This window comes from Helicoverpa zea, chromosome 28, assembly GCF_022581195.2.
Source record: "Helicoverpa zea isolate HzStark_Cry1AcR chromosome 28, ilHelZeax1.1, whole genome shotgun sequence".
NCBI classification, from domain to species: Eukaryota; Metazoa; Arthropoda; class Insecta; order Lepidoptera; family Noctuidae; genus Helicoverpa; species Helicoverpa zea.
Window position 1 is genome coordinate 4,965,533 of NC_061479.1, and position 214,112 is coordinate 5,179,644.

Here is a 214,112-nt window from a genome sequence, read left to right on the forward strand (position 1 = left end):
TTTTTGGTATTGCAAAAAATGATCGGGTCGAAAAAAGGCGTATTTAAAGGGCGAAGACAGTAACGTTCCTCGTCCCGCGAACAACCACAGTTTGGCGCGCTACCTACTTCCTTAGGAGATTTTCCGTTATGGCACCTCCGCTAGTCATTTATTTTCCATGATCAATAATAATATAGCTTAGTAACAGATAAGTAAATGTTGTTTTCCTCAAGTTTGGAGAAGATATAAATAGAAAATGATGGCGTGATATAAATATCACGATATAGAGTGATGAGGAGGAATGAAAGTCGTGTGAATCACCTATGACCCATCTTGTCTATTTCTATTCTATAAATCATTTGATCAGATCATCAGGAATCAGGTCAGGTAAGTGCCAATGCAACTTTTCTAAGTTTGTATGCACTTTCTAAGTATATCTTGGACACCAATGGCTGATAAAATGGTGAAGGAAAACATCTTGAGGAAACCTGGACTATACCTATAGTCTGAAATCACCAACCCGCATTGAGCAAGCGTGGTGATTATAATGCTCAATCCTTCTCCGTGTGAGAGGAGGCCTGAGCCCAGCAGTAGGACGATAAAAAGGCTGTAACATCAAAATCATTTGAAAACTTCTAAATGACAATTTTTTTTATATGGGCCAATACAAAAGTTACCCTTCTTTGCCTTATGCAGGCCGGCAAAAAAGAGGCACTTCAAAGGTTTTGAAGATAGCCATTTGATTGCCATTTCAAAGAGTTTTTCCGCTGGGCTATCATCATCTCACGAGTCTTTTCCCAACTATGTCGGGGTTGGCTTTCAGTTTAAACGGATGCAGCTGAGTACCTACCACTATTTATAAGAAGCGATCCCTCCAACCCTGGGCAAACCTGGGTAACCCAATACCCTTTGGTAAGGCTGGTTGTTAGACTTTCTGGCTTTTGACTACTTACCCGTAACGACTGCCAAAGATGTTCAAATATTTGTCAGCTGGGCTATGTTGTCTAGATTACCTAGTATTTGATAATTCTTATATGATAACTATTATCTAATATTTACCACACACCCTTACTAATCTCCTTATCCGCTTATCGTGAAGTTTGTAATTTAAATTGTGTAGGTACTTAAAAAAGTACAATTCATTGTGACTCTTAATTTTGAGAAGGTAAATAAACAGTGAGATAAGTTCAATACCTAATGATCTTATGATCTTATCAACTTTTTCCAGTTTTGGTTCATCTAGTTTTAAACAAACACAAATGTTATTAATTAATTCAGAAACCAAAATAATATTTCTAGGTACTGCCATCTAGTGTCGAAACTAAAAAAGGAAGGCAAAATTTAGTTTTCTGACATCTACCGGTGAATAGAAACACTAATCAGCACTGTTTTATCGACAGCGAAGGTGTGGCATTGCATGTAACCATTCATTCATTTTATGAATGAGAGTCGTGAATTGAATGGTGTAAAAATGAATGAGTGTGGCCAGTTTATGAATGAATAAAAAACTAAAAAGTATCTATCAAGGAAAATACACATAAAAATAAGCGAAAAATATTAAGAATTAAATTGATATCAGACTATTTTTATGTAACAATGAATAGAAGTGGCGTTCTGTTGCTTTAAAAGAAAAATATATCACTGTTACTTAAACCATACTTATCATTCACTCTCATTCAAAAGAATCATTCAAACGGAATAAAAAAATCAAAGTTTTCTGTTGTGGCTGGAACTTAGAAGTGATTATTGATGCGTGTTACAAAAATGGAGTTCAAAAATTACGTTTATTTAACGTTATTACTGTGCTTTTCATCAATCGGTGAGTAAACAAAGTTAATTAGGTGTTAAAGTCGTGGTGTTATGTGACTAAAATGGCGTAGATCGCCGTATTTTCTGTGATACACGGCATTTTATTTTATGCTTTTGTAAATTTGTATGTTGACAATCGACACGCCCAAGTTGTTGTTTTTCGTTATTTCGATACAACTTTACTAAATAACATTTTGATGCTCAGTTAATTCGTCTGGAGACGCATCTTCATGTTAATAACTTGAGATTTAGGAAACGTGTATTCTAAATCATCTCAAGTTAACAGTATTAAAAAAAACAAAAGACCAGAGGTACTCGAAATTCAAATATCGGCATTTTCTGCGGGATATGTAATCATTTAAATCTTTACAATCAAACGAGCTATTTTTGATTCAAAATAAATAGTACTTAAGTACATAGTAGAACAATACAATATATTAGTCACCGACAGCCGGTACCCACAAATATTTACCTACCGTGCCTTCTGAAGCACGGAAGAACTCGTTATCCATTACACTTATAGTTTACAAATTTTTATTTTTTTTATATACCCCTCACAAAATCTATACCAGTACTCTCCGCCACCTTTGTACATTCTAAAAGTAACAACATAAACATTCTATCACGTAACATTTTTTTTCTACCCCGAAGTATTTGTTTTTAGGAATCATTCTTAACTCTTGATCTTTGGTTTTGCATTACTTGTTTAGTTTAAGAGATATTTTTTGTTTAATTAAAAAAAATGTCGCGTAGACAGTGTAAACAAAGTTGTGATCGCTTTTGTTATGTTTGTGGACAATTTATATTTCTAAAGAAGAAAAGACATATGACAGAATCGTTGAAAATTGCATATCTTCATTATTTCGGATTTTCTGTGGCCAATCAAGAAAAAAACTGGGCTCACAATGTGTTTTGTGAGAGCTGTAGAATCACTTTACTGTGATGGTCATCCGGCGAAAACGTACACCTGTCATTTGGTACACCAATGTTGTGCAGGGAACCAACTAATCACGAAAATGACTGTTACTTTTGTTTTTCTAAGACTTCGGGTTTTAATAGGAAGACTAAGTGGGGTATTGTATATGTCACTTAAAGAGGGGGTGTTTGGCGTCCCACAAGTACGCAAAATCATAAGTAATTTTAAATTTGATACTCTTTTATCTACGACTGAAAGAGTTGCTTGGAATTCATTCAAAACTGTTGTTAGAGACTTTTTAAATAGGTAATAATAAAAGTGAAAACAATAAAGAGATAGTTAGTGATTCATTACAAAATTATCATAAGATGGGTGTTAACATGTCAAAAGATTCATTTTCTACATTCCCACTTGGATTTTTTTCCGGAAAACTTAGGAAGCATGAGCGACGAACAAGGAGAGCACTTTCACCAGGATTTAAAGGCTTTTGAAGATCGTCATCAAGGCTATTGGGACGAAAATATGTTGGGAGACTACTCCTGGTCTATATTAAAAGAAACCGATTCCGAAACCTACAAAAAGAAGTCCAAAATTAATAATTTTTAGTTGTTTATGGTCCGTTTTCTAGTGTTTTTAAAATTAAGTATAATTCCAAATGTGGACGTGATAGATTTTTTTAAATATTTTTCCTAGAGTACCTATAGATAGATAGATAAAATTCAACAACTTTCATCTGGGGTATAAAAACCGTGTAAACTATTATAGTGTTATCCATTGGGTTAGCTAAGAATTGCTAAATTTTTGATTAATCACCTGTATCAGTATTCTATGTAGAACAACTGCCTATCTGATCTATTCAACCAGTTACCTGGTGAAACTAACATCTACAAATATAATAAAACTGAGACTCTTAGGAAGTCACATTGCTAGTCAACCATCCAAGAAGTGACCTCCACCAATCAACTGTCTGATGACTTTGGCCAACTTATGTACAAGCTGTCTATATTTTATGGGAAATCATCAAATGATCCCTCCCGCTGTGCTGTGGGTGCATGCATTGAGGGATTGTCAAACTCCATCTATCCATTCAGAGACTGAATTTTAACATGAGCTTCACATAAATTACAAATGTCAGATAATCCCTAATAACAAAAAAATTTATAGATGATGCTTATTAAAATCTGAAGGTTATTGTGTTAGATTGAAGGTCAAGAAGAATACTTTTATAAAGATAAAAGTCATTTTTTAAAGTAGGCTGAAAATCAGCACTTTTTGATGGTCAAATTTACAAAAGACATGTTAGGAATTTATAGTCTATGACATTTAAAAAATGTAGGGTTGTTAGTCTATGAAAAAGAATGACTGTGGTGTGAATTGTCATGATGTAAAAACTAGTGAGAACAATGTTATAATTCCTAACAAAATGTGATTGTATTTCTTTAACTATTAATAAAGGCTTTCAAGAATACCAGAAGTTTGAATACCTACAATAGGTTATGGGCCCAGAACGCCCGAGAAGAAAAAATTAAAAACCGGGATTGGGTAATGAAAAACCCAACATAAAAAACAAGTGAAAAAAAAAAACTAAAAAACAGTAATAACAAGGAAGAAAATAAAAAACGGTGAAAAACTAAAAAATGGAAAAACCTGAGATAATACAGATAGAAAAATTAAAAGATGCGGAAACATTTTTATTGTGGAAATTTGAATTCAATATACACTTAAAAGCGGCAAATCTTGCAAAAACAATTGCACAAACAAAAGAAGATGACAAGAAAAGTGACTTCAGTATCAAAGATGCTCAGGTGCAAAGAATTATCATAAGCAGTATTGATAAGAAACTAAAAGGTCACATAATTAATTGTAACAGTGCACGTGAAATGTACGTAAAATTATGTGAAATATTCGAAGGTTCTGAGCAAAGAAACAAAGATGCATTATTACAAGAGTTTTTCACATATAAGAAACAAGAGAGTCAATCGCTTTCCCAATTAATAAGTGAAATAGAAAATTTACAATTTCGTATAAGTCAGCTAGGAACAAAAATAGATGATGAAATGGTCATATCCAAAATACTAAGCTGTTTACCAAATAATTTAAACTATTTTATAACTTCTTGGGAATGCATGGCAGACGATAAGAAAACCCTTCAAAATTTAACAAACAGACTTCTGGCTGAAGAAAATCGAATGTTGAAAGCAAAAGAAAGTGACAAGCAGCTAGCATTTCAAGCTACATCTTCATCTACATCAAAGAAAAAGTTTAATGCAATAAAATGTTTCAAATGTAACAAAACAGGGCACATGAAGAAAGACTGTAGAGCCTGTAGTATCTGCAAAAGGGACAACCATGAAGATAAAGACTGTAAGTTTAAAAATAAACAGTGCTCAATCTGTAAAAAAATTAATCACAGAGAAGAAAATTGTTTTTTCAAAAATAAGAATAAGAATGAGAATGAAGAAAAAAGTAACAAAAGAATAGAAAAGGCATTTTTTACAAACGGTGAAATTCAAGAACCAAAACTGAAAGAATTTGTTGTAGACTCTGGGTGTACTGCACACATGACCAAAAATGTAGACATACTAAAATTTTTTGAATGCAAACCATCATCTGTTTTGACTGCAAATGAAGAAACAATAGAGGTGAAAGGGACTGGTAAAGTCATTGGAAAAAAATGTACTCTTAATAATACCCTGCTTGTTCCTGACTTATCACAAAATTTATTATCGGTTAATGCAGTTACAAACAATCAAGGAGTGGTTATATTTACCAAAGATAATGTAAAAATATATAAGGAGTCAGAATTAATATTAACAGGAAAAAAAGAAAACGGTTTATATAAAATTAATTTGGATGATAATAATATGCAAGAAAAAACACTGTTAATGAAAGAAAATGGCACTGCCTTAGAATGGCATCAAAGACTTGGACATCCAGGAAAGAAAATACTAGATATATTACCAGATGTGGCAGATGGAATAAAAATAAATGGATTAAGGCAAATAGACGAATGTGAAATCTGTACACAAGCTAAACAAACAAGACTTCCATTTAACACAGTAAGAAACAGAGCCAGTAGACCACTTCAATTATTACATACTGATGTATGTGGACCGTTCGAAAACAAAACGTATGATGGCTATAGTTATGTTTTAACCGTCATGGATGATTATACTCATTTTACAAAAATATACTTGCTTAAATATAAAAATGAAGTTAAAGAAAATTTAAAACATTATAGAAGAAACAGAAAGAGAGAGAACAGAAAAGGTATCTACCATAAGATGCGATAATGGAGGTGAATACACAAGCAATGATTTTAAAAAATGGTGTACTGAAAAGGGAATAAAACTAGATTATACAGTACCATACTCACCACAACTAAATGGTAAAGCAGAAAGACTAAATCGAACATTATTAGATAAAACCAGAGCATTACTATTTGATTCAGGGTTAGATAAAGAAATGTGGGGTGAAGCTGTATACTGTTCTACTTATATTATAAATAGATTACCAAGTGAATCTTTGAAGAATAAGACACCTTATGAGATGTGGCATGGTAAAAGGCCTAATATATCTAATATATGCAAGTTTGGTTCAATAGTATATGCTAAACAATTACATTCAAATATTAAGAAACTAGATCCAAGAAGCAAAAAGTTAATCATGATTGGATATACTAATAATGGATATAGATTGTGGAATAAAGAAGAAAGAAGAATTGAAATAGCAAGGGATATTGTTATAATTAATAATAATAAGAAAATTGGAGAAAAATATGAAGAAACAGGAAGTTCGGTGATAACAGAAATAATACCAGGTAATAATGAAGAAGAAATAAATCAAGAAGAAGAAAGTGATGACAGTTATTATGAAATAGAAGAGTTAGAACAACAAAGTAATGTAATAGAAGATAACATCCCAGATATTATTGATGAAGTAGAAAATGATGAAAATAAAGAAAGTAATACTGCAGAGATAGAAACTATAGAAACTATAAATACAAAACGACAACGGAAAAAACCAGCTTACCTGCAAGATTATGTATTACTTACGTATGATGAAGTCATGAAGTCTGCTGAAAAGAATAATTGGGAGAAGGCCATAAATTCGGAGAAGGAATCATTGGAAAGTAACAATACATGGGAAATAGTTGATGTAGGAAGAGCAAAAGGACACAAGATATTGTCAAGTAAATGGGTATTTTGTATAAAAGAAAATGGTACTTACAAAGCAAGACTTGTAGCAAGAGGCTTCGAACAGCAAAGCATTGACTATCAAGAAATATATAGTCCAGTAGTAAGTCAATCAGCAATAAAATCATTAATAGCAATTGCTGCTTCAAAGGAATATGAAATGATAACTTTTGATGTGAAAACAGCATTTTTGTATGGCGAGTTAAAGGAAGACATATTTATGTATATTCCTGAAGGATATGAAAGACAGCCTAATAAAATTTGTCATTTAAAGAAAGGACTATATGGGCTAAAACAGGCACCAATGACATGGAATAAAAGATTTACAGAAACTTTAAGGAAACTTGGACTGAGAGCTTCAAAGTCGGATCAGTGTGTGTTTTTTAATGAAGACAAAACTATAATATTGGCTATATATGTTGATGACGGTTTGGCCATATCAAAAGACAAGGAAAAGTTATTACAGATCTTGCATCAATTGGAAAAAGAATTTATCTTAAAAACATATGAACAACCTCAAAACTATATAGGTTTTGAAATAAAAAGATCAGAACAAGGCATTTTGTTGCATCAGCAGAATTATACAGAAAAATTACTTAGAAAATATAATATGTATGATTCCAAAGCTGCAGATACTCCATGCATTGTGGGAAAGGAAAATGAATCTAAGGTGGCTACGTCAAATTTCCCATACAGAGAACTAGTTGGTGGATTATTGTATTTGTCAACCAGGTCAAGACCAGATATCAGTCAAGCTGTGAATGAAGCAAGTAAAAAGGTAGAAAATCCATCAAGGCAAGACATATTAGCAGTAAAGAAGGTGTTGAAGTACTTGAATGGAACGAGAGATAAAGGGATTTTGTATAATGCTGGGAAAGATATTACAAGATTGCATGCATATTGTGACTCAGATTATGCAGGTTGTACAGAGACCAGACGAAGTACAACAGGGTTCATAATAATGTTGGCAGGTGGACCTATAGCTTGGTGCTCCAAAAGACAGCCGATAGTAAGTCTATCGTCAACTGAAGCGGAATATATAGCAGCAGCAGATTGCGTTAAAGAGTGTTTATACTTAAAGACTTTTATAAGTGAATTAATTGGTAGCAGTATTAAGATTAGTTTGAATATTGATAACCAGAGTGCTATCCAATTGATTAAAACAGGTTCATTCAGCAAGAGATCTAAACATATAGATGTGAGATTTTATTTTATACACGAAAATTATAAGAAAGGATATTTAGATGTTATATATTGTCCTACAAATTATCAGATAGCGGATATGTTGACGAAACCACTATATAAAGAAAAATTTAAATTTCATTGCGATAAAGTTGTTGTGTAAATTGAGAGTTATAATTAGAAGTGTTTAAGTTAATGTTTTGAAAACTTGTTTAAGTTAATGTTTTGAAAACTGATGTGTTTCTGAAGTAATTATAAGGTATTTTTAATTTATGTTCATATATTAAAAATAGGAGAAGGTGTTAGGAATTTATAGTCTATGACATTTAAAAAATGTAGGGTTGTTAGTCTATGAAAAAGAATGACTGTGGTGTGAATTGTCATGATGTAAAAACTAGTGAGAACAATGTTATAATTCCTAACAAAATGTGATTGTATTTCTTTAACTATTAATAAAGGCTTTCAAGAATACCAGAAGTTTGAATACCTACAATAAGACAGCCCCCAAAATGGCCATCCTTCACCACTTCCTGTGTTTTTGCTGGGGAGAAGAAGTGGTGAAACAAACTCCTGAACAAGACCTACTGGGAATTACAAGATGTCTTCATTTAACTCAATGTATTGTTCACAGCGACAGCACAAAGGACTCCGACAATATCGCATATTACTCAAGAACAGATCAGGGATATCGGCAGTCAGGTGGACTTGGACTGCTCCGTGCATTATGCCCAGGACTTCCCTGTTATTTGGGTAAGTTGCTAAATATGTCAAAGTCAAGTCATTTTTTATTTAAGCCTTTAGAAGCACTTATGAACGTCAAAAATTATAAATAGGTTTGATTCTAGTTGCCAATTCCAAAAGTAGCTTCCTATGGAGAAGAACGGGCAAGAATGGTAACTCATTTTAAAACAAAATAGGTGTGAGCGCTTGTAGACGTCCGTTTTTTTCACCGGATAACGGACCGTGTTTTTTGCCGGATTCGCGGTGGTGTATGAATTATAATGAATGTGTGTACATGCACCGGACATCGGTCCGGCGAACAATTTACGCCGGATGCACCACCCCTTCCCCTCGGCGCGACGGACACCGGTCCGGTGTAAAAAATGGCGGTCATCCACGCCAGTGTATTGGTGCGTGTTGACGCTGCCGGACGTATTGCCTGTTTTCTGTTAATTGAGTGCCGTCTACCTGCGTTCTAACGCATATAGACGGCAGTCCATCCATCCGGTAAAAAACTTATGTATACAAGGATAGCCGTTTATTCACGGTCCGTTATCCGGTGAAAAAAACGGACGTCTACAAGCGCTCTAGTTTGTATGTGTTGATACATACAATAATGACATGCAAAGATCATGTAGAATCAGAAATAAAAAAATATGAGAATGAAATGACAAAATTAAAATGCTACATGGTGCTCACGCTCCTTGTAAAGCGCTGGTACTCAGCTACATCCGGTTAGACTGGAAGCCGACCCCAACATAGTTGGGAAAAGGCTTGGAGGATGATAATTGGAGTAGGCACTTCTTATTGAGTGAGCCGCAGGTTTAATCATCTAGCAAGCCTTGGTATTTAGAGTTTTTTCTAATCTGCCTATATAATGACCTCTGACATGGAATTGTAATAACTACTACTACTGGCACTTAACTAAAGATAAAGAATTTTGATAAGACCTTTTACACAAATATGTATTACGAATAAACTACTGCTTAAAATAGCAAATAAATTATGTAGTTGTAACTATTGTATTTACATAGATTTTTTGCCACATTGTTTTTTCAAACTGACTTTTTAAAAAGTTCTAAATAATTCTTGCATTAAAATGCAGAGAAATAAAAGAAATAATAAAGCTTAAGCCCTAATATTACATTAGCATATTCATGTATATACTTTATTACTTCTAATCTAAACTAATACTATACAGGGTGGCCCATCCATAGGCGTCCAAAAGAAAAATTTAGAACCTCTATGCTATGGGGTATCCGAATCACCCCCATGTATGTTCAGCGATTTTATGTAGTTTAGGAGCTAGAATTGTTTTTAATTTTTTTCCGTAATTTTCATTTCAACATTGTTTTTTCTATTTTACCTTTTTTTCCTAACGTTTACAGATGTTTTTTTTTTTGCAATTAAGACGCCACCGTGATTTTGATAGCCGTTTGCCATGCCAAATTATAGGACTACCCGCTTACCAATGGATCTGAAATTTTGATATAGGTAAATTGATATCTTTATCTAGATTCTGCCAGAACGAAAACACGATACTGATAATTTTACTCGATCATAATTAATTCCGAAAACACGTCTAAAAAGTACTATTTTTGAAATTACAAGGAAGTTACAGTATCTTTATGTTTCAAAATTACTCTAATATATTCTTAACATCAATATTAACGTTCTGTCAAAGTCATTTTTCCATAACTATTACCAAACATTTTTAATTAAAGTTTTAAGATATTGGATTTTTTGAGCGGCAGCGATCATGATAGACGCTACGCAATTCTGAACCTTATGTCCGTGCTCTAGCGATTGATACACAATGTGTACGGAGACGAGCCAGTCCGGCGATAGCCCTCGTCGAGGTCGGACCTGCGCATGTTGTCGCTCCGGCCGTAGGTATAATAATTTGTGACGATAACTCAGATTTGCGCGCGGCCCTATGTGTGCGTCGGCTTGTAAATATACAACTTTCGCTCGTGTGACAGTGACGTCGTCCGAGCATATGAACGTGTTCTTATCGCTTTTTGTTATGGGTACAGTCGTTTACAAAAATGTCTAGTTGTTCACGAAGAAAATGTTTAAGGAGTCAGGTAGCGATTCAAAAAATGAAACAACATCCAAAGCTTTTTATTATTACATCTTACAGTTTTTCATTATTTTCTCATAAGTTTTTTCAAATTGACATTGACAGTATCTAAGAAATAAATGAGGTGAAATATCTAAGATGAATTAAATACTCCTTACATATTTTCTAGCTCGGGGTACGAGGACAATAAATAAAAGTGTGGACTTGATTTTTCAAGTAGCGATTCAGAATCATTATAAATAAATAAATATTTTTATTGGGTATTAAACAAATCAAAAACTAACTTAATAATTTCAATAGATATTTACACAGATAAATAAACATTAAATTACGTAATAACTGTTTTTCCTTAAACAGCCGTAACCCCTAAATAACTGTATTTGTACCCGACTGTACCTCTTGTCACGCACACAAAGTCACTGTATACAGCCTTGGCCAAAAGTATTGAGCACCCATGACATCTTTCAGTTTTATGCGGAGTATCAAATAGAAATAAAACAAAACTTTTTTTTTATTTGTAATTTACTATTTACAATTGAAAATTAATATTTTGTGGGTCCACCCTTTGCCTTAATTACAGCAGAAATTCTTTTTGGTAAACAGCTAACAAGATTTTTACAGTCTTCAGCAGTAATCGCGTTCGATTCTAGGCGCAGGTAGCGTTTCAATTCTTCTCTGTTGTTAATTGTGTGGCGCCTAACTCGACGCTTTAATAAACCCCATAAATGTTCTATGGGGTTCAGATCTGGCGACTGGGCAGGCCAGTCAAGAAGCTCTATGCTATTTTCCCGAAACCAAGTCATAGTGCGGGCAGACTTGTGGCAAGGCGCGTTATCCTGCTGGCATTTATCACTATCCATGTTCGTGTCACCGAAAAGTTTCGTGAATGAAGGCAGCATCGCAGTTTCTAGCACATTTATGTACTTAGAAGAGTCCATGCGGCCCTCACACACGAACAATTCGCCAACTCCAGAATCGGTCATGCAACCCCAGGCCATTATACTGCCGCCGCCGTGTTTTACGGTTAGGACCACACACTCTGGCTTACATTCTTCGTCCACCCGGCGACGCACAAAGGTCACACCAGGTGTACCAAAAATCTGCAATAAAGAGAAAAATATTGAGTTCCGGAAATAAAAAGAACTTCCTCTATGCGTTTAGAATTTAAAACATTTTATATTATTTTGTGAGGGCATTATATTGACTTACTCACCTCAAAGTTTCATTCGTCTGACCACACAACATTTGACCAATCTTCAGCGGTGAAAGTTCGGTGTTGTAAGGCCCATTTGTACCGAGCATTTTTGTTGCTCTCGGAGAGCCATGGCTTCTTCTTAGCTTTACAGCCTTTCAGACCAGCTTCCTGAAGCCTTCTACGAGTAGTTCGAGCAGAAATTGTTTTCTTCAATTGTTCTGAAAACTCAGCAGCGAGCTCTGAAGATGTTTTCTTGCTATTTCTTAAAGACTCTCTCAGTAACTGACGATCCTGACGGCCTATGGTGATGCGTTTGCGCCCGGTTCTCGGTCTATTTTGATGTGATCCGGTATCAGAGAATCGCTGAATAGCATAATGCACGGATCGGCGCGAACATTTCACAGTTTTGGAAATCTCTACTTGTGATTTCCCTTGCTTGTGCAGAAGCTGTATCTGCACTCGTTATTCTAAAGAAAGTTCGTTTCATTTTGGCATATCGCAACTATAACACTTAAAACTTTGAAATAAAATACCAAAGGCGCACTAGATCACTGGATGTTGTCACAACGAGCGATGGTACCGAACTAGAAAATAAATTCAAAAATTGTAAAAGACACATTTTTTTGCACCCAGGTGTTTTACTGTCAGCTGCGGCATAAGTCATTGTTTTAAAATCTTTGTAGATAACCGATAAAAGAATACTTCAACGATAGATTCGGGTTTCTCCCATAATTACCGTGATCTAGCGAAATTTGTAAGGTGCTCAATACTTTTGGCCAAGGCTGTATGTACAAGGGTTACCCACACATAACCGCGCGCAAGACTGAGTTGAACTTACTATAAGCACTCTGAGAACAAAAAATCTATGGAGACCGTGTTATACTATAAATTCTTTTTTTTACATTATATTATTATTTATATTTCAGTTTTAATAAATATGTTTAAAAATGAATTACTTAGCTTCATTACTTCTTTGATACCTTACAGCTTCACTACATACATTTATAGCATACATAACACACAAGATCTGCGACGCTTTTATTCCTTAACCACTTAATTTTTACTAGCTGTTTAACGCGATTTTAGCCGCATTCCCGGGGAACTTCTTCCTGTGCCCGGATAAAATATGGCCTACATTCACTGGGGATAGTGTAAATCTCTAATTGTGAAAGCAAATCAAATCAGTTAAGCAGTTTCAGAGCTTATACAATCCACAGAAACAAACAATCAAATCTTCCCTCTTTATAACATTAGTATAAATTATGTAACACTGGTCAAACGCTTTCATTTGATACCCATATTGAGAGAGCTATAAAAAAACAATGCAATTCAGCATTTTCTGGCGGTGGCTATCTTGGACTTTAAATAATATTATACATGATTCTACATACTAATCAAGCCCTTTCATTTGATATCCATACTGAAGGAATTGTAAAAAAAATATGTTATTAGCCATTTTGTGGCGGCGGCCATCTTGGGCCGATATTCACCAAATAAAGCTAGGAACACTCCCGATTAATTTCATTTCAAACAAAAAAAACTAAATACATATCGATTCATCCGTTCTGGATATACAAACACACATACACGACACACCACACATACATACACACAACCATACGTGTCCAAATTATCATATTACTCTTCATAAAAAGTTTTCATTACAAATAATTTTTGTAAGTACAACAAAAAAAAAAATCCGATCAAAAAATAAAAAACTTAGGTAAGTTGCGGCTCCCTATCTTCCCTGTTCGGTTCTCCTGACCCCGCGCTGACCTCGGCGTGTGCGATTGGCGCGAAGTTCAAATTTTACACATTGAGTGAAGAGTATAGCTTGCGCGACGCGATAGACGCGGAAGTGTAGTGGGCGGAGCTATCTAAAATCAAAAAATCCGCGGTGCGGTCTTAATCATCGTGATAATAGCTAACACCTGAAAAAAGCAGTTTGGCTAAACATTCTAGAACTTAAATAAAATTTTATCTGGAGTTCAAAATTAGAAACCTGCTTAGAAACCCCTTATTAATTTTTTTAAGCCCTTAACATTTTTGGCTACTGAACTCCAACAGTAATTTTGAACTTCAAAATTACGGAAAAAAATTAAAAACAATTCTAGCTCCTAAACTACAAAAAATCGCTGAACATACATGGGGGTGGTTCGGATACCCCACAGCATAGAGCTTCTAAATTTTTCTTTTAGACGCCTATGGATGGGCCACCCTGTATAGTGGCCCAGACCGATTCTGTGCAAACATCACATAAACCGTCTACTAAATAGACAGAACAAAGCCTAAACATTTGGTTTGGATAGGCGAGCCCGTTGTTGAGTTATAAATTTACAACGAAAAGTGACATAAATTTTTAGAGTTCCGTACCCAAAGGGTAAAACGGGACCCTATTGTTTTCACTCTTCTGTCCGTCCGTCCGTCCGTCTGTCACCAGGCTGTATCTCCTGAACCGTGATAGTTAGAAAGTTAAAATGTTCACAAGTGATGTCTTTCTGTTGCCGTTATAACAACAAATACTGACAGCTAGAATTAAATAAATATTTTGGGGGGCTCCCATACAACAAACCTGATTTTTTTGTCCGTTTTATAAATAATGGTACGGAACCGGAACCGTGTGCGAGTCCGACTCGCACTTGTCCGGTTTTTATACAGATAATGAACAGGAAACTTTTTTTACCTAAAATGTAAACCCACAGGATGTAGATAATTCTCTGGTTAAACATTTCTAAGTAGTTTTATTTAAATGTCTAATATTCGCGTAAGTGTCAGGATTTAATACTTACATAATATTTTTGCTTTGCAACTCTTCACTTTGAATAACACAATTTTTTACACAATCTTTAAAATGACCACATCTAATGACGTTTCTATTGAGACTAAAAGATTCATATTCACACTGATTTCTAAGACAGTGTTTAATACTTTGTCATACTAGCAATTTAGTACAATTTAGAGATCCTTCAGCATATCTTAGACACCAATGACTGTGTTTCGGATAGCACGTTAAACTGTAGGTCCCGGCTGTCATTGAACATCCTTGGTAGTCGTTACGGACAGTTAGAAGCCAGTAAGTCTGATACCAGTCTAACCAAGGGGTATTGGGTTTATCGGGTAACTGGGTTGAGGAGATCAGATAGGCAGTCGCTTCTTGTAAAGCACTGATACTCAGCTGAATCCGGTTAGACTGGAAGCCGACCCCAACATAGATGGGAAAAGGCTCAGGAGACGATGATACACTTCATTGGTACAGAACCATAACAAGAAATATAAGTCTGAATCTTTAAATAGTGCACTATTAAATAAATTACTTTTGATTGATTCAAGGATCTGTTGTGTTACTTTTGCAATTTGTCATTTAAAAACAATGTACGTCCTTAAGGAGGGTTTAATAATTATTTAAAGACATACAGCCTTACTTATAAACGTGAATTAAATATAAGTAATACTTAAGGGCTGTTTAAGAAAATTCTTACTTATAAACGTTGCTTAAGCATGTCTTAACTAACATTTAATCACTACTTAAGACTTTAAGTAGTGGGGCTGCGGGTTGTTCGAGGGCTGCGGGTTGTTCGAGGGCTGCGGGTTGTTCGAAAGAGATACCGCGGCCCTGGTACATATAAGGCCTAGGACGGAACACGACGGTTTTTAGTCAGTAAGACTCTGACACTCCCTCACCGCTGCTAACCCACAGCGGGAGGGGTCATTTGATGATTTTTGAGGTCGGAAAAAAAAAAAACTTTAAGTAGTGATTAGTTGAAATGTTGCTGAGAAGGTGATTAGAGATTTTATAAGTAAGGGGGTAAGTTCCGGTAGCCGTCTTAACCCGTGGCCCGTAAGAACTACTTCGCGCACCCGGATAAGTTTTTTTGTGAAATCCCTACTAACATAGGGTAGTTTTTATGCCGGACTTTTGAAGAATTCTCTTGGAAACGCGATATAACCGAACTCTTTCGTTGGTACCTGACCTGGAACCGAAATAGTTGCCTGTTGCCTTAACAAGTAGGCTACCAGATCTTCGGTAGGAAGTTGGTTTTAAAATCTAAAAATAATTGTTTCTTTTCTTCCAGGTAAAATACGACTCGTACAAGACAGTAGAATCTATTCCACTATCAACCAATGCTGGGCTTATCATCAAGGATTCGAGGTTTTCGCTACGATTTGACGATGCTACAGCTACATATACGCTTTCGGTAAGTTATTATACCTACTTTACTTTTTAGGGTTCCGTACCCAAAGGGTAAAACGGGACCCTATTGTTTTCGCTCCTCCGTCCGTCACCAGGCTGTATATAGGGCTGCCATCCTTCCGGGTTTCCCCGGATTTGTCCTCGTTTGGAGGCCGTCCGGGGGGCGTCCGGGCGGGGTTTCAAGAAGTGTCCGGGGAAAACCCGGACACTTTTCATGTGAGGAAGCACCTCATTGAATTTAAGTATATGTTAATAGTAAATGGATTACAAATTAGGTATTATTTTGTTTAAAAAAAATCGTACTCGTTCGGGGAAAAAATGCGATTTACGCCAAATGTCCGGGTTTTTTATATGTTTGTCCGGGTTTGGCGAAATTCGAGATGGCAGCCCTAGCTGTATATCATAAACCGTGATAATTAGAGCGCTGAAATTTTCACAGATGATGTATTTTTGTTGCCGCTATAACTACAAATACTGAAAACTAGAATTAAATAAATATTTTGGGGGGCTCCCATACAACAAACGTGATTGTTTGTCCATTATATAAATAATCGTATGGAAACCTTCGTGCGCGAGTCCGACTCGCACTTGGTCGGTTTTTTTTTTATTTTTGTTTCACCTTGTTCAAATACTTCTTTTTCTCATTAGAAACTGATAATAAGTAAATTGATAAACGTCGATGGCGCAGTGGTCACCATGCCGGACTGCTGAACCTGAGCTCCCGGGTACGATTCCCGGTTCGGTCGACATTTGTGTGATGAGCATGCTTGTTGGCCGTGGTCTGGGTGTTACAATATGTAGTTTATCAGTTGTGTTAGCACCCATACCACAAGTTAATTAATAACTTAGCATGGGGCTAGCCGACCGTGTCCGATGTCCCGACATTTACATTTTATTAATACCACATTTTCTACCAACAGATTAAAGACATACAAGAGAATGACGCGGGTTGGTACCAGTGCCAAGTTTTGATGTCAGTCAGTAACAAGATTACAGCTGAAGTGGAACTTCAAGTCCGGAGACCACCCATCATTTCTGATAACTCTACGAGGTCTATTGTTGCCAATGAGGGGGAAAGTGAGTACCAATTTAATAGTTCCTCGTCCTCCGAGCCTTTTCCAACTATGTTGGGGTCGGCTTCCAGTCTATTTTAACCGACTTCCCAAAAAGGAGGAGGTTCTCAATTTGGCCAGTATGTTTCTTTTTTTGCTTCAAAAATTTTTATTTATTGTGAAACTATAATACATGATTTACAATAAAGATTAAAACTATCTAAACTGTATTTACAAACTTAAAATCATTACCTACAACTAAAGATCTAACCAGATGTAGCTGAGTACCAGTACTTTACAAGGAGCGACTGCCCTATCTGACCCCCTCAACCCAGTTACCCAGGCAACCCAATACCCTTTGGTTAGACTGGTTGCCAGACTTACTGACTTCTGACTACCCGTAACCACTGCCAAAGATGTTCAATTGACAGCCGGGACCCACCAATTTAACGAGCCTTCGACAAGATGGTCACCCAAGACCAGGACCGACCCCAACAAGTTTTATTTATTTATTACGTTAATAATATCATCATCCTCCGAGCCTTTTTTCCCAACTATGTTGGGGTCGGCTTCCAGTCTAACCGGATGTAGCTGAGTACCAGTGCTTCACAAGGAGCGACTGCCCTATCTGACCTCCTCAACCCAGTTACCTGGGCAACCCAATAATAGTAGACCCCTTTGGTTAGACTGGTATTACGTTAACAACAATATAGGTTAATTTAATATTGTTAATTTTGTAATTAGGCGTACAAATGGAATGCTACGCCGGAGGTTTCCCCCCACCGAAGATCTCGTGGCGTCGTGAGAACAACGCCATTTTACCTACCGGCGGATCTATCTACAGGTACGTATTTATATAATAATATGCTATTTAATGTGGAGTGATGACTTGCGCAAGACGGCTGGCAGGAGCTGGATGCGAGCAGCCGAAAATCGATCTCAGTGGCGTGCACTTGGAGAGGCCTATGTCCAGCAGTGGACTGCTATAGGCTGATGATGATGATGATGATGCTATTTATATAATTAACTGTGTATGGTGGAACAGTTCTGAAATATCTTGGTCCTATTTTTCTTTCATAACCTTGATTAGAATCTAGCTTTGGTTTCATCCGCGTTACGCGAGTGAAACATGAATAAGGCTAAAGAGTAAAAAGTATATATGGATGTGTGTTTGTTTGTTACTCTTTCATGGAAAAGCTACTGGTGTTGATGAAACTCGGCAGTAATATATTTAATCTGTAGCGTAACGGTATACTGATAAAGTGTCTTTAAAAACCAATATTCTTGGGCAGTTTGTATCTCAGGGACCATGGAGCCGGTTTAAAAAGTTCTTTCATATCAGAGTTTCATAAATACCCCTTGTATCAAGAAAGATTACTTTTAATTCATATGCAGTAATTAGTTCCCTCGGGAGGCCAGTGCTACATTCGTCTATTTTTTTACCATATTTGTCTATTTTAGTGTATATTTGGGTATTTTTTCCTATTTATAAAAACAAACATCCCTTTATATTACAGAGGCAACATCCTAAAAATCGCGACAGTACACAAGGAGGACCGCGGCACGTATTACTGCGTGGCGGAGAACGGCGTCGGCAAGGGAGCTCGTCGCAACATCAACCTGGAAGTCGAGTTCGCGCCCGTCGTCACCGTGCCCAGGCCTAGGCTCGCGCAGGTACCCCCGTCTAACTGTCTTACAGTGTGTTTTAGTAGTGTTTTTTGAGCCAAAATTGGTGCGAAAAGGTGACTGGTGTGTTTTAAGACAAGAAAATATGGTTTTAGACACTTCTGTGTTAAAAGAGGATTGGCGTGGTTTGCCCACAGCTGGGCAAACTGTAGGATTGACAAAAAGTGGTTTTTGATACTTCTGTGTGTTGGAGTGTCTATTAAAAGCGCGCACAGGTGTGAAAACTCTGTGATTGGCTTACAATTACTGTTTCTGCGAGTATAATTTGGTGTGTCTTGTCCACTGCTGAGAAAATTACCGGATTATGGTAGAATTTCGTCTTGTAAGATAGTAGGTTACTAAAATCTACGCACTGTTGTACGTAAAACAGTTAATTGTGCTCCATTTAGCTTTTGTACCTACCTACATTTGCTATTGGTCCACTCACTCTTTAAAATCGCACTACTCGGTATAAATGAAATGAAATCGTTTATTTTGCAAGTTGGACATTACATCACTTTTACACGTCATTTTAAGAACGCTGAGGCCGGCATTTCCTAACTGACTGATCCCTGAGAAGAAACGCCGAAACAAACTCAAGGGTCATAGTCTTTTTTAAAGTCTAAACATGTTATAAATCAAATAATATTATGTGTGAGTGTCACCATGTACGCGGTCTGGAATGGCCTTTTGAGGAAAGAGCCACATCAGGCTGGAGCTGACCAGTCCCAACAGACGGCACGCATGCATCAGTCGTCGTGTAGCTCAACCATATCTTAGGGAGCTCAACGACCTGTCACACAACGATACCAGATCTGCAGAACATTTGCGTAGGCCATTCAAAAATACTCAAACCCGCCAGACAGTATTTATGTTAGAAGAATATATAATGTTGCTCGCATACACGATACTCACATTCACAATAATAAAATAAATTAAAAAAAAATACAATTATAATATATAAATGTCAATAAAAAGAATGTCATTAACAAAATGTTATCTGATGATAATAATATTTTAAATGTCAAAAGTAACAATACACAGGCATTTAAAAAGATATCACTCACTAAGCGAGCAGCTCATTCCCAAGCTTCTTTATCATTTAAATAATCAGATATTTTGTAATATCCTTTTTTCAAAAGTTTGGATTTTATATGATTTTTAAATTTCTTGATAGGTAAATCACGAACCGCTTTGGGTAGTTTATTGTAAAAGCGTATACATTGACCCATGAACGAGTTGCTTACTCTGTGGAGGCGAGTAGCATGTACAGCAAGATTATGTTTATTCCTAGTATTTATGCTATGGACATCAGACATTTGAACAAAGTTAGATATGTTTTTACGAACGTACATTAAATTTTCAAAAATATATTGAGAGGCAACAGTCAGAATATTTATTTCTTTGAATTTCTCTCTGAGAGAAACTTTTGGACCCAGATTATAAATGGCTCGAACAGCTCTTTTCTGTAAAATAAATATAGTTTCAACATCCGCACAGTTTCCCCAAAGGAGGATCCCATACGTCATTGAACTATGAAAGTAACTAAAATAAACTATTCTGGCTGTGTCCATATCGGTGATTAGTCGGATCTTTGTAATAGCATAGGCGGCTGAACTAAGCCTTCCTGACAATTTAACAATATGTGGGGCCCCATTGGAGTTTGGAATCAACGGTCAAACCAAGAAATACCGGTGACTCAACAGGCTTCAACTCTACTCCATTTATTTGTACATTGGTGTGTAACTGCCTTACGTTAGGCGTTGAGAATTTAATTAACTTCGTTTTAGATTCATTTAAAAGAAGATTATTGACATTAAACCAATGAACAACCTTAGAGAGTTCATTGTTAACTTCGTCAAAATTGTCGAGTTGGCGCTTGATTTTAAAAACGAGTGAAGTATCATCGGCAAACAACACAATCTTGTGATTATCCCTTACGTGATAAGGGAGGTCATTAATATAAATAAGGAACAAAAAAGGGCCTAGAATTGAACCCTGTGGAACCCCCATGGTGATCGTAGATCCAGAAGACCTCTTACCGTTGACATCCACCCTCTGAATTCTATTATGCAAATAAGAAGTCAGAAGGTCAAGAGCCTTATTTTTGATACCATAGTGGTGAAGTTTCCTGATGAGTATATCATGGTGCACGCAATCAAAAGCCTTGGACAAGTCGCAGAAAATACCGAGCGCATCCTGCGAATCCTCCCAGGCCTCGAATATATTTTTAAGCAATTCCACGCCTGCATCAGTAGTAGAACGACCCTTGGTAAATCCGAATTGTTTAGTGTGCAACAAGTTGTTTCTATTAAAATGGATCAACAATTGACGTAATATTAACTTCTCAAAAATTTTACTCGAAGTGGGTAAAATTGAAATTGGCCGAAAATTTGATGAATCGGTTGTACTACCAGATTTAAACAATGGAATTACTTTACTAAGTGTCATCAAGTCAGGAAAAACACCAGATGCAACACAAGAGTTGAACACAGTTGCTAAATAAGGTGAAATTATTTCAATTATCGATGAGATTATCTGAACTGACAATCCCCAAAGGTCAGCAGTCTTTTTTACATCGAGATCTTTATACGCTTGAATAATATCCTTAGAGCTGACAACCGTGAATTCAAAACCTTTGTCACATTCCGCAACACAATTTTTTAATATTGTAAGAGCCGAACTGGAAGATGCCATAAAGTGCTAGCTGGCCGTCCTTTTGACGGTTTAGATATATGATTTATCTCTCAACATTATATTCTTATCATAAAATTATATTATTCGTCATCTAAAGCTTGGTAGCAAGAACAACAATAATAATATAGTATTTTTTCTTCCACAGGCTCTGCAATACGACATGGATTTGGAGTGCCACGTCGAAGCGTACCCGCCCCCCGCCATCACTTGGTTGAAGGATGAAATACAGCTGTCTAACAACCAGCATTACAGGTAAATATACTTATTTAATGCCCATCTTATATACCATCGACCATCCATGGCCTTGTTGGGGTCGGCTTCCAGTCCGACAGGGAGCAGCTGTATATCTGACCTCCTCAACCCAGTTACCCGGGCAAACCCAATACCTCTTGATAAGACTGGTTGTCATGCTTTTTAGCTTCTGGCAGTCAGGAACCATACATTTCATCCCTTCAATTAATAAACACGGAGTGAAGTAAATCCAAGCTTAAGCTTGTGAACACATAACCTGTGTCTCAATTTTGGTTACCTATTTAAATTACCAGATATTATTTCAATTTTTATATTTTACTATTTAAACTATACTTATTTTTGAAAATTTAATTTTCATGTTTCTGAAATTCACCAGCTCATATATCAAAGTCACACACAATATTACTTTTTGTAACATTATTGTAATTACTATTTCAGAATTTCCCACTTCGCGACCGCCGACGAATTCACAGACACTACCATCCGAGTGATTACTATAGAGAAGCGTCAATATGGTCTGTTCAAGTGTAAGGCGCAGAATAAGCTGGGTACCGACGAAGGACAAGTAGAGTTAGTCGGTAAGTTAGAGGTTTTTATATATTTATTATTTAGGTCATGTAGTTGAAAGTATAGTACGTTTGATAGCGATTTCACACTAGTGGATTTTCCGCCCGTTTTTTTTGTGCGGCAAAACTCCTCTAGTGTGAAAACGCTGTAAGATAAATGTGTTTTTTTTTTTGCATTTTGCAAGAAATGGGTATTTAAAATCAGATATGAGGTGTGATCTTATCGTTCGCTATAACTATATTCTTCAAAGAAATTTTTTATGCCTTTGTTTAACTCTAAAAACTCTTTCAATTCATTAACTATCGAAATATTGGTTTTATATAAAAAATAAAAATCTAAGATCACATCTCATTTCTTATGTTAATTTTTGTAAAATATCAAAAATACTTTTATATTTGAATTTCCTGCACGTTGTTGTCGCGTTCGCCTTAAATTCAATTTTAAAATGACGATTGTAATCAGGCATTTATTTTGATGTTATGCTTCTTGTATGGTTTATTATTATTTCTACATAGGTATAATCATCGGCACGGATATTGAGCCCTGACCTTCACCTGCGCAGAAGCGATTTATTGGTTTATTGCCTTATGTGTACAGTGCGCAAAGCGATCCCCACTCTTCCGTCGAGAGCTCAATATCCGTGCCGATAACTATATTGATGTTTTTTGCAACCATTATGCGGGGTAAGATAAAATCTATGATTTTGGCCATTTTATAAATGTTAAAATAGTATTCCCAAATATCACTCTTTTATACTCTTATTGCATGCTACGTCGTTGTAATACATATTCTTATATCAGTATTTTCGGCCGTTTGATTATTATCCTCATCATGTAAGACTGTAGATACTATATAAAGGTATATAGTTCTCGCCAAACTCAATGTCGGCTTGCAACTAACTTCTGGACACAGAGACGCGTTGACGCGCGACGTGGTTCGAGCCGCCATTAAGTTTGACGTGAACTATAAAATGATGATCCATTTTTTTTTGTGTATTGAACAATTCTGTTTCTCTATGTTTATGCATATTCCTTGCATGTATATACCGCATGCTACATACATTATCTGGCCTGTAGAGTCGATAATCCCGGTGTGTCCGCCCGCGTGCGGCACGGCGCGGTTCGCGGCGGCGGCCTCGCTCGCGCCGTCTGTCGCCACCATTATGTCCTTGTTCGCTGTTTACATCATTTATGCTGTCAAAAGGTGAGTTTAAGCGTGTATTTTTACTTTGGTGGGTCGATTTTTTTGGTGGATACTGTAAAAAAATTATAAAAGTTTTTTAGATTACACCAAAATAAGACGAAAATAAGAAGAAAGTACTATATACTGTAAGACAAAAGTACAACAGTGTTATTTCTTGCTTAAACAGGATAAAAAAAGTTCCCAATTTCAAGCCTTAAAAGTCGACCCCAAAATGTTTTTATTTTAGTGTATTCGTCGGCTATTTACGATGCGATGGCAAAGAATAATTAGAGAAGCTATGGCTATACGGTTTAAATGAGAATGTTAATGTATTCAATTTTGAATAACTATAACTTTATTATAATGGCATGAAACTATATTTTTAGTCGTTGTCTTAAAATGCCATACCGCATCGTAAATAGGCCGACCCTAATTGATATTTTAGTTTTTAGCATGTTTTTTTTTTTCAATGAGTGTTTCAAAAATGTTATAAATTATATTCATGTCTTTTTCTATTCTGCATGTTTATAGTTTTTGCGATATCGCTTGGCGATGTTGTTTTTTTACTTTTTTTTTGAGAGCCCAGGTGTAGGTGTAGTTTGAATAGAACACTTAATTAAATTACAAACTAAATGATAAAAATATATATTAAATTAGACATATGAATAATCTTCAAAACACAAGTTTTTTTTTCATTTATTTCGTATATGTATATATATTTGTTTTTTTGTTGTGTGGGGTTGTTTAACTGGATCACTGAAAACCAATTTTGTTTCCACAGAAATCTTTAGAGAACAGGTTTTTTTATGCACCGTACTTTTCTTTTTTTTTCAAAAATAATTAAAAGAAATAGTGTGTTTTGCGAAACTAACAGAAAAATATTATAACATGTTTTAATGGACCATAGTAATTCATGTATTTTGTTTTTCAGAGTCGCCAATGCCAGACATTAACTACCCGGGTCTACGGCCAGACCCGCTAGTTTCTGGTTCAGCCATAAACACCAAAACTCTACATATCTTATACGTTTTAGCATATCTGTTCATTGCACTTACTTAATCTATGACCCATAACATGTTACCATGTTTGTACCTATAAGGGCGATTTCAGGCGGGCGTTTTTTGTGCGCGTATACTCGCTTACATGTCGCGCGTCTAAAAACTTATCTTAGGCTTATTTTACACATAACATACAAGTCCGTATTTTCTTAAAACAAATGTTTACTTTGAATTTTAACGTTCAAGTTTCAAATCCGGTAATTGTGAATTATACGATCCTTGATGACAATTCTTGGTCTTACACGAACTTAAAAGCGCGGCAACGCTCGTAAGAATACCACGTTTTGTTAAAAGTACGCCTGGATGCGCGTATAAAACGGCTAATCTGAAACTGCACTTAAAATATGTATTGGTACAAATGGTTGTACCAATAAAGAATGACACGACTCCCAATATGTTGGGTTTAACAGCTTTGATATACAAAAACCCAAGATGCACAGTCTCGAATAAAAGTTACGCTCGAAAGTGTCCTCTTTAAGGTACAAGCATACGTTATTGCAAGTTCAACTTTACGCGAATTGTTTAAAGTTGTTATTACAACGCACTGTAGTTAAGGCAAAAAAAAATTACGACCGAAGTGGTCGGCTAGGACAAAGAACATGAGCGCACAATTCTGAATGTTGCGCTCATTTGGTGAGGACGTTTTTGAGACGTTGAGTATGCATCTTGGGTTTTTTGTATATCAATTTTTAACAGCTTTAAAAACACCAGTTTACCCTGAAAATGTGACAGGCAGCATTATCTTCGCATTTATAACATTATATTATTATCTATGGATGCAGCTATATTCACTACCTCTTACTGCTGAACGACTGAAATTACAAAAAAAAACTTTGACACTTTTTTACAAAAACGGTTTGCACTTTTTATAAGAAATTGGTATATTCGTATTTTTGTTTAATTACCTGTCCAATGTCTGTTTAGCTTGTAAAGACACCAATTATTTAAACAAAAAGAAACTTAGCGCCAAGTACCACTTTGAACCATAGAGAACAAAGTTTTTAGTTAGATATTACTTAACTAACGGCCTACTTTAAAATCTTATGAATTAATTATATACTTACAAGGAATAGGAATACTTAAAATATTTACGCGTTTGAACACTCAAAAAAAAACCTTAATTTTTTCTGTATCAGTCTAATTTTGATTAAAATCTTAAGAATTCAAAAAGTATTAGGAAACGTAATAATATACAGTTTGGTAATAAGATCAACCCAGTGTATCAATATGAAAAATCGATATTATCTAAGTGCCAAAGTATGTATGCCATTTAAATATATATATTGCCTACGACCTACCCTAAAAAATATTAACAAAAATAAAGGGCACAACATAACATCTTAAATAGAAATAAGTTACTAACTTAGAAAAATTACTGTTTTCACCATGATATACCAATATCAAGATATTATTTAATATGACCATTTTCCTTTTTCTAAAACATTTTTTAATATAAGGACAACATAAAAGTTATATGAATCGTATTGAATTTAGACATACAATAAACTATAAAATATCAGAGTTAGTCGACAAGCTAGGATCGCCTTATAAAATAGTTTTGAAGTAATTCTAGTAAAGTAATAGTTTTGCACAAAAAATACTGAAACATATTACAAAAGAAAAACATTACATTTTATAATCACAATGAGAGCTTTTTTTTTTTCAAAATGATTTATTTGTACTTTCTTTTTAACCTGTATTTATTGATAAAAATCTTACAATTCAGTCAGTCAATTCTTGATTAATTTTACTTAAAACATTTTTAATGAAAACTAGGATTGATTTCTATTTGAATCTCAGTTATTGTATACCTAACAGACACAATTTATTTAAAAAACAGACATGATTACAATTAGTTTTCTTAAAAACCATTAATTCTTAGTACTAAGAAAAATCTTGTAATATTATAATAATGATAGTGTAAGTACCTGCAAATGTATCTCGTGTGTGTGTTTTGTAATATTTTTATACTGACTGTAATGTTAGGATTGTGGCAAACCTATGCGATGCTATAGTAAGATATCATTTATAGTTTTGAAAGTATTACTCAATAATTTTGCTCATATCTCATATGTGACATAAAAATACATTTTTTTACTGAAAGTAAATCATTGAAAACTTCAATGTTTTTACCACCTAGCTTTTCTATGTAGTTCAAAAGCATAATATTATAATAAATATCCACGGAGGAAGGAAAGATCAGCGGAGATGAAATAAGGCAGTAGGTCAGGCGCCTTCTTCTAGATCAAATACAAACGATGGGCGTGACTAAAACGCTCAGTTACCAGTGAACTAATGAAGCCTTCCGATTCCTTGAGACATTTTTGGTTTTACAAAAAAAGACCGGATTCCGTAGAAGTCGTATAAGGACGAATACAGTAACGTTCCTCGTCCTCCGAACACCCGCATGTTGTACCCGCTACTTTCTTAGGAGATTTTGCGTTATGACATCTCCGCTAGTCATTTTGTTCTCCATGACCTATACCGCAAATTATAGCTATATCTATAGCATCGCATAGTCTGTGTACTACATACTTAAGAGCCTGCATTTTTCCTGTTTTATAGCTTTTTAGCACTTTGACAGTATTTTATGTATTCAAAAATGGCAGAATTTTAGTGAAGTGTACCTACCATTTTGTAAGCTTTTTAATGCAATATAACTTAAATATAGTAGAAACACAATTTGTGATTTGTGGGCTGGCAACATTTTGACAAATATAGTTTGTAGGAGAATTTATTTTTGTAGTTAATATACGTTTTTTGGGTATAAATTGATGTTTATCATGTATGTATATTTGTTTAAATAAATGAAATTAATTGATGAAATTAACTAGGTAAATTCAAAAATAACAATCTGTATTGTATATTGGTGAAATATTATTTTATAACGAATGTCTTAGAAATTAATTAATAATATTTTTTAACGTAATTATACATTCCGGAAGAATTTTGTACAATTGGAATACTACCTGGGAACTGTCGATTTTGTCCTTAAAATGTATTATCAAAATGATGGAATATCTATCTAAAAGTATCTAGTATCCCAGTTGTAAAGACGGCCGTTCTCAATATTTTATCTATAGTTTCGTTTACAAAAGATAGGAATTTTATATGACTACTAGCTTCTGCCAGCGGTTTCACCCGCATCCCGTGGGAACTACTTCCCGTACCGGGATAAAAAGTAGCCTATAGCCTTCCTCGATAAATGGGCTATCTAATACTGAAAGAAATTTTCAAATCGGACCAGTAGTTCCTGAGCGCGTTCAAACAAACAAACAAACTCTTCAGCTTTATAATATTAGTATAGATGTAGCTGTATGACATCTCAAGGAAACCTAGACTATAAAGTCTGAAAATCACCAACCCGCATTGAGCAAGCGTGGTGATTATAATGCTCAATCCTTCTCCGTGTGAGAGGAGGCCGCAGCCCAGCAGTGGGACGATAAAAAGGCTGTAACAGTATGTAGCAGTATGTGAAAATTCTATCTCTAAGTAAGCAAATTAACAGAAAGTGAAGTTATTGGGAATGGCCATAAATTAAATAGTCTAAATTCTTAATTAATGTTTCGACTGCTTTTACAATGTTCCATCCAAATTGTAAGACTTGATAACTTTAGTACCTAAATGTTTTTACATACTTAACATTTTTTGTAGAACGTTTTTTGTAAAACAATTTTTTTTACTATGAATTTTGGTTTCAAATTCTGGTTGTGGATCAAGTCTCAATTTTAAATAATCTATGGCCTATGGGAATTTATTGTATGCAGATTTTCCTACTGGTTTTTCCTGACATATAGTCAATGACATAATCAAGTTTATGAGCAGAACCTATTATTTGTACCCTATCTAAAACTAATAAGTCTTGTTTATTAATCAGAAAATTTCCGTCAAAATCACTAAAGCCCTTTTGGGGTATATAAAAGAACAAGATTTTTTTTTAAGAATATTCTATTTTACTTGAGTTGTGTAAATAATATTGAAATTTGATTCCGACTAGATTTTTGATATCATAATTACTTAGAAGAAACAGTCGAACTGCAAACTTCCTCCTTTTTGGGAAGTCGATTGAATATTATCTTTTTTTTTTGTATATATTGGTAATAATTACAGCAATTTTGACCATGTAGTTATTTTCACAGCGGCACCTATTTATAATGTACTAATTCACATTTATTTGTGTTTCATAGACTTGTGTAGAATCTCAATTTTAGTTTGTAACTAATGTCAAGTGCAGTTATTTTGTTTGAATAAAGATAATTTTGAAAATATGTATCTTTGTTTTATCATTTACTAAGAAAAACCTTTTTTCGGAGATGGGGAATCATCAAATGACCCCCTCCCGCTGTGGGTGCAGCGTGAGTGAGTGTCAGACTTACTGACTAAAACCCACCATGTTCCTTCTTAACTTTCTTTCTAACCTGCATTTATTGATAAAAATCTTACAATTCAATTAGTCAATTCTTGATTAATTTTACTTAAAACATTTTTAATGAAAACTAGGATTGATTTCTATTTGAATCTCAGATATTGTATACCTAACAGACACAATTTATTTAAAAAACAGGCATGATTACAATTAGTTTTCTTAAAAACCATTAATTCTTAGTACTAAGAAAAATCTTGTAATATTATAATAATGATAGTGTAAGTACCTGCAAATGTATCTCGTGTGTGTGTTTTGTAATATTTTTATACTGACTGTAATATTAGAATTGTGACAAAGCTATGCGATGCTATGGATAGTTAAATATCATGTACAGCTTAAAAATTACATCAAAAAATACTGGAAATGTATTCAAAACTTCTTAAAACGTCAATGTTTTACTACTTAGTTTTTCTATATATAGGAAACGAACAAATTATAATAAATAACAACCACCGAGGAAGGAAAGATGAGCTGAGATGCTATAAGGCAAGTAGGTCAGGCGGCTTCTTCTAGGTCAAATATCAGTCAGGTCAGTGGTCGTGATTAAAACTCAATTACCAGTGACTAACGAAACGATTGAGACATCTTTCGATGATTTTTGGTTTTACAAAAAATGGGCGGATTCCGTAGAAGTCGTATGAGGGCGGAGCTAGTAATGTTTCTCGTCCCCCAAACACCCGCATGTTGTCGCGCTACTTAGGAGATTTTGCGTTATGACATCTCCGAATACTTTTTATATCTTCGTCATATCTATAGCATCGCATAGCTTCTGTACTACATACTTAAGAGCCTGCATTATTTCCTGTTTTATAGCTTTTTTGCACTTTGACAGTTTTTTATAATGTCCGAAATGACAGAATTTTAGTAAAGTGTACCATTTTGTAAGCTTTTTAATGCAATTAAACTTAAATATAGTAGAATCTTTTTGTGGGCTGGCAACATTTTGACAAATATAGTTTGTAGGAGAATTTATTTTTGTAGTTAATATACGTTTTTTGTGTATAATTTGATGTTTATCATATATGTATATTTGTTTAAATAAATGAAATTAATTGATGAAATTAACTAGGTAAATTCAAAAATAACAATCTGTATTGTATATTGGTGAAATATTATTTTATAACGAATGTCTTAGAAATTAATTAATAATATTTTAACGTAATTATACATTCCGGAAGAATTTTGTACAATTGGAATACTACCTGGGAACTGTCGATTTTGTCCTTAAAATGTATTATCAAAATGATGGAATATCTATCTAAAAGTATCTAGTATCCCAGTTGTAAAGACGGCCGTTCTCAATATTTTATCTATAGTTTCGTTTACAAAAGATAGGAATTTTATATGACTACTAGCTTCTGCCAGCGGTTTCACCCGCATCCCGTGGGTACTACTTCCCTTCCTCGATAAATGGGCTATCTGACACTGAAAGAAATGTTAAAATCGGACCAGTAGTTCCTGAGATTAGCGCGATCAAACAAACTCTTCAGCTTTATAATATTAGTATAGATGTAGCTGTATGACATCTCAAGGAAACCTAGACTATACAGTCTGAAAATCACCAACCCGCATTGAGCAAGCGTGGTGATTAATGCTCAATCCTTCTCCGTGTGAGAGGAGGCCGCAGCCCAGCAGTGGGACGATAAAAAGGCTGTAACAGTATGTAGCAGTATGTGAAAATTCTATCTCTAAGTAAGCAAATTAACAGAAAGTGAAGTTATTGGGAATGGCCGTAAATTAAATAGTCTAAATTCTTAATTAATGTTTCGACTGCTTTTACAATGTTCCATCCAAATTGTAAGACTTGATAACTTTAGTACCTAAATGTTTTTACATACTTAAAATTTTTTGTAGAACGTTTTTTGTAAAACAATTTTTTTTACTATGAATTTTGGTTTCAAATTCTAGTTGTGGATCAAGTCTCAATTTTAAATAATCTATGGCCTATGGGAATTTATTGTAAGCAGATTTTCCTACTGGTTTTTCCTGACATATTGTCAATGACATAATCAATTTTATGAGCAAAACCTATTATTTGTACCCTATCTAAAACTAAAGTCTTGTTTATTAATCAGTAAATTCCCGTCAAAATCACTAAAGCCCTTTTGGGGTATATAAAAGAACAAGATTTTTTTTCAAGAATATTCTATTTTACTTGAGTTGTGTAAATAATATTGAAATTTGATTCCGACTAGATTTTTGATATCATAATTACTTAGAAAAAATAGTCGAACTGCAAACTTCCTCCTTTTTGGGAAGTCTATTGAATATTATCTTTTTTTTTGTATATATTGGTAATAATTACAGCAATTTTGACCATGTAGTTATTTTCACAGCGGCACCTATTTATAAATGTACTAATTCACATTTATTTGTGTTTCATAGACTTGTGTAGAATCTCAATTTTAGTTTGTAACTAATGTCAAGTGCAGTTATTTTGTTTGAATAAATATAATTTTGAAAATATGTATTTTTGTTTTATCATTTACTAAGAAAAACCTTTTTTCGGATGGAAAATGGGAAATCATCAAATGACCCCCTCCCGCTGCGGGTGCAGCGTGAGTGAGTGTCAGACTCTTACTGACTAAAACCCACCATGTTCCTTCTTAAGCCCTTTATGTACCAGCGCCGCAGTAACTCGCGCGAGGGATACTTCGCAGCCAAAACTTTTTCAAACAAATTAATGAAACTGCCAGAATTCTTGTACAAAGTATTTATTTTATTTTTGGATATAATATAATAATTACAATATTCACTTACATACTAAAGTATCGATACATTATACAATTACATTTTTTACAAGATTTTCGATCGATCTTTCTAAATCTGCATCCTTGTCAAGTCTGGGTGACAATAAGTTTGTAAGTAGCACCAAATTGAATAAGTATATCTTAAAAATAACTTAGGTATAAACTTATATAAAATCGTAATTTACAACATTTAATCATAATCCTATACTAAAATAATAATAATTAGGTTTTGGTAACATTCGGTTTGTACCTACCGTAATTATTCAAGTTCCTATCAGATTAATTTGTATTTTATTTATTTTTACAATGGTTTTGGTTTTGCAAGTGGGACCTTTTCAAAAAATCTTCGGTGACCACGTTTTGTTATTGCTTTTTAAAGAAAAAAATATGGTGGCAGTCATAGACAGAAAATATATTACAATAAAAACTTCATGCCATATTTAAGTACAAAATTATTTTTCTTTCCCCAATTACCGGAAAATTGATATTAAAAACAGTTCGTGGTCTTTTATTTACAGTGCTCGTGTGTTCGTTAAAAATAATCTTTTTCCTAACTGTACAATTATTATAAAATCACCATATTAAAGATAAAATCCACCATAGACAGTAGACTGCCAGGATGAAGAAAATAAATCTTGCTATCTGATGTAGATAGTATAACCTGAAAAGGGAAAAAAATATTTGATTTAATTGTATAAATAAATATTACAGGTATCTGTGGAGATCTAAGGGGGAGGCCTATGTTCAGCAGTGGACGTCCTATGGCTGAGATGATGATGATGATGATAAAAATACTGTAGCTTATACATAGGCTTATCTCTAAATAAAATATTTAAATAGACTAAGTATAGGCAGAATTTAAGTTTTCATTAAGATCAATCTTTTGAAACTAGCTGTTCCCTACAGTTCCACTCGCGTGCTGTAGAAACCACTTCCCGCAGTTGGATAAGAATAACTCGTAGCCTATTTCGACAAATGGGTTATCTAAGAGAGAAATGGCTAGGTAAGAACAGAAGTAATCCAAGTAGCATTTTTTAAAAGTTGAGATATTCATAGAAATGCGTTTTTATGAATATCATAATTATGTTGAGCACATGATTTAAAATATGTTTGTTATTTGATAGATATAAACATAACTCAAACTTTCATAGCTGTTTTTCTTTAGTAAATGCAATTTTGATAAAAATATTGATTTAATTGTAGAAAATAGCAATATTTGTTGAAATACAGAAACGTAACATAAAAGAGTTTGTTTGAAAAAGTACTGAATAGCACTTGGATTACTTTTGCACAACCTCACTTCATACTCAAAAGTTCCAAAAATCGACTTAGCTCCATTTTGTCAAAAATGTTACTTGGATCACTTCTGTTCTTAACTAGCCAAATATTTTTTCTCTGACCAATAGTTTTGAGATTAGCGCTCTTCATACTTTATAAAATGTATTTATTAAAAAAAAACAATTATCACCAACTGTACCGGTTTAATACTACAAACCAATTAATTAGTGGTGTCTATACTAACAAATATAGATAAAAAAAATACTAGTAGGTACCCTTTCGTAGTAGGTAGACTTTCTTATCCAAAATGAGAAACTTTGCCAATACCTTTCACCAGTTACTGATATTTTCTAAGAACTCATATGACAGGTTACAAGCAGCCTAAATCCGCAGCCTAGGTCTCTAATAGACACACTCAAAGATATATAAGGGTTACTTAAGCCGTTCCTTAGTGCAGAATTTCTATGAGAATCTGTCACTAAGGAGTGACTTAAGTACCTATTCATATGTCTCTGAGTGCGGGGGTAAGACCTTGTTTATTACCTTTTCCACTTAATCCTGGCCTGTGGTAGTGTGTCGTCGCTCTCCTTGAACAGGAACCGTCTGATGCCGCCCAGGTAGTGCTGGAAGTACTCCTCCCAGTTCATCTCGCTCATACTGAACGGGTATATCTGTGAAATGATAGATGTTGGGTTTAATTACATTGAGACGGGATTCCATAGCTTCACAGCAATGTGACACACAAATATTTCGTTTGGTTCTTAATTTTTATAGAATGTTCTAATCTACTAATAATAAAAAATAAATAGGTATAAATAGTGTCTATTCGCTCTAGCAAACCATAGCGAATTTTGTGCGAACTTTTCTTCATCTTCACTATTATCATTCTTGAAAATAAAAGATTTTATCAAAGAATGGGCATGTATCAGAACAGAAATGGCCCGTTTTGAATACATGTCCTAAATAGGTTATTTTTAATTAATGAAGGTCAAGGTCAACTTTACTTCAAATGAATGAAGACCGTCTGCGAACAGATTTGCTGGAGTCTAGATAGACTAGAAAACGAAGTCTACACTTCTTGTCAAATAACTTTGCCCCTCTAAAGTAAATATCAAAAACTTCGCACCTGGCATTGTTATTTCTCCACCACCTAAAGGTAGACTGGAAGAAAATGCCTAAGACGTTAAGTCCGCCATACAAAATGTGCATAGTGTTAATTTAAATAAAGTCACAAGGCGAGACAATACCTGACCTGATGACTAATATGTAACTTTGGTGCAGCAAAATTATTCAAGACAAATTGATTAGTAAAGATGTTAATAGAGATCTTACCTGTTTATCAGCTTCTGAGGTCTTCTCCCAAAGCTCCCGCGTCCGACTGTTGCAGAACTTGATCTCTCTCGTGCAGAAGTATGATAGAACTGACGAGAACTTGTGTATCTTACGGTACACTTTCAACATCCTGGGTAAAGAAGAGTTTTTTTTTATGAATTAGAGACTTTAGGACAAAAAATATGATTTTTATCACAGAGATTGTATAACCAGTCTTCCATATATCCTCCGTGTCACTGTCTGTTACTGTTACAGCCTTTTTATCGTCCCACTGCTGGGCTGCGGCCTCCTCTCACACGGAGAAGGATTGAGCATTAATCACCACGCTTGCTCAATGCGGGTTGGTGATTTCAGACTATATAGTCCAGGTTTCCTTAAGATGTTTTCCTTCACCTTTTTATCAGCCATTGGTGTCCAAGATGTACTTAGAAAGTACCTACATACAAACTTAGAAAAGTTGCATTGGTACTTGCCTGAACTGGAATCGAACCCACACCCTCTTACTCGAGAGGTTGGTTTTTTAACCACTAGGCCCCCACAACTCGTGAAATAAATCCCTTTGGACAATAAGTCATCGATATATAGGACCATTTACCTCAATGCCCATAAATCATTCTTATTTTTCAAACAGGTAAGCTTTAACCTAAATATTTTTTTGCAGAAACTTACTTTGGTTTTCTTCCTAAACAAACAGCTAGTCCGTCGACGAGCGCTGCCGGTATCAAATGCAGAAACAGCACGTAGATTTTGTTCATTAACGCCGATTTCGTCAACCTTAATGATATGAACCTGGAATTAACAAATCAATATTAAATATTATTATTAAAAGGCTGATTATAATGAGTGGTAGTCAAATGGTTTTATTACAAAAAGGGCATTTGCAGGCTCTTATGAAACGTCACACTAGTTCCAAAAAGTTAGTCTCAATCCTGTAAAAACTGCAGGCTAAGAGAATCTGTGTAACTTTCTCTCCATCAAACACTCCATTTTCAACTTTAACTTAATAGTTTAAAGTTTAATGTTGATTGGGAACAGTTAAAAAATTATACCTTAGTTCGGCCATTCAGAGAATGCGTTCCTGACACGTCGCGATTGAACTGACGACGTAACTTTGCAATGGCGTTGCAGTTACGATAAAAATATTTTTGCTGGTTGTTTACCGTTTTAACAATTGAGGAGCATTAAAACAACATTATTATATCAATAATCAATGAATGTTATTACGTCGTCAGTTCAATCGCGACGTGTCAGGAACGCATTCTCTGAATGGCCGAACTTTCTTTGTATCAACACCTATATCTAAAATGTTATAGCAATAATTCTAAAATCTCACTCACCACACAGCTTCAGAGAATGGATAATAATGTATCCAGGCCATGTTCTGCAACATGAACTCGCCCCAAGTGATCCGGTTCTCCACTGAGCTCACGTAGTTGAAGATCGGCGGCTCTAGCGGCGGTGAACTGGAATTACACACAGATTATCCTTATACATATAAATGGAAAGTTTTTTTTGTTTAGGCTCCTACACACAGTGCCGGCGGCAGGGCTGCCGGGTAAGCCGCCGGTCAAGCCGTCGTGCACCCAGCAGCATACAAAGCCGCCGGCTTTGTGCGGCTTGTGCCGTCGGCATAGCCGCTCGGCATGAACCCGGCGGCAATCCCGCTGGCATGTGTGTAGTAGCCTTTTGAGTGTGCGAGCCGCAGGGACGGCTATCCCGATTTGATAAAACCACAGAGGACCGAAAGATGAGCTGAGATGATATGTCAGGTAGGTTAGGCGCCTTCTTGTAGGTCAAATAAGGTACGGTAGTCGGTAGGTGGAACCAAAATGATCAGTTACTGTTAAACCAACGAAGCTTTCGGATTCCTGGACACATCAGCCAAAGATTGAGCTTGATTGTCTGGTTTTAAAAGTATGGGCGGGTTCCAAACAAGGCGTATGAGGGCGGAGCTAGTAACGTTCTTCGTCCCCCGAAGACCTGCATTTTGGTGACGCTACTGAGATTTTGGCCCTTAGTGTTAGATAGCCCATTAAATCGAGGAACCTTTCTATCCATGAAGTAATACTTATTGAACAAACAAACCTTTGTTTATAAGAGTGATGCACATTGCAGGCGGCTACCATGAGGCAGTTGACCACTGAGTCTACCGGCACTATGTCTGCTGACACCATCTCGTCGCATTGCAGCGTTCTCAGTATACCTGTGGCTGTGAACAAAGAGTTTGTTTAGAAAAGTAAATGCATACATAACATACTCCTTCCAATATTATAGGTCTTTCACCAACTTTTCTCCTAATTGACACAAAGAAATACTTATTTATATTCTTTCAAACAAAATTGATGATAAACATGGGCATATATGGGTAAATATGTGGTGTTCATAAGGTAGGTAGATAGTAGTTGGAGTTCATAAGGGGGTATATACAGGGAGGGGGTATATAAGGGGACTACCTTGGGGTAAAATATAAAGGAAGAACCAAGATGTGACGGCCACAAGTTGGCCTTCTAAAATCCGGGACTGAAACGACAACAAATATAAAAATCTTACCACTGCCGACAGCAACTCCGGTGGGTCCATACATGTTATCTAGCCAACCTTTCAAAGGTTCTTTTGCTGTTGATATTACTGAAACATTCAAACGAATTAAAGTAGACGCTATGACTGAAGCTGAAAATCTAGACTAATGGTATAAAGCAGAACAGTTTGTTTGCATTAACGCGCTTCAATCTTAGGAAATACCAGCCCAATTTAATATTGAGAAAGGCAACAATTTCCCGTAAACAGATAAAATATAACATCTCCCTATGTTACTTGAGGAGAGTGTAGCTTCCCAAGAATGAATTCATTTTTCAAATCATGTAATTATTATTAGTAATAAATAAATCCATTTATAAAGTAGGTAAAGATTATATAGTAATTTCCCATATGTGCTTCGTGGAATTAAATACACAAGGATAAATCAGTTTGAATACAGCCTTACCTATAGCCGGCCTAAATATACCTATAGGTATGCCTCCCGCATTCTCCCGCAGTTCCTTCTCAGCTAACGCTTTTGTGAAAGTGTATGTGTTTGGCCACGGTCCTAGTATCCTGAAAAATATTTAAGAATGATAATGAAACAATAAATCTTCACTTTAACTTAACCACGGGGATCGATCAATCATCGTTATGCTTAACATTTTAAGCAACGCTTGGCGCGGTTGGTTCGGGGCAGCCCCGGATCTAGGGGGGGGCCAGCCGGGGCCCATGCCCCGGGCGGCAAATTCAAGGGGCGGCAAAATCAGGCGGCTGCCAAATTCACACTTCACAGACCAATGGACTACTCATCTTTATTTAACTTTGACCACGGAATAAATAATAGCACAAGTAGGTACAGCAATTTCATGGTTATATCAACTTGAACGATACCCTGAACGCAGAGTGAGACATGCTGCTCGACTGCACGAACATTTATTCAAAATCAAAATCAAAATCAAAATCAAAATCAAAAGTCATTTATTCAAACTTGGCTGCAAAACAGCACTTTTCGAACGTCAAAAAAAAAAAATTTACAAAAGACAGCCCCCAAAACGCCCACCCTTCACCACTTCCTATGTGTTTTTGCTGGGAAGAAGAAGTGGCGCAACAAACTCCCCAGCAACACATGTCTGTCTGTTCGGTTAGAAGAACCTTAAACATTGTTTGATATGTACATTTGTATACAATTTAATTTGTATATTACAAAAGAGGACAATACAGTAAAAATAATGTATACACCACATGCTAGCTAGCACTCACCCTACATACCTTAACTAACTCAAGCATTGAATATGTTTGATGAACAGAAAATTATAGCCTCCAAATATTTACACTTAATAGAATATCAGGGAGTGCCCACCTACATGTGCTATTCTTTTGTAAACTAGTAAATTAGACCGCTCAGCCAGAACATATGTAAAATAAAAAGAGTTTACAAATAAAAACAAAAAAACTAATAGATAGTCAGTAAGACGACCTGGCACCACAAGCAGCACCCGTTCACGAGCATAACGCGAGGATCAGCCATCGCCCCCCTCGCACATTTTTGAGGGAGGGAGGCAACCCGACCGCCGACGCTACCGCAAGCAGTGCCGTCTAAGGGAGCATGACGTACTCACTGCTACACAACTCAATATCAACATTAAATTATCAGTTCCCGCTAAGTAGTATTATTTACTAAAATCCAAAACAGAAAATTAATACAAAGAATGTATCTTGTCAATAATGTAAAAACATTAAAAAATAATAATTAAATAATAAATCAAAATAAAATAAATGTCATTGAGTCAAGAGATTGAATGGGAGAAATTTAAATTATCTAAATAATATAGCTAATATAGCTGTCTTGCGTTCATCATGGCGACCAACTATTTTTATCATTCAAATAATCATTGATGGTGTAATATGCCTTTTTTATAAGAACAGCCTTAATTTGTTCTTTGAATTTATTAAACGGCAGTTCTTGTAAGGTCAAAGGAAGCTTATTATAAAAACGAATACCTAAACCCAGAAATGTGTCATGCACTTTATGAAGCCGGTGATAGGGTACACACAGTTTATGCTTATTTCTAGTATTAATGCTATGGACTTCACTTTTTTTGGTATATAAATGTAGGTTCTGTCTAATATACATAATGTTGGCAAAGATGAACTGTGATGCTACAGTGAGAATACCAATTTCTTTAAACAACTCTCTGAGGGAAGTTCTGGTACCTAATTTGTATATAGCACGAATAGCACGTTTTTGTATAATAAATATATTCTCTATATCAGCGGCTTTGCCCCACAACAAAATACCGTAGGACATGACGCAGTGAAAATAGCTGAAATACACTAATCGCGCAGTGTCGACGTCAGTGAACTGTCTAACTTTTCTGACGGCATAGGCAGCAGAACTAAGCCTTCCCGCGAGGCTAGAAATATGCGAACCCCACTGAAGTTTTGTATCAACTGTTATACCCAAAAACACGGTAGATGCAACGGTTTGAAGAACCTCGTTGTTTAGGATAACATTAGGACCTAGGTTTTTTACATTAGGCAAAGTGAACTTAATGCATTTTGTTTTTTTAGCATTTAGTACTAAATTGTTTGTTGTAAACCAGTGCGTAACTGTTGAGAGTGCACTGTTTACGTCGTCAAATTGCTCTCTATTTCTGTCAACTTTGAAGATAAGAGATGTGTCATCTGCAAATAATACAACATCGCAGATATTTTTGAGGTGGTAAGGTAAATCATTAATGTACACTAAGAATAAGAATGGACCTAATATTGAGCCTTGTGGCACACCTAGCTGAACTGGAAGGCCCGATGATTTAGCACCATTTACATCTACACATTGCAATCTATGTTGGAGATAAGATTCTATTACGTTTAGAGCTCCGTTTTGGACTCCGTAACAGCGTAATTTGCGTAAAAGTGTATCGTGATGGACGCAATCAAAAGCTTTGGAAAGGTCACAGAAGACCCCAATAGCATTTTGAGAATTTTCCCATGCATTATAAATGTGTTTTAAAAGGGCAACACCAGCATCTGAGGTTGAACGACCTTTTGTAAAGCCATATTGTTCTGTATGAAGGAGGCTATTTACATTGAAATATCGTAGCAGCTGCTTGAGTATCAACTTTTCAAAAATTTTACTAAACGCAGGTAAGATGGAAATAGGTCTGAAATTAGTAATGTCCGTCTTGTTTCCTGATTTAAATAGAGGTATGACTTTACTGTGTTTCATGAGGTCAGGAAAAACACCAGTGTCAATGCACTTGTTGAATGTAATCGCAAGGTAGGGAGCAATAACGTCAATTATATTACCTAACAGCTTGATCGAAATATCCCAAAAATCACCCGTATTTTTTAATTTAAGAGTTTTAAAAACATTTAGTACATCAATTGGAGTAACGTGTTCAAAACTAAACAAAGAATTACATTGAGGCACACTAGCACGCATAAGCTGTTCAGCGTCTGTCGAGGATGAGTTTAAGGAGCGAGTCGTGGTTACAGGTATATCCGCAAAGAACTCATTAAAAGCTTTAGCTACATCAGCCGCATTACTAACAAGTTTGTCATCTAATTTAATTTCCAACTTATTTCTATTGTTCACTGACTTGCCAGTTTCATTATTTATGATTCTCCAGGTTGTTTTAATTTTATTTGAGGAGTTTTTAATTGATTCACTTAAAAACTTTGATTTTGCAAAGTTACAGACCTTTTTAAATATTTTTGAATATTGTCTAACATAGTCTACAAAATTATCATCAAATTGACAAGTTTTCATACCGTATAACTCATATAGTCTCGCTCTACTTTTATAAATACCTGGAGTGGCCCATTGGTTGAATTTGGCCGAGGTACCTTTAATATTTAAGGTTTTGGTCTTGAACGTAGAATTGAACTCTTTCTGTATAACACCAAATAGAGATCCGTAAATGGCGTTAGGGTCATCGTTATCAAGAACAGAAGGTTCCAGATTTTTTGTTACGTTACTTTTAAATCTAACACAACGACTAGCTGAATAGGGTCTGCATTCTATTTTAAGTGGCTTAGTGTGAACTAACATGGGAAAACTAACTTTTTGTCCACAGTGGTCAGACGAGAGATGGTTGATGACTAAATCATTGGAGGCCTCAGTGTCGCTAAATATGTTATCCAAACATGTAGAAGAAGTTGCGGTAATGCGAGTTGGTTCAAAAAATAAGTTAACCAGGTTAAACGACTTGAATAAGTTTAAAAGTCTTATAGTTAAAGGAGAATCTTCCAAAATGTTAACATTAAAATCTCCACATATAATTTTACCCTTGGTGCTTGATTTTAATTTATTAAGTAAATCATCAAAAACTGATTCGAATTTATTATAGTCACCTAAGGGGGGCCGGTAAACGCAAACAATAATATAGCGCTCAAGTTCCACGCAAGACAGCTCAATAGTGCGCTCGATAGAAAGATTATCTAAATCAGGGCGTTGTTTACATTTTAACAAGTTTGAAACTAAAACTAAAGACCCGCCTCGAATAGCATCCCTTCTTACAAACGCACTTTGCACAGTGCACAGTATTATTCACGGGGGGAAGTTTTAGCAAACTAAAACTGATTAAAATTATTTGCGATCATCTATGAGCCAGAAACGCTTATCGCATATTTATTTTTGTTTTAAATCCTACATCACAGATTACTATAATAGTTATCTACAGGGCTGTCTTAACCTATGGTGCAAGGTGTGCGAATAACCCGGACGCCTCGGTCTCAGGGGCGCCGCGGGACGCCCCACCACCAGGAAATTTCAATGAAATTACACCCTTTTGATAAGGAACTTTCACATTGTATCATGATACTGACAAGCAAAGTTTCTAAAAAGTCGCCTTCGTTTTGTTTGATTATTTTCCACTTTTAACATCCACCAAGTGAAAAAATTCGCGCTCGCTACGCTCGCGGCTAAGTGACAATGTATGTCCATTTTTGTTATTGTTTATTATTTTTATTGACGCACAGAATCAACGAACACAAATGGCACTCGCTCTAATCACAGTTTCTTTTTATTTGTACTTACATAATTCCCAGTTTAATTTGTGAGTCATCAAACAAATAATTTAAAAAAGTTCGCTGCTGCTTTACAATGTACTTAATCATGAGGTACTTTTGCGTCGTGGGCTCAAAAAATTTTGCGCTCGCTTCGCTCGCGCAATAGTAGGATACATAGTTTGCCTTCGTAACTACATAAGTCGAATGTAGCAAAAAATATTTTTACGGAGTCCTAAAAAACAAAAAGTTTGCGCTTCCGACTGCTTGTTACTTTACACCGCTTTTTAAAACTTATTAGCTTTTTGTGTCCCAAAATTGAAAAAATTTGCGCGCTCGCTTCGCTCGCGCTACTTTTTACAGTTGCATGAATCTCTCTCGACTTTCATAACGTAAACCTGGCCAACAGTTTGAGCCTACAATGATTTGGACACCTTTTTTTAGTCCTTTACCTACCAAAAAAGTGGCTTTCGTTCGAACGTTCTTATTTATATTCCTTGTAACTCTAAGTACTTTGATCAATATGTACTACTCAAAATCTTTCAATACATAGGTGGCGCTTTTGTGATGATTGCACCCAAGCGCTACATGAGCTAGAGACGGCCCTGCCTGCCTACATAGTGATAGCTGAAATTAAATGGATGATAAAGGTGAATAAACATAAGTAGGCGGGGCGGCATTTTTCAGTTTTTGCCCCGCCTAAAAAAATTGAAGATCCGGGGCTGGTTCGGGGACATGTGGCCATCTTTTTTGAGGAGTTGAGGAGGTCAGATAGGCAGTCGCTCCATGTGGTATACTGATACTTAGCTGCATCCGAATCGGCTGACCTCAACATACTTATTTGGGAACAAACTAGGGATATGAAAAACATAAATCATCACATAACTTTGCTGCTCTCAAGTTAACAGACAGTGACTGCACAACTGTCAAAAAGGAGATGATCAGCCAGCTGTGCAAAACTTATTATCAGAAGATATGTAATACCAAAATTGACGAACTTTTCTCTAGTTCGAGGAAATATCATAGGAAAAATCATCAAGGGGTAACAACGGTATGCTATTAGCACGCCTTGAGACTTGGTATCTGGGGCGGATAGCCCCCTCCTGAGGCAGATAGCTACTGACTATAGAAGTTTATTTAAATTACATGGTCTTACAAAAAAAGAAAATAAAATAGATTTTTATACTCACTTAGGCAATATCTTATTAATCTCATTATCAGACATTTTATCAATCATCTGATGAAGTTGTTCGCAGTCAGCTTCGCAGGGATAGTACCGCTCCTCAATCTCTGGTAGATGAGAGTTAGAGTATGCCGTCGATATGTGCATTAGTACCTGGGGAATAAGGTTTAATTTTGAATGATTGGAAATGTTACTTATAATTTTTTGGATTGGAAAGTCGGTTAGAATAAATTTGGGAGAATTAATTTCTGTTTGTATAAAATCAGTGAAAGAGTCATTTTTCTATTAAAAAATGATTGAAGGCCTCAAACAAAACTTGGTAAAGACATGCTTATACCATTTACTGTTTCTTCCAAGAATTGAGATGAAAGTTTGCATTCTCTGTGTTTATTAGTTCTTCTCGCAAAAACAGCTGGATGGATTTTGGTGAAACTAGACAATGACATAGCGGAGACATCAAAACCTCCTTTTTTGGGAAGACGTTTAACAATACACGTAAGCTACTATTATCGATTTGTTAATTCCAGATAATGCGGGGAGAAGCCGGTGCTTTAGATCAACAAAAAATTTGATTGGCGCTTGCACCTAATCATAGCACACTATACCTTAAAAATCAAACAAAGATTTCACATTTTTCGTTCAAACTAAACTAGACCTTATGACCTAAAACTTACGTCTAATTTCTTCATGTCCCTTGCCAGCCGGAGTAGATGTAGGGGCGCCTTCACATTCGTCAGTAACGCCGCTCGGAGATGCTCGTCAAACTTCACTGTGGCTGCCGAGTGGAATATTATGTTCACCTGGAAGAGAAAATAGGGAATTACTTTATAACTGCTGAGCGATTCGGTGAGACAGGTCTAAGGATTGTGGCTGGTAAACCAGGTTCGAGATAACGATAAAAAAACGTAACAAATTATAAGGTATCCTTGTTCTGCTATTAATGAGTTACGGTGCTACAATAAGAGAGGTATGTATAACGGTCAAACTTATAGTAGAAACCTCTATTTTTGCGTCGGGGGTTAAAATTTGAAAATGTTAAAGAAAAATCTAGGTTGAAATCATCTGAAACTGAAAAGAGCTTTCGAAAATGGAAAAATAAAATATGTAGGTACCTAAGCAAAAGATTTGCAAGAGATATACTTATATCATTTTGAGCGCATGACTGAGTTGAGGAGGTCAGAAAGACACTCGCTCCATGTAAAACACTGGTACTTACTTAGATGGGACAAGGCGAGGCACTAGGTAGGTGATAATAAAAGTTAAGGAAGATTTGGAACAAACAATATGTGAAGAAAAGTCTATAAAAAAAAGGAAAATCGGCGAGACCAATAAACGCCCCCGCGTTCTTTGTGCTCGAATCAAGTTTTTTTTTTTTTAGAAATTTTTACCCTCAAAAATTTAGATTTAGTCCCCAAACTCTTACCTTCTCAGTAAGCATCTGTCTATCAGTGAGTGTCAGTCCAAGCCCAGCTGCCTCGCAGTCAGCAGGGACCACTACCACCTTGTGACGGAACTTCGGCACCTCATCCTTCAGTCGGCTGAACACCTGGAATTTTAAGAGAGAAGTTAATACTAATGGCGTCCAAAACAGATTACGGCCACGGCGACTGTTCTCATACAAGGAGATCACCGAGCTGCGCAGGACATTTTATAGTGCACAAGCATTTGCGCAGAAATAAGTGCACTCTCTATTCCTTCACTCTCATAGCCCGATGGGACGGCAATCCGACTCCACCGGAGAGAGATCAGGTAGAAGGCCGACATTAACATGCTCTCCGATGCACGGGTGTATCAATAACCAACTTCCAGGCTACGAGCTGCTTTGTGAAAGTTTTTTTATCCACAAAGCTACACGGTCCGAATCGGGAATCGAACCCGAGACCACGTGCACTACACTATGAGACTTCTGGAGCCCGTTAAATGATTTTGCATATTTGCAATAAGATTCTGTGACGTTGGGCAAATATTGTAAGTGCCAATTCCTGCCATATGCCTTGACATACATTGTGTCTTTGTTTGTAACCTGAGCAGTAATTATATATCTACCTACATTACCTACCTCAATGTAATTTTTTATGTCTTTGTTTAACTCCGAAAGTCTTGAATTAAAAAGTTTTTAGTTAAACATTTAATTGACTTTTGAAGTTATTAAAAAGAGGCATTACAATTTATTTGAGGTTATCATCGCGAATGATACATAAGAGCTCGCCTCAATTGATTTGATGTAGAGGTAAAAAAACGACCCTTGTTTCCACCTGTATACCATAGTCAGTGAAGGGTCCAAACTCCACCAAAGCGGAGCGGAGAAGTTTCAAATCAAAAAAATTAATAGAATTTCATTATTCAAACATCTGAAAACTAAGGCCTAAGTTCTTATACCTCAGTCATTCTTAAAACAACAGTAAGTACAGTTTTTTTTAAGAAAACTGAAGATTATCATGTCGGTCAACTTGAGCCTTAGTAGTAGGTATTGACCTTACCGGAGATATTCTATTTTTGGACTAAAAAAATATTTGGTGGAGTCTGAACCTTGAAATTACGCATACCACATAGGTCATCGTGCCATATACAACCATTATAATCTTCCCAAATTAACAACAAGGAAATACCTCGAAAATTAACACAAAAAGTCATAAAGTACTCATCATTTTTCCAAAATGGATATATCATCTTCGAATGAAGGTGAAAAGTGCAATAAATTTTAAAGTCAATTAAGTTAAGTACCTAAAAGGAGTGCATCTTCAATGCCTAGGTCATTTGCATTCAAAGGTCAAAGGTCAAAGTCACTGTACTTTTGGAAATTTGACCTTCGATAGGTAGTTATGTTGTGTTTATAGGGCAATCAATATTATGGGCCAATCTTAAGCTAAGATAATGATTTATTTATTTATTTACAAGGCACACCAACAACTTATTTACAATTATCTTCGCATATATAAGTTTACAATTATGGTTAGTCCAGAAACCTATAGTTTCCGATAAAAAGTATCCTTTATATCAGCACTACCAAGTTTCATCAAAATCTCTTCAGTAGTTTTAGCGTAAAAGCGTAACTATATCTACCTACATCCTTACAAACTTTTGCGTTTATATTCGATATTATATAGTCTGGATATAATATATATTATGCGTTCGAATAAAAACCCCCTTTCTTTTAGGAAGTCGGTTAAAAATGGGAACACAAACTTACGGGATCATCAAAGATTTCTTCCATTCTCGTGTAAATATCCTTTCCTCTCTTCTGTCGCACCAGAAGATACAAATTCTCCACTCCTGGACAGCATCGGAGAAGTTTCTCCACCAGTATCTTGCCAAGGAAGCCTGAGAATAACAATATATTTGGTTTTAAAACAGCGTCATATTTTTCAAAAAAAGTTTAATTAGATTCATTTAAGAGCGTGTTCTTATAGAATTATAAAAACACGCTCTTAAATCAATCTGTTCAAAGTTCATTACAAGACTTTTCTAACAAGTCCAAAAGTAGCTATGATACAATGTTCCATCATGAAGTTCCAGTTCATATCTTCTGGCTCCAACATCAGATCAGTTCGACAGTACCATATTATTGTATTGTCATCAGAACTACATGCTGCTGCCAATTTTCATGAGGCTAAGATCCTTTTTTTTAACCACCTCAAAAATCATCAAATGACCCCTCCCGCTGTGGGTTAGCAGCGGTGAGGGATGTCAGACTCTTACTGACTCAAAACCGTCGTGTTCCGTCGTAGGCCTTTTATGTGCCAGGGCCGCGGTAAGTCTTTCGAACAATCCTGCAGCCCCGGCAGAGCTTGGCCCTGTTGGGGAGGCTAAGATCCTTGGAAAATGTTTAAATACCTTAGATTCTATTACTTCGACTTAATAAAAGCGTGTTAAAATTTGAGAAAAGATCTGTAGCCCCTGTAAGTATGTAGGTATAATCATCGGCAAGGATATTGAGCCCTGACCTTCACCTGCGCAGAAGTGATTTATTGATTTATTGCCTAATGTGTACACTGTACAGTGCGCAAAGCGATCCCCACTCTTCCGCCGAGAGCTCATTATCCGTGCCGATAAATACTTATATTAAATATTTTTTACCTGTGGCACCAGTAATCAAAATATTCTTCCCATTATAAAACTTTTGCACTTCTGTTAAATTCTCATTAGTATTGTTCATATTTTCGTCCACATTGTCTATGCATTTAGAACAATAGTTTATTTCTTTTTCGTTCTTCAAATTATCACTTATGACGTCACTGACAGAAATCAGCTGGGGGGCAGCCATCTTGGATTTTGGTTATTTCGCGGCTTTTTTATTGCATTTTTTCTGTAACAAAAGAGAAAGTTATTAATTAGATTAATTCATAAGAAAAGTAGTAAAGGGTATCTAAATTCTTCCTCCGAGCCTTTTTCCCAAACTATGTCGGGGTCGGCTTCCAGTCTAACCGGACGTAGCTGAGTATCAGTGTTTTACAAGGAGCGACTGCCTATCTGACCCCCTCAACCCAGTTACCCGGGCAACCCAATAAAGTGTAGGATATACCTACCTATATGTGTGATGAAAAATACCGGCCAAGTAATAAGGCCAATAATCTATAAAAATCAGGATTTTAGTATGGGAGGCCCCTAAATTAATATTTATGTTATACTCATAGATCTTTCAATGCATTCATCTGAAAAATATCAAGAACTATTACTGTTCTTGAGATACAGTCTGGTAACAGACGGACAGCGAAGTCTTGGTAATCTCCCATTTTTAATTAAGGTGTTTAATTTAGTTCAAAACAATAATCGACATTATATTTTTTTGGAAAATATATTCCAACATTAATTATTTTAATTCAATCAATTACTATCATAAAAGTAGACTAGGTAATGTTTAAAATACTTTAATAAACCTAATTTACCCACTCCAAATAAAAAAAAACACGCCTAATAATTTCCAATGTCAATCGCTATCACTTGCCATCATAACACATTTGCAATAGCCAAGAATTCCTATCAAGCCACTGGCATTCGGCACACGTAATATAAACTCATCGTAGACCCACTAACCCTCAAAGTTAACTTACATAACACAGTTATATAATCAGTTCAAATATTTAACTGAACTGTCTTGGTCAGGTTGCGTTATCACGGCTGGGTAGTAGAATGTCGTTTGTTTTTCGTGTTTCTACATGCTTTCGGCTAGATTTGAGACTATAATAATATCTAGATTTATTCTAAAAAGCTGGATATTATTTTTATTATTTGAATAAAATAAATCTAGCTATGTTACTCAGAGATAGAGTAGCTTTCTTAGCGATCCTATACATAAACCACTTTACCAGGCTATAGGCTACTTTTTATCCGTGAGACCGAAGTAGCCCCCATAGGACATGGGTGAAACCGCTGGCAGAAGCAAGTGTAACAATATAGAGCTGGCTTTTTAGGTATGGTGGTGTTCCGTCGCTTCCGCGCGCAAGTGCCAAAGGACCGTACAGTGGCATAGTACATAGTGGAGTGTTACTAACATAGATTTAAGGGTTTTTTTTATAGATTTACTAACAATTTTGTAGAATAGAATATGTATGTTAGTCTTTAAGGTATATATGTATCTATGGGCCAATGTAGCCTGAAAATAAAGATACCTAAGTGATTTAGGACCCTTGACGTTTCACTATCAATCATAAACAAAACTGACAATGCACTATGCAGTAATTTCATTTAAATGCTTTCTAAAACGTGACTGATTGAAAAATAACTCTTTACTTAATTACTACATAATACATGCCATATTTTGTTCAAATATTACTTCAGAACTTTTGACAACATATCACAAACAGAGAGATATAGAAGGTTCACTTGGATCTTTTATTTATTTATTTAAGAATTTGTTTGCTAGAACGCGCTACAAGTAAGACAAATTCGTACGGTGTTAGATAGCCCATTCATCAGCGTCACGTGGGAACTTGTACGATTGGCGATAAATGGGCCAATGGGCCTAAAACTGTAAGATTTTTAGATTGGATAGGTATATATTTTTCAAATTGGACCAGTAGTTCCTGAGATTAGCGCGTTCTAGCAAAAAAAATAGCTTTTCAGTTTAAAGTATTAATATAGATAAACCACTTATCGCATTATTTATTTAAAAAAAAACTACTTTTATAAATAAATAAATAAAATAAAATTCATTTATTTCAGGTAAGAAACCCATAATAAACATTTATATACATGTTTGAGTTCAATAACAAACGAACCTTCTAAAACTCACCTACACAATACCACAAAAAAAAAACTGATTTGCCAAACTTATGACTAAAAGGGGTCGTCACACTCTGCCGATCTCAACACACTACAGCTTGATATTCAACCAGTTTTTATGAACTATTGTCAATGAAATAGTATAGTAACAAAACCTGTATTATTCGAAATAGGCATAAATTAATTGGTAAGTGTTATTATCAATGAGTTAAGAGTTTTACTTTGTGAAGTACTAGTAACCTGTCCCTTGGCTTTGCACGCGTTAAAATGTCTCTATCTGTTTTGCGGTTTCACTCGCGTCCCGTGGAAACTACTGCCCGTACCGGGATAAAATATAGCCTATGTTACTCGGGAAAAGTGTAGCTTTCCCATAGTAAAAGAATGTTTGTAATCGGTTCAGTAGTTTTTGGGGTGGTTAGGGTGCTAACATCATGACCTGTCTAGCCTTTGCCGATGGAGAGTCTGTTTATCTGACCTCCACAATCCAGTAACGTTGTCAACCTTATACTACTTGGTAAGACTATATGATATGATTATAGACCTTATGCTCTCTGGTTGTCAGAGATTCTGACTGCTTGTTCCGACTGTCATTTATTTAGGGAAATAATTACCTCAAGATACGGGTGAACCAAACCGCATTGTGATATTAACGCTCAATCCTTCTCTGTGTGAGAAGAGGCCTGTGCACATCAGTGGGACGATAAAAAGGCTGATAACTGATGAGTGAACCGTGGGGACCAAGTAGTCTTAAAGTAAAAGTTGATGAACACAAAATAAACTGACCTTGACCCCACTGTAAAAATGTTATACGTAAGCACAAACTTATGTAGGTAATCACTAAACCATCTTAGGTTTATTTAAGTTGAATACACTTGTACACTTTTCTTAAGTTTTAATTGAAAAACCCAACGTTTTTTTAACAAAAAAACACTTCAGGCAGGTATTTCCTGAGATTAGCACGTTCCAATAAACACTTCCGCTCTATTAGTATTATATTTATTGTATATTTGTATAGATTTTAAAATAAATCACTTATTCTATGCACTTTAAACTTCACATAACGACTGATATTATTTAGTAAATACGTAACACAACAGTGCTTAGTAGACATTTTAGTAAAATTAAGAAAATAACACGTTCAGGTATGAAGTCATTAATATTGCTATCCAAGCAATTTGATCGCGGTATGTAGTCACATAGCTTTGCCTCACAGTTTTACCCGCGTCCGGAGAGAACTGCTTCGTGCATTCGGACAAAAATTTGCTCATAGCCTACCTAAATATGTAAATATGTAGCTATATGTAGTTTATCAGTTGTGTTAGCACCCATAACACAAATTAATAACTTAGCAAGGGGCTAACCGACCGTGTGTGAAAAAGTGTCCCGACATTATTAAAAAAAATGGGCTATTATGTATTAAATAAAAGTAAAAGTGGGTTACTAAATGAAGATAAATGCAATTTTTTATCCGAGAGCGGGAAGTCATTCCTTCAATAGCTTTTTGCGCTTCAGGCCCACGATATCCCAGTAACAGGACCCATTTCCTTTACTGTATCATCCTGTCTTGTATGTTTCAATATAAATATAAAGTGTAATTTCTTTTACTAAGTAAAATAAAATCGTATTTGACCTTGATCAGCTTAACCCAAAACAAAAAAAAAACATTATTCTAAGAAATAAATCATGTAATGGAATAAAAATTATCTTCGGACCAAAATCGATTATTTTGCTCAAAACTTCGCGAAGCGTGACAAACAATCTGACAGGCAGTTGCTTTCGCGTTTATATAGTAACGTAACGGCGAGGTTCCACTAAGGTTGTTCGCGCGAACGTTTGCTCGCGAACAAAAATAGTTTAAAAACTAAAAAACACGCTTTTAGGACGCAAAACATTTTTGGATTACATAATTGGATTTGTAAGAACGTTTCTTAGCTACTCATGTATTGTCATCAGGACTCAGAGCGTGTGCAAAATTTCATCCTAATCAAAGACCGAGAAGTAGGTCAAATTAAGATTCCAAGATTTTCTTACATACATAATTACAATTGAAGCTAATATAAGCGTGTTAAAAATAGTAAGTGTCGGCACAAGTCCACAGCTAGCATAATGTTCGCGCACAAAGGTTGCAGTTTCGCGGACATGTTAGAAATATGTTACAGTTCGCTAGAGAGCGAGTACACCAGAAGATACATTTGTGTGTGTCAGTGTTTCTGGGGAGTTTGTTGCGCCACTGCTTCCCAAAAAAAAAACACATAGAAAGTGGTGAAGCGCTGTCGTTTTTGGGGGCTGTCTCACGTAATTTTGACGTTCGAAAAGTGCTGTTTTCCAGCATACTCTCAGGTTTTATTAACTGTTTCTTGTTTTTTTATTTACAGACATTTTAGAAATGTTAGCATGCAATTTGTTACTGTTAGCGGTGTGCCCACCGGTGGAACCTCGCCTTAAGGTTACAGTTATTTCTCAATAACAGTGAGCGACTTACTTCATATTATTATGTAAGGGAAATCCGTAGTAACATGGGAGCTAAGATTTGCGGAAGTTTTAACATAGAACATCGCGTCTTTAAATATATATCAGCTACCAGTTCGCCGCGGTTTCACTCGCGTCCCGTGGAAACTACTGCCCTTACCTGGATAAAATATAGCCTATGCTACTCAGGAAGAGCGTAGCTTTAAAAGAGTGGAATAATTTTCAATTCAGTGCGGTAGTTTAGAAGCCTTGAGAGTACAAACAAATAAAACTTTTCCCAGCTGGGTAAAAAGTAGATTACGATATATCCTTTTTCAGGTTCTAGACTATCTAAGTAACAATTTTTATTTTTTCACTTTTGTCGTGGAAGACACACAGACAGAGTTATTTTAGCATTTACAATATTAGTACCTTTTTTATGGGATAGGCATCATTAAATGACCCCTCCCGCTTTAGGTGCATTCTTACTGACTAAAACCCACCATAACTCACCAGAGCCACGGTAACCTCAAGTGAAATTTTAACGAAAATTTTACCACACATTCCTTATGAATCTTTTCTGTAAAAATCGTCATGACATCCCGTTAAGTAGTTTTTTAAGTTAATCGCAAAACGACAAACCAACGAGGCAGTGGTAACCATTGCAATATAATTCTCATTACGACCCAACCTCGCATATGATCTACTAATGATGATATGATGATCAGAGCTTGCGACAGCGCAGGTGAAACCGGGTTATATAACTTATATCGTGAACTTGAACCTAATAATGTAATGTGGTGGTATTGTTTTATCTCATGAAAGCGGGTGGGATGTAGTTGTGTGTGTAAATGTATATGTGTATTGTGTTTGTATGTGTAAGGTTGGAAGCGCTCAGTAGTCACCAAGTCATGTTGTCTGTTGGATTGTCACGCCAAAACTACTGAGCCGATGGACACAAAGTTTAGTGAACGGGTAGTCTAGAGCTTGAGAAAGTACATAGACTCCATTCTCCAGTTCCAGAAAGTAGTTCTCCCGGGTTTTAAACCTATCACAAGAAATAATTACAAAATCCAAGGAAACCCCTTTAAAATCGATACTACACGACTTACATAAAAATATCTTTACAAAACTAGCTGTTTTCCTGCGGTTTCACTCACATCCCGTAGGAACTACTTCGCGTACTAAGATATAATATAATACATATAGCCTATGTTACTTAGGAATAGTGTAGTTTCCCAACAGTGAAAGAACTTATAAAATCGCTTCAGTAGTTTAAAAGTCAAATTATGTATTACATGCCTTTACAAGCACTAATATCAAAGTTTAGATGCTTTTAAGCTACAAACAAAAAAATACAAAAAGAATCCTATTTACTCTATTTCAGTAAGGAAATATATTATCTTACGACTATTATATACATATATGTAGGTCTTCCAATGTACAGTAATAACAGCTATGTAGAGGTGTTCCTCACTACTATTGATGAAATTAATATTAATACCTAGCTACAAATTAATTGATCGATAAGACATATTTACAATAAAAATTAAAACTATTACTGTATACCTGTAGGTTTCATATCTATGTATTTAAAGAAAGTCGTGCTAATTACACATTTTATAACTCAAGAATGGATGAACCGTTTACCGTTTAGAGGGGAGATAGCTTAAGAGGAATTTTTGGCGCCAAGGATCTCAATTTTTCTCAGTAAATACAAAACGGATCAAAATAAAACTTGGTCACCTGAAAGTTCATGATATAAACCTTATTTTGTTAGACGTCAAAACATGATTAGGTAACTTTTATAACAGAGAAAAATATATCAAACATACCTCTTTTTAAAAAGAGATTCACATATTATGGGCAAACGGGACCGATTTAAGCCTCTTAACTTTTTTAGTAGTTGAGTATATACATACTCTTTAAAATTGTAGAAGGAATTTTTATCAAATTATCATTTCAAAATAATAAAATTACAAAACCATTTTGTCGCTTACGACTTTTAGTTATAAGCTAGCGCGCGTATTGTTATCCTCGCCCCGCTCAGACGCTCCGACCCCTTTTGGCGCCTTAGATGCGCGTGCCGGTTATGGAATTATTGTTGACCAATTCGTCGCCTTAACTGGGAGAAGCATCCGGATGGTGACAAAAACTATCATAAATCCTTCTCCCGGATCTAAGCTCTGTCCTCTAATTTTCAACTTAAACGTTTTTTTCACCATCCGGTTACGGTAAGCGACAATATTGGGACCCGGGTGAATCCGCGGGTAAAACTTAGCATATAATATCACTTAACACTCCATAGGCTGAGTTTACACAAGCCCACTATAGTTCATTAGTATGCAGGCTCCGTACCATTCATACAAGGTTAGTGAAATGGGTCGGCGTTCGATTCCGAGTCGTTGCATAGTAATACGAATATTTTTGGCCTGTAATGTTGGTAGCCTTGTTTTATTTTATTAATATTTTATGTTATTTTTAATATTCATTCATTGGTAGGCCTTGTCAATTTTGTGTTTAAAATTAGTAACAAAATTGGGTTTGTCTGTTGCTGCTTTAAATATAGCTTGAAATATAAGAAAAGCTATTTCGGTTTCATAAATACATAATGGGATATGGGCAGGAGGATGATGAATATGATGGTGATAAGTCATCCTAGCCTAGCCTAGCCTATTGCCTAACTATATTGGGGTCGGCTTCCAATGTAACCTGATACAACTGAGTACCAATGTTTTGTATAATGCCACTGCCTATCTGACCTCTTCAACCCAATTACCTCGTCAAGCCGATAGCCTAAACCCTGGTTAAGACTGTTAATCAGACCTTTTGTATTTTTCAACCCGTAACGACTGTAATTTTACTCGTAGTGCACTTTCTTTGTCTATATCTTGGACATCAATGACTAAAAGTGAAGGAAAAAATTGTGACGAAACCTGGACTAAGTCTGAAATCGCCTTCGCCTTGACCGCAATCTTTCCTTCTTCGTTTGAGAAGAGACCGCAGCCCCGCAGTGGGACGATAAAAGGCTGATACCCAATTTTTTACAGATCTCAATGCATTATCTACCTCTAATATGTCAATGGGTTTAGCCAGATAGATAGGTAGATAATATAATATGAAGGTAATGAAATAAAATGAAAACTGCAAAACAACCTTGATTTTGAAAAAGTTTCGTATAGGTAATAATAAAAATAATTTTGGAAAAGACTCGTTACAAATAAGCATATATATTAGCCTTCATTTCTGTCTAGTCATCGCGTCATCAATAAGTAAGTGTTGGTTCGAATCCGGATCGGGCCAAAATCTCTTTATCGCGAAGCACTGCTTGAGATTTTGGGTTCGATTCCCGGGCAGAGCCGAAACTTTCACAAAACAGCCCTTAGTCTGGAATGTCTGGATGTTGATGAATGATACACCCGTGCATCGGAGAGCACGTTAATGTCAGTCCTGCGCCTGATCTCTCTCCGGTCGTGTCGGATTACCGTCCCATCGCGCGCAGAGAGTGAAGGGATAGTGAGTGCATTTGTGTCCAAGCAAATGCTATAATGTCCTGCGCAGCTGGCTGATCTACTTAGAAAAAACTGCCGCCGTGGCCAAATTAAGTATAGTATATAATCAAGTCTTAAGTTTTCTGGATATCCTTTCTACCATCCATAAGCTACGAATTGTTTCTTTTTACAGGAATCCGCAGTAATTTTGTTAGATTGAAGGTTAAGGAGACAACCTTGTTCTTGAGTTACCAATACAATTATATAGTTTAAGAATTAAGTAGTAAAAACTATATAAGGATTACACCTACTTAATAAAATTTTGCAAAATGGCGAGTTCATTGTCAAAGCTAAAATGTACCTACTCAGGAAATAATATTGCAAATGGCGTCAGTTTCCAAAAAGTTCGATGTAGGTACTTTTGCCAATTGATTTAGCTTTACTAATTTGAAACTCCACCATTGGACACCAATGACTGTGTTTCGGAGGGCACGATAAACTGTAGGTCGTGGCTGTCATTTGAACATCTCTGGCTGTCGTTACGGGTAGTCAAAAACTAGTCTTTCCAAGGGGTATTGGGTCACCGCACGACGAGGGAGCAGTCCAGCAGTGGACGTTTTATAGTCTGTGATGATACGAAAAAGTCTTACTAGTTTCGATAACTTTTTGCTAAATAAATAATACTGATTTCAAAATTATCACTACATAGTATAAAACAAAGTCGCCCTTATGTCCCTTTGTACGTTTAAATCTTCAAAACTGCGCAACCGATTTTCATGCGGTTTTTTTATCAAATAGAGTGTTTCAAGAGGAAGGTTTATATGTAAAATAACATACATCAAATAGTGGGGAAATACTGTTACGCCGTGCGAAGCCGAAGCGGGTCGCTAGTATTTGTATATAATACTATGCTGAAAGCCGCTTCAGCCAATCGTGAGATAATCGCGCACAAACATACAGGTGAAACAGAAACTGACACTGCTGAAAATTAGCACTTTTTGAAGGTCAAGTTTATATATAAAAGACAGCTCTCAAAATGGTCACATTCTTCACTTGTTTTTGCTGGGGAAAAAAATGGTAGAACAAACTCCCCAGCAAATTCTATTGCATTTTCAACAGTTACAGTAAAGTTCAGAGAAGTCGCAACCTACATTACCACTTACCAGTTAGATCAATTTGAACCTTTCTCGTTAATGTTTACCAACACTTATTGCCTGGGTTTTTACCTGTTAGTCAGACGATATATTTCGACACTAGTCTACCTTGGGAGATTGGTAGAAAGTTCAGTAAGTTGCCCAATGTATATAGTATCTTTAAATTTCAAATATCAAGGTCTAGGCTTCGGGATTGTTCATGAGAGTTACCGCGGCCCTGGTACGTAAAGGGCTTAAGAAGGAACATGATTGATGGGTTTTAGTCAGTAAGAGTCTGACACTCCCTCATGCTGCACCCACAGCGGGTGGAGCGCATTTGATGGTTTCCCACTAAAAAAAATAAAGTTCTAAGGTCGTAGAGACCTGGAGGTTAATGTTCCAAAATTTCATATCATCATGACTGAGTCCCACTGCAGGGCAAGCCTTTTCTCATGCAGAGAAGGAATGAGCGTTAATCACCACATGTGCGAGAGGCGGATTGGTGTTTACAGACTTTTAATGTTCCAAAATGTTTTTCAATGTCATTTACTCAAATGAGAAGAAACAGAACATCTTCATTCAGTTATTGTTACTCAAGATGTTTACTTATAGATAAAGTTTGTTTATTTGTTTGAACCCCTCCTAAAGGCTCCGAAACTGCTTAACAGATTCGAAAAATTCTTTCACTGTTTAAGAGCTGCACTATCCACGGGGTAAACAGTTTCCCCGGGGTAAGTGTACAGGTGTAACATACATAAGGAACATTTTATCCAGCTACGGGAAGTCGTTTTCACGAGACGCGGGTGAAACCACAGGAAAAGCTTAATCACATAGATGTAGGCAGCTTTACCTTCTAAAATAGGTTCAACTATTAAAGAATTAACTTATATAACTCATACGTACCATTGTTACGTATTATATATTTACTCAAAGCAAAACCGTAAAGATTGTAAAAGATAAAAAGCACTCGATTCTAAGATTAAACTTAATTGTGAGTCAATTATTTTAAGGTACTTATTAACCATCTTGATAAATAACGTCTTTAAAAATATAAAAAAGTTTATTTATATAAAATATAAATAAACTTGTTCCACCCGCCTCCTGACAAAACTACTTCCGGCACCCGAAAGCTTTATAAGTCGAATAACAAGTCCCTCTAATCAAAGGGCCGACCTATATATATTATGGATATTTTTATGCTATTTAAATTGTGCCATGCAGCTAGCCTTTCGGGCTAGCATTGAACATCGGCTGTCATTGAACATCCTTGGCAGTCGTTACGTGTAGTCAGAAGCCAGTAAGTCTGACACCAGTCTAACCAAGGGGTATCGGGTTGCCCGGGTAACTGGGTTGAGGAGGTCAGATAGGCAGTCGCTTCTTGTAAAGCACTGGTACTCAGCTGAATCCGGTAAGACTGAAGGCTCGGAGGATAATGATGAGCTTGCCTTTTGGGCACGATACGTGCTAACAACTATGCGGGTGAGTTTTCTTATACTTAATTTGTTTAATACTTGAGTTGTAAGTTTGTATATATTATTTAATTAGAACAAATATGAAAAAGCAGTTACAAATAGCAAAACTATAAAATAAACATTTGTGTTCCGAGATAAAAAGAGTAAGGGGAGATTGCGTCATAGTTTTTGGTGCGTAAAGTAACAAATGCTCCAATTTTTTTTTTCGTTACAATTAATTTAGGCATTGTTATGTTTTTCAACCTCTTTTTGCTTAATCACTACCTATAGTAAAATTATAAGGAAAAAAAATGTTTGTTTTTGTGCTCTAAAGGCTCCAAACCGACTGATTTCAAAAATCATTTTACTATAATGAAACTACACAATTCAAGAATGAAATAGGCTATATTTTATCCGGGTATTGGGAACATTTTCCACGCAACACAGGAGAAACAGCGGGAAATACCTCGCTAATATGTTATAACACCAAGTCCTCCACCGCGTCTCGTCTGTCTCCGATTTTTCATTAAACACTTATCATTTTTGTAGGGTTTTCGGAGTTACAATAAAAAGAGAATATATTTTAGCGCGAACTTTGTGATCGTGTATCGTAAGTAATCGTTTGAACTCATGCTGGCATAGCTTGGTTTAATGGATTTAAAAATAATTCATTTTTGAAATTACGAACGAAGCGTCACATTCTGTTCGTGTGTTGAAATATATAAATTATTTTTTATTCGACTACAAGTTCAAAAAATGATGAGGTAGTCGTGGTGGCCTAGTGGGTAAAGGACCAACCTCTCAAGTATGAGGGCGCGGGTTCGATCCCAGGTCAGGCAAGTACCAATGCAACTTTTCTAAGTTTATATGTACTTTCTATCATTGACTGTGTTTCGGATGGCACGTTAAACTGTAGGTCCCGGCTGTCATTGAACATCCTTGGCAGTCGTTACGGGTAGTCAGAAGCCAGTAAGTCTGACACCAGTCTAACCAAGGGGTATCGGGTTGCCCGGGTCACTGGGTTGAGGAGGTCAGATAGGCAGTCGCTTCTTGTAAAGCACTGGTACTGAGCTGAATCCGGTTAGACTGGAAGCCGACCCCAACATGATTGGGAAAAAGGCTCGGAGGATATATAAGTTCAAAAAATAGAGAAAATCTCGTAAAGTAGAATCGCCTTTAGCTTAACAAACCTGCATCACACGCGATAAAAACTAAATACAAACAACCTAATTGACAACCTCGTCTTAGCAAAGTTGGTTAAAAAGAAGTCTCGATAAAGAACCAGCTTAAAATTGTGTAATTTCCAAGAAACTTACTTACATTCTAAAAAACATGCATACGAGGTTAAGATAAACAATAAAGTTGTGAAATTAACTGATACTTATGTAAATAATGAATAATTAAAATAAACAAGACACTTGCTTCAATGCCAAGAAGTAGGTTTTAATGTATCGATTGAAATTGGGAAATCTTCAATGTCACTTTACATTTTGAAAGCATTCCTAAGTGATTGGAATTTAAACCATGAATTGATAATTTTCCTTTCGTCCATAAAGATATACAGTGATTCTAAGTAGTTGTCTTTGAACATCTTTAGCAGTCGTTACGGGTAGTCAGAAGCCAGTACCTAAGTCTGACACCCAGTCCAACCAAGGGGTATTGGGTTGCCCGAGTAACTGGGTTGAGGAGATCAGATAGGCAGTTGCTCCTTGTAAAGCACTGGTACTCAGCTGCATACGGTTGGACTGAAAGCCGACCCCAACATGTTATACAGTGCATCTGTATTATCTTAGTATTATAAATGCGAAAATAACTCTCATCTGTCGTATTCAAACCAAAACTATTGGTCCCTACACAGATAGTCTTGACTCTTGATCTTAAGAAAGGACATCGGCTTTTACCCGGTTGCGGGAAGTGGTTTCACCGGGACGTGGGTGAAACGGTAGAGACGAAATAGTAAGCTTATTAGTCATCCTCCGAGCCTTTTCCCAACTATGTTGGGGTCGGCTTCCAGTCTAACCGGATTCAGCTGAGTACCAGTGCTTTACAAGGAGCGACTGCCTATCTGACCTCCTCAACCCAGTTACCCGGGCAACCCAATACCCCTTAGTTAGACTGGCGTTAGTATAAGTACACATATTTTCCGCGGTTCTGCTCTAGTCCCGTGGGAACTACTGCCCGTACCCGGATAGAATACAGCCTATGTTACCTACTCAAGGATAATGTAGATTTGTTTTTTTTTTTTTTAATCGGTTTACTAAACCGATCCGAACCGTTTCGAAGCATTCAGCGTACAAAAAACAAAAAAAAAATCATCTTTATTATATTTTAGTAAATTAATGATAGTACAAAAAAGACAATAAACCCAGTTATCAGTAATCTTGATCCCTGAGAGAAGTTGCAAATTATAATGTTCACAGAGTTCAAACCAACAAATTATACCTACCTATCCCAAGCGCTCATTAAATAATTAAATTACCTTAGTTTTGCAATTAATTAGTGGAACTAGTTAACTGAAAAAATTAAAACTTTTTTGCTTTATCATTGTAAAAAAACATTCTCAGAGCTCAGTTAAAAAAATGGTTTTGCTAGTAAATAAAAATATATCATAGTCGTAACAGAATGTAGAATTTAAACTGCGATTTTTGAAGTCGGTTGAAAAATGACATATTTAAAAGCAAATAAATAATAATTCATTTTCGATATCCATTATTTATTTTACAGCCTAAAATATATTTAAATAAGTTAAGCTCTATAGTAATATATACTACTTACTACTATTATATTTAAAATCAATTATAATCGTGAAAAACGTAAGTTCACATGTGACGCTCGACCCCAATGTAAAAGACATCAACGTACAAATACCACTGACTGTAAGTTTCCTAAGAGAATGCTGGCTTTCTGCCAATCCCCTTACTCTTAGACCAACGTTATATATTGCAGATTGTAACCAACAAACCATTTCGTATGTTTGTATACGTTATCTGTGTCAAAAAGCCTCAAGAATGTACGCTGACCTACTTTTTTCAACTGCGAAAATTTCGACGGAACTTATGAAAAGAAATCGGTTAAAAATAGGTTCGGTAACAGAAAAATGTATGCCCTAATTTCTGACCTACCCACTGACCTACTGATTGACTGACATCACACTTTTGAGTAATATCAAATAATCATCTATTCTATAACAGTATAAATTAAACATAAAGAAAGAATTTACATACTAATTAGCATTATTACAAGATACTTCAAACCGCTAAGAACGAAGAATGATATTTAAAAAAAAGTAGGTTAAGCTATCGCAACCGAATTATCTAATACTACGTTAAAATTGGCCAACATTAAACATGGGCCAACACATAAGAAAAATGGATAAAAACCTCTTTACAACAAGACTTTCACAAAGTGAAAAAAAATAGATTAAAAAAAAGAACTCACTTGACAGCTCAATTCCTGACACACTTCACTTTTTGAACACAGAACACAAACTTTTTAAATTTTTAAATTAGGACACAGTTGTCGTTGGAAAGCGGACAGTGTTATCCATGGCAAACCACCGACTATCGCAACAACCAAAATATGAGGCCGAAATGATAGTTATGCAACTGTTACTTGTATTACATAAAAATGGCCGGCGGCACAACTACTTTATTATGCAAAGAGTAAACTTTTTAGGTTATAAGAAGACTCCTTGCCGGGCTTTACGGATACAACACAATTAAAAAATATAATTAAAAAAAAAATAGCTGTCAATTACAATGACAGATGTATAAAAATCTAAATTCGAATTTTAAATTTTTGAAAAGCCCGCGAAGCCCGGCGCGGATTTTTTTTTTTGTTTCTTTTTTTTATTTACTTTTTAATATTCGAGAAGACACTGGTATTGTACTCGAAAGTGCGACAGATTATGAATGGGTGCGCTTGTGATCGAAGGTGTAGTAATTTCGTGATTTCGTCCCCCCTACAACGAAAGTGGGGATGTCTGACTGACCATTGCATCGACGTCAACGCGAAATTACTTGGAGCACTCAACTGATTGACAAGAGCACAATAACCACATAAAAGGGTTACGAACCACATAACCGTTCATTACACCATACAGACAGAATTGTGTTGCTGGGGAGTTCGTTCCACCACTTCTTCTTCCCAGCAAAAACACATAGGAAGTGGTGAAGGGTGGACGTTTTGGGGACTGTCTTTTGTAAATTTTACGTTCAAAAAGTGCAGATTTGCAGCCTACTTTGAATAAATGACTTTTTGAAATCTGATGTTTATGTCATCAGTATAATAGGCATGATGACAGTAATCAAAAATCATTAAAATAATATATTTATTAAATTAAACTTGAAGCTTGGAATATAAAACGCGCATTGTTTTCTTTATTAATAATGTGATTAATATGTATTTTTATAAAATAAAATTACGAAATAAGGCAATCCGCCATGATATCTTGAACACCAATCAGAGCTAGTGACGTCATCTCTCAAAACAACTCGCGCGAAAGCGCGCGAACGTCACATTTCGTTATTGTGAACTTCCACTGCGATCTTTGTTTTTAATTAATTAATTGTTTATAACACGAGTTATGGAGCCCGGATTTATCAAGGCAAACAGCGCTAATTTGCCTAGAATTGATATCATAATGCTGGGAAAGTTTTTGGCATCAAATAAAGATTTTTGTTCAGCTGAATTTAGAAATGTTAAAACTTCCATGTAAGTATACTAGTTTAATTAAAAAACAATGAGAGATGAAACCTAACCTCGAAATAGTTATTTACATTATAAACTATGCTAGAATCTAGAGAACCATGTAATAACTTACATCAAAGTGATCTTCACAAAAATAAAGTTGTACCCTGGGCAATATTGCTTTTGAATCTCGCCTTGCAAGTTTAAGCCACTTGTTTCGTATTTATTGTGAGGAACGTACACAAATAACTTATCAGGAGTTGTTTTGGATGTGTTCTTACACTGGGGGACCCCACAACACCTATGCACTTTCGAATTCATATTTAATAACACAAAAAAACTTAATTATTGCACGAGCGTTGTTTACTTGCGTAATTTCAGTCGTGACGTCACAAGTGACGACATGATACTGACAAGCGTTTTCGCGCCGGATTCAAAGTGGACAGAGAAAAATGCAATTATTTGATTAAAAAAACTTCGCATTTTCTTAAAATTAATAATTTTTCATATAAAATAGACGTATACCTACATCATACAAAGGAATTTAAAAATTTGTCATCATGCCTATTGGGCCAAGTCTGCCAATTAACTGGCAGGCAAACGCCACAAATACTCTATGATAGTTCAATCATGTACTTGCTTATCAAAAAGTTATATCATTTACTATTACTTACACATCAGAATAACACTTATTATATGCTAAGTAGGTACTTTTTATTCCGGGTACGGAAGTTCCCTCAACAAGGGGATCGAAACGCTGGGGGAAGCTAGAAGAGCATAAGCGACACTTTTATACAAAACTAACCGTTTTCCCGCGGTTTCACCAGCGTCCCTTGGGAACTACCAAGGGACGCTGGTGAAACTACTACCTTACCAGGATAAAATATAGCCTATGTTACTCAAGAAACTTTCCAACAGTGAAAGATTTTTTTAATCGGTTTCCTCTTTATTGTTTGAAGTATAGAGTATAGATTTATGCAAAAATGAAAGTAAGTATAGCAATAGCGTATCCAATTAGTTCTATTATCTAAGCGAAAAGAAATAAACGGACAAGTGACGAAGCTCGCGGAAAAAATCGCATGTTACTTACCAAGGTTAAAAATGGGATGGTTTGAGTTTTATACTCAAAGGAGGTCAGATGACTGTTGACTAAATCCTAATGTTATGTCAATCTGACGTGTGTATTGGGAAATAGATCGGTTGTTTATGAAAATTAACATAGGTATAATGTTGTTAATTAATGATATTGCAACATTGGGGTTTTGTGATAAATATGTTTATTTTTAACAAAGGGCCTTAAAGATAGAAGGTCTTATTTAAATATTTGTATGTAAACAAAAACACATTTAACCAGCAGAGCTTCAACCAAAATATACTACTCCGCGCAACAGGATAAAAACATGTAGCCTTCCCAGCCTTCCTTCATAAATGGGCTATCTGGCACTGAAATAGTTTTTCTAATGGTGATTAGCGTGTTCAAGCAAACTAACAGACAACCACTCGTCAGTTTTGTAATATTAGTACTAAGTTAATAGACTACTAGATTAAATAAAAATATTTTTTTAAAATGTAAATTGTGTATTATAAATCTATATAATGATATTTCTCTTGTAATTCAATCATTATCTTCAATTGAACAGTAACATTACTTTCAATTGAAAACAAATCAAAAATCTAATTTACATAAAACTACTTTTTTCTTTGTCTCTTATTATTTAAACATTTAGGTAGAGTTTATTTAATGGCAGCATTTTCAAGTGACGCAAGATTAATATTAAAAAAATAAGTATTTCAATTTCGAAATTACATACCTACTTATTTAACAACCCCGTTAGATTGTAAAATTGAAGCATAATTTTTCCTCTGTGGGTTTCCCACCTAAAAATGACAAAGATATATGCGATACTAGTTTTTTCTCGCGATTTCCCTCCTGTATGAAGTGTTTAATAAGTATCACCGGATAATAACAAGGTATGTCCTTTTAAATTTTAAAAGGTCCCAAACTATCTCCAAATAGATTCAGTTGTTTTAAGTACACGTTTAATTCTCGATTTGATTACAGGTCAGGAAAGTACTCTGCGGGATTGTTCACGCGAGTTACCGCGGCCCTGGTACATGGAGGACTCCAGAAGGAATATGGTGGGTTTTAGTCAGTAAGAGTGTGACACTCCCTCACGCTGCACCCACAGCGGGAAAGGTCATTTGTTGCAAAAAAATGGACAAATCGATTCATTTTTTTAGTATGAAAGGCGTCACAAACAACCTCAATTTCACATGTAAAAGAAAGAAAGACAGAATATTAAGCAAGGATAATATGATTATTTATGATGATAAAAATTCAATCTGCTTCATTACACTTGTAAAATTAAACAACCTTTGTGATGGACCTTTGTCAACACATAACGGGATAAAATGTAGGTAATATAATAACGTAATGCTTATAAAATAAAGAAGAAACATTTTTTCGTTTATTTGTGTGTGATCATACCATAATCATTATACCGTACCGTAATATCTTTAACGTTGTGATTTTATAAGCAATACCTAGGGGTTAAAGATAAAAGGATGAATAATGTTGTACACAAGGTCTCGCGTTCGATCCCCGGGTCAGGCCGAAAAAGCTTTGTTGGTTTTAGAAACTTTAACAAAGCTGCCTGAAACCTGGAAGTCGATGATAGATATACCCGTGCATCGGAGAGCGCGTAAATGTCAGTCCAGCGCCTGGCTCTCTCCGGTCGTGTCGGATTGTCGTCCCATCGGGCTATGAGAGTGACGGAATAGTGAGTGCACCTGTGACTGCGCACATACTTGTACAGATAATAATAGGAATTTATCATAACTAAGTGCTAGAACAAAGTAACCAGAAAATTACTTTACTCAAATATTGAACACTGCAAAACAAATGCACATAGGTATTACATGCAAATGTTATGTTAAAATATTAGTTTAGCTTGTTCCTGTACGTCATTTTCCGAGTAAGTATCTGTTCTGGGGATTTATTTCATCATGAAATGAAACTTCTTTATTTCACACTAGCCGTTTCACCAGCGTCTCGTGGGAACTACAGCCATACCGGGATTAAATATTAACCTATGTTATTCGAGAAGAGTGTAGATTTCTAAAAGTGACAGGAGTTTCAAACTAAGAGTTATTCCTTTTATTTTATTAAGTAGTATAGAATGTATAACTGATATTCTATCCGGGTACGGGAAGATATGAACTGGAACTTCATGATAGAACATCGTATCATAGCTGTGTTTAGACTTGATAAAATAGTCTTGTAACTTTGACCACGATTGCAATTTTGGTTTTTACATTTATTAATAGACTCAGGTAAACCGCAAAAAACACAACTTTGATTATAAGGATAAATCATAATATACGATATGATATTCAATGTCTCAAATGACGCGTGCTTGATATTTACAAAGCAATATACAAAAAAAAACCACAATGTTGACATCAACATATTTTTCTTGCAAATTCATTTGGGTCAAGTTCGAGCATAAAAATAATACGCATTTCCAAGAATCAGGGGCCCGATTCTCCTAATTTTACTTAAGCAACATACAATTCACGTTCGACTACGATCCAATCCCGACTCGATTACGATTGAAACGAAGGTATGTGGCATTCCGCAATTTTTTCTTTGAAATAACCGTTTTATCCTTTTCTGTCATTCAATAATGAATGATTTTGTCTGCAAATGATTAACTATTGCAATATGATTGTATCACCAAAATAGCAGAGCAATCGCAAACCAATCAAATGTCAATCGAATACGATTGGTCTTTTATTAGTAGCAGAATGCCCGATATGGTTAAAACGATTTATTCCATTCTAATACCAAAAACTAATACCACTGGTATTTGATTCAACTCTTATTTTTTTTCTATTCCAACTGCTATTGCGATTCGATTTCTATTCGATTTTGACATTATTAACTTAGCAGAATTGGGCCCCAGTTGATAAAATCTTACTTACGTACTTAGGTACTTTAAAACCTTCGTTTGATGTCAAAACAAATCCTTAAGGAACTGAAAGCATCTTTTTTCGAAGTTGGTAATCATCAAATAAGTCCTCCCGGTGTGGGTGCAGCGTGAGGGAGTGTCAGACTCTTACTGACTAAAACCCACCATATTCCTTCTGGAGCCCATAGTGTAAGAAGGTGGGTTTTGATTGCCAATGTGGACTAGACAAAAACGGATTTGGGAATACCTTGAAGCCTTGTCGCAGTTCTAGCTATGGCTCACTTACCTCACTTACGAGGCTACTACATGGATAACAAGCCATCTTACGCCTGATATATTTAATTTGTTGCAAGAGATCAGACATTATCGGTAGTATTATTGTCGTAGGCGCTTCTAAATTAATGACTTTTTGTAGGATTTTAAATAAGTAGGTATTTATTTTGTATAAGCAGGTATGTACCTAGCTTGTTTCGTAAAATCCATTTCACGAAAGAAGTCCCGCAGACGCAGCGCTAGTGTCTATCTATGCGATAGCTCAGTAAATACGTACAAAAATATATAGGTAGTTCCACAATTTTCCGCGGGACTTCTTTCGTGAAATATACTTTAACACATGAACTTAGGGAACTCTTATTTAATTACGTACTTAACTTATCAATAATAGGTACTACCTACATTTTGTCCAGTTTTAATATAAATCTTACTAACTTTATTTATCCTCCATTTAATATTACCTAAGTAAATAAGCTTAAGTAATTATTTAAAGCAATTACATAGGTATGTGCAATATTTAAATAAATAATATCTTAGCTAAGTCATAAAATTAACACTCAATGAGGAACTCATTGTAATAATTGTGTAATATCACTAGCTTTTTTGAGCGACCCGAGTCCCGAAGTCGAATCCCTTGGGAACTAGGATTAGTTAATAGGTGCACAGATGTGCACCCGGATAAAAGTAGCCTGAAGCCTTTCTTGATAAGTAAATGTACCTAAATTAAATGTTTCCAGATAAGTTAGAATGACCTTTTTATCCTGTGGAAGTACTTTCCACGGGACGCGGGAGAAACCGCTGGCAGAAGCTAGTATTAGTAGGTAATACCTTTAGCTGTGTACCAACTGGAGCCCGATTCTCCTATTATACTTAAGCGACATACGATTCACATTCGACTGCGATCCAATCACAACTCGATTACGATTAAGCGAATGTGGAATTCCGCTATTTTTTCTTTGAAATAATCGTTTTTATCCTTTTCTGTCATTCAATAATGAATCATTTTGTCTACAAATGATTTACGATTGCAATATGATTGTAGAGCAAACTACCGTATAGACCAAAATCACCAAAATAGCAGAGCAATCGCAAACCAATCGAATGTCGTTGGAATACGATTGGTCATATATTAGTAGCAGAATGCCCGATATGGTTAAAACTGCTATTGCAATCATATTGCGATTCAATTTCTATTCGATTTTGACATTATTAACTTAGGAGAATCGGGCCCCTGGAGGTTTTTTTTTACGTAGTTATTGTTTAATGGTACGGAATAATGGACATCCGTCCGTAACACCAGAGGAGTATCAAGTGCGTTGCCAGTTCTGAATCATCTGCGTAGTCTTTTCGCAACTGTGTTGGGATCGGCTTCCAGTCTAACCGAATGCAGCTGAGTACCAATGTGCCACGTGGAGAGACTGCCCATCTGACCTCTAAATAGTGCCCATCCACGTTTTAAACGTGACAGCGCATCTAATTGCTGGTGCATTTTAAACTAAATAACAGTGATTATCAGCTTTGTTATTTCCAAAACAATTTGCTAAGATCACGCGTGGAACCAAGACCTGTAATTTTGAAAATATTTGTCAGAATTATTTAATGGTGGAGTTGAAATTGCATGAGTTGGTAGATTCGTAACAGCAATTTTAGTACCTACCAGTTTACCTGTAGCTGAAATTATATAGTGTAGGTAACTTAAAACTTCTTACGATTATATAGGTACTTGAATAACTTTGTTGAAAGCCATTTCGTATGCGAAAGTTATCATCCAACACGATCAGAGCAATAATACCTCTACAAAAATACAATATACCTAATACAAAAATGCCAACAAAACTGTCGGGCTTTTTAATATTGCAATTTCAAAATTATAATCTTAGCTGACAAGTTTTTGAAAGTAAATGTTAAAACAAAGCTAATTAAAACGTTAAATTAAAACAAAGCGAGTTTCGAGAACAAAACATGAACAAAACGCAGTTTTGACATTTGACAACTTGACATTTACTTTAGAGAAGACTTGTTCTCGCTGTCGATGTACTATACCGCTATTTAGTTTTACGACGAGTGATTGGTTGAAATACGCGCTGCTCGACTTGTAGCCAATAAGAAAATGTGTCTATAACGGTACTTATTGTCAGTCACCTAAAATTTAATTAAACAAAGAAAACATTTCTAATCACATAATGTATTGATTGATCGTACAAAATATTTTGTATTCTGTCTGCTATTTCTTGTAAAAACATTAACGAATTTATTAGGACAGTATTAAAAGTTTCCTATTTCCTTGTTAACGTTATTATTACTCTTTGAAATAAGTATCAGAACGGAAATTCAAGCCAGTTTTTGGTGACACTTCATATAAAATAATTTCACGACAATAAAAAACAAAAAAAATCAACTACTTCCTCATAAAAAGTGTTCCGATTTCAAATTAGAGCGACCAAAGATGCTGCCACGGCAGTACTACGGGGAACAAGAGATGCGAAAACGTCAAATAGATACGCTAAAAATTTTCAACGATCACGTAGTCGAAGTGAAGGATAATGCTGAATATCGCGTCGAATTCATAGCTGACGCTAAAAATATGAGCTTAACAGTGGTACTAGGACCAGAATTTCCTAATGAAAAGCCTTCAATTTTCGTTAACCCGCCGATACCTCATCCGTGGATTGGTGAAAACTCCAATCAAGTTATAGGTGCCCCTGGTCTGTTGAACTATACGTTACATTCAGATTTAGGTCGTGTAGTCCAAGCTATTATAAGGGAGTTTCAGAAATCGATGCCTAAGCTCTCAAATTCTGAAGAAGTGCCAAAAAGTAATGATGTGAGCCCTCAAGCGAACTTTAATGTACAATCAATGATATTTCCTGAGTTAAATGATTGCTGTGTTGAAGAGTTGCAGGAGATATTGCATAATACTGATTTACAGGTATGTTTTTTAACTGTTTAATATGTTAAAACTGACTGTTCCATGGTAACTTTTATTCGTAAGACAAGTCTTGTTTATTTGAACAATTGAAACTAGAGATCAGCTGGACCAATTCTCATGGCTTTTGATTTGTGTTTCTCTTCTTCCTGATTAACAGAATAAACACCAAAAGAGGTGTGTTATTGTATGTATGTACCAATCTGTGTCTTTCTGTATGTTTATGGTTTTATAGCTCATAAACAAATGAACCAAATTGGATGTGCCTTTATATACATTTTATCTATACAAAATCACATGAGTTTCATATAAGATTTAAATAAGTTTTCTACACACATAATTCAAATATCTATCACACTTGATTATTTCATTGAGAAGAACCAACAGAAACACCATGGCCCCAACTTTTATTAAAAAAAAAAGTTTTCTTATCTTACAGTATAAGTTATCCCTGAGGAAAGTCATACAATACAAAAGAAGATAATATCAAAACTTTTTTATTTTCAGGACAAAATAATAGAAGTAAACCCCCAACTCGTAGAAATGGACCTCGAAACGGAAGAACTAATGAACAGTATCGAGAACATAGCCCAAGAAAATATTGCAAAACAGCAACAGTTAGACGATTTAAAGACTGAAGTTATCGACCGCATATCAACCATCGTTCAGATGAAGATGAACTTTGAAGAGTTGAACCGTAAGCATATGAAGTTAGCGGAGATGTATGATCCGCATCGGATTAGAGATTGCTTGAAGGAGGCTGCGTTAAAGGCTGATGAGGAGTCCGAGGTTATTGCGGAGCAGTTCTTGACAGGTATGTGTCTTCTTTATTGCAGACCAAAAACTAAGCTAAGTTAGGCCCGTTGTCAATTTTGACAATGGTCAAATTGACAGTTTTTTTTTTATTTTATTCTGAAATTGTACTGTGCGTTAAACTAACTGGTACTTCAACAACGAATTTTAAACTGATTAATTTTACTTTAACTAGAATTTACCCCTAACCTTGATGTAACCGAGCTTTGAACAACCGGGCCTTAGTTTGGCTTAGCTTGCATAGCTGACACAGTTTTCTACCTCTATGTGTGTGCAGACCTCAAACTATGCAAACTAAGTACAGAAGTATGAAAAGCAGTTAAAGCAAGCTAAGCTGAACAAAGCTAAGCTAAATTAGCTTAGCTCTAGGTCTGAACTGCTAAAGCCAAATATGATAAAAACAGAACTACCCTTTTATGTATAACATTTTCAATTTGTGGAGAAGATTAGTTTTTATCTATTCTCTTTTCTCACACTCTTATTATAAAGGTGAAAGTTTGAGTATGTGTATGTCTGTTACTACTTCATGCGCGTGCGCAAACAGCTGCACGTTTGTTTATGAAACTTGTAATAAAATAGCAATTATTGTTTTACAGGTAACATGCCAGTAGAAACCTTCATAGCGAAGTTTGCCGAAAAAAGAGGTCTCGGTCAAGCTAGACGGGCGAGAGAAGAACGGATTGCACATCAACTGGCACAATTAGACAGAGCCACGACCAAAAGCTAAAAGAAAAAAACATTCCAATTGACAGCTGTCATAGCTGTCAATGTCAAAATTGCCGCCAATTTTTGTAAAGATGGCGCTATTTATTAAGCTTTGTTGTTGATTTTGTGTTGTGATTGAAATGTAGGATAAATATGTAATCTTTGAATGGGATAGTGCAATGTGAAAACTTTGAACTAAATACCTACACTACACAATTGGTTATAGTATCATAACTGATGATTTAATGAGAGCGCGCCCAAGGGCGCGATTCTACTAATTGTACGCGACATACGATTCACATTCGACTGAGATCCAATCACGACTCAATTACGATTGAAGCGTATGTGGCATTCCGCTATTTTTTCTTTAAAATAAACGCTTTTATCCGTTTCTGTGATTCAATAATGAATCATATAAATGAATATAAATGAATCATATAAAATCATAATGTCTGCAAGTTATTTACGATTGCAATAAGATTAGAGCAAATTAACGTATAGACCATTTGGTCATTTGGCAAACCAATCGAATGTCATTGGAAAACGATTGGTAAACAATTTCTATTCAATTTTGATATTATTAACTTAGGAGAATCGGGCCCCAGTTGTGTTTTTGTTTGGATATTTATAAACACTTCTGCAATTAGTATTTATAAGGCTGTTCGCCTATATCAGACTTTTTGTTGCACAGAAAATCTGACCGATATTTGTAGGACGTTCTGACTAAGATTTTCTGACCAACTTTTTGTAGGACGGGTTCGTTGCGGTATTGTTCTATTTTCCTCCTACAAAACATTGGTCACCGATTATTGGACGTGCATGAAATAATGTAGGATATCCATGTGTAAATGTATGGTTACAATATGATGTATAAGAACATGTACCGTGAAACCGGCCAACATTGCCCTTAGCGGATATCTTTGCCCGAACACGAAAAATAACTAAAATCATGAATTTTAAATAAATGTATAAAGCTGACCACATTTTTTAATCTTTAGGGTAAACTTGAACATTTTTCTGGTAACACTAAATATTAGTTTCGTTGTTAACTTCACTCAGTCGTCGGCGAGACATGATAGAAGCAGGACTAGTGTGAGGTGGTGCCAAAATCTTGTTTTACGTTTTTACACATTGTCAGCGTACGACATCACTCAGGTAAGTTATTTCAATATTAGAGTAATAATAAGTATCATGTTTCATTTCTTTGCTATTTTCAGATCATTAGAACATCAAATCTTCAAGATAATGAGGTGGGCAATGATTCCCGAAGTTGCGTGAATATAGGAGTGACAACATTGCCCACTGCGAAAACAGTGTTAGGGTTGGCACCCATTATAGTATTTTTAAATTAAAAATTTATACTCCTACCTAGGTACCTAATTTATTAGAAATTGGTTATCATAATATATGAGCATTTGATACAGAGGACTGAGAAACATGTTACGGCCAAAGTTCTAAGTAGGCATGAGTATAAATGCGGATGGCTATATGAGCAGGTAAGAAAAGATCAAATAACCAATGGAGGGATTGTGCAAATGATTATAATATGTATTTATGACTAAAATAGAAAGGGAGTAAATACTAAGATGATAGTTGATACCGAGTTTTGGAAGAAGACATGCTGCGCTGACCTCATATAAATTGGGATAAGGGCAGAAAAATGATAATATTTCTGAGACTATACTCATAGTCTCATACCTTCAATTATAACTATTGTATTTGATTGATTAGTAATAATAAAAGAATTGACTGATTATTAACAATAAAGGATTATATATGAAGAGATAATTATTTATCACATAAATGTGTATCAACCCTAACCCACCGTTTTAGTTTGTATGAAAAAGTAGCTGGTGTGTATTGTAACATTGCCCACCTCAGAAAAATAAAAAAATAAGCGTGTTTGACATATTGATCAAGAGAGATGGCAACATTGCATAATTCACTAAAACATATCTTATTGCCAAAGCCTTAGAACTGAAAGTTTTAGAGAAAATGAAGGTGAGCAATGTTGGACGGTTGTGCGTATAATTTTGCCCAGCTATTTAAGCGCCTTTTTCTAAGATTCTGTTATAGTTAGAAGCACCAAATTTTGCAATTTAAAGCCTTTAATAGTAATTGCTACTATAGTCGACTTCATACACGTTTCCGGTGTTTTATTTTTGCAAAATCTCAAAAACAAGGAAAAAAGCGGGCAATGATGGCCGGTTTCACGGTACTCAACTATTTATTACTATGAATGAAATGTTTATAACTTTGTGATAAATTATTAAAAATAATTCGCATTTACTCTGATTTTTATTTCATGCCACATTATACCGGCACCGCAACACAACAGCACCGCTCCACACCAGCATTTTACTTGTCATTCAATTTAGAGCATTAAATCGTGTATAGTATAATATATTTCATAATGTCAATATGAAAAATCCAACGGCGGGTAGTCAGCGCGCTTGGCGCTACCACACAACTCGACTCGCGGCCCGCGTGCTGCAAGCGGACCGTATGCGCATCAGTGGCGGCGTAGCATCGGGTGGCGTCCGGGGCGGACTACTTATTGACGACAAAATATAATTACGTAGTAAAAAAAAAAAAATCATTCATAATTAATACGAAAGTACTCAAACAAGTTTTAAAAAAAAACGACCGGAAAGTGAAGCAACTGCGAGCGTAGCGAGCTGGAAATTTGTTGAGATTTGAGACACAAAAGTCCTTCACCTTCGCTTACAAATAGCGCCTAAATAGCTTAGAAGTATCCACTGTAAAGTGATATTTTTATTTTTGAGGATTCTAATTTAACTCAGAATTAAGCACAAATTAAAAAAAACCGTGACTGAAGCGAGTGTCAGTTGTTTTTGCTACTTCGGTGCTTTAACTTTTCCTAAAAAAGGGCAAAAAGCGCAGAACAATTTAGAAATGAAGAGAATCCGCGAGCGAAGCGAGCGGATTTTTTTTTCTAACTTTGAGGAATTAATTTAAGTAATCAGATAAAAGCAACAATAGAAGAGAAGGGTGAAGTCGGACTGAGAGGGATGACCGCCTAGGATGTCTCGCGCATGCACTGTTGTGGTTTTGTTTAAAATTTGAATATCGCGCAGTAAATGGTAGTAAACCTAGGCTTTGCAGATTAGAATGGCACCCTTAGTGACTTGTGCCTTCTGCCCGCGCCATCCTGGTCGTGCAGATATGTGCCGACCAAGATGGCACTCCCCGAGATGTGGCACCCGGGGCGGACTTTACGCCGCTACTGCTCATGCTCATTACGCGCCGACTCCGAGTCGGCAGCGGAGCAAGCCCTAGGTGTGTTCAATCATAACTGTCTTAAAATAATATTGAGTTTGCGGTGACAGCAAGCTTACACCTCGCGGCCGGCGAGCTTGCACCTTGCGGACAACGCGTAGTTAGCGCGCTGGCAGCCAGCCGTAGTCTTAATTCGACCGTGCTGCAGTTGTGCTATTGCGGTGCCGGTATAATGTACCATGACCTTTAGAGGTAATCCCTAAAAACATTATCACATTGATTTTTCCAAGTAAAAATAAAACTAAACACTTTCTTAACAAAATGTTTATTATTTCGAATAAAATACATTGCACCAAAAATACTGGAATGTAAGTACACTCGCTTCATGTTGAAGGATCTCGCAAACATACATGAAATTAGAAAATACAAAACATCCGAATTTAGAACATCCTTTTTAGAAGGTTGGTTAAGAATAATACCTGCTTAAAATAAAACCAACTTATTGTTTCTATATTTATTGCTGACAATACTTATGGTGTTGCCATGCATGTCTTATAACGGCAGAAATAAGTCCTTATTGAATTAAAATAAAAAACTAAGAAATTAATTATTGGACACAGTATTACGTAAAATTAAATTATAACAAGATTGAGCACAAATAAATGCTATTTTGTGTGGATCAACCATAAACAAAGAGTAAAAGGTTGTGGAATGTAAATCTAGTCTTTACTATTTTATATTTTCACATGAAGAAACTTGTCATCATCTGCCTTTTCCCAAATATGTTGAGATCGGCTTCCAGTCCAACCGGGTGCAGCTTTCCAAAAAGCGACTGCCTATCTGGCCTCCTCGACCCAGTTACCTGGGCAACCCAATACCCCTTGGTAAGACTGGGATTGATTTTACATGAAACAGCTTTTAACTTTTATTAGATAGAAGTATAATAATTAAAACTACAAATACAACATTACAATCATTCCCTGGCATTTCGCCCTCTTACATTAAATTTTGGCCCAATTCTATATAACATACTTTTTTTTTCATCCAAAGATTATTATCTAAGTATAGCTTAACTAAAGCCCATAGACACATCAGCATTATATGCATACTTTACTATCAGTTAAACGTTAATAATATAAGTTTTTCTTAGTAAAAAATGGACGAAAATACATAATACAAGAGATTCAATAAAAATACCAAAAATTAAGTAAATATTCAAAAAATCTAAAAGATATAGAAAAATAATTTAAATCAGTTTTTATAGAAATTAGATTTTCGATTTTGAAAAAGCGCTTTCACACTAGCGGATTTTTATCATGATTTAAAAAATATGCCTGGTTTTAAACGTCAACTTTCTCACCAATAGTTTTTAGGCTACCGGCACCCGTCACGTCAGACTTAGGACAGATAATATGGGTCGATTCTTTGTAGGACAAGAATTTTCTAACCTACTTTTTTAGCAGGACATGTGCGTTATCAGTGATTATCCGACGGCTAAGCTTAATTTCTTCTTTCGGAACGACAGTTGTTAATAATGACAGACGTATACGCGCGACATCGCCCGAAACGAGCGGAAAATAAGCTAGTGTGAAAACGCTGTTATGAACTACCAAAAAGTAGACCATAGGTGGTTTCGAAGGAGATTCATATTATTACAAAAATAATGTTCAGTACTTTTATTTTTTCAACAGGTTTTCAAAAACAATTTTGAAGTACTTTTTTCCCCAAACACTGTTAGTCATTGTTTCAAAGGAGATTCATATCAAAAAGCCATTAAATTCAAAAACTTTTACGTACTTTTAAGTAGTTATTTCTATATATTTAAAGTAAATTATAAAGTACATATATAATAGGTGCTATCCAAGCACTGGTGGCGAGGGTTAATCCTGTCTGCCAAGCGAAGATATACCACAGTAGACCCATGATGAAGAGTTGCCATATCACGTGGAATACTAGGAGACTGGAATTGAGAAAATATTATATTAATTAATGTATGTAACTTTATTTATTTTTTAAATATGCACACATTTTTTTTTCAATATTGTTACAAAAACCGGCTATATATGAGTTGGACTTTCACATGAAGGTTTCCATAATATAGAAATATTATAAAAAGGAACCATATTATTATGTTATTGGTTTAAATATTAAAGTTGTATGTGTTGGTTAAATATTGGATAGTATTTAAACAAGTGACTGTGAATTAAAATTTTAAGTGTCAAAATTAATTAATTTGGGTTATATAATTACTAAGTGAGCGACTGACTGCAAGTGACGAAAAATCAACAGAATAGTATCTTACAAACATTAATTTGAGTTACTTAAAATACAAAATGAGTAGCTTCATAATATTTGAGCGACTTAATGTTTGTTTGAGTGTCAACGGTACGTTCTGCATTTTTTTCAATATTTGGCTAATGTATTTTTTATACTGAGCGGCATTTTATCTTAAATGAAGTGTTTCGAATACAAAAGGTGTGAAATTAATTACATTAGACACATTTCCTAGGAAATCTATACATTTCCTAAATAGTAATCGGAAATGTATAATTAAGATATCAAGGGGTAAGCGGGGGATAGCGGAGCGAGGGAATGGGATTGAAGCGAAACATGCAAGCAGGCATGCAGCATGGAAGCACAATGCAACATGCAGCAAGCATGGCTTCTGTCACGGCTCCGGCGCTGCGGGGCTCCGGCGGTCCCATGCGAGCTTATCGTCGCAGATGGTTTCCACGCTCACCACCGCAGCTTCGGCTTACTGCAGCCTCAGCCGCGGCGGCGAGCGCTGGAACTACCTGCGCCTCAGCTCGCAGGCCGCCTCGCCCCTCCGCGCCTACGCGGTTTTGAATTGCACTCTAGGGGTAGGGCAAACAAGACTACGTGGAGTCGGTTTTGCAGTGATTCGTTTTCAAAATTCTTTAAAATAGAATATCAGGAACCAATAATCATTAATAAAGAAGCTTACAAAACTTTGCTCAAAGTGAACTATTTAGTAGTACGTTATGTATAACCTCACTTAGAAAAATCGATTCTATCTTAATATTGAAGTTGCCCTCTCTGTATTTCCATTCGCTCACTTAGTAATGTAGTCGCTCGGATAAAATTTTAATATATGAAATGGATTTATCACAATTCACTTTTTGTAAGCTCGTTCTGGATTTTATTATCCCACCCAAAACAAAAATGTGAAAGACTGCCAAGTTCGATAATATGGGAATGCTTCGCCTATAAAAGAAGTGAGATCTGAATAAGTACCAAGTTCCATACACATACCTCAGTTAAAAATAGTTACTTTTTAATGATGTTACTTGGAAAGTTTTCATACACCTTGTTATAAACCTACTAAACGCAATGAATCAAGTATTTAATTTTCTATTAAAACTTGCCAAGTAACATCATTAAAAAGTAACTATTTTTAACTGAGGTATGTGTATGGAACTTGGTACTTATTCAGATCTCACTTCTTTTATAGGCGAAGCATTCCCATATTATCGAACTTGGCAGTCTTTCACATTTTTGTTTTGGGTGGGATTTCATTTATTTTTGTAAGGTTGTTTATTTTATTATTTTCTTATGATGAAGTTAGTTAAAGGAATGTCTCATTTATACTATCTTTTAGATTATTTAATATGCACTATGTTTCTTACAAAGAAATGAACTAGATTAACTAAATAGACTAGATTTACCAACTGACTGACATGACATGTTATCATATATTATGTTCGTTGATCAAAGTTACACATTCGTTATTTTCGAAAGTGATTCACACTTGGCCGTTTTCAGATTTTTACTTTACTTTGACTAAATACAAACCTTTGTACCATTCGAAGATATATTATATAAATATAGATAAATTTAGTAGTTTTAGTTCCTTAGGGGTATAAATTTACACCGGGTATAAAACACCTTCATTATTTTGAAACCGACTCACACTTGGCCATTTTCAGATTTTTCCCTTTACCTTGACATAAAGACCTACCTCCATGCCAAATTTCAAGTCAATACGACCATTGGAAGTGGTCTAGGTTTTTAATGAGTGAGTCAGTGAATCAGTCAGTCAGTAACCGTCTTACCACAAAAACTTTTAAACGTCAGTTTATGCCTTGTCTAAAAAAATGTCAAATTATGACGTTGACATATGGTTCATTTTGCAGCCAAAATTTTATTAGACAAGTGTAAAACAGGGTTTAAAGTTTTTGTAGTAAGGCCCTGAGTGTTTAGTAAAAATAGCGATTTTCTGACGTCAATATCTCAAGACCTACAATAGGTATATTAATGAAATTTTGTATTTTAGATAAGTGAGGGGGTCTCAATAGATACTAGAAATTTGATATGCGTAAATAAAATAGATTTTGAGTTACAGGGAGGTCGAATTTGGCCCGAAATGGTTCGTGTAATATAACCCACGGCCGGTGTGTCGCTTTTTTTGCTCGAACTTGGCGGACACACTGCCGTGTGTCTAGATTATAGTTCGGCCATTCAGAGAATGCGTTCCTGACACGTCGCGATTGAACTGACGACGTAACTACATTCATTGATTATTGATATAATAATGTTGTTTTAATGCTCCTCAATTGTTAAAACGGTAAACAACCAGCAAAAATATTTTTATCGTAACTGCAACGCCATTGCAAAGTTACGTCGTCAGTTCAATCGCGACGTGTCAGGAACGCATTCTCTGAATGGCCGAACTATAATCAATATTCGTTGTTAGTTTGATTAATTTTTCGCTTACTCAAATTCATACCGCTCAAGTTATTAATACAGTATGTCATCATCAGTCGCAAAGCGTTTTTTTAATCGCTCGTTTTATTATATCCCTTAAATATTTAGGGGAATCTCATACAACAAACAGGCTTTTTAACCGTTTCATAGAGAGTCAGAAGCCAGTAAGTCTGACAACTAGTTTTAGTTAGGGATTGTCCGGGTAACTGGGTTGAGGAGGTCAGATAGGCAGTCGCTCCTTATAAAACACTGGTACTCAACTGCATCCGGTTAGACTGGAAGCCGACCCCAACATAGTTGGGAAAAGACTAGGCAGATGATAATGAACACGGTACGGAACTCTTCATGAACGAATCCGACTAGAACTTAGCTGATTTTTTCCCTTTCACTACAGATTAAAAAAACTTTTTTCGTAATAATTGACTAAGGTAAATAATTTAATACTTACACCATGTCCTTATTGCGAGCGGCGGGCAAACTAGATTCCTTTTCCTTGTTCAAGTAGCGACGGACGCCCAAATGTAATGTGCTGAAGTACTCTACCCACTGGAAATAAATTGTATTTGTATTTTAGTATCTGTATAAACCTAAAATATTAATAAGTTATTGAAAGGACACCAGATGGGTATCCTTATTAACATAACAAATGCGAAAGTGTTCGTTTATTACGCTTCCATGATTAAACTGCCGAATAAAAATATAGCAAATAATACATAATATTTTGGATAAAAATATAACAATCTGTTGAGAAGTTTTTGTTTATTGCAAACAGACCGCCTGAAACCTGTATTGTATGTAAAATGGTGAACACAGTTATAAGAACTTTTTCTTTGCTATTTACTAAACAAATCAACTTTATTTGAAAACCCTTCAAAGTTTTTAACCGACATCCCAAAGCGGAAAAATTGATTTAAAAATTTTTTGAAAAAGAAAACTACTTTTAAATACACTTAAAAGCAAAAAAATATATAGTTCTTAAAGTCGGTGGAGAAATAAATAGCACGATCAATGCACTTAAACTTTACTTTTTTAGCTTTTTAGTGTTTTAGACGTTATTTTTTTTTTGAAAAAAAAATAACGTCTAAAACACTAAAAAGCTAAAAAACTTTATTTGAAAACCCTTCAAAGTTTTTAACCGACATCCCAAAGCGGAAAAATTGATTTAAAAATTTTTTGAAAAAGAAAACTACTTTTAAATACACTTAAAAGCAAAAAAATATATAGTTCTTAAAGTCGGTGGAGAAATAAATAGCACGATCAATGCACTTAAACTATACTTTTTTAGCTTTTTAGTGTTTTAGACGTTATTTTTTTTTGAAAAAAAAAATCATAACTAATATTTTTTTCACATTTTACCTACATACAATATTTTATACTTTATATTATACTCACTTGTAAAGAAGTTACATCAATATAGAACAATTCTTTATCCTTTTTGCTCAACTTCGTAGACAATTCTAATGTGTTTGGATTGTAGAACTTCCACTCGCTAAAGATAAATCTCTCGAGCCGGTTCAGTGAGTTCCATACGTTTTTGTGCAGCCGGATCAGACTGAAATAAGAAAGGAATATTTTTAAAATTTTGCTTAAAGGACAATGCCAGGGACTGGGCTCATAGTTTGCCCAGCAATGGGAGTAGTTCCAGGGGGTTCCTTAGTGCACTCTGAACACGTAATGCAAATATTTTTGAAATCGCTCCCTGGGGTCCCGAGGAAAACCGGTTCAAATATTCTCCATGAAGAGTCACTTTACAAGGCCTGAGCCATTTGCCCAGTGGTAGGAGTGGTTAGAATAGATTTTTTACTTCACTCTTAACAAGAAATTAAAATATTTTTTGAAATCGGTCCCAGGGGTCCCGAGAAAAACCGGTTCAAATGTTCTCCTTAGATAGTCACTTAACAAAGTCTTTGGCATTTGCCCAGTAGTGGGAGTGGTCAAAATAGGTTCTTTACTTAACTCTTAACATGAAATCCAAATATTTTTGAAATCGGTCCCTGGGGTCCGGAGAAAACCCGGTTCTAATATTCCACATGAACAGTCGCTTTACAAAGCTTGTGTCATTTGTCCAGTAGTGGGAGTGATTGAAATAGGTTCCTTACTTCACTTTTAACATGAAATTAAAATATTTTTGAAATCGGTCCCAGGGGTCCCGAGAAAAACCGGTTCAAATGTTCTCCTTAGATAGTCACTTAACAAAGTCTTTGGCATTTGCCCAGTAGTAGGAGTGGTTGGAATAGATTCTTTACTTCACTCTTAACAAGAAATTAAAATATTTTTGAAATCGGTCCCTGGGGTCCGGGTGAAAAACCGGTTCTAATATTCCACATGAACAGTCGCTTTACAAAGCCTGTGCCATTTGCCCAGTAGTGGGAGTGGTTGGAATAGGTTCTTTAATTCACTCTTAACAAGAAATCAAAAAATTTTTGAAATCGGTCCCAGGGGTCCCGAGGAAAACCGGTTTAAATGTTCCACATGAACAGTCTGTTTACAAAGCCTATGCCATTTGCCCAGTAGTGGAAGTGGTTGGAATAGGTTCTTTAATTCACTCTTAACAAGAAATCAAAAAATTTTTGAAATCGGTCCCAGGGGTCCCGAGAAATTAATCTGATAAGACTTTTCTGCCAAATAAGTCTTAATCATAATTATGTATATTGTCAATCTCAATGCTCAGGATCTCGCTGTCAGGATCCAGTACTGGAAAATGTTGGAATGGGTTTTTTTACTGTGATTTTCAAATAAATTCTAAAGCGTTGGATTCTAATAAGAACCGACAATGATTTTCTGAAAAAAAGGTAATTACCGCAATATTTTTGAATTTATGGTTTAAATCTACAAGGCGCCTGCGCTATGAGCTATCTTCTAAAAAAATCTTATCAAGACGAATAAAATAAGCTCGAACATGAGGTAGTTAGTAGATACCGTTGAGGAGTTCCCTCGTCTCTCTGTCGTCTCCATTGTCAGGTCAGATCTTAACCTTTACAGTTTTGTGGTGTCTGAGACATTTACCCGAATGACAAGGTTTTACTCGATATGTGTCTACAATTTTCGAGAGTCGCTCCCGATTTTTTTTAGAGATTCCATCACCAGACCCTGGGCCGGATGACAAAGGAACCATTGAGGAAGTAAGCCCTTTCAAACAATAAAATAATTGTTGAAATCGGTTGGTAAACGACGGAGTTATGCACGTACAAACGTAAAAAGAATACAAATGAATTAAGAACCTCCTCCATTTTTGGAAGTCGGTTAAAAAAAAGTTGTCGTGTACAATACCTCGTATTTGTCAATGAATATAATTCATTTCAATTAAGGTAATAAAAGTGGAACAGTTAAGAGTTCGTAAGCTTATTTTATGTAATATTGAATAATAGTCAAACCATTTTTTCTCAGGACTCCCGGGATAGATTTCGAAATGCTTTGGTCTGGGACCTAATATAAGCCTATGGAACATAATACACTATGCAGTTACTGTGGGCAACACTTGAGCCCAACTTCCATACAAAGAATAGCATTGTCCTTTTCTAGAGTTACTTCAATTTTATTATTCTTTTGCCAGTTATTTGGATAAGCTATTAAGAAAAAAATAACACAATCTATACACTGGAAAACATAGAATATACCAAAAAAATAATAGAAATAGGTAATAAAATGAAAGCTCTAGCTAGAAATACTTTATTTTATTCCATTATAGTGATAAGGCTTCGGATTAGCCTTTTCAGTAAAATAAATTATAATAAAAGTATTATTAGTAGAGTATAAACTGTGTTATGATTGACTTATTGTTTTTTCAATTGGTTTTCAAAAGGGAACTATTGAGAATCTGTTAGAGAATCGTAAATTTTTTTAAAGTACCTACCGATAAGTAGAAGATGAAGCAGTCAGTATGTGATCCTTAGAAAATAAAAATCCTGAAGAAAACTTTAAGTAAAGTAACGCTTACATGGGTCGTCCCCCCGTAACTCTTAGCATCAAGTCCAATAAGAAGGCCGGGAAGAAATGTACGAATATAGCAGATATACGGAACATTAGCAGAGTCGGCACGAATTTCAGATGAGGGTACCTGAAAAATTATAAATTAATTTTAAAAATATTAGAACTGTATTGGCCTTACTACAAAAACTTAAACACGTGTTTTACACTTGTCTAATAAAATTGTGGCTGCAAAATGAACCATATGTCAACGTCATAATTTGTCATTTTTTTAGACAAGTCTTAAACTGACGTTTAAAAGTTTTTGTGGTAAGACGGTATACATATTAATATCATAAAGCTGAAAACAGTTTGTTTAAATATGAGGATTTAATATTTTTTGTAATTTTCCAAGTGGATTAGGTCTCCTGGACCATTAAAAAACGTGCCTAATTTTTCATCTCATTAGGTGGTGTGGAGTAAGATATAATATTTCTGATAATAATGATTTTAATGAAGTATGCATTATTTATATTTAGAGTTGAAAATATCAATTTTTGGAAGGAGAGTCAGACTTCAGTGATAATATAGTTTTTATGATGTATTTTATGATATAAATATCATGTCTTAAGAAAAGTATGAGAATAAGGAATAAATTGTAGAACTCCATATAACAAAAAAATAGCTAATATTGCTAATCAGTAAAAGAATATGCTGGCAATTTTTTTTTCTCAAAAAAAGTACTTCGACTTTGTAGCTTACTTGTTTTTAAGTTTACTACGTAAATAAATCTCTTCTTCTTCCGAGCCGTTTTCCGTTTTTTTCCGGGTCGGCTTCCAGTCTAACTGGATGTAGCTGAGTATCAATGTGCCACAAGGGCTACGTAAATAAATGGTTAAATAAATAAATAACTTACCAAACAGCGCTTTTCAGCGGATATTTATGCAGCATATTGTTAACGGTGTTGTCTAACATCGTCCAGGTGAACGGGTTGCAAGTTGATGACGAACAGTGGTATACTGTCAGACCAGATCTGAAAATAAAATTATTTGTATTAATAATATGAATAAACAGTAATTAAATGGAAATGTGGTATATCCTACGGGTGTTGGTAGAACAAATTCCAGTAATTTCGTAGCTAATAAGTATAATAGTGCACTGTATAAATTACAACACTTAGGAATGACCGAATTAACAAATGATGTCCTCCTAGCTGATTATCGGCTACGGCGGCTGTTCTCATATAAGGAGATTAGCCAACTGCGCAGGACATATTATAGTGCACAAGCATTTGCTTGGACTGCGGTGCACTCACTATTCCTTCACTGTCATAGCGCGATGGGACGACAATCCGACACGACCGGAAAGAGGTCAGGCGCAGGACCGACATTTACGTGCTCTCCCATGCACGGGTGAATCAATCACTAGCTTCCAGGCTGCTTTGTGAAAGTGTTCTAAAACCCACAAAGCGATTTCGGCCCGACTCGGGAATCGAACCCGAGACCTCGTGCTCAGCAGCCGCACTTGCGTCAGCTAGACCAACGAGGCAGTTCACAAATAATGAAATGAACAAATAATGCGAAATGCGCGGTCGAGCGTTTCCGCCCGCGGTCGCCCGCCCATAGATAATACACTATATAGAGATAGATACGCAACTCATCGTTCAAAACAACTTACTAGCGTGAAAGTTAACGGGCCCCCGTCACAAGATGGCGTGGTTACTTCATGTATGGTTAGGGTAGATGGCGCTTTTCAAGAGTTCTCTTAAATATGTTTTTAAATTTGAAAATTGAAATCACTGTTTTAAATTCAATTTACTGTAAATTGAATTTAAAACAGTGATTTCAATTTCCAGTTCCAGTTTCCAGTTTTCAGTTTCCAACTTCTAGTCTAGTCAATAATATTATGGGAGATAATAAAAAAACAAAAGATAAAGAGTACATTTATCGGCTAAGTATATTTTATTTCCTTTTTTTATGTGTATTACAATATTTAAATGCTTGTAACTTAATTTCATCATTTACATCGAAATTTGTTATTTTTCCGTTAATTATTCTATTAACCCCGGTGCACCAACTGTGAATGATTAAATTAATTGACATATTAATTATAAAATCAATTAATTTATTTTTATGAACTATACAAGTAATTATACTAAAATCACAATGGCAATTGATGTAAAATTTCATTTTTTCTTTCAGATATTTTATTTCAGGTGAATCTCGTAAACATGCAACAATCATATAATATATTTCATTTAATAATTTTATAAAATCATCACATGCATTAAATAAGGATTTTTTCGTATAATCTATTTCATAATTAAATGATTCAAAATCAATTTCCTTTCTTAATATATCATTAGTACATGTTCCACATTTTTTGAACACTTTACATTTCGATTTTTTTACAATGTATCCTGCTACATATTTTTTTGATTCGGCATGCAAAATCGAGTCATTCCATTTAATTTGGTTCATTGTATTAATTAAAGAATCAATAGGAAAATCACCACTAACCAATTCAATTTCATTGTTTTGTTTTTCAGCAAGAAGATCTTTGAAAGATTGCAGTGATTTATTTTCATCTTTTTCACAGTTGGCACTTACAGAATGGGGCGAATTTAAATTATTAAGTAACAAAGTTTTGAACGCATTAATAAATTGTAGGCACGAGGGATTAACATTTCGTATCCCATTACTTCTAATGTTACAAAAAAAATTTTCAAGAGGGTCCTGATTGAAATTTCTGGTTAAAAGGCTAGTAACTTTATATTTGATTTTTAAAAACTCCCACATTTCTTTAAACGTTTTAATATTGTGGATCCAATTTTGAAGGGATGGCACTTTTTCATATCTTACTTCTTCTGTACCATCCCGTTTTTTTTTTATAGTTTTAAAAGTCATTGAATCCAATATAGGAACTACCTCTGTCCATAATCTAAAATGAGGAGAATTATTCATTACACACCCCTTGAAAATTTTTGGATCACCTGTATATGAATGTCCATTGAAAGAATCAAATAGTTTGTCCATAATGAGTAGAAAATCAGCAGTTTCTTCGCACTCCGCCGGAAGAAGGTTGTGTTCTGAAACAATATATTAAATAAGTACTAGAATACAGTTCATATCAATCTTTTTTGCTATTGTGGACCGAAATTAAAGAAAAAAGAAAGAAAATACATTTATTCGACCCAGATTAGGGGCACACAATAAAAAAACAAAAATACAAAAATTTAATTAAAAAATTAAACGGTGTGCCTCACGGCTGTGTCGAAAAGGCACAAACTTACAAACTTTAAAGTGGCAGTAACGATTTACTGTGCGTCTTTATCAGTTGGTTCAGTAAATAGTTGTGGGTGTAAATATAATTAGTAAGAAACCAACATTAAACTATATTTTGTAGTTTCATAATGTCTCAAATTTTTATTTCAATATGATAATTTTAATTTATTATTTCATTTCAATTTATAATGTTATTCCAACAATATATCTTATGCATCTTAAATATTGACATAGCCAATTTTAGATAAATTATTAGATATGAATTGTATTTTTATTTTGAATTTTATCGAGAGAAATAGCATCTCAATTGTTTGTTTTTAAATATTTTTGAACTTATAAATGTAGCCAGGACATCTAATATTATTTTAAAGAAAAATAATGAACTTTCTAATTTGTCTGTGGAGAATGAAGATGGTTAAAAACATGTAAATTAAAAATAAAAATCTAATTTAGTAAATTAATAGCAATTTTTTTTAAATATAGAGAAAATAATGAGAACAATAAAAAGCATACTTACTTGCTAAGAATCTCAATGCTGATGATACCCTTTGGCTGAAAACTTGTGCAGCATATTTCACTTTCATTTTTGGAATTTTCTCTTTATTAACATGGTTTTCTGTTAATTTATTAACAAGCCTAATTTCATCATCCCCAACATCTAACTTCAACAGCATCTCCAAATGTTCCCACTTTGCATACTTTGTTTTCCCATCTTGTACAAATTTCAAATGTTTGGCGAGTAAATTATTTCTCATTCCCTTTAAAAGATGTGGAGGATCAAATAATGGGAAGACCTTTTGGTCTTCAAACTCGAAGGCTTGGGTCCTATATTCATTACCCTCTTGTAAATATTTGCGTTTTGTGTCTTCTTGAAGACTTTTTATCACAGAAATATTTGTGGCTGATTGGTCACATATAGTGGCAATAACTATCAATCCAGTATTGGAGATTTCTTTTATTATTGTTTTGATCAGCTTCTTTAAATCGTCCTTTTTCGTGGCACCTTGGCAAAATGAAAAGCATAAAGGTTGTTTCACTTTGCTTTTTATACCCTTGATCATAAAGACCAAGGCATGATCTGCGAGTTTTTTTGTTTGTCTGTGCCCAAAATCTTCAAAACCAGTTATCTGTTTTAGGGCAGGGTTGTAAAAAACACCCGGAGCCAATGATACCTCATCAAACAGTAAATTGACCAACTTTTTTTCTGCCGGCAATTTTGCTACTGTAGCTTTTAAATTTTTAAATATATCAGGATTGAAGCCTGGTTTCAGTTCAAATTTACTCAACATTTTTTGTAGGCTGCGCTTTGATGGCAAGACAAACATTTTTCGCATGAGGTTGTAAGCTTTCTGACTCTGTTTGTAAATGGTCAATGCCATGATTTTTTCGTTAAATGTAAATCGCCTGCCTCGTGGTTTCTTTTTCCATTTCATTTGGAGGGAAGTAAATATTTTTATTGTTGCAGGCATTTTATTTAACTCTTTCAAAAATGATTTTGATGTGGAAATTTTCCTTGCAGAGAGTTTCTTGTTATTTTGTTCCTTATATTTCTTTTTCAGCTTCAATACTTTCTGTTTTAACTTTATTATCTCCTTCTCTTTGGAGGTGACGACTCGTTTTAAATATTGACAAGTCCCTCTTTTCCTAGAACCTGTAATTTAAATTATGTTACACCTCAGATCAAAGAAATAGTGTTACACAAAGTTTTAATAGAATTGTGATAAAAATATGTTACATAATATTGTTCTGTTATTATATTATGACCAGAGATTGGAATAGGTAGGCTTCGAGGAACAGATACAAAAAGTGGAGACTTCCCTACAACAGCAGATACAAGCTTGATAAATATTTTTTATGGGGATTTTATGGGTAAACAAAAATGGATATAAAGAAGATCATTCAGACTCCATACATTTTTGGGCCTTTTCTACCAACGAAAAAAAATGGTATGGATGGTTAGAACTAGCTATTTGGATGAATAATTATTATGACACATAAGTTGTAGGATTATATCAAGTTATTATTATTAATCCATTTAATTCAGGTTTACAAGTTCGGAGATTTGTTATTGTCTTACATTTATTGATTCCTGCAAGTGCGGAAATAATCCTACCTAAAATTATAAACGCGAAAGTTTGTAAGTTTGGATGATGTTTGTTACTCTTTCACGAAAAAACTACTGAACGGCTTTGGATGAAATTTGGTATGTAGATAGCTTATACCCTGGAATTAGACATAGGCTATTTTTTATTCCGGTATACGCGGGTGAAACCGCGGGACGCAGTTAGTATGAAATAATCCTATACTAGTACTAATATTATAAATGTTGTGAGGATGTTTGTTCCTCTTTCCCGCGAAAACTACTAAACGGATTTAGATGAAACTTTACAGTAATATAGCTTATAAAAAATGTAATAACACATAGGCTTCACTACATAGTATAAAACAAAGTCGCTTTCTCTGTCCTTATTTCCCTATGTACGCTTAAATGCCCACTCTCTCTCTCTGCAAGAAGTTTTATGACCCTACAGTGGAAACAAATTGGAATCCTGATGATGGAAAGAAAAACCTAATGTTACAAGTCAAAGGTCAATTGTCAATAAAAATATTTACCTTTAGGGCGTTCAGCTGTCTGTAATGCATTCTGTACATCACTATGATAGTGGGTAGAGCTGGATGGCTCAATGACAGCAAGTTTATCTTGCGAAATGTTTAATAAATTCGACATGTCTGCCTCGACATGTCCCGATGGACCTTCAAGAGTTTGACCAACTGGTAATGTAGATAAATCTGCAAAAGGATGAAATTATTTATAGTTACTGTATAATTATGTAGAATATAGAACAATATTCATTTAATTCTTAGAAGATAGCATGTTGCATCAATTATTTTTGGTATATAATATTCATTTTATTTTCTTCTAATTAGGATTAGATTATTCAGTAGAAAATTTTATTTAATATTTGAGGAACAATTTTGTTATTACAGCGAAGGCAAAGAAATGTGGTTTTGTTTCTATTAAGATTTAAATAACATAAGACATCTAAATAGTAGGTACCTAGAGTTGGTATTGCATTTGGAGTAAGTCGGTGACTGGCTGAACGGTAACACTCTTCAAAATGTCTGTCGCAAAATCGAATTTGGTTATAAATGTAGATGTCGCCTTTCTCTTGTAAAGCTTTATCTAGTACTTTTTTCCACGAGTTAAACTTTTCCAAATGTGGGTATTCAGGTTTAGGAAATCGGTGCAATGGGCCTGAAATCAAGAAGTTTTTATACATGAACAACTCACTCTCATTAAAATACCGTAATAGATATCATCATCATATGTATAAAATTTTAGTAATGTACTGTGATACCATCCTTGAATATTAATCTAACACTAGAAATAATAGCTGAGGTCTAGCAGTACTAGAACAGGAACACCACAGTTGAAGTAAATAAAATCACAGTAGCATAGCATGGGGGTGCCGAGGGGGCCATGGCCCTGGGTGGCGCTACTCTAGGGGCCGGCACCGCCGCCTAGCTGCAGCATCAAGCCAAGTAGAAGCTGATAGCGTTGACAGTAGAGGCAAAGGCATTTTTTGCCGCCTTTACATTGTCAGTTCCTATTTATGCCACCCCATAATACAATTTTCTTGAGAAGAGTCACTATACATTAAAGGTTGTCTGTAAAAGATCGCTTTTAGCGATAAGACCACCCATTGTTACACCCCTTTTAGTTATTAAGTTTTAAATTGTAATTTGTTATGGTGTACATAGTGTGTATAGATACCACCACCACCACCATAACAAATACAACAAGATAGATAGATATCTATCTATACTTCTAGCCTACCTCCCAATAACTTCTTGTCTACTAAAAGAAGATCTAACCTATCAGGCAGGCAGGGTACTAAATTTTTCGACTCGCTCTTGAATTTTTACATCTGCTTGTTTTTCGTTTAATTTGACAATAAATGCTTAGTCCACACAAGGCTTTATGTTTTTTGAGCTTTAAAGGAAAATCTAACATATCCTAGTTTGCAAAAAATATTGTTGCATGCTGTATGAATCGACAAAGTTATACATAGATCATTAGTGTATGAATCAACAAAATCCTAGGTAGGATGCTAAAATTTTCACACTGCTGCACTACATATCAAAGAGAGCCAGTAACAATTTCTGAAAGTATTCCTTCCAGCACCCTAGTGAATCCCAAAATCATGGGCTGAGACCGCACCTGGTCATGAGTCGATATCAATAATAATTCTTTCTTGCCAAAACCATCTTTAGAATTTTATTAAATTGTAGTCATTTGAATTTAAATAAGTACCTAAATAAGGGGGCTCGCCCCTAAGACTACCCACTGACCGGCAGCTAAATATACCTGCGCCCCGGGCGGCGGAATCCCATGCTACGCCACTGTAAAATCATAGTTTTAAAACCTGATGAAGTTATTTGGTCAGAGGGTCGTCTAGAGCGGGCTTTGTCTTATACGTAGATTCCGAGTCTTTTGATTGGATATAAAAGTTAATGTGCAGTTTCAATTGTTTGTGTAGGGTCAGGACAGGAGTGTGTGTGGTAGTGCATCTTAGATTTTTGATGACTCAAGGACTATGATGACCACAGATTGCACGGATGACAATAATGGATATTGTGCAGCCTATCAGCAAAAGATAAATTACGTGCATTATAAAGTTAAAAGTTTTGAACTTACCGTCATTGTCACAATCAAAGTAGCACTTATATCTTGACGTTGATGGCATTCCGCCCCTAAGACGATCCACTGGACGCATTTTCTAGTCCTAAATACGGTGCCGGGTCAATGTAAAAGCAGTCGATCGAGGTTCCAAAATACAAAGCCGGGTCAATGAAAATGCAGTAGATCACAGGTCCAAAATACGAAGCCAGGTCAATCACAGAAGCAGTCAGTATCAGAGTCCAGGAACACGCAACAATCGTAATAAAAAAACCAGAAAATAACACTCAGAATAAACCAACACGTTAGAAAACGGAAAACGGTTTAATTTAAAAGTATGGTCGACTGTCAATGTCAATCGTCAGTGTTTCAAGTGGTTTCAAGTAGTGTGATTATTGTGATTAACTAAGACGTCCTCATAGATAAAAAAGAATTAAAAATAAATCATAAAATTATTTAATTACAATATTTGTTAATATTTCTAATCACAAAACTTTTTTTAGATTTGTTATTAAATCGATGAAATATCGGTCTAAGGTGCAGTGACATCTAGTGACTAAAACGAAGTACAAATACCCAAGTTACGGGGCATCCGTCACTAGATGGCGCATTTCTAAAAAAAAACCTCAGAAAATTATTGTACTTCAGTTGCATCCCCATGCGCCCGCCAACGTGATGTTCTCAACAGTAATCATATTTAAAAAAGGTTTGAGAATATAATGTAACAGCTAAATAGATTTTGACAAAACTGTGCAGTATGTGGCTTATTCATGAAAAGGCTACTTTCTACATTTTTTATCCAGGTACAGAAAATAGAAACTGGTGAACAGGGGTTTTGAGTGATCTCTGTGTACATTTTGAAATGTTCATAGTGCTGATTTTCAGCCTAGTTTGATTTACTAATAATAATAAATATAGACCATTGCGCCATAGAGGTCGTCAGACGTCAATGGTCACCAAGCCGGACTGCCGAATCTGAGGTCCCGGGTTCGATTCCCGGTTCGGTCGACATTTGTGTGATGAGCATGCTTGTTGGCCGTGGTCTGGGTGTTACAATGTGTATTTATAAATATGTATATGTGTAGCTATATGTAGTTTATCAGTTGTGTTAGCACCCATAACACAAGTTAATTAATAACTTACCATGGGGCTAACCAACCGTGTGTGAAAAGGTGTCCCGACATTATTTATTTATTTATTAATAAATCAATTTTTATTCAGAAACAGCTTATAATCTAGTGTTAGTACATACATTTAGGCAACACATTAATTAAACATCCATCCTCTGAGCCTTTTCCCAATCATGTTGGGGTCGGCTTCCAGTCTAACCGGATTCAGCTGAGTACCAGTGCTTTACAAGAAGCGACTGCCTATCTGACCTCTTTAACCCAGTTACCCGGGCAACCCGATACCCCTTGGTTAGACTGGTGTCAGACTTACTGGCTTCTGACATTAATTAAACATTTTTATATAATCATGTCATGACAAATACACAAAATAAAATTATTAATTGTTTTGTTTCTGTTTATTAAGATGCAGGTGAAAAATTGGGAAACACCTCAACTGTACTTGAGTATCTTGATAGAACTTTTTACACAAAATAATTACCATTATTATATTTACATTGTTTTTTTTTTTAAAGGTCTGTCAAAATTGAGTTGCCTTAAACCTTTAGTTAAGCGCTTAAAATGGCGTATAGTTAAATAAATGGAGTAGAGTTAAAATAAAGTATTAAGATAATATAATATAATTGACCATAACAGGTAATTATTGTTATATTAGTTGTAAGATTTTATAATGTAACTGCTGTTCCTTAAAATAATAAATAATAATAATAAGAAAAAAGTCGTGGTGGCCTAGTGGGCAAAGAACCAATCTTTCGAGTATGAGGGCGCGGGTTCGATTCCAGGTCAGGCAAGTACCAATGCAACTTTTCTAAGTTGGTATGTACTTTCTAAGTATATCTTAGACACCAATGACTGTGTTTCGGATGGCACGTTAAACTGTAGGTCCCGGTTGTCATTGAACATCCCTGGCAGTCGTTACGGGTAGTCAGAAGCCAGTAAGTCTGACACCAGTCTAACCAAGGGGTATTGGGTTGCCCGGGTAACTGGGTTGAGGAGGTCAGATAGGCAGTCGCTTCTTGTAAAGCACTGGTACTCAGCTGAATCCGGTCAGACTGGAAGCCGACCCCAACATAGTTTGGGAAAAGGCTCGGAGGATGATGTTCCTTAAAATAATAAAATAATATAAACTCACTTGCTCTTGGCAGCCTCCCAGCCGGCGACTAACAACTGATTGATGACGACATCCACAGGAATATAATCCGCTACCTTCTCTTTAGCCAGGGGCAAGCGACGGACTACACCTGGAAATATAGATAAAAGTAGTATAAATATATTTATTTTTAATGAATATTAATTCATATTTATCTATACTAAACAGGATTTTTTTTGGTAAAGAATCTTAACACCGCGATGTAGAAAAATTACAATTCGGCACAGCGCCATCTGTTATCGAATTGCGGTACTAACGGTAAAACATTGTTGACTTTGTCAATTATGTATGGCAGTTTCACGTAGTCTTATAAATAAACAAATCTCTTGTAAATTCTTAAATTAATTAAAAGTCTTGTAAATTATGTAAACAGAATAGACACTCTGAAAGTACGGAACTGATTCGAACAATTCTTTCACTGTTGGGTATTTAGACTCATCCTCCGAGCCTTTTTCCCAATCATGTTGGGGTTGGCTTCCAGTCTAACCGGATTCAGCTGAGTACCAGTGCTTTACAAGAAGCGAATGCCTATCTGACCTCCTCAACCTAGTTACCCGGGCAACCCGATACCCCTTGGTTAGACTGGTGTCAGACTTACTGGCTTCTGACTACCCGTAACGACTGCCACGAATGTTCAATGACAGCCGGGACCTACAGTTTAACGTGCCATCCGAAACACAGTCAATGGTGTCTAAGATATACTTAGAAAGTACATACAAACTTAGAAAAGTTGGTGCTTGCCTGACCTGGGATCGAACCCGCGCCCTCATACTTGAGAGGTTGGTCCTTTACCCACTAGGCCACCACGACATTGTTGGGTATTTAAACTATTCCCGAGTAACATAGGATATATTTTGTACGGGAAGAAGTTAGCCCGGCACGCGAAAATGTTAAAATAAGAGTGAAAACCAGTGCAAGTGCAAACTACCTAATTTGTAAAAAGCCAATTAAACTTTTGCTGTAAGAATTTTGAAGTTCATAACTTAATAATATTGCCTTTCAAACACTTATAATTAATAAGCCGCGCGCATTAACTAATATGGTGGGCCATAAGGCCATAACTTACCTTTAGCTGCCCCCATCAGGAAGCCTTGAGGACCAACTTTAGAGCAAGTCCAGCCGGGAATTGGCTCCTTCCAAGACGCCACAACTGAAAAATATTAAGAAAAATACATTTCACTTAAGCTAATTGACATAATACAATATTAATAGTATCCAATACGAATCATACTTATTTAGAAATAAGGTAATCCCTTTTTTTTTCCTTTCAATGGACTTCCTTTCTGAAGATTAAGAAAATAATATTTTTGTTAATTAAGTATTAAACTAAGCATAAACAATCTTAAAGCGTCAAAAATCTTAATGACCTTTTATCTAACAACTCAGTTAATTATTTTTTACAGTCCATTCACACTAGCGGATTTTTTTTTATTTTTTCCGCTCGGTCTTTCTGAGCGACTATGCTGCAAAGAACAGTCTCTTAAATTAAGGGTGAAAAATAAAGATATACTTTTTAATATTTTTTTAATACTTACTCATAGTAGGTCTAACAATAGTGCAGGGGAACATATCAATACATTTGATGACCTCATGCTCAGCCAAGTGCTTTGTAAATGTGTATGTGTTGGGATGACTTTTCAGTAATCTGTGAAGAAAATGAAAAAATATATTATTTTACTGGCTGATAGGATTTTTATACATCAGAATAACATAAAGGCTACTTTTTTAGCAAGTCCGGTGCGGGAAGTAGTTCTGTAAGGAAGTGACTGAAGCCACTTATTCTGATTAATTAGGCTACTAGCACAGTTTTCGTGCTCCAACTATGATGAAGTCGGTTAAAAAGCAAACGAAATATGGTCTGCCTCAAAAAAAGTATTAAATATCAAAAATATATATGTTAGAGAATCTTTAACAGGCTTCTTTAAGTAAAGTTTTTGAAAACTGGCCATTTAGTAACGCAAAATACACTTACTTATGCTCAATCTGCAGTAAAGACTCATCATTCAGGGTTTCCACTAGCGAGATAACTTTCTGTGCATCTTCCGGTGCCTCATACACCTTCTCATGAGCTTCAGTTAAGAACGAGTTCACATAAGCTGATGATACGTGGATCATTACCTGGAAATTACATGTAATATGGTTTTATTATTGTCATTGAACATCCTTGGCAGTCGTTACGGGTAGTCAGAAGCTAGTAAGTCTGACACCAGTCTAACCAAGGGATATTGGGTTGCCCGGGTAAATGGGTTGAGGGCTCCAGCACTGGTACTCAGCTACATCTGGATTGACTGGAAGGCGAACTCAACATAGTTGGGAAAATGTCTCGGAGGATGATGGTTTTATTATTGTAGTAGATAATATGTTTAACATAAATAGATATGTATGTTATAACATTTTTATGGATGTAATGTTTTGTGTGTAGGTTTATTATTTGTTTTAAAGTAATTATGACAATACTTGTGACGTTAGATTTCAAATTGAAGTATGTCCAAAATCTTTAATTCATAAAAAGTGATTTTCTTTTCTGTTCGGGTAAGACTTTTTATTATCTGATTTTGAGGGTGGTGTGACTATCAAAAATCGGATTCTCTATCATCCTTTCTATCATTGTTTCTATGATTTTTTTATAGATTACGAGAAAAACGAATTTTTAATTTGGATTTAGGTTTATTTTGTCAAAATGAACCATGTCCTTTGGACTTAGCTTTATTTGATCTAACAGAATACTGGACTTAGTGCAGTTTGAATCAAAATATGATGCCATTTTGAACGATCACATCGCTCTGATTGGCTCAGTGCGACTTGCTGCATTTTGATATAACATGTCAAATGGACTTGGTTCAATTTGAAAAAAAGGGGTGTGTTTTAAACTTATTCTGCTTAAAAACTACAGCAACTTGGTTCAATTCGGTAAAATATTGTAAAAGATACTTCCCCTGCCTTTTAAATAAGAATAAAAGCTAACTTCATTTCAAAAGTGGACTTGATGTGATTTGAAATCTATATCCCACCAAAAACATTAAATGTAAAAAAAAGCCAATCCTCTACGCAATTCCTCCACCGTAAAAAGTTTTGAGATCGCATAGAAGCCAAGTCCTGTTCTACTTTATTTGTAATAATAAATCAATATTTTGTGACTATATCAATAGTTTCGTTCACTTTACAATAATATTGACTTGGCCATGAGCACAATAAACTGCAAATATAATACAGCATATCTTGGAGAGGTGAAAGTCAAACATGAAGTTTAATATCACAGAATTAAATACTTTTAGTTTATTCATTTGTTACTAAATGACCGACAGTCAGTTTCATCCAACATCAATGAACTGCACATGTACTATGGCGCATGTTTAGTCCATGGTGATCTCAAATTCCAATCAGTCCATAATCAGTCCAATCGTAAAATCATGTCCATATAGAATTTATCAACGCACATTATTTCAAGGAGCGACTTTTAACTTGTGCTCATGGCCAAGACAGTATTATTGTAATGTGAACAAAACTATTGATATAGTCACAAAATATTGATTTATTATTACAAATAAAGTAGAACAGGACTTGGCTTCTATGCGATCTCAAAACTTTTTACGGTGGAGGAATTGCGTAGAGGATTGGCTTTTTTTTACATTTAATGTTTTTGGTGGGATCTAATTTATTTTTTGTAGGTCTCTTTCTTCTCTAAGTATATAACAAATTAAATTAACTTACATGCAACTAACTAAATATATAACAAACTAAATATGTACACCTAAAGTAGCACGTAAACAATATTTTTTTTTACCTAAAAAAATTCGAAATTGTCGAATTTTTTAATCGAATAGCTTTTAGAATAAAAGAGATTTATTTCAGAGGTAGATGACGGTATCACATGAAATTATTTGATTTTTTTTTAAGTACTACTTATACTAAGCTATGTAACGAAACCATAGCGCGATTTAGACCAGGACAACGCCATCTATCGAGCGAGCATGCAGTGTTTATCGCACTGCATTAATATGAAAGATTTTATCATTATTCATTTCATTTAAACCTAGCTTTTTTATTCATATGTTGTATATTTAATACATAATAACAATATACCACTACGTAACAATAAAACAAATAGTAACAAAAATCTCTTTTCAAAAAACTACGTGTAATGACTCTAATATCCTTATATATAGCTGAGATAGGTATGTTTGTTAGAAACCATCCTCACCTTTATCCCAAAGTTAGTGATGATTGTAAATTTAGGCAGAGAGATCCTACTAAATTAAGAATGGAAAGATGTAGAAGTACCTTACATAAGAAAAGTAGTCGAATGATGGTAATTAACATATATAATAAAATTCCTAGAGAAATTAGAGAGCTACCTAAAGTAAAATTTAAAAAGAAGTTAAAAGCTTGGCTTATTGAAGGGTGCTTCTACACAATAGAAGAATACATTAATTATAGAAATTAGCTTTTATATATAAGCGTTATAGTTTTAAGCATGATTTATGTTATAATTTTCGCATGCCTACTGAAGGCGAGATATGTTGTGACTTTTTTTGTTTTTACCACCTTTTGTGTAAACCATATCTCGGCGAATAAATATTTTCATTTCATTTCATTTCATTTCAACATTTTGTACATAAATAAATAACAAAGTTATCAATGCAGTCAAAATTCATACACAATGTTCTTGAAAAACCACAAATATAAATTTGTTTCCTATTTTTTTATTAAGTTTTAAGGTTTTTATAATTTTCCCTTTATATGTAGCTAATAACCTACCTTGGTGCCAAATTTGAAGGTTCTAAGTTTCCTAGAAGTACCTTAGACTTTTGATGATCGGTCAGTGAGTCAGTGACAAAATGGTGTAACTTTGATCGCTCATAACTGGTAAACTATTTATTCAAATGTCTTGTAATTTTGAGACTGAGCTTGTTCTAATACTTACTCTAGGTCATCGAAAACCTAAACTCCTAGCTTTGTTCACATGGAAGATACAGGGGACTGAAATAGCCGCGAAACGCTTCGAGAAAAGATGGTACGGCCGTGCCCGCTTTGCTCGAGTCTTGGCTGGGGCACTGCCGTGCCCTCAGATTCACACTTATGGCTGACACTAGGCTGTAAATTATATAATTAATTGTTTTCAACTAATTGTTGTCATTAAAAAAGTACAATATACTTATATGCTGTAAGGTAAAATCTATTACTTTTTATCCCTCTTCAGATAAGCTATATTAAAAACTAGCTTCTGCCCACGACTTTGTACGTGGATTCTGTTCCTTATGCCAGCGATCAAAAAATCAAAGATTACAAATTATTGCCCATAAGCCCATTTACCAAAATAAATTATAGATTTTACATTGCCCAGGCTTAATACAATAAAATATATTAAAAATGTAAAGATTTTGATTGTTTGTTGGATGCATTAATCCTTTCATTATTTGATAGCCCATTTATAAAGGAATGCTATAATATGCTACATTTAATCTAGGTGTGTAGAGTTGTTCCCACGTTATGTAAGCGAAACCGTGGTTCAATAAATTACCTTCAGATCCTTAGCATCTTTACAAAGCTCCATAATCCTCCTGGTACCAAGCAGGTTAATATTAACAGTCGGCCTCAAACTCTCTTGGAAGTCTAGCGTAGCTGCGGAATGGATGACCACGTTGATATTGTCTATCAACATCTGTCTGTCTGCCGGGCTGAGACCGAGGTTAGCTTCACCGACGTCACCAGAAACGGGGATCAGCTTCTTGAAGATATCTGTTGAGTGGCTTTCTAGGAGTTTCTCAAAGACCTGTAAGTTTTAAATTTACATTATATCTGCACTGGCTACATTATATTCACTTTAAACAGCTTTATGTCTGTGGATAGACAATTTTACAGAGTTATACTTTATAATATATCATTGCAGTGATTTATGATTTAATTCTGTATTCTCAAAATTTCCTTTTGAAATTGTAAGGCTTTGACATTGTTAAGACCTGTTGCAAACCTGTGTTCATTATATTTTATTATGTTTGATTATTTTCCTCTGCCTTAGTTTATTTATATACCTAGTGGTACTACACATTGCTGTTCAACTTTTTATTTAACTACTTTTTAACATTAAACTTCCCAACATTACTTATTTTGATAAAATGCAGGCGATTTAACTTACCGGGTTTTTAGGGAATTCTTCCAGTCTCTCAGAGATCTCCTTGCCTTTCTTAGGTCTCATGAGCAGGTAAATCTTTCCAACATCAGGCATACATCGCAAAATCTTTTCAATAAGACACAAACCAACAAATCCAGTGCCACCGGTGATGAAAAAGTTCTTTCCCGCGTAAAAAGCACGAACTTGCGACTCGTCCGCCATTTTCACGAATTTTCTGCAACTTGCTCCGTTATTTCTAGTTTAAGACCTTTAAAAAAAGAAAAATCGATGTTATTAAAAAAGTTTACGACAAAAAAGTTTTGTTTCAGGTTTCTTTTGTCATTTTTGTCAAAATCTGACATTTGACTTTTGCTGTTGATTTTTTTTAAGGGTTTAGGGTTCAAAGCTTGGACTTTTGAGTTATGAAGTGCAAGTACATACAAAGTGCTGCCAAGATATTTGTATTTATTTCCCTTTGTTTTAACCAATGTGTGTTAATAATACTGAATTATTTCATTTACTTTCGGTCACTTTTATCTAGAGAACTTAAAAATTCTGGAAGACAATTTATTGTGTTTCTGTCGACTCTATAAGATACAGAAAATTTAATTCACAATATATTTAATGAGAAACTGATGATGGTCAATGAACAATCGTATGACTTTTTTCATAACAAAAGAATTTACAAGTTATAAATACTTGTTTTGAATTCTCTCTCGTTTTTATAATTCGTTAATTTTCAAAACAGTTTATTTTTCATGAGAAAGATCGCATCTTTTATTCAAGATAAGATGTTATCTTAAATTGAACAATAAACAAAAAGCCGTTTATGTTATTATCAAAATATTAAAATTAAAACATTTATTCATTTTATTTGCGAAGAAAATAATATGGGGGAAAAAACTTTGTAAACGTTATAAAAAACTACTTGTACGAACGAACTACGCACAAAGGAAATACTTAACTATTTCCATTCATTAGGAACTAGAAGGACCGATGTTTTTTCCTTTATTAAGTAGATCTAGGTGAACCGGTATTATTATTATTTATTCGCATTACTGGTTTTAAGGAGCAATTTACTTATAAGACGTGGTTTTTTCCAAAGTAATTTGAGCTTGGCAGGTTTTCAAGGGTTTTTTGCAATTGCTCTTGATTAACTAGTGTTTATTTTTATGGAAATTTTATCAATTTCGGTCGCTAAGAAACCTATTATCTAGCATGATTTCCCATATATAAAAAAAAAACAATAGGTAGGTGCAATTTATATACTGTAGGTAGAGGATTTACACATGTTTAAACATTGATTGTGTTTAAACTAATGCTAACAGAATTTAAGCGATAGGTATTCTTCTTAAAATAAGAGAGTTGCGTTATTACAATGACGTGTAATTTATGCTAACCAGCTAAAAATCCAGCAATTTCAATTTGCAAGAACGGTGATACCAGGGTTTGCTGTTATTAAAAGCTTCTCTATTTGAACATAATCTGCATAATTAATGATAATTATTATCCCTCCTTTAGATTGAGCATAGAGAAAAGAGTTATTTAAAGCCATACCTACAATTAAAGTATTTGTGTGTCCTCAGCTCGCACAGATACTTCTTTTATATTATATTAACAAGAAAATAAACAATTGGAAAAAATACAAAATAAAATGTCCGCCTGCGGGTCACCCTTGAGCAGTTGTAAAGTCAATATCTAATTATAAATTATGTTATCGACTACACAACCTTAGACCAACCTACATTAGTCTAAAAATAGCATTAATTAAGAGGACGAATTGGAATTTTTGGCGCCAAGGATCTCAATTTTTCTCAGTAAATACAAAACGGATCAAAATACAACTTGGTTACCTGAAAGTTCATGATATAAACCTTATTTTGTTAGACGTAGAAACATGATTAGGTAACTTTTATAACAGAGAAAAATATATCAAACATACCTCTTTTTAAAAAGACATTCACATATTATGGGCAAACGGGACCGATTTAAGCCTCTTAACTTTTTTAGTAGTTGAGTATATATATACATACTCTTTAAAATTGTAGAAGGAATTTTTATCAAATTATCATTTCTAAATAATAAAATTACAAAACCATTTTGTCGCTTACGACTTTTAGTTATAAGCTAGCGCGCGTATTGTAATCCTCGCCCCGCTCAGATGCTCCGACCCCTTTTGGCGCCTTAGATGCGCGTGCCGGTTATGGAATTATTGTTGACCAATTCGTCGCCTTAAGTGGCTTTTCCCCGCGGTTTCATCCGCGACCAAAAAAACTACCGCTTAAGAGTAAGAGTGACTAAAAATACACATCAGCTCTTGCTATTGTAAGTGTGGTCTTATCTGTAATCCGATCCAGCCTTTTCTGTAATTAGCCGGAGTACCTAAACAGAGGAGACATTTTGAAAAAAAATATGGACAAACGTACAGCGAATTTTAGTAAAACCACGGAACCCTTGTTTTATTGGGAAACCTAAAAAAGAATTATGTTAATGTGCACCTGCGTCAAACAGGCATTCCAGGTAATTCATTTGAATGGATTTTACCACATATTTTGGAAAACTACCTTGAATATAGCAGCCCTTTGGTTTCAACTTCTCAAGGCAAGCAACACTGTGACGTAAGGACGGACATGACAAGGTCAAAGTCCTAACTTCCGAAGCATATAATATGCAAATATAATACTGTAGGTATGCGTTACGCATATCGTGTATTTGTGAGTACGATACAAAGGTGAATGAATTTATTGATCAATGTAGGTACATGTTTGGGTCCAAAGATTCTTATTCTAGAATATGATTCAGTTACGAATTATTTCATAGAATATATCTTATACTAATATTATAAAGAGGACAAAATATATAAATTTGCTTGTTTGTAAGGACTAACTCAAAAGCTAATAGATCGATTTAAAAAAATATGGCACAGTTAGAAGGCTACGTCATCTGCATGTAACATAGGCTATATTTTATCCAGGTACGTCAGTAGTCCCCACGGGACGCGAGTGAAATAGCGGGAAAATGGCTAGAACCTAACTAAGAAATATTATAGCTTAGGTATTTGTGTATGTTAATAATTATTTTGAAATTGGCTTATTAGCATATAAACTAAAAAATAAACCTTAATCTTGAACGCATCATTTTCTTATTTTGATTTAAAAATATCTGTGGAAAACATTTGCCGCCAAAACAAGAAAAAAAAACAGTAAACCATAGAGGTATCTATGTTATGGTATGTAAATTAAATGAACCAAAACAGTTTTGCCATTATACCTATTAATAGATATTGAGATAAACATTTGGTATGAGAAAACGTTGACCCATTCCAAATGGAAAATCATTCTTGTGGGGCGTGAATGAATTAATCATCAATATATCATTTAAGAGTGCCCGCATACTGCCAACTTTTAGTCGGCCGATAGTTCAGTTGGGCTTATAAATCAGTATAAAGATGAATGGTAGTAGGTACTCACATTACAAAGATCAGGAGCCCGATTCTCCTAAGTTAATAATGTCAATATGATCACAATAGCAATTTTAACCATATCTTGCATTCTGCTACTAATATAAGACCAATCGTATTCCAACGACAATCGATTGGATTGCGATTGGTCTGCTATTTTGGTGATTTTGGTCTGTACGGTAGTTTGCTCTACAATCATATTGCAATCGTAAATCATTTGCAGACAAAATGATTCATTATTGAATGACAGAAAAGGATAAAAACGTTTATTTCGATTTAGATCGCAGTCGAATGTGAATCGTATGTCGCTTAAGTAAAATTAGGAGAATCGGGCCCCTGACCGACTGAAACCTTATATTGTAATCAAGTATCTCTTAAAAAAAAATGTTGGCTTCCATCGGGCCAACTATCGGCCAACTGTTTAGTCGGCAGTATACTCGTAAACACCAGTATAACTGCATGGAATATTTTCAATCGGTTTTTTCCATGTTATGATTGCTTATAGCAGCTGATTATAGTTTGTGTAATTTCGAGAATATGTAGGCCAATTTGCCAATGCAACGCTTCTATGTATATTTGATGGCCTATTCTTATTGTCTCGTAATTCTTGTATGAGTTTTTAAGACGCCACCGTGATTTTGATAGCCGTTTGCCATGCCAAATTATAGGACTACCCGCTTACCAATGGATCTGAAATTTTGATATAGGTAAATTGATATCTTTATCTAGATTCTGCCAGAACGAAAACACGATACTGATAATTTTACTCGATCATAATTAATTCCGAAAACACGTCTAAAAAAGTACTATTTTTGAAATTACAAGGAAGTTACACTATCTTTATGTTTCAAAATTACTCTAATATATTCTTAACATCAATATTAACGTTCTGTCAAAGTCATTTTTCCATAACTATTACCAAACATTTTTAATTAAAGTTTTAAGATATTGGATTTTTTGAGCGGCAGCGATCATGATAGACGCTACGCAATTCTGAACCTTATGTCCGTGCTCTAGCGATTGATACACAATGTGTACGGAGACGAGCCAGTCCGGCGATAGCCCTCGTCGAGGTCGGACCTGCGCATGTTGTCGCTCCGGCCGTAGGTATAATAATTTGTGACGATAACTCAGATTTGCGCGCGGCCCTATGTGTGCGTCGGCTTGTAAATATACAACTTTCGCTCGTGTGACAGTGACGTCGTCCGAGCATGACGTGTTCTTATCGCTTTTTGTTATGGGTACAGTCGTTTACAAAAATGTCTAGTTGTTCACGAAGAAAATGTTTAAGGAGTCAGGTAACGTTTCAAAAAATGAAACAACATCCAAAGCTTTTTATTATTACATCTTACAGTTTTTCATTATTTTCTCATAAGTTTTTTCAAATTGACATTGACAGTATCTAAGAAATAAATGAGGTGAAATATCTAAGATGAATTAAATACTCCTTACATATTTTCTAGCTCGGGGTACGAGGACAATAAATAAAAGTGTGGACTTGATTTTTCAAGTAGCGATTCAGAATCATTATAAATAAATAAATATTTTTATTGGGTATTAAACAAATCTAAAACTAACTTAATAATTTCAATAGATATTTACACAGATAAATAAACATTAAATTACGTAATAACTGTTTTTCCTTAAACAGCCGTAACCCCTAAATAACTGTATTTGTACCCGACTGTACTTCTTGTCACGCACACAAAGTTACTGTATATGTACAAGGGTTACCACATAACCGCGCGCAAGACTGAGTTGAACTTACTATAAGCACTCTGAGAACAAAAAATCTATGGAGACCGTGTTATACTATAAATTCTTTTTTTTACATTATATTATTATTTATATTTCAGTTTTAATAAATATGTTTAAAAATGAATTACTTAGCTTTATTACTTCTTTGATACCTTACAGCTTCACTACACACATTTATAGCATACATAACACACAAGATCTGCGACGCTTTTATTCCTTAACCACTTAATTTTTACTAGCTGTTTAACGCGATTTTAGCCGCATTCCCGGGGAACTTCTTCCTGTGCCCGGATAAAATATGGCCTACATTCACTGGGGATAGTGTAAATCTCTAATTGTGTAAGCAAATCAAATCAGTTAAGCAGTTTCAGAGCTTATACAATCCACAGAAACAAACAATCAAATCTTCCCTCTTTATAACATTAGTATAAATTATTTAACACTGGTCAAACGCTTTCATTTGATACCCATATTGAGAGAGCTATAAAAAAACAATGCAATTCAGCATTTTCTGGCGGTGGCTATCTTGGACTTTAAATAATATTATACATGATTCTACATACTAATCAAGCCCTTTCATTTGATATCCATACTGAAGGAATTGTAAAAAAAATATGTTATTCGCCATTTTGTGGCGGCGGCCATCTTGGGCCGATATTCACCAAATAAAGCTAGGAACACTCCCGATTAATTTCATTTCAAACAAAAAAACCTAAATACATATCGATTCATCCGTTCTGGATATACAAACACACATACACGACACACCACACATACATACACACAACCATACTCGTCCAAATTATCATATTACTCTTCATAAAAAGTTTTCATTACAAATAATTTTTGTAAGTACAACAAAAAAAAATCCGATCAAAAAATAAAAAACTTAGGTAAGTTGCGGCTCCCTATCTTCCCTGTTCGGTTCTCCTGACCCCGCGCTGACCTCGGCGTGTGCGATTGGCGCGAAATTCAAATTTTACACATTGAGTGAAGAGTATAGCTTGCGCGACGCGATAGACGCGGAAGTGTAGTGGGCGGAGCTATCTAAAATCAAAAAATCCGCGGTGCGGTCTCTTCGACCTACTTACTTACTTGTGTTGGTTAATCTATATCTGTGATTCGTTGCATTATGATGCGGTTACTTTCAAATGTAGAGTTAAAGTGTAGAAGAAAGTTTATTATATTAATTTAATTTATGATTTAGTTAAATAATCGTAATCTCACAAAAGTATAAGTTTAAGTAGCAACGTATTAATTTAATATTTCTGTCATTTCAGAAGTTTTCTAACCAAAATGTAGGTATGTCGTGAGAAAATTACTGTCGAATTGAGAACCTGGGGCACGATTCTCCTAATTTTACTTAAGCAACATACGATTCACGTTCGACTGCGATCCAATCCCGACTCGATTACGATTGAAACGTATGTGGCATTCCGCTATTTATTCTTTGAAATAAACGTTTAATCCTTTTCTGTCATTCAATAATGAATCATTTTGTCTGCAAATGATTAACTATTGCAATATGACTGTAGAGCAAACTACCGTATAGACTAAAATCACCAAAATAGCAGACAAATTGCAAACCAATCGAATGTCGTTGGAATACGATTGGTCTTATATTAGTAGCAGAATGCCCGATATGGTTAAAACTGCTATTGCGATCATATTGCAATTCGATTTCTATTCGATTTTGACATTATTAACTTAGGAGAATCGGGCCCCTGCTCCCATTTTGATAAAAGATCATCTATTATTTGTGATACTTAGTAGACTAAACTTGCAGGTACAGTTGTCGCTAATCGCTCCGTAGAAAGAAACCGTTTTTAAGATACGTTTTGAATGCCAGCTGCCGACTGCAACTGCCGACCGCACATGCCGCGACTGCATGAAGTCGGCCGCAGCTGCACTACTGGTTTGTATGTATTTACACATGAAACCGTTTTGGATCGAAGCGGCAGCAGCTAGCTAGCTTTTAAAACGCACCTTTATTAAGTATCACCGTATGAAGGCTATAAAAAATCTTGTAAAAACTACGTAGGTACAGTCAGCACCAAAAGTCGATGAACAGAATCAACATGACAAAACACCTGTTCACAATAAAATGCCATAAGTTATAGTCGCAACTAGGAAACAAAATAGACTGTACACCAGAAACTTACAAAAGTCGTTAAACACGAGTATTTCAAAAGTATCTGTGCACTAGTATTCCTAAAGTCGCTGTACACCATCAATCCAAATGTCGCTGAACATCATTGTATCAAAAGTCACTAAACAGCAGTAAATACAAAATTAGGTTAACAAAGTATATTTTTAATGTTGCCGTGTGTTAATGTACTTTTGACGCTTATGTTGTTCAGCTACTTTTGGGACAGTACTTGCTTGACCTTAATAATGTATGTTAACACGTTAGTATCTATTTCAATACTTATTTACGAAGCAATTATATTTTATTGTCAGTAATCATACTAATCTATACTTACCTAGTCTTGCCATAAATATTGTAATAAAGAAAAAAGAAAATTGTTAACTGCAAATAACATTTATTACTTTTACAGTGTGTCAGTTTAATACATAAATATAAAACAATTAAAAATATAAAAAGCTTATTCGAAGTGGTCTCCATTGGCTGCAATACAGTCCTTTAAACGATGAGGCCAGTTATCAATAGAAGCACGCACTCTTTCCATGGGAAAATTCTTCACTGCCAATCGTATAGATTGTTTTAGGGACTCCAAATTATCATGGCGTTTAGAGCAAGCTGTACTCTCTAAAACTGACCACAAATCATAATCCAGCGGATTAAGATCGGGACTAGACGACGGCCAGTCTTCAGCTCTGATGAAGTCCGAAACGTTCGATTCCAACCAAGACTGCGTGGACCGAGCTTTATGACCCGGCGCCGAGTCTTGCTGGAAGGACCATACTTGGTTATTGAACATGGTGATGTTAAGGGGCTTAACTACCTTCTCAAGAATGGTATCTTGATACACTTGTGCCGATGTTTTGATACCTTTTTCACAAAAATATGGCTCAGTCACTCCTTCATAGCTAACACCCCACCAAACCATCACTGAAGTCGGATAATGTCCACGTTGCACTCTGTCGACTAATTGGGAAGCTTCCTTAGAGCTTTGAGCATAAATACGGTCATTTTGTTTGTTAAAATGTTGCTCAATTGTAAAAATTTTCTCATCCGTAAACAAAATTTTTCTGTGACCTCCCTTTGCGTACCGCTTCAGTAGTTGTTTCGATTTTACCACCCTATTCTTCTTTAAATTATCAGTTAAGAAATGGCCAGTGCGTCTCTTATAGGCTGCAAGTCCTAAGTCATCTTTTAAAATACGCGACATGGTTCTAGGTGCTATCTTCATTTCCCGAGATAAAATCTTTTGCTTTCGGACAGGATTTCTTCGAATTCTTTCCCTTACTGCTTTGACCACCTTTTTCGTACGAACACTACGTGGACGGCCAGATCTTTTTCTGTCACAAACAGAGGAGGTCTCATTGTACCTATTAATAGCCCGGTACACAAACATTTTACTAATACCAAGTGTATGGAGAGTTTTAAAAATTGCATTTGGCTCCATACCTACTTTGTGTAATGCTATCACAGCGATTCGGTTCTCTTTATCACCCCACACCATTTTAATATCGCAAAATATTTTACAATGTATTGGCGCCAAAATGAGAAAACACAATGAACAATCATATAAAAATGACAGATTCGAAATTCAAATGTAATATTTTTTTATAATTAAGTGTAACAGTATTTATGGCCAGACTAAGTATAATAAATCTGTAGAGAGGTCAATTCTGTACATTGAATATAAACTCTTTTGCAAAAAAAGCGGGCACCTATGCGAAATCTTAGTTTTAATGATTGTAGTGTTTCTAGCATCAAAAGGGTTAGCCAAGCATGCGTGAGAGTGTATTCTAAATTTGAATTTTGTACAATTGCTAAGAAATTGGTTAAACCTTGTTTTGGACTAATTGCCGGCAGAAAGTTCGTCGGTGTTTTGAAAAGTTTTTGAAGTGATTTTCAGAAAACTGATAGAGGAACTGCAGCATATTTGGAATACTGCAGGTAACTTGGAATACTTCGATATCTAAATATATATAAACGCCATCTGAGTTTTTATGCCGTAAACATAACGTCAAACGATACAGAAAGCCATACAGCATTAAAAACAGGACGCTATCTTGACATTTCGGCTACCAGCCCCCAGCGAACGAGAAGCCTGATTTGAAAACTTTTTCGGTAAGAATGCAATCAGTGGTAATCATTTGCTGTAATACTCTAAATCTTTATTGTAATTATTTTAATTGCGGAGTGACCTTGTTAGTTTAAGATATTACTATGATTTTGTGAATATTTCTAGAATTAAAAATTTGACATGCAACTTTAAGTTAAGTTGGCGTGTTGTTAATTTGGAATACCGTGTTTTTTTTGCTTTTCAGTTTTTTGGGAGTCGGTTTTATTTTTTTGTAAAAGTTTCTTTTTTTGTAAAGAGCCAATGACTATAAAACATTTAGAATTCTATTAGTTTCTAAGAAAAAGTGTTAGCAATTTTCAAAGAAAAAAAAAATGAATATAATTTGGAATACTATATTCCAAATTATCTGCACCCTAAGTCAAATCACGTTTTTGGAGTATTTTTAGTTTGATAGGCATTTTGATAATATATCTGGTATTTTTTATATTTGATTGTTCTCATTATTAAAGTTTAATATTTTGACAATAATTTAATGTATTTTTTATTGAGCTATCCCGTTTCTCCTTCAATTTATTTTCAAAAAACAAACTGGTATTCCAAATATGCTTCACTTCCTCTAATGCAGTTTTAATTAATGATGAATGTACATTTTTGTTAGATAAAACATTTTTGAAAAACTATGCGTATTTGATAAAATTTTCACCTGCTCTAAATGGGCTATACTGATGATTGATGGCAATGTTAAGAGTTTCGGTATTTTAGTGTAAAGCGTTCTACTGTTTAAATATTGTACCCACGTGTTTTAAAATATCGCTTTTTCATAATTAAACACTATTTATAGGAGTATCAGTACATTGGGCTGCGACAAAACCAATTTAAAGTAAGCAGTGCCGATCGCAACTCGTCTCCTATCGGACTTTGACATTAAAAAATACCAAATTTTGTGATAAATGTTAAAATTAACCACATGAAAAATGATGAGGAGGATTTAAGCTATCTAAAAAGTCTAATTATTGCCGCGTTGAAGCTCTCTATAACTCCATAGGTATCGGGTTACTAAACGATGATTTCGCTGAAAGGGAGTCAAGAATTCAAAAGTATTGACCAAACGTATGTTTCTTAAGAAATGAGCAGATAGCCAATTATTGTTATGATTTAAGCAGGAAAGTGCTGTAGATACTAGGAAATCTCGGTGCAGGCAAGTGTATTTAATAAAATGTCAGTGGGATGAAAACACGCTATTTGATTGAACGCTCAGACTCATAGATCTTCGGAGGTCTACGGAGTTTCCCAAGAGACGAGGTTTTTAAAAATGTTAAAGTCCGAAAGGAGACGAGTTGTGATCGGCACTGCTTACTTTAAATTGGTTTTGTCGCAGCCCAATGTACTGATACTCCTCTAAATAGTGTTTAATTATGAAAAAGCGATATTTTAAAACACGTGGGTATAATATCTAAACAGAAGAACGCTTTACACTAAAATACCGAAACTCTTAACATTGCCATCAATCATCAGTATAACCCATTTAGAGCAGGTGAAAATTTTATCAAATACGCATAGTTTTTCAAAAATATTTTGATCTAACAAAAAGGTACATTAATCATTAATTAAGACTGCATTATCAGTTTTCTGAAAATCACTTCAAAAACTTTTCAAAACACCGACGAACTTTCTGCCAGCAATTAGTCCAAAACAAGGTTTAACCAATTTCTTAGCAATTGTACAAAATTCAAATTTAGAATACACTCTCACGCATGCTTGGCTAAACCCTTTTGATGCTAGAAACATACTACAATCATTAAAACCCTTTGAAATACACGTAAAGTCCTTAAAACTAAGATTTCGCATAGGTGCCCGCTTTTTTTGCAAAACAGTGTATTTCCAAAATAATTATTAAAATTATTGAAATAGATACTAACATGTAACATACATTATTAAGGTCAAGCAAGTACTGTCCCAAAAGTAGCTGAACAACATAAGCGTCAAAAGTACATTAACACACGGCAACATTAAAAATATACTTTGTTAACCTAATTTTGTATTTACTGCTGTTTAGTGACTTTTGATACAATGATGTTCAGCGACATTTGGATTGATGGTGTACAGCGACTTTAGGAATACTAGTGCACAGATACTTTTGAAATACTTGTGTTTAACGACTTTTGTAAGTTTCTGGTGTACAGTCTATTTTGTTTCCTAGTTGCGACTATAACTTATGGCATTTTATTGTGAACAGGTGTTTTGTCATGTTGATTCTGTTCATCGACTTTTGGTGCTGACTGTACCTAACTATGTTATTTATGTATTATTTAATAGTAGGTATTCAAAACCGTAAACACCACTGTATGGACTTTGGAACTATTGCATGACCTCGGATTTTGTGCTAAAGATTTTTAAAAGGCATTGGCCGTTCGTAGCTTTGAAATGAAATGTAGGCGAAACGACCTTTTAGAGAATTACGAGGTAACGCGTTAAATGGCTAAACCACAGATATTAATGTTATTTCATCTTTCGAGCCTTTTCCCAACTATGTCGGGGTCGGCTGAGTCAGGCTGGGGTCAGCTGAGTAGTTACCAGTGTTTTACAAGGAGCGTCTGCCCTATCTGACCTCCTCAACCCAGTTACCCGGGCAACCCAATATCCCTTGGTAAGACTGGTGTCAGACTTACCTACTGCCTTCTGACTAGGTACCCGTAACGACCGCCAAGAATGTTCAATGACAGCCGGGAACTACAGTTTAACGTGCCATCCGAAACACAGTCATTGGTGTCCAAGATGTACTTAGTACAGAGCCAACTTCAGTAAAAGATACGCTAAATAAATTCAAATAAAGCTTTTAAATAATCCTTTTCGAAATTATTGAGTATCGAACGACTAGACAAAGGTCAGTCACCCCAGTCTCGGTTCGTATTATGAATACAAGGAAATCCTGCATTATGTAAGCTATAGGTCAATGTCCGTAAGTATTCTGAAATCGAATGTTTTGAAACTAGACGTTGTCTGAAGTTTCTTATGCAATTTCCAAAAATAATATTCAGTGATTCATTCTACTTTTATTTCCGTAAAGTGGATTTTTGTAACCTATCTATCCTTTGTTTGCAAATAGAGATTGAATATTGAAATCAGCTCCGTTTAACCGTCTAATCGCAAAACCATGGTTAAATCTGTAATTTTAATATAGTAAAGAGGAAACATTTTTTTTGTTTGTACCCTAAAGCCAACGAAAATACCCAACCGATATGAAAAATTCTTTCACTGTTGGAAAGCTACACTGTCCCCGAGCAACATAGGCTATATTTTATCCCGGTGCGGGCAGTAGTTCCCACGGGACGCGGGTGCAACCGCGGGAAAACGGCTAGTTGACTATAATTTTTTTATAGTCAACTATCAGAGAAGGAATATCAGTATAATATTTAAGTATAACAGAGAAGGAATAAGAGTTCATTACTATGCTTGCTCAAGGCGGATTGGGGTTCTATGTTCTATACAAGTTTTAGACATTATTTGGTGACCTCAAAATATTTATAAAAGGCAATCCACCTCGCCCAGGTTTTTGCTAGATTATCCTTTTTACATATCGACTGCAAGCAAGCAATACCTCCTATCTGACATTTTTGTTTCAAAAAACTTGTATCTACCAAAAGGTTTAAGGTAGCTTAAGATTCAAAATAAAAACAAAAAACTTTATTAATCAATACTATGCGTAAATAAAGAAAACTTGGATTTTCAGTATCTCATTATACCTACCTCGGAATAAGGATTTTATTAAGTTTTATTGTTCCCCTTTAAAATCCACCCGGAGTCAGATAGGAGGTATTGCTTGCTTGCAGTCGATATGTTGTAAGGTCATTAACCTTAAGTATTATAGATCTATAAATAAGTATTTACATAAGAATTTTCGAAGTTATATTTTTGGCGGCATTCGTGTTTCGGAATGCACGTTAAATTAGTAGGTCCCTACTCTCATTTGAAATTCTTTGGCAGTCGTTACGCGTACTCAGAAGCCGGTAAGTCTGACATCAGTCTTACCAAGCGGTATTGGGTGCCCAGGTAACTTGGGTCGAGGAGGGCAGATAGGCAGTCGCTCCTTGTAACACACTGGTACTCAGCTGCATCTGGTTAGACTGGAAGCCGACCCCAACATACCTACATACTTAGTTGGAAAATGGGCAATTTATGAATAGTGTCACACACTCATAAATGAATTTTATTTCGTATTTTATAGTAAAGACAGACAGAGGTGACTGCGCATAGGTAATATATTTACTTCAAGTAAACAATAAATCGATGACATACCTACTTTTTATCATTGAACGTAAGCCAAGAAGGTTGGTTAAAGACAGAGAACAAAATGACTAGCGGAGATGTCATAACGGAAAATCTCCTAAGAAAATAGCACGCCAAAATGCGGGTGTTCGGGGGACAAGATATCTTACTGTACAATAAAATTCCAGATGAGGTTAAAATACTACCTCTCCATAAATTTAAGAAGACATTGCAAAAAATTCTAATTGAGAAATGTTTCTACACGGTCGATGAGTTCTTAAATGACTAATTTAGATTTTGATATAATTTAATTCTAGATTTAATTGTAAAAATTTCTTATTTTACGTAGTACGTAGTCCAAACTATATTTGTACCTACGTCTCACCATAGACAGAACATAGCGCACTATTTTATTTAATTTTAAGATCTACATTTTATTTTTACTTATGTTTTACAAATAATAAATACTTTGACTTTGACTTTGATTTTAACGCGCCCATTTTTTGTAAAAAATAAAATTCGTTCATCAGACATCTCAAAGAACCCGAACTCCACGTTAGATCACTCGTAACTGATTGATTTGGTCACGTCCACCGCTTCGCATTTGACCTACAAGAAGGCGCCTGCTCTACTTGTTTTATGGCATCTCCACTCATCATTCCTTACTCCGTGGTAGAGCATAGACAAGACATCTCATAACCTTCAAACTTTGTAAATGCTTTACAAACATTACAACAAAGTAAATAAGTAGAATACATAAAGTCCGTAACTTGTTTGCCTCAAAAGTCAATAATTTGAGTGTTGACTTGTCTTTTTAGGGTTAAATATAGATTTCGACAAAAATCTTTACCTCTAAAGGCAGTTATTCGACGCCTTGCACAAACGAAGTAGTGTTTTGTTGATACTTTTTGACTAGTGTGAAGTCCATATTGATTATATATCGGCCACGGCGGCTGTTCTCATATAAGTAAGGAGTGCATAAGCATTTGCACAGACACAGGTGCTCGCACTATTCCTTCACTCTCTACGTGCGATGGGACGACAATCCGACACCACCGGAGAGAGATCACAAGCATGACCAACATTAACGTGCCCAAAGTCCAGAGTAGCCAAGTTCAGAACGATAAAGTTTGACAATCTCCACCGTATTTAGATGATTCTCAGAGTCAAGAAGTAAAAAAAAGTTTAGCTGATTTAATGGGACTAAGGTTTAACAGTCTATTTAGAACTATAAAATACGTTATATTGTCTCATACAGCCTTCTAGACATAAACCGTAAAGATGAAGGCTATTATTTATGTACCTTACAAAACTATTAAAAAATATAACTAAATAAAAAATGTTAAGTCATCGTGGTATGATAACGTTCATATTCCACTTACACTTGCCAAGATCTGAGTCGCGTAAGAAAGAAGTATTTTTTGGTAACTATCGAAAAAAGGCAATAGTTTTACAATGTCATAGCTCTATACTTAGTAATAAAAGCAAAAGCTATTCTTATTTTAAAAACATCGAATTATTACTCATAAACTCATACTACTCATAAACTTACAGTTAAATTCAAATTATAATTAAGTAGGTACATATTTTAGTAGCTATGACGAATCAAAATTAGAAATATTTTTCCTTAACACTTTCTGAATCCGGGTCGATCAAAAATCAAAGTTAAAGACGAAAGTCCAATTTGACTAAAGTCTAATGGACTAAAAACGCATCAAACTCGTGACCGCTTGCTAAAAATTGTACCTACGGGTCGATCGATGAAAGGTCAAAATATACTTCCCACGGTCAGCCGGTAGATGGGTGATCAATGTAAATTAACTTTTAATTTCGTGCCACACACAGCTTAAGATTCGGCTCTTGCTCTTGAAACTTAACTTCACATTGGCAGAGTAATTCTGCATATACTCTACCTTTCATAAGTTTAGTCAGTAAAGTCAGATCAAATTCGGATAAGCAATAATTGCCAGAATTAGAATGTAATATCACTTCATCACTGGTGCAAGATATAAGAAATTTCGACATTATACTCTAAGCAATAAGGTCGAATATTAGTCAACATGAGACAGTCTAAAGTGCACACGGAAATGACCATTACGTATATTTCATACATAGGAACATCTATCATAATTTTATACTTTCACACTATCCATTATTATTTAAAGTGCCAAAAACCACGCGGAGAAGGATTGAGCATTAATCACCACGCTTGCTCAATGCGGGTTGCTGATTTCAGACTAAATAGTCCAGGTTTCCTCAAGATGTTTTCCTTCACCAAACCCAAAAGAACCCTATGTATACCCTAATTTGTATGCCACATGACATGAATGCTAAGTTTCATCAAAACCAAACCAGAAGTTTTTACATGAAATAAGAACACTTATACATGCTTACAAACTTTCGCATTTATAATATCAGCACGCTTTATTAGCATACAGACAATGTAGGTTAACATTAGACATTTGCATTAAATATCTAGCTAGGTATTTGAATAAATCTTTTTGAATGTTAGGTACCTAATGAAAGAGAAAAGAGTATGAATTTCAATGCATTTTGCATAGCTGTTGGAAAACTAGAAAGCGTGGTTCGTGGTTGCCAGTTTATGTAATAACTGGGTAAGTAATATAATGTCTGGTTTGATGGTTCTTTAATAGTCATGTGTTTGTGCTTTCAAAATTGTAAGCAAGTGCTGGGGTAATGGATTTTCTTTTTTTTGATTGTAAGTTACGCAAATTGTTTTTTGTTTGTTTGTTTCTTTGCTTGAACGAGCTATCTCAGCTCACGCATTCATCTCCCTAATTATTTGATATGAAAAATTCTTTCAATGTTTTTTTTTTTTATGGGAAATCACCAATTGACCCCTCCCGCTTTTGGTAAAAACTAGCATACCTAGTAGGTATTACCTACATATGTTATATACAAAGTCTAAAGTCTATCTCCTGTAAGCAAATTACCAGGGGCCCGATTCTCCTAATTTTACTTAAGCAACATACGATTCACATTCGACTGCGATCCGATCACGACTCGATTACGATTGACGCGTATGTGGCATTCCGCTATTTTTTCTTTGAAATAAACGTTTTTATCCTTTTCTGTCATCCAATAATGAATCATTTTGTCTGCAAATGATTTACGATTGCAAAATGATTGTACAGCAAACTACCGTATAGACCAAAATCACCAACATAGCACACCAATCAAATGTCAATCGAATACGATTGGTCTTTTATTAGTAGCAGAATGCCCGATATGGTTAAAACTGCTATTACGATCATATTACAATTCGATTTCTATTCGATTTTGACATTATTAACTTAGGAGAATCGGGCCCCAGAAGGAATAATGTCAACCATAGTTAGCATGGTAGTGACGTTTCTGCATCAAAGGTAGGCAATTTACTTGATTTTCCTGTTTTACAAATGGCCATGCAATTCTTAAGCAGTGTTGTTTGTTGGAGGTAAACAGAACTTGCGTCAAAGTGACGTATTTCATCATCATCATCATCAGCCTTTTTTAACGTCCCACTGCTGCAGAGCACAGACTTATTCTTATGTAGAGAAGACAGGGCGATCACAAGCAGATAGGCGATTTCAGACTTTAATGTTTAGGTTTCTTTTAGATATTTTTACTCTGATTTTGCTCAGTCATTGGTGTCCTTAGAAAAGTTACTTTAGTACTTGCCCGACCCTAATACTTACTTGAGCGGTTGGTGCCTTAACCACTGGGCCGCTACGACTTTTGAAACATTTTATTTACGCACTATTTTCTGCCAGCGATTCCACTCACTTCCTGAGGGAACTATTTTGCTCACCCGCATAAAAAGTAGCCCAAAGCCTTCCACGATGCTTGGGCTGCGGGATTGTTCGAAAGAGTTACCGCGGCCCTGGTACATAAAAGGCCTACGGCGGATCACGACGGTTTTTAGTCAGTTAGAGTCTGACGGTCCCTCACCACTGCTAACCCACAGCCATTTAAAGGGGGCATTTTTGATGATTTGTAGCGTTCGTTAAAAAAAGGTTTAAGAATCTTTTAGAATCAGTAAAAACTGCTCAAAAATCCGCATCATTAGTTTTTATTACTATCGCGAACGAACAGATAGACATATGCGGAAGACTTTGTTCCTTTAACTTTATGTAGTAATGCAGTTTTTTGTTCACGAATTGCGTCATACATTTCTGTAGGTACTGTGGTCGTAAATGCTTAAAGACGTGAAAATCACTACATTTTTTCCTCTTACAATAGGTACGATGACTTGTACGTGATTCTCATCTTAGATACTGATATTATAACGCTGAAGTTTTTTTCTTTGCTTAGGTACTTCAACCCGCTAATTTCAGACAAAGAGTTAGACGGATATACCTAGGTACTTACGTATAGATTCCATTTATCAAGAAAGGCTTTAGGGCCTATGCACACCACGTTTTTTAGGTAGGGACTTTTATCCAAGCGACGCGGGAAACAGCTAAAAGGAATGGTTTCTATTGCGTGAAAGTTTGTTTGTTTGAACTTCTAAACCGATTTGAAAATTCTTTAAGAGGACGAATTGGAATTTTTGGCGCCAAGGATCTCAATTTTTCTCAGTAAATACAAAACGGATCAAAATACAACTTGGTTACCTGAAAGTTCATGATATAAACCTTATTTTGTTAGACGTGAAAACATGATTAGGTAACTTTTATAACAGAGAAAAATATATCAAACATACCTCTTTTTAAAAAGAGATTCACATATTATGGGCAAACGGGACCGATTTAAGCCTCTTAACTTTTTTAGTAGTTGAGTATATACATACTCTTTAAAATTGTAGAAGGAATTTTTATCAAATTATCATTTCTAAATAATAAAATTACAAAACCATTTTGTCGCTTACGACTTTTAGTTATAAGCTAGCGCGCGTATTGTTATCCTCGCCCCGCTCAGACGCTCCGACCCCTTTTGGCGCCTTAGATGCGCGTGCCGGTTATGGAATTATTGTTGACCAATTCCTCGCCTTAACTAAAGGAAGCTACTCTATCCCCGGAAAACATAGGCTATATTTCGGCCGGTTACGGAAAGTAGTTCCCACGGGACGCGAGTGAAGCCGTGGGCGGAAGCCAGAGTACAGAGAGTTAGATTAGAGTACAGACTATCTATAAACAAGGTTTTTTATTAGAATGTTCATGGAATTTGTTGCCAGTTCTACTTCATAATACCAAGTAACGGCTAGGTAGTCTGTAGTTTTAAAGTGTGGCAAGGTCATGAGGAAAGAACACCATATTTACAAAGTAACTATTTAGTATTCTGTCACCATCTACCATATTATTATTATTAAAATGTATTCCCGCCCATTTTGTTAGCCGGTTTTGCAAATTATGTATCAGTGTCGATGATGGCTTTGTTTTCCTAAAGCTAGAGATTTTTTGATTCTGCATTGTATTTTTGGTATCTGTAGGTACCTATCGTCATCTGAATTGCCTTTTCCCAAGTGTGTTGGGGCCGGCTTCAGGTCTTACCGCATGCACTGAATACCAGTGTTTTACAAGAAGCGACTGCCCTATCTGACCTCCTGAGTAACCCAGACCCAGTAACCCAGGCTCCCGATACCCCTTAGTAAGACTGGCTGTCAAACTTTCTGACTTCACCGCAACAACTGCCAGAGATGTTCAATTTTATTTTTGACATACTTAGCATAAGTTTACTTATTTTTCACGAACCTTCTAACTGATTTTACTTATTTTTTTGAAGGTCAAGTCATTAAAATTTCAAAGCATAAAGTAATAAAACAATCAATGGTTTTTTTCTCACACTCGTCACCATGGCGGTAAGCCCTTATAATTGTCATGTTTACCATAAAACGCCATGGCATTATACGCCATGGTCGTCCCGTTGTGACGTGCCGCCATTTTGAAAATACTTTCACGTAGTTTAACTGTTCATTGAAGCAATTGCTTTTAAGTTTTAACGCTGTTTTGTTCTAACTGGGATTGTTAAGATTTAGTTACTTAGATAAGATTGTAACTATTATAAATATCGCGAAAATATGTTCGGTTGTTACCATTCATCATCACTTGCCTAGCCTTTTCCCAGCTATGTTACGGTCGGCTTCCAGTCTCACCGAATGCGATGCTGAGTAACTACCAGTGTTTTACATAGAGCGACTTCCTATCTGACCTCCTCAACCCAGTTGCCCAGGCAACCCGATACACCCTCGTTGTAAGACTTTCTGACTGCGGACTACCAGTAACGACTTCGAAAGACGTTCAAATGATAGTCAGGTCCTACCATAAAGTGCAAGTCAATGATGGATCATAGACTACTTTATTGGGCTGTGTCAATTTTTTTTTTTATTTACTACGCGAGGGTCAAAACCGCGAGAAATACCGCGTGAAACCAAACCAACTTGTATTTTTCAAAATCTTTTTCCGGTAAAAATAATTATCTATGGCTTGTGTTTAAACACCACCCAAAAAAGTACCTATTTTACTACCAAAAAAATTCCAAACGGTTACCAAAATGGATAAATGGTCACCAAATAACGTTTCCAAAAATATTATTAGGTAAAACCATTTTTTCGTATTATTGACTACTAAAAAAATATATGGACGCCTTTAAAATACACTTTAGACCAAATATTATATATTGTCACTACTTAGATGTTACCAATTATGTAATACCATGACTCCTAATTTGGTCATTTTTGTTAGACTAAAAAAGCTAACGATCGCTAGAATATTTCCCAAATACCAATTAATATACTGGGGTTCCCAAACGTACGTCGCTTATTTATTGTTATATGAATTTGTGTGTAACTCAGTAGTAAAATGTAAGCACGCAACATGCAGCAAGCATGGCTTCTGTCACGGCTCCGGCACTGCGGGGCTCCGGCGGTCCCATGCGAGCTTATCGCACCACCGCAGCTTCGGCTTGCTGGCCGGCGGAGCCGGCCAGCCTCAGCCGCGGCGGCGAGCCTTAAAAACTACCTGCGCCTCAGCTCGCAGGCCGCCTCGCCCCTCTGCGCCTACGTGGATTTGAATTGCACTCTAGGGGTAGGGCAGACAAGACTACGTGGAGTCGGTTTTGCAGCGATTCGTTTTCGTCACTAACTTTGATTTTGGTAATAATATTAATCTTTTAGTTGGATAGAATTTGGTGACCATTAATCCATTTTGGGAACCAAAAATAATATTTGTGCGAGATTTGCGATTTTTCTGATGTTATTTTATTTTTTTTTGGATCATAATATTATATACTTTAGTGCCCTTTTAATAAAGTCAATTTATTTTTTTTGGAGTTGTTTATTTTATTTGGTGCCTCAGCTTAGAGTCTTAAAAATATTTTTGGTGATCGCCTAAATTATACCCATTATCTATGAAGATGATGTAAGCTAATGTTAATTGGTAAGTAGTAAACTTTGTACCCATTCAATTTGAGCATTCGACGATCACGATTGTAAGATTGGAGCTTAATGTTCACCTATACTTATCTATAGTAATATACAGATGCCGGCACGGATATTGGGCTCTCGGCGGAAGAGTGGGGATCGCTTTGCGCACCTGTACGCATAAGGCAATAAGGCAGTAAATCGCTTCTGCGCAGGTGAAGGTCATGGCCCGATATCCGTGCCGATAACTGTAATATAGAGAAAACATTTTTTGTTGTTTTGTAAAATCCTATCACCGTTGGAAAACTGCACTCTTCCCGAGTAACATAGGCTGTATTTTATCCCTGTACGGTTAATATTACAGTTACGGTTAAGGTTACAGTAGTTAATACCTAATAGCAATTAAAGTAACAAAAAATAGAGGGAAAAATATAAGAAAACTTTTAAAATTTTAATTTACAGGGAATTGCAACCACTAAGCAGTCACTAGTGCGTTTAATTTCACACAAAACCTTTGACGTCAGAATCCTTTTTTAATAACTTTGAGAGTATCCGAATAATTGGACGCACCAATCTTAAGTCCGATTTGGGAAAGAAATTCTTATACTGTTAGAAAGCCCGCTTATTCAGGGAGGCTATACGCAGTAGCCTATTTATATTTGTGGATAAAAAGTATTTTATCCGGATGCGTGAATTAGTTCCCACGGGAGGCTTATGCACCCAGCGGGGCCCAGTAGGGCCAAGGCCTGCCGGGGCTGCGGGTTGTCCGCGCGAGTTACCGCGGCGCTGGTAAAGTTATCGGCACGGATATTGAGCTCTCGGCAGAAGAGTGGGGATGGGGATCCCTTTGCGCACTGTAAACATAAGGCAATAAACCAATAAATCGCTTCTGCGCAGGTGAAGGTCAGGGCTCAATATCCGTGCCGATAACTATACATAAAAGGCCTACGACGGAACAAGACGGTTTTTAGGAGTCTGACACTCCCTCACCGCTGCTAACCCACAGCGGGACACATTTGATGATTTTTGACGTCGTTAAAAAAAGGCCTGTGCAAGAGATTGTGTAGGTATGAAAAGAGATGTGACATTTGTTGTAAAATAGTTGTAATTGAAAATACGTTATTATGTAAAGGGAAAAACTTATTGAGAAAAAAATTTACAAGTCAAGTGACATATAAAAATATAATATTTGAAATATAAAAAATAAATACTGTAAAAGCCAGTATGATTAGATATTAGAACTCCTTCAACAACATTTAGTGCTTGGTTTTTTTTAATGCTAGTAACACAATTGAAAAAATCAGTATTTAGGTGCCTACCTAAGTTTGTTATATGTTAATAAGTAACTCACTGCACATACCGATGCAAATACGCATACACTATTGCAGGTGCTTGATTATTTATTTGTTATTTACATATCGGGTGTGTCGTTCATAATCACATTAAATGAAATGCGTTAATATACCTACTGGTTAATATATGTCGATTAACACAAAGATAAAAGAAAAATAGGTATAAATAAAAATTTTTTTTTTTCAAACAAAGTAAATGGAATAAAAATGTGCAAAAATTAGAACACCATATAAAAGTCAGTCATTACAAACAACTGAAATTCTCCCTTGAAAACTGACAGCTGTCAACTGATCAACGATACTCCTAACTTTATCTCTGTTTTACACATGATGTTGTAAATTATAAAAACGAAAAATGACTCCTGTGGTTAAACCACTGAATGGATTAGGTTATTTTTTTTACAATTCGCCATAGAATATCATAAAGTATATGCGATAGGATTTAATGTGATTGTGAACGACACACCCGTTATAAGTAAAGTTATTGTCCAGTGTAATTTACATAAAAATATAATTTCAGTAATAAAAAATACTTGAACAATTAAATGTGCAAGTATCAATTATCATAATTGGAAACAATTGGCGGTTATAATTACATTATTATATGGCAAAAAAAATATATAGGTATTTGTATAATGGTTTCTGTAAAGAGGTTTCTGTCTTTGAAGCCTCAGTAGTTTTGTCGATACCGATCATCATTTGCCTAGTCTTTTCCCGACTATGTAAGGGTCGGCTACCAGTCTAACTGGATGCATATTTATTTGATATATATTTTTAGATACTTAGATATATTTCCTTCTTCATCAATTCATTTTATTCAACAATATTTTTCTAAAAGTTGAAATTAAATAAATAACTGCGTGAACTCAAACCTATGGGAAATCAAACCTAAGACTGCCAGACCTATAAGAGCCAAACGAAGCAATTTTATTTAAATATTATTTGATATTTACATAATTATTATTTGAAAATAATTTAAATAAATGGCAAAAATATTTAAATTTCAGAAACGTCATTTAGGCTTAAACGGCAATTTTTCCAAAAACAACATTAAACATTACAAGCATTATGAAAAAAAAAAACTTTTATATTTTGCCATGCTAGCATAAAAAACGTAGTTAGGTACTAGAGCTAGAATTTTGAAATAAACCTCATACAAGAAATGTGAAATCCTATCTTAGTACTCAAAACCATGGATAGATTGAGACTTTGAGAGCGACCGTAAGTAGCTACAATTTGCTACAGTAAGATAGAATCTTATACATGCACTAATTTACTTTTCACACTTCATAAAACAATCTAATTTTTCCTTACAAAAAATATATTTTTCAAGCAACTATTTAACCAATAAGATCTACTATAAAAATAAGTACTAAAACCATAGACACTTACCGGTGTAAATAGGTTTAAAGTCCAAATAGTTTTCACATAAAACAAATTGTTTATGGTATAACCGTGCGCGCTTGGCCGATGCGCAAGAGTTACTGAGTTAACATCTGTGAGTTTCGCCGCGTTTTGGGGTTCCGTAAGTTTGTGATAAAAACTTTTTTAACATTATTTTATGTTGTGGATTGTACTTTGAGACTATCTAAAATATGCAAAATCATTTTTCTTTTGTTGGTTTTCTTAATGTTTGTTTGTAGTTGGTTCTAGTAAATTCAAGCGGTTTTACCGGATAAACGACATTAGGTAGACTTTATTTAAATAGATCCAGCCATTACTTACCCGTAAAAGTATTCTAACTGCCTTTCTAAGTATATCCTACAATTTATATACAATTTGTAAGAATATAATATGCATGTACCTACGTAGGTTTGTTACTCATTCACGCGAAAACTACTAAATACATTTTGATGAAATTAGACAGTAACATAGTTTATAATCAGAACCTATGCACCAGTCTAACCAATGTGTATTGGGTTGCCCGGGTAACTGGGTTGAGGAGGTCAGATAGGCAGCCGCTCCTTGTAAAGCACTGGTACTCAGCTGCATCCGGTTAGACTGGAAGCCGACCCCAACATAGTCGGAAAAAAGGCTCGGAGAAGGAACCCGTGCTGACTAATTCGTGGGCGATTAATATCATATAACAAACTGTCATTATGTGTATTTATGATATTACTTTTTAGGTATTGTACGTCGTTTAAAAGAATGGCTGTCCCAGTTAACTCGATTCTATTTTAAATCTATAACTATAGAAGAGCAGTTTATATTTTATTGGTTAGGTAGGCTAATAAGATAACTGAGTTATGCAATTAGCATAAACCAACGGTATTTACTGTTTTAGTGTTCAAAATGGGGTAACTATGTGTTTGTCAATATATCACAACTGGTTTTTAGGTCCTATGTTGATTTTCCGTATCAATTCGTAAGATAGAAACCTAAGATTCATATTTTTAATACTTTCAATAAGTATATAAAAAACATTTAAGTGCTTATAGGTTTAAGAAGTAATCAATTCATAGTGTAAAATAAAAACACGCAAAACTAAGTCGTAAGCAAAGTTCAACGAGACCTTTCCAACAAGTCCAAACACTGTTATGATACGATGTTCCATCAGAGTACTTCAACAGTACCTACCATATTTATTATAGGTATTGTCATCAGAACTACGTACATACATACAGTCAATTTTGATGACGCTACGATTCTTGGAAGATGGTTAAATTAATTACCTTAGATGCCACTACATTGAAGAAGCTGCGGGATTGTTCGCGCGAATTACCGTTGCTTTTTTACATAAAGGGACATGATGGGTTTTAGTCAGTAAGAGTCTGACACTCCCTCACGCTGCACCCACAGCGGGAGAGGTCATTTAACGACCTCCCATAAAAAAGAAAGGTTCCTTTATTTATTTACACACAGTTCGATCTAATACATGAAAAAGTCTAGAAATTAAAATAAATTAAACCGACGGAACTCACAAACGCAAATTGATATATCCGTGTAACTAATTAGCAATTACGAAGCATGATAAGCAGTAAGTATATACCTACATGATGATGAAATTACAACGACAAGGCTTGTGCAATTTCGATAATCATCAATTTTGATCCGATTGTCTCAGGGTGCGTCCACATCTGGCGAATGCGCCGCGAATGCGCAGCACGCGAGCCGATCGCGAGCTGTCCGCGAGCTGCGCGCGTGCATTTTTGTTCGTGCGCCGCTTCTGCGCCGCCCGCGCGCAGCTCGCGCGCGACCTAAGCGCCGCACGCGAGCGGCGCGCAGGCGGCGCGCGACGTCTGCCATCTTCGATAGTACTGAGCCAATATACGGAACTGTAAGGGTGCGTCCACATCTGGCGAATGCGCCGCGAATGCGCAGCACGCGAGCCGATCGCGAGCTGTCCGCGAGCTGCGCGCGTGCAGTCACTGCAATAGTTCGGTGCGCCTCTTTAGCGCAACTCACGCAACGCTCGTATAGAGCGCGCGAGCGGCGCGCGATCTGCGCGCAATCAGTTCTCGCCCTTACAGTTCCGTATATTGGCTCAGTACTATCGAAGATGGCAGACGTCGCGCGCCGCCTGCGCGCCGCTCGCGTGCGGCGCTTAGGTCGCGCGCGAGCTGCGCGCGGGCCAAGCAGAAGCGGCGCACGAACAAAAATGCACGCGCGCAGCTCGCGGACAGCTCGCGATCGGCTCGCGTGCTGCGCATTCGCGGCGCATTCGCCAGATGTGGACGCACCCTAAGGGCGAGAACTGATTGCGCGCAGATCGCGCGCCGCTCGCGCGCTCTATACGAGCCTTGCGTGAGTTGCGCTAAAGAGGCGCACCGAACTATTGCAGTGACTGCACGCGCGCAGCTCGCGGACAGCTCGCGATCGGCTCGCGTGCTGCGCATTCGCGGCGCATTCGCCAGATGTGGACGCACCCTTAGATGATGGTTATTATTTAAAACTAGCTTCTGCCCGCGACTTCGTACGCGGATCCTGTCCCTTATGCCAGCAACTGCGGGGTCAGCAAAATCAAAGATCTGAATCGTCGGATATTGAATTTTCAGGGCCCGTTGACTTCAAAACAACGGAATACGCATAACCATTAGAAACGTTCCGTATATTTAATTTTTGTACTTTAACGGCAAAAGCACAGCAGACTAAACAAAACGCTGAGAACTGAACCGCAATAGACGTGACCATAGGGATAAAAGTAGTGATTCTAATTAGTCCGCATTTAAGTTGTGTGTGGCAAAAATATTACACGTATTATTACGTAAAAAAACATTAAATAGATGACAAAGTCGTGGTGACTTAGTAGAAGTCGTGGTGGTTTAGTGGGTAGAGAACCAATCTCTCAAGTATGAGCGTGCGTCTTTGATTCCAGGTCTGGCAAGTGCCTGCCAATGCAACTTTTCTAAGTTCGCATGTACTTTCTACGTATATTTTGGATACCAATGACCGTTATTTGGAGGGGATGTTAAGCTGTAGGTTCCGGCTGTCATTGAACATTCTTGGCAGTCGTTATGGTTAGTCAGAAGCCAGTAAGTCTTACCAAGGGGTGTTGGGTTGAGCGGGTAACCGGGTTGTGAGGGTCAGATAGGCAGTCTCTCCTTGTAAAACACTGGTTCTCAGTTGCATCGTGACTGAAAGTCGACCCTAACATAATTGGGACAAAGGCTCTTAAGATAATAACGACAATAATAATGAGATATAGGCACCGCAGGACATCTGAGGCTGATGACGGGGAGTAGCGACCCCGCGGGGCTATATATACTGAGTTCTCCAGGGAGAGTATACTGTCCCCCATCTCCGGCCGGTCGGAGTGAACCATGACGGGGGTAGGTCTCACGCCTCTGGCTTGACTTGGCCGTCCAGAGTGGAATCGCTAGAGCAGGATTAGTAGCCCTGCTCGCAGGGTAGGTGCCTCATGGTAAGCACAGGAAGCGCGTAATCTGCGTTTAAAGTCCGCCGAGGTATCCTCACCCTTCAGCCGCTCATGTCCCTGTTGCCCTCTTGTTGCTATTCAGTGACTGGTTCCCGGGGGCCCAGTAAGTGAGGTGGCGAGTCTCGCCCTTCCATTTTTACATGTACCTAATACATTGTCATCCACTAACATCCCATCACAATAGCCCAAGTAGTTTTTCTCTATGGAGATCCATAGTTAGCAATAGTTTAGCACAGAACCGGGGATTGTCTTTTTTTTAACGACGTCCACCGGGGATTGTCCTTGGGTTCATTTCTATAGTGTATAAAGGGATAATCGTCGGTTTTGTGTCACCATTTCATTAAAGTTGTCTCAAAAGGGCTTCAGTGTGTTGGCTTCGGCCCCACGTTTGCCTCCCAAAAATTCGGAACTCTGTAGTCCCGAGGTCTGGAAGAGACATACAAAATAATAATGAGATATAACGCAACAAAGTCGGAGAGTGGGGGCTCGTGACGCCACGTCTAGGTATGTAAAATTTGTACTAAGCAGTGACTAAACACGAAATTCAAGCGTTGTTGTATCTTCGTTATTATTTGTTTGTGAGAGAGAGAAAAGAAAAATGCGTGTCCATTATTTTAGGGTTATCTAAAAGACGGACGAATTACTTTTTTTGATTCACCATACCTAGAGATGTAAAGTGACCGTCACGTTATATGTGACCGATTAATCTGACCGAGCATATTGGACATTTATCCAATTTGACCGGTCACTTATTGTCATTTATTGTCAGCAACGTCAGAATCGTTTTTTTTTTGTTTAAAAATAGAATTTATTAGAAATAAACGTTTTTTCTTTCTTTATTTTATAAAACTACGGAAGTTTTAGAATCATCGAAGGTAACCAAATGTCATTCATCGATCTTTAAGATAAGATTTCGCCCGGCGGGAGATGTCGTGCGGTGTTCCGCAGGGGTCGGATCTGGGCCGCTCTTGTGGAACATCGGCTACGACTAGGTGCTGCGCGCCGACCTCCCTAGCGGCGTCAGCGTGGTCTGCTACGCTGACGACACGTTGGTTCTGGCACAAGGGAGGTCGCACCAGGAGGCGGCCGAGATAATGACGCCCGGGGTTGCGACGATCATCGAGAGGATCTAGCTGCTGGGCCTGGAGGTGACGTTGCACAAATCCGAGGCCATGTGCTTTCATGGGCTTCGGAACGCGCCACCTTCAGGCTCCCAAGTCACGGTGGGGGGGGGGGGGGTTCCCATCGGCGTCGAGAGGGCGATGAAGTACCTAGGACTCGTCCTCGACAGCCGGTGGAACTTCGTTGAGCATTTCCGACCTTTGGGCCCCAAACTGGAGAAGGCAGGTGCTGCCTTCAAACGGCTCCTGCCCAATCTGGGAGGCCCAAACGCCCCCTGCCGTAAACTCTACGCGGGGGTCATGCGGTCCATGGCCCTTTACGGGGCCCCGGTATGGGCACGTTCGGTACGGCCGCGTGCTGTACACTACCTGAACGTGCCCCAAAAGGTGATAGCCATTAGGCTAATCCGGGGGTACCGTACGATCTCCCGTGAAGCAGCTGGCCTACTTGCTGGACTGCCACCGTGGGATCTGGAGGCGAGAGTCTTCTTGCGCCTGTACGACTGGCGCGAGGAGACACTGCGCCGGGGGGAAACTCCGTTGCCGCGGCAAGTTGTCGCGCAGCGGGCGGAGCTCCGGCGCGATCTCATGGTGGCCTGGAGGGAGCGACTGTCGCAACCCAGTGCAGGGCACGCCACCATCGTGGCGGTAAGTCCCCTCTTTGAGGAGTGGCTCGGGAGGAGTCATGGCGCCCTCACGTACCGCATGACGCAGGTCCTCACCGGACACGGTTGTTTCGGGAGGTACCTGTACCGAATCGGTCGTGAGGAGGCGCCCGGGTGTCACCACTGTGCGGACAGCCCCGAGGACACGGTGGACCACACAGTCCAGGTGTGCCCCGCATGGGAAGGGCACCGCTGGGTCCTCGTCGAGGCTTTAGGCGGCGGCGACCTCTCGCGTCCGGCCCTGATCCAGGCCATGGTCCGGGGCGAGAGGGAATGGGATGCCGTCGCCTCCTTCTGCGAAGCAATAATGCTCGAGAAGGAGGAGGCGGAACGCCAGAGAGTTCGCACCTCTCATCCCAGCCGCCGTGCTGGACCAGGTAGACACCACGGGCGCCGGGTGTCGCGAGATGACTCCCGGCCACCGTAGGTGTGGGTCTGTGGGCGGTGAGTTCCGGTGGCTCATCGTCCCTCTGTCTACTTAGACGACAGACCCGTGTCGACACACGCTCCTCAAAGAGATGTCAGCAACCCCAGAGGGGCCCAGTTGGGCCAAAGCCTGCCGGGGCTGCGGGTTGTTCGAAAGAGTTACCGCGGCTCTGGTACATAAAAGGCCTACGACGGAACACGACGGTTTTTAGTCAGTAAGAGTCTGACACTCCCTCACCGCTGCTAACCCACAGCGGGAGGGGTCATTTGATGATTTTCAATGTCGATAAAAAAAAAAAGATTTCGCCGACACTCTATGATTAATGATTTGTCAGTATACATCAATAAAAATAAATACGTACTTGAGAGTCTATCTTTTTAAAAGGTTATCTATGCACTATGTTGGTTTAGAAAGGCAATTATAGGTATTATTTCACATTCATAATGTTTTTAATTTGCTTGAGACGAAAATAATAATTGTACCAAGTAAAAAATACTTATTTAATATATCTGACCAGTCTGACAATAAATGTCCAATGTGACCGGTCATTTAATATTAATTGACGGTCACTTATCGTATGTGACCGTCAGTTTACAACACTAACCATACCTATTTCATAACATTCATTTCTATACATTTCAAGTGTAGTATTGCTCTTGAGTTTCACATCAGGTGTTCCAGATCTTCAATGTTTATACGTCAATAGAGAGTGCTTATCAGATTGAACCACTTTTGCTAAAACGTCATATCTTCATATGCTATAGTCTACCTGGGCTCCTGGAGTTTCACATCAGGTGTTTTAGAGAGTGCTTATCAGATTGAACAACTTTTGCTAAAACGTCATACCTCTATATGCTATAGTCTAGCTGGGCCCCTGGAGTTCCACATCAGGTGTTTTAGATCTTCAATTTATATAAGTCAATAGAAAGTGCTCATTAAATTGAACAACTTTTGCTAAAACGTCATACCTGTATATGGTACAGAGAAGCTGGGCTCTTGGGGTTCCACATCAGGTGTTCCAGATCTTAAAATTTATTATCTCAGCTGAAAATGCTCATCACATGAAACAATTTTTGCCTTGGTACCATTTTTGTATCTCTTATAGTTTTGCTGGTCTGTTGGAGTTCTGCATCAGGTCTTCAAGTTTCGAAGATAAATTGTAGCCTATGTGTTGACCAGGCTTAATACTGATACAACAAAGAAAAAATCATTGAAATCCGTTCAGTAGTTCGGAAGATTAGCGTGTACAAACAAACAGACATACAGACAAAATTTTTTTTGGATTTGTGTTCCATTACTGTTTCTAAACCCCACCCAATTATTATTTTTTTAATATATTCAATGTACAGACACAGTTTTTTTACAGATTTATTATATGTATATAGATTACGAGTTCCTAAGTATATTGTAAGGCGTTGCTTCACGTTCTAATTGGTTTGTTGGATTCTAATATTAAAGATTTTGTTATTAGTTGGTACTATATACCTTACCGTGGTGATTAACGCTCATCCCTTCTCTGTATGGGAATAAATGCCGGTGGTGATGATGAAATACATCTTAGGTAGGTACATACATTAATAATGACGTCTTTGCCGATCATCAGCCAGCCACGGCAGCTGTGTTCATTTGAATAAATGAATAAGCAGGATATTATAATAGCGCACAAGTATTTTCACAAGACACAGGTGCACTCACTATTCCTTCACTCTCATAGCGCGTTGAGACGGCAATCCAACACGACCGGAGAAAGATCAGGCGCAGGACCGACATTAACGTGCGCTCCGATGCACGGATGTATCGATCCCCATCTTACAGGCTATTGCCAGCCTTGGGAAAGTTTCTAAAATCCACAGGTCAATTTCGGCCCGACCCGAGAGTTGAAGCCGAGACCTCGTGCATAGTAATAGCGCTATGCTACAATTAAGAAGGCAGTAAATATACGGAACCACCATATTTGTCGTGAGTTCAACTGTTTGCGCAACTCAAGTCTTAGTGAAGTCATAGTATAAGCATTTTTTTGTCTAAAATGTATTGTACATACATTGTGAGTACTTCTTATGCTGAAAGCAAGCGTGTCAAGCTGAATAGGTAGATGGTTATGTATAGATTTTTACCATTAGTTAAATGGTTGCAAAGGGGAATTATTTTAAACTTGAGTCTGAAATTCTTATAAGAACTTTTGGAATTAGTTGTGCTACTGGCCCTAGCTTGAGTTATACTTTTATTTATTTATTTAGGCACACCAACAACTTATTTACAAATACTTTCACATATGTAAGTTTACAATTGTAATAAGTTCTGCGTAAATATGTTAATTACAGGTGCGCACAACGTTCAAATTAAAAATAACTTAAATTAAACTAAACCAAACTATGCATACCAAAAATAATAATAAAAAAAAGAAGAAGAATCGATAGAGGTAAATGACAAGGTACTATTCAAATTGGTCAATTTTGTGCAAAATTTAATTTATATGAGGCATTTACATTGCGCTTAAATTTATTATAGGAATCATGGAAAATATTATTTTTATTATACTTGATGTTAACTTAGATAAAACAACAAAAAGAACTATTTCATATTTGTATTTCCCGCTCCATAATGCACCCTTCATTTAGTTAGTAAGTAGGTACTTACCTATCGTCACATTTTAGATTAGCAAAAAATATTGGACATGTATTTTTCATTTTTAACAAAACATTAAATATTATCTATAATATTACTCATAATATATTAAGAGTGCGGGCTCGTGACGTCACATCTATGTACCATATAAGTACTTAAAAGTGACGTAAAACAAAATTCTAGTTATCGGCACTAATCTTGAGCTCTGACCTACATCTGCGCAGAAGTGATTTATGATGACGCGATGCGCTGCGGGCCAATCACCGCTTTAGCCCGCCCCCGCGACTCACTTCATACCAAAATCAAAATCAAAAAGTCATTTATTCAAAGTAGGCTGAAAATCAGCACTTTTCGAACGTCAATACAAAAGACAGCCCCCAAAACGCCCGCCCTTCACCACTTCCTGTGTGTTTTTGCTGGGAAGAAGAAGTGGTGGAACAAACTCCCCAGCAACACAATTCTGTCTGTATGGTTTGAAGAACCGTATACAAATATTTAAATATCACTATACAACATTGTGTACATAAAGTATATAAAATCAATTCAAATAGTTAATCATGTTGGCTAGTACACACCTTACCCATACCTATTACTCAAGCAGTTACAAAATAAATCTATTAAAAAAAGAGTGAAAAATAAAAAAAAAATATAAAGCCTCCATTCAGTGAAGATAGATATAGTTTAGGGTGCACCCACCGACATGTCAAAGAGTTTTTATGAAACAATAAAATAACAACATAAACAATGAAAACGGTGAACTAGGACTACCGTTCAAACCAAAATCATATACATTAGGTATATTACGGGTGTACAAATACGTAGTCAGCAAGACGACCTGGTACCACAAGCAGCACCCGTTCACGAGCATAACGCGAGGATCAGCCATCGCCCCCCTCGCACATTTTTGAGGGAGGGAGGCAACCCGACCACCGACGCTACCGCAAGCAATACCGTCAAAGGGAGCATGACGACTTGCAACTACACTACAAGAAAACAGTTAATACTAATAGATTCGCAGTCGCTAGTAGACCATTTACAAAATTAAGGAACAACTCGTCGTAAAAACAGAACGATGATGGTAATTAGTCAGTATACAAAAATAAAAAAATGTCACGTATAAAATAATATAAATCACATCAACTCATTATGATAACTTTTGAAGCTGTCCAGTGTTTAACATGAGGACCAACTATTTTTATCGTTTATGTAGTCATTAACTGTATAATAAGCTTTCTTCGACAGGATAGATTTGACCTGCACTTTAAATTTATCAAAAGGCAATTCTAAAAACGACTGAGGAAGTTTATTATAAAATCGAATACCAAGCCCCATAAATGTTCCATGTACCTTGTGAAGCCTGTGAATGGGTACGCACAGTTTATGCTTGTTCCTAGTGTTGATACTGTGGACATCACTTTTCTTGGTGTAGTGATGAATATTCTGCCTAATGTATAATATGTTAGCAAGGATGAATTGCGATGCCACAGTAAGGATACCTATTTCTTTAAAAAGTTCCCTTAAGGAATGCTTGCTACCTAACTTATATATTGCACGAACAGCTCGTTTCTGTAATACGAAAATGTTTTCTATATCTGCAGCTTTGCCCCACAGTAGAATACCGTAGGACATCGTCGAGCTGTGTCTACGTCAGTGAATTGTCTTACTTTTCTGACGGCGTAGGCAGCAGAACTAAGTCTACCCGCGAGGCTAGATATATGTGAGCCCCACTGTAGCTTTGCATCAACGGTTATTCCCAGAAACACTGTTGACTTCACAGTTTCAAGAACTAGGTCCTAAGTGTTTTACATTAGGCAAGGTGAACTTAACACATTTGGTTTTTTTAGCATTAAGAACTAAATTATTTGCTGTAAACCAGTGCGTAACTAAGGAGAGTGCATTGTTCACGTCATCAAATTGCTGTCTATTCCTATCAACTTTGAAAATGAGAGATGTATCATCTGCAAATAATACTACATCACATATATTTTTCAAATGGAATGGTAAATCATTTATATACACTAAGACCCTCAATCATTTATACGACAAAAGGGACCCAGTAAACTACTTCTGCGTGAGATTGCTTCGAGCTCAAGATTCGTGCCGATAACTATACCGTGTTGTATTTTTGTTCTTATTAGTTTGTGAGAGGAAAGAAAAAAATAATGCCCATTACTTTAAGGTCATCAAAAAGACGGACTAATTACTTTGCTTCATTCACCATGCTCATCGTCATTTTGGCGTAGGTTTATTAAAATAAAACTTCATATATAAACATCTACAATTTAATATTGTATCTTACGGAATACAAATTTGTGGATCCTTATCATTAACTTGTACCTAGGTACATTTGTTGTATCTAGGTACATACTTATAAACGCCTGAGTCTGACACACAGGGCTTGGCTAATTTATAAGAGTTATATTATAATAACATATCATATATAAATACTAGGATACAGCTAGATATTTGGACTTATTTAGACTGTATTTAGTCAAACAAACCTTTTATTTTTTAATAAAGAATCGCCATTTTTACGTCAAAATTAAAATACATTGAGTATAAAAAATTGTTAAGAACACTTTTTGAGTTTGATTTTGACAAAAATAAACTAATATATGGTGTGACCGTTTTTTGGTGCAGTTGATAGTTAATGTCCTTGAAAATTGACAGCTGTCAACTGCACAAAAGTTTTGGTACCACTATAATATAATTCACATCTTTTAGTCAAAGAGCATTGTAAAGCAAATAAACTAAACAAAGTCTAAATATTGCCTTTAAAATCTAACTAAACAACTAGGTATTATAATTAATCCATCTACTTAAAATGAGATTTTTCTAATTGAATACAATAAAAAAACATGCGATTTTGGAAAAAATAATACGCATATTTTATTATTACAATAGTAACATTATTTCATAGTGCTATTATAATAGTAAAGGTACGTTTTTAATGCTAACTGCCGACTGCAACTGCCGACCGCACTTGCAGCGACTGCATGAAAACAATTGATATCTGAGGGCGACTGCACGTGCTGCTGCCGCTTCGATACAAAAAGGTTTCATGTAAATACATACAAACCAGTAGTGCAGCTGCGGCCGACTTCATGTAGTCGCTGCATGTGCGGTCGGCAGTTGCAGTCGGCAGCTAAAATTCACAACGTACCTTAAAAAAGGCGTAAACCTTTTAATAACAAATCAAAGACAAAATTTACAAATAATAAATTCCTTAGTTAAAAATAATAAAATCATTAATCTACTTTCGTATAAATTAAACAATAATAATAAAATTACAATTTTCTTGAAGCAAGCAAAATAATCACTGTCTTATTTTTTTTTAATAATAGTTTTTAAATAAAGCTGCCATAGAGTTTAGATACTTTTTGCTTCAAAAGCTTAACGGCCGTTTCCATTATTTTATCTATCTGTAGATTTAAGGCAAAACTATAGATAGATAATTAAACATGGTAAGTTACCAAAAAAATGAGTAGAATGAAAATATGAGATTATAATTTTAGAAATAAATAATTTGTGATGTTTATTTAGTAATATGGCAAGAAAAAATACTAGCCTAGATTATTTTTTAGCTTAATTCATAAAGCTATATCTAACCGACTGTACTAAGTAGGTATCCACTGTTTCATTTGTTAATTCAAATAACTTGATAATATCAGAGTCATGAGATTCCAGTTTTTTTAGTTTCAGATGTAGGACGCATATGTAAGTATGAAACTGGCAACTCGAGCATTTTTTTTTGTTTTCAAAAAATCAAATTATAGTGATTTAATTTTTAATTATTTACCTTTATTTGTGATGTTAGATACCTCTCGTGATGTTTTTAATGACATTTACTTCGAAGAGAAGTTTTAACGAAAATTACAATAAAAAAATTGATTTCTGACATAAACTCGTTTGATATCGTTTGATATATTAATTTACTTAAATATTTTAAATACATTAAAATGTGATGTTTTTCCTTTTAATCTATGATAATGAAGCGAAAAAAATATATACCTACAGACATTCTTGTGATTTTTAAAAATGTTTTACAAATTATTCTTATTAACTAATTAAGTACTGGCTTGGAATGCAAAGATACTATTTCTACGTATAATCGGAATAATAACAGTTTAGACTAACGCTAGAAGAAAATATGGCCAAAATTATTTTAGGAGGATACGTTAAAATCTTTTTACAAAAAAATAAAACCGACATACTTACAATATACATACAGGTCAAACTGAAAACTTCCTTTTCTAACAGACTTCAAAAAGATATGTTTGTGGGTAGAAGGATTTAAGTATATTATTGAAGTAGGATTTATTTTCTTGTGAAAAAGTAAAGTTTTTAAAACGTTTGATTTTTTATAGAGAGATTCATTCAGTATGTCTTATATTCACAGAATAACTTAATTTTCTAAATATATTGTATATTTTAATAATATTTACCAATCATTCTGATTACAATATGAAATATGGCTCATCCATGGTTCGAATAAAAATTAAATAATTCATCTGAGTATTTCTCTGACATAATTTCAAACAATACAACTTAAAGAACTAGACAAAAATAATAATAATTAAAATTAAAACTAAAAATAAAGCTGCAAAAATACTAAAAATAAAATTCATTATTACAAAAAAAAAGTTCCTATTATGTACTAAAAATAATAATAGTAGCTACCACCATTTCTAGTTTAAATTGTATAAAAATATTGTTTATTTGTAAAAAAAAAAACAATTCCATTAAATGTTTAAATAAAAATTGTAACTTATTAATAATTTCATTACATTTAAGATAGGCACTTTTGTCAGTTATAAAATTCCATTTTCGGAAAGAAAACATATTTTCTCAAAATAATCAAAATCATAGTGAGAAGCCAGTAAGTCTGACAACCAGTCTTACCTAGGGGTATTGGGTTGCCCGGGTAACTGGGTTGAGGAGGTCAGATAGGGCAGTCGCGCCTTGTGGCACACTGGTACTCAGCTGCATCTGGTTAGCCTGGAAGCCGACCCCAACATAGTTGGGAAATGGCTGATGACGAAACATCATTTTATGTATTTTTCTATACATAGCTCCTCTGTTAAAGTATTTACTTTGAGCTGTTATTATCACCATTAAAATAAATAAATAATTCAATTTATAATGTTTTTTGTCATGGTAAATTAAATTAAATATTGTCAATATTTTTTGTCTTTTTGAGCGTTTTAAGCACCAGTTGACATATTTTGTAACATATTATGTAGATAATTAAAAAAAAAAACAGCAATTTGAGATAATAAAATTGACAATAAACAATGATGATGATGAAATGGAATGTTAATAATGATCAAATATAAAATAATAATAAATACTATTACAGTAGTTGCCAATACAAAAAAGGTATTTATGATCTGACCGTTTTTTAGTGCAGTTGACAATTCTATCAGTCAGTATAAAAAATGCAATTTTTCCTTCAAAATTGACAGTTGTCAACTGCACAAAACATTCGGTATCTCTATGTCTTTCGATCTCTTTCTATTTACCAATAGCCATTTAGATGAGTATAGAAAATAGCCGTTTTTTTTATAATAGGCCATATTATTATAATAGGACGGATAATAATTACATAATTGCACTTATGGAATGTGTCATATTATTAATAATATAATTTTTATTTTACTATTCATAGAATATTAGTACTAGATTACTTAATTTAATAATACATATAATAATTGTGTTTTGATACGATTTCATTGATAAATTTTAATGTTAATATCTTTTGGTAAAAACACTGGTTTTTTGAAAATTCACACTGGGATTTCATAGTATTAATAATTAAAACAAATAAAACATCGAATATAACAAAACTGAAGAGTTTGTTTATTTGTATGCACTAATCTTATGAATCACTGAGCCGATTTAAAAAAACATACCAGTGTTGGATAGCCCATTTACCAACGAAAGCATTTGGATAGGCTTTATCCGGGTGCTGGAAGTAGTTTCACAAAATGAAAGTGAAAGCAAATGCTAGTCATTTATCAATAAAATCTCTCTGGTGTATTGTTTATAGGTAATATTATATCTTTTCGATACAATTTTGCGACTCAAATATTACAATAGCCATTACAGTTAGCGGTTGCCATTTTGAAAACTTCGCCATGTTTGGAGTTTTGACGTTTATCTAGTTGAAACTTTCAACCAAGAAATATTTATGATTCAACTGTTATAACAGACGATCCAAAAAGTCAGATATCTAAAATTAATGTCTCATAACATAAAGCTATGACAGCATATTGATGGTAAAATTTTGTTGATCAAAGTTGATTCATTGTACTCCATTTGAGTAGGCAAGATGATGAAATCTCAACTTAAAAATAAAAATGCGCCTAAAAATCAAAGTAACTTAATCAATTGAACCATTACTTTAAGCAGTAGTTTAATTTTTTAATACGTATTTCTGTAAAAGGACCTGTTAAAATTGTTTACCTTTAGTTAAGAGCCCACTTCAAATGCAGTCTATTGAATAACAATCCCACTAGTGAGTGTCTTTTGTTGACAGTTGACATAAGTGACATTAATTGTGACAATCTCTGTAAATACGTATTTTGTACTCGATAAAAGGCTGCTTGTGTTCTTGCGTGTGGTAGCATAGGTCCTGGAAATAAAATTATAACATTATTAGACTGTTTTTTTACTTTTGGTAAGATTGTCGCGGTCGGTTTATGGATGGGTGACCAACTTCTCATGACGATTTGTGCCATGTTTTAGAAGGCACGATAAGTTGGTAGGTCCTCATTGGGATTTGAATATCTTTGGCAGTCGTTACGGGTATTCAGAAGCCAGTCTGAGAACTGGTTTTACCAAAGGGTGTTTGGTATCCCGGGTAATTGGGTGGAGGAGGTCAGATGGACAGTCACACTTCATATCTACCTGCTCCATCATAAGATTATTTCAACTTTACCATACTAAATTATATGATTATACTATACCACATTATAGAGTCATCAGAACTACATACAGTTGCCAATTTTCATGACGCTACGAACCTTTAAAGATGGTTTTAGTTACCTTATTGCAGACACAGAACCTGTATCTATAGTTTACTACAAAGAAAAATATACTAAAAAATACCATATCTTATCAGAAAACATCATCCCCCGAGCCTTTTTCCCAACTATGTTAGGTTCGGCTTCCAGTCTAAGCGGATGCAGCTGAGTACCAGTGCTTTACAAGGAGCGACTGTCTATCTTGCCTTCTTAACCCAGCTACCCGGGCAACCCAGTACCTCCTTTTTTAACTATGGTCTAACTAGTTAGACGGGTATCCTGATGGGTAAGACTGGTCATCAGACTTTCTGACTTCTGACTACGCGTAACGACTGGCAAGGATGTTCAAATGACAAGATGGACACCCATCCACAAAGCGACCGGGGCAAGCTTGCTAAGTATCTATAGTATACAAAGAAAAAAATATATGGAAAAATACCATACCAAAGGCTGGAAGCTAGCCCTGACTCTCATGAGTCGGTCCACATTGCACTCCAGCGCCATCTTGATGCTCCAGGAGTCATCAGCTAGGGCCGGCTTGGGCGGTTCCGTGGTGGTTTGGCAGGACTTTGAAGAGTCATAGTTGCATTGTAATTCGCAGAGACGGAATTCTTTTATTTTTTGAGACCTGTAGAAGAATGTCAAATTTGAATATAGTTAAAGTTTTGTATGTATCGTTAATTCTTCACATGTAAATGAGTGAACGAATTTTGATGTAACCTGGCAGTAATATATGTAGTTTATATCTATATCAGAAAAATATATATTACTTTTATCCAGGTACCGGATATAGTTCCTCAAGACAGGGATGAAACCACGGACGGAAGCTAGTAACGTTATAGACGTGAAAGTTTGCATGTAAAAACACCTAACGGATTTTAATGAAACTAACAAGATATATATATGCAACTTTTTTATCTGAATGTGCGAATATTTTTTTAACAATTAGTGTTATTTTTTTTTGTAATGTATTTATGGTTATGATATGAGGCTCTCGTTAGGCGGCTGGATAAAAGGGACTGATTCAGAAGGCAGTACTCCTTGATACGGCGCGTATTGTGAGGAGGTTTCTGTCTCTGGGACCCTAACCACCGGTACCTTGGACCCTGTGCCCGATATCGGTGGCCACTTATTTTTTATATTGTTAAATGTATTTTTTTATACATCCTTACTAATATTATAAATCGGAAAGTGAGTTTGTTTGTTTGTTTGTTTGTTTGTTCCGCTTTCACGCCGTAACTACTGAACCGATTGCTTTGAAATTTTGCAGACGTAAAGTTAGAAGTCCGGATTAAATAATAGGGTACTTTTTATCCCGAAAAAAATAGATATTCCCGAGGGAAAACAAAAATATTATTTGCTTGATGGATGGATTGTAGATGGCGCTGTGTGTCGTTTAAAACAAGGTAATATATTGCAAACGAATATAAACATGTAAATTTAGAAGCTAAATGATACGATAATGAATCCCCGAAAATGAGGAATTCCCGAGGGATGATGTACAATTTGTTTAATCGTCTAAACTGTTTTTTTTTACATCTACTTATATATTGCAAACGAATATGAACATATAAATTTAGAAGCTAAATGATACGATAATGAATCCTCGAAAATGAGGAATTCCCGAGGGATGACGTACGATTTGTTTTATCGTCTTAACTGTTTTTTTTTACATCTACTTATCCTGAATTAACTATAATTCAACGAATTACTAATTGGTATAAGTATTAGTTAAGTTATTTCGTTCTTGAGGTATGCGATAGATGGCGCTGGGTGTTTTTAAAACGTGGTAACGATGTGTTTTTAAAATACATAAGAAGTGGAATGATAGCTTTTTAAAACGTGGTGACGTTGTTTTTTTTAAGATACGTAAGAAGTGCAATGATATCTCGCGCTTTAACCTGTAGCTCATTGTTCAATCGCGAGCTTCCCGATAGCTCGATAGATGGCGTTGTGCTTTTCTGTATCGTGGTGTTAAGGTTCGCCGCGAATTAGTCTGTTTTGAAATCAGTGGGGCCCAGTAGCGCCAGGGCCAGCCGCGGCTGCGGGTTGTTCGAAAGAGGTACCGCGGCCCTGGTATATAAAAGGCCTAGGACGGAACACGACGATTTTAGTCAGTAAGAGTCTGACACTCCCTCACCGCTGCTAACCCACAGCGGGAGGGGTGAACCGAATTCCACGCGGGCGAAGCCGCGGGCGGAAAGCTAGTATTTAATATTTAAAAATGTAATTTATATATAAGAAAATGAATACACGAATTAAATCCTCACCTGAACGTAAGATCAACATGCTTATGACTGAGACAATGCGACAGCGGGATAGTGTAGTTGAAGCTATACACGTTATTGGCGCACACACTCTCGCTGAATAGTGACGAGTTTATTATAGACTTGCTCGATATACCCACGCGGACTGTGTCGCATTCTGGAAGGAAAATATAACTCTTATTATTAGTAAAGGACATGTGCATATAAATTATCTGTGCTTATATTATAAAGCTAAAGAACAACTACTGGTCCGATTTAAAAACATATTTCAGTGCTAAATGGCCTAATGGAGGCTGTAGGCTACTTTTATCCGGGTGTGCGAAGTTGTTCCAACGGGGCGCAGGTGAAACTTCTGCCAGAAGCTAGTTATGAATAGGGCTGCCATCTCGAATTTCGCCAAACCCGGACAAACATTTACAAAACCCGGACATTTGGCGTAAATCGCATTTTTCCCCCGAACCTAATTTGTAATCCCTTTACTATTAACAAATACTTAAATTCAATGAAGTGCTTCCTTACATGAAAAGTGTCCGGGTTTACCCCGGACACTTCTTGAAACCCCGCCCGGACGGCCCCCGGACGGCCTCCAAACGAGGACAAATCCGGGGAAACCCGGACGGATGGCAGCCCTAGTTATGAATAACAAATATAAATGTAAATAAATGCTGAAGAGTTTGTTTTCTCAAAAACTACTGATCTGATTTCAAAAAATATATCAATGCTAGATTGTATAGCCCACTTAAAAAGTACCATATACCCTATGTGGTACTTTTTGTTCGGATGGGCGAATTTGTATCTGCGGGACGCAGTTAAAACGCTGGCGGAAGTCAATTAGACCTTTATAATAAAATGTCTTTGTTTAAAAGCATACCCTCTATTTAAAAATAAGCTCTTGCAGGATTAGGTTCCATATTTTAAAGGTAAAAAAAAACATAAAACCAAATAACAAACTACCTTCAAAGCTGGAAAGAAGAAATAAACAAATCTTAAAACGTTTAAATACATTTACTAGGCTCTCTTCTGAACACCGATGACTGAGCGACTGACTAAATAAGCGTGGTTATTAACGCTCAAACCTTCTCTGTATGAGAAGAGACACACAGCCCAGCAATGGGACACGAAAAAGACTAAAAAAATATAGATTTTAAAAACTTACCACTTCGTCCAATCTCATGCGACTGATCCAAAGACATTTCTTCAGAACTCAACTTATCTCTAGTCTCCCTTTTATCTCTTACTTCTCTCTTCATCCTACTCCCATTGTCCGTAGAATTTTGCTTATTTACATCCAAATAATTATCTTCATCATGAGATTTGAAAGAGTCATTTTCATTTCTAAGTGGTTCCGGTTCCGATTTTAGAGTATTATTTTTATCTAAAGTAGCAGGCATGGCTTCTTGCTCATCTCTGGTAGAGACTTCTAAAGGTTTAGAGGTGTCATTTTGTTCTTTGTCGGGTTTTAGTCTCTCTATTGGTTCTTGATTGTCGTAAGTCTGTGGGTCTAGGCCGCATGGTGACTGGGAAAGTAAAAACTGAAATTTATTATAATGATTACGATTATTATATATCTTTCGGAAGGCACGATAAACTGTAGGTCCCGGTATATTATTTGAACATCTTTGGTAGTCAGAAGCAAGTAAGTCTGACAACCATTCTTCCCTAGCGGTATTGGGTTGCCTGGGAAACTGGGTTGAGGAGGTCTGACAGGCAGTCGCTTCTTGCAAACCACTGGTACTCAGCTGCGTCCGGTTAGACTGGAAGCCGACCCCAACATAGTTGGGAAAAGGCTAGGCAGATGATGTGGAGTACAATAAATACTCATAATATTTATATTGTATTGTCTTCTTTTAAAATGTTCAATAAAGGTTTTCCATCTTCATCGTTAGGTATTGAAAGACTTCATATAAATACCTACTTTTATGTTAACTTACCAAAACTGATCTGATCCATGCTGTTAACCTTACAATATCCTTTTGTGGCAGCGTGTAAATTAATTTAAAATATAATACAAGAAAACCATGGAGAATAATTAATAACGACACTGGCAAAGATGTCATAACGGAAAATCTCCTGAGAAACTAGCGTTGCCAAAATGCGGGTGTTCGGGGGACGAGAAACTTCATTGGAACTCGCCCCGTTGGATTTTTAAACCAAGTTTTAAACCAAATCACCAATCAATCAAGACCAGTATTTTTCCTGATCTTTGATCTTTGATCCTGGTTGGGCCGAAATCGCTTTGTGGGTTTTATACATTTTCATAAAACAGCCGGGAGTCTTAGTAATTGATACCCCTATGCCTCTGAGAGAACCTCTGAGAAATAATTTTGGTCCTTTTTTTTTAACGACGTCAAAAATCATCAAATGACCCCTCCCGCTGTGAGTTAGCAGCGGTGAGGGAGTGTCAGACTCTTACTGACTAAAAACCGTCGTGTTCAGTCGTAGGCCTTTTATGTACCAGGGCCGCGGTAACTCTTTTGAACAACCCGCAACCTCGGCAGGCCTTGGCCCTACTGGGCCCCGCTGGGGTCCTGAGGCTGGTCTCTATATCCTACTTACAGGAGTGCAAATTGCTTGTGCACTATAATATGTCCTGGCTGATCTTCTTATATGAGAACAGCCGCCGGAGCCGTAGCCAGGACGCCATTATAGTAGCAAACTTCAGACCATCAAAGTTATCTGATTATCCAAGTCAGAAAATTCTAGAAGCTTTCTCACCTGGCATTCAGGATCCAGTTCGTTGTTAGTATTAGCTGCGAAAGAACAGCCGCCGCCGACCACGTCCACTTTCCTGACGCGGGATATCGGCATCTCGGCTTGAAGAGGCGCTTGGAGCGTGGGTACTGAGTCTGTGAGAAAGAAATAAAAATTATACTAGTATTATAAAGCTCGTCTGTTTGTTTGCTTCAACGCGCTAATATCAGAAACTACTAGTCTGATTTGATAAAATATTTCAGTGTTAGACAGACCATTTATCGAGAAAGACTGGCGGCTTTTTATCCGGGTTCATGGAGAAGTTCCCACATAACGCGGAAGAAACCGCAGGCGAAAGCTAGTTTAATGTAATGTATTACAGTCAACTGGTATTAGTCATGGAAGTCCATACGTCCGTCTTTTAGCCGACTTTTTTACGAGCTTGAATAAACAAAATGTTTTTACTTTTTTCAGTTTGTATGTACTTTCTAAGTATTTCTTGGACACCAGTTGTTTAGGAGAGCACGATAAATTGTAAGAACATGTTTGGCAGTCGTTACGGCTAATCAGAAGCCAAGAAAGTCTGCCAACCAGTCTTACCAAGGGGTATCATTTTACCCGGATGGCTAAATTAAGGAGGTCAGATAGATTGCATCCGGTTAGACTGGAAGCTGACCCCAAAATAGTTGGGAAAAGGCTAGGCAGATGATAATAAACTTACTTTTAAAGTTACTGGCATAATTCTTGGTAGGATGTGAAGAAGTGGACACTGTATGTGGAGATTCCGTTGGCGCAGTAGTTATATATTCTTGTGTAGTTTTGTGCGGTCCTTTCTCTGAAACAATAGTAATAATTAATTAATTTTAATTTGAGGGCTTTACTTAAATATCTTTGTCAATTTTTTGCTCAAAAGAATCTCTGTTATATTTTTAACCGACTTCCCAAAAAGGAGGAGGTTCTCAATTCGGCCGCTATGTTTTTTTTTTTTCAATGTATGTACATCGATTACTCCGAGGTTTATAAACCGATTTACGTGATTCTTTTTTTGTTCGACGCGGAATAGCTGCCAGTTGGTCCCATAGTCACCAAATCAGGATCTGATGATGGAAACCCTGAGAAATCGAAGGCAACCTTCGAAAGTTGTAGGCACACATAGGGTAAAAACTTGACTCTCAGGTGTATGCCTGAAAGCACTATTCAACAGTGAAGGTTTGGAGCTGACCTGATGATGGAGACCAGAGAGGGTCGATGGAACTCGACAACTGAATATGTAAAATACCTCGCATTTGGGCTTTGTATTGATGAAAACTTTCCACTTATATGGATATTGACAACTTTTCGTATCACTGAAAAGCTGTAAATAAATTTTTTTTATGTATATTGTCTGTTTTCATACCTTTTGGTGTTTTCTTAGATGCAGTGTGTTGTGATGACTTTGTATTCTGAAAAAAAAAAAACACAATTTGCTTATTGGGAAAGCTTTATATTTTCGTATATTTTTATTAGAAAAGGGATTTTTTATTTAATTTTGGTAATAAGTGAGCAGTATAAAATAAGTATAGTTGTAATGGTGAACACAAAGGTGGTAAATATAAATACCTAATATAAGACGTCTGGATTTTACGCCCAACTCCCCCTATTATGGCCAATCTCAAAAAAGTGGGACTTTCTGAATTCAGATATAATTAAATCTGAGATACTGTGAAGCAGTTCTTAAAAATAAACTTCCTCTTCAACCAAATTTCAAGTTTGGCGCTGATTATAAAGAAATGCCTAGCTAAATAAAGAGTTCATCATCATCATCATCATCTCAGTGATAGGACGTCCACTGCTGAACATAGGCCTCCCCCTTAGATCTCCACAGATACCTGTTGGAGGCGACCTGCATCCAGCGTCTTCCGGCGACCTTTATAAGGTCGTTTGTCCACCTTGTTGGTGGACGTCCTACGAGCTACAGTTCTCTACGTGGCTTTTGGATACTCTGGCAACTTGGCGACGATGCCACGGCTGCCACAATCTAGACACATGGCAGTGTGTCCGCCAAGTTCGAGCAAAAAAAGCGACACACCGGCCGTGGGTTATATTACACGAACCATTTCGGGCCAAATTCGACCCCCCTATAACTCAAAATCTATTTTATTTACGCATATCAAATTTCTAGTATCTGTTGAGACCCCCTCACTTATCTAAAATACAAAATTTCATTAATATACCTATTGTGGATCTTGAGATATTGACGTCAGAAAAACGCTATTTTTACTATACACTCACTGACTGACTGACTGACTCACTCATCAAAAACCTAGACCATTTCCAATGGTCGTATTGACTTGAAATTTGGCATAGAGGTAGGTCTTTATGTCAAGGTAAAGGGAAAAATCTGAAAATGGCCAAGTGTGAGTCGGTTTCAAAATAATGAAGGTGTAAATTTATACCCCTAAGGAACTAAAACGAACTAAAATCTATATTTATATAATATATCTTCGAATGGTCGTACCGATCTGAAATTCGTTACAAAGGTTTGTATTTAGTCAAAGTAAAGTAAAAATCTGAAAACGGCCAAGTGTGAGTCACTTTCCAAAATAACGAATGTGTAACTTTGATCCACGAACATAATATATGATAACATGTCATGTCAGTCAGTTGGTAAATCTAGTCCATTTAGTTAATCTAGTTCATTTCTTTGTAAGAAGCATAGTACATATTCAATAATCTGAAAGATAGTATAAATGAGACATTTCCTTAACTAACTCAATCATAAGAAAAAAATAAAATAAACAACCTTACAAAAATAAATGAAATCCCACCCAAAACAAAAATGTGAAAGACTGCCAAGTTCGATAATATGGGAATGCTTCGCCTATAAAAGGAGTGAGATCTGAATAAGTACTAAGTTCCATGCACATGCCTCATTTAAAAATAGTTACTTTTTAATGATGTTACTTGGCAAGTTTTAATAGACAATTAAACACTTGATTCATTGCGTTTAGTCGGTTTATAACAAGGTGTGTGAAAACTTGCAAAGTAACATCATTAAAAAGTAACCATTTTTAAATGAGGCATGTGTATGGAACTTGGTACTTATTCAGATCTCACTCCTTTTATAGGCGAAGCATTCCCATATTATCGAACTTGGCAGTCTTTCACATTTTTGTTTTGGGTGGGTAATGTACACGGCACAGTGCATCTCGCTCACTTAGTCGCCAATGTGGTCGCCAATCAGCGTGAGATTTCTTCAGCGATGATGTTAACAATTGACTGTCGAGACGCCATGGCCACTCGACTTGGCGACCTTTGGATGCCAGAAGTAGCCAGGGCGACGTCACCATGGCGTCTCAATGAGGCAGAAAATCTAAGGAAATGCTTAGCCAAACAAGGAATTACCTGTATCTGGTTCTTGTCCGGTGGTGTTCTATGCGTGTACAGTTCATTGTTTAACTTCCCGTAATGTGGGTAGTCTAGATTGTGGTGGAGACGACTTTCTTTCATAGATATTAGTTCTTGGTGCTCTCTGAAGTATAGTGCTGACATTACTACTAGGCTGTAATTAAAAAATATAATTTAAATAAAATATACATCATATACATATTTTGAAATATAGATTATTTATTTGCTATCAAAAATCTTATGCAGGTATGTAGATTTTTAAAGTTGATATATAAATATACATAAATTCATCATCCTCATCATCCTCCGAGCCTTTTCCCAATCATGTTGGGGTCGGCTTCCAGTCTAACCGGATTCAGCTGAGTACCAGTGCTTTACAAGAAGCGACTGCCTATCTGACCTCCTCAACCCAGTTACCCGGGCAACCCGATACCCCTTGGTTAGACTGGTGTCAGACTTACTGGCTTCTGACTACCCGTAACGACTGCCAAGGATATTCAATGACAGCCGGGACCTACAGTTTAACGTGCCATCCGAAACACAGTCCATGGTGTCTAAGATATACTTAGAAAGTACATACAAATATACATAAATTCATAATATCTTGTAACTAGCCTTTGACCATTTTTTTAGATGTCAAAATGGCAATGATAGAAAATATGGTGTAATTTTTTGTGAATATTTTGTAAATTCACCCTTTACTAAGGGTTAAAACGGGCGTGCAAAGTTAGTATAGAAATTTGCCATATTTGCACTTATTCGAATGAAATTCAATATTTTTAATTATAGTCGCTATGTGTATAGGTAAGTGTAAAATATTTTTAGGTAGTAAGATATGCAAAGCTAGATTTTTTACAAAAAAGCGTATTCTATATGTACTTACCAAACAGCCATAATAAATATCAGTATTGTAATAACAATTTGCAAAAACTTATTCGAAATCAATTCACTGCTGGTATCCCCATAATCCTTCCGACAACAAAATCCCAACTTAGTGTTGCCATACGAAAAATTATCGTCACTCTTCAACCATAGACAAGTATCCTTTTTCTTAGTCAACGTGCTCTCATAGCTTTCTTCTGGATATTTTTGTATATTTGACTCCGTGTAAGTCGGATTTTCGACATTTTCCGGCTTTTCGAGTTTGTTAGAGTGGTATCTGACACAGGTTTTGTTATAGTTGTAATATTTCCCGTATTTCGAGTAGTTCCCGTGGCAATTTTTGCACTGTTTTCGCGTGTATTTCGGGGAGTTGTGGCTGAGTTTATGGCAACACTCGTGTTTTCGGATGTTGCGAGCTATGTCCCGTATTTGGTCGATGGAAATGTTGCCATCACTGTAGAATGATTTTGAGGAGTTCGACATGGCTGAGTAGCGGGAATCTGAAATATAATTTTAAAATATGTTATGCTTTATTAAGAAGTCTCCTATAAACCTATAAGTATATTTATTGGAGTTGTGAGGGCAATTACTTGATATATTAAAATTCAGTATTGAAATTGAAATTGAAAATATTTATTTCAGACTAAGCACACACAGTACACAGTCCATATCATGTTAGTAAAATGAGAAACTTAAAAATCTATGTTAGTAAAATTTAAAGTAATTATTTTCCAGCATATAATTTACATTTTTAAATATTAAATATAAAAATAAAAAACATTTAAAAATATAAAAAATAGGTTGCCACCGATATCGGGCACAGGGTCCAAGGTACCGGTGGTTAGGGTCCCAGAGACAGAAACCTCCTCACAATACGTGCCGTATCAAGGAGTACTGCCTTCTGAATCAGTCCCTTGATCCAGCCGCCCAACGAGAGCCTCCTGAGGTGTTCGTCGAGGCTCTTGGCTATTAAACCATTGGCCGTAACGACAATCGGCACAACAACAGCCGTGTCGACACTCCACATGGCGACAACCTCGTGCGCTAAGTCGAGATACTTTATTTGTTTCTCTTTCTCAGCTTTCACAAGGTTCTCGTCATGCGGAACGGCGACATCGACTATCATCGCGCGGCGCGCTGATCGATCTATCACCACAATATCAGGCTTATTGGCTACAATAGTCCTGTCAGTGATGATAGATCGATCCCAGTACAACGTGATATGGTCCTTTTCGAGAACTGGGTCGGGCGCATACTTGTAGTACGGTACCTCAAGGTCTACAAGGTTGTATTGCAGAGCAAGCTGCTGGTGGATAATCTTGGCCACTTGGTTATGTCTGTGCAAATATTCACCATTAGCCAAACGAGAACAACCAGATATAATATGTCTGATAGACTCACCCGGATGGTGACATGCCCGACATAAGCGCGAAGCGCCGTTCAAGTAACAACTCCGTCCATTCGCTCCGCAGTTTTAAATCTCAAAACTTAGTTTAAAATGAACAGTTTTTATTGGAATTTATGTTAAACGAAAGTACATAAAGAGTGTAAAGTGAATGTGTTTATTTCTCATTATAACTCTTCAAGACCTGTGAGTATTAAGTAAAAACATTTTTATAACGTGGTCAAATCGGTGTTTGTTAGCGTGGCCACTCAACGCACGACGCCCACGCGTTATCAAAACACTCAGTGAACACCCGCCATCTCGCTCGCACGCTGCTTCTCGCTCACGCACTGTTAAAGCACGCAGACATTGACGCGTTATCTGCTATTCGCTTGCTTATTGAACTTGGAAGCTCGGTACATTATTGCGCACTGTTCGTCATCACGCTCGCATAACTCATATACACACCTGTTGAACTATTTTATACCGCAGCAATGAATAACAAAGATAAATGTAACGGTTGTAAGGCTTGCTTGGATACCAAAGAGAAAATTATTTGCTCTAATAGTTTATGTGGACAGCAATATCATTACTTATGTGTTAATTTAACCGCTGTTAATTATAAAAAGCAACACAATTGGAAATGCCCTGACTGCGCACTGATTACCCTTAAGACGCAACGTAAAGGGAACAGCACACCTGTTCAACCAAGTCATCACCCGAATTCTAGTTCCAACGAGGAGGATAGTTTTGTTACCCTTCGTCCGTCATCCCAGAAGGTTGATCTTTCGAATTACATGCTTCGTTCTGAAATAGCTGAAATTATTCGTACGGAAATTCGCTCTGCCATTAGCACGGAATTCACACTATTTCGGGAGCAACTCTCTAACTTCGAAGCATCCTTGCAATATTTTAGCGATGAATATGACAAGATTACCACTACGCTTAAAACTATTACTGATGAAAACACTTACATGCGCAATGAGAATAAGTCCCTCCAAAATAAAATTAAAGATATGGAGTCTAGACTTGCACACATGGAGCAGGAAGCCCGGCAGAATAACTTGGAAATTAACTGCTTACCCGAACACAAAAATGAAAACCTTATTAAAACAATTGTACAAATCGGCAACGCAGTCTCTTTTCCTATAGCGGAAAGTGAAATAGTATCATGCACTCGTGTTCAGAAATCCAATCCAGCTTCCAAAAAACCCAAGGCGGTTATCTGCAAGCTGTCCAGCAAGGCTCATCGCGACAATCTCTTGGGCGCTGTTCAAATATATAATAGGAAGAACCCTAAGAACAAGTTGAATACCAAACTTATTGGTTATGGAGATACCGAGTCCCCAGTATACGTTGGCGAACATCTCACACCCGCCAATAAATCTTTACACGCGGCCACAAGAATCGCCGCTAAGGAAAAGAACTACAAATACGTATGGGTTCGGAATGGGAAGATTTTCATAAGGAAGGATGAGACTGCTACATCTCAAATTATTACACATCGTGATACCTTAAAATCATTAACTTAAGCTCATTTCTTTTGCTATTATTATCTTATTTCTTATAATATGTCAATGCCTACTTAAAATTAATTAATAAAATTCAGTCACTTAAATATATACTATCAAAATAGTAGAAGTATTCGAGGTAAACTACAGTCTGTATTTTTAAATGTTCTGAACATGACCTATGATGTAATAGTCTTAACGGAAACCTGGCTTAATGATAAGATATTAGATTCAGAAATCTTTGATGATCGATATCAAATATTCAGGAGAGACAGACAGTCGGGTACATTTTCTGAGGGTAAGGAGGGGGGAGGTGTACTTATTGCTGTGTTAAAAACCTATAGTGCTTACAGGAATTTTTCGTTTGAATCCAAGTGCGAGGATTTATGGGTGACCTTAGATCTGACCAGTTCACGCAATTACAAATCAAATAAAATACATCTATGCGCCATATATCTCGCCCCACCACTTAAATCTAGTACTTTCTCATATTTTAGTGACAAGATAGATAACGTTATTCATCATACATCAGAAAATGTTATTCTTATAGGCGATTTTAATTTGAGTTTCCTAACTTGGACAAAAGTACCTTCAGCGTCATATGTAGAACCACAATCTCCAACGAACAATCTCGGTACTTTATTTGTAGACTTTTTATCGAGTAATGACCTTAAGCAGTTTAATTATGTTAAAAACAAAAATGACAGAATACTTGATCTAGTGATTTCTAACTCAAATTATTCTATTGAAGTTTACCCAGCCAAAGATATTATATCTAATATTGACGAATACCATCCTCCACTAGATATAACACTGCAACTTAAAGTCCCAACTTTCTTACGTAATAGAAGCACACCGACCCTTAAATATCATAAAGCCGATTATCATAAGGTTAGAGAATGTCTTGCAAATGTAGACTGGGTAAAAGAACTATCCGGTTTACCTGATATTAACGTATTAACGAATAAATTTTATAGCATAATTAACGAAATCATTCATAACCTAATTCCACTACACTCATCAAAAAAGGATTCATATCCATGTTGGTATACTAAGAATCTCATACAAATATTGAAAGAAAAAGAAAAATGCCGACTTAATATGAAAAAATATAAAAACAAACGCGACGAATATGAATATAATTTACTAAAAGAGAGAACAAATAAGTTGATCAAAGAACAATATTACAAATACATAGACAGCGTCCAAGAAAACTTCTTAAAAAACCCTAAATACTTCTGGTCCTACATAAAACACAAAAGAGATAATAAAAGCACAATCCCAAAAAAAATGACTCTCAACAATACAGTAGCCACTGATGGTGATAGCATTGCTAATTTGTTTGCTGAAAACTTTGCGTCAGTATATAGTCCCATCTCCAATGACATGAATAGCTCCTTATCACATATAAACAGTTCCACAAACGTCTATAACAGTTTACATAACATTCATTTGTCAGAATCTAAAATTAAGAAAAAATTACAACAACTAGATATATCAAAAGGATCGGGTTGTGACAATATACCACCGTTGTTTATTAGAGAGTGTGCAAATCAACTATCGAAACCACTTTATCTAATATATAATCAATCACTTAGTGATGGAATTTTCCCCGAATGCTGGAAAGAAGCCATTATAACACCCATTCCCAAATCTGGAGACAAAACTGACACTCGCAACTATAGACCCATTAGCAAACTTCCTTTGTTTGCTAAGGTGTTTGAGTCATTGGTGTGTCCTTTTATTAACTGGCATATTAAAGGTTTAATAACAGAACACCAACACGGTTTTGTTCAAAATAAATCGACACTAACTAATCTGGTAAGTTTTGTTGAAAGAACATTGACTGATATTAGCAACGGTAATGAAGTCGATGCTATTTACAGCGATTTTAGCAAAGCGTTCGATAAAGTCGATCATTTCTTATTGCTCCAAAAACTTCATTACACTTTTAATATTCATGGTTCTCTCTGGCATTGGTTTAAATCTTATTTAAAAGATCGTAAAGCGAAAGTGGTTGTAAATGGACACACCTCTCGTTCCTTTATACCTACGTCTGGAGTTCCGCAGGGATCTCATCTAGGCCCAATACTTTTTACAATGTTTATAGATGACATAAAATACTGCATTCACCACTCTTATTTTGAAATGTACGCAGATGATCTCAAAATTTCAAAAATCGTCAATTCTGACTCTGACCTAAATCTCCTACAAGATGACATAAATCGACTATGTCAGTGGTGTGATTCTAACGCCATGGAACTTAATATAAATAAATGCTATCACATAAAGTTTTCGCGTAAAAAGCATCAATTCTTTACATCTTACACTATGAAGGGACAAGCTTTAAAGAGTGTAACACAAGTCAGAGATTTAGGGATTATTATTGATTCAGAAATGCGTTTTACTACTCATACAGATAAAATAGTTGCCAAATCAAATAAAATGTTAGCATTTATAAATAGGAACACTAGACAATTTAAATCAATAACAGCATTAAAAGCACTTTACTATGCTCTTGTGCGTAGCAACATCGAATACTGTTCCGTAGTGTGGTATCCTATGTATCAAAATAACATTCAGCGAATTGAAAAAGTACAGAAAAAATTCTTAAGAAGACTATCTATTATCTGTGGTATACGGCATAGTGTGAAGGAATATAATGATAGACTTGAGCATTTTAAAATGAAATCCTTGCTTTGGCGCAGAGACTATTGTGGGTTGATATTTTTATATAAAATTTTAAACAGTAGAACAGAATGTCCATCTTTGTTGTCCCAAATACAAATAAAAGTACCAAGGTCTTCAGCTAGGCTAGTAAATTATACCCCATTCGTCACGAAACATACCCGAAATAAGTATGGCAGCAACGCACCTCTCACTTATACTCTCAGAAAGTGTAATGACATTTATAAAAAACACGACTTGGATATATTTGCAAGTAAAATAAGTGTATTTAAAAGAGCCATTAAGAGTTTGCCTAACTTTTAATTTTTATAGTTTTATTATGTTTTACCCAATTTCTTAATTTATTTTATTTTTAATTACTCTTAATTTTTAACTCTTTTACTTGAACAACCTAAAAAAAATGTTGAGCCTACCTTTAATTTAAGAGCATACACTAACTGTTGTTTCATTTATTTTTAAGATTGTCTGTATGTGTCTTAGTTGGTAAGCCTAAATAAATAAATAAATAAATAAATAGACATATGTCAACCGTCCCGTCTTTCACGATATATCTCCGGTAGTTATTCGTAAGGATAACTTCGTCCATAATTGCACATACAAACCCTTCGGTTTCTCCAAACAAGTCACCGAAGCGTAGCCAAGATACGGACGCATTGAAGTCTACATCGGGGCCATGAAGAGCCCCGAAGAAGCGTCCGTGTAGCTGTTTGCTCTGCCATACCTCCTTGCGATCATGGGTAGTTAGTACCACAGGTCTGCGCCAGTTCTCATTTGCCAACGATAGCGGGGTGAGTCCTTTGTAAAGTAATTATTATTACAAGACTTAGTATTACAAGATTCCAAAGATTCAGGTTGCAAAACTCCACCTTCTTTTTCTAGCCAACCTTTATCTTAATCAAACTCATAATAAAAGGTGGTCTTAAGAAGTATCTTAGCCTTGGTACTCGGTTTAAATCATTATATTAAACTAAGGTTCAAACCCGGCACTTAACCGGGTGTTGTGTTAACCAAGTTATATAAAAAGGTAGCATTTAGGGGTCTAATAAAAACTTACTTTTGTTAAACATTAGAGATTTTGTGCATTAAAACTCAACGAACAGCCCACAAAACACCGACCATTCACTGTCATTAATTTCCCAAAGAAGCACCTTCTTCTCAAAATTCCCCTATATTCTCCAATAACTCACCATTGCTAACACTGGATCTAGAACTATCTCGTCGCTGCAGTATGCTGATCTTGCAGAGTTTCTTGTTGATCCTCTCGAGCTGGTCGATCCTGGACTCCAAGTTGCCGGTCACCTTGCACAACTCCTTCACAGCGCCGAGGTTCTCCATGAAGATGCGGTCCTGGAATGAAAAAGTGGTTAAGATCATAGATGACAAGATGTTATAGTGACTGGTAAAATGGGACTTCACTGAAGAAAAATAGGGTAGGCATGCCTGCCAACTGAAAATACTAGCAAAAAATATGTAAGTACAATGTAATAAATTAATTATAAGAATAAATTAATTATAAGAATAAATTCATAAGCATATGTACCTACATAACACTTAAGAATTAAAAAAAAAAACTAAGACGACCCACTGACCGAAAATATCAACAGTTTAAGAGAAAATCTATAATTTTTATAGAAATTCACGTTAAAATCCGATTAATCTGAACTCACAACCTTATTCCTATTCACTACCTCAACCTATAAAAAAATCTATAGAATATTATCTGTAGAATTTTGACAGAATGTATGTATTAGCTTGACGCATCGAGCTTAGAATTATAGTTATATGTCAATGGCTTGACGTGCTGGCGTCTGTTTACCGGCGTTCATTTATTTTCGAAACGTTTACTTCAGGTTATTTTATAATGAATCGTTTTTTGCTAGTTTTCACCTTATTAACCACCAGGAACTTAGGAATAGTATCGCCATTAGGCAGGGTGACGTCGCCCGCCTCCTTCACGGCCTCCGGGATGACTCTCCGCAGCTCCTGCGCGATGACGCCGGTGTCGAGCTGCGGCGCGGGGCGGGACGGATCGTAGCCGAGTAAGCCTGAGTGCTCCGCGAACGAGGCGTCGTAGTTAAACCTGGAGAAAGATGAGATGAATGAAGATGGTGAGGTTATAACTTTGTCCGGATTTTTTGAAAAAAATGTCCGAGAAAGGATAAATGTTAGTTATTATCCGGGTGTCCGATTAAGTCCCACGAGTCGTGAAAGGGACCTTGGAAACAGCTGGTTTTAGTTATGCTAATTTAAGAAGTTGAAAGTTTGTTTGAACGCGTAAATCTCAGGAACGACGTGTCTGATTTGAAAACTTATTTCAGTGTGTTCAGTGTGCCCATTTACCGATGAAGACTGATACTAAGTAACAGATTACTAAGTATAGGAACTACTTCAGAGAACCAAAAACATGTACGTTTACAAATTGCACCCTAATTACCAAGTAAGTAAGTTTCCATTAAACTCATATTATACTTACTTGACAACCCTGATGCTCTGTACATTTTTCAATTGCTGAGCTGTATCCAATTCCTCGATATTGTGTTTAGCGCGGGCGTCCGATGGGTGTAGGATATGGCCCATTACTTTTAGGTTACCTGGAGAGAAAGAATAGGTATAAAATATACTTTCTGGTTAACAAACATACACAAACTTCTGAATAAATTTTGAGATGGTAGTAATATATCAGAATATAATATAATGGTGTCCGTTTTCAGACACGGCGGCTGTTCTCATATAAGGAGATCAGACAGCTGCGCAGGACATATTATAGTGCACGAGCATTTGAGCAGACACAAGTGTACCTACTTCTAGTTCACGTACGGGATGTAGATACCATGGGACGCGGGTGAAACCGCGGGCGGAAGGTTTAACTATAATGTACTTTCTGTTTTTGCTTCGTAAGTCTTAAATCTTTGTAAACTTCTTCAATGTAATATTATACTTAACGCCAAAGAGTTTGTTTATTTGGAAGCGATAATTACAAGAACTTAACTATCGGGCAGATTTGAATTTCTCAGCCCCAGCTCTCCGTGCAGTCAGACTCGAACTGACCTGGGTTCGATGCCTGGGAGATGCACTTTGTGTGCTAAAGATGAACTTACCATTAACAACACAGGACTCATCAGGCCTGTCAGTATTGATGCCGACCCTGCCGGTAAAGTGGACGCTATTGTCTGACACTCCTCGCTGCCACCAGCTCTCAGTGCAATCAGACTCGAACTGACCTGGGTTCGATGCCTGAGAAAGGTAAAAAAGAAAGTGAATAAGATTAGTACAATCAAGGTATTTAAGCTAAGTCGGATAGAGCTAGTGGCTAAGTCAAAGCCACGTGGAACGATCGATCATAAGTTCATATGTAAGTCTATTAAGCAAAGCTTGGTGTGGTTGGTCCGAGGGTGGGTGACCATCTTCTTCTTCATCAGTTCTGCCGAGTTCTTCCGTGTTTCGGAAGGCATGTTAAATTGGTGGGTCGCGGATCTCATTTGAACATCTTTGTCAATCGCTACGGGTAGTCTGGTACAAAGAATATATTACAATATTAACAAAAGGCACCAGGTTGAATAGGTAACTGGTGGCTTCGCTCCATTACTGCATTGCTGGTACTCAATTACATCTAACTAGACTGAAAGCCGACCAACATAGTTGGGAAAAGGGACAAATTAAATTTTAACATAGTACCCAAAATGCACCCCTATGGAACACCATCCGAAAAAACCTATTATACCACACAAAAATAATTCTAAATTCACAAAATCCGACTCACTCTGACAATAATCCGGTCACTAGCTGAAGCCGCTATGATAAAGTCTGTATGTCCTACGTGAGCCCTCAGAGCGACGACTAGCTGAAAGTGTCGCTGGTCTGGGTTGGGTCGGCCCTTCTTTCTCATGTTGTTGTTTGTGGTTTCGGCGAAGTGTAGACGGCCGACCGTCACTTTGGCGCCTTCGCGACGGATTTCGACGCTGTGGAAAATATTTTACACATTAAGTGTATGTATTAAAATGTATTTATCCTCAAGTGAAGCTATATTTTCCCTAAGAGATTTGATGTAGATTTGAAAATATATCTAAGAAGAAATGCAACTAAAAAGTATTTTCAATCTTTGTAAAAGGAATTTAACTTATATTTTAAAATTTTACAGCTACTTAGCAAGTTCTTTAGGAAGCCCCAACCACCTTATTATAAAACCTAGTTAAGTACAGCGTAGTACTTAACTAGGTTTAGAGAGCAATATCTTGTTCGAGAACGTGGTATCTTTTGACGACCTCTGTGGCGCAAAGGTCACCAAGCCGGACTGCCGAATCTGAGGTCCCGGGTTCGATTCCCGGTTCGATCGACATTTGTGTGATGAGCATGCTTGTTGGTCGTGGTCTGGGTGTTACAATATGTATTTATAAATATGTATATATGTAGCTATATGTAGTTTATCAGTTGTGTTAGCACCCATAACACAAGTTAATTAATAACTTAGCGTGGGGCTAACCGACCGTGTGTGAAAAGGTGTCCCGACATTATTCATTATTTATTTATTCATTATTTAGCTTAGTTACTTTTTAGAACCACGTTTTATAATAATGGAGTAATAGATGCTTTCAACAGAGAAGCTAGCAGTAAACAAATTCATTGGTCAACGAAAGCCTACTCAATGATGATTAATGACGATGATGGTGATCCATAACTAGTGATTATTGAAAACAATATAATACTTACGGTACTGGATGGAAAGGCTTCTTTGTTCTGTCCGACTGGCTTTGTTCAATTCTCACTTCTTGACTTGGGTCTTCGGCCTGCAATCAAATAAATCTTCATTGCATTTAAAAGTAAACTAAACATGTACAACTTTAATCATCACAAATATTTTGAAAGTCTTGTGTTCATATATTATTTTACTATCATTATGCTCGTAGTATGTAGCTATATGTGTCAGTTCGCGGTAAAAGGTACCTTATGGGTGTTGGCACTTACGACATTATGTTTTTTAGTCTAAGCAAGATTGTAGAATTTGTATCTCCAAATGACTTAAGCGCCAAAGTCCATAAGGTACCTTTTGTCATGAAATTACACATATGTCTAAGTTTTAATACAAAAATTATTGGGACATTTTCTATTGCGTACTTATCTGCCTACTAATTGATGGATATAATAATTATGTTTTTTTTAATGTTTTAGATAGCCCATTTATCGAAGAAGTCTACGGGCTACTTTTTATCCAGGTTTGTGGAGCTACCATTGAAGTCGGATTAACCACTGGCAGAAGCTAGTACTACTAAATCTTCTTACCTTAACCCCATAAAAATGCAGACAGAAGTTGCTGATTTTCTTGAAACCCTCTCCCGTCTTCACATAGTGAGGGTCTCCTTGCATCTGAATCTGGCAGGTCACTTGGAAGTGGTTCTTCTTCTGGCAGACGAAAGCCTCGTCTATTTGGGAGTAGTTGAATCCTTTGTCGGCTCCTACTACGTAGGATGGGGGTTGGCTGGAAGGAGAAACATGATTTTTATTGTAAATACTGGCTTCTGAATGTGCTTTATTAATTTTGCTGCCCTGAAGTTCGTGACAAACGATTTGACTTATAAAACTTGTATTGATACAGATGTCTTATTTCGCGAAAGCGGGTTTGCCATATGTGTGTGTAATTAGAAATGGTCGCACGTTGTTTTTAAGTAATTCGGCAGCTCGAACTCTACCGAGCGTTCCCAAGCTTACATATACACTTACAGACAGTCAAGTATTGTTCACCAGGTTTCGTAAAACAAAACATCTAACCCTGCATGTTTATAGTGGTAGTATCCTTAAAATAGCTAGTTACCTATCCTCAAAAGCATTTTTTTCTGTAATGATATGAAGAAATGTCCAATACTCACAGCGGCTTCAAATTGCAGTCATACAGCGAATGCCAGACATTCTGCTGGAAGGGTCCGAACCTGATGCACTGTAGCGGCGCATCGTCACCGGCCTCTGAGCCGTCTACTGACGGCGGAGCCGGTCGGGGGACGTGGGTTACACTCTCTGGTGATAATGCCGCTGAGGATAGAAAAAATAATTATCATTTTTGGCAAGATATTTCCTTTGTTGCACTTAAAGAATGCTACTAGTGAGATGACGGTAGATAGAAGAGTATGGAAGAAGAAAACATGGTGCGCCGATCCCAAATAAAATTGGGATCGGCGCAAGGGCAAGAGGATGATGATGATGACTTAGACTCCGAAACTACTGGACCGTTTTGAAAAAATCTTTCACTGTTGGAAAGCTACCCTATCCACGGGAGAAACTACGAGAAATAGTGAGTAATAAATGAAGTTCCACAGTTTATCAATCTTCTGCAAGTAATTGAAGATTATCGTCCTGCCATGCAAATCGAATTGATTGAAAGGTGAATGAAAAAATCTTGTGGAAACCTGGACTTTAGGAGGCTGAAATTGTCAATCCACCTTGAGCGCACGTGGTGATCAACGCTCATTCCTTCTCCGTGTGTGAAAAACCTTATGCCCTGCAGGGAGACAATAAAAAGGCTGATGATGACCCTCGCGAAATATGTGTCATTTGGATACATACCAGGTTCACATTTCACTTGAGAGTTCGTATCCTGCGAATGCTTCCTCTTCTTAGTGGAAGGTTCTTGCAGGCTGGTGTACACTGGAGTCAGGGTCTCGTGGCCTAACGCCACCAGCTGAGGGTTTATCATACCCTGGTCTAGGTCTGGCATGTCGACCCTCATCTGACTGTACCTTGGGATTGGAGGTTGTTTTAATTTCGTTTGTTGAACTAGCAGATTTTTTTTTGATGGTAATGATACCTAGGTATGTTTGTCTTAGTTTTTCAATGTAATAAATAAACGACTAAATAACTTTGCTTTTCTTAATTCAATCATCGTGCATCAATTTATTTATTTACCACAAAATATAACTATTATTACTGGGGACCCTAATGCAATAGTATATTGACAATTTTAAGGGGTCTACACACCAAAGCCGCTGACCCGGCGGCACAGCCCGGCGGCACGACTGCCGCGGCATGTGGTGTTCTAGTAATTGTCAAATACTCTATGAAAGCCGGCGGCATGATTGTACAAAATACGGCCGGCGGGTTGGGCCGCCGGGCTGTGCCGCCGGCATCAGCGGCTTTGGTGTGTAGACACCTTTACAGGTACTCTAAATTACTCTACACACTTATCGGTTAAGAAAAAAAAAGTGACTGCAAAGTTATTTAATGTATGAACTATCATAGACCATTTAATTGCTGGTAAAGCTCATAACACTAGTCTTTCTAGACTCTGAGCTGTTTTATAAGTTTCTGAAAACCCACAAAGCTATTTCAGCCCAACCCGAGAATCGAACTCGAGACCCCATTCACAGCAGTTTCGCTGTGCAGTTACTAGACCTACAAAGCAGTTTATGTCAAAAATACTTAACCAGTCAAAAAATACAGAACAAGAAAACCTTACCTATTCTGATAAACATCACCTAACCCCAAATCATGTCTAACAGTCCTGATGCCGAGCTCCACAATATTAGAGTCCTGAGGCAAAACCACCACATCATTGAGATTACTCCTCAAGACTTCATGGTCTGACTTCAGCTCATCGTAGATATAGTCGCCATTTTGTTGGAGAATCTCGTGGGTAGGTATATGGTCATGAACCAGCATGTAGTCAGAACTTAGGACCGTTTGGGGTACTGAGATGGCGTGGGAGACGTTGGTCTCTGATGGACTGTAAGGGTTTTCGGACCCGGAGTCGGGTGGACTTTCGGGTAGCTGGTGGCCCCTGGAAAGATAGGATTAGGATTTTTTATTTTTCTACAGCGTAAAATTTTAAAGAGAGTACTACTAATTTTAAAACGGTGTATTCACAGAGAAAATGACGGTGTTATGGCTAAGAAATAGCCGCACGAAATCATAAGGTTATGCAACGGTTGGCGCGGTCGGTAAGCAGATGGGTGATCACCTTGACAAGACTTATTGACAAATTCCTTCGTGTTTTTAAGGTAGTGCTAGTTTATTAGTGGGCCCCGGTTGTTATTTGCACATGTCATAACGGGTATTCAGTAGCTAAAACAACCTATAGACCAACAATCTTGCTGCGGGTATCGTGTTGCCCCGGTAACTGGATTATTGACATCACAATGGCAGTCGCTCCACACGATACACTAGTGATCACTGCCAAATCAGTGCCGACTCCAACATAGGCCAAGAGGCAAATGATGATGAAATATAATGTACGTATTTGATTGTTATAATTTTCAATTATATTCCGTGTAAATGTGTAACTTGTGTTTCATTTTGCCATGTCTTTTTTGCGTTGAATGCCATGTGTTTAATTTTGTAAAAAGTTAGATAAGTGCCTCATTAACGCATTGGATTGTATACATATCTGTAATGTTAGTGATAAGGTTGAAGAATAAATAAAAGTATAAAAGTAAAAGTAAATAAAAGTATAAAGACAGTAGCCACTTACCCAGTCCGGCGAGGGTCAATAGTTTGAGGAGCATAGCAGCCTTCGCCGACGGAGCTCATGTACGCCTCGATGTCCAACTCCTCGATGAAGCCTGGACCTGCACACAAACAAATACATGTTTATTAGCTTTAGGAAAGTCTTGATGTTTCAGTTTCTGCAGCAAAAGTTTTGGTGAAAAATAAGGACCACCCATTTTCACTACCAAAATAAATGTCCGATTTTTTAAATAGCTATTCGTCATATAATATGAAAGTAATTGCAGATTTGAAAACATTTCAGACAGCATAAATGTAATTTTTCTTAAAGCAACTGTTTACTATGAATTTTCACGTTCAATTAACAAAGTAAACAGTTTTTTTTAAGTAAAACGGATCTTTATGTTGTTGGTAAACATAGGCCTAAGACATAAGGCGTGAACATTCGGGAGTGAGGGTTTCGATAATTACACAAAATAGTGACGTCACACGAAAGAAAGTTTTGTATCTTCGATGTTTTTCTAATTTACAAGATGAACTACATTTTGGCCATTAAAACATAATTATGTCAATTACCTGAAGCGTGAAATATACTCAGGATAGTACCCATCGCAAACAAAAAATCACAGGAAACAGAAAACAAAGCCAATCAGAATAATAACCACCATGCGTATTACACCAATTCTCCGATTTCCTCATTTCCCTGCGACATATCGAGTATTAACTTTACAAGTTGATATCACTTTTATTTTTCCACTTATCACGCCAATCTATTGCGTATGCGCATACATAATTAGCGTAATGGCTAGTTGCATCTAACTTCACGTAATTTTGATGTCAGCAACCCCAGCGGGGCCCAACAGAGCCAAGGTCTGCCGGGGCTGCGGGATTGTTCGAAAGAGTTACCGCGGCCCTGGTACATAAAAGGCCTACGACGGAACACGACGGTTTTTAGTCAGTAAGAGTGACACTACCTCACCGCTCGCGCTGCTAACCCACAGCGGGATGTCATTTGATGATTTTTGACGTCGTTAAAAAAAAAGTCGATATCACTTTTGTTTTCTACTTATCACGCCAATCTATTGCGTATGCGCATACATAATTAGTGTAATGGCTAGTTGCATCTAACTTCACGTAATTGACTTTAGCTAGTATTTTCATACGGTTTCTCTCGTGTTAAGGTGGAATTACTTCAAAATTATTATCTGCCTAGCGTTTTTACCAACTAAGTATGTTGGCGTCGGTTTCCAGTCCAACCAGATGCAGCTGTATACCAGTGCTTTACAAGGAGCGACTGCCTATCTGACCTCCTCAACCCAGTTAGACGGGTAATCCGATAGGGGTAAGACTTGTTTTTAGTTCAAAATCCTGGATAAATACTATCTATCATTTTATGAACGCTATGAACAGTAGAAATCAAAAATGATATTTGAGCTCGGTTTATAACAAACTAGTTTCCAATAGCGTTTTCACTTTCGTCCCGAAGGAATGACTTTCCCCACCCGGATAAAAATGTCTTTGTTTTCCATGTGTTGTGGGATCTTATTACATGCCAGATTTTATCAAAATTGGTTCAACCGTTTGTTAAAAAGTAAATAAACACTGACAGACACTGTTTATGATGCTATTGCCATTATTTTGGGAATATCGATTTTTCAATAAAAATAAGATCAGAAAGTTTTATAATTATTTTTATAACAAAATAGCATATTAACTAGACATGCGGTTTCACTCGCATGCCAACTATTGCACGCACTTTAATTAAAAAATAAACCGGCCAAGTGCGAGTCGGACTCGCGCACCGAGGGTTCCGTACAAATCCTGGTTAGATAAAAAGTGAGTCTCGCGCCAACCGTTCAGTTTAGAACAATCATAGTTATGGTAATTTCGTGAGAGTCAAAATAGCTAATATTTTTTATTTTATAATATAACTAAAATAGTAGGCCAGTACCTTGTAAAAGTTATTTTATTAAAGTTATTTATATACAACATTTTATAGTCATCATTCAGAAATCTGATTGAAAATAACTAATTATGTCTTAAAGGTCATTGGGCATATCTGACCCGCTTTGTAAAAAGTGGCGGACATGAATCAAAGTAGTTTTAAATCGTGGATAATGGTATGACGTTTCTTTGAATGTCCAGGATCGTTTGAAAAATATAATAGACAAGCAGTTTCAGAGGATTTTACAGGTTGCAATGCTAGTTTTTATTGTTAAAGACTTTTCATAAAGAAAGGATCTGGAAACCCTGAGTAATCGAGGGCAACTCTTGAATATTGTAGTCACGCATCGAGTCAAAACCAGACATGTGAGTGTATTTTTGAGGGTACTTGTAAACAGTGAAGGTTTGGAGCTGATTTGATTATGGAGACTACAGAGAGTCGAGGGAACTCCTGAACGGTATGTTGCAACTACCACGTGTTTGGGCTTATTTTATTCGTATTGGCGAAGACTTTCCTTTCCACATAGATAGGTTTAACTGCCATTGTGGGATCGATAGCAAAGATCAGATATAGTTATGGGAACTCCTTTACAATTTATAACGTAACCTTGTGTTGGAGCTTATTTTATTTTAGGTGATGAGAATTCACTACTAATGGGATCTATTATTTTTTTAAACATGCATAGAGTTCTCTCGACTTTCTCACGTCTCCATCATCAGGTAAGCTCTAAACTTTCACTGTTTGATAGTATCACCAGACATACATCTGAGAATCAAGTTTTAATCCTATGCATGCCTACAATTTTTTATAGTTGCCCTCGATTTCTCAGGATTTCCATCATCAGATCCTGACCTGATGACAATGGAAATAAACGGCGAGTATACTCTTTCACTACAAAGAAATGATTTCTCAAATCCGTCAAATTTGGTCGTTTAAATTCCCCATTGAAATGAGGAAAATATTTGATGTTTACACCTGATTTTCTCTAGATTCTCACGGTTCACATAGATGCGACTAATGCCATAGTAAATCAGAGCCTTTATCATTATACTGTGCTATATTTCGTTCGTATCCGCCGTGGGTATGGTTTTCATACTAAGGTGCCCAATGACCTTTGAATGATTTAAAATTTTTCATAGTTTAGTGGCAATTATATTTAAGAAGTGTTTGATATGAATTTCAACTTTAATATCTCTACGCGTTCATGTAAAAAAGGGTAGTTAGTAAGTTTATAATTATTAAAAAAATATTTTATGTCGTGTAAGCAAAAATAATATTTTAATATTTTATGTAACTTCAAATTTATCATTTTCGCAATTTTTCCTTTATCTGTACTATATAACGCTGCTTCGTGGCGAATTTCAAGATTCTGAGTTCACGGGAAGTACCTTGTAGGTTTTGATTCCCTAGCGTGTGACAGAAATTCGTCTAAGGTGTCGGTATAACTGCTGTATCTTTTGATCGCGTTAACTTAGAAGTTTGTTTTTTTCACTGCCTAAAGGGACAATAGACTTAGGTATTTGGTATAAATTTCAATTTGATACCTTTATTCGTTCGTGAGAAATAAGGTAGTAAGTTTCATTTTATTAAAATATATTTTTTTATATTATATAACTAAAAAAATGAGATTTTCGTATTTTTTCCTATATTTGCATTATATGACAATACTTCATGCCAAATTTCAAGACTCTGAGTTTACGGGAAGTACCCTGTAGGTTTTGATTCCTTTGCGAGTGTCGAGAATTTGTTGAAAATATCGACATAATCGGTTGTATCTTTTGATTGGCTTGGCTTAGAAGCTTGATATTTTCACAGCTTAAAGGGACAACAGACCTGAGCATTTCATGTGAATTTCATCTTGATACGTCCACGCGTTCTTGAGATAAAGGGTCTTGACAGACAGACAGACAGACAGACAGACAGACAGACAGACAGACAGACAGACGGACAACAAAGTGATCCTATAAGGGTTCCGTTTTTTCCTTTTGAGGTACGGAACCCTAACTAGCAAAGTTAATCTTCATCGATAAATGGGCTATATAACACTAAAATAATTGTTCAAATCAGTCCAATAGTTTCTGAAATTAAAGTGATCAAACAAACAAACAAACTCTTCAGCTAAATAATATTAAGGAAGAGTCGCACCATTTACCTATAACGATAATCAAACCATAACCAGCCGTATACTTGCCGCGCATTGGTCACATCGGCGATTTGACAACTGAAAATGGTTCGGTTATCGTTGTAGTTAAATTGTATATCCCACCGCAAGCATACATAGTAAATACTTTAAATTCTTATTCACAAAATATAAGGTAAAGTAAATATTCGGAAAAGCACTCACATATAACGCAATTTCAAAATCGCACTTTCATACTTCGATTAAAATACTTCTTCGTTTCAAAACGAACGCACAATTAAAAAAAAAAGCTATTTATTTACACTATAGCACAAGTAACGTTGTTTGACAGTCGATCTATACTGTCTATGATCGAGAATTTCACGCAATGGCTGACTCTGACGCATTCATGCGACTCTTCCGTACCCTTCTTCGTGCGTGTGCGCATGAAATGCTATCTAACGTTTTTTTGTAAAGCCTTTTTTATGAGACAAAGAAAAGGTTATGTCTTTTGAGCGTATCTTGTGTGTATATTATATTCTTTCCTTGTAAGCTTATGTCTTTGAAGGAAGATCGTGGGTAAGTAATAGCCGAAAAGGTCTGGATTGATCATAAGGTTAAGCAACGCTTGGCGCAGTCGGTGTATGGGCGACCATTTTGATGTGACGAGTTCCTCCGTGTTTTGGAAGGCACGTTATATTGGTCCCGGTCATTTCGACATTTTTGGCAGTCATTACTGGCAGTCAGAAGTCAGTAGGTAAGTCAGAGGAGTCAAGAACTACGCATGACTTTTGCATTCATCTCCCGAGCCTTTTCCCAGCTACATATATTGAGGTCGGCTGTCAGTCTAACCGAATGCAGCTGAGTAGGTGTTTTACAAGGAGCGATTGCCTATCTGACCTCCTCAACCCAGTTATCCGAGCAACCCAATACTCCTCGGTAAGACTGGATGACAGTCTTACTGGCTTCTGACTACCCGTAACGACTGCCAAAGATGTTCAATGACAGCATACTCACGCGAAAACAATAAAACCAACGGAATTCTAATCAACTTAAGAATGTCATCATATATTGCCCACGCGCATAACACCAATAAAAATGTCTACGATACCGTATGTATTACATAAATATTATAGTTTTTGCAACGCGTGACGGCTACTATACTTATTATGTAGGTATTTGTGAATTCTTCGGATTAATAAGTAGGTACATAATGTATGGGAAAATCAGAGTTATGTGGCAAGCTATGTGGTTCCGTAGGTAGGTATAACTATACTTCTAACTAATATAATTTAGATGACATTTTTTGTTGTTTGATTGTGCCCTAAAGGCTCCGAAACTGCAAAAACTATTTTACCAATAGAAGTCCGATTTTCTGGTACGGGAAGTAGCTCTCTGAATTCTGAGCATACGGACATCATACCCCCGTGATGGCACTTCAGCGCTAAATAACGAATATTTACTTATATCATAAATGGAAAAATAACTAGGTATATTTTGAATAATCAGTTCTTTATTTGTATTCTTTGTTACACAAGTGTTACTTTTTATAAAATGGAAACAATATAGACCCCATAGGGCACAGTTTTAAGATCTGTTGTGATTTTAAATGAAATCCAAAGAAGGGAAGAAAAAGAAGTCTCTAGAGCCTTTTTTTGGGAATATTGTAAAGGCTACTTTTATTGCGTAAAAAGTAGTTCATTCAGGACGCGGGTAAAACAGCAGACGGAAGTCATCACAAGATAATACCTACCAATCACTGCCCTGAATACTTAATCAAACAATATTAATTATTATTATTAAAACTGACATAATTAATAACGTTATAAAAAACAATTAAATCTTAACCCGGGAGAACTGGAGATAAGTACAGATGGTCCGAAGTCATCGACACGGATTGAATGAATATGAACGAGTGAAAGGAGTAGGTGAACGCCCTGAGAACTTCGTTCTCGACGCGAATGCAGAAATGTCGTGAAAAATTGTAATTAATTTATTGGTTATGGTTAACGTTGTTTTAGTCATTTTTAGAGGTATTGAAGTTAGCTGTTCTCAGCTAATCTTTCGTCCTGAGAAAACCACTTCGTAACGCCTGCAGTGGGTAGAAAACAAAACAGCCTATGTCTTTTCTCAGGCTCCAGTCTCAGTAGAAAAGTAGACTGTATGTGTATTGAAAATCACAAATTGAGTTTTTAAATATAACAAATGATTGTAAAGCTACTGAATTGGCTAAGGAGGAAATATTGTAAGCTGCAGTAACGATTTGAAAAAATATATTTCAATATTAAGTAGCCAATCATCATAAGCCTTTTTATAGCCCACTGCTGGGCACAGGTCTCCTCTCACACAGAGAAGGATTTAAATAGCAATAGTACGTTTATCCAGAAATACTCAAGGCTACTTTTTATCCGCGGCCGGGAAGGACTCCTCTCGGGACACGGGTGAATGCCTAGGAAACATCTACTGGGCTGCGGGATTGTTCGCGCGAGTTACCGCGGCGCTGGTACATAAAGGGCTTAAGAAGGAACATGATGGGTTTGAGTCAGTAAGAGTCTGACACTCCCTCACGCTGCACCCACAGCGGGAGGGGTCATTTGATGATTTCCCATAAAGAAAGGTATTTTAATTTTCATCTAGATACCCAATAGCTTTTTCGTTAATTTTCGAATTAAACCGCGTAAACAATCTAGTTATTTAATAAGACATAATATAACAGATCATATAATAGGCATTATCAATTAAATACCTATTCACACACGCTTGATATGAAACTATATTTTGGGTCAAGGCAATCCAACATGATTGTGCTAATTATACTTTTATTTGGCAAAATATTTATATATTTTGATATTAATTAGTGTATCTTATTTGATGTTGAACTTGAGGTCGTTATGTCAATTCCTGGGGGAGAGGTTTAAGTAAAATTTTCCGTGTAATGTTTTTAGGCTTCCGTAAGAAACGGGACCCTATTATGTACTAAGACTTTGGTGTCTGTCTATCTGTCACTAGGCTGTATCCTATGAACCGTGAGAGAGATTCACTAATAATTTATTTCTGAGGTTTGCTAAACGAGGTTTCTTTTGGATGTTTTTAGGTTTTGGCTATTATCTCTTAGTGAGCATGTCTGTTCTGTTTGCATTTGTGTCCGGTAGATTATGACTCTCTTATCATCTCTTCATTCTCCTGTCATTTTCTTAGCCATTTTCTCTATTACTTTGAGGTCAGCTACTAGTTCACTCGGATGCAGCTGAATACCAATGTTTTACATAGAGCGGATGCCTCCTCAATCCAGTTACCCGGAGAACTCCATATCCCTTGTTAAGACTATTTGTCAGACTTTCTGGCTTCAAACTACCCGTAACGACTGAGAAAGATGTTCAAATGACAGCCGAAACCCACAATTTCACGTGCCTCCCAACACGGAGAAACTCGCTGAGACATTGATGGTCACCCATCCACACAGCGACCGCGTTAAGCGTAGCCAAGAACTCTATAAAGTTTATCAGCATTAATTTTGCGTAAACAATTTATAATTATAACTTGAATAGGTCTCAAAATACTGAGGTTATCTTTGCAATATAATGATTATATCCTTGACCGGATTGTAATCGTGGTGCACTTAGAATTAATTTATGAGTCTCGTAAACAATATTGTATAATACTAGCCGTTTTCCTGCGGTTTCGTCCGCGTCCCGGGAAAACTACAGCTCGTTACGGGGTAAAATATAGCCTGTTACTCGGGAAGAGTGTAGCTTTCTAACAGTGAAAGAATTTTTGAAATAGGTTCAGTAGTTTTGAAGCCGTTACAAGGAGCGACTGCCTATCTGACCTCCTCAACCCAGTTACCCAGTTTGATTCTGGGGCAACTCAATACCCCTAGGAAAGACTGGTTATCAGACTTACTGGCTTCTGTGAGGTGATAAAAAATTCATATAAAACGGGAAAAACTTCTTATTAGTCGGGTAAAAATAGGTGACAAAGTTACGCGCAAAAGCTAGTACCCACCATTTATGTCCTGTACGGCCTTTTTTATCGTCCCACTGCTAGGCACAGGCCTCCTCTCACATGGGGAAGGATTGAGCGTTAATCACCACGCTTGCTCAATGCGGGTTGGTGATTTCAGACTACATAGTCCAGGTTTCTTTAAGATGTTTTCCTTCACCTTTTTATCAGCCTTTGGTGACCAAGATATACTTAGAAAGTACATACACACTTAGAAAAGTTGCATTGGTACTTGCCTGACCTGGAATCCAACCCACCATTGAACAATCAACGAAAACTACACCTGTCCAATATGAAATACACCCCTTTTTAAAGGTAAACATTAAATATTTGACCAAATCACACAGTTGAGTGAACAAACTAATATTGTTCACCCTTAGCTAATTTGTGAAGTAAATTGTTTTACCCCTATACGGGGGTGGACTCTAGTGATCCGTGAAAATGCATCTGGTCTTTAAATAGCTGTAATTTTTGTTATTTTTATTGTGGAAAACTTTTTAACCGATTAAAAAAAAGGAGGTTCTCAGTATGACCTGTATAATATATATTATACATATTATGTATGTACGTATTTATGTTTGTCCGCAATTATCTCACGTTTGGCTGAAGCAATTTGGATGCGATTTTCAGAACTGTTGAACTGAGTTAGATTGATTTGTAAATTAATGTAGTTTAATATGAAACTATTCTATTTACTATTTCTATACAAATAAAGTAATTATTTGTAGGTATTTGTCTATCGGACTATACATACAGTCCCGGATTTTTGAAAGGCGAACGTCGGGCCGAAGCGAACACGCTGAAGCCTTTTTGAGACAACTTTAATGAGATGGTGACACAAAACCGACGATTATCCCTGTTGACACTATAGAAATGTACCCAAGGACAATCCCCGGTTCTGTGCTAAATAACTTACTGTGGAAAAAACTTATTATTAATAATGAAGATAGGTATCGGTTAGGTTTTATCATTGTGCCTTATATTGTTTTCCCACATTGTTTCTATTTTATAAATATAAAATGTTCCACTTCTATAACATTATATGGAATGCTAATAAAGAATTGAGTATTCGAGTATCTGCGCGGTTTTTTCTCAAATAAGTTGAGATCGATTTCCAGACTAACCTGATGCAGCTAAATACCAGTGTTTTACATACGACTGCCTATCTGGCCTCTTCAACCCAGTAACCCTTGCTAAGACTGGATGTCAGACTTTCTGGTTGAACTATCCGTTACTGCTATGATGTACAAATGACAGCCGGAACCTACAAGATCATGCCATCCAAAGCACGGAGTATCTTACCATTTTTATAGACGGTCCTCATTGACGAAATGTCTGTGTCAAACGTTGCTTAACCTGCGATAAGTTTATTTATTAACTGGCCAGAATAAAGTGGTAGATAAACACCCTTTTGTAAATGCAATGCAATGGCAAAAACAAAAACATTCCAGTTCATACCTTCCGGCTTCATCATCAGAACAGTTTTACTAGGTACAATTGCATTGTCATACGGCATTTCATGGCGCTACGATCCTTGGAAGATGGTTTTTGTTACCTTAGATAAGTAACTATTTAGTAAGTATATATATAGTAAGTATATTTATATATATAGTAAGTATAAGTATTTAACCTGGACCATAAATTCCATTACACAGTTACATACAGGTCGACCTAATAAAAGCGTGTTTAGCCCGTATCATCTCGTGTTCGTTGTACAATGTCAATTCCCGGACCGATTTAACACTACCAACCTACCAACAATTGATTCTTTGTCAACCGTTTTGTGAATGGAGTCATCTTCATTGATAACCAGCTTCCTTGGTATTTGTTATGTCTATAAAGGTCTGAACGACTGACTTTTGATACGTCTGGTTAAATTTTGATAATAAATTTTTTTTTTTTTTGGTTTGATAAGAACTGGCGTAGAGTGAGTCAGACTCGCGGTAATTTGTTTTGAAAAAAAAAAATGGCCAAAAGTTACGTTTATTGTATTTATTTATCAGTATTTTTAGTTACATCGACGACAATAATATATAATGTGTGGATTCAATTAATCTATCACGATTCATGAGATCTCTTTGCCGGTAAAAAATATTAAACTAATTGATTGAAATCTAACATAACATAACAACATGAGATACCAAAGCTTATAAATATATCATGATTTTGTAACATATATTCTATAAATAACTGAGTAGGCACAGAAAAAAACATAAAATAACATCCTTAAGAACGTCTAAGTAAGTGAAAACAAAATATTATGTAGGCACCAACTTTTTTTATCGTGTGCGCATCATAATCTCATAGTAACAAGTAGCCACATTACAAAAATAAATTAGCAATAAACATACCAGACGGCAAAAAGATGAAAAACCAATGTTGCCATTACGCAAATTAAAAACCTACCTGGATTTTCCCCTACATAAACAGTCTTAAAGGTACGTTTTGAATACTAGCTGTTGACTGCAACTGCCGACCGCATATGCCGCACAATTGTGGTCTTACTACAAAAACTTAAACATGTGTCGAACACTTGTTTAAAAAGTGTGGCTGCAAAATGGACCTTATTTCAACGTCATAATCTGACATTTTATTAGACAAGTGTTAAACTGACGTTTAAAAGTTTTTGTGGTACGACGGTTGATATCTAAGGGCGACTGCACGTCCGGGGCTGCGGGGTTGTTTGAAAGAGTTACCGCGGCCCTGGTACATAGAGGTCTTAAGAAGGAACATGCTGGGTTTTAGTCAGTAAGAGTCTGACACTCTCACACGCTGCAAACCAACAGCGAGAGAGGTCATTTGATGGTTTCTGATAAAAAAAAAATGCGACTGCACGTGCTGCTGCCGCTTCGATCCAAAACGGTTTCACGTAACACATACAAACCAATAGTGCAGCTGCGGCCGACTTCATGCAGTCGCGGCATGTGCGGTCAGCAGTTGGCATTGAAAACGTACCTTAACTCGACTCTTTTTCTGAACCAACGTGTTATAAGAAAAGAAAAAAACAACTGACGTCTGCATTGCAGTGTTATCAATATGTAGTTATTTTAAGTTCAAAGAAAAACGACAGTGTGTTAGAATCAAACTTTATATTACATAACTCGCAGTATCCTAGTGTGGAGTATAGGGCCACAACCATCAACTCCCAAGCCTTTTCCCAACTATGCTGGGGTCGGCTTCCAGTCTAACCGGATTCAGCTGAATACCAGTGTTTTAGAAGAAGCGACTGCCCTGCCTGACCTCCTCAACCCAGTTACCCGGGCAACCCGATACCCCTTGGTAAGACTGGCTTCTGACTACCCGTAACGACTGCCAAGGATATTCAATGACAGCTGGAACCTACAGTTTAACGTGCCATCCAAAACACAGTCATTAGTGTCTAAGGTGATCTTCACACTGCCCCGCATCACGCTGCATCTTGCGTGTCGACGCACCTACGCGCGTTCCTGCGGGAGTGCAGATCTGCATCATCGTGCGGGTTTTTCGCGCACTTACGCGCGTAGGTGCGTTTAGTAGATTCACGCACGGCGGCTCTCATAGAGTTCCATTTTCAAATATACACGTCACGCCCATTCAAAATCACGCGCGGCACTGCGGGATTCAGTGTGCCATACCTTGCGTCTCGCCCCGCACCTACGCGCGGGGGTGCGTGTTTCTCCGCATGTATGTGCGTGATCCGCATGAACGCGCGTGGATGCATTTTCAGTGTGTTGGACTATGCGTGTTTTCCATACAAACGGAGATATTTCCATACAACGGAAAAAAACGCATCCACGCACTACGCTGCATCATGCGGGGCAGTGTGATAATCGCCTAAGATATACTTAGGAAGTACATACAAACGTAGAAAATTTGCATTGGTACTTGCCTGACCTGGAATCGAACCCACAACCTCACACTCGAGATGTTGACACTTTACCCTTTGGTTTTTAATCTAGGGCTACAACCATTGTAATTTTTCCATATTTTTTCAATTATCTTGCTCCAGTGTTTCCATCCGCATCCTACTTATACCGCCAGGATAAAGCCAAAGTTTCAGATATTAAAATCCTGTTTTCCTCAAAATGTTTTCCTTCCAGAAACACTTGCAACTAAAAAGTAAACTTTCTCAAGGAGCTGTTGATGTGGAAGGATTAAAAGGAAGAGGACGACCAAAGAAACGATGGATGGATTGTGTGAAAGACGATATGGTTAGAAATAATGTTACTTCTGAGATGATGGCAGACAGAGAAGTATTAAAGAAGACAATTAATAAATTTGGATAAGGGCAGGGGAATTATGATGATGATTATAAACTCTAGATGGGTTTCTGATTTACAAATTGAGCCGCCGCAAACGTCACTGGCGCCGCTTCACGCAGCATATAAAAACGTGTTGATAAAACAAAAATGGCCGCCAGATAATATCACAAATTTGCGCATTCCTGACGTTTTGTATAAATATTATAGTAATGCGTCATTATTACGATAGCACGGGAGAGCACGTTAATGTCGGTCCTGCGCCTGATTTCTCCGGTGGTGTCGGATTGCCGTCCCATCGGGTTATGAGAGTGAAGGAATAGGTAGTGAGTGCACCTGTGTCCAAGCACATGCTCGTGCACTATAATATGTCCTGCGCAGCTAGCTGATCTCCTTCTATGAGATCAGCCGCCGTGGCACCAAAAACAAAGTTTCGATTTGATCATGCTAAGTTTAAATAACGCTTGATGCAGTCAGTCCATGGGTTTTAGAAGGCACGTTAAACTAGTGGGTCCCGGCTGTCATTTGAACATCTTTGGCAGTCGTTATGAGTAATCAGAAGCCAGGAATTCTAAAACGATAAAGATCGTGTTGCAGTTAACTAGGTTGAGGAGGTCAGATATTCAGTTGCTCCATGTAAAATACTGGTATTCAGCTCCATACCGCTAAACTGAAAGGCCTCAAAAAGTCTAGGCGAATGATGGAGATTGTTGCACCACTTCTTCTTTCCAGCAAAATCACATAAGAAGTGGCCAAGAGGGGCGTTTTGAGGTCTGTCTTTTGTAAACCTTGACGTTCAAAAAGAGCCGTTTTGCAGCCAAGTTTGAATAAATGAGTCTGATAATAAAATCTTTCGTTTAACAGTCACAATAACTGACCACTGACCAGTTCAGATCGGCTCGTCCGAACATGGGCGCGTTATCAACAGACAGACAGATTGAATTACATATTTTATTATTAGTAGATAACGTACTACATCACTTTTTGTTCGTCATTAGGAAAAAACAAATAGTTTTGCTATCGTAGTTTTTGTAAACAGGAAAAAGTATTGAATTTGGCTGGCTAAAAATAGAAAAGTTGTTCTGTGAGAGATTTTTTTTGCTTGACATGATACCAAGAATGTATTTTTTTTTTTAAGAAAACTAGTAGGTATTATTGACCAAGAAACCATACTGAATATTAAAATAAGTTATATTTAAAACAAGGTACAACATTTCATATCTGACTACCTTGAGAAGATACCTATTATTTTTAAAAGAGTAACCATGGAGTTTCTTGCCCGTTCTTCTCCATAGAAATTACTTTTGGAATGGGCAACTAGAATCAACCTTATTTATAACTAGCTTCTGCCAGCGACTTCGTCCGCCTTAGAGTCGGACTTTGTGCAAAGAGAGGAAGAAATAATAAACACCAGCCCCTCCAATTATGTAAATCTATGCGTACTTACTGCTTCTTTAAGTAATAAAATGTAAACTATTAATAATTTGTAATTTGAACGAATATTTAAACACAAAAATAACTAATAGGTACCAACCTATTTTATAAAATAACAACAAAAGAAAGTTAAAAATAAATTATTTAAAACCTAAAAGTCGCGCAATAAGGTTGAACGCTCTGAACGTCTATTCGCATCAATCGCACCAACAGTCAAATATTGTATGAAGCTCGCGCAGCCACCGCGCCGCGAGTTGCGTCGAGCGCGGCGACCGTTGCACAAAAATGATCCTTATAGCGTACGTGATTCAGTATTCGCGCGCGGTGGCTTATTACCGTTTTTCATGTATAACTTTGGTGTTTCTTTACCGATTTAAATCATTCTTTTTTTAATTAATAGATAATACTGTTAACTATGTTTAATTAGTGTGAGTGAGAGTGTTATAAACGAAATAGTAGACAAATATAATCAGAAAGCTCCGAACTGCTAAGCTACCGAGAGTTTTACGTGTTATTGTGAGTGAACCATAAAAGATAGACATATGCTGCCATGGGATATTTTTTACATAATTTTATGAAGAATATTTCCGTCGTACATTGTTTCTGTGTAGCTGTAACCATTAAGGCTGCACACGCGACGGAAGCTTAAAAAATGGAGTAACTTCTCCCGTTTTCCCAACATTTACCTTCACTGCTCTGCTCCTATTGATCGTAGCGTGATGGAAAGTATCCTATAACCTGCCCAGGAGTATGAAGAATATTTTTGCCAAGTTTCATTAAAATCCGTCCAGTAGTTTTTGTTTCCATAACGAACATACAGACAGACAGACAGACAGACAGACAGACAGACAAAAATTTTACTGATTGCATTTTTGGCATCAGTATCGATCACTAATCACCCCCTAATAGTTATTTTGGAAATATATTCAATGTACAGAATTGACCTCTCTACAGATTTATTATAAGTATAGATTTTTGACATTCATAAGTGCTTTTAAAGGACTAAATGAAATAAATGATTTGACTTTGACTTTGAAAAAACGTCGAAATAAACTCAAGGGTCAGATATAAAAAAAGTCCTAAAATTGTTCGGTTCATGGGTCATGATTTAGAGTAACTAGACTCTGCCTACAGTTTAATCTGCCTCCCGTGGGATCTACTTGGCGGGCCCGGATAAAAAATAAATGGGCTATCACAGAAATAATTTTGCAATAGGTCCAGAGATTAGCAAGTTCAAATATAAAACTCTTCAGGTTTATAATACTAGTATAGATGACCGATTACCTACGCTTTTGCAATATTATCACAGACTAGCTTCTGCCAGCGGTTTCACCCGCATCCCATGGGAACCTCTGCACGAACCCGGATAAAAAGTAGCCTATAGCCTTCCTCGATAAATGGGCTATCTAACACTGAAAGAATTTTTCAAATCGGACCAGTAGTTCCTGAGATTAGCGGGTTCAAGCAAACAAACAAACTGTTCAGCTTTATAATATTTGTATTGTAGGTTATGTTAATTATGTACGTAGGAGACACACGTGCGCAAATTATTGCGCCTCATCTCGTAATGGGGCGTAAATAATAACGTTTAACAATAAGTGGATCTATTAAATAATAATTATAATTAACTAGAAAGAGTGATCTGTTAGCGTCATAATTGTTTAATGCATACACGAGCGCAGATTATAGTTAAATGCATTTGTAACCATCGTCATATGTCTAGGTTTTACCCAACTGTGTTGGGGTCGGCTTCCAGTCTAATGATGTATTCCCAACTTCTCTTCTTCCTCCTGCCCTGTTCCCAATTTTATTTATGGTCCCATTTTTCCCTGTCACTCGTCATACTGACACTCACTCCCTTCCTATTCATGTCATCTTGCAGGCAATCCATCCATCTTTTCTTAGGTCTTCCTCTCTATCCATCCTTGGATTCTATAACCTATCTATTGATTTGCGATTACAGATTAAATTTTGACTTTAGGTCTATATAAATTATGTTAAATTCTAATCTCTAATTGCAAAACTACGGCTGTATGTATAGGCATGTATGTAGCTTAGTACCAGTGTGCCACAAGGAGCGACTGCCTATCTGATCTCCTCAACTCAGTTACCATGGCAACTCGACACTCCTTGGTATGTGTTTGGAATCGAAGTTTTTAGTGTTTAAGTACACAAAGGGTAAAACGAGACTGTTATTAAGACCTTGCTGTCGGCTGTCATCAGACAGGATAATGACGATTGCAATTTTTACAGATCATGTATTTCTGTTGCCTTTATGTATAACAACAAATACTGACGAATATGAAACTATATAGAATCTATATGTATGAAAGAAAGTCGTGTTAGTTACACATTTTTTAACTCAAGAATGGCTGAACCGTTAGAGCTGAAAATTAGGGGGGAGGTAGCTTAGACCCGGGAGAAGGATAGTTTTTGTCACCATCCGGGACGTCGGTGAAACCGTGGGCAGAAGCTAAGCAGTAAAACATATATTTTAGGAAGCTATTACAGACAACAATAGAAGAAATCTGACTCGTTACAGACGCAAGCGAAGTTTTATTATTAGGGTCCCACTTCTACCTTTTGGGAACTTGGTACGGAACCCTAAAATCTCTTCCACTAACTTATAATCTCTACCTCTAATATAAAGTGTCAACTTTCCACAGAATAAATACCTGTAAATACACTATATGATGGATGACCGACTCACTTACCCAGCGGTTAATTATTTAATTACCAACATGTCATGTTTCTACAGCCAGTTATAACCGGTAACCTACTTAGTTACCTACTTGTTACCAGTGAAGTTGCTGCCCAGTGTAATTTGCCATCGAGTGTAACTTTGTGTGTGTCTGTTTTTTTGCAATCAAGTGTAACGTATGTCTCTTTAGATTCGAGAGTCAGGTTGAGTATCGCTTTTTCTGTCCCTATGTCCCTTTGTACGCTTAAATCTTCAAAACTACGCAACCGATTTTTTTGCCTATTCGTGTCAACAAATAGACTAAAAATTGATTTTGATGTATTAGTTTAGTAATTATTTTGTTTGATTATTTATGTATTGTTTTTTGTTTTCATATGTATTAGTTTACCTATAAGTATTGTAATGTAGACCATCGGTACCTGAGCAAACTTTCAAACTCGAACCTATTGATTATTTTCAATTTAATTTAATAACGCTACAATAAAATTAGCAACAGTTAAGTATTTTAACTGCCAGTTAAGTTTAACTAACACGGATAAGTGTATATTGTAAATAATGCAACATATTACGGTTGCCTCGATGAATTATATTGCAGTTAATTGGAACTGGTTTATTACTGTACTGGGTTCACCTGTGTCTTGAGGGAATTCCTTCCAGAACATGGATAAAAAGGAGCCTATATCACAGATTACTATAATACTTATATATAATTATAATATATATAATAATATATAATTATATATAATTATAATACTTAGTTACTACGTAATCTATACTAATATTATAAAGAGGAAAACTTTGTTTGTTTGGTTGTAATGGATAAACGCAAAAACTACTGGACCGATTTTAAATATTCTTTCACCATTAGAAAGCTATATTATCTGCGAGTAACATAGACAATATTTTATTCCGGTGCGGGCAGTAGCTCCCACGGGACGCGGGTGAAACCGCGGGAAAACGGGTAATTAGCAATTAGTACTACTTACATATACCTATTATTTAATTGTGTTTTAAGCATGTAAGCTTTCTGTAACATGAAATAAATAAATATATTTATGCAAACTGAAAGAAGTGGCCTATGTTACTATTAACTATATATTCCTGTTACCTATAGATTTTAATATTTGTTGTTAGAACGACAACGATAAAATAGATCATCTGTGATTTCAACAGTCTATCACGGCTCATAAAATACAATTTCGTGACAGACATAGAGCGTTCATCAATTAATGTTGATCACTTCTACTAATATAGAATAATGACTGTGTTTCGGATGGCACGTTAAACTGTAGGTCCCGGCTGTCATTGAACATCCTTGGCAGTCGATACGGGTAGTCAGAAGCCAGTAAGTCTGACACCAGTCTAACCAAGGGGTATTGGGTTGCCCGGGTAACTGGGTTGAGGAGGTCAGATAGGCAGTCGCTTCTTGTAAAGCACTGGTACTCACCTGAATCCGGTTAGACTGGAAGCCGACCCCAACATAGTTGGGAAAAAGGCTCGGAAGATGATGATGACTTCTACTAATATAGACACCAATTAAATTATACTACGTTGTAATCGCGAAAGTATGTAACTCTGACGCGTTTCACACCAAAATTCGATCCCAAATGGACCCTCGAAGTCCCAGGAAGAAGTTACTGATTAAGGCCACATTCTTTCAGCAAAATGATTTCAGAAACACACGGAATAAATGGAGCGTTGCCCGCTTTCAAATAGAGTATTTAAATGGAATCATTAATTCGTACATACATACCGGTTTCGATACTCGATCGATATGATCATCGTGCCGTGTAAATGGCAATCGCAATTTTTTTTAAAGCCTCCAGCGATTAAGTAGTAAAGTCTTTGGGCGTTTTTCTAGAAGATTCTATTGGGAAAATCTCGAATTTTAACAGTTATGTTCAACTAGCCGTTTTCTGTGTATTCTGATGGTTCATGAGAAACAGCTAAGTGACAGATTAACGGGCAGCAAAATTATTGAAATATATTGTGTTCCTTTGGGTAGGGAACCTTAAAAATAAGAATATAAACGTGAAAGTTAGTCAGCGTGATATTTGATCAACTGTGTTGTTGTTTGTTACTCTTTCACGACAAACTTCTAAACTAAACGGAATGTATATAATACGGAATATAACAAATATAAAAACCTAGCATAATAATAATACATGGGAAAAATAAGATGGGTAGGCCTTTAGTATGTCGATACTCTTGCGCCATCACACCTTCCAAGTCCTGCATGCTGTGCTGCTACTGCCGCTGCGGCCGCGGAGAACCTCAAGCGACGGAAATATAGTGGCCTTGTTGGCAACTATAATTTCGAAGCGTTAGGGGTTGAAACCCTCGGGTCGTGGGCGAATGCCCACATTCTATCTAAAGAACTCTCTAGGCAGCTGGTTGACGCTTCTCGTGACCAAAAGGCTGGCTATTACCTCGGACAAAGGATCAGCATGGCCATCCAACAAGTTAATGCTGCCAGCCTCTCGGGCACGCTCCCAATCGACAGCGATGGGGACGAATGTTTCGATGCCTTTTAGTTTAAGGTTTGACAATAGAATAGTTTTTAAGTAAATGTAAATATAAAATGTGTAAATATAAAATGTATGAATAAATAAAATTAAAAGATTTTCGTCAAAGACTACTTAGGATATACTTTATGAGTCTTCGATACAACAAACGTGATTTTTGTCCGTTTTACAGATACATATAGAACGAGTAGTCAGTACGCGAGTCCGACTCGCACTTGGCCTTTTTATTAATTATAAGAAGCAGTCGTCACCTCGGGACGCTCAAAACTGCGAGAAACGTCTTAAAACTATGTCAAAATAACCTCTAACTAACATTCATCCTCCGAGACTTTTTCCCAAATATTTTGTGGTCAGCTTCCAGTTTAACCGGATGTACTGAATGCCAGTGCTTTACAAGGAGCAACTGCCCTATCTGACCTCTTCAACCCAGTTACCCGGGCAATCCAATACCTACCGGGTAACCTTTAACATATAATCTTAACCCTAAAAGAATAAGACGGTCAATGTTACAGACAAACGTTCAAATTAAACGCACGGTTTACAGTATATGTTTAATGTTATGACTGAGTATTAACTTGTAGTAAGTCGTAACGCTCAACAATAATATTCATGTTTTATACTGTAATCGATGAGTCGCCGACGATTTACAGTTGAAGATATGATAGGCTGAGATAAAGCTTCAATAATTTGCTAAAGGTCAAACACAAAACCGCCAAGTTCCAGACTCCGGGCTGACTTGTGAAAGTTTCTAAACCAAAAAAGCCATTTTGGACCGTCTTGAGACAACTATGCGCTATACGACAATAAGACGCAGTCGATTAACTATTGGAGATATGGTACTACTTTACTTACCTGGTAACAGGATGGGAAGAAGAAGCTAAGATTGGTGTCTCAATTTGCCGTATTTCGCAAGACACTATCTTATAAGTATCGCGTTTGCTTGTACACAGGTGTACTCTCTATTCCTTCACTCTCATAGCCCGATGGGACGACAATCCGACAACACCGGAAAGAGATCAGGCGCAGGACCATTTACGTGCTCTCCGACGTACGCGTGTATCAATCACCAACCAGCCCTTGAAGACCCGGGAATCCAAAGACCCCGTGCTTGGTGGAGGCTTATGGCCACCGATAGACAATGAGTTTAATTTTGACCGGTAACCGAGAAGCTGTATGTTGAAACCGTCTGTCGAGGTATCAGGCATGTGATACGAAGGAATGAGGATCATGTTTTGAGAAAAGTGTTGAGCATGAATTTGGACGGACAGAGCAATATGCAAGTGAAAACTGCATGAAAGTCCGTTAACTAGATTTTGATCTTTTCACGAACGGAGGAGATTCACTTCTTGAGATTTGTGTACATATCGCTCACCTATATAGCAGTATAATGACACATCTACTTTTTTTTTATTTTACAGAAATGAGGGTCAAAGATCTTGCAAACGTTTGAAACGAGGTTATGATTTCAATTTATATTTTATCTTAGATTTTATAGTTTTAACAACTAATGCCGTACCGTTTTACCACTTTATAAATTATACACTTTTAAACACTTAGGCCGTAAAAACCCAGTTTCGCTTTTTTTGTAAATGTGCCATTATACTGCTAGGTGAGCGATATATAGCTTAAAAAACTGTACACGTAGATTAACTAATATGTAATGGTCTGTCTATCTAGATGGTTTTCGGAGTTACTGATCCATTTTTTATCAACATGTTTCACAGAAAATGTAGCTCCATTATTTCTTTAGAGGCTATATTTTACGTGCATAAGTCCTTGCGATGTTCATCTATTTAAGTTAATGTTTTATTATTGTTTTCTAGTCTTACCTTGCCCACGGCTCTGCGACCGGGTGGTCCGTGAGTTCGATTCCTGACCAGCGTCCTCCATATGCCAAGTATATTCCATCTTAATTTATAACGCACTCATATTTTATCTGTATTTTTAATATCACGTGGCGTCGAGAACGCACCCAATATGACACATCGCGGGAAATTACAACTTTTAAATGTTTTTTTTTTTTAATTTTAACTTCAATTCTATTTTTAAAGCCACAAGAAACCGATATAGTATGAACTCAAAATCTTTTCCGCTGTATTTTTGCAGTTTATTGTTACCATATCACGTGTGTACTTATTGTTTTTTCATTGAATCCGTTTTCACTTTTAAATCACATTTCACAGTGAAATTAGTATGACCGCCGAACCGTCACGTTGCGCTGCGAATTTCAATACGACAAAAAAGTATTTATTCACCACAGTTTACACTAAACACTGGCCATTTATGTGTTCTTTATTTGAAAATTGTTTTTTTTTTTGTCTACGTACGTCCGTCATTAGTTTAAACTTGGAAGGCACTGACAACAAACGTCAACAGTCGGTTTCACCCCTTGCGTTGGAAAGAGACGGGAGAGAAAGGTAAATGGCCTTGTTAGTGTGTTAGAAAGAGATAAATATATTTGTGTTTCTACGGTTTTCACGGAAAACATTGGTTGTTTGGAGGGAAAGTGTAGACCAATAGCGGGATTTTCCCTTTACCATGTTAAATGGTTAGGGGATGATTTTACTAATTTGAATATTGTGGGTAGACGATTATTTACTTGCGTGTGTAAAATAAAACGTTTATTTTGAAATTTAAAACATTTTTGTATTTTCATAAAATATTTGGAAGTTCAACTTTGTGTATTATTTATTTTGTGACGGTCAAGTTTTTAATTTAGCTTTTTTGATTTTGTATGTAGCTTATTATTTCCTGAAGGTTGGATTATTATTATTTATAAGGAACTCGTGGCTAAGCATAAGCCGCATGGGTAGATCGATCATAGGGTTAAGCAGTGCTTGGGGCGGACGCTCCGTGGGTGGTGACCTGTCTCTGACCCTCGATGATCTCCGTTTCGGAGAGTACTCAGAAGCTAGAAATTCGGACCTTGCCGACTTATATCGGGTTGCCAGGGTAACTGGGTTGAGGAGATCATATAGGCAGCCGCACCATGTAGCACACTGGTACTTGTTTACAATTGATTAAGACTGCGAGCCAATCCTAACCTTCAATCATCATTTACAGGCAACGTTTGGTCCCAGGTAAAAAAGTCCCCTGATAATTTCAGCCATATTTTTAGCTATTTTATACTAACACTAAAAAACTAACTATTTACAAGCTTTTTTATCTAACGTGAATATTTTGAATCCTTTGCATACCCTTTGCTACACTCTGACCCAATATGAGAAAAGGCTAGGCAGATGAGCTTGATCCCAAACTGTGTTGGGGTCAGCTTCCAGTCTATCTTCTAACATAACCACTAGAGCATATCACAGGTGCTCAGTGAACATGAGTTGCTGACCGGTATAGCGCGGGTTCGAGTCAATGAAGCGGCACAGCACATGTGCTATAAAATTAGGGTCATATCAGGTGCTGGTGAAATCAATGATGGGTGAAGACAGCTGGTATTTTTTGTATTGGAAAATAAAATTATATTGATTATGGTGATTTTTAAATTTGAAAAAAAAAAAATTACAGGTGTACCTGATTACTCTGGTTACAGTCACATCTCGAGAGAACTACTATCTATGCAACTGAGTAAAAAGTAGCCTACGTTCTTTCTCAGGCACTAGACTATCTTTTATTTAATCTGGTTCAGTCATTTTGGCGTGAAAGCCCGACCGACCTAATATTGGCAGAAGTTTTGGTTTTTCACTTAGTATGAAATCATACATCCGCTTTGAGCCAGAGTGATGATTAACTGCTTGTAGCTACGTCGCTAATTTATAAAATAATAGAAAATCAATTGTGTCTCGCGTATATCTGCCGGTCTGGCATACAACGGGTTAACGAACGCTCATTCCATCTCTTTTTGAGAAGAGCCTTTTGCTACTGATTTGGGCTATTCTGCTGTGCGGGGAATAGGCCTCATGAAGGGATCAACTAAAAATTACGATCACCAAATCACCTTCATACCACCCTTCAAAAATTACCCATATTATACGTCAAACTAAACGCTTGTCTATTCTAAAATGTCATATCCTACTCCCTATTGTGAACAATGGCTACCGTGGGAAAACAGTATTCATTGTTTTTCTATTAAATGTAATTACTTGAGTTTACCTATAGGTAAATGTTTGTTTGGTAAGGATTGGATCAAGGATTTTTTTTGTAAATAGGTAAAACGTGATATTTTTGGATGTCCGGATAATGAGTGGAGTACATGGTGACACTCACACATAATTATCTGATTTATAACATGTTTGGACTATAAAAGAGACTATGACCCTTGAGTTTGTTTCGGCGTTTCTTCTCAGGGATCAGTCAGTTAGGAAATGCCGACCCCAGCGTTCTTAAAATGACGTGTAAAAGTGATGTAATGTCCGACTTGCAAAATAAACAATTTCATTTCATTTGAGGTAGGAATTGTTAGTCGTATATATCCTGAAAAATAAGCAGCTTCCAACAAGTCTTCTTAGAAAAAAAAGTGTTTTTTATTTAGAGTCTAGCTGCTGCCAGTGGTTCCAACCGTGTCCCGAGGGAACGTCTCCGAGCACAAGGATAAAAAGTCTAAAGGTTTCCTTGATAAATGGGCTACCTATTACTGAAATATTTAGATTTTTCGAATCAGTCCTGTAGTAGTTCCTGAGATAAGCGTGTTTACACAAACTCTGCAGTTTTACTTTATAATATAAGTAAGTTATTTATGGTAATACAACGAAGGCTCTAACATCAACAGGATAGATTACAAGTAAAAACAAAAATAATTTACCTAATTTTACGAAAATATTTTCCCAGATTTCACGGTCAACCCTACTCACAATATTTGCCCCTATCACAAGCCAGGGGTGTCACCAATTATAAACGGATGTACGCATTAAACGGTGCCGTGCGACTGACCTATCAGCTAACACATAATTAAGTTTATTGTTTGACACCCCTGCATGATTATAATTAAACTGACAAGTGTGAGACAGGAGCCGTTATTGATACTGAACAAAAAACGGGAAAAAGATGACCTGTATTTCAGTATCTATCTAGAACTGCTGAAGCTATTTGGCAGAAAAAAGGGTATGTTTTACTTTTTATTCCGATGCGTTGTTTGCGACTGTTTTAATATTCACACAGAATGTAATTGTTCCTGAATAAATAACCTTTTCCCAACTGTGTAGGGGTCGGTTTCCAGTCTTGCCGGATCGACTGTGTACCACCAGTATTTTTCTTACTTGGAGCGACTGCCTGTCTAACCTTCACAACCGAGTTATCCAGGTAAGATAATACCCTTAGATATGATTGGTTGTAAGACTTTGGCTTCTGACTACCCGTAACGACTGCCAAAGATGTTCAAATGACAGCCGAGACTCCAGTTTCTTTGTATTATAAAAAGCACGTTATGATATATTATTGTATTGCCAAAGGAGCATGTTATGTTCTAGGTACAATATGGTGACCCTTTCACAGACCTATCGCGTTAGGCAAAACTACACCTATATGTAGAAATTTTCTATCTTTGCTAATTCGTAAACCTGCTAACTTAGTCACGATTTCTTCTACAATCTGTTGTTGACATAAAAAAAGATAATTATTTAAAAACAACGTCTGTTACGATTGGGTGCGTTCTTCGTAATTTACCTAAACACGTATATTTTATAAACCATTTCATTCAACAATGAAACTTGATATGCTGAAAATCTTTAAACACTCAAGCTTGTTAAGCGTGCCAAAGAATTACATAGATATTCGTTTTTATAAAGGCCACCTCGAATTAAATTAAAATTAAAACATATATCATCATCCTACTGCCAGTCTAACCAAGGGGGTATCGGGTTGCCCGGGTAACTGGGTCGAGGAGGTCAGATAGGCAGTCGCTTCTTGTAAAGCTGGTACTCAGCTGAATCCGGTTAGACTGGAAGCCGACCCCAACATAGTTGGGAAAACGGAGGATGATGATGATCATCCTCCTGCCCTTATCCCAATTTTATTTGCTGTCTGCACAGCATGTTTTCTCCTTCCATACTCTTCTATCCGCCGTCATCTCACAAGTAACATTCTTTCTAACCATATCGACTTTCACACAATCCATCCACGTTCTTGCTTGAAACCTTCCTCACAACATGACTTTCATTCCTCCGCATCACATCTTTAAGAGACCTTATCAGACTTACTACAAAAACTTAAACATCTGTTGAACACTTGTCTAAAAAAAGTGTGGCTGCTTAACGGACCTGATTTCAAACTTCAAATATTTCAACGTTATAATCTGTATTTTTTTAGACAAGTGTTCAACAGACGTTTAAACGTTTTTGTGGTCTGACGGTAAAAGTCCGAAATCGAATCGCATTTCTTCTCTTTATGAGAAGAGGCCGCAGCCTTGCAGTGGGACAATAAAAAATGCTGATGATGACAAAGTCATTATTTCTTATCTAATAGGTATCCTTAATAAATAATGGGGCTTTTAATAATAAACCATTTACCTACTAATTTGCATATTTTTTTCATTTCCCAAAAAAATATCAGCCATTATATTTTACGGTTAAATATGATTTCCGAAGCTAATTTACAAATTGTCAACGGAATGAAGACGAATTTTAAGGTCAAAATGTTTGATTCAAATTAATTCTTGATAACAATCAGTCATTTTAGTTACAGGGGTATACTATGGGGTCGGAAATATTGAATGTTACTTGTGAGATGACGGCAGATAGAAGAGTATGGAAGGTGAAACATGCTGCACAAATAAAATTGTAATAAGGGCAAGAGGATGATGACTAAGTGATCATAGACTGTCTTTAAGATTTCAATTCCGATTTAAAAGAGTACTATTTTATGTTAGGTATCTAGTTTTTTTTTCTTTTTTTCAAGCTCCATCCCCTTATAACATAGACTATATTTTATTCAGATACGGGGATTTTGTTCACGATACCCGGGTGGCACCTATTTTTATTAATTAATTCATGTTAGTGTTTGTTTTTAACCGACTTCCCAATAAGGAGGACGTTCACAATTCTGATATTTTTACTGTTTTGTGTCCAAATAAACGCCAATCTTTCTTCAAACAAAACAGCCATATTCCACCAAACATTCCCTACTTTCTACACACCCATAGTATACCTCCCAAAATTCTCCTCAACTTGTATAAACTAACGATGTTCAGATACCCACCACGTCATTGGGAACACGAAACGTAACCTAGTAACGGGAAGCTTGATCAATAAAAATACAAAGCAGAATGCTTTCTGCTCATGACATTATAATGTAGATGTTTTATTTCGTAGATGTGGATGTTTTGATTTTTCGACCGACTTCAAAAAAAGGAGGTTCCTACAGTCATTGCTAAGAATCTTACTTTTTTTTTTCATATATACGATTTATCACTGAAATATTTATTTCGTTATTCATATTTAGATAACTATTTGCAACACAAAACATAATCCTTGATATCATCAACACACAACACATTATATTTACATTAATTTTAAAAATTAAAAATAAATTTATATACAACTTAAAACTAATACATTGCATCAAAACATTGCTCCTCATCGCTGTCACTGGGTAATGTACCCAGAATGCTGGCAGCATTGCCACGTTGGATGGCAATGCTCAATCAGAATCTTAGTTAAACATATTTAGCTAGAACATAAGTTAAAGGTTCCCAGTTTGACCTGTATGTATGTTTATATGCGATTATCACACGCTTGGTAAGTGAATTTGATGCGATTTTCAGCATAGTATTTGTCAGACTTAGGAGAAGGTTCAGGTTATTTTTGTAGGTTCTAGAATTTTCTGAGGCTTTTCTCTTGCTAAAGTTTGCAGTAAACACGAGCTCATAGACCTGCAAACTTTTACACGGTCGATCGTATGATCGGGCTCATAAATGAGTATGGCGAAGAGCAATTAGTTATCCGGCAGGTATCAGATTGAAAACTTATGTACCCATTGTTTCACAAGGTTAAATTGTCTATTTGCAATCTTCAACTCTGTTTCCAAAAAACACGAAATAGCCTCTAATCAGGTTATTTGAAAAAGCCTAACCTAACAAAAATCTAAAAAAACCAGTCAGGTTAAACCTGATGTCGTTTACTAAGCACGTAGTAGTTTTGTGATTAACACCCATCCAAGGACTGATTCATCTTTTTAAACTAAACGACTGTGACCACAGAAATATCAAGATTTCTGGGACTTACCTGCGAGTGACTCTTACGCCCAACCTGTACTAAAGCGGAGCCGAAGAATTTTTAAACAACTGATAGAATTGCGTTATTCAAACATCTCGCCTCCACCCAGTAGTAAGTCGGAAAGTAGTATCCCTAAGCAAAGTAGTCGGAAAGTACTATTAGATAGTTGTTTCAAAACTGCTCTACTCCGGTATTTTGGTAGTCTGGGCTTAAATCTATACTTCTCTACTGGCTAAAATAAGAAAGAGGAAACATATTTGTTTGTACCTTAAAGGTCCCAAAACTACTGACCCGATTTGAAAAATTCTTTCACTGCTAGAAAGCTCCACTATTCCCAAGTAACATAAGCTATATTTTATCCCGGTACGGGCAGAAATTCTCCCGGGACAGGGCTAACACCACGGGATATAGCTAATGTAACATATGCGCAGGGCGAAAGTGAATCGTAGACACTTTCACTAAACGATCTATTCTAAAGCAGTTGATTTGCTTATGTGATTCTCATATTAATTAGAACATTCTGATATTCTATTTTACTAGTGTAAACCACATAGTTAGAAGAAGTAAGTCTGACACCAGTCTAACCATGGAGTATTGGGTTGCCCGGCTAACTGGGTTAAGGAGGTCAGATAGGCAGTCGCTCCTTGTAAAGCACTGGTACTCAGCTACATCCGGTTAGACTGGAAGCCGACCCCAACATGGTTGGGAAAAGGCTCGGAGGATGATGATGAATGTAAACCGCATGAAAATCTGTGAATTGTTTTTGAGTTCTCTGGATAGATAGATACGGAAAGTAGTTCTTTCGGGATGCGGGTGAAACGGTGGGAAACAGTTAGTAATATATATTAGGAAAGGTCTAATCTAAAGTAGAATTTCGTCAATCTTAGCTACATTTATACTAGATTTTATTATTCTTTATTGCACACTTAACAATAAATATACACAGAATAAAGACAGTTTATGTACAATGGCGAGCTTAACCCAGAATTGGGTTCTCTTACAGCCAAATCTTAAAGCCGTAAGAGATTCGATAGTGGTAGGGTAGATTACAAAGTGCACAACAAAGATTAATTTTCTTTTATTAATTAATTAATTTTCTTTAGGACTTTGCTCTAAATACCTAAAGCAAGCATCAAAAGGTATCTTTACCTTTGTACTTGATCTTTACTTCGGCAAACTTCGGCAATAATCGGGTAAAATCGTTAAAATTCAAGGTATTTGACTACCTCACCATCGACCAAATATTGGTAGAAAACTTTGGTTTCATGGTGGGCGGGGCTTAACCCCCTCTTCCATATCAAGTTTCGACCAATAGGAGGTGAGGATTTTAAATTAGGAATGCGTGCCGATGCGTCTGTAGTTTGTAACGTCAAAAATTGACGTATCGTCAAACCAAAACAGTTTTATACAGGGTGGAAAATTAAGAAAGTTTTTGAAATCCAATTTTTACAGTTATTTTTTCAATAAAAAGTTCCGGAAAAATTCATAAACGGCCTATTTATCACTAAGTTACTTGGCAAAGGGGCTCGTGGCTACGTAATAGCCACACGGGTTGATCATAAGGTTAACCAACGCTTGATGAGTGACCAACTTGTCATGACGAATTCCTCCGTGTTTCGGTGGGTCTTGGCTGTCATTGGAACATCTTTGGCACTTGGCAGTCGTTACGTGTAGTCAGGAGCCAGAAAGAATTGCCAAGGGGTATCGGTATTATAAACTAGCTGTTTTCTAGCGGTTTCACTCGGGTCTCGTGGAAACTACTATAGCCTATGTTACTCGGGAAGAGTTAGGCTTTTTAACAGTGAAATAATCGTTTCAGCAGTTTCGGAGCCTTTAGGGTATAAACGAACAAGCAAACAAACAAAATGTTTGCTATTTGTAATATCAGTTCAGATGTCATCATCCTCCGAGCCTTTTTCCCAAACTATGTTGGGGTCGGCTTCCAGTCTAACCGGATTCAGCTGAGTACCAGTGCTTTACAAGAAGCGACTGCCTATCTGACCTCCCCAACCCAGTTACCCGGGCATATCAGTAATATCAGTTCAGATGTATTAATCTAAATTATCCTAACAAATTAAATCCTTGCTAAGCTACCTCTCTAATAGGCAACTAACTCAGGTAGCTACTTTCTGTCGATTGTAACTAAAATGTCAAGGAGAACTGCTATCTTTGTATACAAACAGACAAGTCTAAAATCTGCGTTTTGTATGTATACCTACTGTTATGCCCTATTCAATAACGATTAAGGCTAATTTTGTAACTGAGAAAAGGCATACTTTTTTGTTGTTTTGCTTTACTTAAAGTAGCTTATACCTCCGTATTCTATAAAACTAATCGTCTTATCGATTGAGCTGCAGATTTAATCACGTAACAAGCCCTAGTGTCAGAGTTTTCTCAAATCCACCTGACGGCCTCTGACGTGGGTATGTAACAACGACTGCTATTGAGTGTCTGGCATTAGGGACCGCCAGCGCTACGTGGTCTCCCAGAAACGGGCTTCTCCCAAAGATTTTAAAACCTACAAAGCGATTTCAGCCCGACCAGGAAAGGCCCGACCCCGTAATCAAACCCGGGATCCCGTACAAGGCAGTCACAATCATGACACAACCAACGGTCCAGTAGAATGTTTTCTAGTATTGAAATTTAGTAGAGGAGCAAAGTAAAATTATCTAGATCTCCACACCCTATATAACGTAATGACATCACAGCATGATAAATTTTGACTAGCGTGTCTTGATTCCCCGAGTACACACGGAAGGACATACATAATATAAACTGCTTATTAATAACTGTAGTTATACACAAAACTACACAATTGTATGTGCAGAGACATTATGAAGGACAATTTTGTTTACTTGGCATTTTTTTCGTATATTGGTGCATTGCCTTAATAACACTATATAGTCAACAAAATTTTCCTTTTTTATTGTATCCAAGGTGAAACATATACATTTTTGCAGATTATCTATCACAGAATCGAAGTCTAGAACACCGGACTGCTCTAGCACGTCTAGTTTTGGAGAAAAACCAATCTGAAAATGCCTAAAAACGCTTTTTAACGATATTTAAAGCCATTTTTCTACAGACACTATTTTTTTTTCGTATTTTCTAACTAAAGAATCATTTAGTACTGCTCTTCTCAATTCAAATCCAGTTTACTTTACATCAGTACGAGTTTCCATTCTCGAGATATTTTTTTTCAGCTACGTCATACGATTTTCCTTACATCACTAATTCACATTTTAGTATGGACAAAATACACCGTAAATGTAAAATGGTATATCTTGAGAAAGAGAACTCGTAATGATGTAAAGTAAACTGGATTTGAATTGAGAAGAGCAGTACTAAATGATTCTTTAGTTAGAAAATACGAAAAAAAAAATAGTGTCTGTAAAAAATGGCTTTAAATATCGTTAAAAAAGCGTTTTTAGGCATTTTCAGATTGGTTTTTCTCCAAAACTAGACGTGCTAGAGCAGTCCGGTGTTCTAGACTTCGATTCTGTGATAGATAATCTGCAAAAATTTATATGTTTCACCTTGGATACGAAAATGCTGTTGACTAGTGTAATCATTCTACTGTCCTGCTAACAATATAAACGAAAAAGTTTATATGTATGGATTCTTTCACTCCCGAAGGCTTCTCTATCCCCGGGTAACATGGGCTATATTTTGTCCGGGTAGGAGAAGAATATCCCTCTCGGGACGCGGTTTCCCGTAGGAAACATCTTGTAGCTTAGGTATTATCAGAATTACAAATATGATAATTTTTATCCAAGTGCGAAAAATAGTTATTTCTTCCTAGTAGAAGTAATTCATTTATGTTCCTTTTGCTTAAGAAAAAAATTCGTTATGTAAGTTCCGTCACGAGGCAAATAGAAAGCGTCAGAAACAATCCAAAATATAAAGAAAAACACGTTTGTCAATAATTCCACGGTTAACCACTGCCATAGAAACCCCCTTTATTGATACGAAAAACTATTCACCCTTATATTTACGATAATCAAATCGCTGTGAATCATTATTTTTCGTGTGGTAATTCATACCTAAAAAAAGTCGTGGTGGCCTAGTGGGTAAAGAACCAATCTCTCGAGTATGAGGGTGTGGGTTCGATTCCAGGTCAGGCAAGTACCAATGCAACTTTTCTAAGTTTGTATGTACTTTCTAAGTACATCTTGGACACCAATGGCTGGTAAAAAGGTGAAGGAAAACATCTTGAGGAAACCTGGACTATAGTCTGAAATCGCCAACCCGCATTGAGCAAGCGTGGTGATTAACGTTCAATCCTTCTCCGTGTGAGAGGAGGCCGCAGCCCAGCAGTGGGACGATACAATGGCTGTCACAGTAATTTATACCTATAAAAGAGATATATTATATAGGTATAGAAGTCTATAGAAGAGTTTGTTTGCTTGAACGCGCTAATCCCTGGAACTATTGGGTCGATTTGAAAAATTATTTCAGAGTAACGGCCGGTTCACACATGTCTCCGTTTTACTGTTCTGTTTTATCGTGTACGTTTTTTTTCGTCGATGGCGTATGTAGTTGTATACAGAATACTGTGCCATGTGTGAAGTCACTCATACAACTACATACGCCATCGACGAAAAAAAAACGTACACGATAAAACGGAACAGTAAAACGGAGACATGTGTGAACCGGCCGTTAGCCTATAGTAAAGTACTGTAAAAGTAGCCTATAGTAATTCTCGATAACAAATCGAGAAATACAATAGGCTACTTTTTATCAAGGTGTGTTATGTAGTTCCCATGGGATGACGGGTGAAACCACTAACGAAAGCCATAGTTCGTAATATTATAACTAAGACTTGCTTGTAGAAGGAATAAGCTGAATCGTCTTAATTTTCCGAGCCTTTTCCCAACTATGTTTTGGTCGGCTTCCAGTCTAACTGGATGCAGCTGAGTACCAGTGCTTTACAAGGAGCGACTGCCCTATCTAATATCCTCAACCCAGTTACCCGGGCGACACGATACAACTTGGTTAAACTGGTGTCAGAATTACTGGCTTCTGACTACTCGAAAGGAATGAGCAGTTTTTTTTTTTATTGGACCCGCAATTCCTGAGATTACCACAAAAAAAAAACTCTTCAGCTTCACAATATTAGTACAGATGCTACTAACACAATAAATAAATAAATAAATAAATAAATAAATAAATAAATAAATACAAATTGTTATCTACCCAGGTTCAAACCCGCATCAACGAGTAACCTTGGCATTGACCAACCTTCAATTATTAACAAAACACCAAAACTATAGACTTAGCACATTTTAACACCAACTTAAATCTCGCAATATTCTATAAAAACTTTTTTGTGCAATCTGTTTGTTCGTCTGTACCCTTGTATCTGTAAAACGGCTGAGCAGGTACCGATTGAGTGTGAAATTGGTTTAGGTTAGTTTTTTTTTTGCTGTCTGCAAATTCGGCATTGAAAATTGTAGCATTGACCTGATTTTTTTTCCTTTAAGAAAACGCGTTCTAAATATAAAGATAAAAATATTTTAAAGGTAAAATATGTGTTTTTTTTCCAGGGTTGTCAAAGTATGTTTCTTTCATTATTTGAAAAGCCTTTCATTGGTTTAGTTAAAATGGCATCAAAAAGTATAACATAGCACCGGTATTTATTTTTATACGAAACCAATAAAAAGTAATACTTTTCGTTTAAATGTTATCATTTTGCGAAAAAAAAAAAAAACATTTTTGTATGACTAGGTATTCCGAATTACATATTTTCATATTATCGTCATTTTTCTCCTAAGAACTTATTTTTTTATGAAACTTAAGTTACACTAAATAACCTCATTTACAAAGATAAGCGCCATATTGGATTCATTTTTTGTCACAAACTTGAAGGTCAAAATTGACAATAAAAACTTAACCTTTTTACAATAATTACTAGTCCGAATCCAAGTCTACAGTTTATGTGGTGTAACTGTACATTTTCGCAGTACTGTAAATGTGTATGAAACATTTTATGGGTAGGTCATGTATTATCGCATTGTATATTAAGAACTAGCTTTTGCCCGCAACTTCGTTCGCGTGGAATAGTCACTACCAGCAGATTTTTGATTTGACCAATAGATGGCGCTATATGTCCGGAATATTTTTTTTTTTTTTTGTAATAAAAACTATCCTATGTCCTTTCTCAAGTTTCAAACTATGTCTGTACCAAATTTCACACAAATCGGTTCAGTAGTTTAGGCGTGAAGAAAAGACAGACAGACAGACAGACAGACAGACAGACAGACAGACAGACAGACAGACAGACAGAGTTACTTTCGCATTTATAATATTAGTTAGGATTCCTTCTAAATATAGTAAATATACAATGCATTATAAAAGTCGTGGTAGCCTAGTGGGTAAAAAGAACCAACCTCTCAAGTATGACTGTGGGTTCAATTTCAAGCCAAGCAAGTACCAATGCAACTTTTCCAAGTTTGTATACATGTACGTTCTCATTAAATCTCGGACACAAATGGGCGTGTTTCGGAGGGCACGATAAACTGTAGGTTCCGTTCAGTTCTTTTGAACATCTTTGGTAGTCGATACAGGTAGTAAGAAGCCAATAAGTCTGACAACAAGTTTTACTTAGGAATATTGGGTTGCCCGGGTAATTTGGTTGAGGAGGAGACTGGTTGTCAGACTTTCATTCTTCGCGATTCATTTTTATATTATAGATTTAGACATTAGCCAAGGTTGTAAGCTATGAATGGTGTTCAACGTAACTTTAGTATTGTCAAAAAATTAATAAGCTGTGATGTTTTTATTGCACTGGAGTGCAAAGCTAGTTATTAGTACTAGCATAGGGTATGAAGATTATAACACGCTTATATTGCTTTACTTACTTGTATGTAAGAAAATCTTGGAATCTTAATTTGACCCACTTCCCGGTCTTCGATTAGGATGAAATTTTGCACACGCTCTGAGTTCTGATGACAATACATGACTAGCTAGGAAACGTTAGAAAAGGCGTGTTTTTTTTTTTTTTTTTTTTTACATTTTGTTTCTTACGAACACAATGGATCTCCTATGTCTAATTGAATAGGTATATGATTTTGATTTTACGTGAGTCCAAATGAAACCATCTTTACGTTGGGACAACACATTTAAAATACTTAAATATTTTTTACGATACCCAATTTACAAGGTCCTTGCCAGTGCTTGAGAGCTACTTAAAGTTCTTTAATCTCAACTAATAATTATTGCGTTAGTCCTAGAAGACACGACATAAATACATAATAGAATTGTTATCTTAGTATTTAATCAGCTGTCTCTTAGAAGGAGAGAGATAGCCATATTTTTCTCAGCCCCTTAGTCAATAATTCACAAACGATTAAAAGAATACATTAGGTTTTGTCACTGTGCAAATAAGAGACAGAAGTACCTATTATAGAAAGGGACATGATGAGAAGATAAAAAATTGGTTAGTCCCGGCTGTCATTTGAAAATCTTCGGCAGTCGTTACGGGTAGTCAGAAGCCAGAAAGTCTGACACCAGTTTTATCAAGGGGTATTAGATTGCCCAGGCAACTGAGTTGAGAAGGTTAGATAGGCAGTCGCTCCATGTTCTCACTGGTACTCAGCTGCATCGAGTTAGATTTGAAGCCGATCTCAACATAGTTAGGAAAAGGCTAGACAGATGAGAAGTTCGATTCCTAGGCTGGCAGAAGTCGGTTTAAAAAACTTTGATAAAGCAGTCTAGTCTAGAACTTCTCGGTACTTGTTTATGCGATTTTCAATCACAGTATCACCATATCTAAATAGTAGTAATAAACATATATCCGTGCCGTGGGAAAATGAAAAACCCATAATAACAACTTCATAAAATATATTTATTTCCTTATCCATACATAATAAACATATTTTTTTTTAGTTTGTACCTTAAAGGCTCCGAAACTACTGAACCGATCTGAAAAATTCTTTCACTGTTGGAAAGCTACACTCTTCCCGAGTAACATAGGCTATATTTTATCCCGGTACGGGCAGTAGTTCCCACGGGACGCGGGTGAAACTGCCCGAGTAACATAGGCTATATGGTACGGGCAGTAGTTCCCACAGGACACGGGTGAAATTGCCCGAGTAACATAGGCTATATCCCGGTACGGGCAGTAGTTCTCATAGGACGCGGGTGAAACTTCAGGAATATCTACGGTTAGTACTTAATATTATACGTTTGAAATAAAATATTTTATGTTACAATAAAAATGCTGTTTACATGTAATGAAATATTTATGCAAAAATACGCATAGTAATTTTATGTCGTATTTATTTTTATTGTAGGTATTGGTAAATATTTATTATTTTTTTTGCATTACATACATTGATATGATAATAATCATCAGATTTCAGAGAGATCATTCGGATTTAGTTTATACAACTCAAAGATCTTCTTAAATGTTTTTTTTACACACACAAGTAAGGCTCACCCGCTTTCGTGAAATCAAACTTCTACGTATATCTTGTCTAGTCGTCAAGTATTTTCCCAATTCCGTTTGGGTCGGCCTCTATTCTAATCAGATGCAGCCGAATATCTTCATATATTTTATTAATAAATTAATATTTGTACCTATTACCTTACTGTATAGATTAATCTCTGGGTCTGAAATAAATAATTTCCGACCCAGAGATTAATCTATACAGTAAGTATTAATCTTCTAGGGATGTATTAATTTCTGACACTTACGCGAATATAAGACATTTAAATAAAACTACTTTTACGGATTTTATAGTGGTTATAAATATTATTGAATACCTACGTTTCGGATCCTTTACAGCATCCATGGTCACAGGCATACTGGGGACGAATTTAAATCGGCTACCCATATTTTACGTAACATACTAATCCTTCTGCACCTAACTTGGCTCTTGTCACATTCCCACGTAAAGACAATGGTGCACAAAACGAGGTAGACTCAGCTATTGTGACGGAGCTGATTACATGGCCACAGCTCTATCTCAAACACCTGTGTATTACGAACATGGTTTTCTTTGAAATTCTGATAAAACTACATAGAAATCTAAAGTCACAGTCGTTTATTGAAATCAGGCAAATTTTCTCAAAGCGTATCGGCCAAAGCCTGCCGGTGCTGCGGGATTGTTCGCGCGAGTTACCGCGGCGCTGGTACATAAAGGGCTTCAGAAGGAACATGATGGGTTTTAGTCAGCAACCGTCTTACCACAAAAACTTTTTAACGTCAGTTTAAGACTTGTCTAAAAAAATTTCAAATTATGACGTTGACATAAGGTTCATTTTGGAGCCAAATTTTTTCTAGACAAGTGTAAAACAGTTGTTAAAGTTTTTGTAGTAAGGCCATAAGAGTCTGACACTCCCTCACGCTGCACACACAGTGGGAGAGGTAATTTCATGATTTCCCATAAAAAATGGATTTCACGACAAATTCAGTAGATGGTACTCCCAAAAACAGCTTTTTAGTAGCATTATTCTGCACACAACATGTGGCTGGATAGGTACTCGTAAATAATCAGTATTTTACATGGAACGAATACCTATCTGACACGCTCAACTTATTTAATTTAATCACACTAATGGCCAGTTTCTTCATCAAAAGTTAAAGTTAAAGTAATGTCTAAAGTAAAAGTAACGGTCAAATTCGTTTTTTCAAGGCTAAAGTGACAGCAAAACTAATAGAAAAATTTAATTTAACCGTTACTTTTACTTTAGACATTACTTTAGCCATAACTTTAACTTTAACTTTTGATGAAGAAACTGGCCGTTATATTATAATGTCTAAAGTTTATGTGTGAGTTTGTATGTATGTAACATTTTCACGCTTAAGCAAATGTCATTTGCTTGACAAGTTAGATTGACACATAGCCAGTTGCTTTTTTATCAACATACTATATAGTTGACAGTCTAAAGATAGTTATAAACTCTTTTTTTATCAGGGTTTGTTAGCGAAGTTAGTGCCTATAAAAAACAAAGAAGTCGGTTACAAACCTACAAACATACAGGTGAAGCTAATAAAAAGCGTGTAATAATAATCCGTGGATTCCTACATATATGTAAATCTGAAGGTTTGTGGGAATGTATGCATGTGTGTTTGTTATTCTTTCACGCAAAAAGGGATGGACAGATTTGGTTGAAATTCTATACGTGTGTAGATAGGTGATACCCTGGATTCACACATAGGCTACTTTTTATCAACACACCACGCGGGCGAAGTCGCGGGCGGAAGCTGGTCAGTAATAAATTCTCTTCTTTACTATGAACATTCACATTCACGTTCAATTTTCAAAATAAACAGTTGTTTTAAGAAAAACGGAAGTTTATGTCGTTGGTGAACTCGAGCCTGATTTGTCTGACTAAACGCTCGTTTAACACAGTTTTATTGACCCGTCGATTAATTAAACGAGTCAATAGCGATGACAAACAAACATACAGCTTACAGGTATTTATGTATCTCTTGACCTTCTCTGTGAATGCTGGACCGAACACATGCAGATAAGCAGGGCGTGGTACAAGATAGAAGCGACAGCAATAGTAAGTATATCAATAATTTCTAATAATTTGTGTCACCATTTTAGTAAAGATGGTCCAAAAGGGCTTTAGCGTGTTGGCTTTGGCACCACGTTCGCCTTCTAAAGGTCTGGGGCTCTGAAGTTTGTTAGAGACTTCAAGGCAGATAATGACTGTTCTCGAAAGATTTTAGCAAACTGTACTAAACCATATATTAAAAATCATATTTTTGGGTGTCAATTTTACCTTCCTGAATTTTTCTCGAAAATCCACAAAGTGAGAACCATCTTTGGACCAACCATTTAAATCGATCCAATAGTTTTGAAGAAGCACAACAGACATACAGAGCTACGTTCCCATAAGGATAAGTAAAGCAAACTGTCTTGTAAAGTAATTGAACATTTCTAAGAAATGCTTATTTTTAAATAAAGTTTCCTTATAATTCGAGTGTATTTTTCCTAATTTATTACCCGACTGCCAAAGAAGGAGGGTAATGTTTTTACCCGACTGCCAAAGAAGGAGGGTAATGTTTTTCGAGTGTATGTAAGTATGTATGTATGTCTGTTCCTTTGTGACCTCCTGTAGCCTAAACGGCTTGATGGATTTTGATGTATGAGGTATCGTTAGATTTGTCTTGATTACGGGAGTCCCACGGGATATTTTTTCTAAATTTCCCTTTAAAAAAATATGTATGCGGTATCATTAGATTCATTTCAATCACGGGAGTAATAATTAATATAGGATACGTTTTTTCTCAAAATTCCCACGGGAACATGTTAATTCTGCGTCAACGCAAAGCAACTCATGCGTTAGCAAGCAAAAAGATAGGGCGTGGCCTGGCATGCGGCGCGCGGCGCGGTGCGGAGGGGGATATGCTCGAGTATACAGCCCGAATGCGGGCACACGCATAAGGGCACACGTCGTTGACGGTCTTCAGCAGTAATGACTCACCTAATTCTTTTTCTTCTTCACTACCAACAGTCCAGATTGGCGGTAAATTTATGTTGCGGAGTAACATCACTCGTAATCTAAAGCCAAATGTCGTCGAAATAATTTAAAATGGTACTTACATATACATAGTCTTCTACATCTACAACATTTTCGTTAAATAAAAACAGCTAAAAAGTTATAAATAAAAGAATTATTATTAAAAAAACAAAATACCCGACTGCACACTAAAAAAAGAGTAAAACAAGCCCCACAATAATATTTAATTTATAAATATTGATGGAAAGCATCGCAGGCGGGGACCACCTTGACCGCCACCAACGAAAATTCTGCTAAATGGTGCACAACCGAAATGACTATAAATAAGCCTCTGTTGGTCCCCGCCTGCGATGCTTTCCATCAATATTTATAAATTAAATATTATTGTGGGGCTTGTTTTACTCTTTTTTTAGTGTGCAGTCGGGTATTTTGTTTATTTTGCCTTTTCTCTCCTTATTTCTCAACAAGTTTATTCAGACATAACAACTAATCGCTTCCGCTTATACCTCAAACCGTACCATTCAAACACAACACAAACTAGATAATAGGGGATCTGGCTAAAGCGATCTATTGTGCCTCAGTTAGGGCACAAATTTCCACCAACTATATGCCTTGACATGATTCTCATCATCATCCAATTGAACGATGAATGATGTGGTAACTAAATGTCTACTGAGATGCCGAACTGTGAAATGTACGTCGAGAAGCGAGACAGGCTGATAACCAGTCTTATTGTTAAGTATCGGGTTACTCAGGTGACTAGGTTGAGTAGGTCAGGTGGGCAGTCGCTCTATGTAAAACTATCTATACATATATTTACATAAGTTTATTTTTAGTATTCTGTAAATATGTGTACATTTGTAAAACTCTGTATTGATGAATTCCTGGACTGTTAGTTACTGATAATTCTCTCTTAGACATCATCATGTCTAGCCTTTTTGCACCTGCGTTGGGATTGGCTTCCAGTCGGTGCAGCTGAGTGAAAGTGCTTTACATAGAGCGACTGCCTATTAGACCTGCTCAACCCAATTACCCGGGCAACACTTTTGTCAGACTTACTGGCTTCCGACTACCCGTAACGACAGCCAAAGATGTTCAAATGTTCAAAGGCCGGGGTTCACTTTCACGTCTTATATCTGATATTTACTAAGTTAAAATATCTACAAATAATGTTATTTATATTCAAATTTCTCGTACCTCCTCGCGACATCCACCGTAACCTTCAAATGTTTATAATCTTTCAACCGGTCCAAATACCAGATAGCCAATAGAAAAATAATACCGGGAGCGATTACCGACTTGTCCGAGGCTCTCTGAATATCAACTTCAAGGCCGAACGTTTCCGTCTGATGAAGGCCAGGCTCCGACCAACACTGCTCCAAACCATGACAGGATCTGAAACGTTCCAGTCGAATCTGGAGAACCGATTTGCCGCCGTGGCAACCACAACAGACGTTAACCAGAACCATGAATATGTGGTTCGGATCCTCAGGGAGGAAGGTTCGAGATTCTGTAACATGCAGCGTAAGGGCAAGAAATCAAAGCTTTCGGAAGAGACATTAGGGCTTATGAAGAAACGACGTGAAAACCCGCCTGTCACTTCGTCAGCTAAGCGGGCTCTAAACCAAGAGATCAACAAGCACGTACGACGCGACCTCCGGTGCTCCAATACTCTTGCCATTGAAAGAGCAATTGAGCTGAATCGGGGGTCAAAGGTGTTTGTACAATCTCTTGGAAGAAGCCACTTGACGAAGCTGACCACAACAAGTGGAGAAGTCGTTTCTTCGGTGCCGGCAGTCCTTTCGGAAGTGGAAAATTTCTATGACCGGTTATACGCATCGCATGCATCTCGACCTGATCCCGGAAATGAGGATTCTAGAGCCACATTAACACGCCATTTCACCGAAGACCTGCCAGAAGTCAGCAGTGGCGAAATCGAGATCGCTCTGAGACAGCTCAAAAATGGAAAAGCCCCTGGTGAGGATGGCATTACAACAGAGCTATTAAAAGCAGGAGGAAACCCCTTACTGGGGGAGCTCCAGAAGCTTTTTAATGCCGTCCTGTTTGAAGGCCTTTTGCCCCTGTGTCTAGCATTTGTGGACTATGAGAAGGCCTTTGACTCGGTTGAAATCTGGTCTGTTCTGGAGTCCCTGCAGCGTTGTCAAGTAGATTGGCGATACATCCAAGTGATGAGATGTCTTTACGAAGCCGTTACAATGTCCGTCCAAGTACAGAATCAGCAAACAAGGCCCATACCGTTGCATCGAGGAGTGAGACAAGGGGATGTTATTTCCCCGAAACTGTTCACTAATGCAATGGAGGATATGTTCAAGACGCTGAACTGGAAAGGACGCGGCATCAACATCAATGGCGAACACATCTCTCACTTGCGATTTGCTGACGATATCGTCATCATGACGGAAACGCTGCAGGACCTACAACAGATGCTGAACGACCTGGCTGAATCTTCTCTACGCATCGGCCTACGGATGAACTTGGACAAAACCAAGGTCATGTTCAATGAACATGTTCTACCGGAACCGATTGCGATACACGGCGCCGTTCTCGAAGTTGTTCGGAAATATGTATACCTCGGGCAGACATTGCAGTTAGGTAGAAACAACTTTGAGGACGAGGTGAATAGGAGAATTCAGTTGGGTTGGGCTGCATTTGGGAAGCTACGTCGAGTCCTAACATCGTCGATCCCACAGTGCCTAAAGACAAAAGTCTTCAATCAGTGCGTCCTACCTGTCATGACTTACGGAGCCGAAACGTTGTCCACGTTTCGGCTGTCGGTACGGCTGGTTCACAAGTTTAAAGTCGCTCAGCGGGCTATGGAAAGGGCTATGCTCGGCATTTCTCTGAGGGATCGCATCAGTAATGAGGTAATCCGTCAGAGAACCAAGGTCATCGACATAGCCCACCGAATCAGCAAGCTGAAGTGGCAGTGGGCTGGCCATATTAGCCGAAGAACCGATAACCGTTGGGGTAAACGAGTTCTAGAGTGGAGACCACGCCTCGGCAAACGTAGTGTAGGATGTCCTCAGGCACGGTGGAGTGATGACTTGCGCAAGACGGCTGGCAGGAGCTGGATGCGAGAAGCCGAAAATCGATCTCAGTGGCGTGCACTTGGAGAGGCCTATGTCCAGCAGTGGACTGCGATAGGCTGATGATGATGAATAGAATCAGGAAAAGTATTAATAAAACTCACTTGACGATAAGGACCCGACTTTTTCCTTATGCATTCAAGAACTTTAAAAAAAACTTTTTTACAAAAAAATTAAACCGACTTCCCAAAACACTAAAAAGCAAAAAAAAACTATTTTTAGGTGCATCGGCCTAGAATTCGGTGTCTAATGGATGTTACTAAGTTAATTTTGCCACCGACTTCTATGCCGATGCACCTAAAAATAGTTTTTTTTTTGCTTTTTAGTGTTTTGGGAAGTCGGTTTAATTTTTTTGTAAAAAAGTTTTTTATTTAAAGCTTTTCAGTGATACGTATAGTTGTCACTATCCATAACAGTGGGAAGTTCTCATCAATACAAAGAATATAAGTCCGAATACGAGGTATTTTACATATTCAGTTGTCGAGTTCCCTCGACTTTCTCTGGTCTCCATCATCAGGTCAGCTTCAAACCTTCACTGTTGCAAAGGTCTTGTCAATACAAATAATTTAAGCCCAAACACGAGGTAGTTTACATATTCAGTTGTCGAGTTCCCTCGACCCTCTCTGGTTTCCATCATCAGATCAGCTCCAAATCTTCACTGTTGAATAGTGCTTTTAGGCGTACACCTGAGTATCAAGTTTTTACCCTATGTATGCCTACAACTTTCGAAGGTTGCCCTCGATTTCTCAGGGTTTCCATCATCAGATCCTGACCTGATGACTATGGGACCAACTGGCAGCTATTCCGAGTCGAACAAAAAAAGAATCACGTAAATCGGTCCATAAACCTCGGAGTAATCGATGTACATACATAGAAAAAAAAAAAAAAAAAACATACCGGCCGAATTGATAACCTCCTCCTTTTTGGGAAGTCGGTTAAAAAGCATAAGATATTGGACAACTTAGTTCTATCTATACTAGCTACGTAGTAAAGAGGAAACAATTTTTTGTTTTTTTTTTTTTTTTGTATCTAAAAGGCTCAGAAACTACTGAACCAATTGGAAAAATTCTTTCACTGTTGAGAAGCTACACTTACGTAGTAACTAATGAGTAATTTGTGGCTATAATCATCAGCACGAATATTGAGCGCTGACCTTCACCTGCGCAGAAGTAATTTATTGGGTCCCTTTTTAACCGACTTCCCAAAAAGGAGGAGGTTCTCAATTCGGCCGGTATGTTTTTTTTTTCTATGTATGTACATCGATTACTCCGAGGTTTATAGACCGATTTACGTGATTCTTTTTTGTTCGACGCAGAATAGCTGCCAGTTGGTCCCATAGTCATCAGGTCAGGATCTGATGATGGAAACCCTGAGAAATCGAGGGCAACTTTCGAAAGTTGTAAGCATACATAGGGTTCAACCTCGACACTCATATGTATGCCTGATAGCACTATTCAACAGTGAAGGTTTGGAGCTGACCTGATGATGGAGACTAGAGAAGGTCGAGGGAGCTCGATAACTGAAAATGAAAACTACCTCGTGTTTGGGCTTATATTCTTCGTATCAATGAGAACTTTCCAGTTATGTGGATAGTGACCTATTCGTTTCACTGAAAAGCTCAAAATAAAAAACTTTTTTACAAAAAAATATAACCGACTTCCCAAAACACTAAAAAGCAAAAAAAAATGTTAGGTGCATCGGCCTAGAAGTCGGTGGCAAAATTAACTGTGGGACATCCATTAGACACCGACTTCTAGGCCGATGCACCTAACATTTTTTTTTGCTTTTTAGTGTTTTGGGAAGTCGGTTATATTTTTTTGTAAAAAAGTTTTTGTAGTATTAAGTGAGGCGCGGGGGCGGGCTAAAGCGGTGATTGGCCCGCAGCGTATCGCGTCATTGCCGTCACTCGGGATTGGTTCTTTGCTAATAAATCACTTCCGCGCAGGTGAAGGTCAGCGCGCAAGATTCGTGCCGATGATTCTACATTATCATCGGATGGTCTATAGGTATATTTCATGTTGTGGAGTTTGTTACGCCACTTCTTCCCAGCAAAAACACATAGGAAATGGTGAAGGGAGTTTTGGGAGCTGTCTTTTGTTTTTGACGTTCGAAAAGTGCTTATTTATCAGCCTGATTTAAATGAACGTTTTTGAGTTTGAGTTTATGAATACAAATAAAAGAAATTACTTTTGCATAATAATACCTATTGATATTGTTACCTATTTATATCCACCCATCTTTTTACGCAGAATTAGGTTAACAGATAGTTATCCGGAATTCTCTAATCGAGCTGTTTAATATCCTGGGTTTTTACGCTTGATAACATACAAATACAAAGCGATAATTATTTTTTTATGAATGACATGTATATCATATGTAATAGGTACCGTGTAATACGTGCAGACGCCAGGTCACCCTACCCGAATCTGTCAAATTTTACCAATCGAACATTAACCTTCCACTATTGTGATAAGGTTGAAAATCTGATGAAGAAATTTGACAGATTGAGACAGGTCGAGGTGGTCTGTAAAAACATCAGAACATCAAGCTAGTACAATCTGTCAAAATGTAATCGATTCTCAACCCTATCTCTAAATTATAAGGTAGAATGTTGATTGAGAACGATTGACAGATTGGAGAAGCTTAATTAGCTGGCGTCTGTACCTACTCGAATATCACAACTTTTGTTTTTTTTTTTAATGCACATTCTAGCCAAGTTCTAGCGATCTGCCATGACGTCGTCTGCACTTATATTATTTTTACATAAAGGGGAGATGCCACCAGTGTGTGGCACTGTGACGCACTCGAATGTTTTCGCTTTAGCAAGGGTTATTCCCGCTCGGTAACACCCTTTCATCAACACTGTTGACGATCGGGAAAAAAAAGTTTCGTTCGTTCACAGCGTTGACGAACGCTACTTATTACTTAGTGTAAAATGATTATTATGCACATGATAAGGCCACTTTTATTTTCTAGTTAATTGTGTTTCAAAAGCTCTATCATACTCTATTAAAACTTTTAAAAAATCCATGACAAGTCTTTCCATATTTTAAAAATAAAAACCAGCGTTCGTCAACACTGTGAACGAACGAAACTTTTTTTTCCCGATCGTCAACAGTGTTGACGAAAGGGTGTTACCGAGCGGGAATAACCCTTTAGCAAACGGTAACAAATAAGTAATAACATGGGAATAGGGCAGGAGGAAGAAGATGCGTCGAGAAAAAAAGTTAGTTATACTCATCCTACTATTGTTAACACGATTTGTATGAAATGTATTAAGTTTTACATTAATTAAACTTCTTAGTACAAAACATTTTAAACTTACCTAACAAGTTATTATTTTCTCAAGCCATTGTGTCCAATAATCTACCTACTTTGTATGTCTAAAAATATTTTTCCAAGACGCCAAGAAGCAGGTTTTCGTTTTTTTAATACGAGGAATTCGAGTTTTTGTTCATTTTTCCAATATTTTATTGTAATGCCAGCTAATCTTGTTTTGACTCGAACATCGTAAAAAGAAACTTTATCCAATTTGGTGCAATCGTTTGGATTTTATGTAATGAAACTAGGTACATTAGTACACCGTCACCAGGCTGTACCTACTTATCTCATGAACTGTGATAATTAGACACCTCGCGCGTCGACCTGATCGGTCCATTTGTTCTTAAAGCAAAACTTTTTAGTACGATAACGAGCATTGTAATAGCTTGTCTTCGTAGTAGCGTCTTGATTTAGGTGTACACCCAAAGGTTCGTCTGTCGAAAAATCAGCTCTGTAACATTCTTATTTAACGCACCTTATTAGATCAGATTTTGTTCATTCTTTTACTAAACCTTAGATATAGTTCACAAGTCTCATCTTAAACACAATGGATTATTCATTAGTACTAATTTCCAGACTACAGACATGTTTTTTTAGTAATATCCGGCTTTTTCTTTGTACTTAGATACCTAACTACATAGGTATCTCAAGAGCAAGTGAATGGGTTCGAAGGTCAAGTAAACCAAATACTACCTATGTGCTTTTATGGGTGCATCTTTGACGGTAAGGTGAAGCAAAAATTCGCTAGGAAGTCTAAAAGTATAAGAACGAAAATCCACCAGGAGGTCACGCGGTGAATGATACTATTCGTACTCTAGCCTTTGACAAGCCTAAGACACTGCTGATCAGATCAGGGGCCCGATTCTCCTAAGTTAATATTGTCAAAATCGAATAGAAATTGAATCGCAGTCTGATAGCAATAGCAGTTTTAACCTTATCGGACATTCTGCTACTAATAGAAGACCAATCGTATTCCAATGACATTCGATTGGTTTGCGATTGGTCTGCCATTTTGGTGATTTTGGTCTATACGGTAGTTTGCTGTACAATCATTTTACAATCGTAAATCATATGCAGACAAAATGATTCATTATTGAATGACAGAAAAGGATAAAAACGTTTATTTCAAAGAAAAAATAGCGGAATGCCACATACGCTTCAATCGTGTCGGGATTGAATCTCAGTCGAACGTGAATCGTATGTCGCTTAAGTAAATTAGGAGAATCGGGCCCCTGACATTACTTTGCAAAGATATGGTTAAGGCGAGATTCTACCGGTATAAGGCACTGTGACGCCCAGAAATTGTTTCTTCTGGTCTACTCGCTTTAGCAAACAGTAACAAAAAGTTTACGGCCATTTCTATAATGTCTGCGAAACTACACCCTGTGTAGATACGAGAACGCATGCTAGCAGTTGTCTCGCCCAGTAGGTATACCGCGTATGCATATTATTGGTACCTATGTTCGCGAGCAAATGTGCGCGATGCGCGAACAAGTTTCAACGCAGAGGAATTTCACCTTTACAATCGTTTTTAATGTTAATCTGTCGTAAGCTCCACCATAGTCACGACTTTACCAATCACGATACGAACCGAACTTGTTTTAGTATCAGTTACTGCACTATTATAAAATATTATGACAATGATGATTCATGTTCTAATAATATATTCAATACGTAAAAGATTGAGCAACATTATCTTTCGTACCATAATAGTAGGCACCTTCGCGAAAGGCAAGCCATAAAAATACTAGGTAGTTATCGGCACGAATCTTGAGCGCTGACCTTCACCTGCGCAGAAGTAATTTATTGGGTCCCTTTGGTGGTATGAAGTGAGGCGCGGGGGCGAGCTAAAGCGGTGATTGGCCCGCAGCGCATCGCGTCATAGCCGTCACTCAGGATTGGTTCTTTGCTAATAAATCACTGCGCAGATGAAGGTCAGGGCTCAATATCCTTGCCGATGTTATACTATTTACCCTGGTTTTACTCGCCCCTTACAGACCTCCTTTCTTGGCAAAAATTGGGCTTGATTTATCCTCAAAGTCCCATCTGCATAACCAATTTCATTCAAATCGGTTTTGCCACGAAAGGGCAAAAGATGAAAAAATGCTCGTAAAAAAATTGGATAAAATGTAAACAACATGAACTTGATATTTCTTAGACGCAAAATAACATTAATTTTCTTTTGAAAAAAAGGTTATATTTGCGTAAATTTTATATTTTTTCTTCATATTTCGCAATAGGTATTGTGGTGACAAAGTAAGTGCTAACTTTGTCGTCAAAAGCGCCACCTATGATCGGAAATACATAAAAAGCAACTTTGTAGATAAATAACTGCATAAAAGTTGTGGGCCTTACTACAAAAACTTTAAACACTGTTTTACACTTGTCTAATAAAATTTTGGCTGCAAAATGCACCATATATGTCAACGTCATAATTTGTCATTTTTTTAGTTTATCCTTTTTACTTTAGAATAATTTTTTCCTTGAAAAAAACTAACAAAAAAATCACCTAAAAATAGAGACAATTAAGTATAATAATTAATAGTTTATAAATAAAAAAAACAAAACATAAAAATCTATGACGTATACACGTCAAAAGCTTTTAAAAAAAAGTTTTGCCAAACAAAAAAGTTTTTAACGCGACTTGAATCACAAACACGGCTGCTTCCACGAACAAATGTATGGTCATAGACCCTAAAACCATGCTTCGACTACCAATTAACTGACCCTTATTGACTATAGAAAGTTAACTTCACTTACTCAGTGGCGATAATCCAGTAATCACATCCATTTTTGTAACAAAACACTAACAAATGTACTTTTCACTCGATAAGGGTGTTTTAAGAGGTCACCCATTTCTCTAACACTATTTCACACATAAAACCAATATGAAAAAAGTATGTACGCACATTATTAATGGTTACTGTTACCAAATGTCACTGATTGTACATTTTTTTCCGTATTTATGATTAAATCACTAAGTACTATCACATTGGTTTCATTCACCCGTTGTCTGCAGGTCGTTGTGACAATCACTTGTATTAAAAACAATAAAATCGCTAAGAATCTCGTCAAAACACAATTTAAACTTTATATTACACGAAAACAAGATGTTTAAGCAGTTTACGTATTAGAATTTCACGTTTAAAACACTTAAAACTCCTTCTACGAATCAAACACGACACAAAAACATGAGAAACGTCATTCTACTATACAGCCAAACAGGTTTTGTTTTTTTTTCATCCCGAGCAAGTGCTTACCACGTGACTGTATCGGGTTTGACTGGCTAGTTCATGCATGATCGCATAGATGGCGCCACGTGGGCCATGACAAAATCACGTCAAAAGTAATTAAAATCTTTCGCTAAAGTGTAAAGATTGTTCGTTCACGTGAATCAATCTATGGTTTTATTGGCATTTTGAATATTTTCATGTGGAATGAATTTCTTTTTATGTTGATTAGAAAAATTGGCGATAACGCGACTTTTGCGTGTTGTTGCTTTGTTTGTTAAGTTTTTAGGTCAAATGTTGTTGCATATAATATTAATGGATTTAAAGGATACTTTACCTAATTATTAATCTTATTAATTTTAGGTGATCTGATATCCCTATATAATACACTTAATTTTTAAAGAGAGTAACTACCTACCTACTTATACCTAGGGTCAGGGTCAGGCCCTGGACCCAGGAAGGACATTATGCGACTTTTTATCCGGGTGCGAGAAGTACTTAAGTATACCCTTGGGACGCGGGTAGGGCTGCCATCTCGAATTTCGCCAAACCCGGACAAATATTAAAAAAACCCGGACATTTTACGTAAATCGCATTTTTTTCCCGAACGAGTACGATTTTTTTTAAACAAAATAATACCTAATTTGTAATCCATTTATTATTAACATATGCTTAAATTAAATGAGGTGCTTCCTTATATGAAAAGTGTCCGGGTTTTCCCCGGACACTTCTTGAAACCCCGCCCGGACGGCCCCCGGACGGCCTCCAAACGAGGACAAATCCGGGGAAACCCGGACGGATGGCAGCCCTAGACGCGGGTCACGCGGGTGAAAACGCATATTAAAAGTGTGTAGGTAACTAGATTGATTGATTGCTAACTAGATTTGTAATAGTACAAGTATCTAGGTACCTATAGCCATATCGCCCTTTGATAGTTTTCTTCAATTAACTTTGCCTTCTGAAATCCGCTGTTAGGTAGTGAGTAGGTACCTACCTACTAAGTTTTTATTCCCTAAATCGTAGGTAGTCTTCCTTACCAAACTATCGTACCAATTTCGGGGCGGCAATAGTATTTGACGAGAACTGTACCTATAGGTAAGAAATAAGAGCATACAATAAGTATTTTTTGGTGTAAGTATTCCTACTCTAAATCCAATCTTTTTACTCAAAAACTGTTTTATCAGAAAATGTCTTGGTTTCCAACGCGCCAACGTGACCATATTGTCAAAATCATAATTTGAGACACATGACGGTTGCCATAGCAACGCGATAACAACAGCAGTATTGTATTATTTAGAAGTGGTGAGTTTTTTTACTGTAAATTATTCGTAATATCTATAAAAGATAATAGCGTAAGTGATATTTAATGTTATTAATTGTTTAGAGTAGGTAGTTTATAAAAGTTTTTAGGTAGGTGTAGTGTTCGCCCTACCTGTGTCTCTGTAATTACCATCCGATAATTAGGATATCGGCTCGCTTGCCCACATAACGTCTTACTCCCGTGCCACACACTCTCCCGGTTTCCCGCCAACTGGCCATAGAGTATAGTGTGCACTCTCCGCGTCTATGCGACAACGAGACGACAGATATCGGTGATAATACAGTACACTACAGTAGGTATGTATAACAGAATAATTTTATTGTTAAAATATGCTGCCTAAAGAAATAAATATTTTAACGTAAATAGCCAGCACTTTATTGCACGTTTTTCTTAGTATATAGGTGTATAGCACGCACGAGGTAATTATTAAAGTGTGAGATTTGATGTAAATGTGAGTACCTAATAAAAGAAAAATGTGCAAATTTATTATAACAGGGGCCCGATTCTCCTAAGTTAATAATGTCAAAATCGAATAGAAATCTAATCGCAATATGATCGCAATAGCAGTTTTAACCATATCAGGCATTCTGCTACTAATAAAAGACCAATCGTATTCGATTGACATTTGATTGGTGTGCGATTGGTCTGCTATTTTGGTGATTTTGGTCAATACGGTAGTTTGCTGTACAATCATTTTGCAATCGTAAATCATTTGCAGACAAAATGATTCATTATTGAATGACAGAAAAGGATAAAAACGTTTATTTCAAAGAAAAAATAGCGGAATGCCACATACGTCTCAATCGTAATCGAGTCGGGATTGGATATCAGTCGAATCGAGTCGAACGTGAATCGTATGTTGCTTAAGTAAAATTAGGAGAATCGGGCCCCAGTACTTAAGAGTTAAGCAAGGTAAGGCAATTCAATTGTAGAAATTGAAACCAATGTTTAACCGATTGCTAAAGAGCAGTGTAATTTTGCACATAATAGAGGCGATAATTTCCCTCTATGATGACCTGTTTCAAACGATTAATTAAACCTAAATATCAGTAATATTATTTTAACTGTTGTGACTGTTATTAATTATGTCTATACTAGCTTTTCCCTCGGTTTCACGCATTTTTCGGAAGAAGAGAACACAAAAAACCGGCCAAGTGCGAGTCGGACTCGTGCACGAAGGGTTCCGTAAATTACAGTTAAATCAACCTATCTCAAAAACTATAAGAGATACTTTGATCAAACCAAAAATCGTTGAAAGAGTTAATTAGCATGCATCACCTCTATTTTTTTTAGAATTTTATACCCCGTAGTTATAAAAATAGAGGGGGGGGGGACATACTTTTTACGACTTTGAGAGCTGATATCTCAAAAACCGTTCACTTTAAGAAAAATGTTTTTTAGAAAACTTTATATCATTTTAAAAGACCTTTCCATTGATACCCCACACGGGTATGTACATCGAAAAAAAAAATTTCATCCCTCAGTTACATGTATGGGGGGCCCCACCCCCAATTCTTTTTTTTACTATTTAGTGTCATATTTTTGTAGCGGTTCATACAACACATATTCCCATCAAATTTCATCACTGTAGTACTTATAGTTTCCGAGTAAATCGGCTGTGACAGACGGACAGACGGACAGACGGACATGACGAAACTATAAGGGTTCCGTTTTTGCCATTTTGGCTACGGAACCCTAAAAATGTATGCTAACTGTACCAATAAGTACTAGTAACGCCATCTATGATGTCAAGTTTGAACTTATGTTCATAAAGGCGCAGACTTTTTTTTCTTTTTTCTTTAGCGACGGTAAAAATCATCAAATGACCCCTCCGGCTGTGGGTTAGCAGCGGTGAGGGTGTGTCAGACGCTTCTGACTAAAAACCGTCGTGTTCCGTCGTAGGCCTTTTATGTACCAGGGCCGCGGTAAGTCTTTCGAACAATGTCGTGGACCCGGCTAAAGGCGCAGACTCATGTTTAAGTTGTATATTATTTATTTTTTTAAGTTATACTCGTTTCTAATATATGACTAGCTGTTGAATAGTTTAAATTCAGCATTTTAAGGTCTTACGCTAGCGGTGTCCCGTGGTTTCAACCGCGTTCCGTAAGAACTACTTTTCGTACCCGGAAAAATATGGTTATAATCATGGTTATCGTGTAGAAGCTACAGCTAAATAGCCCATTAATCATAGGAAACCACAGGCTACTTTTACACTGCACTATGTACCTAAAACATAAATTTTATAGAGGTTAAGAGATGTTCATTCAGAGATGTCAGAAGTATTAGTCGTCATTTTGATTATAGATACATATTGAAAAATAATTTTGGTTTCGTTTAATTTCCTTAATTACTTCATAGTTAGGGCGCATAAGAGGAGAACATAAGAGTTCATAAAAGGAGTGCCTAAGGTAATATAAAAAATAATGGAATACAAATACAAATTCATTTATTTGCAAAAACATGTTTAGATAATATACATACATAGTGTGATACTTATTAAAGGTGTTACATAGTCTTCTTTGGCTCAACATGTTTGACCATAGCTGGTGTACAAA

The 214,112-nt window shown here is 36.4% G+C and overlaps 5 protein-coding genes across 9 annotated transcripts; 2 read left to right on the forward strand and 3 right to left on the reverse strand.

Annotated features, from left to right (window-relative positions):
- The first annotated feature begins 1,640 nt into the window (after positions 1-1,640).
- LOC124643712 (lachesin) lies at positions 1,641-29,013 on the forward strand. The gene is made up of 10 exons (XM_047182757.1): positions 1,641-1,798; positions 8,714-8,832; positions 16,154-16,276; positions 17,193-17,349; positions 18,069-18,168; positions 18,842-18,998; positions 21,832-21,938; positions 22,377-22,516; positions 23,582-23,708; positions 24,619-29,013. Exons 1-10 carry the CDS (start codon positions 1,729-1,731, stop codon positions 24,638-24,640), a joined length of 1,122 nt encoding a protein of 373 aa, XP_047038713.1. The 5' UTR covers positions 1,641-1,728; the 3' UTR covers positions 24,641-29,013.
- Positions 29,014-31,869: 2,856 nt separating this feature from the next.
- Positions 31,870-61,895, reverse strand: LOC124643735 (fatty acyl-CoA reductase wat-like). 2 transcript variants are annotated; one of them, XM_047182795.1, is made up of 15 exons: positions 61,846-61,895; positions 61,428-61,635; positions 47,322-47,550; positions 46,435-46,565; positions 44,668-44,790; positions 43,919-44,044; positions 43,252-43,397; positions 37,515-37,624; positions 37,082-37,159; positions 36,617-36,740; positions 35,869-35,994; positions 35,201-35,320; positions 34,532-34,661; positions 33,743-33,870; positions 31,870-32,582 (listed from the first exon to the last, which is right to left on the reverse strand). In XM_047182795.1, the coding sequence occupies exons 3-15, from the start codon at positions 47,506-47,508 to the stop codon at positions 32,495-32,497; spliced, it is 1,617 nt and encodes a 538-aa protein (XP_047038751.1). In that variant the 5' UTR covers positions 47,509-47,550; positions 61,428-61,635; positions 61,846-61,895; the 3' UTR covers positions 31,870-32,494. The 2 variants fall into 2 exon arrangements, with proteins under 2 accessions (XP_047038751.1, XP_047038750.1); XM_047182794.1 differs by having other exon boundaries at positions 61,428-61,894.
- A 7,201-nt stretch (positions 61,896-69,096) lies between these two features.
- LOC124643737 (vacuolar protein sorting-associated protein 37A) lies at positions 69,097-72,245 on the forward strand. Its single transcript, XM_047182797.1, has 3 exons — positions 69,097-69,851; positions 70,356-70,662; positions 71,258-72,245. Exons 1-3 carry the CDS (start codon positions 69,369-69,371, stop codon positions 71,386-71,388), a joined length of 921 nt encoding a protein of 306 aa, XP_047038753.1. The 5' UTR covers positions 69,097-69,368; the 3' UTR covers positions 71,389-72,245.
- Positions 72,246-76,316: 4,071 nt separating this feature from the next.
- Positions 76,317-123,515, reverse strand: LOC124643736 (putative fatty acyl-CoA reductase CG8306). Its single transcript, XM_047182796.1, has 12 exons — positions 123,397-123,515; positions 99,616-99,859; positions 99,001-99,252; positions 95,452-95,597; positions 95,015-95,124; positions 94,546-94,629; positions 93,462-93,570; positions 84,154-84,270; positions 83,269-83,388; positions 80,724-80,883; positions 79,780-79,877; positions 76,317-76,566 (listed from the first exon to the last, which is right to left on the reverse strand). Exons 2-12 carry the CDS (start codon positions 99,811-99,813, stop codon positions 76,428-76,430), a joined length of 1,533 nt encoding a protein of 510 aa, XP_047038752.1. The 5' UTR covers positions 99,814-99,859; positions 123,397-123,515; the 3' UTR covers positions 76,317-76,427.
- Positions 123,516-135,252: 11,737 nt separating this feature from the next.
- On the reverse strand, positions 135,253-210,221 carry LOC124643720. Of its 4 annotated transcripts, none has more exons than XM_047182771.1 (21): positions 209,767-210,221; positions 162,006-162,102; positions 160,995-161,315; positions 160,106-160,278; positions 159,415-159,574; positions 158,831-159,026; positions 158,261-158,337; positions 157,314-157,512; positions 156,652-156,787; positions 156,027-156,144; positions 155,441-155,633; positions 154,741-154,900; positions 147,972-148,470; positions 147,086-147,242; positions 145,098-145,143; positions 144,423-144,536; positions 143,726-143,856; positions 142,167-142,542; positions 141,014-141,167; positions 139,188-139,371; positions 135,253-138,352 (listed from the first exon to the last, which is right to left on the reverse strand). In XM_047182771.1, the coding sequence occupies exons 1-21, from the start codon at positions 209,795-209,797 to the stop codon at positions 138,272-138,274; spliced, it is 3,603 nt and encodes a 1,200-aa protein (XP_047038727.1). In that variant the 5' UTR covers positions 209,798-210,221; the 3' UTR covers positions 135,253-138,271. The 4 variants fall into 4 exon arrangements, with proteins under 4 accessions (XP_047038727.1, XP_047038725.1, XP_047038724.1 ...); XM_047182769.1 differs by lacking the exon at positions 209,767-210,221 and adding an exon at positions 182,774-183,230 and having other exon boundaries at positions 160,106-160,272; XM_047182768.1 differs by lacking the exon at positions 209,767-210,221 and adding an exon at positions 182,774-183,225.
- Positions 210,222-214,112: the final 3,891 nt, after the last annotated feature.

Coding starts and splice junctions, on each gene's coding strand:
- LOC124643712 (XM_047182757.1), top strand. CDS start 1,729: ATGCGTGTTACAAAAATGGAGTTCAAAAATTACGTTTATTTAACGTTA. Junction 1,799..8,713: donor ACTGTGCTTTTCATCAATCG/GTGAGTAAACAA, acceptor TATTGTTCACAG/CGACAGCACAAAGGACTCCG. Junction 18,169..18,841: donor ACCGGCGGATCTATCTACAG/GTACGTATTTAT, acceptor TTTATATTACAG/AGGCAACATCCTAAAAATCG.
- LOC124643735 (XM_047182795.1), bottom strand. CDS start 47,508: ATGGCTGCCCCCCAGCTGATTTCTGTCAGTGACGTCATAAGTGATAAT. Junction 35,995..36,616: donor CATCACTCTTATAAACAAAG/GTTTGTTTGTTC, acceptor GTGTAATTCCAG/TTCACCGCCGCTAGAGCCGC. Junction 35,321..35,868: donor CCATTCTCTGAAGCTGTGTG/GTGAGTGAGATT, acceptor TGTTAATTCCAG/GTTCATATCATTAAGGTTGA.
- LOC124643737 (XM_047182797.1), top strand. CDS start 69,369: ATGCTGCCACGGCAGTACTACGGGGAACAAGAGATGCGAAAACGTCAA. Junction 69,852..70,355: donor TGCATAATACTGATTTACAG/GTATGTTTTTTA, acceptor TTTTATTTTCAG/GACAAAATAATAGAAGTAAA. Junction 70,663..71,257: donor TGCGGAGCAGTTCTTGACAG/GTATGTGTCTTC, acceptor ATTGTTTTACAG/GTAACATGCCAGTAGAAACC.
- LOC124643736 (XM_047182796.1), bottom strand. CDS start 99,813: ATGGCGGACGAGTCGCAAGTTCGTGCTTTTTACGCGGGAAAGAACTTT. Junction 95,598..99,000: donor AAGATGCTAAGGATCTGAAG/GTAATTTATTGA, acceptor TGTAATTTCCAG/GTAATGATCCACGTATCATC. Junction 84,271..93,461: donor TGGGAGGCTGCCAAGAGCAA/GTGAGTTTATAT, acceptor TTTTATTTTCAG/ATCTGGTCTGACAGTATACC.
- LOC124643720 (XM_047182768.1), bottom strand. CDS start 182,852: ATGGAATATACTTGGCATATGGAGGACGCTGGTCAGGAATCGAACTCA. Junction 155,634..156,026: donor CAGAGCATCAGGGTTGTCAA/GTAAGTATAATA, acceptor ATCTTTCTCCAG/GTTTAACTACGACGCCTCGT. Junction 141,168..142,166: donor GCATGAGATTGGACGAAGTG/GTAAGTTTTTAA, acceptor TTTTCCTTCCAG/AATGCGACACAGTCCGCGTG.